The sequence below is a fragment of the Nansenia antarctica genome, assembly GCF_963989245.1.
Source record: "Nansenia antarctica genome assembly, chromosome: 5".
Lineage (NCBI taxonomy): Eukaryota > Metazoa > Chordata > Actinopteri > Argentiniformes > Microstomatidae > Nansenia > Nansenia antarctica.
In genome coordinates, this window is record NC_137690.1 from 55,589,200 (window position 1) to 55,877,557 (window position 288,358).

The window sequence follows — 288,358 nt, forward strand, 5'->3', positions numbered from 1 at the left end:
TTTACTGGTGTATTGAGAGAGAACATTATGTTATTTCAGCCACGTCCCAATAGTGTTCAGGAATCCCCATGTTTATGTCGCCTTTTATGTAAGAGATCATCCTCGACCTCGATTATAGTGACAGATGCCAGTCACTGTCACGATTATGTCACTTTTATTGGCGCCCCCTCAATGTGCATAAAGCTTCCAAATCGGCATTATTGCCTGCTCTATCCAGGATACTATATAGGCAGTTTGCACATCCTTATTATTGGTTGCTAGTGTTAAACAAGAGTAGAATATGACTTAGACACTTAGTCTGTAATTGTGATTGATGTCTCAAAATAAGAATCCTTAAATCAAAATAAGAATCTTGTCATTTCTCCTTTTAGGACCGTGCAGCACATGTTTGAGAGGGTGCGACGTTTAGCCTCTGACGTTTGAGGAAGCGCTGCTTGGGCTTTGTGGGGATAGGGAGCTCGGACTCATGTTAGCTCCATTCATAGCAATCCATAGGCGACTCTTATCATATTACATTTGGCAATATCTTTCCTGACGAAATGGACTTGTTAGCACGGGACAATCCAGCGCAAAATTCCCATTTTTAGTGCTGCAACTTCTAGCCACAACGCGCAGAAGTGGCGAGATCGAGAGCCTGGAGTGATTATGCATGCCTGACTTTTGTTGTGGTTGTTAATCAACTTGTTACATTTTTTACCTCCAGTTCCATCGCAATACAGTACAGTAGTTTTAGAAGGGGCACATCATCTCGTCCACTATTCCCTTCGATCGGTTATTGATGCAATAATACAATTAGATTTTGTAAGGAGGATCCATAACATAAGGCAACTTCGTATCATCATCACATACTGCGCGACAGAATCGAAGGCAAGTGCATAACATAGAACTCTGCAGCACATTGGTGCTGTCCATGTTTTAGTGTCGACTGGTAGTTCAGTCTGTACTTTAAAACATGGAAGATGAGGTCTTTGAACAGATTATGTACGTACTTAATCAACTGGTCACGTGGATCGCCGCTGGTGCAATGGTGTTCGGCGGCGTGGTGCCATACATCCCCCAGTACAGGGACATCCGACGGAGCCAGAACGCTGAGGGATTCTCCATCTACGTGTGCCTCGTCCTACTTGTGGCCAATATTTTGCGCATACTCTTTAGGTATGTACCTCCCTAACATATCAAATATCAAACAGGTGCTATGGGAATCCTGGGTATGCTACAGCAGGCCTATTTTAAATGACAATCAGCTACAGTTTAACCTTTTGGTCAATGAACTGGAGATAACAACATTGATCATTCATACCAGTCAAGTTCACTTAGTGGAACCATGCATTGACACAATTCCTTATTCATAAAGATAAGATTAACTGACATAGTTTCAGGACATGTTTCTAGTAGTTATCCAGTAGCCGTACATGCATTGTGTGAGATAATAATAATAACAGTTTTAGAAATGACTTATCCATTTCATTTGACATTTCCTTAGGCTACATTGTGAAGGCTTGAACTCCCAGTAGAGCCTTTTAAATATATTTAAAAACACTGGGATCATTGTTGACCCACAAGCTCCTGTGAGTTTATAGGACGTTCACATTCTTTTAACGTGCCCTTTCTTTCACCCCATATCATTCCCTTTGCCCTGATTTGCTTTTGGCTAGAACAAGACACCTTTTGTCTCTTTGGAACATGACCCATGTTTGTACTCTGTTGTCTTGTGCACCTGTTGTCTCCCTCTCCCCTTCTCTCTCTCTCTCTCTCTCTCCCCCCCCCTCTCTCAGGTTTGGGCGGTATTTTGAGACACCCTTGCTTTGGCAAAGCATCATCATGATCGTGACCATGCTGATCATGCTCAACCTCTGCACCAACGTCCGCGTCGCCACTGAACTCCAAACGAAACGTCGCTCCTTCACAGGTCGGCCGTCCTCTCCCTCTCTTCGAGAACCTTCTTTATGGCTCCACGGTTCATGACTGTGAATTACCCATAAGGCTCGGTTTCTCACGTGGTTGCACAAATATCCTAAACTGTAAAAGGGGCTATTTCTCACCATGTGACATGGCTATATAGTTTACTGCTACTTTCAATTTGCCACCACACGACATACAGGAGGCTGAGAACACTCTTGGTGCAGTTTTAAGGGGTGATTTACCTTGTTTAAGGACACAATGGCAGGAGGTGGCATCTGAGATTTGGATGCCAGCTACACTTGGGTTTCCAACTCACATCTCGCCAGATTCTCCTGTCAGCACTCGGACTAGAAGAAGCTCTGGTGCCTGACTGGTCTCTAGCCTCCAAAATAGTCACGGAAGAGTTCACCTACCCCAGTGTTGTGAGCTGTAGAGAACTCTGTGACTGAGTCATTGTTGGTAGTCAACTCTATCACCGATTCAGAACTATTATCATGGCCTGACACACCATTCAAATGCACACCATCATTCTCTTTGGCTTGACAGTTAGGCTTTTTCCCTTAGAAATGATTACTTTGACATACAGTATTCATAAGATATCACTTCATATTCAGTTCTTCGAAACCTGATCAGTAAAGTATTGTTTTTGAGCTGTCAGTGTGTATCCTTGTGTATGTCATCAGATTACAGTTCTTTCAGTGATTCTTGAAGCACTATCTCTGAAACCATTAACACTAGCCAATACATTTAAAGTGTGACAAACTGAATGCTCTACACTCAATTTGGAATTTTATGACACACTTTTTGCAACAAACTGTTAACACATCTCACTGCTTTACATTCAGTTTGCATTTTAATAACACACTTCTAGCAAAACATTGGTCTCTACATTGCTACACTATTTTGCCAATAGCCTTTCCACATCGCCAACATTTTCTTTTATAGCACAAAGGTTTTTGTTTTCTTCTACTGAGTTTTGTTGTTTGAGAAGTGTTAGAACATTTTGAGGAAAAAAACATTGTATTGATAGTGTGTCATGTTCAGAATACACATCCATACTACCCATTTGGATACCTGTGTGTATGTGTGTTAACTACTTACTGTATATGACAAAACTTTATTGCAAAATGCTATGCCCTGCACACAGAAAAAAAAAAGTGTTTCTAATTTATACTATCAGTGCGTAGTTGGTACTTGTTCTGTGTGTTTATTCAAAGGCTTTGAAGTTTGTGTGTATTGTGTCAACCCTGTACCAGGATGTCCTCCCTGGTGGCTTGGTGTAAGATAGTGTAGTGTAGTTTCAAAGGAAGTGCCTAAGCTAAATTAAACAGGATGTCCTCCCTGGTGACCAGGCTTCATCGCCAATTGCTCAGTGCTGACCTCCTTCTCTTCCACACTGGGGGTCAAGTCTAGTAGAAGAGAAACCATCTTGTTTTCCTCTTTCCTTTTTTCTTTTCTTATTTTGTTCTATCTGTAGCAACAGATAGTAAGGATGAAGAGATCAAAGTCCCTAAGAAGCTCTTTCTGGGTATGTACTGTACTTGCTCTGTCTGGCATCAGTGGTTGATCATCTGTCTTCCTTCACCCTCACCCCCGCCCTTTCTTTAACCGCATGATACAGTGTGTGGCAACCCCATTGCTCATCGCCCAGTCTACTAACTGACTGCCTCACTAACTTACCAACCTCATGCATTAACCTAGCTTGGTCTCCGTCCAACTGCATGTTATCCTGATGTTTTATCCATTTGTGGTTCATGCACTCATAATCATTAAGGTATTTATGCTATTTGAGTTAAACCACATGCATGTTATAGCCAATAGGTTAGGCTAGGTTGAGCTGTTCTTATATACGTTTCACGCATGCGTTCATGTTGCAGTGATTGTGCATGGATAATAGATTGTTGATTGATTCAATTCAGAGTTAATTGTCCATTTTGGGATTCACAATCCAAAAATGGAAATCCATGCATTTGAGGCTTCTGTCTCTTATGTTAGTACGTGTTGGTTATCTGGGACTATGGGGGTTAAGTAGTGGGCCTGCTGTAGTTACTGACATGCTGCAAACCTTGTTGAACTAACTGCATCTATTCTGTAGATCGAAAAGTTGGCCTAATGACAATGTCACCATGTAGCTTTGATTGGAATGCTTTGTTTGGATTTGCCTATTATAGTGGCGATATTGTAAAGAATGATGCATGTTAAAACCTAATGGTCTGTCCTATCCTGTCAATATGGGGATCTTGAAAGTAATTCACACCAGCTTGCTGAAGATACTCTAAACAAACGCTTAGCCAACCTTTCTGTGGAGGTGATGTCTAATGAGATTGCGCTCTTACTAAAACTGCACAGATTCTTCTACCTCTGCCTTCTCCACTTACTTACTCCTCTCTGTGTCAGTGACTAGGTTTGGAGAGTCGGGTTCAAGAGAAAATAATAGATACAGATAACAATAATAGATAACAATGTATTGATGGAGCAGCTGCTATCCCCCCATGTAAGCAGTAGATGGTGCTGAGAAACAACGTTTCTGCCCACTTCTAAGAATGTACTGTGTTGTACATTGGCTGTGGAGACATGATGTCCGATTGAGTTTCCTTTCTCAGAACTAAATTCGCCAGAGACGTTGAATACATCCAAGGTTATGACGGGTAGCTGTTGGTGGAGCGGGGTAGAGCTGTGTCAATAGCCTTGTCACTCGTCTTTCTCGTCCTGGTCGAAAGTGTTAGCTTCAACAGCTAGCTTCAACTTATGTGGTAAAAAGCTGGCACCGATAATACATGCCCATGGTACTTGGCTGTAGATGAAATGACAGAGGGTTTGCTTGGCAATGGTACCCGAGCCAAGCTGTGTTCTCCTTGGCCCCTCCATGGCAATAGCCTGCCCGAGGCTGGAACTGTGCCGTTCTAGTCCTCTGGTACTCCTGCCATCGATCAGTGAGTTCTGCCAAGCCTCATTAGAATTGACAGGGACACCATGTTCTTTAATTGCAGCTTTTTGAGCCATTGATCTCTGACTGAAAATATGAAGACAAGGCATGCTGTGAACTGGTATGGATGGATGGAGGGTGTTCAGGTGGAGGTGGAGAGATGAAGCAGAGCAGGGGTTTTAAGAATCACATGACTTCCAGCAGTGTTTGTATACCAGGAGGCTATGAATGGAATTAGAGGTTCATACAAACTACAACATAGCTAATAACTACTTGTGCATACTGCAAAAAGGATCAATGTTAAACTTTTTAATGAGTGGTAAACTTTTTAATGAGTGGTAAACTTTTTAATGAGTGGTAGTTACGGAATACTCTGGTATCTCTCTCCTGCCTTTGTGTGACTGTTTTCAGATATGTCTGGGTGAAACTGTCTTACCAAACAGTGACACAGCAATTACTACAGTGCAGCATTTACTCTTACACATCATAGACGGTAGGCTAGTGTAAGATAAGATTAGACTGTCTATTAAGTAAATAGTCTGAGGCCAACCAGTGGAACTCGTTTTCACCACAGTAAGTTGTTACTGTCCTTTATTTTCTTACAGTAGTTACTCTAGTTCTCTATTTCTCTAATCCAAGTAGATGCTCTCTGCTTTTCCTGTGATGTACACCAAGCATAATTTTTGCAGCAGGCTCTCACATCCAAAACCTACAGCCTAATTGCTCTGGGAAAATAATCAAAATGCCCAGGTGCATTAAAACAAAAGCTCTCCCATTGTTCCTCTCAAAGGACTGAAGGACTTACCAGAATAAGAAGGTATTTTAGCTATACCAGATGGTGAAGGTGAACAGTGAGGTTAGTCCTATACTAAAGATGTGAACATGTATTTTTTATGTTGTTTTTGTCCTGTAAATGTGGACTGAGAAACTGACAGCCTGTAACTAAAGCAGGTGGGATGTAGTCAGAACCAACAGTGCAAAAATATCAAGCTCCTGGCACAAATCTGCCTACACATGTGCCGTTGCTCAGTGAGGTGGAAACGTGTGTTGTGTTCAGACGCCGTGGGCACCAGGGGGTGCCAGCCTGTTCCCACACACTGCCCCCGTGGCTGTTACAGAACGGAGAGATGAAAGAGGACCACCCTGGGGGTAAATGAGTGGCAGAGAGATGGAGGGCACAGTGGGGTGTGACACGGCAAGGTACAGCGATAAACGCCCCTTAGATGCTCACCCGCCTTCACTGACTACAATAAGTTATTTACCTCTGTCTTCCTCTCATGCTGAGTTCATGAGAAGCATTTCTCTTCTGCTGTTTCTGTGGAGGAGGGTACTCAAGTACTCCATCCCAGTCCACGTTTTCATGTTCCTACCAATAATTCATTTCAGAATGTTGGGAGGAACATTAAGATATGCACTAGACTGGAGTAATCTAGAGATGCCCTGAATGCATTTCTTTGTTTTCTTATTTTTTTTTTTTTAAGTTATTTTATCTGAGTGGGGCAGTCCCACTCATATTTTTCATTTTTATTGACAGTTACAGTAAAGATTTAGACAGGAAGGATGGGTGAGAGAGAGAGGAGGGATGACATGCAGGATATGTCCCCGGCCGGAATCGAACCGGGGACCCTGCGGTTATATGGTCAGCGCTTAACCCGCTACGCCACCTAAGCGCCCCCTTTGTTGTTCTTTTAAAGCAGACATGAGTGATGGATTGGCTTTGTACCAGTAAAAGCAAGAAAAGAAAAAGAAGGCACCGTTTTGTATTACGGTGCAAGCCCTCCTGCAAGCTGAGACCCAGCCATGCAGGTGTGAAGCTGTGACATGTATTGTGTTTCTACCTGGTCCCTGAGCTGTTGACTGAGCTGTGCTCTGGGGCAGGTGGATGTTGTCCACCATTCTCCTCCCCCCTCTCAGGTTCTGGTTTTTTATCAGCGAGGGCCAGACAGACCGCCCCAGCAGCCCCTGTGGCTCCCTGTCGGTCTCACCCCTGTCTAGCTGTCTGGGAGGGATTTACTGGGTCATGTTACGCTGCTCCAGCCATGTAAGGGCCAGTTTCACAGATGAGGCTTAAGCCTAATCCTAGACTAAAAAGCATCTTCAATGGAGATTTTACATTGAAAGTGTGATTTAGTCCAAGACTAGCCTTGTCTGTGAAACCGGCCCTAAATGTTCTCTCACACTGTGTGTGGCAGTGCTTTAGCACTCCTCGCTGTGTCAAACCCTATTGGCTACCTGCGCTCCTTCCTGACACCTGACATGTTAATTTTAGAACACGTGGTGATACATTCTGATTCTTGTGATCTTTCCTCTGGTGCCTCATCATGCGGCTTGTCTGTGTTTGGATGCTGAAGGGTTTAGTTGATTTGACACAGACACGCTTCTCAAGCAAAGCTTCTGAATGACCTTCAACACCATATCAACGGGCTATGGTGACAAGACAATCCCCTGTGTTGTGACAGGCATTGTTGTCACGATAGAAATCACACATGCACACAATCACACACAAGCATATACATGAATACACACCTGTCTGCTATTTGTGCCAGTCAGAAATGTCAACTAAATGTCAGAACCATTTTCCATCAATATTTGAATGAAACAATATTACATATAATCCAATTACATATAATCCTTTCTGTTCTTCCACTTTTGAATCTGATCAGTCATGAATCACAAGTACGGTGATGTGTGGTGTGGTGTCCTGTTGCATGAAGCCTATAGGAAACACCCTGGTTATCATGCATAAGCTCTAAGAGTTTCTGTAAAGGGCCCTATTATCCATCTGGTTAAGTACAGTTCATGTGCCTCAAGTTGCAGTGTTTCGGTAATCCCCTTGAAAACCCTTGTCACATAATCGCTTCTGCATAGGCACCCTCAGGCATACAGTGCCTTCAGAAAGTATTCTGACCCCTTCACTTTTTCCACATTTTGTTGTACTATAGACTCAGATTTTAAATGGATTAAATGAAAAATCGATCAATCACACACACACACACACACAATACACACAATACTCCCAGAATGACAAAGCGAAGACATGAGGTATTTCTGTATTTCTAAAAGGAAATGTTTAAACATTTATTTTCGCTTTGTCATACTGGGGTATTGTGTGTGGATTGATGACAAATGCATAATAAATAATTGAATCTATTTTAAATTGAGTCTAACACAACAGAATGTGGAAAAAGTGAAGGGGTCTGAATACTTTCAGAAGGCACTGTATTTCAATGGGTCTGTTAGATAAGGCAAATCTAATTTAAACATTAGGCCCTACAACGTCGGGGACTTGTATAAATCCTATTTAAGATTCTGGGTCGCAGCGTCGTCTTCTCTCAGCGATGATTGCATTTCCTCTATTTATTATTTTCTTCCCCATAATATCATTAAGAATGGGGTCAGGCACAAACCGTTGTGTCTCTCTCTCTCCTTCTCAATAAAATATGTTTTATGTAGGAAGCAGAATGCATCTGTAAGGAGAATAGGATTGGACAGTGTTATTGCCTCCAATTTCATATCTCCAATACCCTCAATAGGGATGCATTCATATACCATTCACATTAGCCCACAGGCGGTTTAGATCCTTACACGATTTAAAGAGGATATGTAGAGACCAGGGTTTCCGTTAGAAAAATTTGGTGCCGGTCAACGTGTCCGGGAAGATTTCAATTTGTCGGACAAACGGGAAAAATTCCGGTCATCATATTAGAATATAATATAGGGGTTTGTCGCGGTGATTAGCTGTTGTGTAGCCTATATAGGCCATTTAATGTCCATTTCTCATCCGATACGATTAGATCGCGAACTATATAATAATATAGGCTTTCATGATTCGCATGCGCTATGGCATAATATGTCCAGGGCTGCACGCGCGCCACACTGGGCAGCCTAGTCACCTTTGCTACTTTGAATTACGACTGTAGGCTACTTTAAGATGTTTATTTCAATTGCATTAATGGGATTTGAGTATGTAATTGGTAATTTTAAGTATGCCTAGTTTAGCTTTTGATGGCTATTTGAACGGACTGCATCGATCGATCAATGAACGGACATTACGTTAACTGAAGTGTGTTAAATAGTTTCACGACAGTAATGTAAGTTTATTATATTCTCTTTCCAGTTTTACCCTTTTTATCAATAAAACAACGTAATTTCTATAACCACGTCTCGCTGATTGGGAAGGCATTAAGTCTAGCTGCCTGTCAAATCATACTTTCTCGGACTCGGGAGTATGAGAATGGGGAGGATGTATCGGGGGGATACACACCCGTGGACTATTTCACCTTAGTGGCACAAATTAAACTCTAACACTATAGATAGACTAAAATGATGGACACCGACTGAATAACTGAGTGGGGGAAGACAGGTCTCAAATGTGAAACAATTATAACATTTAATACAAAAAGATAAAACATACACAAATATATAACATTGATATCCCTAAACTCAAATGTAGTGTGGTATTGTCAACCTAATCTAATCAATCCTAATCTAATGGTACCAGTAGCCCAGGTTGTCGATAGTAGCGCACTACTCCCGTAGTACTTCTCCCGACTCAGGGCTGGAACGGGCACGGCAGGCTCAATCAATGAACGGGGTTGAGATGGCCGCTAGCGTCCTTTACTAGCCGCATCTCACGGCCCTCGGTGGTCATTCACTGTGCTCTAGCACATCCAAAACACGCAGAACAATAACCTTGACTCCGGTCACTGCAGTGGTTTTATTTAGACTAGATCAAACTAAATTACGGTAACTGACTAAACTACGGTACTCGCGCCGTTGAGAGACAGGGTTGCCAGATGGGGCGGGTTACCGCCGAATGGGCTACTGTGTTTAGCGGTTATTTTCACCGGACAATATGACCGAAGAGGTTTAAATATGTCGGACTTCAACAGATTTTATCGGACAAAGACCGGTAATTACCGGTTAACGGAAACCCTGGTAGAGACTGTAGATTCTATTTCCAGGTTGAATTGTTATTGTATCAGTATGGATTCAATTAGATTGTTGTTTTGTAGTTAAGCCTTTTTTTTCTAGGCAGAAACTCGGTTTACACCATGGCCATACATTTGGGTTCTCATAGAGGCACAAATGGTTGTAAATCATTAATCAGTTTCCCAAAGTCCTATCCAGCCCCGTGCTACTATAGTATATTCACAGCACTCTATTCAGAAGGGCAGAGGAGTCGGCATGGCGCCATGATCTGTGTCTCACCCTCCCTCAGGCCTGTAATACTTCTCCCACAGCAGAGAGGAGCATGATCCCAGACAAATCAGACTCCCAAAGTATCCTGCCAATATCCATAACCTCCTCAGTTGTGGATGATGATGATGTTTTTGTTGTTGCTGCTGCTGTGTGATCCAATGGGATTTGGAAAGACACCGGGCTTATAGTACAGTAGTTTTTCTATATGAACGAACAGGTACTGTAAGAATGTGTGTGTAAAGTCTGCATGCACAAGTAAGTGCATTTTCACGCAACGCTTATGTTATGAACTCAACATAACGTAAACATAGAGGAAAAATCTGCATGAAAGGACTGTTCTTTAACTATGTCTCTTACTGTGTGTGCCTTTTGTTCTCTCTGCGTGTCTGTCAGACTTTGACTGGAGCCATTTCTGGTCGTGGAGTCGTTTCGTGGACTACCTCCAGTGCGTGCTGGCCTTCACCCTGCTGGCAGCCTACGTCACCTACCTCCTCCTGGACTCCTCCCTGTTTGTGGAATCTCTGGGCTTCCTGGCTGTCTTCACCGAGGCCATGCTGGGCACGCCACAGCTCTACTGCAACTACCAGAACAAGTCAACTGAGGGCATGAGGTATGGGCTCACGACACACAAAATAACCTCACTCTACTTTCTTGACTTACTCTAGTCTCACTAAGTCAGACTCAGATGAGATCACCTTCACTCTCACGTGTTTTACTGTCACACACTAGAGCAGTGGGTAACACACTCAGCTATACAGATTGACCTTAGATGAATCAACATAATGTTTAGTTGACAACTAATTTTTTGAAAGAATTGAATCAGATTTCTATACATCAGACCAAGAAGCTACAGCAATTGACATGTACTGTAGCCAAGTAAGCAAGTGTTGTACCAAGGGAGCTCTGGCTAAGCAATTAGCACCTTTTTTTCTTAATCGATGGGAATAGCAAATTGTGCCATTGATTTGGAGGCCACCATTTCATTATTACCTTGTAAAGTACCCCATTACCCATTGTGTAGGCACCACATTGGGTGTCTGTTTGAAAGATGTTTCGAAAATCTCTCACCACCTAAATTGCATGGTTGAAAAATAAGGCAAAAAACACACACAAAATTATCCCAAAAACTGCAACGAAATGTAAAAACAACCCTACACACAATACACTGGCCTCACAACACACAAAACAACCTCACTCTACTTTCTTTACTTACTCTAGTCTGTCAGACTCAGATGAGATTCTGGGATCTGCGATTACCCTCACTCTCACGTATCTTCTCTTCTTTTCATGTTCCATCTTCCAACATTCTGGCTTCTGAGCTTTGAGTGTTTTAAATTATTTGAGTTTTGTGTGCGTCAGGAAGCAGCTCCTTTCACCAGTGCCTCTCCTGTATGAAAAACATTGTGTTTCATTCACACTCATTCCTGCCTTTGTTTTTTAGTTGTTGTTCCATTCCATTCGGGGCCCAGGAACTTGGAGTAGAATAGTTTTATCATTTGAATTAATTACATGGTTTTAAACAATTCATTTTCTTTTTGCTTTTACTTACTGGCTTTTGCTGAAAAACAACAGCGCTCAAAAATTCAGTCTGTAGTACTCCGCACCTGACTTTAGGGAGGCCCATTGATGTTGGCGCAGTAAATCAATAATGAATGGGCTGTACTGTTTATTTTTGAATTGGATGAACAATGAGGTTAATTTGTTTTAAGAACGTTTCGCTCCAACAAAATGCAAACACAAAGTATAATCATTTCATTAGAGTGAGGAAAGGTGAGCTCCTAGACCACTCGCTGTGCCACATTGGTCTAGCTATCGCAAGGCTGTCATTTGGCATGATTAACAAAGGCATAATTCAATAGATGTAAGAGTTAACTTTGTGCATTAAACCTCAGTTGATGTTGTTACGGTGACGATGATTCTGTTAATTGTCAATGTAGGAGTACCAGTGCCATTACCGTCATTTGATTTTAGATGCAGTTGTTTAGTGTGGGCCAAGGGCTCTCATAGGGCTTTCACACCGCCAAGGAACCGTGCCGGTTCGCATTCCCGAACCTAGTCTAGAACCGGCAGGCGCGTTCAAATCGAAAATAAATTGGTTCAGAGCCTGGAAAGTTGGTTTACAGTAAGAGAACGTGTTTAGAAAGAGTATTTTTTATTTATTTATAGAAAAGTGTTTATGTCAGATACTGTATTGGAAGATATTATCTTGTTGTGACATTTTTGTTTATCACGCCCCTTCGTCACCCAACATTGATGGCGCTGATGGTTCGTGCTGGTTCGCCAGACAGCATCAACGTTCGGAGGTTCCGGAACGGGAACGGGAACGGTTCCATGGCGGTGTGAAAGCCCCATCATTGTCAGACAGTAGTGTCTAATGACCACAGATCATGGAATGAACACACACACACATGCTGTCAGTTGTTAAAACTAATGTACTGTAGATGTAGTGCAAGAGGACACATTTTTTTGCCAGAGCTGGACTTTTTCTTTCCCCAATTAAACCATGAAGAGACTGATCAGCAGCTGCTCTGTGTAGAGAAGCCTTCCCTCTCCCACCAAACATCCATCATTGATGTAGCCATGTTGTGTCAGTGCTGCGGTACTGACCTGCTGGATCACATCTGCTGCAGGGGAGGTTGGTGCCTGCCTCTGACAGGTCATTTAAACAGGAAGTGATAAAGAGCAGGATGCCATGCTATTACACTGACATGCTTATTAACCATTTCTGGGACCGACTTGTCAAGAGCCTCATTAGTGCTATCTTGTTGAAAAGCTATTTGTTATGCTAGCATGGTGATGTGTTATGGTGTTTCTTTGTCAGTCAATATGGTAATGAGGTACTTAATCATTCTATTTTGGATGATGCATTGTTTCGCCTATTTTAGCGTTGATTTGTGACAACTCGGATATGTCTTTTTTTAAAGGTGTGTCTGTGTGTGTCTGTGTGTGTGTGTGTGTGTGTGTGTGTCTGTGTGTGTGTGTGTGTGTGTGTGTGTGTGTGTGTGTGTGTGTGTCTGTGTGAGCTGAGTTGTCACCAAATCTCTAAAGCAACAGTTGAACAGACAAGCTAAGTGCTTTCCATCGCAAGCTTCCCCATGGATTTGTCTTCAGCTGCTTTTAGAAAACCATTAGTTTTGTGTTTTGTTTGTCTTAATGGAAACACATCTTAACATGTCAGTTACTTTACATGCATATAGCATGAGATAAAATAACTTTACATGCATATATAGCATGAGATAAATATAAATTAGGGCAATACTGATTGTTGAAATGTCCTCCAGCGTGTGTGTGTGTGTGTGTGTGTGTGTGTGTGTGTGTGCGCGCGTGTGTGTGTGTGTGTGCGCGTGTGACGTGTGTGACGTGTGTGACGTGTACGAGAGAGAGAAGGGGTGTGTGTGTGTGTGTTTCTGTCCCCAGAACAAACAGACTGTAAAGAACAGCTCTGGAGTGTGTGGCTGTCAGCAGTGCCTCTGTTGTTGCTTCTCTGGCTTCTCTCTCTCTCTCTCTCTCTCCCTCTCCTTCTCTCTCTCTCTCTCTCTCTCTCTCTCTCTCTCTCTCTCTCTCTCTCTCTCCCCCTCTCCCCCTCTGGCCTGTTCTGCTTTGCTGGGTGGCTGTGTGCTCCTTGCAGGGGACAGATAACAGGACTTCTCTTCCGTCTCTCAAACCCAGCTGGGCAGATCACACACTGGGTCCTTCACTGCTGATGGCTGTCTGAGCTAGCCCTGGGACCACCAAGCTTCTGCCATCCTGCCAGCATGTGCCACTCAGTCTGTACCAGTGCAATAGCAGCAACCAAGCCCAGCTAGACCATTTTCCTTAACATTAGATCATTGTTAGGGTGTGGTCCCCTCCAGCTCCCTTCAGCCCTCTGTGCTTTACTACCTGTCCGGCTAGTTTACTGCAAGCTGTTGCTAGGTTACTTAACCTCACCGCTGTGTCCAGGGTTTGTTTTATAAGGGCGTGAGGGATCTTTTTGATTAGCTAAGGGCTTCTTGTGGGAGATGCTTGTTTGGCTAGACCACAAGGGGCTTGTACCAAGACCAATCAATGACTTGATTTGAATTGTAAGCTTATTTGTAGTTGCAAGCTGAGGATTCAATTCCTCTCCTTTCCACTGTTACTCAAAAACACACGTCATGAGAATGGTTAGGAATTTTGATTCCCTAGGTCAACTTGAAGGGTATCATTATGATAATATATTATCATTGAGACTGGGCTCTCCACTCGTGTGTGTGTGTGTGTGCGTGCGTGCGTGTGAGTGTGTGTGTTTGTTTGTGTGTGTGTGCGTGCATGCGTGCCGGCCAGCCACTCTCTGCTCTCAACCTCGCTGCACGACAGACCAGGAGGTGTTCTGGCAAGATGCCATCTTGAAACTCCACAGACCAGCTGTGTGTGTGTGTGTGTGTGTGTGTGTGTGTGTGTGTGTGTGTGTGTGTAGCAGTAGGGCAGAGCGGAATCATAATACTATGAGAGAGGAAGAAAGGGAGAGAAACAGAGAGAGAGACACAGACAGACAGACAGACAGAGAGAGAGATGAGATGAGATGCCTTGTTCCTGTGTATCTCTGGGGTTGGTTGTCGTTAGACGTCATTTAGCCACTGCTAATTTACCCACAGGGCCACATTAACTTCACTGCCACTGGGTGTAACATAACACCCATATAGTGGCCATAGGCTACTCCGTCACGTTATCGGTGCTTAGAGGGATGTCTCTCTCTCTCTCTTTCTCTTTCTCTCTCTCCCTCTCTCTCTTTCTCTCTCTTTCTCTCTCTCTGATGACTCATGCTCTCTCTATCCCCATCAGTGGACAGACAGAGGGGGGAGGATGGGTGTAACTAGCCCTGCATGGGGCTGTCTGATTCAGGTAGGGGGTGGTGTGGTTGTTGGGCTGTTTGTGTGGCCTGGTTACTGATACTGTTGTTTGTATCAGCAAATGGGGGTGGTGGGGGTGGTGGGGCAGGGGGTTGGGTTGAGTTGGGTGTGTGACCAGTCTCCCCCTGCGACGAAGCTAATGAAACATAGACATTCCAGGCACGCACACCTCTAACTGTGCCCTTATAGGGCTTGAACACAGCGGCCCCACAGCGGGCCTGAGGGCCGGCCCAGGGCCTTATTTAGCCTGCTGTCTGCCTCTCCTGCTACACACAGGCATGTGCCGTCTGGGAGATGCTCTCTCTATCCCCATCAGTAGACAGACAGGAGGGGAGGATAGGTGTCACTATTCCTGTGGCCTGCATGGGGGCTGTCCGATTCAGGTAGGGGTTGGTGTGGTTGTTGCGTTGTTTACGTGGCCTGGTTAATAAAAGGGGGGGGGGGGGGGGGGGTGAAGCGGCAGTGGCGATGGTGGTTTGGGAGATGTGCCCCGCCTATAGACGATCAGCCGTTTGCATCTCTGGATCTGGACTGATACGGCTGCCCAGGTTCACTGTGAGGTGGGGACGTTTCATCACCCGGCTGTCCACAACTCCCAAGCCCCGATCGACCACTTTTGCTTCACCCCCTTTTATTATTTTTGATTTTGCTTTCTGTCTTAGACGGTAGAAAACCCGAATGTGGAGATTGGATTGGTTCCCTCCTGAGTTGTCTGAAGCAGGAACAGACTGCCCACCCAGTTCTCTGAAGACCAGCTGATTATAGTACCTTGTGAGATGCAGACGAGTACTTCAGCAGACGAGTACTTCAGCAGACTCGCCCGTCCGTGACCCCTCACTTCATTTGGCAGGACACGTCCAGAACAGGCAGCCAGGCTCCTACCGCGACCCCCCCGGAGTTCTCTCTCTAATAAGAGAGCCTGCAGCGGAATTGATCAGACCTCATTTCCTCCTCGTCCTCCTCCTCAAGTCATTACACAAGCTGCCTCCACCGGTCAGACAAAGTCTGCTGCTGAAGGAAGAGAGATGTTCCTCTTTTCCCAGGGCTCATACACTTCTTACACAGGAGAGGGGAGGAGAGAAAGAGAGAGGGGGAGAGAGGGAGAGAGCTGAGAGAGCTGAGAGAGCTGAGAGAGGGAGAGAGGGAGAGAGCTGAGAGAATGCATAGGAGGGTTATTGTAAATGCGGCTAACAAATGAAAGGGCTAAGGTGAGGGCGGAGGCGTGAATAATGCAGAGGGAGATTTGACTGGCCTCGACCCCTTCTCCCCCCCCACCCCCCCTTCCTCCAGTGGATGCCAGCAGCCTGCCAGACTGAGGCTATGTTTGGGGTCAGGGGTCAACCTGTATCCTGCAATCAGCCTGGCCAGCAGGCCTGAACACTCTAGTCTAGGGACTAAATTGCCTGAAATTTCTCCCTTTTTATAGCTGCTAAGTGGGCTCCTTCTGGAGAATGGAGTCTACCCGATCTCAGAGGCTTTTTTCCCTTCAGCCTAATTACAGATTGATGTGCAGTTCCACTCATATTAGACTTTTTTATAGATAGACACAGTAGAGATTTTTGACAGGAAGGATGGGTGAGAGAGAGAGAGAGAGAAGGGATGAGATGCAGGATATGTCCGCGGTCGGAATCGAACCGGGAACCCTACGGTTACATGCTTAACCCGCTACGCCACCTAAGCGCCCCTGGATAGTTTTTTGCACCAGGCTCTTACAGTACATCCAGCTACAGTGTCTAGATGCACATACTGTGCCCACAAGTATCACCTCAGCCTCAATCTGGCTTGTTGTGGTAGGATCAGCTTCACCATTACTGGAACCATGAAATGACAGAGGATGTGTAGGACGATGTTATATGTTACATATATTCACAGATATTCGATTCAATCCATCTTGGATTTATGTAGGCCTATTCATGTATTACTGCATACCATGATGCAATGGCCTATTTGCTGAGAGCAAACAACCCACCGGAAGAAATGTCTAGAGAAATGTCACGTTTGAATAATTGATTTTCATTAATATAATTTATTTTAACACACACACACACACACACACACACACACACACACACACACACACACACACTCATATGAAACAGACCTTTCTCTGACTCCAATTAGCCTGTGTTTTACCCCACTCTTTCCTCACCCACTAACCCTCTAAATTCATGCATTTCAATTCAGATTAGCCAATAATGAGGTGAAAACGCCAGCACGGTTTATCAACACGAGTCAGTTCGTATTAAGAACATTGTGTGTGTGTGTGTGTGTGTGTGTGTGTGTGTGTGTGTGCGTGTGTGCGTGCATGCGTATGTGCATGCGTATGCGTACATTCTGCAAAGTGAAACGGAGCAGAGACTCCACAGCATTTGCATAGCATGAGCCCTTAGTGTCGGCATACAGTAGCCATAATAAGCCAAGCTAGACTTTCCCACCCATGTCTGAGAGCTGAGGCGTGTATTTGAAGTGGTGTGTTTGTAGAGCTGCTCCGGGGCCTCTTACAGCGGTAGCCCATACTTCCCCAGCCTCTCGTTCATATTGCTGCTGAGTGCCACCAAGAGGACACATCTTACCCTTAAATCCCATGAAATTGCTTCTAGAACAATGTCTGTTTATTTTCCTGTGTGTGTGTGTGTGTGTGTGTGTGTGTGTGTACACTGCAGCAACATAACTTGAATAAACCTGGCAGTTTATAAACCCTAGAAGAGTTGAGTGGGCATTTTAACCTGAAGGGAATTCTATTACTCTGTCTGTCTGAGGTTTGAAATAATGCAATCTAACTTGAATATAATGCAATCTAACTTGAAATTAAATGTTCTCTGTCAAGGTGAAGATGGTGTTCACAGTATGCGTGTCCCTCGCTCTCTCCCTCTCTCTCTCCCTCCCTCCCTCCCTCTATCCCTCTCTCCCTCCCTCCCTCCCTCCCCCTCCCCCTCCAGCATAAAGATGGTGCTGATGTGGACCAGTGGGGACACCTTTAAGACAGGTTACTTCCTGCTGACCGAGGCGCCTGTGCAGTTCTGGACGTGTGGCCTGCTGCAAGTGGGCGTGGACTTTGCCATCCTGTTCCAGGTGTACTACTACAGCCGCTACCCCCAGAAGCCTGTGTCCCACACCGTGTCTCACACCACCAGTGCCAAGGCACTCTGAGGGGCTCCCCAACAGAGAGGACACACACACACACACACACACACTCTCACTCTCACTCTCACTCTCACTCTCACTCTCATACACACCAATCAGGCATGAGCTCAGAGGCTCTGCAACAGGGAGGACAATAGAAGAGGAGGACACACAAACTCTCTCTCTCTCTCTCTCTCTCTCTCTCTCTCTCTCTCTCCAATCAGGCATGAGCTCACCCACTTGCAAGTTTCAGAGTGTGACATTGCCTTAAGAACTCTGCCTAAGGACAATTGTTACATTTCACTTCAGACAGAGAGGACCTCAGTTTAGTTTATTATTCTGTATGTGCTTACATATGTTGATGTGCAGATTGGTATAGAAATATATATTCCTGTATATATGAATATACCTTTACATGTACAGAGAATTGTATGCACTTACATCTATATACAGGTGCATCTCAAAAAATTTGAATATCATGGAAAAGTTCATTATTTTCCATAATTTAATTCAAAAAGAAGCTTTCATAATTCTAGATTCATTACACATCAAGTGAAATATTTCAAGCCTTTTTTGTTTTAATGTTGATGATGACGGCATACAGCTGTGCTCTTCATGCTGGACAATCGGGAGGACATCTTTAAGATACCTGGGTCCCTACACAAGCTGGTCAGTGATAAACTTACCGGTGTGGCGCACGGGAAGCAACCAGATGTCACCGGATCAACCTTCTGTGAGCAGGTCTCGACCAACACTTATGTGGACGACACTAAATCTACCACAAACAATGCGCTGCGGATATTGCTGAAGAATATCAACGAAGACCCAAAGCGCTCGACCAAAGAGAAGAAACGCCTACTGGAACAATTTTACCAAGGTCACCCTGAAGTATTCATTCAGTATTTTGGTGGCTCTGTGGCTGCTGTCAGAGTACTAGATGGTAAATAACCGGTGTTTGTCTTAAATGTATGTATAGATTTTCCTGTCCCTTTGCTGCAGTAGGGGTAGTGGTGGTCTAGTGGATAGTGAGTTGGACTTGTGATCGGAAGGTTGTGAGTTCAAATCCCGCCTGAAACCACACCACTACTAGTGTGCCCTTGAGTTTTACTTAGCCCAGCGCATTGTTTGTGGTAGATTTAGTGTCGTCCACATTAGCCCTCAGTTACTCCAGGGGGAATGTCCCTGTAATTCGTAATTGTAAATCGCTTTGGATTAAAAGCGTCTGCTAAATGGCAAAATTACAGCTCATGAAAACCAAAAATCCAGTATCTCAAAATATTAGAATATTACACAAGACCAATCAAAAAAAGCATTTATAATACAGAGATGTCGACCTTCTGAAAAGTATGTTAATTTATGCACTCAATACTTGTCTGGGCTCCTTTTGCACATATTCCTGCATCAATGCAGCATGACATGGAAGCAATCAGCCTGTGGCACTGCTGAGGTGTTATGGAAGCCCAGGTTGCTTTGATAGTGGCCTTCAGCTCGTCTGCATTGTCGGGTCTGGTGTCTCTCATCTTCCCCTTGACAATACCCCATAGATTCTCTATGGGCTTCAGGTCAGGCAAGTTGGCTGGCCAATCAAGCACAGTACTACCATGGTAATTAAACCAGTTACTGGTCGTTTTGGCTCTGTGGGCAGGTGCCAAGTCCTGCTGGAAAATGAAATCAGCATCTGCATAAAACTTGTCAGCAGACGGAAGCATGAAGTGCTCTAAAATCTCTGGTTGGCTGCGTTGACTCTGGGCTGGATAAAACACAGTGGACCAACACCAGCAGATGAATGAAGCAAGATCTTGAATCGGCCCTGCTAGACAATCCTCGCAAGGCTGCGGTCATCCCTGTTGCTTGTGTACCTGATGCGGTAGTTTGTGCAAAAGGAGCCCCGACCCAGTTTTGAGTGCAGACATGAACATCCTTTTCACAAGGTCAACATTTCTAACCCTTATGTAATATTCTAATATTTTGAGATTTTGGGGGGGGGGGGGGGGGTTCCATGAGCTGTAAGCCATAATCATCAACATTAAAACAAAAAAGGCTTTAAATATGTCACTTTGTCTAATGAATCTAGAATATATAAAAGTTTCACTTTTCGAATTAAATTACGTTTTTTTTTTTTAACTAACTTTTCCGCGACATACATATTTTTTTATGCACATGTAAATATATTGTGAACGTATGCACTGCATATGTGATTGGACTCTCAAGGAAACGTGGACCAACTTTCTTGGTCCATGGACACTGACTGATGATTGTTGCATGGAAACCTCTGCCTTAAAACACATTCAAAAGGGGCTGGTTACCCCAACAGTGATAGCAAATGTAGGACTATTATATTATCAAAATGACAGAATCAGAATCCTTACTGAATGTTGAAATGGCATTGATACTTTTTGTTGCATTTCCATTTGAGCCATTTTTCCTGACTCGGTGGAGAAATGCTGGTCAGTCTCCCGCTGGTCTGACACCAGACTGCTGCTGCGTGTGGTGGCTGTTACACACCGACTAAGTGGTCTGGAAGAGAGGAACTTAAACTGTTGGCAATTGGAACAGCAGCTTTACCAAAAAATGAAAAGGCTTAGCGTGGACTACTCGTAGTCGTTGTCATAGTTGTCATAGTTAACTGTGCTGCCAAATATCCTCTCTTTATACAGATGAACCAATGTCCAGATAGGCTGTGATCAGGAGAGGCCTTCTAGGGCTCCGTTTTCAGACGCTACCAAATGGACGCAAAGTCTTACCTGCACATGTGGGCGGAGTAGGCGTGTTCATGACAATAAACAGTGCCATTGTGTGCACTGAAAAATCTGGTCTTGAAAAACAGCACTAATATTTCAGACACACCCCCCAACAGCATCGGCATTTGTGCCAAGACAGTTTTTTTTACGCCATTAAAATATAGCCCCTAGTAGGCTATCTGAGCATGGGACACATGGCATTAACCAATAGAAAAGTGCAATCTTTCTAATAGGGCCAGATTAACGAGGGCCTGAGTACTGGAAAACCCCAAATATTGTTTGAAGAGAAATGTTCATGAGTGTGGAACAGTAGATCACTTTAGTGTGCTGTCATCCATATAGGCAGGTCTTACTCAACCTGAGGAATTGTGGGGGAGATGGTGGTTACTGTTGCTATGACGGGGTAATGGGTAGCAACTGTGACAGTCAGGGAACAAGAAAGTAGTATTTTGTGGTTAATCTTTTTTTTTTTAAATGTTAGATGAATGTGGCACTTGCGGATGTAAGTCACTGCCTCAAGCAAGTCTAGAATCGTTTTTTTGTTTAATGGGACCGTTTGAAATTGATATGACACTTTTGTTTTTAGGCTGTTATATATTTTAGATGTCTTTGGGTATAAGTGGGTCTGGTGGTTTAAATCTCTGTCTTTTAGACACAGTGGGCCACTTGCAAACGTTTCTGTAACAGTCAGAGTATTTTCCTTTTGACTCTGTTGCTTCTCAGCTGATAGTAGTCATGTCCAGACTCTACCTCTTGTGAATTATTTGATCATGTTGTAGGTAGAATCTCCCCTGGTTGATAGATGACTACACACCAGCACTGCAGTGATTCTTAGTCACTCTTCATTGCTTGCTGATGATAATAGTGTATGATGTATTTTGGCTCACAATGGGATTTTTACTCACTGTTGAATATTTATTTTGTTATGTTATCTTTTTTATAATCTTGCAATGTATAATCACAAATGTTGTAGATTTGCCTTCTATTAAGCTTTTATATGAAGATGATGATGATGATGATAATGATGATGAAGATGCATGTACAATTGAGGCAGTAATGAGTATGTATGAAGAAGTGAGAAGTGGTGCACCGAGTATCTTCCGGTGGTTTTTCAACAGGACCAAAGGGTCCATAGATTACTGTTCCATTTAAGTTATGTTCAACGGTGTTACAGCCAAATGATTCCCCTTTTAAGTTATGTTCAAAGGTGTTACAGCCAAATTATTCCCCTTTTAAGTTATGTTCAAAGGTGTTACAGCCAAATTATTCCCCTTTGTCAGGTTGATACCTGGGGTGGAATGCCAATGTATTGTTCCATTTTTTGTTAGAATCTGTAACACTTTATTCTAGGTTTAATAGGTTTAGTCATTGCACCAGTGTTATGGAAAACTGTGCTTTGTTTTATTGGAGTACCTTGCTATTTTATATCATTGTGTCTCTTTTATTGTTTTTATAATGGGTTTCTTTCCATAGAATTGCCAGTTCTCCATCTATAGTGTTCATAAATAATTAAATGAACCACACACAATGGTATACTGTACCAAGAGACGCTATGGTCAGGAAGTATGGGGAAAAGAACCTTCAAAAAGCCAATGCTAATGAAAGCTCTGTGGCACTGTCTCAATAAAAGCGGACACGAGAGTGTGAGGTCCTTGTGTTTTCATTATGACATTGTTTGTTTAGTGAATTCTATACCAGCTATACTAACAAGCATATCACTAATTCATAGTTCTCTCAGCCCCAGAGACATGGCTAGCGTCTCCTGTCAGTGTATCCAGCAGCCCACCACCACCCACCATTCTTGTTTGCTTTGGATGCCACATGCCCAAAGCCCAATCAGAGCCTCATATGGTAATCCACTGTGCTTTCACAGTAAATAAAGCACTGTGTTGTCACTAAGTGACAACCTCAGTCAAATGGTTTGTGAAACAAACATGAATGTGCCAGCCACATTAGAATAGTCCAGAGGAAATTGACCCTGAAAGAAACAAAAGGGGGTATTAAAAAGAGCTGCCCCCTGCTATAATGAGAAGCTAATGCTGCTCTAATAACCACTGTGTGGAATCTGCCAACTGGATGAACTTCATTTTTGGGAGAGGAGGATTTGTATGCACCTCACTCATGGAGAACAGGAGCCTTTTCTCAATTGTTAGGAACACAGCTCCTCGCGTCCTCTCTGTCCTCCACTCGAATCGTCCCCAATGTGTTTTCAGTAGGACATGAGTGGGGGATGGAGGAGAGGACATGAGGAGTCACCTTCCTAACAAGGCGGTCTGTGTCCTAATGGGTTTCTATCAGAAAAGTCAGTGCTGAAAAATGTGTGTTCCCTTTAAAGCGTCTAAGTCACACAATTATTCTGTGCAGTGCACTCAACACTTATTCGATATAGCATGTCTGGATCCAAGGCCATTCTTGAAAACACAAGCCATTTATTATTTATGTGAAACGGGAAAAACCCACGACAGATTCATGGACTGAAATGAATTTCAGTAAGTTATAAGTGCAGAAGCATAGCAGGCGAGGACCTCCACAAACTTAATGCATCATCCTTGAGTGTAATGACTAGTTAGAGGGTACATTGTGTCACCAGGGGCCAGGTTAAGTACGTTGCATTACATTTATTAAAATATGCTCATCTTGAGTCTACTGAGTCTAGAAGCAAAGCGTACAGAAATATTTAAATGTTTTGTTTTATATGAAATAATCTTACTTTACCAAAATTAGAATATCTCATTAAAGTTTTTTTTTATTCCCCCTAAATCAGCTTTAGCATTTCTTTTTTTTTCTTTTTCTTTTTTTAAAGATGACCCTTTTGCTAGGCCCTCATGCTATGTTTAGGGATATATTTTATAGTCCAGTGCAATGTCAATTATAACCTACTGTTTATAAGGCCTTCAACCAGACACAAACTGTCCCGTCCATAATTGTGGTAAACTCAAACTCAATTAATATGTCTGTAAAAAGACTTATAAAATCAGCCGTCTTATAAAGCTGTCTTAGAAAATCTTAGAAACTCACTTGAATGCACAGAGCTACAGAGAATCATGAACAAAGCAAAGATGGAGCTCTTCTTTTGCTACTGCTCAAGAAAAAAAAAAAGTTGTATATCCCTGTTCAAAATTCTCCATGCTCCACCAACAGTTGTCCAGTGTGCCCTGGCGTCTCTCAGCCTCGTAGCCTGCAGTGCGCACGCGCTGGCTAGGTCTTTAGAGACCCTCTGACTTCGTGGGCCCTCTGTGCAGCGATGACCATGGACTTCCTGCGTTGCGCTGCGGCGGCGGCCTCGTGGTAATTGTCCGCGTCCTGGGAGTCCTCGCTGTTCTGGGACTTGGTGCTGTCCTGCGAGTCCGGCTTCTGCCTCAGCTGCCGGATCTGCTCCTCCTTCAGCTCCAGGTAGGAGCGAGAGAACGTGTGGAAGATGGAGGTGACGGGGAAGGCCATGAGCAGGATGCCACTCAGGATGCTGCTCAGCGCCACCACCTGGCCGGGGATGCTGCGCGGCACCATGTCCCCGTAGCCCACCGTCGTCATGGAGATGACGGCCCACCAGTAGCTGCCGGGGATGCTGGTGAACTCCTGTTTGGCGCCCATCTCGCTCTCGGCCAGGAAGACCAGCGGGGAAAAGAGGGCCATGGCCACGCACAGGAAGAGGAGCAGCAGGCCGAACTCCCGCGTGCACCTCCTCACCGTCAGCCCCAGCGTCTGCAGGCCCAGGGAGTGGCGCGCCAGCCGCATCACGTAGAAGATCCGCAGGGCGCGGAGCACGCGCAGGACCAACCCCACCTTCTCCAGGTAGTTGTTCCCTGAGCCTGTGGGCTTATCCCCCACAGAAAGAGCGTCCACGATGACGGTGATGTAGTAGGGCAGGATGGCCACCACGTCGATGATGTTGAGGGGCGTGCGCAGGAACACCCACTTGCTCTCGGTCTGGATGAAGCGCAGCAGGAACTCCAGGGAAAACCAGGCCACACACACCGTCTCCAACACAAAGATGTTGTAACATCTCTGAGAGCACTCACCCTAAGAGAGAGAGAGAAAACACACACACACACACATACACACACACACAAAGTTAAAGTTATACCACATCATCAATATCCATAGTATATGACATTGTTAGGAAATAGGAAACGTTCTCTATTATTAGCAGACTAGATAACTGTTTGTTATACTGGAAGGGTTGCATATACAGTCACTCTAATTGAGGAGATTTTCTGAAAGTCCCTTATATTTGATCAATGAGCTCATGGAAATAAGCCCAGTCGTGACCGACCTTCAACGTTGGAATGTGGTTGAAATAATGTCAGTTGTTGTTTCAACATTGAAAAACTGTTCAAACAATGTTTAATGCTAAATCTCCTTTCAAAAATCGAATTCAACCGGGATTCAGCCTTGCTCCACGACGTTGATTCACCCGTGAATAAATGTTAGAATGCCGGCTGGGAGAGGTCAAGGTGCAGTGGAAGTTTGAGCTTCTATACATACAGGTAGAACATATAGAGTTCCAACACATTGGACTAAATAATTCAAATACTCTTTTGTCTGCACTGCAATTAGCAGGCGGAATTTCCACAAACGATTGCACAAAGCAATTTCTGCACTCAGCTATTTGCTCGTCCTTTGTCTTCACCTGAAGTGAAGTGAAGTGAAGTGAAGTGTCTCAGGAAGGCCTCAAAGATCTCCAGGGACCCGACCCACCCTGGGCACGTACACTTTACCAGGCTGCCCTCGAAAAGGAGGTTCAGGACCCTGGCCGCTAAGACAAACAGACTGAAGAACTGCTTCTACCACAGGGCCGTCCAGGCCCTGAACACAGCAAAGACCTAAGTTCTGGGCCCTGGACAGTCTGGACGGATTGTATGGCAGCTGCTGGACTGAAAAAATCAGGTGTAGTGCTGAGGCACAAACATGTACATTTCAAGCCTGCAAACTGTGACACTTTAAATAACGTGAAAAAAATACTATTGTGCAATATGACAACCCTAGTCGACTATCTGTACAGTATAGTACAGTGGATTGTGTACATAGCCTTTATTTATGTAAACCAGCTCCTTCCCTTCTTGTGATTTTTTTTTTCTAAAAGTTTTTTTTTTTTTCTTTCCTAACACCAGGGGAGCCACCCCTCCTAAATTTCGTTGTTTGGTACCTGTACTGTAGCAATGACAATAAAGTCCATTCATTCAAGTGATCTTGCACTGTTTTGTAATTGTTCTCTCTCTATCCTTTGGTATGTTGTCTTTCATGCTTTGTTTATGATGGATTGAATGTGTTTTTAATACTTGGCTCCAACCACATTTCCTCTAGTGGGATAATACATTTGACTTTACTTAACTTGAGCTTCTTTGATCAAAGAGGCAAAAGCGCATTTTGGTTTTCATGTGAATGAGTCAGATTGTTAGACAGTGTCTGTGTGTATAAGGCTGAGAGAAAAAGCTTTGATGATTTCCCCACCTCAGCTTTATTCATTATGGGAAGTTAATTGATATTATTTTTATCAGCTGATTCAGGTAGAAGAACCTGGTGGCAATATCTAGTAATATATTCAGAATTTGGAAAAGGGATTCAAATGATGACGGAGATATTAGCATTATAGAAAAGAGATCTTTGAGGCTTGTAACCACAAGGCCACCAAGTCTAAGGGTGAATCCCAATTCACCACTCCGGCTCCGTTTTCACCCCTACGGCTCCGTTTTGCGCGTTCACGTGTAGCCGTAGTGGCGTCCCAATTCATTACTCATTTAGGGTTAGGGTTAGGGTTAGGGTTTTCCATGGCTCCATTTGGAGCAAATCTTGAGCCTCGTTCGATTCGGAGCCATGAGACTCCCTTCCGGCATGCATTGCGAAACATCTACAGAAATGTTATTTTCGCTCTCGTAATACGGAAGCGAGCCTGAAATGTCATTGACTTTTTCTGGAATTACTTGTAATTAAAGACTTGAAAAATTATGATAACCATCGTATTATCTTAGTTTAATGTCATTTCAATGCATTATAGACCTTTTCTTTACAACAAGCATAACAAAAAAAGATCGCTATTATGCCGATATTGTGCCTATGCAAGGAGCGCCCCATGGAAGCGTCAAGCGCAGCCTTCCCATAAGGAGCGCGATTCACATCGAGATGTACATTCCTGTTTAGAAATAAAAGATTACCTGTGGTGTTTGACAGCGGATGATGATAGACATATTTAATGTGAAGTTATCTATCTAACGTTAGGCTGATGTGTGCATGATAGACACGCATGACCTATTTCCATGTTTTATTTACAGCTATGGCACGTTAAACCAAAACAACCCGCAATCCTATCCGAGCAGTTGTTATTATGTAATATTGTTGATGGGTTATATAATTTAATGTTATTTCAATGCATTATAGACCTTTTCTTTATAACAAGCATAACAAAAGAAATCGCTGTTATGCTGAGGTGCTTAACATAGAAAGTTCCACAGTCCAGCGCGCTTGGGACAGCGGGCAGGACACCGGAACGCGTTTGTCACAGGCTGACGCTGCCCCGGCGTCAGTCCCATGGAAGTGTCAAGCACAGCCTTCCCAATAGAAATAAATCGGTGCGCGATTCACATTTCAGAGATGTACAATCATGTTTATTTAGAAATAAATTATTACCTGTGGTGTTTGACAGCATGATAGGCGTGAATTCCCCCCCCTTGGTGGTATATGACGCTATAGTTGTTATTATACCAAAACAACCGGCAATCTAATCCGAGCAGTTGTTATTATGTAGCCTAATATTATTGATCAGCCCTTCATGTAAACAAAGTAACATACGCAATCGAAGCAACAGACGTGGTAGTTGATTGGTCCGAAAAAAATAGAATTGCCCGTTCGTACCTCTCTTCAACCCGCATGCGCTGTTGTTTTCCTATGGACTGCCTCGGGCAGCGAAGCGAAGCAAAGTGATGGATGCGTTGTTTCTAACCGGAGTGAAACCACCCTTTTCAAGCGGAGCATCCGAGGGTTCTTTGCTGCGGGAGCGACTTCGAATGCGCGTTCTCACAGCTCCAAACGACGCAGAGTAAAGCGAACTTTATCCTAAACTCCGTTTCAAGTGAAGCAAATGTTCTATTGAGAACACCCCCTTAAGCAATGAAACCATTGATGTCTTCTCTCTTTCTCTATTTTTTGAATGAATGAATGAATGGTCTTTATTGTCATTGATATAGTACAGGTACCAAACAACGAAATTTGGGAGGGGGGGCTCCCCTGGTGCTAGGAAAGAAAACTAAAAACAAGAAGGGAAAAGAGCTGGTTTACATAAATAAAGGCTATGTACACTGTCCACTATACTATACTATACAAATAAACACTGTGCTGTACTCTATGCTATGCTATACCTATTCTAACATTTCCTATCTCTGAACCTTATGTACTTGAGGGTTGTCATATTGCACATAGTGTTATTGCACATTCATTTAAAGTGTCGCAGTTTGCAGGTTTTAAATGTTCACAGTTGTGTTTCAGTATTGCACTTGATTTCAATCTAGTAGCTGCCATCAAATGTCTAGATTGTCAAGTGCCTAGAACCTAGGTCTTTGCTGTGTTCAGGGCCTGAATGGCCCTGGGGTAGAAGCTGAGCTTCAGTCTGTTTGTCCTTGCGAACATTTTCTCTCTGTCTATTATCTGTCTCTTTCTCTACTCTTTCTCTCTGTCTATTATTAATTAACTTAATTAAGAGAAATTACGAGCACTTTCCTCCTGGGATCAGTGTGTGGGGGGGGGGGGTTAAACCATCCGTTACTATATTATGAATTATTTAATTGCGTTTTGACACACTGAAATATTAAGTGTTTTTTGAACATCTGCCGCGCAACAAGTTGTTTGGCAAGCCAAAGAGCACTCATGATAATACATACAATATATCCTTGGAGACACATATAAAGTAGGCTATCTACATACCAAGATGAGAGAATAAAACACAGGGCTTTGGGACATTGTGTTTCTTATTATTCATGAACGATTTAGTCAAAGCCATTTCTGTGAGGCTCCTCTGGTAGAAGGCAACAGTGAAATTGAAATTCACAAATGAGCTGAGGTTCAATGAGGTTCAACATCAACACAAACAATGAGGCTTCTACCGTATGTTTACCGATTTAAATTACATGCAATAATTTCACAGGCCGTGATTATTCACAATGCACGCCACCACACAGGCTGTGTGTGTATATGGCTTTAACAATGGAAACTAGCTATTAGCTCCATTCATTTGGCGAGTACTTGGAATGAAGCCTTTGTGTTCTTGTATTGTTGTCCTTTGATTGGAATCTTTCTTGTTGAATACTTTTCCCTCACTCCCATTGTCCCCTCACCTATTGAATGCACTCTGATGCATTGTGGATCAAATTAAACACACACAATTATCCGTTCCAGCAAACAAGGACTCTGACCCTATCAAAGATGAAGACAGCCGTGCAAACCAAACAGCGCAGGATGACACGAGCAACCTTTGATCCCAAGGATGTGTACGAGTGGGTGTGATTTACAAACAGGCTTACCTTCTGTGCTGAGCTGGCTCTTTTCACAGAGCAGAAAGGGTTTTAATGGATTCATTCAATTTATTTACAAGTCACTTGGCTTTACTAGGATATGAGTGTGTGTGAATATTGCTCCAACCCCTATATTGAATTTCAAGGCTTCCCAATCTATGACCTTGTAGAAATGAAAGAATCTCATTACAGACCTACACAAGTGCAGAATTGCTGTAACCCTGTATTCATTTGTCTGGATTTGACTACATTTGGTGGTTCTGAAATGAATACACTTCACAAACATGGGGGTTGTATTTGTGATGCACAATAAGGCTGGTCTAAAGCGTTAAATATGATTATTTTAATATAAATATTACAGTAATATTTATATAAAAATAATAATCAATTTCCACTTCTATCATTGTTGTTCAATGTAACATCCTTGCTCTTGAAGACAGTTTGAAACATGCTGTTGTAACGTTCCAGTTTTCCCTCACCCTAGTGGAGAATAAACTGAACATTGTGATGCACTCCCTACTCTGTCATTCAATCACCAACAGCACAACGTTTTTTTTACAGAAAGATTCCCTTCCGGCAACTGCACAGTGCACAGCTAGCTTAAAAAAAAGCTGTCAACAGACTTGTAAAGACTGACTGTGCAGTGTAGGCTACTTTCATTCACTTTCACAAGACAACAGAAACATGATGAAACAGCATAATGGAATTGAATGGAATTTGGTATTTGATGCTGGAGCAATTAGGTGTTCAGTGCCTTGCTCAAGGACACTTCGACACATGGCCAGCCGGGGTTCGAGTGGCTGAGTTGCCGACCTTCGATCATTAGACTCCGGCTCTACCTCCTGAGCCACAGCCACCGCTGTTTAGGCCAACAGTGTTTGCTAGCATCCTGAACACCCGGCACCGCTGCAGGTGAGTATGGAGGAACATGAGCTTAGTCTAGCCACTGGAGAACACAGCAGGTGAACCAATCCCTCACAGAGAGCAGGATCAAGAGGAACAGGATCAAGACATTGCTTGCAAGCACTGCTGTGTGTGTGTGTGTGTGTGTGTGTGTGTTTTAGGCTTTCAGGAGGTATATGAGCCTTATTGCATATTTCTTTCTGTCTTTCTTTCATCTTGTGTGCGTTTGTGAGTGTGTGTGCGTGCATACCTCTATAACTGCTTGTCTGTGTGTGTTTAATGTATTGAATACTGACTTGTACTGTGTGTGTGTGTGTGTGTGTGTGTGTGTGTGTGTGTGTGTGTGTGTGTGTGTGTGTTGTTAGAACGCCTCAGGAGCAGGGGGAGAGAGAGAAATCATTCAATACATCAATCATTCAGTGTGATTGTGAAAGTATTCTCCTTTTCCATATTCATCTACCCCATTTCTCTCTCCGCTGTGTCCTATATGAGATTGATGCCTCTTTCTCAGAAACCGTCTAAGTTATACTTCCATTTCTGTGATTTCTCTCAGTTTTACTGACTTAGTAATTCTCCCTGGCAAATTAGTTTTCATGCGATGGCTAACACACAAATCCAAGTAGAGCATTTCTAGGATTCACACATCTTTCTTGGCAAGAAAAGCAGCTTAATCCAGCACCACTAGGGATGAATCAATTTAATTCCGTGCCATCTCTTAAAATCTATTTCAATATTTGTCATGTTGCTATAATTTATTTGTTTCTCAATATATTGAAATACCAACTATAATATAACACATAAACATAAACACATAAATGTCACTGGACCTGACGTTGGCATCAATCCAAGCTGTTATTTACATTTATTTACAGAGGTTGGCATTTAGAGGGAACAACCAGACCTGTACCCTCTACTCACTCCATCCTGCTCCCTGGCTGTTGTTCACAGTCTCTGTTGAACAGTCTCTAGTCCACTCATCCTGCCTGCTCTCAGCTCGAGTTTGAGTTAGAGGCTATTACTCACACTGACACATCCTAGTTATCTTCCCAATAGGGCGACAAGTGTACTCTCACTCTGGTCATTCATATCAATGCCCTAGACGTACTAGTAGTCCCTGAGGTGTGTTCCAGTCCAGACTGACAGAGTAGCTGCTGTTTGCTGACACATACGTGTGTGTGTGTGTGTGTGTGTGTGTGTGTGTGTGTGTGTGAGAAAGGAAGAAATAAGGTATAATTAAGAGGGAGATATATTGTGTGTGTGAGAGAGAGAAAGAGAGAGAGAGAGAGTGAGGGAGAGAGGAGTGAGTGAGTGAGAACGTTTTCTCTAAACTATCCCCCTGGGCAAGAACCTATTCAGCAGGCTGCCCTCGGAGCCCGACTGGGATGAGCAATTACAGCCCTTTAAGAAGCTGTTACAGCCCAGAGCCCAGTGCCATTATGAACAAGCATCTCACAGGCAATATGTTATTCTAAAGAAATATGGGCCTGGATGGCACAAACACAATCCTGCCACGGTGGTCTTGTATTTGGAACTGGTTTGTCTCTTGGTATTGTCACCAAGAGAAGTACCGCTAGTCTGTGACTCGCCAAGATTCTCAGCATCCAAGAGGTATACATAAGCTCAGTAAATCAGACCTGTGTGCTCAGTCTCAAAATAATGACCACACGTAGTTAAAGAGTGTGACCATCATGTCTAACAAAGGGTGGTCATCCAATAAAGAGTAATGCAAGGAGTACAAGTTCTCCCCCTCCGACTTGTGTGATCCATTTTCTCTCTGTCTTGTTCACCCCTCTAGATGTAACCCCCATCACTCAGCCCCCCATTCATCAAAGCTGAGTGTGTGTGTGTGTGTGTGTGTGTGTGTGTGTATGTGTGTATGTGTGTGTGTGGTGTGTGTGTGTGTGTGTGTGTGTGTGTGTGTGTGTGTGTGTGTGTGTGTGTGTATGTGTGTGTGTGTGTGTGTGTGTATGTGTGTGTGTGTGTGTGTGTGTGTATGTGTTGAACTTTTGGAAAAAAATGATTGTTAAAAAAGCAGCAGTTAAAAAAAAAGTGTCCTCTGGATGAAAGAGCAGGCTAATTTAATATACCGAATTTTAAACATGTATTTGCTCCTGCACATGCAGTATTATTTGAGTTTTCCTGTTGGTATATTTTATTCATGAGTACAGATGAAAGGTTCTAAATCTCAGTGTAAATCTCTAATAACCATAAACATTTAATTTCATTACTTTCATTCAGAGCCTTAGGCCTCAGAGCAGATCTATAGAGATAATAAGTAAATAGTTGAGTATCGAAGATACTGTTAATGAGTATTAGCATGGAACATAATGGGCAAAGATGGGTGGGTGGATTAATGTCAAAGAACTGGTCTAATAAGAGCTCGCAATGCAGCTAGTTGAACCAAATTGTATTGAAGTGTTTAGTCACACAACTGCTACGCTCAGCATCATTAACACGAGGACCAACAGGACAGCATAACTGTCGCTAGCCAATATCTTCTCCTAACATGGTCTGGACAATGGTCCGAGCACATTCCATACACCCTGCTCCCTATCACCCTGACATACTACATGGCTGTTTGTCAAGAGTCTCTTTGGCACAATCCCATTTGTAATTTTTACCCCTACATCTTGTTTTGGAGTGCCACTCGCTTTTCGGCTTGCCCCTCGGAGGGGGAATGGTCACCAGGGGGAATGGTTGAAAACCTTCCCCTATGAAATGGGATAACCCTTCAAGACCCTGATAGATACGTCATCAGTAGTATCATAGAAAAGCATTGACGCTTACGATTCATTCACAACTTAAGTTTCACGCTATCAAACGATCAAACAAGTCATCAAATAAAAAAGAACAGTGCTTCATTATCAGGCCAGTTCATGACAGCAGACAACTGTTGTCCATGTAGCTCTGAACCCTACTTCATTTCTCTTCTCCTCAGTCAGTGCCTTCACTCAGACTAATTGGAGATGAGATGGGGCGCTCCATGAAACGGCCTGAGTTTGGGTTGTATGCTCTCTGTGATCTCTGATTGATTTCCCCTTTGAAGATGTTTACTACCTCAGTATTCCTACCCTCTGGTGCCGATGTGTCTTTGATTGTGGAAGAAGCCGCTGAGCTCTCTTTAATCAGACTAAGCTTTATTGATGTCATTCAAGAGGTGAATTGGCCTGAGACAAAGAGACTTATGAACGAGAACTCTGAGGTTCTACTATACATGAAAAGGCTCATAAGAACATATCGTTTACTTTAATGGAGTTAAGGCTCGAGCTGTCACCAGGAGGAAGACCTTTGGCTCAATGTACTTATGACAGATCTAAAACCAGATTAGGGACCAGGGGCTTCAGTTGACATAATATGTCATATGATATTATCCCCTCAAGCAAAGGGGAACATTTTTATATATTTAACAAATATTTTTTAACATTAATTTTTTATGTTAAAATTACTTTACACAGGAAGACGTTGAACTACGCTAACTACCCTTGAGAAAATATAGTTTGTAAAACTTTGAAACTACTTTGTCCAACAGTCAGTTACTGACAGATGACTAGAGAGGTGATTCTGTATGACAGAAACCGAACAATCGAAATGCTCTGAAACTTAGTAGGGAAAATGTAGTGAATAGTTACTACACTGCTACAAGAAAAAGAAACTCACTACTGAGATTAGATTTATTTTATTTTTTTACTAATAGTTGAGCTATATGTAGTGAAACTACTCCCCAACACTGCCACCCAGTCTTCTTCATACACATCAGAACAAAAACTTTTTTTTTTTAAATCAAATATTATAATCAAACTACATAATAATCAATATCATCCCCATTTCCTAATCATATTACAGGAAAATGTTTAAATGGATGATTTTCAATAAAGAAAAAAAAGCTTTTTTACATACTTCAACCTCTCTGAAAAGTGTGTTTTGTGTGTAAATATTTTACATTCTCTATTCATTATTGAACAAGTATGTGATTATGTGAACATTGGACTTATGTTGCTAAAAAGGTAAGGAGAGTGTCTTTACTGTAGCAGCAGAGAGCTGGCAAACTGCTATTGGAGACGGTCCCTGAACCATCCCATCCATCTCAATGAATCATAATCAGCAGGGGAAAGGCTCACCATGTGGGGAGTCTCACAAACAGATTCTGACTCAGAGCATACTGCAGACTTGGATGAAGCAGTGGATGTTTCCTTTTTGGAATTTAGTTTACAATTCCAACAGTGCTACATGGTATTATTTTTACCTGAAGTGTTATATTACTCATAGAAGGTAAAATGTTGTATTGTTCCTATATTATTGAGTGACAGAAGGTAACCTCCTCTCATGCTTCTCTGACGATGAAATAGGAACCCTCTGAACTCACCCTCTCCTCCTCCTCCCTGAGGTCCGGCATGGTGCTGATGCAGAGCGTCACCGTGGTGATAGCCACAAACACCACAGAAAGACATGCGAAGATCTTCCCTGGTATCCCTGAATGAGGGTTGTCTACCATGTCCCCCAGCTGGCGCATGCAGCTTGCCAGGCGGCCCTCTTCCGGCTCCACTTCACCCTCCTCCCCAGGAAACGTCTGCGACTCCTCGTGGGACTGGGGGCTGTTGAACTCTGCCTCCTCGTCCTCCAGCCTCTGCTGCACCTTCTGCTCCTCCTGTCTGAGCCGCAGCTTCCTGAGGCAGCACCACTCCAGGCTGGCCTCCTCCACGCCCCAGTAGATCAACTCCTCCTGGAAGGACAATGCGCACATCTCCCTCAGCAGGCGCAGCTTCCCCGCTGCCAGGAACGTCACGATGGTGCGGAAGGCAGACGGGCTGCGGTCGAAGAAGTACTCGTTGCGGCTGCCGTCATAGTCGTCACACACGTCCATGATCTCCTCCACGTTGCTGCAACCGCGCAGTTTCCCGAGGCGCGTCAGCGGGAAGTCATCTAGTGTGGACCAGGGGATGCGGTACTTGATGCCTCCCACGTTGATGATGGCTGCACTGTCCGGGAGGCCCAGGCTGTTGTTGTCCTCCTGCTGCTCAACTTTCAGCAGCAGCTTGGCCCGCTTGAAGAACAGGCCCTTGCTGGTGGTGACTTCCGGGGCGCTTTCCAGGGGCTTGAAGTGGTAGGTGGGGGGGTACTGGGGCTCTGCGCTGCCAGCCAGGAAAGCCACCTCCTGGTACATCCCTGCGACTCTGGTGGAGGGCCCTGTCCTTGTCCTACAGATTGGGAGGGGGGTTTCACTGGCCACGGGCGTCAGCTGGTCACGTCATCCATCTAAGAGCAGAGCTTGTCTCTGTGGAAGGCGAAAAGAAAGATCAATGATTTGATATCAAGTTAAGGCCAATTTGTCTCTTTCTTCACCTTTCATCCAACTCTACTTGGCTTCAGAGACAATGGAAAGACAACGCAAGCAGAACCAATCTACTGGACAAGACCCCTGTGACAGTCTTATTCACCATTCCCCCTCTCTCAGATCTTCCTCGCCCTGGGTTTTCACCATTCTTAATCTGCTAGTTTAATTGCATTTTTAGAGACTGTCAAAATTACTTCTTTTTTATTGAGCCTAATTGTGGCAAAAATCTCAGTGTGAAGCAAATTAGTGTCAAACCCCAAAGCAGAGGAATTAATTATGTTGTTTTTCTATTTACGCATCGGCAGGTCTCTAAATGAGATGCTTCTCTTTAGAGCTTTGTTTAGCATGGATCAGTAATTTGAAATAGATTCAGTGTAATTAAACATAGAATGTTTACAAAGCACATTAAGCAGGAGATGAAAACACGTTTTTGCAGGTTGGTATAGCAAACATCCTCTGGCAGGTCATTCATCTTGCAAGGGCCATTGGCCAATTATACCAATTTCAACTTTATCAATTATACCATTTCAACTTGTTTACAACCACAGAAAAAGGACACAAATTATGTCTCACAACAAACATATTACTTAACTGTACACTAATAGTAAGACTTGAAATCATCCCCCATTGATTTCTACCTCAGCATAGCCATGGTTTTGACTGATGAATTCAAGCTCAATCTTAAAACTACAATACACCATCACTTGCACTGGGAAGCTAAAGATACACTAGATGTCATAGATGTCATAGTTGTCATAAGACAGCATTAATCATTCAAATGTTTAAACAGACAGCTCAAGTCTACATAAGAACCACAATGCAGCTATGCATAGCCGGGTTAAATGATTCATACGAAGCACGCTGAGATCAAATGGGATCAAATGGGATCATAGTAAATATTCCTCTTCATGGTGCATGCAACCTAAAGATTTCATCAAGTGGTTCCTTTAGTCCTCAAGAACATACTGAAACTGATGAGACGAGAACACTACAGTCCAAACAGTACCTGTCCATTCATAAAACCAAAACATGAATTGCACCACCATCACTTAACACTATATTCGTGCCACTATTGGCCAGATTGCCATTCCCATTGAAAAAAAACCTGTGAGTGTTTTTAAGTATTGATTTATTGTGATTTATTTTCCACTGTGTTGCTGCATTTGGTGAAAAAAAGTCAACCTCATCTGCAGCAACTAAAGTAGACTGTAGTAAAGACGGGCCTTTAACACTATATTCGTGCCACTATTGGCCAGATTGCCATTCCCATTGAAAAAAACCTGTGAGTGTTTTTAAGTATTGATTTATTGTGATTTATTTTCCACTGTGTTGCTGCAAAAAAAGTCAACCTCATCTGCAGCAACTAAAGTAGACTGTAGTAAAGACGGGCCTGATGGTGCATGATGACAGGCTAATAAGAGCAAGGGACGAGACTTCAAACATAGAAGAACGATTTTTATCTTTGATGCAATTTACCGCAATGACAGGAGCAAGAGACAGAAGGGGGGGGGGGGGCTGAAGGGGGGTGTGGGCTGAAGAGAGTGAGGCAGAGAAAAAGAAAGAGGGAAGGAGGAAGAAAGAGAGGGGAAGAGGGAGATAGATAGAGAGAAAGAGAGGAAATGACAGAATAACTAATTATATGTATTCATGTTCTTATTTGTATGCATGAACAACAAGTGCAAATTTGGAAGGCCCCCCAAAAAGACTTGAGACAAGAGTATCAATCCCTTGCTGATTAAACACAGTAAAACATTAAACACAGTAAAACATGCCAGTTATGTGTGTGTGCCTGTGTGCGTCTTCTTCTGAAGCCATGTTCTCATGTGTTTACCACCTGGGACTCTCCATTTGTTTTATTAAACAATGAGCATCAGAGGACGCAACATGAGACACAAAAATAGTATATTTAGCCTAATATTCAGCACATATAAATGAATGTCAATGATGTAATGGAATCTCACTGGGACTTATAAATCACTTGTATAAATCAACAATAATGTTCACATGTTTACATGTTTTTCAATCATTATCAGTTGCAGTTCGAGTGTCAGTCAAATGGACCTCTCTCTCTGGGGGGTTAGAGAGCGGCCGCTCCAGAAACGCATGGCACGCCCGATCAGAGAGGAACAGTTTATGGAGCATGACAACAACACCCAGGGGAGTCATGAACACTGTATGAACTCAGCTCCTAGGGGACAAAAACCACCAAACCACAATTCCCCATTCAATTGAATGGGAAAGTGTGTCCAAACTTTTGACTGGTACTGATATATATATATATATATATATATGCCATTTAGCTGACGCTTACGACTGACATTGCAATGAGTACCGTAGCTACATTTTTCTGTATAAATGGCAAGGCAAGGCAAGTTTATTTGTATAGCACATTTCATACAACAGGGGCAATTCAAAGTGCTTTAAATACATTATTTAAAAATACAGCAAGAGCAGCATAGTAAGAAAATAAAAATTACAATGAGTAAAAGCAAATATAAGAAGTAAATAGATGGCAATAGTTAATGGGGAAAAAAATGGTCCTAGCGGGAATCAAACCCACAACCTAAGCATACTTAGCACCATGCTCTACCAACTGAGCCACAGACGACCACAATCACTTATAAAATAGGTAATAAAATCCTATAGGTGATGACATGATGAAATCCACACATGAAATACAAAAAGGTGAAGTGTGTGTGCATTGACAGGCCTTAACAGGTGATTACTACTGTGCCGTTACAGTCACCTGACCTCAAATGTAATTAACGGATACAAAAGACGAGTGTGACCGGGGTCTGTGGCTGCATCATAACCAGGGTAGAGCCAGTGAATCAAATGTTATGATGCTCAGGAATCCTGTGGGGAGTAGTTAATAGGACATGTAATCATCTACTGCAGAACACCTATAGTCATCTGACACAGACATAGTTGATGGTGCTGATGACAGGCGGGGCGGGGGGGGGCTCTCTCTCAGGCAATGGTAAATGGTTTGGGCAAAAAGGCCAATGAATATAACTAAACGTCTTTTTGCAGACATGATAAAGCATGCTTTCTAATTCATGGCAGCCTTGCTGTTCTAACATTGTAGAATTAATAATTCCCTTATTTATATTTACACTTTTGGCATTTAGCAGACGCCTTATTCCAAAGTCACTTACAACAAATACATTTGACTAAGTAAGTGAATCATCTATCCACCAGTCTTAGTAGAAAAAGTAATCTAAGATAAATCCAGGAGCCATTGTCAGTCATCATGCTGGAAGAAGGAAAACAAGTGTTAATATGACAGCCTATCTCTCAGGAGAAACAGTACATGGGGGTAGTAGATGTCTCAGGAGGGAAGGATCTTCTATCCCCCTGTACTGTTTCTCCTGAGATATCTTATGTTTTATTGGTGCTGGTCGGAAGTACTTGAGTGTACTGAAACAAGGAAGGAGAGTCCAGCTTCATGACCTATTTTGGCAAATACACAACCTTAATATGTTCATTTCTCTCAAGAATGAGTCATCAAACCGGCAGGGTGTCACAATGAATCCCTACATGAAATTAATTAATTCCAAATAAAAAAAAGTCAATGCAAGTTATAAAAGTTCCATGAAATAGTCCATGCCAGCCCACAGGGATTCCAGAAATTAGTTTGCATCCAACTCATTCACATTCCTGCTCCATAACTATGACCTATTTGGGGGGCCTTTCATTTAGGAAAAGCAATTAAACAAATGCACCACAGGAAAGGTCCAAAAACACACAGAGCTGCAGAGCAAACTCAAACGTAGTATGTACCAATAACGGGTGAGATAAACTTGTTATGCCTCCATAGCCAGTTAACTAGGCTAACCTTACTCCTAAGTACTGTATGTACCGTACTCTCCCACTTGTGAGGAAGCAGAGGCGAGAGTGAAAAAGCATGGGAGCATAGGATCCTCATTAATTAGACTCCTGTCTCAATAACAATAATAACACTACAGTATCAACATTTCCATCCTCGACTCCAATAAACATCCACCTCTTTATCTGAGTGAATGATGTAAAACAGTTCACAGTGGAAGCACATTATGTCTTATCTTATCAAAACAGATGGAAAGCAATGAACATAACTATGGTTCTGAATGATGATGGCGTCATAATAAACATGAACAAATATCACCTCTGAGATACTCTATGGTGATATATTTCTGCTGCTGGTGCATTCAAATGAGATTTCAAACTGGTAAAACATAACGCTGCAACTGGTATTTAATAATCACACAGAAAACAATGAAAGCTTGAGAGCAGCTTTGTCATTCAAAGTACTAAAGGGAAATCATAATGTAATGGACAAATGGCCAGAGAAGAGACACATGCACGCGTGCACACACACACACACACACACACACACACACACACACACACACACACACACACACACACACACACACACATCGACAAGTTACTGATCCAAAGGAGGGGTGAAGTATGTAGAATCCAGACATTATTATAATAATATGAAAAAACTTTTCAACGGGAGTACTAGTCATTAACCTACATAGAGCTACTTTTCTTAAGTATTGACAAGTTTACCTGTAAAAGCAAATGATTGCATATAGTGACAATAAAAAGCACCTTGAAAGGAGCATAAGTAAGTGTGTTTGAAATCTGCCACCTCTGGCGAAATTCAGTTAGAAGTTACAAACAACATCCTCCCTAATAACAATATAAGCCTAACCCCCTGAAATTGACTTGCAGTGTTAGACATTAGCTCTTTTATTTCTGCATAAAGGCAACTACAGACAGGAGAACATCGGTGAGTCCACTGACTCCCTTAGAACATCCTGACAGTAGCAACGTGTTTATATGCAAACCGAGTGTCAGGTAGGACACTCAATTTTAGAAAGCACTTTTTCTGGACAAAAACAGACACATATTTCTTTCTAGGGATTTCCCGTATCGCTATTGACTGAAACATTACAACCATTAAGAAGCTTTTAGAAATCGTTAATGTTACATAGTGGACCTTTAAATACAGTAGATGATGGCAATTTCAATTACCGGCGCACACGTGCCAAAAGGTTTCATGCCTAACAGACCTACCCGCTGTGTTCGCCTCGTATCCATTGGTTTAAACTTCACATCTCGATATTATTAATGAAGACATATTGATCATCATATAAACACATGCTCCATCTGGTCCAATCTTGCGAATCAATGTTCCCAACATAGTCATTCGGTTTATAGCAGGTGCACCGAATCCCAGGTAACGTCACGTGCCAGACTTCCGAATCACACGGAGCAAGTTTCAAGGCTTAGTAAAGTTGCTGCGCTACAACATTAGAATGAAGACGAGACGACACAAGTTGGAAAATTACTGTCCGTATATGACTTCAAGGTGCAGAGTGTATCCCCCCCCCCAATATTGTTCGTCATCGTACCTCATAACCCTGCTCAATGGTAAGAGAGCAGTCGGAAAAAGCACCGCGCGATGGTGAAGACCCCACGTGAATGAATGAATGAATGAATGAATGAAGGCGTTGTTGCCGCTGTAATAATTCCAATATTTGAGGGCTCAGTGACTGCTCACCCGCATCTTAGAGCCGCATCCTAACTCCTCTCCGACTTTATCCCAGCCTCTTCGAACAACTATAATTGAAGAAGCCCACAGTTAGATGCTGTTATGCTGCAATGAATTATATAATTATAAATGATAAATTCCGTGCCTTCTGGTAACACCACCCCTCCTCGTCTTTCGTGCCAGTAAAAATGTATTATCTTGACTACAGTGGCATCATGCATCCAGTTTATTTTTGAGGGGGGCATGAAGTGGACGGTGGGTGGGAGGCCTTTGGGAGGTTGTCACCCCCCTCTGGAAGTTGGACATGTTTTGCCTGAACACCTGGAACAGCTTTTTCCTGCAATCTATAGCCTATTATGCCTAATGTTATGTCAAAAATAGCCGGCTGGCTAGAGCCAGTGTCATAAAATTGCTAGGTGGCTAGTATTACAGAGAACATTTTTAAAATAAATGGTTTTATTTATTCGTTGTCAAGAGGCTACAAAGCTTTTACAAATTATACCCCCAGCCCACTGGCAGCTCACATCTAATTAAACGCTGTGTCTGTCACTCTACACTCACTCTTTTCTCCTCCTCCGTGTCTGACACACTCCACACACCAGATCTAGTGTCCTGTGTCCTCCTGTCTAGTGTCTAGGCATCCCTGTGCAACTTGGAAGCAACCACTTACTAGGGAGAATATGGGAGGGTACTGCCTGGTCCAGTCAGTGTGCCCCAAAAACTCCTGACGGATCTTTTCTGTCAGAAAAAAGTTAAAGCAGTTAAAGCTACTGAATTCTGATGTCTGGATAGGACTGAAATAAGTTAACCTAGAATCAGTCTATAATAATTGATTAATTCATATCCATAATCAAATTGAAATGTTATGAGGTCCAACATGTTGATCTTGATTAGGCTGACTTTGAAAAAAGACAGCAAGCAAGCCTAACACCCTCACCACTAGAGGGGGACAGAGAAGTCAGTCCCTCAACCTCAAACCATCCATTCCATTTTTTGGGGATTTTCTTTTCTATTGGGAATTAGCTTCACTTGAGGTAATGAAACCACAGCGGATATAGCTGTGCATATAAAATGTTGGGTATCTTTGAAAAGTAAAGATTATATAAAAAAAACACCAAGAGATAAGTACAAAGAAAAGCTAAGCTCCTCAGATGTTGTTGCCCCTTTCTATCATTGTCTTTTTAAACAGTTTTTGCTTATATCGTGTTGTTTATTACATTGTTTTTATTTTTATTTGTTATTATATTGTTGTCTGTATCTTTATGTCTTATGCACCAACCACATCAAGTCAATTTCCTGTATGTGCGAATAGACTTGTATAGAATAAACAAAACAAATCTGATTCTGATTCTGATGTGCTCTTTGTATGTAAATTATTGTATTTCTGAAGAGTTCATTCAAGCCCACTCAGAGGAAAGGGCTTCCTTCAGTCCATCTACTGAGGTCATTCATCTTCCGACTATTCCTCCTTATTCATGTGACTCCACTGAAACCCTTAGTCTGGATCACCAAGCCATTGGTCATGGACCGCACAGTATACTGTATCTTACTTTGTATAGTGATCTCAATTCACCTCACTTTTGATGCACTGAATTTAAGATTGTTCCCCTACAAGAAATACTATTGGCTTGTCCTGAGAGTTAGTCTTCAGCTATACAAAGTGAGTGACTGAGATTGTAATGAACCAAAAATCCATATTGAGTGTTATCAATTATTGTTATCAAAATACATATGCCTTAAGGCCTCACACTACATGGGTACAAGTATTCAACGATGAGAGATTTTCCTCTTCATAGCACATTGCCCAAAAAAGCAACAAGTCAGCGAAATCTGATTAAACTCTCCAAAGATGAGTAAATGGGAATAACGTTTACACAGCTATTAACCACTCCCCAGAGGTTTGTGACATTGATGGATTACAGTGCACAGAATGTGCTGCATCAGCTGATGAGATACATCATAAACTCGGGTTTCACTCTCTCTCCACTCCTGTCCGACTCCTATGTAGGGGAAGCAACTGACTGATAGTGAGTAATGAGCATTTACACCCATGATTAGATTCCCACTCTCAGTGTAGTGTCGTGCCTTCAGAAGGATGGAAGATGAAGAGATGGAGGGCACAGTGGGTGAAGACAGTCTGGACCTAGGAGTCTCCATGTGTTTGCACTAAGCTAATGATGTTGGCTCTCAGTAGCAAGTATTGAATCAATCTCTTACACTGTAATGTGGCGTAACAATAAAGTTGAAACTTGTATTTTGTATTAGGAATTATCAAGGACCTGCTGTAGAATGCAATTCATGTAATCCTTATCTAATTCACCTTAGCCTGAATACAGTAGATGTTAGACATGACTGTAGGCTATGACTCTGCCATAGTACTGTATTATGAGCTCTCAGAGTATGAAGAGTCCATGTTATTGCAAGTTTTGTTGCAGTAAATGTCATTAGAAAGAAGGTCAATAGAGAGGGTTCTGATGTTAATCACATGAGGTATCACATTATACCTGAACCTGAGCATAACATGCCACAGGTATCCACGGCCATGTACAAGACCTTTCCCTGGCTCAGGTTTTGTTTATACATGGATGACAAAGACGAGGCAGATATACAGTAGGACATACCTATTCATGTTTGGCCAGCAAAAACAAAGTCCTTCTAAAAACACCTCTATTTAAAACAAGAAAAGAAAAGATAATGCCACTCTGTTTGTACACTAAATTCCTTAATTGCGTCACTGAGGACATGAGAATGTAGGCTACATAGTCTCAGTCCTACACTGTGGAAGTGGTGAGGCACAAACAAATGACCAAATTATCACTGTAATTATGGTGCACTTGACCCACATAAATTGGCACGGCACATAATGTGCACTATAAAGCGCTGTTGACATGGTTTAGCTTTGCATTCAAATGCCTAGGGCATGTTAATTTTTGGTTGAAGCAGAATGTCAGGCCTGGGGAATAACATCAAAGTGAATTCAGAGAAGAATAAACCAATCATTATAATGCTTTATTCCTTACTTGGCACATATACAGTATATATACACACACACACACACACACACACACACCCACACACACACACACACACACACACACACACACACACACAGGGTTCACTAATGTGTGTCAAGCAAAGTCACTTGAAAAGCACTCAAATAAATAGACACCCACACATATTCTAAATGAATGCACTGCAATGTCACTTCAGTCATTATGGAAGTGACATTTCATCTGACCAATTCCAAATGGAATGCCTGTGTTTCAAGTCAGAAAGTCTTCTCAGTTTGAAAAATAATACTTTTATGCCTGTAATAGTGTAATAGAAACAAGTGTTTTCATATCAACATGCATGTGTAGGCCACAAAACATATGGCTGTAGAATCTTTTCTGGAGATTTATAAGTAGTGAAACTGAGAGCGGTGTTTGGAGTTCCATCCACTTCCACTATAGGATTTATGCTTGTGCTAAAGCCCAGCAGTTGATGCTCAAGAATGCGACTTTGACCGGAAGAAGTGTGTGGGTGAGCTTACAACATTCCAAGTAAATGGAACATGACGTATACCATCGAGAATCCAAACAAAGTTGGTTGGAAATCTGCCACCTCTGGCCACCATGGTGAAATTCAGTTTGAAGTTCCAAAAAACCCAACATCCTACCTTATTAATGACATAACCCCCTGAAATGGAGTGTCAGACATTAGCTGTTGTGTTTATGCATGCATGCACGATTCGAAGAGGCAGCCACCAGAGACAGGAAGGCAATAAAGAAAAAAATCCCCAACATCACCCCTGACCAGTAACATGTTGTTTTGTATACAAACCAAGTATCAGGTAGGACATTCCATTTTAGAAAGTACTTTTGGGAAAGCAAAACAGCATTCGTAATTAGGTATTTCTATCAAGGGATCTCATTCCCTGATTGCAAGTGATTTGACATAGTCATTAAAACCATTAGGAAGCTTTTAGAAAGCTTGAATGTTACATACTAGACGTTTAATCATTAAGAGATAATGAACCATAATAGTCCATTTGAATAAATTAAGAGTCAGAATTATCAGAACATTTCCTTTTCAATTGCTCCATTTTATATGTCACCTCAAGGATGACTTAGAGAGCTTGAAATGCATTCTTGAGTTATCCATCATGGAGAGACCTAGCAGGAGAACTAAGCACAGATAGCGAGAGAAATGTTGATTCCTGCTCTTTGTCCAAGGCCAACCTGAGTGAAGAATAAGAGGATGCTAGAAGAAAATCCATAAAAATGGTAGTGTGATTGACATGCAGTGAGGACTAGTCACACGTACCCTTTTCATAGTGAATATTAGTCATACTGACTTTTTCCTTAGTGAGGATTAGTCACTCTTACCCTTTCCTTAGGTGTCACAGTAGAGAGAAGGAGAAAAATAATGTATAGCTGAAAGCATGTCCTTCCTATCCAAGGCTAGTACTGTTAGGTTGTAACTCAATTGAGGTTGTAACTCAAACTTATCAACAGACATGCTTTAATTGCTCAGCATGTTCACATTTTCAATCGATACAGACAGAAATAGTGGCCAACCTTGCAAACAAACCTCAAACCCTTTATATCACAAAGAACATCTTCAGTAGGATTAGATGTTCTTCTAATTTCAGTCTTAACGATAAGACTTCACAGCATGCCCATTACTTGTTATCAGTTCTCTCCAGTGTACAGTATGAACACAGCTGACCTCAGGAGCTACAGATACAGCACAGGCCCTGACTACTGAGTTGGTGTTTGTTTTTTGAAGTAAAGAAAAGTGGCTGTGTGTGTGTGTGTGTGGGGGGGGGGGGGGGGGAGTGTTGGAGGCATAGCAGGGGGATTGGGGAGGATCTTAGACATGCTGTGAGGAGCCCTGTAGACATGAAGGTGGAGGAGGGAGTAAATAATGTAGAACCTTTCAGCTCTGCTCAATCTCCCAGCTCTGGTATCAACTCCCATCAATCATCACGCCTCTCTATCTCTTCGCCTGTCCCGGAGTTTGACGAGATGCGGCCGCCTACAGCCACTACTGAAGAGAAGGTAGAGTAGGAGAGAAACCGAGCAAATTACATTTACTTATTATTTTTTTTAAGTACATTTGTCTTAAGTAAGTGAATCATCTATACATCAGTCATCATAAGAAAAAATTAACTATTCAAGGGTCAGGTGCCATTGGCAGTCACAATGCTAGAGGAAGGAAGGATTCCTTAAAATAAAATAAAAATGAATTAATAGTAGAAGAACTGTACAAATGGGTAGTTACTTAATAGTTAATTAGGTAGTTAATTAGTAGTTACATGGATAGTAGAGGAGTATGCACTATTTATATTTATTTAAATAATACTTGCTTTAATGGTGACATTACATTTGCAGTAAACGACTTCTTCTTCTTCTTCGGCGTATGGGTAGTTGTTTTTCCTCTCCACTCCACCAGGCTCGGGGCTGAGGGGCTACCCTTTTACCACCCCGAGACCTGGTTGAGGGGCTCACCCGGGCTATATTTCTGGACACCCCTCCAGAAGCCACGTCATCGTCTTGTCATCTAATACCGACAGACCATGCATCCCGTTGGGTGGGTGGTACACCGGGCAATCCAGGATAATATGGTCTGCGGTTTGGTCCTCTGCGCCACACTCGCACGACGCATTTGGGGCCAAGCCCCATCTGTGCATTGATGAGCGGAAACGACTCGGAACGACAGTAAACGACTGTGTGTCTGTTGTGTGCATGTCCATTAATGTGCCACTCACAGTAACTGGCCAATCAGTGAGAGTCAATGGGAGAGTCATAGAATGGCATGGGCCTGCCACATCTGTCACTCCTGTCATGGCCTTTATGACACATCCTGTGAACGGGGTGGGCTGCAGATGTCACAGGACTCTCAGTCTCTGTCTCTCCTTTTCTTTTTCCTCTTCTCTCTCTCTCTCTCTCTCTCTCTCTCGTTCTCTCTCTCTCTGTCTTTCTGCTTATCATCAGCATCCACACATCAACATGGTGTCATGAGAAGTGTCAAAAACAACACTGTGCTCTGCGCCTTGAGTTCCTCCTGTGTTTTACCCGTGGGGCTCAAATATGAGCAAACACTGCAAGTTGCCCAAAAATTGTTTTACAATGGCTTCTCATTTACCCATTCACATACACATTCACACACCAATGGCGGCAAGCTACCACGCAAAGCACCGGCCCGCTCATTGGGAGCAATTTTGGGTCTTGCCCAAGGACACTTCAACATGTTGCCAGCCGGGACTCGAACCGCCGATCTGCCAACCTTGCGATCATTAGATGCCGGCTCTACCTCCTGAGTCACAGCCGCCCCAATGAATTGTGATGAATACTACATGACTCACAAAAGTAAGGTTTTAAGTCATTGTGATCTCTCATGTATCAAGACTGAAGCCTGCCTCCTTGTCTCACCAACGATGTATCTGCAGGTGTTACCTCAGGTGTTTCCTTGGAATAATAGAATCTTGTTCAAAAGAGGCCAGTGAAACCTGCTTAGTTTCATCAGGGTACACAGACAGTGAGTCTGGTCTTGTCATTGCTCTCATGGGTCCAGTATGCATTCCCCACACTCATCCAATATCTTGCCCAGTCATCAGGCATTGGGACATTAGGCATAGGGGCCAATCATAACCAAGCCTTTATGAGACTCCAACTGTTATAAGGAAACTTAACACAGTAGCTACACTAGGCTACAGCATATCTACCCACATTTGAGCCCAGCTGTGTCAAATTTACTTTGACTTGAGTGCAGCAAATGTTTCACATCTGAAAACAAAGATGGAAAGCAAATGGATTACACTGAGGCTCAGGGCCATTGGCCTTATGAGTGTAATAAATCATACAGCCAGAGATAATCTTTAGTAAGTGTACAAATATTCTCTATGAAATTTACATAACTTTTGTTCTCGCTGGAAAAGGGGGAGGAAGACATATCGTGCTGAAGGCTGTTCGGATGCAAGAGTTACTCCACAATAACTTAAACATAGATTGGCATCTTTGCCATATATTCCACATTTCTAAAACAGTCTTGATTGGGTTTGTATATGCGGATAAAAACACGTCTATTGCGGTCAGTATGTGATTTGGGTGTACTATATCAGTGCTTTATTTCAGTGATATACTGTATATAAATATTTCACCAATATGATTGTTCCAACTTTTAATTTAACCTTTATTTATGCAAGGGGGTCTCTCTGAGACCACGGTCTCTTTTCAGGAGAGCCTTGCTTAAAGGCACAAGAGAAACAAAAATGAAGGAACAAAACAAGAAAGACATTTCAAACAGAATTAATAAATCCATAAAAAGTATACAATTTAAGCCACACAATGAGCTACGTAAAACATACACAGTCTTCTTTGACACAGTTCATTGTATCTGTGTTCATATCCTGTTTGTCTCAGGCCTGTTATATATTCAACTGCAGCCAGCCTTCAAAGTGAAGGTTGTTGTATTGTTGCTTGTAAGCAACATTTCTACCCTCAAGCCACTGTGAAGCTGAGCGGCAGAGACACATAGATATGGACAGGTACAGAATCCCTCTGAATCGGCTCAGCTTCCAGATACAGATAGTATTTCAAAAGGCCAATTCGAAAATGGGCATAAAAGACCATTGGCCCCAGGAATAGCTATAAACCTCCTAATCTCTCATTTTAAAAGCCAGAATCAGTTGGAATCGGGCTGATACAGCGAGAGGGACAGTAGACAGGACATTATGATACAGAGGTCAAGCATCCAAAGTAATGCATGTTTTATTGGCTTTTGATCATATACCAATTGATGCCTGCAATAAAGTGTGCAAGATGATGTTTTAGATTCTAAGTATATTGAATGTACAGTTCAGTATGTCTGCCCTGGGTATAAATAAATGGTCTGGATTAATTACGGTCATAACCTAGAGAGCAATCCCTCGATTCGAAACTCCTTAGTGTTTACAACCAGCATACCACAGGATAGGTTTTAATTGTCATTTATTGCATACATTCAGACACTATCACACTATCAAACATGCTGTTAAATGAATTACCATTTTCAGTTTTGGCAGTCTTTGTAGTTGGCACCATAAGTAGACGCCCCTGTGACATATGAGCAGTGCATTTGGATTCAAGTGTTATTTCCAGTTCCATCTGTGATGCCATGAGGAGTGCACTTATGCTTCCTGCCTTTTCATGAGCTTGGGTGGCGATTTACCTAAAAGCTCCATGACAGGGTTACATTCACATAGGTGCACAATCACATTATGTACTGTACTCTCAGCAAAAAAATGCTGAGCAGCTTTCATATAAAAAAAAAAAAGCAAGCGGCAAAATCAACCACAGTGTTGGACAAAAATACCCTAGGCTTTAACAACCGCCTTACTTCAGGAGGATCGGAAATTGGCTGGGGTCTGGGATTTTGATTAATATGCTTAGTCACTAAGTCAGGACAGGAGGGACAGACAGACTCACTGGCTGACTGGGTGGGTTAGGAAATGAGTCCTGTATTGTATGTAAGAGGGATATAATGGACACAGAGCCAAACCGTCCTGAACTGTTCCGTGGATTCTCTGTGGTTACTAGAATTGCTCAACTCCTACACTATGCCATTAAAAATGCAGTTATAAACCAATCATTTATGTCCTATGGAACATAAAAAAAAAAAACAGAAGCGTCTTATGTATATTGTGACAAATAAACAGGGTCATTCCTTGGCCAGTGCTTGAAGAAAAGTTAAGAAAACAATGTGGCCCCTAGTGGGATCAGCGTGTGCAGTCCCCAGAGGAGCCGGTGTCTTCCTGTACTGACCCAGTTATTCCCAGCACTAAATACATTAGACGGTTTATTCTGCGGCAGTGCGGCTATTGAAATAGACTTGAAAGTGTTCTATAGCTCTAAAAACCGTTTTCCAAAGTTGGCTTTACTCTGTCTGTAACCATGACATGGTACCCCCAGGGGAAGCGTGTGCATGGCCCCAGAGAAACTCTTAATCCTCAAGTACACTTGAGAAAACATGAAATCACAAGTTTCGTAACAGCGTATATATCAGGTACAGAAGGTCCGGCAGCTCGATCACCCTTTCAAGGTGATTTATAATGTTTCATCATGCATCTGAGAGTTCCTCACATAATCCATCTTCTAATAATATAGGGGAAACACGGATGTGCTGTAGAGGTGATTTATAGTATGTTCACGTACCGCTGCCGTTCAAGCAGGCGACAGGAAATTAAACCTGAGATGTTGAGCAAGGTCTTTAAAGGTCTTGAAGACAGTGTAAAGTGACTGTAGCCAAACAATAGTTATAATAGTTTCTCTATTGTGAATTCTTCCTTCTAGCATTGTGACTGTCAATGGCCCCTGGTCTTAGCATAGATCTGTTTTTCTTATGCTGACTGATGTAGAGACGATTCACTTACTTAGACTGATGTACTGTAAGTCGCTTTGGATAAAGGCGTCTGCTAAATGTCTGAAACGTAAAGGTAAATGATTTAAAAACATGCTAATATTACAAAGTCCATCTTCTACTGATTCCACTTTCCAATTGAGTGTATTTGTGAGGTTGCTTTAGTTACAGGGAGTAACTAGTCTCACTCCATTCCATCTCATGGTAAACAGCCAGTGAAACCATACTGTTTGCTTGTTCCTTAATGCTGGGCCCCATCAATTTCAGTAAGATGCTAGGAACTTTAAGTGGATTTATTGCAGTATCGATAATTGATAATAAAGATGAATGATTACCTCATATATTTTCATGATGAACCACATTCATATTCATATAATAGATTAAAGCAATAACTTTTGATGCCTATTCTATATTGGAATGGTGCTGCTGACCTACCAGTGGAGGCTGATGGAGGTAGAACTCGGAGGACGGGGTAATTGTAATGCATGAAACGGAATGAGGAATGGTATCCAGCACACGTTTCATACCATTCCTGATTCCATTCTACGTATTACAATGAGCCTGTCCTCCAATGTCTACCTCCACCAGCCTCGTGTGTGGTCTGCTATACATAGACCCAAACCTAAGAGCCTCAACACTGTCACCCTTCCTTCCAAGGAATGTAATGGTTCTGGATTCTAACGTCTAAACTTCATGCCATTGTAGTCTCAATTTTGGACTCACTTGTCTTTTTCTTCCATCCTCCACTCAATTAAGTAAGGGCAGGTGTCTAGATCTTCTCCTCCATTGCGTTTTCAGGATGATGTGGAGGAGATATGGAGGAGCGGAGGACAGAGGAGGATGTGAGAGGTCGTATTCCTAACAATTGGGAAAAGGCTCTATAGCCAGACAGCTCAAGGCATAACACAGAAAGAGGATTTTTTATTTTTTATAAATAATAATAAATCAAATAAAAATGAAAACATGGGGGGAAAAAAGCACACTTGGCAGAAATGAGAAACGAACGATGAAAACCTCCTTGGGAAATCACCAGCGGGGCCAGCTGTCAGTCATCAGAAAAGAAAGCTTTTTTTCTCCAGCTTGTCTTGACTTTTAAGAGATGAGGCCTTAGGGATGAGGACGCTTCAGCCGTAAAATCTTTAAATCTGGTATACAGATTCTATCTCATCTCACCTATTCCTAATGGAAATGAATCGAAAACGTACTGAAATATGAATGGGCTGAACATCTCTGGAGATCACCTAGAGTACAGTTCAACAGATAATCAACTGGAATACTGGGATCTTTGCCTGATAAAACATCAAAAGTAGAATGAGCAGATGTACAGAAATGTTTTACACTGACAACACTAATCCCCATGGCCTCAAAACGCCACAGCAATAAGCTGTTCCTCTAATTAACAAAATGTTTTCTTCTCTGTGGGATAAATAAACAAAATCAACAATCATTTATAAAACAAATCTTTATTAAATGAAAAGTATCTTTTCTGTCAGGTCAAGTACGAAATAGAATATACAAATACTTTACATATCAGTGTTTTCATTGAAAAAATGTAACAACAACACAACAAACAAAAACAGAACAAAGAAACCTGGGGTTATTATTTAGCTAATTATTTAAATCATGTTAAAGTGACTAAAGGGCTCTGCACACAGCGTGCGATTTCTGTTGCGCGTCAACATTCCATTTTGAAGTTTGAATGGAAGTCTATGAGAACATCGCATCTCAACACACACGGCCCCGATTTTAATCGCACGGCGAAAATTCGATTCCATTCATTTTGAATGGGACAAAGCACACGGCGTGCGAGTTTTGTCGCACTGTCAAATTTGTGCTTTTTCCCATTCAAAATGAATGGAATCGAATTTTCGCCGTGCGATTAAAATCGGGGCCGTGTGTGTTGAAATGCGATGTTCTCATAGACTTCCATTCAAACTTCAAAATGGAATGTTGACACGCAACAGAAATCGCACGCTGTGTGCAGAGCCCTTAAGGAGACACTGTACAGTGGCAGTTGAGGGTGGCACCGAGATGTGCACTAAGGACCCTGAATCACAGTGTTTCAACCCCTCTACCTCTGAACCTTCACCACTGACCAATCCCAGCCTTCGATTCTGTACTACCCCAGTTGAACAGAGCCGTTGATGGCTGATGGGGGACTTTGAGACTTCTACATGAACAGTAAATCAATAACTAGTGACCAATCATAAATCACCTAGGAGAAATACCCAGGGGTGGTGTAAGATCTAATAAAAATGGCAAAAAGCAGACAAATAGCTCCACTAATTACAGGCATCAGTGAGCCGAGGCATTGGCCCGGTAGATTGGGCTTGATTATATAAAGTTTCAACACAAACGAATATCAATTGACCTCGGAAAGGTTGATCAAGATAATTTTGACGAGCCAGAACGGCCACAGTGCAACTGATTCATTTCCTGGTTTAGCCAGCCCAGTAAGTACACTCCTCAAGCAACAAAATCAGTTGATGAGGATAAAGCTCCGTTGATATCGCATTGTTAGTGCATCCATGGGCATTTGTTTCAAATGGCTCAGTCTACCTCGTATGGAACAACGGCATGGTAGAGAAGGACAGAGAACAAAAACATCCAATTGGGCACATTCAGGTGTCTTAGTCTTACTGCTGGTAACAATGTTAACTCCTATAAAACTGTCAATATGAAAATAAGAGTCAGAGTAAAATGTATGTTTAGCTGCAGGCCTTGGTGAGGCTATTTCAAACTCTTTGGCATAAATGACCAATGAATTATATCATTTGTTGAATTTATATAAAAGTCACAATAGAAAAAAAAACTCAATTCAAATAAAACAACGTTTGCAAATGTCATGTCTCCTATCATATCTCACGATAAAACATAAACACTCAAGTGTTTGCTGTCAAGAGTTTCTATATAAACCCTAAAAACTCTCTAGAACTATATTTACACACTAACACACACTTCCTACCCGGGCTCCCATTTCTGTACACATTCACCTACAGCACATATTCATAACTCATATTAAACAAACACACAGATTCCAAAGCACAGAGACAGATGCTGTAGGTGCTCAGGTACCACTTGCTAGGGGGGTGCTGGGAGAATTCAGGGATTCGTTTCTGTGTTTTATGGGGTAATCAAGTCTCCCACTAATTATCCATTTCACATGAAGTCGTTAAGCTCAGCTTCGAGTGCGGCGACCATCTCATCTGCCTCAGAGCTGCTGCCTTCCTCCTCGTTGGAGTCCTTGGTAGACTCATCAGCCGAGTCCCCCTCTTCATCCTCCTCCTCTTTCTTGGCCTCGTCAAGCTTGCGTTTGTGTCCCCTATGGGAAAAGGGAGAGCAGACCAGTGATGAGTGACACTGTATTCAAATCGTTCTTATTGGACACATCTGTAAAAGAAAAATCGAATCAAACAATCAAGCCAAATTCCTAGTTTATTAAATACGATAAAGCGTTTATTTGCTTTAATCATCAGAATCAGAATCAGAATTCGCAAGTATATTTGCACATACAGGAAATTGACTGAGGTTGGTGCATAGGACATAAAAAACAACAATATAAATTACACTGTCAGTTGTATGTGTGTACGTGTGCGTGTATGTGTGTGTGTGTGTGTGTGTGTGTGTGTGTGTGTGTGTGACAGAGAGGGGTGGGGAGTGGAAGTCCTAGAGTGAATGAGGTGCTCTCTCATGGAGTGCTCTCAACACTACTGGAGACAGGCTATTGTTGGGAGACTGGCGGTTATTCTGACCCCCCAATGTTGCTGCCCAACTGCCGCTTACAACATTACACAACATCAACTTTATTAGCCTACTGCTATTATTGGAGACATGTTTTTGTTGGAGATTGCACTTATCGGACGTTTTATGTTTTAAGTCAAAAAGAGTATATTTCTAAGAACTAAACCTCCAGCAGCCTGTGTTGCTGTGGAGTACACTTGGATGCGATTAAGCCAAGGAATACAAATCGTTATGCTATGACCCATGCAACATTATTGTAACAATACAATATCTCAGACAGCTGAGAATGTGACTTTCCATTTTCTTCAGGAACAACCCTATTCCCACACCAACATAAAAAGCATGTGTATTGTGTGTGGATGTACATAGCTGTAGCTGCATAGTTTTATCCCTGCACCTGAGGGAACACACAACACAGCTGCTATGTGATAGGAAACATTGCTTATGTTAAAACAACCTAACTGTGCTATGGTGACGAGGGGGAGAGAACAATGTTCAGAGAGGGAGGGAGAAAATATGAGCAAGTGAAACAGAGAGAAAGATAAAAAAAAAAGAGAGAGATGAGACAAAACACAGTAGCAAGAGTGGGGTAAGCGCTAGCGAAAGGACTCTCGCCACGGTGCTCCAGAGAGGTACATGTACAGTAAGGGGTTAAACATGTCTCCACCACCGTTCTCCCTCCCACTTCCCACTGGCATCTCCTCGGCAGAGGGCTTGTTAGCATGATGCTAACAAGGCAAGTAGGGGTCTGTAGGGGGGCTGACACCAGAGGCCACGCTCCTCTACAGGAACGACAGAAACTCTTTGATTGGTTCGCTCATTACAGGTCAGATGTCAGCTGACATGAGTTGAGAGGCCCCTGTGTGGATCACTGCAGCTGTATGTACAGTGGCACGGCATTGGTCCAACAGTACATCCGACTAGGACCGGATCCTGGCTTCAAATAATGGCTTCATTTGGGATGAGTTACAGACCTCTGGTCGTTTCATTTCAAAGCCTTGCCTACGTATTAAGAGGTAATTGTAAGGTCAAGTAATAATGATTCTGAGGGCAAGCTTTAACGACGTATTAGGTTGTTGTGCTATCACACAACAAGCGGCTTGTTACACAGAGAAGATTCTGTGGGTCTCCCTAACGGACAGATGCACAGTGAGAACACTGACATAACAGGGCCTTATGAAACATTTCAGTCATATGCTTTTCTTCATTAGCAGCTCTATGATCAACACTGACTGGCCTAATGCGACTGTTCTACTGAGCCACTCAAATGAGGATGTAATGAACAAGCCAAGCAGATGATTGATCCTCGGACGGAGAAATCGCTATACAATATGGCAACACAAATGGGCTCCTATTTTCTCTCAGAAGTGCGGGCTGTCAGCTATCATGGAGAATGGATTGTAACAATCATGATGTACGGCGGTTGGTGCTGACAGGTGAGTGCCCAGGGCCAAGAGAAGGATTGGCCACAAGCCCAGAGAGGGAGAGAGAGAGAGCGCTTCAGTGTCATTACCAAGCCTCATACCTCCAGAGGGCCACAGACTGGCAAATTAGCAAATAATCGCTGTCTATTATGATAGTGAATTTATATCGTCATTATTAATATCCCATTTCAAGACGTGTATCACGACCATTAGGTCAACTCTAATAAATCACTCTCAAAATTCAGAGAGATTGTGTGTGTGTGTGGGGGGGGGGGGGTTAGACTACATTAATCTAACATAGCCAACTCAACCGTTTGTATATTCTCCAGAAATAACAATTATGATGCGATTTCTCCAATTGAAATGTACACTATCAAAAGACTTTATGCACAAGTGAGTCCAAACAAAAGGCAATCAGCTTTTCCTCATTATCTGTGACAAGACACTGAACACAGGGCGATTACTTCCTAATGCTATTACGTCTTTGTGCTGAGATGAGTCAGGTGGTGATTGTGTTAAGGGGTGTCAATAGGACACGCTGTAGCAGCTCACAGTCCCCTGACGATCGACAAACAGACCTGAGGCACAGCCATTCTCCCCTCCGCGGTGCCACACAACCTCATTAGTCTGATGCTAAGAGATACAAATGACAAATATTGGGAGGTAAAAAAAACAACAACAACGTTGGGAGGCAGAGGACCTGAAACGGTGTTCCTTTCTGAGTTGTGTATTTTTACACAGTCCACAGTCACACAGTCCATAACAATAACACAAACACAAACACACACACACACACAGCCTTAAGGAGGGAACGGGGTGAGTAGGAAGGTGCTGTGAAGGCTGCTGCTGGCTGGTTGACGTGATGCAATGCAGTACACACAGCAGCTCGGAGTAGTAGTCTCACGCTGATAAGAATAGGCAGCACCAGAGGCTCTCTGAGGGCTCCAGACTCTCCCTACTGTGGCATCCCCAGTCATGTGACACAGAGAAGAGCTCAGAGGATCCATCATCTGAGGTGACAGAGGGAGAGGGGACGTCTATCTTTTCCAGCTCTTTCTTTCTGTCTGGCAGTCTCTTCAAAGTGAGTTAAAGTTACACAAGGGGTAGAGGAAAGAGGTGGTGATAGGATAGAGAGATGGAGGGAGTAGAGGGAAAGAGTAAAAAGAATTGTGGCGGGGGGGAGTCCTGACGCAGCAGCAGCAGCTTCCAAAAGAGTGCATCTGACAGCTCTGTGTTACAGAGAGTTTAGAAAAGAGAGGGAGGGAGAGATAGAGAAGGGGGGGGAGAGAGAGAGAGAGAGAGAGAGCCTTGAACAAACATAGTCGGTAAGAGAGAAAGAGATGCCCTAGAGAGACATGTGAATATAGGAGGCTCATGTTATAATGGACTGCACTTATTTCCAAAGTGCTTTACAATGGCCTCACATTCACCCATTTACACACCAATGGCGGGAAGCAGCTACCATGCAAGGCACCGGCCCACTCATTGGGAGCAATCTGGGGTTCAGTGTCTTAACCAAGGACACCTCGACACATGGCCAGCCGGGGATCGAACCGCCGACCTTGCGATCAACAGACGCCGGCTCTATGCCACAGCTGCCCCCATGTTATGTAATCTAGGCTGTATAGAACAAAACAACAGGATCAATGGAGAAGTCTAATCCCAATAGCAGTCAATAGGAATCCCCTAAAGACCTATCGAACCGTGTGGACTACAACTGAAGCATTGTGTCCATCAGTGGTCCTCAATAGCAGGCATGGGCAGTAGCTATCAATGACTTTCAATACATGGATGTCGATGAATGGGCTAAAGAAGGCTATTTGATTAGCATAAGTCAACTATCACCCGAGTAGATAGAGATTTCTTGAAGCAGTGGATTATGCAGATGAAGAACGTGGTCTACAATGTACTGGAATGTCTCCAAAAGATTGAGTGTAGAATTACCATCAATTGTCCTGTCCTGCTGTTGCCCCTTTCTGCTGTGACACACACACACACACACACACACACACACACACACACAGACACAGACACAGACACAGACACAGACACAGACACAGACACACCATCCCTCCCTTCCTCTGACACTTCCGACTTCAAGAGGCTTGATTAAGGATGTAAAAAGTGGTTTTCGATCAGAACACAACGTTCCTGTACTCTCATTGAAGTGTACTCACAGAAGTACAGTAGTACACTATGAAGGATCACACTTGGGGAAGATGAAAGAATTCCATTTAAGGATGGGGATGGGCATGGCATTGTGAGGGATGCCTTTTGGGATGAAAACTGCAAACCATAACGAAAACACACAATCACAGATTCAATAGGGTGCAGGGAAATGAAAAATACCGGAATGCCAAAAAAAAACACATGACAACAAGCGACCACATAACACAAACATAGATCCCTCGGGGAAACATTTTTTTGGGGGAGGCAAAAAGTATTTTCTTCACAATGTTGAGTCATATCGCTAAGGGCTAGGGCAGAAACACTGTGTACAAACTGCTGACGGTCCCATCTCTCAGAAGAATAGGACTGCTCTGTGCAATGTGACACCCCAGTGTGAATTGAAGTGTCACTGTCATTTAGGTTCCCCCTGGTCCCCCATCCCGCCCCCTCCTCCTATCATCACTGTCTCAGACACACACTGAGAAACTAGATTACGGCCCCCAGGGCTTCTTTTGATATGACGCCAATCTCTCTCCTTCTCGTCCTGCAGACGCGTCTTTGACAAGACAGGAGTGTGTGTCTACAGGAGGTGGGAGATGAGCCCAGAGGATTTAGAGAATGTTTGGCCATGTACTGTACATACACAAACAGAGAGACACACTTATACAGAGACACGCGCACGCGCACGCACGCAGCAGCAGCAGGGGCTATTGAGCTGCCTTATCTTTAAATTCCAATTATGAATCTATTGATTTTGTCTTGGACACACGCCACCCCTGCAATAAGAGGGTAGAAAATGGCACCCTGAGGACTGCTTGTGTGCTTATTAAGAGAGAAGTGTCTTGACACAGTGCCAAAGCTTGTTAAATCATTTATGAGCTCTGCTCTTCTCGTCCTTTGAACATATTACAGATTAGTTTTGGTTTGGGGATTTCCGTCTCTAGTCATCGTACCAAAGAATATGCTAATTCCCACACAAACTAACTTCTAATGCACACTAATATCACTAACAACTCTGTTTGACAGGTTTAAGTGGCCATATGAGTAGATAACTCTTATCATAGCTGCAAGCCCAGTGAAATCTATGATGGCACTGTAAAGACCGAGAACAAGCTAGTGACAGTCAAAAGTGTTTGTGTAGACAGGAAATAGCTGTCTAGATACATTCGGTTAGAATTGAGAATGTCTTGTATTACGCAAGCCTCCGATTTATCGGTTGGTTACGGAATAAATACAACACCATTTTTCCGGTGTTCGAGCAACTTGGTCACAACAAAAGAGAAGGAAATATCCAGTGCATAAACAATCAAGATTTCCTTACCCAAGATCCCACTGGGGGAATTGACTCTACGACCTCAATCTCCATTCCAAACCGCAGCTCTTTACACGGAAGAATAGATACAAGTGTTCAGCAGTATCTTTTATGTGCCCAATCCATGCACTCACATTGCTGACTACAGCATGTGACAAAAGTCCCAGTGATGAATAGGCTGACAAACAGGTGCCTGCTTTCAACAAGATATTGATTTGAGCATAGAGGAGTTCTGAGCGGAATAGACATCGGTCGTTACCGGTTCAGACACGTGGTTACCGGTTCAGACACGTGTTTACAATCCGCTTGCTTATCTGAGGGCCCTGCAATCAGCATGTGTAAGTGAGGGGGGGGGTTCAATTGAAACTTCTTGAATGCCTCCCTTCTCTGTAACTCAATAAACCATTCAATCTGAGTCTGCTCAACCCTGCTCGGTAATGACGCTGTTAGCACAGGCCATTATGGCTTCACACTGGGCCAAATACCACTGGCCACGAGCTGTCATTATCCTTGTAGAGCAGGGCTCTGAGTCAAGTCCTGGGGAGCCAAACGCTCCCTAATAGAGAGAGGCAGAACCCTACTGTAAATAGACTCCCAGGCAATGGAATAGTTTGTACTTAATAGGTACCCGATGCCCCATGAGAGTCAGCCTCCAGGCCACCTCTTGTGTCACGATGGACCCAGAGGACACTGTACACACTTATATCATAGACCCCTGACAAACCATGGGGAGAAGTTGCAATAAAAAAGGTATTAGAGTGAGACTCTTCTTCTCGTTTATTCTCTGCGGAGAAGAAAATACAATAACCTCCGTCACCTCCGTGAAACTAACTTCCGTAGCTTTAGCTCGGCAATGGCCGGGCCTGGACAACACGTTCAAACAGTGGCCCGGTTTAGAGCCTCCTCAAATGCAGCAGAATGACATGCTCAGACAGACAGCTGACTGACACGTAAACAGGCTGAATGCTGACACGCAGCAGTAGAAAACACCCAGGCTGAAGGATATGGACAGAGAACAGATGAAACAGAATCCTCTCACGTCTCTAATCTTACTTTAGATTAGACTAACGAGAGGAAGGAAACGCATGAGGATTAAGAACCAGCAGGACGTACGGTACTATACTTCAGGCAGGAACCACCATCTTGGTTAAACCATTAATTGAATATCAAATGGTTATACAATTAGGCTTGGCGAACTTGGGATAGATCCACTCTTTTGAGAGCGCCCAACCTGGGAGTTATAAACGACTACAACACACTTACATTTTTGCCATTGAGCAGACGCCTTTATCCAAAGCGACTTACAACAAATACATTTGTCCCAGTAAGTGAATCTATGCATCAGTCATCGCAAGAAAAAGTGATCTATGTTAGCGCCAGGGGCCATTGGCAGCTAGAAGGAGGTCGCACATGTATATGACATGACAGAGAGCCCATACATCCATCATCAACCCCCTGATAGAGACAGACAGAGCAGAACCAGAGCAGCAGGTGGAGGCTGGGTGTGGTGGTGGGAACAACAACATTAACAACACTCTCCTAGAACAGTAACGGCAACAGTACCAGCAACAACAGGGTAGGCTACACAGAGGAGCGTCGACTGACCACTTCAAAATAGGCCCTCGTATCAACATGTCGTGTGATTGGTGTCACCTGATAGCACTGATTTTAGAGTGTCTTTTCTGAACTAAGCTCACGAGGACCGCCCCGTTCCAGTCAGGATGAAGTTTCTCTTGGTCTGAATGAAGGGAGGCTGTGAGTACACGGCAGCGTCAGACGGTACCGGACACGGACACGGACATCACCACGTAGCTGACACACTGACAGCTGGAGGACGGACGTAGCTGCCTGGCTCACCAGAAACACAGGAGAGACAACACGAGCGATTCTGTGAGAACAGTGTTATCTGGACGTTACAGGCCAGGCTTCAGTGCAGAACAGCCTCGGAGCAGCACAGCCCTGTCAGAACGAACGAACGAACACCCCCCCCCCCCGCCCCCCCCCACACACACACACACACACACACACACACCCTCCTCAGCCCTGGCAGAGAGCAGATCTACAGCAGTTAAATTAGCAGGGGTCTAAGCTCCGAGATCTCCCTCAACAGTGGGCTAATTGCCTGTGTGTGATGGATTCTCTAACAAGGTCCTCCCTACACTACGGGTCTGCTGTGCTAATGGGACGCCCCGGGTGACAGGCTGTATGAGAACATGGCACTGGTGTGTGTGTGTGTGAGAGTGTGTGCGCGTGCGTCCGTGTAAGTGGGAGGGGGTCCCTGGGTAGATAGCCACTGGACCTACGCCAGACAGACTGAAGCCGGATGATTCGTCTGAGCCAGAGCAATTGCATGAAGCGTATAACCACCAATCTGTCTGCACCATCGGCACGGAGCTCCGCAAGAGGAAACTGGGTCAGATTAGTGGCAAATCTTTTTTCTTTCTGTTTTCTCTCTCCCTCTCTTTTTTTGTTTTGTTGGGGGGGGGGGGGTAATTTTTAATAGCCTGAGTAAGCATTCCTATTCCTCACTGTCTAACACCTCCCCCCCACAGCTCTCTTTATCAGAGAGTTGGAGTGCCTGTCTGCCGACTAGCAGAACGTACTATAACATCCCTCGAGGCGCTGACGTTATTGCTGCATGTCCCTGCTGTACGCTGCTCCTGGTCTGGTGCAAGACTGGTCACGTCCATACACACGGCGGCTCTGGGCTAAGGGTATCTGAGGGGTATCTGATGTAGGCTGTCCATATCCCTCAGGCGTGTGTCACGTTACTTAATCCACCGCCTCCTGAGAAGGGAGAAGAGCAATGCCTCCCATCATTTACAGGATCCCTCGTTCAGGTGTCAGGACCTGTTCTCAGGCACACAGAGCTGTAGAGCTGTGTGTCGCCTACTAAAACGTCCCCATGGCCACTTCTCATCTCATCACTACAGGATGCTTTGTGAGGATGGATTCGTACTGAGGTGAGGCCGGAGGCAGGCAGGCACCCACCGACTCCCACCCACCCACACCCACCCACCCACACCCACACAAACACACAAACACACAGGCACACAGGCACACACACTCCCCATCCCCCCCACCCCACCCACCCAACACTTGTCTCACCTTACTTCTCTATGCACAAAGACAATTCACACACCACTGCTGCATCTCCTCTTGGGAGGCTTATTTGAAAGCTGACCTTATAACAACCTACAGACACTCATCCTCACCTTTCCTCCCACCACCCAGCAGAATACCGCCCCTGGACAGCAGCCGTGGACAGCAGCTACTAAGTCGACTGTACCTGACAAGGCTGACAAAATCTATTTGTACCTGACACATCACATCAGGGCAGAGCCCAGCGCGGACGTCTGGGTGTAGATGTACAGTACATAGGAGACCAGATTGAGTGCAATCAACTGCACAGCAACATCAGCAGAAGTAGGGGTGTTCATGTTCTGAGGGCTCTGTATTAACAGACAAGCAGAATGTAATGTATTACTTTCTGTCTTCCCCTCATCTTTTCAGTTTTTTTCTCTCTCTTTTAAATGTCATTTACATGCATAATTCCCTGTTCCCCGCAGAACATTTAACTAGCGTAATCTCTGCAGAGCACTAAGAGAACGCCTCGCAGCACGGAGAAGATCAGAACTCCTTTCTGTACAGAACAAAAACAACAACAGCGGCTTGAAAACAACAGCTTTCATTGATGCTAATAGGGTCATTTGAGCTGTTATCTGAGAATTACCAGGCCATTACTGTTTGTCTCGAAGGGATGAACCCTCTTTAAAAACATTTACACTCAACAGGTTGCACTTGGGCACAAAAAAAACAATTTAATTTTCTACACTCTTTGAAGTGAGCCATTTTGCAGAATTCATCAACAAGATCTTTATCTTGAGAGTAATGAATGTAATGTTTCTTATGCCTACTATCTTTGCGATCTTGATATGGGCTCGTTTGGACGCCGTTCAAAAGCCGTTCTCCTCACAGCGAGGAATACACCAGGGACGTGGGCAGTCTGGCCTGTCATAAAGCACCATAACTGTATTGTACTGTAGGTCCTCACTGGACTGTTAGAGGGGACATTAAATGGATATGATGAAGCTATGGGAAGGCCAGTGATTCGGTTTCGCTCTAGTGCAGTTGGTTTTTCATCATATGTGGGGAGAAAGGGAGAAAAAAGAAAGAAGTTAGAAGAACAGAGTTCACATTGGACAAAACAACTCAGCTCATGAGTTCACTGTACTGAGTTCTCATGTACTGTACAGTATGTATAAAGCATTCGTCAGATATACGAGCTATCCCTACTTTATATTCAACGCTTTTCGTTTTCTATTTGAAGCCTGAATGCGATGGGAATGCGAGTCAACGGAATGGGAAAGAGTGATTTAACTCGCTGTATGTTAAATGAGGCTGCTCCACATACATATGCTAAATTAACCAGAAAACTAATTTCAGCTAAAACATTAGTGCAAGGAATGGTACACAGCACTTATTTCCCTTTATGGATTAATGTTGTAAATTGATGGAGTGGAGGAAGCCTGTGATGGAATTGATGACAGGAGACACTTACTACTAATATGAAGAGCTAGGGTCTACTGTACAGTGATGACTGATGTACAAGTCCCCAAGGGGACATGATAAAATATTTATAGACTTGAGGAGAGTGTTAAAAACAATGGCAACCCAAAATTATATAAGACAGAATCCCCTGAGGGAAGTAAGGTTTCACACTGAATGGAAGAACAGAACTGAGAGGAATGTTTGAGCAATATTTCATGAGAACATATCTATGAGGCGCTGTGTTAATCCCTGTAGCAGGGGAAGAGTGCCAGGCAAGACACCTCTCCGTACCAACATCACTGTAGCCTGGGGAAGGAGGGGAAGGGGAAGGGGGAGAGAGGGAGAGAGGGAGGGAGGGAGGGAAGGAGAGAGGGAGGGAGGGAGGGAAGGAGAGAGTGAAAGCGAGATAAATTACTGTTAAAACAGCCACAAAAAATAAAAGTGTCTACATTTTTGGCTGCCTGTAAATTTAGCTGAATATTACACGCTGTGAATATTACGCGCTCATTTCATGTTTTATAGCAGAATATAATTGTCTCTTTGTCTGTAGTATTTACTATATAACTTTGCCTAACTCTATCTAGACCACATTCATTAATGTAGAAATGAACTCAAGAACCTTGGAGAAGGAACACAGAGCAAGAGATAAAGAAGAGTGGACTGACGGGGCAACAGCGGGAGACGATGGCCCCAGACAGACAAGGGGGGAAACTGTTCATCAATGGCCTATGTTCCGCAAAGTAAGAACTCAAGAAACATTTTCACAACGCTTGGGGGGAAAGGGGGTGCTGTTTCACCAATTCCAGATATCGCAAACTGGAACAAAGAAGAACAAAGAAGTTTTTCCATAACAATAATTTAAAAAAATAAACATCCCAACAAAACACATGGACATCAGCGCAGATGTAATCTGATGATCACAACATAATAATCAACATTACTGCAGATATAAATGAGCTGTGAAGCTATATCTGGTACAACCCGGCAGATGTCAGTTATCTAGACACTCACCGAATACTTTATTAGGAACACCTGTACACTTTCTCATTCATTCAGGTGGTGCAATGGTGTGGGGAATGTTTTCTTAGCACACTTTGGACCCGTTAATACCAATCAGTCATCGCTTGAATGCCACAGCCTATTTTAGTATTGTTGCTGACCATGCGCATCCCTTCATGACCACAATGTACCCATCTTCTAATGGCTACTTCCAGCATGACAACGCACCGTGTCACAAAGCAAAGGTTGTCTCAACACCTTTGGGAAGAATTGAGGCTGTTTTGAGAGCAGATGGAGGCCCTACCCAGTATTAGTATAGTGTTCCTAATAACGTGCCTAATAACATACATTAAGTGTATGTTATTGTTGTACATTGTCCCTATCAAATGAATGTAATAAACAGAATGGTATCATAAGCATATTCAGTTGAAGCCATACTGTATAGCTACAAATGACATGAATCCTCTTTTGAGGTACTTAACCCAGTTGTGATACATAACCATGAATGCATTTTGTCAATCTGATATATTCATTTCTAAGAAGTACCGGTAGTGTTTGAACACCTCATATTCAGCAAATCCATAATCAGAATTCTATTCCATTTCAATTCCAATTCCACTAACATGTTTTCATTAGGCAGGACCACTGCCCAAAATTGAATTAGGTTGATCCAAAGATGTTTTTTTGAGTGCAGAGCATGCTGTGAAATTTACATTTTTTTTCCTTTTCTTTTCCTTTCCATTCCAGTCGGAGTACACATTTGAAAAAATGTTGATGAGATGCAGAAACAGCCCATCCGTGTGTTTTAGGATTGCTCTCATCTTGGCAGAGGGCTAATGCAGCACAAGGATTCGAATACTCAGATTTGTCAGCAGTCCTATTCTACCAAAACGCATGCCCAACATTATTTGTCATTATGAAAACGATGCTTGAAAACGCTGCATGAATCATAATGCTTTGTCGGATTCTTCCATATGCTGTGCCTCATAATGGATCCTAACTTATGCAGATACAGACAGACATACAGCACCTCACAATTGAAATACTGTATAGTATTACATAATGCTTAAAGCCCTACTGCTGAAAGCTGAGGTGCACACACAGGGATCTTGTGAGGTTACACACCCTAACTACTAACTACACCCTATAACTGTACCTCTAAACTACTGTACATGCCATATGTAGCTATCACTATCATTGTCATGTTTTTATATCATGTTCTTATATCACTTTTTGAACTTCTGGTTAGATGCTAAACTGCATTTCGTTGTCTGGTACTTGGTGTACAATTACAATAAAGTTGAATCTAATCTAATCTAAATACAGTACAAGGCAGCACGGTTCGAGTGTTTACAACAAAGTACTAAACTGTGATGGGCACACTGTGATGACCTATTCTTTTTTTCTTTTTTTAAATTTGTTTTCAGATTTTATCCCTTTTTTCACCCAATTTGGTAGCCAATTGAACCCAACCTAGCATCCAATTATCCCCTGCCTATTGCGAAGGATCCGCCGCACGACCCCGTGGCCGGCAGTCCCAGAGGAGGCCGCCAGGCAGACTAGCTGACTGGCTCCTCGAGCCCAGCACCGTTATTCCGGCACCCAGGGGGCGATGTTGCGCGACGGATCCTTGTCCGGAAATACTCCTATACCGCCCTCAGGAGCGGCCGCCCAATATGCCGCTCCCCGTGTGTGCCCCAGCCATATCCGGATCTGGCGAGCTGGGATCTGTGATGACCTATTCTGAGCACATCCATGCGAAAAGATCAGCCAAAACTCAGAGCACTAAAATCTAAAGTCTGGAGAGACCCAATTATCAAGCGAATTGCTTTGGCAGAGTGTGTCATAGTACAAAAGAGTAAGTAAGTAAGTAAGAAAGAAACGTGACCTAAATTCATTCCTTTTAGGTCTGTATTAACACCTGGCCTCGCTTTTGCACAATTTCAGACTATTAACGCTAAAGACTATTTGAAGACTGAAATACACAGCAGAAGGCACTGTTCTGTCTTCAATCGGCAGAATTTATATACTTTAAGGTTTAAAAATAGATCTCAATGACATGCACGGCATGTAGCTACCGTTGCTGCCAAGTAGTAGAATAGAACATAACACAACAAAACCTGACAAAGTAAAACAGACCACACTGTCCAAACACCCCTCCTCATGTGTTCACCAGAAACAATCATACATAAACATCCAGTATTGCAGCCATCAAAAGGATGTAGAATACTGTAAGAGCTTTAGTGGCAACGAGAGAAGGCTGAATATCTAATTCCCCTCTTTTGGAGACAGAGATATCCTAAAGCAGTGTTGAAACGGGAGGGTGGATTTGGCGTTAAATGAGCTTACAAACATGTGTGGACGAGGAGATACCAGGTCCCCTCTGTGCTTCTGTAGAGATACACGCTCACAACACAAGACATGGAGAATCTTCTGCCAATTGAGGGAATAAACCCGACACAGGAGCTAAAAGCTAAGACTAAAACGACTGACTGTATGGCACCATTATATAGTCAACTAGGAACAGTTGGAGCAATAAAGGAAATTAATTGATTGATGCGGTGTGATAAATAACAGAAAACATTCATAGCTCTGCCTTTCCTTTTCATCCCAGCTACTGTATTGCAAGGTTACTGCATTGCATAGGCATGGCGTTGAAATGATTTGAAAGAAAGATAAGGATAACGCTTGTATTCTCTCCATTGAACTGGACAGGAGGCAACACTGAAACAGAAGTGCTCCCTTTCTGAATAAATGTGGTCTGAAGGACGTGGAGAACATCCAAGGGAGTGTGACTTTCTATGTACACATGAACCGTCCGTGACAAATTGCCCATCACCCTTCATCCTATCCCTATCAGCTCAGTAGCCCTTGCGAAGTCAACAACCATAGGCAACTTTTCCTTTGGTCAAATCTGGAAGAAGTTGTACACTTTATTGCATATAAAGCTTTATGTAATATTCAAAACATTGATGCTCAAACAATCAACATTGGTAGACTGAGAACACTGTGTGACTGACTCAAGGATGTTTCCCTGCTTTTTGTTTGGCTTCACACACTCTGAATTGACATTGAGCTCCATTGCAGAATGACAGTCTTTTGTTTTAGTTTTTTGAGAAGAACATTGGATTTGTTCCTTTAGGGCCCATTCGATTCATTCAATTGTCATCCCAAAAACAAAAAACGTTTGGTCAAAAGAGAAATATTAGATATTAACGGTGTTGATAAATGTGCTGCAGAAGTGAGGAATCATTTTTTTAAAAGTTAGAACGAAATTCGTTTGAGTAACTAATTCATTTTTCACATGTATCTAAAAAAACTGGCAAATTGAATGGAGAAAAGTTGTCCCTGAACCTTCAACAGAAACTCTACCAAAAAATATTTTAAAACGATGGAGAAATTCTTGACTCGCCAAAGGATCTACTGAATGAAGAAGTAAATATTTGAAACAAATGTTTACATTCCAAGTTCTAATCAGGAGAGGTACCTGAAGTCTTGCTGAAATCTCAGCCTCGTGAGACGTCGCTGTGGACTAGCTAGCCTACAAACGCACTACTCTGACTATTGATTGATTATTGCGACAGGACAAAATGGCTACTCTACAGGTGGGACCGTGGGAAACTGCACCGGAATGTAAAGCGCAATCAAAATGCAATAAAACTTTATTATTCAAATGTAAATGAGTCTTCTGTTCCGGGGCCCCCTAGTGGCCGGGGCCCTGGGCTGCAGCCCAGGTTGGCCAACAGGTTAACGCAGCCCTGCCTACCAGAGACAAGAGATCAACCCCAACTTCAACACACACAAACACACACACACACACAAAGTCATGCACACACTGACATGCATGCGTGCACACATTCAGATACAGTACACACACACACACTAAAGCTCATGCATTTATGCACACACGACCACTTACTCACACACGCAGACACACACACACACACACACACACACACACACAGTGTGTGAGTAGAGAGGATTTGGAGAGCTTTGGACACTGAGGGCCCATAGCTGTGCTTTCCTTCCTCCGCAGGCCTGGCTAGATCTCAGAAGAATGCCAAAAGTGATAAAGAACCGACAGAATAAATCTCAAAATAAATTGTGGTCTCCTGAAGCTTTATATCTGGGACATCCGTTCAACATTTCTTAAATAACCAATGCCCCAGAGCAAAGGCTTTAGAAGTAACTTCAGCCATTTCTTGCACATCCCGGGGGAAACAAAATGTGACATTGATTAATGAAAGTAGGGGGCAAAAAAGCAGAAGTACAAACTACCTCAAAGCTTAGTTACTGTAGCTAACAGTGGAGTTGAGGGGAGCGGAGTTCTGGACTGTTTCCAATGCCATCCATCAGCATAGAGTAGAAATTGGAGTTGTATAGCACAACAAAAACCAAATGAGGTTGTTTGTTGGTCATCACTACAAAGGTACTTCAAGGACAGTCATTGAATGCTTGTTGGAGTAGTGTGTATGTGTGTGCGTGAGAGACAGAGAGGTGCGAGAGAAGGCGGGTGAGAGACAAGGATGATAGAGAGAGAGGGTGTGAGAAAGATCGAACGACACAGAAAGAGAGAGGGAGCGAGAGAGGGGGAAAAAAATGAAAAAAAGAGACAGAGAAAGCATAGCCCTGCTCCTGTCTGTCCTGACAGGTGTAGTGAAGAGGGACTTTAGTTAGAGCTGTAGCTTTAGCCATGACTTACCTATCTATCTATCTATCTATCTATCTATCCATCCATCTATCTATCTTAGCCAAACAAGGCCGGCGGTAGCTATGGGCAGGTGTTATGAATTGTTGATATTCCGTGTGGTGTGTTCGAATGTTTAATGTCATCTTTGTATTTATTGTGGGTCAATACTTTATGTCTATCGATTCAGCGCTGCCCATAGCCGCCGCCGGACTACCGCTAGCAACGCCATCACCACCACCACCACCACCACCACCACCACCACCACCACCCCCTGCTCACCCACGGTGTTGGTTCTGGCGCCGGGCCTGGAGCCAATTATCCTGTGCTTATTGTCCTGATGTAGGATAGAGCTCTGATGAGCGCTTCACTGATTATAATGGCAGAGATCTCCTGGGGAGCATTTGCTAGCCCACGGGGCGGGGGGCTCATTCAAACACTCCTGGTCCTACAGCCGCTGAATGCATGTCAAACACTAACCTCTGTAGAGATTCGGGTTAATGTCTGCAAACTTTTAATGACGCTTAAAAGTTTTGAGGGACCAATGAATGCACCCTGCGTAGTGTTAAAACGTTTGAAACACTGAGCGCGGGTCGTTGTGTTTTAAGTGCGTCGTCTCAAGGGGGGTTGTTGCTACTATACACCGTTAGGTTATCGGGAAATCATGAATTGATTCAAATCCATTATTTCCACATGAATAAACCAGCACTGTGTGTGTGTGTGTCACGTCTATACTGTACCATTACAGAAACAGATCAAGCGAATACATCAGCGAAGCCTACTAAACCTGCAATTAACACAAACAAAACTCTCCTTCAGGGGTTTCATTTAAAAATTACTGGCTATGATTTGGGCGGGTTTGAAGTTTAATTTCCATTTCAGATCTGTGAGTTCAGGTAGCGAAAGCAATCACCTTGTTTCAGAACCCCCTGAGGCGTGGTGGATATTGACCATTCCGTAGAACCCACATCCCCTAATGTATGCAGTCTTAGAACAACCTCTGAATGAACTTCCCTCCAACAGCAATGCTGACAAAGCACCCGTAACGAGTTTTACAGCTATAATATATCCCCTGTGGCCACTGAAAAAACGGGCTTTCTGACTTCAAATCAGATTCACAAGCGTGAAACGACAACCTCAATATTCGTCTATGCAGAACCTTGACTGGTCGCGCTGTGAAACCCAGAGGGGGAGAGGAGGCAATTGAGTCCCTCGGACAGTTATGGGGCAAATTCGGTGCGGTGATTGAAAGATCAGTGAGAACACACTGAAACAGTGAGGCCACACAGTGTGAACTAAATAGGACATCAGTATTTGTAAACAGCATGCGGTGCCTCGCTGTGTCCAAGCTCTCCCAGCGACTGCTGAGTTTACATAACCAACTAACATCACCTCCGAGTTAAACACACCATATCCTGGTTGTGGTCGGAACTTCCAACACACTCTCCACTCTAGCCCATCTGTCAGCCCAATCTGAAGGCATGCTGGTGTGAATGTTTCATGGTGAGTGAGTGGGAGTGAATGGTTATATACACGATCAGAGTCACGAGTTCCTTCATTATCTGCATCCTTCAAAGAGAGGCCTGCATGTCCTTCAAGACAGCGTCTGGGGATGTGCTCCTAATGAGCCTGGAGAGAGGTGAGACTGGGTCCCAGTAAGATAATAGTCTCATCATTTCTGTGTGTGTGTGTGTGTGTGTGTGTGTGTGTGTGTAAGTAGAGGGGGGAGCACAAAGATTGAGTGAAAAGCAGAGAGAGAGAGAGAGAGACAGACAGACAGACACAGAAACTAAACTAGCAAGCCCCTTGGTCGGTCTGGTGGGCTATACTGTGATTAATCTTTTTATCTGTAAAAACTCTCACTCACTCCCCCCCCCCTCCTCCAAGGCTAATGAGGACACACTTTTATACACAAGCAGAGCAAAGATACAATGCTAAGGCCAGACAAGCTGGAAAGGGATAATAAAAAAAAAGAAGAAACAGGATAAAAAAAAAAAGACAGGCTGGCAGAAACATACCAATGTGTGTCGAACACAATCCTGTATTGTTGTAATTAGTAATGTTTGGGAGTGCCTCAAGCCTTGGAGACGGATCTCAGCTCAGAATTCCACACATTTATTCTAGATCGATTCTGCCACGGTTGGACACGGTGCTTGTCTATTTTCTTATGGTCTCAAACACAGGACCCACCTGGGCCTAATGCGATTAAACAATTATCACCCTCTCCTCCAGAAGACCAGGGGGGATACCAAAAGCAAACTAAGCAGAAAACACAACTCTTACATCCTGGTGCAAGCTGTTGTTGCCGCGTTCCCTGCTGTTGGTTATGCAGTTTCTCTCGGTGTGCAGTACTGATCAAAGGCTGGGATTTGAAGCGCACCATTGTCTGTTGGTGTGTTTCTCACCGCTTTCGACAGACTCGGCATGATGTTAGCCGGGTGTGTGATGCTCCTGTGATGCTGCGCCGCACCCCAGTGCGAAATATGGGACGAGGGCTGGAACATGCGGTGGATCTGTTTTGTGTGGCGACATCATGATGAGGGGGTACACCAAAATCAAAGCCACACTCAATCTGACGAGTTAAAATGAGGAGGCCCGGTCAGACCCCTTTTAATGTATTGATGGGAGGCATTGGGGAACGCCGTGCACGTGCACACGCGCACACACACACACGACACATTCGTTCGTATTCTTCTTTGTACAACTACTCCCAACAAATCCAGTGCTGGAAAAGGGCCTTTAATTATGGGCAAGAGGCTGAACTTGTATATTTTAAATACATGTATGCACAAAGTGCATAGGATAATAGAAATGGAAGATTAGAGGGATGGATATCAAAGACTTCCTGCAGTGTGAGCCATACAAGCGAACTCAATCAATGGACTCTGGAATTGCATGCTTGAATTGTCCTGCTTATATTATTGTTATAAAGGCTGAACATACAGTGAAAAGAATGAAAGGTTCCACATTGTCTTGGGAAATGTATTCAACCTATTTACTCTGTGCACTTCATGGTTGAACACCTATGAAAAGGCTCCTGATTCAGTGGGGCTGCATCAGCAGCAGAAAGAAGACAGATCATTACTTCTTCACAGTAGGCTCTTCTTTGGCAGGGGAGGGAAGCAACTACAGTACAAAGACATTATCCCAGCCCCATGTAGGACAGAGAGTAGGAGCTAGAAAAAAAAAGATGAAATCTGACTGGATTTCACATTTCAAATCATCACAATTTGATGTCAGAGTCAGTGATTCTTTTTTGATTTTTTTTACAACACACACAATCAAGTTGACAACTTCCCGGTTTCGTTTCCCCTTGGAGATAAACACACTACAGAATTAAACCTTTATAAGGAAAGAGCATTTGAGTGAACACTCACACTCTGCCTGGAGAGAGAGGGTAGCAAAAGCAAAGAGGAAAGAACTGAGAACGGTTTGGGTTTTGGTGATGAATGAGGTTAATTGCCCTGTACCCATAAACCCAAATGTGACGCTGTGTAAAGAAAGAAGAGGAAGCATGAGGGAGACTGACAGGAGAAGGAGGAGAAGGGAAGAAGCTAGACAGAAAATGAGAGAGACGATTAGGTACATTATGTGTCTCTATTGAGTCTGGGTCTTAGAGTTCAAGTCTGAGTCATATCGTTGAATGTCAATGTAGGATATATATTAAAAAAATGCCAAATATAAGGTCATAATCTCATTTAATATCTGTGGATATAAATTAAAAGTGTCCTTGTACTGTGTGGCCAAAATGGTTGTGTGTTCAATCTGTGAAATGTGCTGAAATCTGTTGAGCAAAACACAAAAATAATATGTGTGTGCACCGGTGTGAGAGCAAATTAGTGATGAAGTTTGCGTGACAAGAAGTGAAGTAACTCTTTTGTTTCATAAGTACCGTATTTTCCGGACTATAAGTCGCGGTTTTTTTCATACTTTGGCTGGTCCTGCGACTTATAGTCAGGTGCGACTTATATATCAATAATTCATAATCTCTGACTGACATGAACTGACATACGGTAATCTCTGACTGACATGAACCAAGGAGTAACTTCCGCTAGCGCCTCATACACGATAGAATAGCCATTATACTTGACAATGTGGACATTAAACACGACAATGTGGACATTAAACATGATGTTATGGACCTTATACACAATGTTATGGACGTTATAAACGATATTAAAGTCATTTATTCCTTCCAGAGACTGTTCTATGTTGCTAAGTTACCCCCGCGAGGCTATTTTGCTACTTCCGCTAGCGCCACATACGCGATAGAATAGCCATTATACTCGACAATGTGGACATTACACACGACAATGTGGACATTAAACATGATATTATGGACCTTATACACGATATTATGAACGTTATACACAATATTAAAGTCATTTATTACCTTTCAGAGGCTGTTCAATGTTGCATTGTTTGTAGGCCGCCCTTCATCCTAACTACTTCCGTTTTTCACCAAGCTATCTTTGTCATGGCCTTATACACGATAAATAGTCGTTACACTCGACAATGTGGACATTAAGCACTATATTATGAACGTTATACACGCTATTATGAACGTTATACACGATATTAAAGTCATTTATTACCTTTCAGAGGCTGTTCCATCCTGTTTGCTTGCTCCCGCGACGCCATTTTGCTAACCTTCGTTAGCAACGCGCTAGCTAGCCCTGGCTTTACACTCGATAATTTAAGTATTTCTAACCTTTCAGAAGAAGTTTTAACGTGAATTATGTCCTTCCTGGGCTTACAAATCCTCTCATGTCTCTTCACAGTGCCAGACTAGAGTCAAGCTCAACAGGGTCTTCTTTCCCCGCTGATTCCGCCAAGCCCGTTCCCTTGAACCATGCGACTTATAGTCCAGTGCGACTTATATGTGGTTTTTTCCTCTTCCTGACCCATTTTTGGCCTGCTGCGACTTATACTCGGGTGCGACTTATAGTCCGGAAAATACGGTACCTATAATGTCCACCCTTTCATTACTCTCGGGTCAAATTGACCCAAACATCGGATCAGGGACATAAAACTTCTGAGACTAATTTCCCTCTGCTATACTGGGTTTGTGCATACAGCCACACAAGACAACATGAATAAGAACTACGGTCTACTCTACACTTGTAAGAAGAAAAATGGGAGGCACTGAAGCCAAAACTAAATAACTTAATGGAATGAACACACAAAGTTAATTACAGTGTAAATGTCAACATGACAGGAAAATTGCTTATGTTATTCGCTCTAGCTGAGACACTATCTTAACATTTTCAACCACTTAGAAAGAAATAGGAGGAACCTGTTAAGGATATTAGGATTCCATGCAGGAATGGAGAGAGAGAGAGGGAGAAGAATTCAGATTGGTTTGTGCGTCAATTCCATAGACTTGCCGAAGATTGGTTCCTTTACCTGTGTATGAACACGGCCGCAGTCAGAGGGAGGCATTAGTGGCCAATCTTCTGTCTATTATTACCACCAAAACAATTCTACTTCCTGAACAAACCTCTAAATCAACGCACTCTGAATGACAAGTGTGACGCAAAATAATAGCCTGGAGTAGTGGCTGATTGCAATCATGAAGGAATAAGAGAGAGAGAGAGAGAGAGAGAGAGAGAGAGAGAGAGAGAGAGAGAGAGAGAGAGAGAGAGAGAGAGAGAGAGAGAGAGAGAGAGAGAGAGAGCGAGAGAGGGCGGGGCGGGGGGTAGTTGGAGAAGTGGTGAAGTGGGGAGGGATGGGGGGGGAGGTAGAGTGAGTCACCCACTTTTCTCCTGCCTCTCACCTCCACCCTCCCTCCATCTCTTGTGTCTGTATCTCTCCCGTAAGACCTGTCTAAGTAGTTGAAAGTGCTGCAAGTACCGCTACTCTCCATAAATCATCATCCATATCAATCACTCAAGATGTACAGATAATGGCTACCAACGCACCATCAGTGGGCTGAAACAGCGGCTTTCAGCAAGTTCCCATTCCTGACGCCATCCAAACCACGATAGAAGCTAAAGTTAGAGGTTACTAGAGTTCAAGGCTGACTTTGATTGGGAAAGGGCAGTCTTGCAATTCTCTGTTTCGCACAGCGGTTAATTACAGAGCCCTTTCCGACAATGTTATGTATTCTCTTGGTCCTGACGGTTCCCATGGAAACTGATCATGTCAAAAGGAAAAGTCCACGTCCAAGTCAATCATATCAGGACTATCAATCAGACAAGGAATGTGATAATCTGACGTAGCTATCTATAGCTCATCCCTAAAGACCAACACAAATTACCATTCAAATAAACAGAGCAGGGCTCCTACACATTTTACCATAAAAAAAAATCCAGACTTTTCCAGACCTACATATTCAGACTGCTCAGTTGATTTGTGTTTCTGACGGCGTTATATATGGGTCTTTATATACGGGTCTGGACCTCTGTCAAGCATAAAATAAGCTTACGCTATATAACACAGCAATGAAGATCGGTGTAAATGATCTGGCTGGCTTTAAAAATATAATTCTATACTGAATTCTGGTATGAATATGTCACTGATATTTTTCCAGACTATGTCAATTTTTATGTTTATTTTCAAGGTCTGGAAGTGGTCAATATGTTATTGTATACTTTTCAAGACTTCCCAGCCCTGCGTTGGAACCCTTAGTACAATAATACAACAGACACAATTCTAAGACAATTTTACAATCCACTGCAAAAACTTTCTTCAAATATATTCAATAATGTCTAATCGCTCCTTTTCAAATACGCAGCCAGCAGGCAAGCAGACAAATATCACACAGTCCCTTGGTCCAAGAGATAAGTCCCAGATACTGGCATTTATTTCCATTTAGCATACAGAAGACCGAGTATACGTTAAAGGCTACTGGTAATTGTTATTCTACTCGGGCCAAAAGGGGAACAGTCTTTATTTAGGCTCTCTGTTCTGTGGGCCTAACAGATAATGCCTGTGTGCCAGGGGAGAGGCTGGTGGAGGCAGAAATCAGAGGATGGGCTCATTGTAATGAATGATGAATGGTGTTTGATACCATTCCTCATTCCAAGCATTACAATGAGCCCATCCTTCGATGTCTACCTCCACTGCTGTGCACAAAGAACGGAATGAAAAGCCGAAAAAACAAACGATTGAAAAGCCAAACATAAGACTTCTCGTTTATTTTCATAAACGAGTGAGTGATGTAAGGCTGGAGCGCCTAGAGAGGATAAGAAACAGTGGACTGTGGTGATTAGTTTTCAGGTATACACATGGGGTACGTTTAAGCATTAGAACTGAAATCATATTAGAAAAGCACGTCAAAAATGAAACTGAAGTGGTATAATGGGACCCTACTCCCGCATCCACATCTTTTCTCCTGGAACTCCCCAGAGAGCTTTGCAAATACAAACCGCAGCTGTCACTCACTCCATTCAAAAGTGAAAAAAAAGGGAGAGAGGGAGACTGTCATAGTTGCAACATACAAAATGAAAAGCCTTAATCAAAACAGCATGTCAGCCTCTTGAGAGGAACAGGCAGCCGGAGGGGCTGGGAGAAATCATGCTCCTTTTCAAGAGGACACACAGAAAGAGACACTGTCTCCGTGGCTTGTACTTCTACTGTAGCTTAGCAACAGTTTCCTGTCAATTTGTGGCTAAAATGAGGAGGAAGAGGAGGTGGTGGGGGAAGTGAGAGATGGAGGCACACCTATTAGTTCGATATAAAAGCCAGTCCCAAGGAGTCACGTCCGGATCAGAAAGCAGCAATTTCCCCTCATTTCTTAAATGGTAAAATGGCAGCCAGTCAGGGAGCAGAAACTTTTCTCTTCCCTCCACCCGACAGAAAAATAATTGCATTCACTTCGCCTGAACGACTTCATATGGACCTTTCTTTTCGTATCAAAGGAGCCACTGTTAAGCAAACAACAAGGCCTATGAAATGCTTTCTGAATGTCGAACACTAAATATGATGACAGGTGACAAATGCTCTCCCCCAAATACCCATTACATTCAGAGAGGCCGTGTCCTGGCGTTACCTTCATTGCCCTGGAAAACAAGAGAGCTTAGCAAAGATGTTGCACTAAACCAGCGAAAGCGGGAGAGAAACGGAGAAAGGTGTGGATAAAGAGGATAGGGACAGAAAGGTAGCGGTATTACAAGCCAAGCTGTTTTTCCTTCCGTAGACTTTTTTTAATGGATTTCATTTGCATCAGTGCCGAGACTCTGTGGAAACAGTGGTTGAGTAAACCAGCGTGCTGCGTGAGCCGTGTGATTAGGGCTGGGACGATGCGTCGACATAGTCGACCTAATCGACTACGTCAATACGTCGACTTGCGTAATGTGCATCGCAAATAAACAACATGGCTGCGACCAGTGGAAACATGGAGGAGGCTACTAGCTAATGTTACACAAGCAATGTAGCTCACCACAGTTTGTATGTCTTGTCTTCTGGTGTTAGTAACGTTAGCTATGTAGCTGGCTAGCTACGGTAGCCTATTGTCATTGTGGTGATCGCACCTACGTTATCTAGCTCGTAGCTCGCATGCTACGTTAGCATCAATTTAGCTAATCATAACATAGCAGCATTTCTAACTGCAATAGCGGCACTGCGCCGACGTGGTGGCGGGGGCGCTGTTTTGCAAATAAGTTAGCTTTCGTTTTTGCTAGTGAAATAATTGATAGTATGTTGACTGCTCAAGGAGAATACATATTTAAAAGTATAGAATGCCTGAGAGCCTTATATTGCATTATATTATATTATATTTTGAATGGTCATCTGGTGCCTGAATATTGTGTTTTCCTTTACATAAATAATGACATTTCCACCATAAATTGATGCAGAAAGGGCACAAATTGGTGCATATCAATTCACCAGAATGCAAGAAATTAAGTGTTTGATGTTTAAGGACCCCCAGACAGCCCTGCTTCATGGGCCCCCCCGATGTCAAACACCACTGGTACCACCTCCGCCTCATTTTGAGCCAGGAAAAACCCTGATGGCCATGTTGGCATTCAAGTTGGCTAAACATAGCAGTGATTGGGCCTGTGTCTGGGGCTGTTTGACAGAGGCAGTTACAGTAGTAGTAGTAGCAGGTCGCCGAATTAAAGGTGTCTGTGTTTAATTGCAGGCCCACAGACAGCCCCCATACATCAGCTGGTCATTTAAAGGGGCGGCCGTCTGAGTAATGTGCATGTCACACGCTGCTTTGTTTTATAAGAGCAGCAGCTATTACCCAGAGTGCTTTATAAAGACACTGTTAAACAGAGAGAGACAATACAGTGATACATTAATCGAACAGTAAAAATAATAATCGTTAGACTAACCGTTAAATTAGTCGTTAGAGTATCGACTAACCGTAAAAATAATCGCTAGATTAATCGTTAGAAAAATAGTCGTTAGGGACAGCTCTACGTGTGATAAATGGATATATGGTTGTGAATGCGACTCTGCATCTGCATTCGCCAAAGCATTTTCACTAGCTTGTATAGAAAAACATATAATCAAACGAATCAATCGCTTTCTTATGCTACATCTGCCTGGAACGTTGCCACGGAGAGGCCATGACAACCAGCTTCCAGTGACTTTGACAATGGTGGGTCCTACTTTATCCCTGCTACACGACCTACGGAGTCAGCATGAATCCAAGTGTGACCGTGTTTACATAAACGCAATCTTAAAACACAGTCACCACCACTCCACCCTTACAGTCCATCAGTCACTAGATCAGGAAGTGTTATCAAACAGCAGTGGGCCGTATGTTCATGACAAAAAAAAGTGTCATATTTCCCACCTAGTGATTTCTCACATCTCCAGCTGTGACACGGGCCAGTATCCTATCACACTTCCCTTTGCACTACAGTGCACCGCTGCGTTAATCCTAGACCACGTATTCCCAGAGACGCCCTTTAGGTCAGAGATTAAAACACCTCTCACGGTGTGTATCCATCCGCTTCTGCTCCCCACAGACCATGGAGCGGTTTCTAGGCCAGTGGAATCTGACGGACCAGGGCACCCAACAGACCACACACTCAGCCACCCACGGGGAGCTAATCCACCCGGACAGCCAGTTTTTAGGCAGCCATGGGGAAAGAGCCATTCAGACCGCAGATCCAGCTTATTTTATGTATGTCTGGCATGACAACACTAGTCAGAGGAGTTGGCTAAAGCACAAACAGATCTGTGTCCAAGCTACAAAGCCAAGACAGATGCTGGTGGATCTCCTCTTGCTTCTCTCCTTCTGTCAATCTTTCCAACTCCCAAAGATAACTCTGCTCAACTAACTAGTGAGTTAGTAAATTAGGGATAAGTTAAGAGCTTGGTGCACTTGGTGAAGAGAGGGAGATTAATCTGGGCACACAGGTAGAGCTAGTGTGACTGCCTGTGTTAGAACACGCCGATGAATTTAACAAGGAAAGCCTTTCCTTTCTACACCTTTGCCAATCAGAGCTGCCGGGTCGATGAAACCCAGCTGGAGAAGCAGGATGAAGAAACTAATGCCTGGAATAAGAGCAGAGGTGTGACATTAGAGCTGGCTGTCAGAGGAAATGATGCCGCTCCTCGTTAGGCCTTACAGAAGTTCTCACACTCAAAACGTTTCTGATCTCTCATCCATCCGTTCCTAACTCACTGTCCACCACTTCCACATGACTTGTTTCAGTCTTGGAGATCAAACATTAATACCTCACCTTTTCTTCTCCACTTGTCTTTAGCTCACCCTGTTCTCTCAGTAATAGAAAAAGAGTGACACCGTATGTGACGGCAGCTGGTGAAACCGGGAACAAGTTGGCAACCAATCAAATTGTTTGGACTTTTATTCCGAAAATATAAATACATTTCAACGTTGTTGAAAATCAATGACACACTCGCTAGTCAAGCTAAATTATTGCAATGCAATGGATTCAGTGAGTAATCCCCACTACTACCAGTTAACTATAACACTACTTTACATTGTTAGCAGCTCACAAAACAAGCTATGTTAGTTGACTAGCAAGTGTGTCAATGAGTTTTTGGAAATGTATTTACATTTTTCAGAATAAAAGTCTGAACATTTGATCGGCTGCCAACTTGCTCCCGGTTTCACCAGCTGCTGTCACATATGACTGAGAGGCAGCATGCATTCCTGTCCCGCCTGGCCCCCTGTGCTGGGGAGAGGGGTCACAGATGGAGGCCTGCTCTTCCTACCCCTTCTCCAGGCTCCAAACTGGGCCAGAGACTGAGCTGTGGCAGGGCGGTTATCTGGAAGAGGGAGCCGGGTCTGGCCATGCAGATATCTGGATGCATAGCATTTTGACCACCTGGCCCAAACCCTTGCATGACAAGACCCCCACCGTCTAGTTGTTCTCTGTCTCCATGGCAACACGTCCTGGCTTTCTGAAGGTGATGGGGTCTGTGGCATGTTCACACACTGACTGGTAGGGGTGTAACGGATCACCTAACTCACGGATCGGATCACGTTTTTTGAGTCACAAAAACATTGCATATTATACTGAAATACACATTCAACTTAAATTATAGTGCAATATGAGAGAGGGAGGCGCCTGGTTGCAGCAGTGAATCACTGGGCTCTTTAAAGCAGACAAATAAACATGTTTTATGCCACTTTTAACTAAATAATAAAGTGAACCCTTCCTTTGAACATGGTATGAAAAAAATGCTTGTTGTCGAGCTACCTTTTTCGTGCCTCCCGTCATTATTGACAGAGAAGCCAAAGTGCTCCCATACATGGGATTTAAACGACGAGGGAGGCATTACGAGTCCTTCTCCGCCGAACAACGTAACTAGCTTGCCATGATACACTTGGGCCGCGTTCGTAAATTCGCTTTGAGAGCGCCGGAGCGCACACGGGGTCCGACGTCATAAAGGGACCAAGTAATTTGATTGGACAAGAGGCGTTCCTTGAATGCTGATCAGATTCCAGAGCGAATTTACGAATGCAGCCTTGTTGTTGTGGATTCCCAGCTTCACGTGTAGTGAGTAAACAACAGATTCTTTTTTTTTTTGCATTTTCAACCTATCATTGCGCTTTAGAGTAAAACAAAGCACGCAATTGTGGCGTCTATCTTTTCATGGCAACTCTACATTGTGATCCACAAGAGATATTAACTAATGTTTACATTTTGCAACTGATCCACGGTACACATGCGCGCCGTACCGTGGAGGGCGATCCGTTACACCCCTACTGACTGGACACAGTCTAGTGACCAAACTACACTTTCAGAAACATATCTTTCAGCTGTCATTATTGGGCTTACTGATTAGACTTTTATTGTTGTGTATAGTGACGTCAGCAAATAGACTTGAGTGTTGTGATGGTAGTGCTTTGGTGGCCCTTACCGTGGCACGCTGCCTGTCAGACTACCCCCCTCACTAGTGGGCGTTTGCGTCTTCTCTTCTATGACTGTGCTCATAGCCTGGGGGTGTTTCTTTCTCTCTGTGCTCGGACTGCTGCTCTGTGGTGTCGCTGCTGCTGCTGCTTCTTCCTCCTCCTCCACCTCATCTTCATCTTCATCTTCATCCTCCCCAATCTCCTCACTTAGCATATCGTCCACCTGTCAGAAGAGAGGATCAATGAGGCACGCCTTTCCCAGGGCATTGTGGGATACAGAAGGTTTCTCTCAGAGTCCACCAGACCACATACACACAGTACTCAACCCTTTACTTAATTCTTCTACTTTGTCAGGACCGGTGGAGGCAACAGCATGCAGTTAACATGGCGTGTCTGGAGATGACACGCCAGCCCTTCACATATGGATTACTCTCGCCTGTAACTGACTTTAATTACTTCCCTCCCTCCAGGGAATGCCAATCAGATTCTGTCCTGCATTATTTAGTGGGAAATTAATCTGTGGAATGTCTGGGGAGATGAGTGTATGTACATTACAATAGTGGGAGGAAGAAAAAGCTAGAAAAATTCAAATGGCGTAGCAGAACTTTTCTTTCAAATTAATTTTGGGGGGGAAAACCTTTCAAATCAGTACCTATTAAAAGAAACACACGTTTACACTTTTACAGAAATTATCACAAAGAGCACATAATTGGAGGTATGGTGAATTCCCTAGATAAACTGCAGAATGTAATTTAGATTTTATCTGGGGAAAAAACTTTGAATGTTGCTTTAGAAACCCATTTTCCCTGGGAGAACATAATTAATTAAATCTGAGCAAATACTGTATACTCCTTGGAATGTAAATGTTGCCACCATCAACATTACACCTAATCATAGACTGCTAGGTCAATACATTGACACAGTATAATATTGATTTTGAGAAACAGCACACACCTGGATCTTTAACATCAAATAATAATACAAGCAGCATATATTCCAGAGAGTAAAACATAGCAAAAAGTATGTGAGTAGCAACTAGCCACTATGCAGACTGAATGGCAGGCTGTAAAGTGACCAAATGTTAACCAAACGTGGGTGGTTTCTCCAAAGCCCCGACCACAACCCCCTTGTGCGCACCTTGTACTCTACATCCTTCTAGTCCCAATTAATTCCAGTACCATGCGGCCATTGGGCCAATTACGCTAGGCTAGGCTAGCCCACTCCCTCATTCACCTGAGGAAACAGTGGATTGATATCCAAATCCAACCACTCTAGGATATGTTCATAGAATCTGAGATGACTCCCGCCAGAGCTAGCATATAGCCTCGCATCATTAGCGTCTAGGGATGTCCCGATCCGATATTGATATCGCATAGCAGAGATATTGCATTATCGGTCCTGAATGCTGGATCGCAGATCGCACCAGAAAAAAAATAGGCAGCGATCTGGGGCTCGCGATCCGGCGTGTCACTCACGTGATGACGACAGTAGTGGTCAGTGGTCACGAGTTGGCTAGTAGTTGCCTGTGTGTAATGAGTCTGACAATGTCATGATGCTAGCTGGTGAAATCATAAACCATTTGCTTAATACGTAATTTTTCGTTTGTTTACATAGTCTGAAACTACAGATGGTAAGCTTTCAAATGATGCGTCATACATTGAAATCGGGAAAAAAATTCAAGACGACACGAGTATTTGAATGTTTGTTTGTATCTCTGCTCTGCTCAAGTCATACGCCAACCTTGCCTTCCTGTCCAAGTTGCTAGTGAAGGAAGTTGCTTCCCAACTCCAGGATCACCTCAAACACAACAACCTGTTTGAAAGATTTCAGTCAGGCTTTCGCTCAGCCCACAGTACAGAAACGGCTATGCTAAGGGTGACTAATGACGAATGAACTGCCATATTCTGTATATTCTGGAAAGTTACCATAGCTCATCGTAGGAATCATTGATCGACTCGGGGTTGGTCTCTACTTGTTTAGGAGACTCAGGCGCATAAAGAACATGAAAAGGCTCATGTCTCTATCACAACCACAGCACAGCTACGCGCGAATCATACGAAGGGGAGCAAGATATGGCAGGGGACTTTTTCTGTCAAAACTCCGGTTTTGAAGAAAAGCACTCCATACCTTTAAGAGGTGATAACCACTAATAAGCTGCCAAACCAAAAGGTCTATCATATCAAAACATAATCTAGGGATGTATAGGAATAAAAAAATCACATCTAGAATTTGCCCAGAATTTGGTAATGAAAAATGGTTTGGCCCAAGGACTAATTAATGAACATTAATGAACAGGGTTGCTACACTATGTTTACAAGCCAGGTATCACTTACCGGTAGCCTCTGGCAACAGTGAATCCAACCCACAGATTATAAGTATTTAGTGATCGTTAAACTGTTGTATATTATATCGAGTGGTACTTTAAAACTTCCAAATTGCCTGTTATGAAAAAAACGAAAAGCAGATATTGTTGACACCCCTTCGATTCTGCGACTGGTTTCTGGTCTCACCAGCGGGCGTCTCTAGGCTACACTTTTTAAAAGGGTGCTATAATTGATTTGCCATTTGTAAGAGAAGATAAATATAGAATAAAAACATGAAGGCACTAAAACTAGAAATCTGACAGTAACTCGTTTTTTTTCTACAATGCTGAATGCTGCAGTTTCAATTGTTTTAACTTTAAACCAGTTAGTCACTGAGTACTGCAGAGTACTGTTTTTGTTGCTTGAATAAAGGCTGGCAGTCTTTAATAGCCAACTGTTGTTGTGGACTATATACTGGGGAAGTATTTGTTATTATTCAGGAGTAAAACAATAAATACAAATATCGGATTGATATCGGTATTGCAGATACCTGAAGCCCAGGAGCGGTATCGGTAGTGAAAAAATGGGATCGGGACATCCCTATTACTAATAGTATTAGCGTCACTCTTCACTCCGTCAGAGGCAGTGTAAAACCGGGACAGAGGGACAGACACCCCTCTTGGGGGCAGAGCTCGGCTCGTTTTTTGGGGTCTAGCCAGGCTCATTAGAGGGCTGTTGGCAATTTGTTTGACACATCTGAGAAATGGCACACACACACACACAATCCAAATGGTGTGAAGCCCACTGTAGTTTAGTTTTGGCCTTCTATTCGATTTCTTAATTAAAATACAGTACAATCAGATTTACCCCTCAAGGTACCTGAGATTGATTGCTATTTGTCCACAATGAGGATGAAATGAGACTTTGTTTGTTGCCCCTTTGTTGTCATCGAATACAGGATACTTAAACCTAGGACCTCCAGCTGCAAAAGAATGATGTGTTTGCCATACTGAACACATTGCCTGAAGCAACTTGAGAGCAGTTTCCCCCCCCCATCCCTTCCCTGCATGAGTCATTTAGAGTCTTGAGTCAGAGTGAGAATTTAGCAGTCCTGATACATTTCAAGGCAGGAGGGTCCCATTTTTCTGTCAGAATTAATGTAGCGATACTGTATATACTGTATCACAACACACAGGTGAGTTAGGGTCTCTACATCTCTGAATGGCACCTCAGTATTGGTTGGCCTTCAACTGCCATGACAGTTTAATAGTTAACATCCATCAATAGAAGAGTCTCCCACATGCATCTGATATCCATCTGACAGCCAAAGTTTATTCCAATAGATCAGAAGGATGTTATGTCATGAATTAATACAAGCGATACTTGGCATTGAAATATTATACACATTTCGGTCACATTAAATCTTTGACACTCAATCAATGTTACGACAGAGTACGATGTCCAGACCAGATTTGTACTACAGTAGTTATACTGTAGAGATACGCAATATGAAACCAAATCTTTACCCAGGGCCACCAACACAAGTCAACAAGTCTAGTGATTTAAGTCTAAATCAATCTGGGCCCTCACAAAATCTTCTCCAAAACGTCAACAACACTACAGCGGACCAATGACTTTAATCAAGGACTCGAGTCCCTGGAAAGCAAAACAGCAGTGTCAATACGACAACAAATCACCCAGGAAAGCCGTGCTCAGTTCAATATGGATTAAAGAGGATTTCAAAAGCAAATAAGCTAGCCTCGGGCTTTTATTAAAAAGGTTCATAAACACAAGGCTGTAAATCCTCCAAAACAGAGCCTCACCAAAACCAAGCAGGAGCCTCGCTTTCGTCTCTTACCATCTGTTCTTTGCAATAAATGTCACTTTTGAGAACTTTCAGGTTGAATCTGATGATTCTTTATTTTTGCTGAAATACATTTAAAACTCCCACTTATTGTGCCACAATATGTTGCAGATCCAATGGTTACTTGAATAACACAGAGAATAATATGGCTGCAATATGTAGAGCAGAATGGGCCTGTGTAGCACTGGGAACATGGCTCGTGCTTGTCTGGTGCTGCTCTCCAGTTAAGCCAAACTGCTCACAACGTCAGAACAGTTCATGTACCGCTCCTGCTGAGAGACAGTCCTTAACAATCCCCCGAACCAGCATGGCCATATTCACACTGCATCCATTTCCTGGCTGTAATAAGAGGCCAAGCAGAGAGAGCATGCCGCACAAACCTTTCAAAGCACAGCGTGTTGGCCACTCTGAGGTCTGCACTGAAGTCTTGCTGCTTTTCTAAGGAGCAGTAAGACAGGATTTATCGTAAGGCAGGTCAACGATTAATTTGAACAAAAAAATACTTTTATGGTGTGCTAAATGCATTGACCTCCGCCCCGTACTGTGTGTTAAGTGTACAGCTTAGACACACATGGCTGTCTAGAGACTTCAGATGAACGGAGCTTCTGGAAGAAGAAGCTATCCGCATCACTGAGTTCACTCCTGGACATATTACTGTAAATATGTATATACAGGATCTATTTCTGCTTCCGACACAAATTAGAGGGGATGAGAGGGAAATTGTAACCCAAGGCGAAATGTAAAAATCTGAACCCGAATGCAAATCCAATGCAAATATGACCTGAACCTGTCTAAACCTCTCCATAAGCTTGGGACCGGAAATGCCATGGCATGCTGGAGTTATGAGCCTCGTCACCTCAAGGGTTTGATCGCATTACCCTTATGCAGCTTTATGATTCATAACAGGTTAGAGAATTGCATACCAGTGACTGGAGGCTTGTAATGACAAATGCTGTTAGGCAGAAGCGAATGGGAAGAGAGCCGTGAGGCTGAACTGGGGAACTCACAGATCAATGTGACAATGAATACCCAGAGCTACTCATTTGTCTACCTTGTTGTGGAGTTTGCAGCCCTCCAGCTTTAACTGAAGTTTAACGTTTACGCCTGAATGGGGTGAAAGGGTGCACAGGGTGCTGAGTACGCATAGTTCTACAGTATTGTGAGGACAAGTTGTTAATGCCAGACGACTCATTATCTATTCAGTAGCTCAGCGGCGGAGAAGTTCATCTGCAATGAGCTGAAGTCAACGGCAATGCTTTTTCTAAAGAGCTGTCCTTGGGGAGTTGAAAAAGAAGCGATTCAGCTGAAAGAACAGCTTTTCAATGTCTAAGGGTCACCAGAGACAGAAGCTAGTCAGAAGAAAAACATTACAGAAAGACTCTACCTGCTAAGATGTACTTTGCACAAACTTGATACTATTCCTGTACACAGAGGTGAAATCAACAAGAGGAAGACTGTCAGGATAGGCTCCAGGGAGTCAGTCGATCGAAGCTCTTTCTCTGCCATGGTCCTCTGTGGCTCAGTCTGGTCCTCTGTGGCTCAGTCTGGTCCTCTGTGGCTCAGTCTGGTCCTCTGTGGCTCAGTCTGGTCCTCTGTGGCTCAGTCTGGTCCTCTGTGGCTCAGTCTGGTCCTCTGTGGCTCAGTCTGGTCCTCTGTGGCTCAGTCTGGTCCTCTGTGGCTCAGTTGGTAGAGCATGCCGCTAACGTTGGGGGTTCCATTCCCGCTGGGACTACACTAAGAACGTATGCACTCACTGCAATGGAAGTCGCTTTGGATAAAAGCGACAGCTAAATGGCATAAATGGCATATGTGACACGTTCTAATGCTTTGGTCCGCATATCGGGATCTGATATAATGATCAGACTTTTCTTTTCGAAAAATGTGAATACGTTTCCGCGTTGTTGAAAAACAATGACACATCGCTAGTTAACTAACACAGCTTGTTTTGTGAGCCTGCTAACAATGTAAAGTACCGTAGTGTCATAGTTAACTAGGTAGCAGTGAGGATTACTCATCGAATGCATTGCGTTGCAGTATTTTGGCTTGACTAGCAAGGTTTGTGTTGATTCTCAACAACGTTGAAACGTAGTTCCGTGTTTCAAAAGAAAAGTCGGAACATTTTGATTGGTTACCGACATGCGGACCAAAAGACTAGAACGTGTCACATATGGGTTATTGGAGAGAGTGCTGCAGCCTTCTCCAGTCTAAGGAACCTCTGGAGGGAATGTCTACACCAATATCTTTCGAGGGATGGTGGGGGGATTATGTACTCTTTGTAGATGAAAACCCAGATGGGGTAGGTGACTAACAAGACAACAACAAGACCCCTGTGGGTCTGGAGGGCATTTAATAAGCACACTGGAAGGGGGGGGAGCTTTTTATGAATACATGCAACTTTAATAGATACAGCAGGGGTCCTATATGTGGGTATTGGGGCCAAATGTGTATACAAAACACACAGAAAAACCAACAACATAAATCACAGCAATCCAAAAAGAAAGTTGAGTTTCTCATGTCCATGAATTAAACAGTTTCTCTTGTAAAGAAAGTCACTAGACAGCTACACAATTATCTTACATAATCAAGTCCTTTCATGTAGAGTAAACCCATTAAAAACAGTTCCCATAGACTCTCTGATCACCTCCTATTGTTCACACTCAAATGACACAGAGGACAGAGCCTCACAAAGCAGGGGGATCACATGTGCTTATTTCATTTCACGGCACATAGGCCTCTGGTAAGTTCACGTTACCAGAGCTAGGAGAGAAATATAGAATCAAATAGAATATTGTAAATACAGATACAGTAAAGTTGGTGAATTGACAACCATGTTTAGTTGGTGAATTAACACCCACATGCATCAGTACGCTCAATTGTGCTGCTGGCCAAGGCCAGATCAAAGGCCATATGGTTTCCTGGTAGAGCAGCCAAAAGCCAGCCCCATTCTGATGTGAGCAATTACCCCTGGGGACAGATGTGAAATTCATTATTACATCTTCAAAGCAGCTCAGTCAGTCACCACTTGTCGCTGTTCTTATCCACCTCCCCTCTGAGAGCCTCAGCTCTCAGGTAAAGAGAAAAAAAGGAAAAAAGAAAAAGGTAGGAGGTATGTAATGCTATTGCATCACTGTCTGATACCATAGAGCCTTGGTGAAAAGCTCAGAATAAGTCTCTCTCTATCTCATCAAGACTAATAATGCAGCAGAGGTGAGGTAAGAACTGTTTCAACCTTTTCAAAAGCTGAATAAGTTGGGTAATTCAGAGTAACAAAGCCATTCAACTTGACCAGTGCATTAATAACTGTATAAAATGTCCATTACATTACGCTACCGTATCACAGCTGCAGATAGAGGATATATTTTTAATTGAAAAGATGTGCTAATTCCCTCACCATCCAACACCTACTAAAAGTACCAGTTAATACAGTTTTAAGTATTAAAGCTTTAAATAGTCTACCCTTTCAATTCTCCCTACTCTATTAAGTGGGATAACGGAGGTTACATTCCAAAGCTCCGGCTCTTGGTGAGTTGCTGACTGATAGTATGTCAGGTTGCCAAGGTGAATGAGAAGCTAACGAGAAGCTGATCAGAGAGAATATTCATTGAGCTCCAGGATTGGGGGACAGATGATGGAGTCGAACCTCCGGTGATGGAGTGGCTGATCCATAATAATGGACTATAATTTACTGGCTGTATCAGGGTGATCGCTGACGGCCACTGACCCCACAGGGCTGACCTCACTGCTCTGGGAAAGCAGTGTCTGGAAGAGGACAGCTGTGCCCGTCTACCTAAACTTAAGCACACGGTCACTTTACTCAATACTACCTCTTACACCGAGTGCAATACGCATTTAATTAAGGAAACACTTGGCTGAATACCGAGTGCATACCGGCAGTTTTTCATGTATTTTGCCAATTTTTGTACCATTGCATAAATTAAATTAATGTAGCTTTTTATTCATGCTTGAATGCTTATTCATGTAAAATGTTAATTGATTAATTAATTCAATATTTTTTTTTGAAATTGTATATACTTTATGTTACGTAATATTTCCTCTTTTCATGAAAGATGTACAAATTGTGACAGTGGCTGGTGAAAGGGGGAACAAGTCTCCAATCAAAATGTTCAGACTTTTATTTTGAAAAACGGAAATACATTTCAACATTGTTGAAAATCACACACTCGCTAGTCAAGCCAAAAAATTGCACTGCAATGGATTCGGTGGGTAATCCCCACTGCTACCTAGTTAACTATTACTACTTTACATTGTTAGCAGGCTCACAAAACAAGCTGTGTTAGTTGACTAGCGAGTGTGTCATTGATTTTCAACAACGCTGAAATGTATTTACATTCTTCGAAATAAAAGTCCAAACATTAAATCGGCTGCCTCGGCTTGTTACCCCTTTCACCAGCAGCTGTCACATAATAGTGTGATCTCATCAGTTTCCAATGATCGCTTAGCTCACGCTTTTACTTTATAAGTAAGGCGCTATATAAGTGCAGTCCATTTACCATTTACTATGCAGCGAGGAACCCAACCTCCTTCTGAACATTGCAGGGAGTGATTCATCTGGTGTGACGTGTGCAGAGCCGTGTTCCTGGGTCGGCCCATGCTTATCGCCCCCGGTGTGACCTGCGGAAGGCAGGGGTGACAGCCTGCAGCGCTCTGGCATTTCAGGACCTGACTCACTGTGATGTCTGCTCAACATCAAGGGCCAACGTTTGAGACAGACTTGGGTTGTCAGGAGATGAGGAGGAGAAGAAAACCTGTGATATTGTGCTGTAAAACATGACCTATCCAGTGTGGTTAGTTTTAAAAAGAGATTGAAAAAAAGGGAGGTAACTTACTTGCAGTTAAACTCTGCAAGTCAACTGTATACAAACAAACATTTATGTGAGGAAATTGTAGTAATTACTACTTCTTGGACTAAGCTCTCTAAATGGAGAAAAAAATCCCAACACCAACTGCTTCAGCTGTGTGGCATCTACTCCACATTAAAGTCATTGATTACATAGCTTTTGGCAATACAAATCGAATAACAGCCGCTGTTATCAGGCTGCAGCAGCTTGGTGAGCTCAGAGGAAGGCTTTGGTGGTTCGGCAAACATTCTTAAAGTCTGTTTGCGCATTCAAGCAAATAATCCAACCACAGCCTCAAATTCTTCGAAAACTCTCATCGTCATCATCATCACCACCACCACAGGTGACTGCTCTAGACCATCTGCCATTTTGGGGCAGACTTCGGCTTCGATTCCCCATACAGAACATGGAAACTGGGGCCTAGTTACAGATGCCCCTGGCATTCAGTGTTCAGGGCTGGCCCACTTCCCCTGCCTGGCTGCCACAGTCTGCCTGCTCCAGACCAGAACACAGGGTCCAAGGCCCTAATGGAGGTAGAAGTGTCATGTCCAATTCTGCTCCAGAGACTCGCTAGTCAGCCAGCCAGAGAGTCACAGGCATTCATCATGTCAGATCACAAAGATTAACTGAAAAGACAAAAAGCTTGCAGGCATCTATTCCCCCCCTCATGTAGCAGGGAAATGTAGGAAGATTCATGCTATGGCTGCATCCTTTTCCTCCCCACTCGCTCTTGTCATATTTTGATATATTGATGTCTTCCTCAACCTAGTGTAGAGTACTGGGGGCGACGGGACTGCCTGCTCGACACTGAGATGAGATACAATGAGACTCTAATCTCAAAGATAAAGAGTTCTTATTCAGAGGATGATGGGGTGGTGGCTCAACTCCTGTAATCTGGAGGAGACAATGCAATCACCGAAGCCTCTTTGGTTCGTTCTGTCAAGCAGAGAGAGAGAGAGAGAGAGAGAAAGAGAGAGAGAGCGAGCAAGCAAAACAACACAATGCCCATCTCATTACTTCCCATTCTTACTGGCTTGCCGCATATCGCGAAGCGGAAAGTGAGAACGATTCCTAGACTGCCTGTTCTCTGCTGAGATGACAGACTCTAATCTCAAAGATGAAGCCTGTCTAAAGTTATCATGGACATGTGTTTTTCTTTTCCAGTCAGCACAGCCAAAGCAAAGTTATGCTGTGCTTTTGTAATAGGGAATAGGGAGTCAGTGGGGTGCTGAAAAGAGACAGCTCTGCGAAGAATCATTATCACATCTAGTTGTATAATTGCCTAAACATCAAACAATATGTGTTTTTCTCAGCAAAACATCCACCCACGGAAAGTCTTTGGATAGACATGTATTCATTTCTCATACTGTGATTCTACCTCAATATTTCCATCAATACTGGAACTCTAAACACGGTCTAAAAGATATTTCTCAAAAACATGCCAATATGAATAATTGTCTAGTCATGGTAACTCTTCTGTAATAAGTAACGATTATGAAGACATGTCTTGACAACAGTGCAAAGTGACTGTAACCCAACAATGGTTATTACTGTTTTACACACCCAACAATAATAATAATAGGGTTAGGGTTAGTTTCTCTACTGTGACTATAAAAAAAAAGAAAATAAGTAATTCTTGCTTCTAGCATTGTGACTGCCAATGGCCCCTGGTCCTAGCATAGATTTGTTTTTCTTGTGATGACTGATGTATCGATGATTCACTTACTTAGACAAATGTATTTGTTGTAAGTCACTTTGGATAAAAGCGTCAGTACATGTCTCAGTCTCCACATCACATCTCCTCCAGGTCAGACAGCGGGGGTCAGACCAGAGGTCAGGCCCGAGGATAAATGCCTCATTAAGGATCGATGTAATCAATGGCTTGGGGCGTAGGGAGAACACAGATCACTGTGACGGATGAGTCCACTAGATCCCCTGTGATCCAGAGCTGAAAGAGCTAGGTCTCAGAGGAGATGCTTGGCGTCACACCCAAACGTACTACCACAACATTTTAATTATCACCTCATGTTTCTCAGTCATTGTAGTACTAACTACATTGTAGTACTAATGTACTTATTAATCCCCATTATCATAGAGTTATAGTAAGTAAGTATTTCACAGAGAACACAGTGATAGATGTGAAAGGAGACCCTTCCTCCATATCAGATCAGACAATTATAAATCACTATAATTATTGTGTAAGGTACTGCACATCCACAACATTAGAGTGCATTCAGCCGCTTTTATACTGTGTCTACTCAAGCAATCAAGTCCAGTGTTCAAGGTAAAGTATACGTTCTTCAACACTGACAGAACATTAAGCTAGTCCACCTGACTGTACACAGACGGAGTGGGGTATCACATAGGAAGTAAGTACCAATAACAAGTAGAAATGCATAATTGCCTACAGGTTGGGACAGGATCACTGAGCCAAATGTCCAATACCTGAATAAATGAATGAATGAATCAATCAATCAGTAACTCAATGAATGAATCTCTCTCTCTCTCTCTAGTCAGGCCATGCTAGTATAAATCTTTCCGAGTGTTGGGTTTAATGCTGATCTGTCCCAGTGGGCAGAGTGAAAGTTTTTGAAAGCAAAGCAAATTTACACCCCCACAGCTCTTTCCCTTTCATGATTTATTCAAGAAGGAAATACTTTGTGTGTGTGGTGGGGAAGACGAAAAGAAAAAAAAAGAGAAAGAAAAAGCCATAAAAATGGAGCGAAAGGCATAAATGAGGATAAAAAAGGGATTGAGGCTTAATTTCACCCCCCCCCATGGGTGGACAATGGTTCTCATTACTGGGAAGGTGGGGGTGTGTCTTCCTAATGTTTTCTGAGGTGTGAACAAGGCCAGAGAAAGCCCTGGAACAAAGCCGAACACTCACTGAGCAGAAAGACAGTGCCCCCGCAATACATGTGAACTCGTGTAGACCCTCTGATTAAAGGCACACTGACTGTAGGACATAACTGACTGACGTGAAGCCATAGCACCACATAGCATCGTACTGTAGCCACCGTCTTCTACCGTCTATCAACGGAATAAAACTAATGAGCACTTTTCAGTTTCTTACTGTACTGTATCTATTTTGTACAGTTGGATGCCTTTGTTGTGATCCTGCTACACTCTTATGGGAACACCAGCAACTTCTCATAAGGACCCCAACAGTCTGCAAGTCAAAGGGAAACACTAGCTACTAGCCATGTCGGCCTTCATTAGTAAAGGATGTGACAGAGCACTCTGGGGTGAACAGCTAAGACACGGTGCGACGCAGTCGAGCGAAACGGTTTAAATTGGTCAAAGTGAGCAGCTCACATTTCCCCGTGTCACTCTTAAACTGCTGCGGCCAGTCGAGGCTGATTAGAAGTCAGCCCCGGAATCTCTGAAGACACCTGGCGTCTCCGGCAGTTACTGGGAGAGGTGTACACAGGTTACTGGGAGAGGTGTACACAGGTTACTGGGAGAGGTGTACACAGGCAAATGCATAAGGCTCTGTAAATACACCGCTAAGAAGGGGCGAGCGAATTCAAAAGAAAGGTCAGCAAGCTGGCATAAGAACAAGGTGACACTTTACCAGGCGACTCTACACGTGTTGCTAAATTGACACTAACCAGGATGCCGCCAGCGCTGACATTTAAACCTGCCTGCAGTACCTGACTGAGATAAGTGACAGCACTAGCCAATTAATATTATTTATTTATTTTTCTTCTTCACCACGTTTACAAATGGTTAAGAATGTCAGCCGCAGCCCTTTAGCAGAGGCGGGGAGAGGAGGATGACATTTTAAACACATTATCTACAGGGAAAGCGTCTGGGTCCTGAAAGTCACGCTGTTGCTCTTTACTGTTCTATACTGACGATGGTGTTGTCACTCAACTGGCTGGTGCTCTGCAGGGGAGGAAAACAAGGTTACATTTTTTCATATGTCCAAATCATGGCACAAGTCATTATTGAACCCCCTTTGGGCTAACATCTTCTCCATAATCCAGTAATAAAACAGATCCATTTATATGGATGTTCTACAAAAAAGGAAACACCTCAATATATCACATCAAGAATTCCATTGAACCATGAAACCTACAGACATTCGACACACACCTCTTCGGGAGCAGCGATCCAATAAAGGAAGCTAAAGAACTAATTAAGAGACCGGGGGCTCGACCAGATCACTACTCAATCGAAAAAACGATCTCTCACCTCTCAGCCAGGCCGTTCAACAAGCTGGCAAGGATAAAAAAGACAAAAAACATCCCAATGCAGCTCCACCGTGGTTGATTGAGTCTAACGGTAGACATCCACGTTTGACTTCTGAACCCCCCCGTGCTTGACGTTCAACAAGCCCAAATGTCACATTTACACAACAAGTACTGCTGGTCTTTCAGGAACAATTACCCACCCTCCCAAGTCCACATTCCACCACCGGCTCATTGGGCCATCAGCAGCTCCATCTTGAGGGATAATGGAGTTCTATCAGGGGGAAAAAATGCCCTTTGAATAACAATGAAAAAAACAATCTGTGGTCTCAGCAACCACTTGATGGTTTTAATCCGCTATGGCTTCGGTTACCGTGACACCTTAAGATGACCATAATACTCGACAGCCGTTTCAATGCTACAACTGAGCACCAGCATGCTTAACAAACGTAGGAATGCGTACGATTGCAACCGTTATCACACATGATATTATACAGAAAGTGGACCCTATTGCACTGTACATCCAAAGCAGCTGCGTTTGTAGTACATGTTCCAGGCCTGCTTCCTTCCACTCACTTTAAGGAGTGATTGATGACTGTAGATTGAGAGAACTGTCTCTCTTTGTAGGAGCCCGCACTGAACATGAGTAACGACAGCATTAGCAGGACCATTTCTCAACTTGGTCTCTGGCTGGTCACCGATGGTGTGTGTGTGTGTGTCGCAAAACAGACTGTTAAAAAAACACCATCAGCCGTGGTAATTCATAACTTCTACATGCATGGGTAAAGACAAATCTATTCCCATTTTCTTCTCAGTCAAGGGCATCATTTCACCGCAACTCATCACCCAACACCAATCTCAAATGTTTCATATATTAATTCTAGCATACCACTTGCAGTCTATCAATGACCATCACTCCCACAGATACTGTATGACAAGTATGTGCTCAATGGTGTTCAAATGACCCATCATTTCCCCATAGACAGAAACTGCCTGGCATCTCCTAAAAAGAAAAAGAAAAAAGAAAGACTTCTCTTCCAGTTTCACCTCTCTCCTCAGGAACCACGGACGGCATGGCTAGAAAGAGCTGACGGGACTGAAAACATCATATGCTGTATGAACACCCTGATTAATAATTGAAACACAATCTCTGTTCCCCCCTTTCTTTCTCCTCCGTTCATGATTACTTGTAATAGGCACAAACAGGAGAGGGATTTTGTCAAATGCGCCCCAAGTTCGCCAAATAGAGGACAAATTGAGGAGACAATACATAGGAGAGCAAATGACGTAAATTATGCTCAGGGGGGAGGATTGGAGATGGTTTGATGACACTAAAATGTGCTCACAGTAGCTTGATAAGAACAAAGCTGTTGGTTCAGAGAATACCCTCATACAGTAGGAACAATGAAACAGGCCAGCTGATGCTTGATAAGACCAAAACAGACCAGGAGAAGAGCCGAATAGGACTATTCAGCTACCAGTGAGATGGGTTATCAAACACCATACTGAAATGACCTCTGTGATCTAATTAATGAAAACGGTATGTTATTGGAGATGGGGAGGTTAATAGACCATTTAACTGCAGCAATGTAATTCCCCCCCTCCTTGTGCGGTCAATGCTAAACCATCAAGGAGAAATACCACTTTCTATCTCAAGGGTTGGCAAATTCAAGGAACAATACGAGGGTACTATCGAGTTATCCACACCAGACACCTGAGCACCTACAGACAATGCTTCAAAAGAGATACAGTTACTGGAAAGAGAGAGAAATGATTTCTTTTAAAGGCAGCCCTTTCTTCTACTGTATCTTCAACTCTTAAAAGGTAGGGGGAAAACAAGTAACAATAAATGTCTATTCATGGAAGAGCATGACACAGCTCTTTCCGTGAGCCCACATTTTCATACTAGCCCACGGCGACTGGGTAACAGAAACACCTTTTTCATCTGAAGTAATGAACAGGCAGCCTTTCGTCACTTATAGCATGACCAATCAAGCTGATACCTAAATCATTTGATTAAATCACAAATAACTCAATCCCATCTGCCACGAGGAGCTTTGACCTGTATGGAATTTCAAGGTGAGAAATTCTCTCAGAAGATGACAGACTTATGAGACTTCATAAAGAACAGTATCATAAAAGTGCCAACAGTCATAGTCTATAGTATACGGCAATAATAAAAACCAGGTCAAGCCAAATTCGACGGTCTGTCACCACCGATTTTTGGAGCCACCAGTCACATTTCACTCTTCTTTCTCTGTTCTTTTTCCCCAGATAACTGCCACATCTCTGACACCTCCAGATAACTGCCACATCTCTGACACCTCCAGATAACTGCCACATCTCTGACACCTCCAGATAACTGCCACATCTCTGACACCTCCAGATAACTGCCACATCTCTGACACCTCCAGATAACTGCCACATCTCTGACACCTCCAGATAACTGCCACATCTCTGACACCTCCAGATAACTGCCACATCTCTGACACCTCCAGATTACTGCCACAACACCTTGAGGAGTTGACTGTAGTAAGGATCAATAGGACTTGGCTTTGCCTGAATCCAAGCTACATTCAGCTTTTTCTATTGGAGAGGAAAGCGTGCCATGCATTACCTACCAAATTGTGTTCCGTCATCCTGCAATTTCATTCGCTCTAATTTATGGTAAATAATTAAGCTCTTTGGAAAAAGCTAATCACTCAGTTGTTGTTGCTTATAATGTTCCTCCCTAAATTCCTCACATTAATATTTAGAAGGGCAACAGGATGCAGGTCTGTGAGTTGGCGTGTGACTTATAACCATGGTGTGAAATGCCAGCGAAACTCAAAAAAGACGTTTAATTAGCCCCCTCACTTAAAACCTCTCTAACGAGGCAGATGTGGGAGGACACAACGTTGTGATCGCTCATTATTTAATTAAAATGCTGTGCCATCATAAGCAATGCAATCAGTAGTGTCACAAAACAAGCCAGAATTTTGCAGCGTTGACAGCCAGACCAGGGAATATCCAGACAACAGTTCTGACAGGTGATGCTGAGGAACCGGACATCAACTCGACCACGGGAGTACAGGCTCTGGTCAAAGCGTGACTGTACTACTGTAGTACCCTGGATATAGGCTCTAACCAAGCTAATACCGTGGCCCTGACATATATTCAACTAATAGAGATTCTTTTTTATCTTGACTATCTTCAATCTATTTTTAAACAGTGTCCTTGAGTCTGAGAAAGTAAAGAAAATAAATACATTATTATTATTATAATTATGTTGTTGTTGTTATTATGATATTTTTAGGGTTGTACTGTACACGGTAGGTGCAAAACCAGCAAGTGAGTCCCAAAATCAGTCACAACAATGAAACATCTAGTGATGATCTAAGTTGCCGCCAAACGTGAATTGAAGACTGCTCGTCACAGGTCATGCGACACGTGAAAAAGCCTGACACAGGTTTTTTTTCCTAGCACACTCTGGACAGGCAGGCAGGCTGCCATGTCCTGATGGGACCTAGGGATCTGCTCCTCACGTGTCCCCCGACTGACGCATTAGCAGCCCTCAGAATCCATTAAACACCATTATCTTAGCTGGGGGTGCAGAGCCATTAGACATTAGTGACAATCACACCAGCCTGCCAGGAACGAAAACAAGACTTTCATAACTCAGAGAAGGGGGGTGGATGGACTGGCGTTATGGCGTACGTGGAAATGGTTTTCTTGGAGGGGAGAGACGGAGCATCAAGGGATGTACTGCTCTGATGTTTCCCCCCTGTTTTTGTGACTGAATGAGGACACCAAACACACCGATATTATAAGAGGTCAAAATAGCACATAATGCAGCGACCCACCATGCTCTCACCCTGCCATGAAGCTGTATATTCAAAAGGAGGTAGTCTGTGTGGGCACATGGAATTGTAGCTAAATGTAAACATGTTTATGAATGAACGTGTGTGCATGAGTGGTTTGTGTGTGTGAGAGAAAGAGAGGGAGATAGATGGAGAGAGAGAGACAGAGTGAGTCAGTGAAAGAGTGAGAGAGTGTAAGTCAGTGAGAGTCTGTGAGAGACAGACTGTGTGTGTGTGTGTGTATTTGTGTATGTATGTGTGTGTGTGTGTGTGTGTGTGTGTGTGTGTGTGTGTGTGTGTATGTATGTATGTGTGCATGTTGCCCTTGCCCACACCTCCTTGTCCATGCTGTCCAGGTCCTCTTTGCAGAGTGTGTAGAGGGGCATGCTCTCTGACATGCTCTGCTGTCGTTGTCTGCGTGAGGGTCCTGGCTGCTCATCGTCTCGGCTGGGGCCAGCTGTCTCCTCCTGCTGCTGGGCCTTCTGGGTCCCTCTGAGACACACCAACATATAGAGGTTCATCAATCAGAATCAGAATTCAGGACCTGGGGGGGTATTCCATCAATGTCACTAAAGGAAAATCTAGGCTTATTTTGGTAAGTCTAGCGAGACTTAGATCAAGACTAAGCCTGGATTTTCCTTTAGAAACGTTGATCGAATACCCCCTAGGATCAACCATCCGCCACAAACATTACACACTTTTATATCATCATCATCAGCCGTACATTTATTCAATTTCACCATTAAAAAAACAAAAAACAGGTGCTCTATCGCACCATTAAAAAAAAGGTGCTCCATCTAACCATTACACACAGGTGCTCCATCGAACCATTACACACAGGTGCACCATCTAACCATGACACACAGGAGTGATGTCTCCCAGTGAGTGAGAGGCAGAGACAGTCACACAGCACGACAGTGAAACTTATTCATTAAATTCACCCCAACACTGAAATAGTTTTACTTCTTCTCTATTTTGATGGAAGAATCAGTTGAGACTTTTGCCTCAGCCTTAGGGGCTTAATAGGCGTTTACAACACTATCAAAGGCATCTGAAATGTGGGCAGCCACAGGAACATATTGTATCACTATGGCTCGGTGAATCTCCAGAGACCAACCATAATTCCCCCATTTGTCCTCAAGGTAGTGTGTGTGTGTGTGTGTGTGTGTGTGTGTGTGTGTGTGTGTGTGTGTGTGTGTGTGAGTTTCCAATTTACACAGCGATGGAAGACAGTCATAGACAGGTGTTGCATAAGAATGATGCAGTGAAGGTATATAAAAGAAAATATAAATAAAAAGACAGATGGGATCCAAGACAACATCGTCTACACACTGACGCAGGGATGATAAAGACTGTGTGTTTGTGGAGTGTGTGTGTGTGTGTGTGTGTGTGTGTGTGTGTGAAGACAAGGTGTAGGGGAAGGGAGGACTGAGAGGAACTTCTGGGCTTTTAAACTCTCGAAAATGAGAACCATTTTCTATTTTTTTTTTTTTTTTTACAGGACTTTACAGACCATCTGGAAAAGAAAAAAGCCTAGTCGGCAACATACAGTGATACTCGTTATTGATGAGATGTAATAAATACTGGTACTGTTTAGAGCCTTCCCTTCGCAATAGACACCATGTGGCCTACAAGTATGAATCTCTGCAAGAAGATTCCAGACAAATTCTCAAATAAAGTGTGTTCCTTACTGAGAAGTATAACCTTGCATTTCAGATAAAGGAACTTCCTCTCGAAGGTCTTTAATTGAAGAGAAGTTCTTTGATGATTCAAGACTAATTTGGGTTTATCTAACCCCCTGAAAAAAAAAATCCATTACGCCTGTGACTCATGAAAAATGCAGATCTATGCTAAGCTTGCTCATGATGCTTAATTATGGAATTATTAATCTGACATAACTAGTTCAAAGCAGACAATGTATGCAGCCACCAGCAATTGTCCAGTGAACAGATGGCAGCCAAAATGCTCCCAATTTAAACATGAACACTTTCAACAACACTTTCTACAACAACTGAAAATGTGATACTAGCTCATGAACAATGCTATTATTAACTGAGAACTACCACTTTACTCTAAGCTGTGAACCTTTTTTAAATGTATTTTTTATATAACATACAGTATATGTGTATAACCTGATATATAGGCTAATACTACACCGATGAGCCAAAACATTATGACCACTAACCATGACTGGAAGGTGGTCATAAGGTTTTGCTCATTGGTGTATATTTCTAAAAGCTGCATGAAGGCACACCATTCCTTAATATATGCAGGAGATGTTCTCTACAGGGATTTTGGCCGTTGCTGGGTAACCACCACATCCACTTCACTGCCAAGTAAACATTCAGACAATCTTACAGGTCTGTCAGACAACATCTGCAACAGAATGCCTATTGATTAAAAAGCATCAGGTCTAGTTAGACACATACCATGTTAGACTACCACCACTTGCCTCCTCTAAGTCATTTAAATATGTAACAATATTATGAGCCCAACTATAAGTAAAAGCCTGCTATATCCCTCTTCCCTAGAATGAATTGGCTTTTCCCCTTCATCATTTCTAGAAGCACATGTCCGCGTTGGGGAGGATTTCTTTGGAAATATGTGAGTGGGCTCTTATCATGGGATGAGAAACACAAATATGCTTGTCTTAAAGAGACAGATTCCCCGTGGCGTATGGCACGACCCGGACAGCCAGTTGACAAACAAGAAACCAGAGAGAAGAGAACCTCTTCATTAGCATGTGTGAGTGACTGGTGGACCTTAATGGCAAATGGGATGAACGATTCGGCCCACAAGGCCACTTGTGTTATGAACTGAACTGCAGAGCTTTCCGTGTGTGTGACAACATTTCAGTTCTTGTTAAATGGAATAACAACATAATAATATGCCAACACAGCAGATACACCAACTTTACTTAAGTCTGGGATGCAGCAAAAAAAAAAGCTTTTAGCTTGCAGCTGCTCTTCTGACCGGTGAGCAGTTTCATCCAGATCCATCATTGCCAAGCCATTAGCTTGTAGCCAGATCCATCATAGCCCCCTGCTTCTTCTCTCCAACCAATGGAGCATTTCAGCGTCAAGATACTTATTTATATTCCCCCCACCGGGGCTGTTTAACACAGAATATCATGCAGGAATTTGCTAATAATTTCTGAAGTACAATTCCAGAGCTGCCAACATCCTCTACTTTATAGTGTTCAGAGTTTTATTTAGAGCCGAGGATGAATGGACTCAAAATTCAATTTGGCCCAAGGAGGAAAAAGGGCAAATGCAGCATCTAGACGCAGGCCTCTCAGACCATGGCATCATATACATACCCTCCTGTTGGGATGGTAAGAGCTGACCAAGCACCTTTCACTCAAGCGGCCAAAACATTCTCGCTTGTATACGGTCTTCAAAATCGAATGGGTCAGAGGAACCTGACAGGTGGTCCTAATGCCCACTAATGGAAATATGATGAACAATCGGGCCAGACTTCTGTGTTCTAAATCTAAAGCCTTGACCTAAAATGTTTTGCCATCAACACATATAGTTAAAACAGTGGCATCAGTGAGAGAAACAAAGTGGAAATTGACAACTAGCTCAAAGACAAGCTGTATTTCAATACCAGACTTGCATTCTAAGGGGAGTACGTACTGTAATTTCCAATTATGCCCTCATTCATCAGAAGCTAAATACGGTATCAAAGTGACTGGAATACAATAGAATCTCCAGGAGTCCTTTTGCCTGACTATGGAGGACTGGAAACCCATTCATCAGAGCACGCCCCCTTAGAATGCACGACATGTCTGGTTTGTGAAAAGTGCCTGTTAAGAAAAGTACAGAGAAATGACTACCCAGATGTGAACACACGGTACCTGAGAGAGGACTGCTCTCGTGAGGCCTGAAGGTAAGACGGAGGATGAGAAGCCTGGGATCCTCTGCGTATCAGCTTCCCCGTGACAGGGTCATATGTCCGGCTCTCTGGGGGGGGAGGCAGGGCTTTGTGGTGGAAGGGAGCGGGGTGGAATAGAGGGTTCTGGAAGGCCCCCTGAATATCAGGGAATGTGGCTGGACTGTTACTCCTTCAAACAGACAGACAGAGATACAGTCAGTCAAGCATATCATACATATCAACAAAAGCATCCGTTGATTAACTCGTACCACAATAGCTTTATTGTTATTGTCTTTATAGTTCACTGACACCCAAACATTATGTTGAATTCTGAGAGGCCCAAAATGTCTGTCTGTCTGTCTGTCTGTCTGTCTGTCTGTCTGTCTGTCTGTGTACCGTTGGATCTTGGTGTAGTCCTCCTTCAGTGGGTACAGCTGCTCCTCCACCCTCTCCCAGCGCTCCAGGCAGCCCCACAGCCAGTCAGGGTTGACCACGTGGAGGTGCTTACAGCCTTGGGCCTGTCGGACCTTCTCTGTGCCTGGAAGGAGAGACAAACAATACAAGACCTTTCAATGTCCCTGTCAATAGTTGACCTTCTGAGAGAGATACACCTATCGTTACTTTGTCCATCTCGATCTTTGACCATCTGAGCTAACACAGCGGCCTAACTACACAACACAGCGGCCAGTGCGTTGATAAGACAGTCTACAAGGCTGAAGAAATTAGATAAAACATGTCATTCCATACTATTGAACATTATGTCCTTAAAGATTTTCTCCACCCCATTTGTCTCCATCGAGGGGTGAAAGAAACGGCAGATCCTGTTTTATTGGAATTAATTCACTGGTGTGACTTGGAGCTACAGGTCTACTGTATTGATGTTTGACACGAAGACAGCAAATTACCTCTCAGAGCAGAGTGTCTCATTAACACTGGGTTATCGTATTGCTACAGGACTCGCACGGAATACTTGCTCTCCCATCGATTGGCTTTTATTTTATGCCACATTTTTCTCATGTCTGAAACGGGCTTGTTCTGGATGTTGCATCATAAAGCCAGGAATCCAAAAAAAAGTGAGGTCAGCCTTGAAATTGCATAGCAACAGCAGCCCGACAATATCCTGAACATGATGTGACTGTTTGGGGGGTGGCGCACACCACACACACACACACACACACACACACACACACACACACACACACACTCTCTCTCTCTCTCTGGCATTAGGGGCCTGTTCATTTCCACCCTGCCTCCGTGTGAATTAACATGACTGTCACTTGGAGCAGATCATCACCTCTGGATGTGATGGAAAGGGGAGGGCGACATGAAAAACACACTTACTCACACCAACAGGCTATATGGAGGTATGGTTCATAATGAGACTGTATCTCTCTTTCATGCTGTACCCTGGCATCGACATGATACTAGGGATGTATCTGAGACCCAACCAGGGAGTATGGCAATTACAGCCTCCTACAGGGACATAGAAGTGATGTTGAAAAAACCTAAGCATGAAACTCCGAAGGCAAACACTCTTTGCAGCAGAATAGACCTTTGTTCTACTAGAGAAAGAAAATATTTCCCTTAGGAGGCTGGCTAGAGGCAAAGCAGTGCTTTTCTATTCATGTTGTGCGTGCTCGTGGCTGCCTGCTCAAGCGCTCCACGCTCAGCTCTGTCTCAGTGTGTCGAGTCAGCTGTCCTCTCCCTCCAGCAGACATTTATTGACCAGCCATGTGTGGTGTGATGGAAAGGGACACCAATGTAAAGGCTCTTAATCTCACTCCTGCCTACATCGCTGACACTGACACAGTCCCTGTGGCTCGGTTTACTACAGGCCAAAGGCAGGCGACACAGAAGTGAACAAAATGAGTAGCTCGATGGAGAGGAGGGGGGGGGGGGGTGTTCCCCATCATCGGAGTCTTGACCACTATCTTGTTTTATTCAGTCACCGAAATAATCAATTACCTATGTGAACCCAGCACAATGAACCCCTGACAAGACTGAGGTCCTTGTAGCAAGCTACCCATACAGAGAAGTGGGACACTGGCTACACCCTGAGTGCTGCTCTGTGGTTGATGTTCTACTGTTCTGACGTACGAGTCGCTTGATTGCTGGGCCTAAGTGCTGCTCCACGAGAGCCAATTCCAAGACAACCATGGCACTTCCTGGGCTTGATTTCTGAGGGCACGATTTTTTCCTGCTTTTTTCCCCTCCTATTTTTCTGAGAAAAAAAAATAAGCCACTTGTGTGACATTTCAAGTGACAAGGAAGTGGGCTCTAAAAGGGTACTCTTAGAAAAGGTTTTCCACGTGTCGCTGTATTAGCTGAAGACAGCTCACGTGTATCGCATCTCTGGTCTGACGGGACTGAAAGGGATGTTTGGCTATGTAGTATGTCTCTTCTACTGTGACATGTTGAATGTGTGTATGCCTGTCTTTTAAATGTCTATTATTGTGTATTGTTTTGTTTTTTTATACATGAACCAAACTAATTTCCCTCTTAGGGAGAATAATGATAACTTGACTTCTACACTCTGAACATGACCAAATATAGTTAAAGTCATGTAGGGAGACAACTGAATTCATTGTCAAGACCACTGAATTAAGACATTTACATCCCTTTCTAAATGAACATTTAGCAAAAACAGCATCCTTCCATCCTATCTGAAAAAGGGTGAACAAAGCAAAGATCTAAATTCAACGGGTGAGGGTTATTTGATTGCTTTTAGGCTGAGCTCCACCAAATGTAACCCACTTGCTGTGCTGGTTGTCTGATGGAAAGGGAACAAATGTCTTATAGTGTGCTAATCAATCACCAGCCACTCTAACAGGCGTGCATGATAGCATTCATACCCATGGGACAAGCATTTGCTAATGCTAATACTAAAGTGAAAAGAGAAGAGAAAACATCTTACGTTATTTTATTTTAAGTTATTCAGGGTTTCCTAAATGAATGGATTCATTTAGAGAGAGCTGTGGATATCTAATGAGCCGGATTCATATTCTCAAGTAAAAAATTGATTAGCTCGCAAGGGACTTCATAATCTTGATTTACAACGATCAAGGAGAAAATCCTCTCATCCTCTTTTAAGAGGCTAATGGAAATGTGCAGGCAGTGATTGGAGCCATACTGTAGCATCAGTACCCCCCACTGTAAGATATTACAAGTTTGATTTAATGAGGCGAGGTTACTGGAACAGAAGTGCCATCATCCTTGCATTTCAGGCTGTTTATTTCTCGACATGGGTGTCATCAACACTCATAAAACAGGCCTAACTTTCCATTAGAAACCATATACGACAATGGGGACTCTTGTTGTTGTTGTTGAAATGTTTCCGACCATATTAGTTTTTCTTAAGTGACAGGAAATTATCAAGCCCCATTGTCCTTCACTTTGCACTCTTAACAGACACAAACACATAAGGCTTTCCCACATATAGTTTTCTCCTATTGCTTGCTTTCAAATGGCCTGCCATACAGTGCCTATTCCTGAAGTAGGGCTGCAACTAACGATTATTTTGTTATCGATTAATCTGTAGATTATTTTATTGATTAATCATTTAGTCTTGGTGATTAATAATAAAAACATGCTTTTGAATGCAGTGACATTGATATACACCTTTTCCAAATGAATTAAAGTGTGGGTAGTTGTAAGGCCATCACTCAGTGGTCAGTCACATACTTTATTTTATACTGAAATCGTACCTGGAGTGTGGATGTGTAAGAATGAGTACATGCAATTATCCATGTCTTCCTTCTTTTTATCAATTTGTTTCAATATACTTGTACAGTGTCTTATAGGAATAGAACACCCAACAGTAGGCAGGTTTTTCTATGCCCAGCTGAAAGGTGAAAGAATCAAATTGATCGTCAGTTGGAGGTGCTGCACTTTGGTTGTCTCGTTGCAAAAACATTATGTGCATCAGTCACTCGTGTTTCCAGTAGACATCACTCCACCACCTCCACGCCAACGCGGCAGTCATGCTGGCCGGTCTCGTCTCTTCACTACACTGGCTCCCCGCTGGTGGAACGAGCTTCCCATGACTGTCAGAACTGCAGAATCACTCCCCTTCTTCTGTCAGAGACTGAAGACCCATCTCTTCGGGCTAACCTTAACTGCTCCTCCTAGAGAGACATCTACTACCCCCCTGCACTGTGTCGCCAGAGACACCTGCTTCCCCCCTACTGTTTCTCCTGCTATTTCTACTACCTCCTTGTATTGTTTAAAAAAAAATATAATAATAATAATAATAATAATAAATCTCAACCCTAATCTCGATGAAATCAACTTTTTAGGCAGTAAAACAAATTAAACTATGGAAAACATATATTTGTCTGTAAAACATATTACCACCCCAGTTGCATATGAAAAACACTTTATATGAGGAAGAAAAATTCAATTGAGCTCTTAATGGCTAAAACTACTCCAGTGAACGACTGCACAATCAGAGGTTCAAATCCTCACCAATGAGTACCCAGTGTCGTAGATACCGATTACTGCACTTCAGAGGCTCAGACGCTTCAAAGATTGTTTGTCCTCCAGTCAATCCAAGGACTGTTTTTTTTAATTATAAAGGTTGTTTGGGCCAACATTTAAAATTAAATAAACCAAAGTTCAGCATAAGGCTGAGATTCTAATTAAATAATACCTTGGGGAGCAGATGAAAGACCTAATCCGTTTCAAATGACTCATAACTAGGTTTTATTAGGCTACACGTTGACAAGCAGATATCCAGATGCAAGAATTGATTTTCTGAAATGAATGCAGACTTTTCTATTAGTTGGCAGGTTACATAATATAATCATGCCAAACTAACAAAGCCATGACTGAAAGAAGTGTCTTTGTAGACAAGAGTTTAACAGGGGTCATGGACCATGGACTAGGGCTGCAACGATTAGTCGACATAATCGACGACGTCGATCATAAAAACTCGTAGACGTGGAATTTTAGTGTCGACTAATCGTATTTTGTATAAAATAAAAAAAATTAAAACTTTTTTTTTTTTTTTAAAGCTTGTTATAAAAAAAGGTAACATTAACATGAAACATGAAATTATATTAAACTAAGATAATGCGACGGTTATCTTAATTTTTTCAAACCTGCTCATTACAGAAAATGTAAACAACATTTCTATCATCGCTTGCGCATTCAGGCCGACGAGGCAGTCAGAAACATGTCAGAGTCACATGCTACCAAGCGGACCAATCACGTGCAGTGCGGTCTGCGTTGTTCTGCGTAGCACTAGCCCCTTTTTGAGATTCTGGGGAAGGTGCGCGTCGTCGGTGTGACGCAGAAGCATAAATCCGTTTATTATTTATTTTGTTTCATTGAAACAAAGATTGATTATTGTATGTATTAAATGTTTTGGAAGGTCCAAATTCAAATATTTCATGAGTCATTATTTGAATTTGCAATGGGAACGTATGTTAAGCCAGAGAGACTGGACAACAGGGTGACATTCACAGGTGTGCAGACTTGAGAAGGTGAGGTACAACATGCACTGGAGCCCGCGGCCACTACCGCGGCCACACGACTAATCGCAAAAATAATTGACAGATTAGTCGACTACCAAAATAATCGTTAGTTGCAGCCCTACCATGGACACATGGATCTACCTCTATTGTGGATATAATCATTCAAAAAGAGAACCACACGTCTATGCTCTACATTCACAGTCAACATCATACACATTATTCCCCATTCACAAGCAAATACTGAGGTCTCTCACCAGCTCGTGCAGCAATGAGGTGCGTTGTCCGGCTGGGGTCCTTGGAGCTGAGGACCAGGCTCTTGCCTATCTTGGCCCCCAGTGCCTTGGCGTGGTAGCACTCGCGCGTCCTCTCCATGGGGTAGTTGGTGGGGTACAGACCACTAAACACCACCGTGGTTCCCTCCAGTGCCCTGCTCTTCAGCTCAGGGACGATCTTGCGGATGTCCGGCTCCTCTGACCTCTCCTTCTTCAGGTAGGCCTCATAGCGGACAAAGAACTCGCCGTGGATACGCTCCAGCACCCCCTCCAGGTAGATCAGGTGATCGTCCTGGTCCAGGTCAGCCTCCTCCTCCTCATCCTCTTCATCCTCCATACTTTGGTCCAGGGACTCCTCTCCCATGGTGACCCCTGACTGTTCGCTGTTCTGGGACTCTGTCTCGGCCTCCCTCCTGTCCGCGCAGCCGTTACCCAGCTCTGGGTCTGGGAGAAGAACTCCCGAGGGCTCCCCTGCATCGGAGATGTTATCCCCAACACTCTTCCCCTTAATCTCCCCCTCCTTCTCGCTCTCCTTCCCCCCCTCCTTCTCGCTCTCCTTCCCCCCCTCCTTCTCGCTCTCCTTCCCCCCCTCCTTATCGCTCTCCTTCCCCCCGGCCCCACCTGTGGGTTCTTCTACCACTGCTCCTTCCTGCCTGGATTTCCTTGACCGACTGGACTCCCCTTCACTTTCACCGTCGGGTGAGGGAGGTTTAACTGCACCTGAGTCACTGTCACTATCGCTGGAGAGGTCAAAGTCCAGGCTGTTCGTCTCCTGCGCTGCAGTGGATGAGTCTGGCCCAACCTGAGCAGCCTCCCCTGTGACCAATGTCCTGCTACCATCCTCCCCTTTCACATTCCTTCTGTCTTTTTCATTTGCTGTACTCGTGGGAGCCTCAGCCTCAAACCCCTTCCCCTGAGCCTGAACCTGAACCTGAACCTGAACCTCCCCTTCCCCGACAGTATCTGGGTGAGTCCGTTCATTGGCCGTTACTTCCTGAGTGGCTGTGGGGGTGGGGGACTCGACCTTCCCCCCGTTATTGTGGTCCTTCCCTCGTTTCCTGAGGCCGTTGCTCTGCTCCTCCGCTCCAGACGTTCCTGCCGGCTCAGAGCCCTCGGTGGCCTTGCTGGCCTGGCCGCCTGCTGGATCAGAACACACAACAGTCACCACAAGAAGACCCAGAAGCACCTTGAACACACAGGCACTGTGCATACGTCACCTCAACCACTGGCGTTTCTATAGGTGTCATGAGTGAATGAAGATACAATGAGATTGAATCGACCTTCCCAGAACTAAAGCAATGGGTACTGCAGGAAAATAAATACTGACAGTATGGTTGTAGTTTGTTCCTAAACATAAACACAAACACTCCCCCCCCCTCCCCCAGTAATTTACCCACTATACATTTTAATAGGCTCCCATCACAGGACCTGGCAGCTGTCCAAATAGGTGATATCACTACCATTAGAAGCACTTCTCTAATTGATTTGACAAATTGAGAGTGGGCGTGAATGGAGGGGGAGCCCTGGGACTGCAACCGTCCCTCAGGAGTGGGTCCATAGAAGCACTCATCCTCCTCTGTGGCTTCTCCCGGGTTTCCTCTTGTGCTTACCACAAAGAGCATTATAGTCCATTGACAAGATCTCTGGAGAAAAGCTCTCAATCAGGAAGTCCACATCAACAGACCCATGCATTATAAAACAAGATCTTTGTCCTCTATGATAGGGTATCTTTGATGCACATCGACACTGAGAGGACATAGGTGAGTCATCTATTTATGGACATTCAGGCTAATAGTGGCTGAGCATGAATGCGGCGGTGATGATAATCTGTTATTAAACCTCGGTCCTTCTATCCCTAGCATTCATTCAGCCTTTTCAGACAAACAAACATGAACACAACACTGTGCCATTTTAAAAGTCTGCTGGGCAAAGTTATGCTCCCAGTCCCCTAAAAACCTGCATCCTTTTCACAGGTACCTGCTTTCTTCCATGAACTTTTAAAGTGAAACTGATCATTCCATTGGTTTGGTCTTAAAATGCCATGTATAACGATCTGAGTATCTCTTTTTGTGGTTTATGCCCAGACAAGGAGGAGAAAGTGACTGTATACTGTAAAAGCTTGACTGAATCGCTATCTTCCATAGGCTGGTTTTCCCCTGCTTCGGCAGGCTACTTTATCTCCGCTGAGGTAACTACGGTTAGCTCCAAGTTAGTTATAACTTACACCACCTTAGGGGTATGTACAATTATTTAGTAGTTACTAAGGTCTACGTCATAACTAGTGTGGTTGGTGCAACCCATTCAAGTTTAGTAGTGACTAAATCAAGATTTAGTAATACTTACGCAGAAAAAATAAATGTCAGAAAAAAATAAATTCTGAATAAAAGTCCGAAAAAGAACTGTACCTTTCCGTGCCATCTGGGCTTCCCGAGATCCAGGTGGTGCGTTGATGTCACCTGTGCCCTGGAAGTAGATGTACTTCTTCACTGTGATGAGGTTGGGGGCAAACTTCCACACATCCTCTCGGTCGTCAATGATACACACCATAGAGTCGCCACAGGGGAACAGATTGCTGGAAGGTACATGGTTACATACACAACATGAAACAGGCATTACATCAGTCTGTAACAGCCAGTGCCACTTCAGCAATATTATATATTAATAGTATCTTCAGCTCATAACCAGAGTCTATCTTCAGCTCATAACCAGAGTCTATCTTCAGCTCACCATCACTAGTACTTTGATTTAATAACAGAAAGACATTCTTGGCATCCTTTTACAGGAGCCACTGATGACAAGGAATATTGCAAAGATATTATTCCCTGGCACATGTGCAGCCCTGCCAGCCAAAAGCTAGCCGGCAAACTTTTATGGCATGTTGTCTGTGGGGGGCAACAAAGGATGACTGGACTATTGCCAAGCTTTAATCAACACAAAGGTTTCCTGGTTGCAATAATTAAAGCAAAAGATTACATTCTGGGAATTCTTCCACTGAATTCTTCAGCAGCTGCTAAGTAAAACTAAACACACCCCTATAGAATACTTTAATTCCTTACAAGAATGACTGAATCTATCTCCAATGTTCGGAAAGGGTAACGTTACATGAGTCTCTCCAACTTTAGACAGAAAACTACCCTGATTGAATGTCCTCAAGTTGCTTTTGCCAGGTGTGTTGGAGGCTTTTGTTGAATGTGTGTTCTTTTCAGAGCTATTCTGCTATCAACTCTGCCAGAAACTAGCGTTCACCTTAGGTTGCCCGTCTTGGAGAAGGGGTCAATGCACTCGTCTCTCGACAGGATTCGGTGGGAGAAGAGTTTCTTTTCAGGGTCCAGGAAGCCTGGATAGGACATAACAAGCAAAAAAAAATTATAGGACGGAATGATGGACTCAATCAAAATCAATTATATGTGGAGGCAGGAGAGCTTTGAATGAAGTCGCTGGGCTGTGCTTTTAGCCAGGCTGCAGTCTGCATTCGCAATCCTTTTCAATGTGCTTGGAAAGAGGAGATGCGTTCAGGGGAGCAGCAGCGCCGTTTTGCCAACCACAATCTCTGTGCCTCCACTGTGATACACAGAATAGCTTACCAATAACAAAGGAGAAAGCTTTTTATATCAATTTGGAGCCACTTCACTGCTTTTTGTGCGTCTTTTACCTTTCTATTTTTGGTCACACAAAATTCTTAGATTTTATCTCAGGCAGCAGTGTGTGTGGCTTGAACTATCATTGTACATTCAGTGGGCACTTATTAAAACATCAAGGGGAGAAAACTAAATGCCCCTGCGTCTTATCGGGATTTGTCTTGTGTCTGGAGAAGTAACAAAGACGATGGAGCACAGAACCGGCTGCTATTGAACCCGGGGCCAGCCGTTGTCTCCTAAACCCCATAACAAACCCTTCTCTACCTGTCAAAGAATTCAGATCTAACTGTCCTCTGTGCTCTACAGGCTGTGCTAGAATCCAATCTAAACTGTATTAAACATTCATTATTCAACCTCAGGGCAGTGCTTCAGTGGGGGTGTTCAGTATAGAATAATCTCCCCACAGCCTTACCAATTATAGAGTGAATACCAAATAGGCTCCATGTAAACATTGAGACTACATTCTAACATCTTTATTCTGTGAGAGGCTCACAAAGTGATCAGAAATTCTGTCTTTAGTGACTGAAACAAATAATGGGCCGGTTTCACAGACAAGGCTTAAGCCTAGTCCAGGATTAAATCACACTCGCACTGGAAGATCTCCCTTGAGGATGCTTTATAAGTCTAGGATTAGTCTTAATCTGCGTCCATGATACCAGCGCAAAATGTACACATTTAAGCGTAGGATGAGTACTGGACACAAAACTAAGGCAAATGCTGCCCCCTAATGGTTACATTGGAAATACAACAGCTGATAGTTACCCAGTACTCAAGATTTGCATCTAAAACAATTAAATCAATCAATTTGAGGCACGCTTGCAACAAGTCCTGTTTTGTGTCACACTTTGCTTCATCTAGCTGGCATTAAAGACCATTCAGCAGCATGACCTCATCTGTCTAGCATAACAGACTGTTCAGCAGTATGACATCATCTGGCTAGCCTTATGGACCATTCAGAAGTGAAGTAAAAGTACTGTAGAGGAGAAAGTATGTTTTCAATATCAATTACCCTCCAAGACCTTTTCAATAACCCTTATCTAAGATAATGGTTTTTTGTGAGGTGGTCATTCAATGCACAGATAAGCATTCAAAAAGTACCTGCTATGGTGTGTGCATATAGGCGGCTCCCAAAGGTGAAGACATGAAGCTCATAGAGCTTGGCAATTTTCTCCAGGAAGTCCTTGCAGTGTGGACGCAGTCGTGTGTGTAGCATGGGCTCCCCACGCCCCAGCTGGAAGTGGAAGATCCCCTGTGGAACATGACAAACAAGACGAGGGGCATAATCAGTCTGTTCTGTACATGAGGGAACACTCAAACATCAACCTCTGCCAATGTTGGGACATACTAACATCTTTTATTATGTACTGGAAGAAAACCAGTCATACAACCATGAGAGGTTTTAGTGGAGCGGCGAGAGGTAATATTTTGGAGGGATTGGGACGTTTGTGATTAAAAACACTACATTTGTTACAGAGCCAGCACAGGGGAATGTTTACCTATAGCGCCATCACAGATTTGGTCTTACACCCCCTGGTGGCCATTTTCGAAATGGTCATATTTCTTAACACTAACATCACATAAGGAATCATTTTTAATGTATCATTTTAATCAGGAGATGCTAGAGAGCAGTAATGTGTCCTTTTCTACTCGTTTACATGTAGATTATTGAAACTAGGGATGCAATAACAAAACAAATATATTCCAACCCTTTTCTGTTACATTTCTTCAAACTATTTAATAGGCCACACATACATGGCACTTTGTTCATATGTTTAATAAGAGGACATCTGTGTGGGCCCTATAGCTGAAACTGCCTTGCCCTTGGTCTGTGTAAAGAGTTTATCACAAAAGGCATGATTTCTTCAAAAGGTGTCCTCTGCCCCCCCCACTATTTGAGCTATCCTGCCATTCAGGTCTTTATTCAATTGTGTGGTGACTGTCATACAAGGGGCATGTAATCTAAAAATGAAAAAAATAATTTCTAATGTAAGCCTAGAGCTGAGACTCATTGATATTTGATGTTGTATATCAAGACAAATTCAGTCATTCACAAAAAGATCTGCTCATGAGCAAAGGTCTTACATAGAAAAGCTATTCTAAAATATCAAAGAACCGAAATGACTTTATGTTTTCAGATTCATTGAGGTATTGTGGGTAGGATGCAGGTATACAGGTTGTGGGTAGGGGTGGTGTGTGCACCTTGTTGGACATGCGCTGGCAGTGCTGCTCTGTGGTGTGTATCAGTGTCTGATCCAGATCCACCATCAGCACCAGCTTCTTGTTCCTGTGCAATCTCTGCTGGTCTTCTCTGCCCAGCTGCTCTGCTTGCTGTGTGTAGATGTGTTGGGGTAGGGGTGAGAGAGAGAGAGAGAGAGAGAGAGAGAGAGAGAGAGAGAGAGAGAGAGAGAGAGAGAGAGAGAGAGAGAGAGAGAGAGAGAGGGGGGGGGGGGGTTATTTACAAGCCTTTGAGTCCAAATGCACATTAAGGACAGCTTCTTATTCCACTTGTGTAATATAATTGTTCCACTTGTCCAATAACAAACCACTCACCTCCTATTACGATGATATTACAAAATGGCTATTTAACTACTGTATATGAATCCAATCTTCTTGCTACATTAATATAAATGAGGACCTATGGTATAGTCACAGAGACCATTTAGAAAAAGGGGCATCGGGTATAGAAATGCAAAGCTGGGTTCCAACACAGGTAATCTGAAAGAACAACTGCAAGGTGATATTGGGAACTATCGGGCTCACCTCTGAGCTGACCATCAACTCCGGAACACTGTGCACCATCGAGACTGTTGCTGTGGAGATGTGTGCTTGCTGTTTCCCATTCTTGCTCTGTAGCCTGAGAGAAAGTAGAGAGGGTGTAATGAGTTTAGCATCATATCCTATGTACAGTGGATCTTTATAAGAGTTAGATAAGACTCCTCTCTAAGAGTTATGACAACATGGTGTTGCCTAACGACAGATAAAGTAGAGTCACAATTTGATATGCAAAAATGCACTGACACTGTGAGCAAGTCTTGTGTAAATGAATGTGGTTGTATGTAAACTTACTGTGTCAGGTCCTGGCCACATTCAGCGCACAGACCCTTCATCACTATGGGATGGCTGCATTCTTCTATTCTGACGATGACACCACTGGAGGAAAAGAGACAGTTGATATATCATGATTCCCCTACAAGGAAACATCATCTGCGAATCACCACAGCAGAGCAAAAAATACATATCGTTTCAATGTTCCTAATAATAATACTGAAACATAACTGTGAACATTTCAAACCTGCAAACTGCGACACTTTAAATGAATGTGCAATAACACTATGTGCAATATGACAACCCTCGGGTACATAAGGTTCAGAGATAGGAAATGTTAGAATAGGTATAGCATAGAGTACAGCACAGTGTTTTATTTGTATATAGTGGACAGTGTACATAGCCTTTATTTATGTAAACCAGCTCTTTTCCCTTCTTGTTTTTAGTTTTTTTTCCTAGCACCAGGGGAGCCCCCCCTCCCAAATTTCGTTGTTTGGTACCTGTACTATATCAATGACAATAAAGACCATTCATTCATTCATTCATTCATAAGCTACAGTACCAATGACAATTCAACAGTATGTTGAAGTATCACAAAACGCACTGTTGTATGTCTGACCTATTCATGCATAATAGTCAAGAGAGTCAATACTATTGGATAATTAAATACCGTGCGAATAATAATGTCAAAGTAAATCAATGTTGACATTTTTTGTTCATCCCGATGATGATGTAGACATCGGTGTTCCCGCGCATGCGCGCCTGCCTGGGTTAGCATCGCTAGCCAACCACAGCTAAGTAAGTCTACCCTACCAGCCAGGGGATGCTAAACAAATGTACGCCAGTGAGTGAACGATTAAGCAACTCCATGGCAAGTAAACGCTCCGCACAATATCACACTGAAAACAACTAAATTGACACAGCAATATGTACAGTAACGACTTGAGCTGGCCGACTCACCCAGGCGAGATGACTTGTCCGAGTTGACAGCAGAGCTCCTTCACCACCCCGGCGCGGTCCGCTTTCAGCCGCTTCTCCGGCAGCCTGTTCGGCTGTTCTCGCGGCTCTGATTCGGCCTCTTTCTCCAGCGCGATCGGAGCACATAGCGCCAGCACAGAGTCCACATTAACCAGGGACCCGGGTTTGACTTTCCACTCCATCAGACGCATGGGACGCGCTCCCACCGGGCAGCGGATCTCCGCTACTCGCCCCGCCGCCGGGCCCTCTGCTGCACCGCCGCCACCGGAGTCCGCGGGGACCTCCATATCCATACGCTCTGCACGTCAAACCCCTTTAAACTGTAGGCAACGGTCCGGTTTAGATAGTGATATAGATCGCGAGAACTCGCGTGTATCATTAATATTGACGATAGTTCAGCTAGCTAGCTAAGAGACCAACACAAACCCGCAGCAGAGACGTGAGGGTAGTAAACGATGCCAGACCCGTGGTGGTTCAGGTTCTTTCGCTCTTCCCGCCCGTAAACAGGAAACACAAGCCCGCTACGACAGTCGCACATCTTCCGGAAGACTTGTGTGACAGAGGCTGAAGCTCCCTCTGACAATAAAATAAGAGCTTCACTGAAGTTTAAATATAATGGAATGGAATAGAACAACTTTATTATCCAATGTGGACATTTGCTTTGGCTTTTTTGTGTGTTTGGCTTAATTGACACAGCCCGTGTGATATGACTTCAAATAATACACAGAACGAAACGTTTAAAACATCAACAATCTCTGGAGGTCTTAATCGAAATAGATACTTCAATAGCTGCTCTCCATATCTCTTCCGATAATATGTGTGTGTTTGTATTAGGGTATTCAAGTGAAACACCTCATTGATGTGTCCATGTAAAACAAAAATAGAAGAAATTAAAAGTGCGCAACATCATGTTGCGCACTTTTAATTCCCCTCTTCCAATGAACATCCTCCACTTTTCATCCGCATCACAGCTTTGGGGACATCCCCTGTTAATATGATGTAAGATGATGTAACACGAAAATAACACTCAGGAGCAGATCCAAGGGTCACATGGGTGCTTGTTACACAGTACAATAATATGAAATAACATTATTTAAAAAGAATAAATGAGCAATTAAAAACACAGCACACATAATCAGATTAGACATGACAGTTGTTATTTGGCCCACGTTTGTCTCAGCTGCGATGTAAACTGCCCCGTTATCACAATTTATTTTACCAGTAGGTAAAATAAATACATAAATACACTGTCTATGTGTTGTCTTTAAAAGACACAGGCTGTAGGATTTATCAAAACATATCAAACCTTAGTTATACAGTACATTTTATACAGTGATTTACATACATGTCTAGCAATTTCAAATAATGAAATATAATACCTTGGTTTTGATGGGTATATGACTTAAATACTTTGATAAGATGTAGCCTATTATCATGTTTTTAAGTAGCCTCATAATGTTTGACTGTTATCACTTATACAAGTGTTCAGTCAAGTGTTATTTTCAGGGGGAAATGTTATGAGATTTGTTGTTGATGGCGCTCTCTTTAAGTATATGCACATTTTACAGAGTATGAATATCAGAATATAAACTGTCCAATGAATCTCTCCCCAGGTTAGCAATTTGATGACAACACACAGGTCTGCAAAGAGATAGCACACACGTTGTTTCCGGCTTGATCATGATGAATGAAGAATTATAATAATTAATTCCCATATATAACATTCATTTATGATTGACCCTACATAAAAATACCCATATTATTTCTCGCTGTGAGTGATTTAAATGTTATTTCAATAGTCATCGTGACGTTTTCTTCTGTCAATGTGGTCCCTGAAGCGGATGTCGAGGCAAGTGAGAAATCTTGTCAGAAGAGAATCTTTGTCAAGTCGGACCATTTATCATGTGACCACATACGTCACATACGACGTCCCTCCGCCTAGTGAACTTCTACATTGTAGCCACTTAGGAAATCTAAGCATGATCTGAAACGTAAGGTTACAGTTCCAAGGTTACATTGAGTCAATTGATAACACGTTTTTAAATTCATCCCGACGACAAGAGAGCGAAGTGTGAATGCAGGGGCTGAACATGGCAGGAGAGACATTCAAAGCGGTAAACTATTTGAAATATCTTTCTTCTGTATTAGCTTCTGTATCGTAGCATGATACGATCACCAAATTCAGATGCCTACTCATTCAATTGGACTATGTCAGGTGATCGTGCAGTTATTCATTTGGATAACATAACAAAAAATATATAGCCACTGTAATGCTATGAATTGAACGTACTTTGTCTAGTTATGACAGATAAAAACCCTCATGCAAGCCACTCACTTTTTCATAATGATTATCAGGCTACAGATGCAGCCCCCATGCAACACCACCAGGTTTCAAGGTTTTGCAATTGTTAATTGGTCCTAACTTTAATTTCTATAATTTCTATAAACTATATTTTCCTACCTTTCATTTATAGTAGATTGTGTAATACGTGTTTTAGTCATGTCATGTTAAATAGGAATGAATGAATGAATGAATGAGTGATGCAGTGTATGGTCAGGTCCCTGACACAGAGGCTCTATCTATACATCAATCAGTCTGTGAAAACATTGTGTCCTCAGACAGGACAGTTAATGACAACAACAAAGTGTTCCTGTCTATGGAACTGGCCTTGATGCAGAGCCCCCTCCCCACCCCCATGTTGGTGTCAATGTTGGTAACACAACAGGATGAACTCAATGTTTAGAGAAATAATAGATATGAACTAAAAGTGACCACCCCAACAGGTCTGTTATTAACACAGAAGCTGTGGTTGACTAATGTTAGTCGTATTGGAGTTGAGGCTTGTAAAGGGGGTTGATTGTTATTCTTGTCGTTTTGCTCCCTGTGTAGTTAAGGTTGTGTCGGCATCACTTGGCCCTGCTCCGCAGATGCCCACATCCAGACTCACAGCTCCAACTCTGCAGATCCTTCAGTTCACACAGGTACTGAGCTATGCAGTAAAGCAATGCTGTATTTAGGTAACCCTCCAGAAATAAATATCTCTCAATCAACCAAACTTTATTTCCTTTCCTGCCTGAATGCAATGGAATGTCCTTCTCAATAAAACATAAATATCAAGCTGATATTTTCTGCTGAAAATATACATTTTCCTTTCAGAGGAGGGAGTCGAGGTCTGTTACGGAAAATATTTCTTGGGGTTTCCATTGGTGTTCCTGTTGTGGTGGGGGTCCAGTACGCTGTGTCAGAACCCAAAGAGAGAAGGAAGATGAAGATCTTGGTGGAGGGAGTTGGTCGGTTTTGCAGGTACGTCCCGACACTGTTGCACTATTACACTTCTAAGAATAACATTTTCAAATCATAGTCAGAGAGCTTGAGCCACATTCAAACCTTCATAATCTCTTTCCCAATAGGTCGATATATGTGGGGCTCTTCATCTCAGTAGATTATTGGTGGACCTCCAATGTAACATTACGTGACATGGATGAGGTAAGTTTGACAGAATGGAAATACCAGCCCCAAAAAACAGGCCTACTGTTGATAACTGGGACAATAGCCCCTGCCCTATTATAATCCCAGTGCTGTGGTGTGGACAATCCTATCATATTCTTGTCCTCCCCTGCCAGAGCAGCTCATCCTACTTGGCGGAGATATCAGCATGCCACCAGAGGGCAGCAGACAGCATGGTGGAAGGAGCTGTGCAGAATGGAGGCATATACATTAAACTTGGCCAGGGCCTGTGCGCCTTCAACCACCTCTTACCCCCAGAATACGTGCGAACCCTGCAGGTCCTGGAGGACAAGGCCCTGAATAGGAGGTACAAAGAGGTGAGACCTTCAATACTAGTCGTGGGGCGGCTGTGGCTCAGGAGGTAGAGCCTTGCCTCGCAAGGTCGGCGGTTCGATCCCTGGTTGTCGAGGTGTCCTTGGGCAAAACACTAAACCCCACTGAGCGGGCCGGTGCTTTGCATGGTAGCGTTTCACCATTGGTGTGTGTGTGTGTGAATGGGTGAATGAGAGGCCATTGTAAAGTGCTTTGGAATAAGGCGCTATATAAAAGTGCAGTCCATTTACCATTTAGTCTTTCCAACAATGGTCTTAAATACTCTTGTTGTGGAAATCTAGGGTTACCGCTTTAGTATTTGGTGAGACTCTGCACAAATAGGCACAGACACAATATATGTTTTCTTTAACTTCTTTTGCATGGCAGTCTGTCTCTAGCAAACAGAGCGCACAGAACAAAGTTACAATACACATTTATACTTTCAAAAAAACCCTCTCTGGTTTTATTATTATTATTATGTGTCATTCAGCCTTGAAACCATGGGGTGATTTAAAACAATGGGGTCAAGTTCCATATATTCTTATCTATTGGAAACAGTTAGGCGTTGTTACAATTTACATGTTCCAAGGGTGACTCACAGGTCACCAGTTGTATAGACAAACATCCAGTACATGTTTTATGATAAAATGCTTAAATGATTAGTATTATTAGCACTTACTAGCATTTAGTATTACAGATACTTATTGAACCATTACACTCTCAATGGTCAAACAATGGTTCATTAACATTCTAACACCACCCCCTTACTCCTTTTCTTCAGGTAGATGCACTGTTCGAAGAAGACTTCAACACAAGTCCAGCCAAGATGTTCCGAAACTTTGACTATGAGCCCATAGCAGCAGCCAGCTTAGCCCAAGTTCACAAGGCTGAGCTGCATGATGGGACCCCTGTTGCTGTGAAGGTGGGTCGAGGTTCACTGAACACATTCAAGCAGTTTAATTAGACACTGTTACTGTGTAGGATTTACTGTCTCAAACAGGTGTCACTCCTGTCATTGTAATCTGTATTGTAATGTAATTCTTTCTCTGTTCCACAGGTGCAGTACATAGACCTCAGGGATCGGTTCGATGGTGATATCAGGACACTGGAGATCCTTCTGGATGCTGTGAAGTTCATGCACCCCAGCTTTGGATTCAGATGGGTCCTCAAGGTAAGGGTTTACATTTGAGTATGTCTGTTGTCATGGTCACCACATGGTCCCCTAATGTGGGTTTTCACTGATGTTTTAAGGACTTGAAGGGTACCTTGGCTCAAGAGTTGGACTTTGAAAATGAGGCCAAGAACTCAGAGAGGTGTGCAGAAGAACTCAAACACTTCAAATTCGTTGTTGTGCCCAAGGTCTACTGGGAGCAAACTAGCAAGGTGAGACAGATGATCATATTCATGACCAAAGACTAGTTGTATATTCTCAAACGCCAGTATTAGTTTTATTTACATCTTTATTTAACAATTGTTTTCTTTTAGAGGGTGTTGACAGCAGAATTCTGTAATGGCTGCAAAATCAACAATGTGGAAGAAATCAAAAGGCAAGGACTCAGCTTGAAAGATGTAAGTGCCTGTCATTACACACCAAGAATGACATTCATTTTGTCCATGAGGATCATCATTAGTGATCAGACGCATCACTTCTTTCACTCACACTTACAAACCTATACCTGCTTAGTAACTCTTTACTCTAGTAACGGCATTGCATAAACCTGAAGTTGTATTGTACATTAGTCATTTAGTAATTGCAGATAAAGTATGTGTTATATATATTTCTTATTCCACTTGTGCAGTAACACAAACCACTGAACTGAAATATACCATGCAGTTACCAAACTTTTATGTAACAGCATGTTAATGTTTTTGTTGCATGTCTGTCAGACGGCTGACAAGCTGATCCGTACATTTGCAGAGCAGATATTCTATACTGGCTTCATCCACGCTGACCCCCACCCTGGCAATGGTAGGTGTATGACTACATGCATGTGAAAGACAATTATTTAGAGTATATGCTGATTTATTGCCTCTGATCACAATACACACATAGCTTTTGAGCATGTTTGAGGACAGTTTTCAAGAAACATAGTGAACTTTTCAAATACTTTTTGAAGTAGTTTTTATTGCAAAAAATATATTACAAATAACTACAGTGTACAACAATGCTTAGAATGACTCTGTGGTCTATATCACATTCCAGTGCTTGTGAGAAGAGGTCCTGACAAGAAGGCAGAGCTTGTTCTTTTGGATCATGGACTGTATGAATACCTCAGTGAACGGTATAGTTAAACTGTTGCTCAAGGTTATGTATGCATGTACTGTATGTGTCCAGTTTGAATGGCAGAGCTTGAATGAACTCTAACATTTAGCCTTCATTCAATGTGTAGTGACAGGGAAGCCTTGTGTAAACTGTGGCGGTCCATAGTCCTCCGGGATGAAGCAGCCATGAAGAGGTACTCCAGTGTTCTTGGGGTCAAAGGTGAGGATAGTTCATTGTTATCTTTATTTGATCAATTGTCAATTTTGATTCATTTTACACATTCATAATAATTTCCATTTAATACAGAAAGCATGTGCTTTGAAAAATAAATCAAGTACCACAATATAATAAACCAATCAAAACATGCTAACATTAACGATGATTTCCAGATTACTTTATCTTCTGTGAGATGCTACTGCAGCGACCAATCAACATGCGGGAGTTGGGCCTGTCCAACATCCTGAGTCGAGAGGAGACGTCCTACATGCGCGACATGGCTGTCAATCACTTCGAGAACATCATGCAGGTCTTGAAGTCGATGCCCCGCCCCATGCTGCTCGTCTTCCGCAACATCAACACCGTCAGGAGCATAAACATCACTCTGGGTGCACCTGTCGATCGTTACTTTGTCATGGCCAAGAGGTTAGCAGGGGAATATCATGTACTCATTTCCTTCTTATTTTACTTTAATTGACCAGAGTAATGAGACTCTAGGAGTCAACACTGTAATGGATTGATATGAGTGTGGTGCGGTGCTTTTTTACCAAATGAGTCCTAATCTTTGGTTTAAATGGAAGAAGAGATGACTTGCTTTACTTTTTGATCTGTCATCTTTGTGAGCTTTTGATACACTTTTCAAAAGGTTAACCCCCTCATGCTGAACTATCATCCTAGCCCTTGCTTTTCTGTTTTCAGTGCTGTTCGAGGCTGCGGGAGGCTCCAAGCAGAGAGGCCAGGGGTCCTGCCTAGGCTTTGGGTGTTCCGGTTGGTACGGACAGTCTGGGAGAGCCTCAAGTTTGAGTGTGCCTTGAGGTAAGGAATGGTGCTTGGTAGTGCTGTTCATAGTATTGTAACCTTGGCATAGGACGGCCACAGTCTTTATTTTTTCTTTAACTGACTTCAAAAGCTGGAATTTAATGAAACCTCCCATATAGCAATGTATATGTATGTCTTTATATAAAAAAAATGTTTATTACAAACCACAATCTGTAAACTAAAACCATTTTATTTGACTATGAGCAAAAACTCTGCACTCCTTGCGGTTAGTGTGTCCGCCCTGAGATTGGGAAGTTGTGAGATTGATCCCCAGCCAAGTCATACCAAAGACTATAAAAATGGTACCCGATACCTACCTGCTTGGCACTCAGCATTAAAGGTTGGATTGGGGGTAAGACCCTGCGACATACCAGCGTCATGTCCAGGGGGGTGTACTTGTACATCCAGCCGCCTCACGCTACGGAAACAGGAGATCTCCTGTCGCCTAAGGGAAATCAGGCTCGAGAACCATCAGTTCTCAAGGCTGACTTACTTACTACTATGAGCAAAAATAGCTACAATACAGGATATATGCAGACAATGCAACATTTGCCTTGAATGATGCTTGCTACTCATGACATTATCTTCACAGGTCAGAGATGGTGATGATGAGCCTGACACGGTCACTGCTGAGCCTGCTGTCTCTGTTTGGCCTTGTATCTCTGGATGAGGAGATGTACCAGTACCTGAGGTAGAAAACACCTGTACCTCAATACCTCAGCAGGACCAGAGAACACAGGTAGACCACAAGAAATTCAACTCACAACAACAACAATAATGTTATTATCCTGTTGTCTGCTGGTGGTGATCTGGTACTACTGGCAGATTATGAAGACTTTTTCTGACTTGGATATATTATGCATTCATTAAAGACTCTCTAGAACACCAAATACAGTTTAAACAGTTAAACAGGCACTACAGTTTAAAAGTTTATACAGACTAAACTACACAGCGATAGCACAAGAGATGAGTTATGGTGGAATCTCAATGCCATGTTTGAATATAACCATTGGCGAAAAACTTTGTGGATCTTTTTAAATCAAGAGGCTATTTTATGCAGCAATATCCAAATGAGTTTTTATTTTCATTTGTACATTTTGTTCAACTGTGGATTCATTTGATTGCAGGATTTGCAGGTAAAATTCAGCAGCATTGTTCTAAATTGATTTCTTTTAAAGCATAAGTTTACTATTTTACCCTTTATACTCTGATGGTTCCTTGCCCTAAAAGTAGTCTGTGGGCCAGGAGACTTCAGCTAACTTAAGCCACCACTTACAAAAAAAACAATGGGAAAAGTAGACTAAGTTCAAAATGTGTGGCCAAATCACTTAACAGTACTTTCCATGGGTATGATTTGACCATACAATTGTAAATGTACAGTATTCTACTAGCCCAAATCACAACTATCGTTTTATTTGGTTAGCAGTGGCAAACATTAGCATAAGTTGCAGTGGCTAGTCAAGCACATCTGTATTGTGTGTTAGTCATTCCTAGCCCATAGACTACTTTCAAGGAATCGTCTCACCAATTTAGTTATTTGCTGAACTATCCTTCAGGTTGTCATGGTTCCTGCTGTGACCATTTTATGAATGTAAATGAGTGTGAAGTAGCGACCTCTCAATTTGAATATCATGTAATGTGTCAACCTTTTGTTTTGTATGAAGACATCTCTAGGCACTGTCAACAACCGTTTGTAACTCTAATTGCATTAGCTGGATCGTATGGTAAAGATGGGGTCCTAACATTTCTTTCATACTGTATGTTTGTAGGATTGTATGAACTGAACTCATTTAACAAGCCATACATGCCGAATTACTCAATCTGAGAGCCAAAAGGAAATGAAATGCTGCTGAGCAATACTTTTTTTTAACTGTATTCTTATATTTATGATGAATAAGTTTAATATAATAAAAAATGTGTGTGCTACCTCTTATCATTGTTTTGTCTGCAAGTCCCTAACATCACAAATCCCAGTGTTGTAACTAGAGAATCATGTTCATAAGCAAGACACAACCCAGTGTTCTGAATGAATTTTAATTAAATTTGTTTAGAAAATATTCTAAGAAACATTATGCATTTACCTTCTTTTGTCAAACACAAATAACAAAAAAAAACAAGAACATGGCATTAACAAATACTTTTTTTCATTTGATATAAAACAGAGCATTAAGTGAAATGCCACCAGTTGAGAGGGAGACATATTCAGGGGAGAGAATCCTGCTCTCAGAAATGAGCTGTCACTCTGTCAACCTCCAGAAGATCATCTAAGATCTGAAATGAAGAGAGGGAGAAGACATGATGAGAAACGGGGGATCAGCAACATATACTTGACGGGATTGAAATATTTCACATAACTGATTGTTTGGTCTTTGTATATTGTGGCTATATATTCTATATTATTATTATTTATATTCTATATTAATACAGTGTATTTATCTTGTGGGTGTAGATAAACCCACATCATTTGCTCAGTTGTGTCAGAGGGGACTATACTCACTATGTCTGAGGTTGTGCCGATCTTCTTGGCCAGCTCACTGCGTTCCATGGTGCTCAGGTACAGGTACTTGTTGAGGAGCTCCCCATCTAGAATGTTCCGCACTGCGTTTTGCAGGGCGCGCCGGTCCTGGTGCAGCATCCTGTCAGAACCAGAACCAAACATACACAGTATGTGTTAGCTTTGGGGGGAAATCTATTTGCATTCCACTCTGAAACCCTGAACAACTATTTGCAACATTATAGACATTAAAGGAATACTGATGGCCTTGAATTGAAGGAATGTTTCATTCTGATCATGTTTCTCAGGTCAGAAGTGTTTCAGTTGCAAACTCCTCTGCATCATTTTGGAGGTGTAGAAGAGTGTGTAGGCAGATCCCAACCTGAATGCTTTGGGGTTGAGGCCTGCATGGTGAGGGAGCATGGTGGTGAGGGCGTTCTGCAACATCAAAAGCCGGCGGTAAGTCTTCTCCTGCATGGGTAAGAGCAGCCCAATCCCCCCATCCAGAGTGGCTGTGGGAACACAGAGTTGGGAAAGAATATTTACTGCTAATGTAAGCTCCTTAAAGCCACCCATCTTGATCATTCTAAAAACAACAAACTCACAAGAGCGTTTGATTGCCCCTACTAAAACTAACTTTGAGAGATGGTCTGTTACTTTGTTCCAAGGGAGGTTGAGGGGAGTTTTGACAGTAAGTTTTGAGCCCTACCAAACCAAGTGATGTGCTTGTTGTCCCAGGTCAGGGCCTTCTTGCTGGCAGTGTCCACCGCCCCTCGGCAGGGCATCCTCCAAAAGGCGTTGACGTGTGTACCGACGTTGAAGTCAGCCCGTCTCAGCAACCGCATCCCCCCAAAGCTCTCCTTGGCTATACAGTGGCAGGAAATAAGGCACTAGTTGAGTATGGATACAGGAACACTGTGGCGCTACAGTGTTAAGATGATGCATAAACTCTGTTTGTAATTCTGTACATTTACAGGCTAACAACTACTATTATTTACCTTCTGGCAGGTACATGTACACCGACAGGTTTTGGTCTCGGTCTGAAACTGAAATGGAGAAGAACATTTTTTTTAGATGTCAAGGCATTGTGAGTGCTTTAAGAAATATTTGAATCCTGCCTCTCCAAAGCATGACATTACCCAGGAATCCCAGCTGGTTGTTATCCACCATGAACTCTACGCTGTACACCTCCAGAGGTTTGGCGTCCTGTGGTCCCAAAAAACAGAAGAAAGAAAGAAGAAAGAAGTCCTATGAAACAAACACTGGCAAGAGAATGAACATGAGGCAGACAGTTGAATTACCTCCTAAAGCCAGTGCTGCTCTCCGGAAGATAAACTCAAACACACACACACATCCATCTGGACACCCACAGGACAGGAGCCACAGTGAAGAACAAAGAAAGTGCTTCCATCCATCCATCCATCCATCCATCCATCCATCCATCCATCCATCCATCCATCCCGTGGATCGTCATTTAGGATGTACAGTTAAATCAATAAACTCCAAACAACATTGTACCAACAGTAAATCTCTCTGCCCTCTGATATAATCTGCTTTGAAAGTTATAGATTATAGCCCCAGTAGCTTTTAGGGGGCTTCCAAATCAATGAGAACGATGCGCTGCAAATGCGGCCATTTTGGTTTGCGAGCAGTCTTACCCTGCTAATGAGAGACAGCGTCTTGCTCTCGGGCTGGTAGCGCAGCAGAGAGATGCTCTTCATGAGGTCGGCGGCCAGGATGAAGTTCTTGATGCTGTACATGGAGTGGATGTGGAGCTGGGTGTCGATGAAGGCCATGCCCGTCAGGTCGTTGTCCTTCAGACTCCACAGGAAGATCTACACACAGACATGTGCAGGAGGTCCATGCAAAGGAAGACTGCTTTTCAATATGGTGATTCTAAACAGGCCTTAGGATAACAGTCAACGATCACGTTGGCTACCCAATGACATTTAGATCTTAGCAGCTATAGTAGAATAGTGTGAGTGAGGTGAGGCGGTTGGGTCACCTTCTGTCCGATGGCAGAGACGAGGAATCCGCTGCAGTGACACAGCGCTGTGACCGGTCCTTTCTGCTCCTTCTCATACAGGATCTTGAACTTGTTCTTCGTGAGGGGCTGGCCAGGCTCTGGGACCACCTCGATCACATCCAGGATCAAGATCTGAACAAAACCAATAGACCCATGGTGAGAAAAAGGGGAGCAGGTTCACACTCGTTTCAAATTGTGACCCAGTGGGCACTCACCCTGCCCCTGCAGGTGACCTCCTCCCCCTGCATCAGGCAGGTGCCAGCAGCCACGTAGCCCTTCAGTCCAGACACTGTCTCCTGGCTCTTCAGTGCTACAGTCTTCATACAGGTCACATGCTCCCACTCCTCCAGGTCGATCCTGAAAGTCAAGCAGAGAGAGGGAGGGAGGGAAGTCAGGACATGGGACAGAAACATATGACTCTGCAGTTTTAATATAAATGCTGTTGATGTTGGTGCTGTTGATGTTGGTGCTCCTGATGTTTCTGTGCTCTTTGTTCTGATGTGTATTGAACCACTGTGAATCTGAAAGCAAATGGGCACAGTGGGTGTACTGTACTATTCAATTCTGTTCTTTTCACTGCACATCTAATGGCCATCCCTCAGGTTGGGCTTATGGCCATAAGTTGGGCTTATGGCCATATGGGACACTGTTCTCCTCTGAGCTGCAGCAGTTGTTAGTGTGTGCTGGGCACTAGGTGTTAATTACTGTGTGCTGGGCACTAGGTGTTATTTACCGTGTGTTGGGTAGAAGGTGTTAGTTACTGTGTGTTGGGTAGAAGGTGTTAAGTTACCGTGTGTTGGGTAGAAGGTGTTAGTTACCGTGTGTTGGGTATGGCCTCCCAGCTGACAGGAGAGATGAGCTGGATGGAGAATTTATCCTGCAGAGGAGTAATGTAGCGCTCATCTGAGGAAGAAGAACGAACAGAGTGAGAGCACCGTCAACCTCATATCAGAAACCATCCTGACATTCTCAAACGGCAAGAGCAACACAACATGCTGCTATACAATTTCAGGTTTGATTGACCTGAGCAGTCTCAAATATCCTAAGTAATACAAAGAGGTGCTTTATAATTCCAGGTATCTAATGAATGAATGAATGAATGAATGAGAGTGTATGCATATTCATACTGAGATAAATACATGCCTTTCTCCCCCCTGTCGATGGTCTCAAACTCCTTCTCCTCCCCAGTCATCCTGGGGATGCGCGTGCAGGGCTCCTTCACACTGGTGCACACGGCATACACCTGAGAGGCAGAGCCAAGCAGCACAGCACATCAAAGGCCTTTTCTCTTTTTCTAGTTTCTCTATTGGCTTTTTCCCCTCAGCAGACTCTGGAAAGAAGGCTCCAAACTTTCATCTTTGCATTTGAAAGGGATTCTAGGTCAATATCAATACCCTGTTAACATGAACTTCTTTGCTGTTATGAATGATTGTTGTCTGTAAAAACGGTATATAAATGTGTTGTCAATGGAATGCAAATAGTGTTTAGATTACATAATCAGGGCATACTTAAAAAAGAGACCCTGGTCTCAAGGTGCTTTCCCACGTATGAATAAAGGATCAATATAAAAAATTAAATAAAAAGTCTACAAATTGTAAATGCACAGGCGTTGACTGTGGATTGCTGTATTCAGGCATGCATTGAGAAAAGATTTCTTTTTCTACCCAAAGGATTATGTCTGAGCTGAGACAGCTGGACCTTACCTTGGACTCCACATGGTAAGAGACGTAGTGGACGGTGCACCTCAGTGGGATCTTCCTGACGGGCCAGGGGGCGTCGTACGACAAGTATGTGGGCAGAACGCTGATCCTCAGCTCTCCCTGCGGAAACAGAAAACACTGATGTAACATCCGTGTCCTCACCAGGGGAGGCCGGTGGAGGTAGAACCCGAAGGACGGGGCTCATTGTAATGCATGGGATGGAATGAGGAACGGTGTCCAACACGGGGCCGGGTCCTTACCGAGTGGACAGTTACAGTACTGCAGAGAACTGACAAGAGAGAGGTCGTCTCCGTACCTGCTTGTTGAAGTAGAGGAAGCCTTTGGGGCAGTTGATGTTGTGGAAGGGCGAGAAGGACTCGATGGAGCCGTCGATGGTCATGGGATGGAGTCTCATGGCGCCGCGAGAGGTCACCAGCATCCAGTGAGGGGAGGGTCCGCAAATAAACACCTGAGACAAACGACGGCATCGACGTCAGGTGGGCGCAGAATGGCAGTGTATTCTAAAGCAGGTCAGTCCCTAATGGCCTATCGTGGACATTTCTGTGTGAGCAGTCTCTTACCCCTGAGTACCCTGAGATGTCCTCAAAGTATCTGAACCGGGCCACGCGACCTTTAACCACCGTGCCGTCTTCACCGGATCCGCCCTCTGACTTTTTGTCCTTCTTTGATAGCTTTGCCTTCTTCTCGCGAAAGTTTATATTGTGGGGCATCTGTGCAGAGAAAAAGGCAAGCGTTTCAGAATAACCTCTATGTGAAATCCACGACTTGACGATAGGGGTGGGCATCGACGATCGATAATTGATCGATAAGGATCTTGGTCGATCACAAAATAAAACATTTGGTCGATCACAAAAAAACAAAACAAAAAGTCGATCGTCGATGCCCACCCCTACTTGACGAGCTCATTTCAGATGGCCTTGCGTTTACCTTCTTGAAGCGCACTTTCAAGTTGTTCTGAGCTTGCTGCTGGTCGTATGGGAAGGCCTCGTAGATCAGAAGCTCTTGTTCAACATGGACCTTGGGAGAAATGTAAAAAGATAATGTCACATATTCTGGCCTTAGTTTTGAGGCTAGAATGAGCAACGGATAAACAAAAGTACATCTGTTGAAACTCACCAGCAGGTAGGGTCTGCAGCGGTTGTAGCCCAGCGATACCAGGGCCACCTCTTTGACCAATGGGATCTCTCCCTGCCGTGTCACTTCCTCTTTTTTACCCTCCCCCTGAGCTGCTGATTGGCCGGCGGAGCTGTCAACCAACACTCTCTGGCCAACAGGGAAGTTCTTCACCAGGAATACTAATCGCCAGTCCGGGAGTTGGTAGATCTAGATAAGCAAGGTACAAAAATGTTAAAATAAATCATTCAAAAATCTGTATCAACATCGTCTACACTAAACATGTGCAGTACTACAATATAACCAATGGGAACACTGCCTTTCCACCGTCTCTGTCTGGACTTTACAACGTCAATAATGCCATCTACCAGAGCCACCCGATGTTTACACCGGGTTACAACCAAGGGCCGGACGTGCACAACCACCACTGCGGCTCCTTCGACCAGAGCCGCCTTTTCGGCGACAGCTGCGTCCAGCCAGTACCGGGACCCCTCACTTCGCTGACGGACAAACACTACCGGTTGTACCCCTGGATGAGGACATCAGGTATGATCTAAAATCAGTACAGCATAGCCTATACTCCTGCAGTGCACTATAGCGTCAATACATTTACAAAACCTTGGGATACTTACCGTGGTCTTAATGGTTCAATTAATTCCGTGAAACCATTGGTTGAATGGAAAGAATCGTAAAACTTTTATTGCGTAAGTAATGAGTTCTGTGGTCATAAATTCATTAGCCCTCCGCTTCTGTAATGTTCATTTCGCAGAGACCTTGCCACTGGGGGTTTCCGCTGCACTATTATTACTCTCTGCTTCTTCTCCCCTTTGTAGCAGTAAAAGACCAGCCAATATATGTTATAGTGTAAATCAGTGGCCGCGCGCTCTGCAGTTCTCCTTTTAATTGTGCCTGGAATGGCAATTGTTAGTATCACTCTGAGAGACCTATTGTAGGCCTATAACATATAGTCCTAGTAGTTGTGGTACTGATAGTAGGACTATTACAATAATAGGCTACTAGTAATATTAGGGAAGTAGTTAAGGCAAGAGAGAGTTTGATAATGACATATAAAAATGGTAGGAGGGTAATTGCTAAGATTGACCCAGTAGCAACACATGCTTTTAATTGGAAAGGCATGCGGTGCATAAGGAGCTGGATTATTTTTAATGAAAGGAAATCTGTTTTTAGAAATTAGGTTGAAGGAAATACTATGGCTGTCATGTACTGCTTTGAGTTAGAGCCATAGAAATGAAGAAGCAAACATTGGAACATAACACAGTAGTAATACTGAGACAGTTATCAAACTATGATGATAAAGCATCGAGCCTTACCTCCATCACACCACTCTCCCTAACTATCATGCACCAGTGGGTGGGCTCTGTTTTTCCCGAGCCTCCCCCCGTCCCAGAGTGGAACCCAGCGCGACCCAACCACTCATCCTTAGTGGGGGTGATGCCAGTGTTGGAGTCTCCATACAGCATCTCCTCCTCATCGTCCACTGCGTTGCTAGACAGGACATGACAGAGACAGAGAGAGACTGTTATACAACCAGCACACATGAATCAATAGAAAATCCCTTTTTGTCATCTTATGAGACCTCCACATTTCCTCCCATGCAGCAGGGGGTGCTGTGGCTCCTCACCTGAGGTCATGGATGATGGTCTCCGTCTCTAAATGACTCCTGGCCATGGTGTCCTCCTTGGTGGAGCAGCTAGCCTTGTTCTCCATGGTGAACATGCCGCTGACGTCGCGGTACGCACACAGCGTGATCACACGGGATTGCTATGGAGGAAAGGACAGGCTCTGGTCACACCACTGACCTCTAAAACTGACTTCGTCAGGGCTCAAATTAGGTGAGCCAAGTCTCCCCAATTTGTAGACATCCCTTCTAGGGAGCTAATATTTGTTTAATGGATGTAGTCACTAGATCGTGTTGTATCAGTCACTCACTGTGGGGATCTGTGGTTTCTGCAGGGCCAGGCGGTGAGTCTTCCCCATGTAGGAGTCACTCTTCAGCACAAACATGGTGACCACTCCGTCCGCGGTCATAATGACCACGTAAGGGTCGGCCACAGAGCACTGCACTATGGGAGAACCCAGGTCCACGGGGATGAAGTGCAGCTGTGTCACTGAAAGAAAGGTCGGTGAAAGAGTGTGTGAGAGAGAGAGTGAGAAAAAAACAAACAAACATTTTGCTCCCTTTAATAAAAAAGACGATGAGACAGATTGCTACCTCCTTCAAGTAGTCGTATGCCCATGGGGGAGACCTGGATGATATACTTGTTGTCTCCGATGTTTCCTGCAAACACAGTGGGTCCTTGTGTGGCAAAGCCGCTGGTGTCCAGCTCCATGATCTCCTGTCCCGTCTGCAGGATCTACAGTACCACACAAGATGGAGGAAGGGACAATTGACCTTCACAGACAACAAAAGACTGCAGCAAATCCCTTTAGTCTAAACATAGACGAGCACTCGGTCAATACTTTGTTACGAGGACAGGAGAAAAAAGCTCCATATCAAACTGCTTACTGATACTGTGTATCGTTGGATGTGGTGTGTGTGTGTGCGTACCATGGTAGAATCCTCTCTGCTCAGAATCAGGAAGCCGTGCATCTTCTTGTCATCCTCCACCTTAGGCTCGGCCTTCTCCGCTTCCTCAGGATTTGTATCCTCTTCCTCGCCCTCTAGTGGTGACTGGAGTGGATGGCACAGGGCACAGCTTGGTATTCAATGATCTCACAACACAGAATGCAATGGAAAATGGCTCTATACGATAACAGTACCTTGTCTTTCTCCTTGTCCTCTTTCACCTCATTGGAGACGACAGTCCACATGTCATGGCAACCTGGCAGCTCGAAGGTTGTGACCACCTGGGGCCTGATGCTTCTCTGTGTGTGTGTGTGTGTGTGTGTGTGGTGGGGGGGAGATAATCAACAATTGCAACACTAACATTTCTAGCCATAGAAATAAATCAATAAATAAAGGAACTCACAAAGCAAGATCAAAAGTTTAGATCAAGTCTTAAAAAAAAAGTATTGATGTGATTGTGGAGTGTTGAAAGTGTTCCTCTGTGTCTGGGGTGTTTACAGGCCACTCCGCTGGTCTCTGAGGCAGCCCTGGTAAACCCAGAGTTCACTGTAGCACCGTGACTGGACCTGCGGCAGACGGGCCTCCCCGCCACAGGTCTTAGTACAGTGCAGCATTCACAATGACACCTCTCTCTCTCTCTCACACACACACACACACACACACACACACACACACACACACACACACACACACACGCACGCACGCACGCACACACACACACACACACACGCACGCATTACAGAGTTGCTTAAGGGAGGGTTTACCTGAAGCACAGACAGTGCTCCATTCTTCCCAAAGCCAGAACACACCACCACCTCCAAATCAGGCTCAGGGTTGCTTTGGAACTATGGAAATTGAAAAATCAAACACATTGGTCTTACTCATTTCGTTTTCTTAACAAAGCTAAAGACAATCCATATGTCGTGATCTTAATCAATGCTTCCACAAGTTACAGCACAAACAAGGGTTGTACCACAGAGCTGGAGAACAAAGGCATGTTGACTGTGACTTTGGAATGCATGGAAACTGTACCTCTTCAGACAGGAAGGCAGGCTCGCCCATGGAGGCACTGGAACAAGGTCCTATGTTCAATATGCTATCACAAACCTGTAAGCAAATGCACAGTAGAGAGATCATAAACCAATATTCAATGTGATTTCACAAACAAAAAAAACTCCCCCCCAAAAAAACTCTTATGATGGACAAGCTGACATGACAAACTGTTTCACATGACAACAACAAAGGAGTTGGCTAAAGCAGTAAACAGACAGACTTGCAAGAAAGTAAGAAGGTCTACCTCGAAAGAGTAGGTGGCCAGCTGAGTGCCTGACTGGGCCTCATTACCATACACCTCGATCTCATCCACCTCATCTGGGAGTGAGCCCTTGCCAGCTGAACAAGACATGGGGGGGGGGGGGGGGGGGGATGTGGTTGTGTTTATTACCTTCATTAGGCCAGCAGGACAGATAGGACATGTATTATTATATACAGTACAAGACACAGCCAAGAAATATCAATATCCATCACATACCTGTCCAGTTTGTCGAAGAATCCATTCGTTTCTTTTTACTGGGTGGCTCCTCCTGGAATGATTATCAATGAAGCATTTCTATTCACAATATAGGCAAGCATAAAGTAAAGTAAGTAGCCGTGAGAACTGATGGTTCTCGAGCCTAATTGCCCTTATCTCCTGTTTTCGTAGCGTGAGGTGGCTTGGTGTAGTACCCCCCCATGGACATGACGCTGGTATTAATGCTGAGTGCAGGGAGGCATCGGGTACCATTTTTATAGTCTTTGGTATGACTCGGCCGGGGATCGATCTCACAACCTCCCAATCTCAGGACGGACACTCTAACTGGGGTAGTGGGGTAGTGGTGGTCTAGTGGATAGTGGTGGTCTAGTGGATAGTGTGTTGGACTTCCGATCGGAAGGTTGTGAGTTCAAATCCCGCCTGAAACCACACCACTACTAGTGTGCCCTTGAGTAAGGCACTTAGCCCTCGGTTACTCCAGGGGGACTGTCCCTGTAATTCGTAATTGTAAGTCGCTTCGGATAAAAGCGTCTGCTAAATGGCAAAATTAAAATTAAAATTAACTGCAAGGCCACTGCTCATTTTAGGAGCAGACTGCGTTGCGACAACATCAAATACCAAGTGTCATATATCGTCCTCTAGTCAAAGACAAGTTCAAACTGCAGCCAAATCTGATTTATAGCTAGAACAGAGGCTTACAGGAGTTATATACTGACAGCTATTTAACAGAGCATCATTAACACTACCAGTAGTTGCGTCCTTAAGACCTAATAAAATGAATACAACTATGGCATACACCACCATCTCCCTGAGAAGATGTAATTAAATATCCACTCCCAGCCAGCTACAACATGTAGTTCAACTCATTCCATTAGCTAAACCAATGGAATGGTTCCACTGGAATCTATACCGTTGTCACCTTTGTTCCAGAATCACTCATAGCGATAGCATATGAGCCAGTGTTTCCCATAGGATTTTGTGAGACTGTGGCGGGTGGATGATGCATTAAAATAAAAAAGTCAGTGGGGCACTGAACAAAAATTGCTAAACTAAGCTAAAAACCTTTACGTTATGGTAACACTCTATGTTAAATGTTTATCTATTTATTTTCTATATATATGTAACTATTCTTACCATTTAAATGCTATATTTTAATGCTATATGTAAAGCCCTTTGATTTGCCCCTGCTGTATGAAATGTGCTATACAAATAAACGTGCCTTGCCTATGGCGAGACAAATTAGATGGCCCGCCACAATCTCGACTATGTATGGGAAACACTGAGGGCCATACATAAAATGATAGACAATGACTCACCTGCTTTTCTGTGTCTTTCTCATTTCCACTGTCTTCTTCGTTGCCCTCCTCGGCTGGGGCCTCCTGTGGTTTCTCTGTGTATTTTAGGAGGAGAGAGTTTCCAAGACGGGATCCCAGGAACAGGTAACCAGCCTCCATTGTCATCATCTGGAGGAAGAGAGCCAGGGGTAAGGGGGGAACCTCTATGCTTCAAGAGCTCCTCCATCTCCAGTCCTCTCTTGGCTGACGGCATGCTTAGAATATAACTGTACGTGTGTCTGAGTGTGTATATAAGCTCTCTCACTCTCTCCCTCTCACTCTCCCTCTCCCTCCCTCCTTCCCTGAGTGCATTTGCGCATAAGGCTAAAAACTGTCAAGTAAGGGCTGCCGTCAGCACATCCTCTGTGGGTAAAGATTTACGGTAATGTGCCTGGAACAGCAGCTGTCCAGGGGGTAGCTAGAGGGTAAAGGCTTGGTCAGCAGACTGTCCTCACTGCCTGCTATGCCACTTACACAGGTGGTCAGGACACTGGCAGCAGCCTTGTCAAAGTGGAACGCCCGGACGCTTCTCATGCCATCCGTTATGAGGGTGAGCACATAACTACAGAGAGGGGGGAAAAGAACAGGGACGCCATCCATATAAGGGTCATGACTTTCACCAGCTCATACAATGCAGCTACTGTAACTTAGGTATACAAACCAACTGTGTCAAACCAACTGTGTTCCACTCACATCTCCCCTCCTTTTAAAGAGACGACCATCTTGTCTGAGCCGATGAAGGTGGACTGAGAACAATCCAGACTGATCTTCACTTCATCCTGTAAGCCTGAAAGATCAATAAATGGGTTTTTCCTAGGCAAGGTCATTAGAATTTCTGCTTCTCCTCCTCCATATGCTGAGTGAGCTTAAAATAAATGATTTGTGTGTCTGGTGATAGAGCTTACGTAGAGGAAAGGCGGTGGTCCCATTGGTCTGACTGTTGAGTGAGACTCCGTATGGGGGAACACTCTGGTTCAGGTACAGTACGGAATTCACAGCGAAAACAACGACACCACCTGGAAACAAAAACAGGAAGTCTCACTGTCCTATCAATTCAGACTTTCTCCAGCAGTTGCTCTACATACAGTCATTTACAGTAAAAAGATACGTTCAATAATTATGTTCAGTCATGATATGATCTAAAATAAAAGTCTGTATAACCAATAAATGATGTTATTGGTTATAGTCTAAGCACTGTACTGTCAACACTGGACTCTCACCTATCGGCTTGGGCACAGCCATCACCTGGGTGCAGTCAAAGGGCAGATTGCTGAGGGACCAGATAACAGGATGCACCTTCTGCATGATGTTTAGAGAGATGGCCACGATGCTGCAGGTGTCCTGCCTTACAGCCACACGCCTGTCAGAGAGTAACAACAACAATTAGGTAAAAAACTGTCTGAACAAACAAGCATAAGCCAGACAGCAGGAACAGAGGAGCACAGATGCTGTTGTGGTAAACGGACCCAGGCCATGTCTGGTTGGGCTCATACAGAATGAGCAGTGTGGGTTCATAGTATCCATGGAGGAACTTCATGTCAACGATGTTCAGCAGCTTCTCATCCAGCTCACGGACGTCGATGATGTAGCTGGGAAGAAAGTTGGATTTGGGCCTGCATGGGAAGTAAAAAAAGAAAAGAAAAAAGAACATGGGTCAAGATGGATGAAAAGACAAATTCGAAAAGAATTTAGATAGGTATCTTATGTTAAGTGTCACATTAAGATGCTATGAAGTTCCTGTGAGTACATACCCTTCAACTACTCCCTCCTGCTCATCTGTTATTGTATCCTTTCTGAATGGCAGCACCACAAGCTGGGTACCATAAACAAGCATTACAGCACAGCGGTTTTCTGGATCCACACGGACAATGGGAATGTGCAAATTCTGGACAAATCCATCCTGGAGATAAAAAAAACAACAAGTATTAAATCACAATACAATATGCCTTCTTAGCCTAGCTGAATATGTGCCAATGTGGCACAGCGACACACAATCCTTTTCTTTAACTCCCATGTTAGTGGTCCATATTCGAGCTGGCTACTGAGCAGGCACATTGATTGGTTCTCACCTACTTTGTGTTTGCATTTGGGCAAGGCATCTTGTTCCTTTCGTTTGAGTGAAAAGTGATGGGGTGGTTCTTATAACAAACTCATAGTTCGTTCAATTAAAAGATACAAAATAAACAATTTAGGCCACCAACCAGCATAGTGTGAACAGCCCCTTCATTATCGACTCATCATGCTGACAATATCAAAGCCAAGGGCCTCCCTAGGCTCTGAAGTCAGGTACGGAGTACTACAGACTTCAAGTCACGCTTTTGCTAGGCTAATGTTTAGTAGTCATTTTCTGTTAAAACATACAGTATAGCAACTGAACATACGTTAAATATATTTGGGTCAACTTACCCTGAGCTCTGGCTCCTCAAAGAAATGAAGAGAGAGTGTCTTCAGATCATGTGTCCCTGGATCATACTCCACCACGGACAGCTGGCACAAAAGCAATATCCCATTTCAAACAGCAGTCTGACAGCAAATCAATGTTTTATCTTATACACTGGTCTAAGACTGTAATAGTATTTTCTAAATGACTAGAAAGAGGGAGCACATACCTTTGCATCTTTGAAACTGAGCAGGAGAGCATCTCTGCCGGCCCCTACAAGTTGCACGCTTGCCATGGACATGACGTTGCCAAAGAGGGAGAAGCAAGCCACCTGCTCCAGCTTCTCCTTGCGACTTTTGACATCTGTTGAGGACAAGAGTGATGTCAGTCGAAGGATGGCAAAATCATAACATTGTGAATACCCAGCACTCCTGCAAATCAAAACATTGTAAATACTGTACAGAGGCTGTTTTGGCCATACCTTGAGACTTGTCATTTGTCTTTGAAGTAGTCTGAAATATGAGGAGAAAGGGGTTAGTCACATTTGTAACAACAGCATATAACAATAAGCAAACATGCTAATGGCAATCTGTTTTAGTTTATGATGATAACTACTCCCACAACACAAACTTTGAATGGTCAGAAAATGGACCATCGCTACTTCACCTCCACATCATGGATGATCCTGTACACATAGAGCTGAGAGGTTCCAGCGACGACCAGGTTCTTCTCTTCGTTGGAGATGAAGTTGCAGTAGACGGAGAACTCGATGGCGGTGGGGGAGTGGGCTTGTCGGTACACGGCGTACATCTTTACAACCTTACAGTCGAGATGAAACGTTAGCTATTATGATCGATATGCTTTTCACATTTCAATATAGGTAAAACATCACGTGAAAGACAATTAAATAAATATATTAAATTGGTGCTGCATTACTATTGATCTGTAACTACTCATTTAATATCTTTGTAATTGTACAGAATGTGAAGCTGAAGACTGAGCTTCACTTGATTGATATCCACCTTGCCAAGCGGCTACAGGATGCTCATACAAGTAAGCTATCTAGATGGATACTACTGAGCATATATTGACTTAGCCGACTAGCTTACAAACAAGCCATTGCTGTCAGTTTATTGGGAAAAGGTAATAAAAGCAGCTGGGAATAACAGTTCCTTCGCTAGCTGCAAGCGAACTTCCACACCGTTTCTAACACAGCGGCTATGCTACCTCCACCCGCGAGTCTGGCTGTCCGTGTCCCTAGAGCAAACATGTTGACACCTGAACCTACCTATTGTTGTTAACAAGCTGGCTACAACAGTTTCCACTTTGGCCGTTCCCTTAATCTCACTTTTAATATTGCATTATTCATACACTTCAATTTGTAGAAGAGTATTTGTTATTGTTTTCGCATCTTCATTTCATTCAACCATTTCCCAGACTGCCAATGGATGAAACGTGGGACGATGAATTGTACGCGGCAAGAAACAAGGAGCATATTTAAGAGTTCCTACCTCCCCAAATTGTAACTAAACGATTCTACCCCAATGGCAGTTCCTCATCAGATGTGCAGACAACTTGCACTGTAACAGGTAATCATATATATTGCTATATATATATAGCAATATATATGATTATATATATATATATGTTACGGTACATGTGGGGAAAACGGTACATGTGGGAAAACTAGGGTTAGGTGCTAGGGTTAAGGTTAGGGGTAGGGTTAGACATGCCAGCACGTACCAAGTCGACATAGCACCTAACCCTAACCCTAGTTTTCCCACATGTACAGTAACATATGTTATATATAATATCACAATAAGAATGGACACAGGACCAGAATTAGATAAAGAATTAGATAAATGTAAATATATTTTTTGTTTTTCCATTATAACCACCTTTTATCATAAACACACAATGGAAATAATCATTAATGTATCCCACCAAAGATGGCATAACATCAATATTTTAAAAAGACTGAAACTTTCACAATAAGCACTTGAATTTCATTGGTTTAATTTCACATAAAATAATGACATGACATACAAACAAAACATAATCTAGTCTAGAGGAAGGTGCTCCAAAAGATATTTTCATAGAACTGTATATATCAGTACATTTTTCACAGTTGAACTTTTTATGATTATCATGATATTATTCCAAAATTCATGGTAATAGTTTTTACAATAGCGTTGCAATCTGTAATAAAGGGTCATGTGTTCTGTAAGAAACAGTTGCTGAGAGATAAAATTATCATAATTCATAATTTTAAAAAAGAAAGTAAAAGAAATACAATAAGACCATGCAAACTTGATTAATTGTTTAAATGAGGTAAACTATGTTAATTATCTTCCTTCCTCCGCAATGAATGTCGCTCATATCTGGCAACAAAATAAAAATAATAATCAGCTTGATCAGAAAACGATCCATTAACAACAATAATAATAATAATAATTTTTGTTTAGAAAAAAATTAAACAAGGCATAAATTAAACAATCAATTTGTTTGTTCACCTTCTAAACAGCATTTTATTAGTAGCCCTTTAAATATTATTTTTTTTTTTACCAATAATGCTCTTTTCTCAATAAAGACAAAAATAAAAATAAAAATAGGATTGCTAGTGCTTCTAGCCTGTCTTTGGTAACCATCTATCCACAACCTGTTCTCAGCGGTGGATTTTCTGACATGTAATGAGATATTCTGGGTAGGCTTGTGTATCATTAAAAATGACAAACAACGAGGGATCGTCAGGGTTATCCACCACACTGTCGTATCTGAGGGGAATCTCTGAGCCCTCCTTCAGAGGGGCAGTTTTCATCGAATGACTTCCCTTAATGAAGTCCCCTGTCAGCACTTTTGTTACAAATATAAACTTGTATCCATCTGCATTGGGGGGTGAGTACTGGTCCTGGACAGACAGCGTCGAGTTCACAGCGAAATAGACCCCTTGACCGTACACAGTGGCTGCAGAGAGAAACCATTATTACCATCTAATATGTAAAAAGTATACAAAAGTAAAATACACAACACATTTCTATGAAAGAGACTTCTGGAGGTCATACCATTCTTTCCACAGAAGCTTCTGTTGAAGCCATGAACACAGATCTCCTTGACACTTGTCTCGCTTGTGCCGTGGTACAGGGTCCTTTCAACTTCAGAGGCACTCTGTGATATACTAGCTTTTTTCAACTTGTACTGATTGTATAGCAGCCTATTCATGAGCTTGTCCACCTGGGAAATCATATTTGCATTAGAGGGACAGTTAATAACACATCACTGATAACATAAAAATGTCATAGATTAGTTCTTATTTACATTCACCTTTATAATTCTTATTTTGTTGTGGTAGTCTTGTATGCTTTCATAGAATTCCTTCACAACATCCTGGAATTCATCAGAATCCTCATTCACTCTGGATGCATCAGGCAGGCTTGACAGCAGACTGTAATCTTCATCTGGTAAAAGAACAGTGCAAACATTTTAACATTATATGTTAAAATCAAATGTCTTGCTAATGTATGGTATTGTTTCATGTCTATTGTTACTGTATGTTGTCCTTATGTGTATCTGCTGCTGAAAGTATTTTCCCGGTATTTGTAAAAAATATATAAGTTAAGTACTACTCTACTCTGTCTTTTTTGGGTCAATTTGGATTTTGGTGAGTGCATTTTGGGAAACATCAAACATACATCTTAACATCAATTGAATTTTACAGAGTATACTTTACCTGGTAAATCTGTATACAAGTCCCCTGAACTCAGAATTTTCCTTGAGATTGGTACAGATTTCCCTGAGGCCACATTGTACTCTTGCATCTTCTCAATGTTGATGATGTGGGGCTGGTTGTTCAGCAAGATGTCAATCTTCTTCTGTTTCCTCTTCCAGGCATTTTCAATAAACACTGTGGCATCAGCAGAGTAAGGCATGTCCACTGATGATGCTTGGTCGCGCCATATCCATTGCACTGTCTGCATAATGTCAGAGTCTGAGCTGGTACTGGAGATCCTCTTCAGCAGCAGCTTCATGTCAGACACTGCCTCTGTCACATAGTCCTTGAACCCAGAGATGATGGCTGTAGTGCCCTGGATCTGGATTTCCACTGCATGCTTCCTCTTGATCAGCTCCACGCAGCTCTTATGGTATTTAGACAGGCTCTTTAGGTTCTTATGCTCCATCTTCTCCTCACACTGCCTCGTGGTCGCCTTCTTCCCCAGGGCGATGTCCACTCTGATAAGGTCACAGGTATAACCCGCAAATACAAATATCTCGCAAGTGTTGGCCGCCTTGATGGCATCCTGGACGGACGCCTGGGCAGCCTTCTCCAGATGGGAGTTCTCATTGGCTGGGATGGCAGCACTGCTGTTATGTCGGACCATCTTCCTGGACAGCTCCAGGGCTTTTTGCAGCTCTTCCTCTTCATCAGCCAGTGACCTCTTTGTGGTCTCCATAGAGTACTGGATGGCCAGAGATAACTGGGCCTCTTCCTCCAGGTTGCTAGAAAAGTTTGTGGCCGGGTCTCTGTCTCCGTCATTGGTCACAAGTGGACCGCCGGCGGCCCCTTCCTCAATTAAGGGCTGTGGGATGTCCTCAAACTCTATATCAGTGCTGTACTCTGGGGGCGGGTTGGATAGACTGAGAGCCATCGGTTCCCCAGCTGTGTAGAGATCCTCTTCTCCCATGTCAACAGCTCTGTCCACACTAGCAAGTAGTCCTGAATCGATCTTCTCATCTATGGCAGAGAAAAGTTTCTTGGCCTGTTCTATGAGACCTACAGGGAGTACAACAAATATTAGTAATGCATTGCAAAACAATAGAATATGAAAGTCGTAATGTTAGTCTTCTACATACCTCTGTCAGGAGTTAAATTTCTGTTAAATTTCTGATCAGCTTGTCTTAACCCTGATGTTGAGGGCTGTATAGCACCATCTGAGTTCTTCCTCTGGAAATTTTGACTGCCAGTAATTTTCCATGCAGCCTCAAATATGTCCTGTGAAGAGATGACCAAGGCAAGTGTGGGGGGGGTCATTTTATGTAGCCTACAACAAGTACATGGTTAAAGCAGACATGCTGGTTTTGACCCAACTGATAAATGTAACATTTCTCCCTTGTGGAAGGGAGTTATTAAGAGGAGTTCTAGCTCTCTGATGGACACAGTACAGTGTGTTTTAGTATCCTGCTCTAACTGGTAGAAGTCAGGTCAGGTCTACCAGACCAGTCAGGAGAAGGTGATTGTTGTCATAAGTTCTCAACCATGTGTTTAACCACTTTTGAACACATCAAACAAATACCATTCAGAAACACTCGAGGTGAAGCAGCAAAAAAACATTATAAAAGCAGGATAAAGCCTAATAACACCCAACACTATAACATGATCTTTGAAGTGTGCATAACGCTTGACAACTATGATGTACTAGGTATCAGTAATATGGTAAAAAATAACGATATAGAAATAAGTCTTTGTGTAGATCATGATCAATAGACTACCTGGTTCTCTAGAGGCTCCCAGTGAACCTTCTCCATGTTGATAAAGACCTGAAACTTGGCCGTCATTTCTGTTATGAGTTTGGCTCCCTCCCCATAAATCAGGAACCGGGCCACACCAGGCTGGCTCACTGTAATGGTTCTGGTGCAGATGGATGACACCACACCTTGCAGTACCTCATCCGCCATCTGACAGGCGCCAGCGTTGCCACAAATCTGTCAATCATATTCATATGGATGAAAATTATCCACAATAGGTGTGATATATTGCATTTCTACAGCGCTGAATCGTAACTTCGAATAACGTACATTATACAACTCTGATCTCATATTTATATTAAAGCTTGATTGATGCTGAAAAAAATTTGTTTGACTTAGACTTTTTTATATTCCTAAAACACCTACTCTTAGACCACAAACGTCCTCAGCCTCCAATGGGAATATAGACACTTGGTCCATCTCGGCCAGTAGTTGATGAAAATACATCTGGATGTATTTCAACATGCCTGGCTCCATAGAGATAACAGTCTCCCTCTGAATGGGTGTGCTGAGGAACTCCACGATTTTGGCCTGCTTTTCATCCTCCATCCCTTTCAGAGTCAAAACGTCAATCTCGCCACCTCTTTCTGACACTTTTGCTGAGCAGGATCCCAAAGACTGGAGGAACCCTGACCACTCATGGGAGTACAACATGCACTCATATTCTCTATCCACTGGAATGCTGAAGTCAGACAATAGGGACTTCAACAAACTACAAGCCTGGCTAACCAAGCTCTGAGACAGTGATGTTACCACAACAACACTATCTGTTACAGTGTATATAGAGGGCAGCCCCTGGTCTTTCAGGGCCTGTTGCAGCCTTTCCTTCACCTCCTCTTTCACTAGGAACTGGGCCTTCTCAAGGTCAAAAGTCAAATGTGCCTGAGCTATACCACCAAGGAACTCCAAGATGGTGTTCTTAAGTTGTTCAAGACCCAGCTTGTCTGGGCCTTCCATGTGCATACCGTCGTCTTCGATACGGATGTTGAAGTTGGGGTGGGTCTGTTGGATGTTCTGTGCTAGTGGGCTGATCTGGAGAAGGGCGAGTTTCACTGGGTCAGGGACAGGGATGTGGCTTGAGATTGGCACTACAGCATTTGTTAAGTCCTCCATGCCTACATCGGCTGGTTCCACCTCTGCAGCGGGGATGGGCAGTGGTTCTGAGGTGGACTCATGAGAGGAACGGTTATCATTAACACTGACAGGTGTGAGAGAACTGGTCAGCACTTGGTCAACACTCATACTCTGGGTGTCTCCTGTGCTACTGGTGCTACTGTCTGATGTTCCATTTACAGATGAGATTTGGGATGACAAGCTTTCCTCTGACTGGAAGAAGGCGAAGTAAGGCTTGACTGTCAACTTAGCCTCGTCCAGTGTGTGGGATTTTTCAAGGACATGTTCCACAGCTGTTAAAGACAACAAAAGAAAACTATATTTAGTTTATTGTATCATAATATTAATTCATTCTTGCACACATTAGTGTGTTTGTTGTACTGGACAAAGACTCAGTATGACTAAACTGAATGGATGTACAACATTGCTTATACACTCTGTAGACCAGAAGTTAACTACAATTTGTTTCTGTCTATTATATTTGGCAGAGATTCCTGGCTGTTTCCTTCATAACAAAACACATCTAATGTTGATAATCTGAATCCCAATTCATTATCACTATGTGCATAAAATTGTTGAGTCGGTGCTCCTTAAGACAAAGCATGTCAAATAGAATGAATCAATGAGGCTTTAATAATAATGTATACTTGTACATCTAGTACAAGGCAAATACTTAATAGTGAAAAGTTACATTCTAGTACAGCGAAGAGAGAGAAAGAGACAGACATGACCAACGGTCATTACAACACTCTGATACTTACAACATGAGGACAACAGCATCCAGGAACAAACATTATCTCACTAGCAGAACCCCGGGACAAAGACGACCTAGAACTAGCCTCTCAACTCCACCTTTATAACATCCTGAAAACCACAGCATTGAAACCAGGAGGCTACTCATCATGACATTGATCAGGCCAAACTGATTGCATCACTCATAGGGCTTTCACACCGGCAAAGAACCGTGCCGGTTCGCATTCGCGAACCAAGTCTGGAACCGGCCTGCGCGTTCAGACCGAAGCTCAATTGGTTCGGAACCTGAAAAGTTGGTTCGCAGCGGGCACCAAAAAATAGTGGTTCTCAAGCGCGAACCAAAACGTAGAACAGTCACGTCGTCAGTGGGTGTGTCCTATTCTAGGCTGCAGAGACCAGCAAGGAGGAAGTAGACAAAATGTAATCTAATCTAAATCTAATCATTAGTGATCAAAAACAATATCAAAAGTGTCATTATTCTCTCTATCTTCCTCACATGCTCAGCAAACACACACACGGACATGCGCGAACGCGAATTTCGTAAGCCATTTCTATTCCAGTAATGGAGCAGCTGATTAGTAAAAGAACGCATATAGAAAGTGTATTTTGTTTTGTTTCACAGAAAATTGTGTTTATTTCAGATACTGTAGTAGTGGAAGATATTATCCTCTTTTCCAGTGAAGTAGCTGCCATCTAGTTGTGAATTGTTTTGTTTATCCCGCCCCTTCATCACCCAGCGTTGACGCGGATGGTTCAGGTTACACTGGTATGAACGCGGGCTCGTTCGCCAGACAGCACCAAGGTTCAGAGGTTTCCGAACGCGAACGCGAACCGGCACGGTTCTTTGCCGGTGTGAAAGCCCTATTATTAAGCCACTATCACTATAACAATAGATCTCCATCAAGTAGAATACTGATGACTAGTGACCAGTCATGCATGAGGGCTGACGAGTTTACTTTCCTGCTGGCTAGGTGTTGTGTTGTTACTTTGGCCAGATCATCATCAAAAAATCGAACAAGGACATTGAGGATTTTGTCCATGTTAAGATTAGTAGCTTCGTCGATATTCATTGAAAACGTTGCTTTTTTAAGCTTTTCACACGGCCGTTTTTTAAATTCCGGGGCAAGGCCATGTGTGTTTAAATAGCTGGCGTGCTTATTGCAGGGCTTAAAGTGGGAAATAATCCTGTGCCTGAAACTTTTCCTTGGGGAGGGGGGTCACAGTTTGAGATATTGGGAGAGCGGGTACAGAAGACAGCTTCTTGTCTCAATGTTTAAATGCATTAATACTATTTTATAGTCAATACAAAATACATGTCTCAATGTTTAAATGCATTAATACTGTTTTATAGTCAATACAAAATATATGTCTCAATGTTAAAATGCATTAATACTGTTTTATACTCAATACAAAATAAAATAATATATTTAGATGTCTTTAAAAGAACAAACTGATTAAATCACTTAAGGCCAAACTGATTAAATCACTTAAGGCCAAACTGATTGCATCACTTATTAAGCCACTATCACTATAACAATAGATCAATAGATCTACATCAAGTAGAATACTGATGACTAGTGACCAGTCAAGACCATTGGACTCCAGGATATCTTTGAGCTCCTGCATGAGGGCTGATGAGTTGGCGATGTTTACTTTCCTGCTGACTAGGTGTTGTGTTGTTACTTTGGCCAGATCATCATAAAAAAATCGAACAAGGACATTGAGGATTTTGTCCATGTTAAGATTAGTAGCTTCGTCGATATTAATTGAAAACGTTGCTTTTTTAAGCTTTTCACACAGCCGTTTTTTCAATTCCGGGACAAAGGCCATGTGTGTTTAAATAGCTGGCGTGCTGGTTGGAAACGGACAGCTTTGTCAGTGCATTTTTGTCTTCTGATAGCTTCTTGCACAAATCGACGAGTGGCTGAGCCATTGTGAAAGACAGATCATGTTCAGCTATAAACGCACACACTCGGATCTTTTGCTCGCAAACACGGTCGGTCATTGAAGATGAAGTGGTAGGCTACCTGTAGCCGTCGCAAGGTTGTTGTATGAGCAAGGTTTAAGAAACTTGGCTTCCATTTTAATAGACTCTTACTAAAGTTAGCGAGATAGCGGGCTGCTAAAAGCGAACGTCTCTCCAAGCTAACATTACACTCATTCAAACTTCTTAAGGCCCGCCCCACTACTCTGCCTCCGATTGGCTAGAAGTCGTTGGTTGGCTTGAGCAATGTGATACCATTGGTAGGCGGAACTGTCTCTTTGCTGAAGATGACTCTTTAAATTACGATGTAAACAAATAGCATGTGATTTTATTTTATTTTATTGCTCAAAATTCCCCTGCGCCGGAAATCCGGCACCGTGCCGGAGAACTTTAAGTCCTGTTATTGGAAACGGACAGCTTTGTCAGTGCATTTTTGTCTTCTGATAGCTTCTTGCACAAATCGACGAGTGGCTGAGCCATTGTGAAAGACAGATCATGTTCAGCTATAAACGCGCACACTTGGATCTTTTGCTCGCAAACACGGTCGGTCATTGAAGATACCTGTCGCCGTCGCTCCCGGCAAGGTAGTTGTATGAGCAAGCGCTCGAACCGAAGCTTGGTGACCGGGATCTGAGGCATGTCGAGCAATAACCTTCTTCCCACTACTATACCATATACTATATACTATACTGCCGTAGACGAGTTTCTTTGAGCACGGCGTACAGAAACAAGCACCCGGCTCCCTCAGTTTGAGGCACCACGTCCATAAGGCTTCCCGTCACTACTCTCCTCTATCCATGCCCAGCGCCATTTATTCCTTACTCCTCGTTCTAGTATAGCTGTGTCTTCGCCATGTTTAAGAAACTTGGCTTCCATTTTAATAGACTCTTACTAAAGTTAGCGAGATAGCGGGCTGCTAAAAGCGAACGTCTCTACAAGCTAACATTACACTCATTCAAACTTCTTAAGACCTGCCCCACTACTCTGCCTCCGATTGGCTAGAAGTCGTTGGTTGGCTTGAGCAATGTGATACCATTGGTAGGCGGAACTGCCTCTTTGCTGAAGATGACTCTTTAAATTACGATGTAAACAAATAGCATTTTTTTTTTTTTTTTTTTTTTTTTTTTTTAAATTGCTCAAAATTCCCCCGCGCCGGAAATCCGGCACCGTGCCGGAGAACTTTAAGCCCTGTACACCTCAAGACATTCCCCTCCGGAGACCCAAAAGGGAACTTTCCCTCCAACTTCAGACAAAGGGAATTGTCCCTCCTATAACTCCTTGTAATAACTTACATTCAAAATCCACAAAGGAGACTCTGGCTATGCCCTCAGCCATCCTGCTGACCTCCTTCACCTCCCCACCTCTGCCATTCTTGCTCTCAAAGTATAGAGTGAGCATATCCTCAGTGATGCTTGGATGCAGGTTCTCCACCAAGATGGAGTCAGTTTGCTCAATCTGTTCCATCATGATCCTGGCTCCATCCAGTGGCTTCTTAGAGATCTTTGCAGAGAGTTTTTGAAAATCTGTGGATACAAACAAGGGTGAAGCACATTAGCTATTCAATAAAACAAAAGCAGTTCAGTATTTTTTTAGCAATCAAAGTTTCATTCTCTCCAAAAAGTGCTTATGTAGGCTGTGAATAGGGATGCACCGATTCCGATACCAGTACTTGTACCCGAGAGTGTGCTCATGCACTTGTACTCGTAAAACTACTCCACTGCCGATACCACTTTAAGGCAATGTAGCGTAACCTCTCGTAGCAGTAGACAGAGAAGTTCAGCAGTTTGGAGATATTTTAGGATACGCGTTGATGAACACAAAAGTAGAGCAGACTGCAAACTATGCTCTGCTAAATTCTGTATATGATAGGGTCTGGTGAAACAGTTTTAGGATCACTAAATGCCTTCCTGTTTTGTAATCGGATGAGTGTTAGTGATACATGGCTTGTAAACAAACTTACATTTTAGGACTGTTCAAAAGCAAGGACTGTGTGATCATCTAGTTATGTGTAGTTAGGCATTTTTAGCATGTTCATGGTCTATGAGCATGTTGTGCTAAACATGCAGTTAGATAGTTACATAGCAATGTTTTTTGTTAGCTACTAGCTAGCTACCAACATGATGGTACATATTTTATTAGTTACAGTCAGAAAGTGAGGAACAGCTGATGAAAATAAAACATGTTTTCAAAGTCATTGTTATAACTATAATGGTATTATTAAGTACTCGGTCGGTATCGTCCAGTACCCGAATGTAAGTACTTGTACATGGTCTGGAAAAAAGTGGTATCGGTGCATCCCTAGCTGTGAGTGATTGATATGTGACTGGATGTCCTGCTAAAAAGCATTCAAAAATAATGATAGAAAAAATGCAGTGCAGCAAACCTTTAGAGAAAGGCTGATGAAAGTGGATAATAACCAGATCTCTGCCAGATGAAATGCACAACGTGTAGTCATCAATGTCCATCCCTGTCATGTTTTCAACGTAGAGCTCCACCAGCTCCATGCTGGTGGTTGGGTTGATCCCACGCAGAAGCAGCCTCCTAGGGTCCTTGGAAGCTGGCTTTCTTACCGTCAGCTCAGCATTATGCAGAACATGGGGTCCTTTGGACAGAACCCTTGCTGCAACTGTCAATCAGTGTGTTAGGTAGGGCAGATTGGCCAGAGATTAGGCTAACAGTTAGCCTATTTGGAAGCATATTACACAATATCAGGTACGGTAGTTGTTTTGGATTTACATTATTTATTTAGGGTATAAAACAACCAAATCTTTTGATTTAGATTTTTTACTGAATTACACTGAAACAGTTCTTACCCTCTGCTTCTTCAAATACTAGCAAGGCCTGGCTACCTTTCTTCTCCAGTGAGACAAGAGAACCACCTCCAGAGCGACGCTTGTTCTCAAAGTACAGGGACAACAGTTCATCATCCACTCCCTCAGGGACCCCCAGCACCTCCACTGTCCTCTCCTCTTGGCTTTTAGCTGACATCCTGACATAGACAAGAACATTCAGCATGATTGAGGAGCAATCATAACAACGTTTCTCTTGACACAACTGTTGAACTTAAAGGCCTCACAATTAATAAGCTAGCACAAAAAAGGCATCGCCTACTCACCTAGAGTTTGAAATACCTCTTACACCTGCCAGGAGTTGTGCATTTACCAGGTCTGTGTTGTGTTTTTACAGATGTTTAAGATTGCAATGAAATAGATATGGCCTACTGCAATAATGTATCGCAGTATAGTCATATCATTGATTTATTGTGACAACTGGCAACGTTTGTCTCTCCATGTTGTATGTGTCTCCAGCTGGAATGATTAAAGTAGTGTATGAGCCCGTAGAGTCAGGAGGAAGTTTTAACATTATAATGAGCAATTTCGTAAGAAATTGAAACCGAAACCACTTTGCTTTTACGTTAAAGTTTGCACGACGTTGTCGACACATTTGCACGATGTAAGAGGCAAATTCCCTCACGGTATGAACATGCTAACTGTTACAGCTAATGTCGGTTAGAAAAAGCTACAAACATTTATTCGTTTTCTCATGAAGCACTTACCTGGGACAGAAGCATTTGCTCATATAGTGACGCAGAGAAAGTGTGTTTACTGGCTATGTACAATACTTCCTGGTTATTCGTCTCGTGCACCAGATGGTGGCGTAGTTGCGTAGGCTATGACGGTTTATGGAAATACATGTGGCATTTTCGTACGTGAGAGGAGAAATATAATATATTTTACCTTATTGAATCTCCAGGTAATGCATTTCTGACATCTTTCACTTTTGCTGTCGTTAAGATTTTATTTTTCTGTTTTGGTAGTCTGTACAATGATACCAATATCGGTTTTGTAGAGCCAGGAGTACTTCTGCTCTGACAGCCAAGCTGGATCAAAGCCTGTCTTCCTGTGCTTGTCGACGCGTCGAGCTGTATCCGTGCTGGGTTTGGTAGGACGGTTAACGTTACTAGTAACGTTGTTACTCAACTATTCAATTATGTGACTAGAACAAATATGATAATTTATAGACTTTATTGTTGAGCCACAAAGCCATCACTTTTTAAATTTATTGTTTTACTGTTTTGACACTATAACAATCTTGACTTCACTATCTGTCCACTTTCTCACCTGGTTCTTCCTGCTCTTGCTCTCTCTCTCTCTCTCTCTCTCTCTCTCTCTCTCTCTCTCTCTCTCTCTCTCTCTCTCTCTCTCTCTCTCTGTGTCATCTCCATCCTCCTCTCTCCCTCTTTGCACTGACAATCACACACAAACATATGTGACAGGGTCTGGTTAAAAAGTCTGCAAGTCTGGCAACATCATTTTTCAGTTTTTTCACTACCTTTCATTATCTACCTGTCATCTGTCAGTGATGACATGCTGGCATGTTTAAATAGCAAAAATGTTTTGCTAATTCAAGATTCATGTTTTTATTGCCATGTGTGTCAAACGTTTATTACATCCTATTACAAGTAATGAAGGGGGGTGCTGAGGGTGCTGCACCAGAACCATCGGTTCTCAAGGCTACTTTGTGGTCTTGACTACCTGTCCACTTTCTCACCTGGTTCTTGCTGTCTCTTTGGTGTGCTGACTCCATCCTGCTCTCTCTCCTCCTCCTCTCTCTCTCTATCCTCCTCTCTCCCTCTTTTGCTGTCCACTGAAAGGCAAACATAACAACCAGAATATGTATAATCTAATAAGAGGTATAAATTGATCCATATCAATTTATAACATCATTCTAATTGTATATTGGGTTGCTGTGGGCAATGCAGTCAGATAATGTCATTTGATTTTGACTTGACTCTCTCACCTGAAAAACAATCTTATGTCCATCTATGGAAAAACAGACATTTCCAATGAGTGAGGGTTTATTCCAATGCTTCAATCCACTTTTGTATTGTATTTTATTACCATAAAGCCCAATTCTAGCAGAATAAGACATATTGTATTATTACTACTACTATCTATTATTACGAATCACCTCTGAGCTAGCTAGCCTACCTGTCATCTGTCAGTGATGACATGCTGACATGTTTAAATAGCAAACATGTTTTGCTAATTCAAGATTCATGTTTTTATTGCCATGTGTGTCAAACGTTTATTACATCCTATTACAAGTAATGAAGGGGGGTGCTGAGGGTGCTGCACCAGAACCATCGGTTCTCAAGGCTACTTTGTGGTCTTGACTACCTGTCCACTTTCTCACCTGGTTCTTGCTGTCTCTTTGGTGTGCTGACTCCATCCTGCTCTCTCTCCTCCTCCTCTCTCTCTCTATCCTCCTCTCTCCCTCTTTTGCTGTCCACTGAAAGGCAAACATAACAACCAGAATATGTATAATCTAATAAGAGGTATAAATTGATCCATATCAATTTATAACATCATTCTAATTGTATATTGGGTTGCTGTGGGCAATGCAGTCAGATAATGTCATTTGATTTTGACTTGACTCTCTCACCTGAAAAACAATCTTATGTCCATCTATGGAAAAACAGACATTTCCAATGAGTGAGGGTTTATTCCAATGCTTCAATCCACTTATGTATTGTATTTTATTACCATAAAGCCCAATTCTAGCAGAATAAGACATATTGTATTATTACTACTACTATCTATTATTACAAATCACCTCTGAGCTAGCTAGCTAGCTTGCTAGTTCGTTAACACTATTCACACAATGGAACTATAGACACTTTCTAGTCACCATGGAACTATAATCAGACACTTTCTAGTTAAGTCACAATAATAACGAACAATTTGAACCAATGTTTTCTGTCGGAAATTCAGAAATTATATTTGCTACGGTTACTTACTTTCATCTGCTGACTTCTTACTTCATCTCTCTCTCTCTCTCTCGCTCTCTCTCTCTCTCTCTCTCTCTCTCTCTCTCTCTCTCTCTCTCTCTCTCTCTCACACACACACACACACACACACACACACACACACACACACACACGCACGCACGCACGCACGCACGCACGCACGCACACACACACACACACACACACACACACACACACACACACACACACACACACACACACACACACACACACACACACACACACACACACACACACACACACACACACACACACACACACTCGCGCGCTAAATTCTCCGGGCGAAGCGCGAGACTACTTGCGGACCAATGAGGTGCGTGTATGTAGGCTACTGTACCGGAGTGTGTAACATCATGACTGTAATTGGGCTAAAATGATTTCAGAAAATAATAATAATGATAATAATAATAATGATTATTCTTTTTTAGGTCGTGCTGAGATGAAATTTAGGGATACTCAAGCACCCCTAAAAAGTGTCTAAAATCGTCCATATCGCCAGATTCGGGTTGGGTGCGTTTAATAAACGCGGGAAGTTAGCCTGCTTGTCAGAGGTTTGGGGTCTACGTCCGTCCATTACTAAAACTATTATTGTTGGCCTTTATTTGCACTTACAGCAGAGACGAATGGCTTGTTTGAGATTAGCTACGTCAGAGCGTGTGTGTGGAGGGAGATGAGCCCCGCCCTTCGTGAAACGAGGAGACAAGCGGACAAGCGTGGCAGCAAAATGCACAGAGGAGAAACATATTAAATGAGGGTGCACATAAATTAGGCAAATGACACAGAATAAACATATTTCGACCACATAATAAACATATTTCGACCACATAATAAACATATTTCGGCCATATACAACTGGGAGAAAAAGATTATTATTATAAATAAAATAAAAACATGAACCAAATTGACATTGAACATTTTTCTTGCGGGGGCGGGAGGTACTATATATACCATACAGGCTAAATACTGATTAACAGTTCATCACTTTGGCAAATGCATCATCTATGCCCATTGAACAGATTTATTAATGAATGAATGAATGAATGAATGAATGAATGAATGAATGAATGAATGAATGAATGAATGAATGAATGAATGAATGAATGGACTTTATTGTCATTGCTACAGTACAGGTACCAAACAACGAAATTTAGGAGGGGTGGCTCCCCTGGTGTTAGGAAAGGAAAAAAAAAATCACTTTTAGAAAAAAAAAAATCACAAGAAGGTAAGGAGCTGGTTTACATAAATAAAGGCTATGTACACAATCCACTGTACTATACTGTACAGATAGTCAACTAGGGTTGTCATATTGCACAATAGTATTTTTTCACGTTATTTAAAGTGTCACAGTTTGCAGGCTTGAAATGATCCTATCTTAAGAAAACTAATGTAACACTCTCATCTAGGGATTTACACAGCAAGTCAAATGAAGAACTACAAATCCCTGGAAGCACATAAGTTCTTCACCAGTGGCTGGGTGGATGTGGTACTGCACCACAAACCCTCTGCTGACATCACCGTTTTCAAGACCCAGGTCAAGCCATCGTGGAGGGTAACTGATAAATCCCACAGCACTTGGGTTGCTGCTAAGAGTACTGGAGAGGTTAAAGCAGCTCACTGTGATTGCATGGCAGGGTAAGCTGACTGCATAACATAACAGTTTTAATCTCAATGCCATATCAAATTCTTTCAGAAGAAAATAAATGCTCATTGTATTCTATTTTATTCTAGACTGGGAGAAAGTTGTTCCCACGTCGGGGCACTTCTTCTTAAGTTAGAGGCATCTGTCCGCCTTGGGAGGACGGCACCAACCAGCATCGCCTGTGCCTGGAATAAAGTCTGTACCAAAAAGGTGGAGGCAGACATGGTGAAGGACATTAAGTTCTACACAGACAAGGCAAAAAGAAAGAGGGCTGTTGGAAGAAAGTGTGGGGTAGTTCCGAAGGCAAAAGAACAACATCAAAAACAGTTCCTTGAAATGTTGTCTGCCACTGGAGCACTGCCCGTTGGTCTCAGCACTTTTAATGGATATGCGGACTCTTTCAGGCCAATGCCATGGTATGAAAATCTGTTAGGGTTTTCTGATGACCAAGTACTGGCAATAGAGGAAGAAACTAAAGACCAGGCAGAATGTTCAACTTGGCACCTGCAAAGAGTTGGGAGGGTGACAGGCACATCCGCGCACAGGGTACTACACACACCTCTTGAGAAACCCTCAAAATCACTTCTGAGAGATATTGTGCAGAAAGGGTCTCTGCAAAACCGTCTGACAACTCCAGACATAGTTTGGGGTAGGGAACATGAAAAGGAGGCCATCGAAACGTATAAGTATGCCCTAGGCCTAACAACAACATTCACAGCACAAACTGCAATCACCTTATCGAGTGAGGTATATACAGCCCACAAGAGCCTCAAGATTGGGAGGGCAGGATTCCGAGTGTGCAAAGACAAGCCCTACATTGGTGTAAGCTGTGATGCATACATATCATGTGATTGCTGTGGGAAAGGAGTGGTTGAAGCAAAGTGTCCCTTGAAATGGGCCAGTGATATTTCACCTGATCACTGGCCCACAGACAAGACAGGACATCTGGACACTTTGTTGTCGCTGAGGACCAACCACAGCTACTACACCCAGGTAATACAATACATAACACTTCACAAGGAATTTCATTTTCTGTGTTTGTGGCAGTTTTGGTGATTGTAGGGTGGTAGAGGCTATGCTGTCCTTTTATTTTACAGGTGCAGATGCAGATGTATGTGTGCAAAACAACCTATGCAGACTTCATCACCTGGACCCCGAGGCAAACGCTCATCTTCCGTGTCCATCAAGATGAAGATTTTATTTGTAAGGCAGTGGACACCATCAGCCGTTTTTGGGCCAGGCACATCTACCCTCAGCTGGTAGGAACCTCAGTCACAGAAACAGTAATCATGTAATATATGTAACATATGCCATACAAATATAGGTAAACCCAACACAATTAATCACAAATGATTTATTTGTAATTTCAGGAGATTGAGGTGGAGTCCACAGACAGTGCTGTCCCAGACACAGAACAAGGGCTTCAGGTAAAATACACACAATTTAAAACACTGCAATATGGAAAATACATAAATAATTAACATTTACAAATGTAACAATTTCTGTTAATTATGAGGTGCATGCCAACAGAATTTATCACCAATGATGTGTTTGCAATCTCAGGAGATTGAGGTGGAGTCCACAGACTGTGCAGTCCCAGAAACAGAGCAGGAACTTCTGGTAGAACATACAGCATTCAAACACTGCATTGCAGTCATATGGAAATGCTTTTATAGTTCATATCTGTTTATATAGCATTTGCTACCATTTGCTGTTATGAGTTCATGAGGTTCATGGAAACATAATTAATCAAAAATGATTTATTTACATTCACAGGAGACTATGGTGGAGTCCACAGTCAGTGCAGGGTGGAGAGCAGTGCAGTAAGGTAGATTTTGGAAGATGAGGGAGCAAATAGTTGTCAAAAGACTGACTATGATGTGATTTACAGTAAATGTGACCTAAGCACCAGACACATTACGGTGTATGTTAAGTTGTAAGATTGTTCATATGAGCTCAAACAGAAAAGAGAGCAGGACTGATTAACTGGCTATACATCCCCCTGTCTGTTTTTATTTAACACAATGCTACCTGACATGTTGACCAAGGCAGCGCACACGTGTACTATCTTGTCAATTGTAGCTACATCCCTGTTCTCAATCTCATCCCGCAGGGACTTCACGAAGCAAAAAGGAAGCGGCCCACCCAGGATTTGGAATCTGCACTTCAGGACGCCAATCACACGTTCTGTAAAATACCAATAAGTCTTTTGATAATCTTTTTAGGAAAAACTTCTCATAACTTTACCCATGTTCTCAGTATTTGTCATAGCACTGTTATACAAATGGCTACAGTCATACGTTGTGCTGTGTTGTTGAATATTGGCAGGAGTTTCAATGAAATTGTTAATAATTTATAAATAAATATATATACTTGCCAATATGAATCCGAACTTTGGATTTTCTTCTGGACTCTTCCACGTCTTTGCCTGGAAGTTGTTTCCTGCCCTGAGTGAAGGCTGGGGTTAGGAGACTGGCACCAAGCAGGCCAAAGTCATCTTTAAGCGTAAAACCCCGGTCAGCCAAGATCTGAAACAAGGAATGCGATTGAATAGAGTAAGTCTATTGCTTTTAATGTTTGTGGTGAAACACTAATTTACACCTGTACATAATGAGTACAACAATTTTTTGTGTATGTGATGAACTGTTACAGTATAGTATACAGTATGTAGAGTTCTACATTACCTGGTCCCCAGGATGGTGGTACAGTGGTGAAATGAAGCCAGATTCCCTCACTATCTTAACATCGGATGCTCTTCCACCCCAGCCTTTGGACAAGAAGGTGATGCTGCCTGCAGGACTACACGCAATCAAATATTTTACCGCAGTCCACTTCTTATAGCTGGAGTAAGATTTGGCCCTGTGGAAAAAACAAAGCATGGTTAGCATTCAGAAGTTACCTGGCCAAGTAATCATGAATTACATATTTTTTGGTGTCTTTACCTGGCTTTAAGGCCCTTTGGATGTACAATTCTGATTTCAAAACAATCAATGATTGATGTGAGGCGAGGAAATTTGGCCTTTATCGTTGGTGGTATGGTTTGTCTGATGCAATCCCTGTCAGGCCAGTGAATGAGGAAGGTGATCTTTGCATACAGAAGATTCAGCCAACGTTGGAATATGTGGCGGATGGTAGACTGTCGTTGGTCCAGTATTTGGCTCAGCAAAGCAATAGACGGATTCTGGCATGGCTTGAGCAAACAGAGGAAAAGCTGGTCCTCGGTCGACAATCGAAAAACCTTAGGTGGTGACTTGATAAACTGAAGAAGGTAGCGATGTAGACAGTCAAACACTGCCCAGTCAAGCCCAGTCATGGCCCTGCATGCACTGTTGTTGCCTCGAACAGCATTCACAGACAATCGCTGCAATGCAGCATCACGTTCTCTTCTGGCCTCATCTCTCTCTCTCTCCTGAGATTGGCTACCTCTATGGCAATAGCAACCTGCTCCCTGTGCGAAACTGGCCTGTTGCTCAGTGTACCGTCCTCAGTGAGAGGTTGTTCAGTAGGCTCAGTGAGAGGTTGTTCAGTAGGCTCAGTGAGAGGTTGTTCAGTAGGCTCAGTGAGAGGTTCTTCAGTGGGCTCAGTGAGAGGTTCTTCTTCTGAAGGTGACCTTTGTTTTCTTTTAGCTGACAGGACCTTCCCATCATCACCAGCCTCTCTCTTCCTGGCATTTTTGTAGCGCCGTAATTTAACTCTGCCTTGTGTCAATTCCTGCCGATGTGGAAAAATAGATGGGACATAATCCGGATGACTACAATCATTCACATGGAATCCTGAAACCAGTAGAGTAAGTGTAAGCCAAATGCAGCTACTCATTCAAAAGAACTTTATACAGCTTTGATTAAATGCACTCATCAAATGTAGTCATTAAGTATGCCAGCTGATACTTCACTCAATAGTCACCAATTCTAATTCTGGACTACAATTACCGTAATCACATTTCACAAGTAAATGATGTGTATTGCTGCAAAATGAACAATTACATGTATTGGTTAATTCGATTCCCTATAGTTTTATTATCATGACATTAATGTCATGGTGATCCCAAGGACACCTCCACATGTGGCCATGTGGGGTTCTCTACCTCCTGCACAACACCCGCCCTTTACCATGACATTGGTAGAGCCGGCGTCTGATCGCAAGGTCAGCAGATCGGCAATTTGAACCCTACATGGCCACATGTCGAGGTGTCCTTGGGCAAGACACTAAACCCCAAATTGCTCCCAATGAGCGGGCAGGTGCCTTGCATGGGTAGCTTGCCGCCATTTATGTGTGAATGAGAGGCCATTGTAAACCTAGCTACAGGCTAAAGCTACAAGCTACAAGCTTTAACATTAAATTGGGATTTCCTTGGCTTTTCAGTTTGTTTTATATTCCCTATATATTTATGTTATATATTTCCCTTTCAATGCAGCATCAACATTCACTACTTTGACTTTTAACATTATAACTGTTGACTTCATTTAACATCATTAACTAATCTGTGATGAAGTGTTTGCCACAGACATACACGTATTGACTGGAAGGGTCCCAATGCTGACCACCTTCATCCTCTCTGCAGATGGCCTGAAGCCACAGATCTCTTCTTTAACTTGCATTACCTGGAGATTCAATAAGGTAATTGTATAGGATATGACACCTCAGGCCATTGGGTCGGGTCGTTCATCCACATGGATGGAGGCAGACTGAAAGGACACACGTTGCCTATTTCATTAATGTTCTCCATATAACGACGTCGATCATTGATCGGCAACGACACTATATAATAGTTTGCCTAACTGGCCATCGGATTTGGGCATCTAATATCTAAAAAGCAATACGGCTTTCTTATTTTATCGGATTAAAGCAAAGACCACAAATTCCCATTGACCGCCAGTCAAACTTCTACACTTCTAGCACCCAACAGGGGACGTGATCGTTCTGATGACAGGGAGATGACGTATGACTGCTCTGGAGGCAGACTGAAAGGACACTGCCTATTTCATTACTATATATGGTCCCAGCAGGAAACAAACCTACAACCTAAGCATTGTTAGTGCCATGCTCTACCAACTGAACCTCAGAGGACCACACATAACAATTACACTGCCAGTAGGCATATCTCTATCATGACAATAATTACCATACTTTATTGTTCAGACTGAACATCTTTAAGCAAATAGATCTTTATTAACATAATACAGGTTCCAAAGCTCTCACATAAGAGCTTACCATGGACTTACATTTTCTTTTTGTTGAGTGGTAAAATGTGAAATAAAAGTACACAGGAGACAGATGTGTAAAGTTTCATTTATGAAAAAGTGATATTAAATTGTTAAATTAGCTTACTTAAAGCACCAATTGTAAATGCTGAGTGAGTGGTTCTGACTGCCTTCAGTAATTCAACATTCAATCACTACACTTCAAAGCCTACTGTCTTTGGTTATGTGTCATTGCAGAGAAGCCTCTCTTGGTATGAGCAAGAGCATGATTGGTTGTGGTTTATCATTTAAATAATATTGCACTGAAAATAATTTCTATACATCATGAATATGGCATTTGTTTTGTTCGTGTTCATACATCTTAGTGGCATCAAAAGAGGTAATAAAGAAATGTTAATCACATTAAATGATGAGGATAGGGCAATATTTAAAAGTTAACAACAGTGATACAGTACTGATGTGGGAGTAAAACAAGCATAAGGCAAAATACATATGCAAGCAATAAAACAAAACAATAACAAAGGCACTTAGACCCACATAACAAGTATAAATATGAATATCATGGATAAGGCACTTTAATTTAATATGGACCCATAGTTGTCAACACATAGTCTTTTGATTTAAAAAGGACCATCAAATCACTTCATTTGCAAAATGTAAGATTCATAAACTGTTAGTATTTTGAGCAGCATGAAAATTCAGACTTAATGTTCCTCTTCACATAGGCCTTGATTATGTTCAACAGACTGGTAGGGGTTGCACACATTCTCTCATAGTACATAATCATTTGCACCCTCTTGTAATCTATAGATTACAGTGATACTGTACATGGTATGGCAGTGTAATATAATTTATGTTGAGGTGTTCTTTGAACTGTCATTTTGAGATTTCAGTAGGCCTATGTTTTTTCCAGTAAATAAGAATCCATAAGAAGTAACTATGGCATCTTAATTCTATTTCATTCCCTTAAATTCTTTATGGTATTTCATGGTAAAATAATGGTAAATAAAGTACACAAACAGCCAGGCTGTTGTCATCAAACAGTGTAGACACTGCACATGAGGATGGGGGTGCTGTCTGACCACTAATATTTCTCCACTAAACAATGTGTGATTGGTAGAGATTCAGAATCATGTCATCAAGTACAAACATGAATTTTGCTGGCCATGAATACATTTGTACTAAATTGACTGATTATAAATAGGTTTAAGGAATTGAGTTCAGAAGTATGATTCTGAAATATTGTACTGTTTGTGAATCTGTCATCCCCTAACCTTTCCTAGTCTGCATATTATCTCCTAACCCTTTGACTTCGAAATCAACTATTAACATAATGTATCATGAATAATCAGCCCAGCAACATAAATAGACATGTCTTCCTCTGTACACAAATAAGAGGAAGAACAAATGTGGTGGTTGCCATGCGGTTTGCATGCTGGTGTCAGAATGCCGGAGGAGTAGGCAGCACGTCTGTCATTTCTCACCTAGGTCCCAGGCTCAGCACAGATATGACAGACGCTCCCCCATGCCTTAATATCTGCAGCCATCTGGAGCAGGTCTACAGAGCCAAGTCTGGAACAAGAGGCATAGTGGCAATGAGCTAGAGGCCTCTCTCTTCCACAAGCTGATTTGACCTGACACCTCACACTTTATGAAGAGGGTAATGTGAAGGGTTAAATGCAAAGAGAGATCCAGAGGCACCTGTTAGGTTTTCTTTCTATTTGTTCAATTCATAATGTCACATAAAATAAAGCAGAAAATAAATGTGGAGAAATAAGTCACTGTGTCTTTTTTGGCAAATGTTGTAAGTTTTCGATTAACATCATTGTTGTTATAATAATAATAATAATAATAATAATAATAATAATAATAATCATTCTTCTTCTTCTTCTTTTTTTTTGTTCTTCTTCTTCTTCGTCTTCTTCTTCTTCTTCTTATTATTATTATCAACTTGTTATATTATATTTTCCATAATGTCACTTGAAAATGCTACCCGTCAATTTCACTTAAAAATCGTTCTCTTCGATTCTTGTGAAATTATTCTTGTGAAATTCTTCTGCTTCCATTTGTATGGGTCAACAGCTCTAATGTGAAGCCATAACTAGACCTCTCAGTGAACAGTTCAGGTGGCCTGTGCTCACGTTGGTGAGACATCATCTTCCTTTAAACATTTTGATTTTGTGTTTGTCTGCCAGCAGCATGGTGACATTGTACTCATAATCTCCATCGTGAACTCCTGTGTGGCGGAACGCTCCTCCTGAATGATTTTCTTCCCAGTAGTGGTGCCAGTTCCCATATTGGTCAGCTCCGAAGCCATACACACTCACCTGTAGAAACAGTAGAGACATGTCAGGTTATCAAACCTCAGTTACATCACTCTCTCTCAGAACTGTCTCATTTGCAGTGATCTGACAGCAACATAGATTATGGGTGCATTCGTAAAAAATACGCTTTGAGAGCGCCGGAGGGCACCCGGGGTACTCTCTGACCGTTCGGAAATTAACTGATTTCAGTTGAAACCAGAACGCTCTGAGCGCTCAGAGCATACAGGGAGTATGAATGCACCCTATGTGTTCTACAGAAGAGATGGTGGAATGTTGTTGTATTAATCCATAATGTGATGTTCTTGTATTATGATTCCTGGCATGTATTATATTTGCTTTATATTATTGTGCTTCTTCTTTTTTTGTTGAGCTTGTGAAGGTATACTTACATCATCACAAATATGAATGGCGAACAGTAAGCTAAGGAAGCCTGTGGAGGGATACCTGCCATGGCTCTCCAGCCACGCATCGTAGACATACTTGAAGAAGGTTGGATTGTATATCAACACCTGCAACAGTAGGGTTTTGAAATTAGTATCTAAATGAAGCAGTGGTGCAAAACACAGAATCATGTTATGTTAAGACTTTTTCCCCCCCAGTTGAATCATTAAATTGATCAGCTTACAGATCAAAATCAGACTGATAGGTTATATTGACTCACCTTATCCTTGTTTGCCTTTATTCTGGACATAACAGGTATGTATGTGCTGCATTAAAAAAACAAAAACAAAACAAAAACAGTACAAACGTACAGTTATTTAATTAGTTCTACCCTTTTTGTATACATTTGTATTCGCTTATACACCAACAGCAACAATTTTGGTATTTGACAAGTTATCTATGCAGGCTAAGAACACAAACACACACTTTCCGACTGCTGCATGGCAGATTTGGAAGCATTTGGAAGTAAAAGCATCCATCCAACAGATGCTATGGGCAGGTGGGCAAAACACGAGTCTCGCCCACACAATCAAAAGTTGTTGTTTTTCTTCTTCTGAATTGTTAATATTAGTGTTTGAGTGTTATATCTCATATTTGTATTTACTGTAGGTCCATACTACCATGTCTATCTATTTACAGTAACACTGTCCATAGCCACTGCAGCTGTCCATAGCCCCCCCCCCCCCCCACCCCCCCCCCCACCCCAAAGGCGCCGGCTGGTAGACTGTTGGGAAGGATTAAAGTAACGAAAACAACCACACATACTTTGCATCTAAAGCAAAATACAATTATGTATTAAATACAATACAATTGTTATTCTTATCCATGCAGCTGTATCTGTGCTATATAAAAAGCCCCGTAGGCCTATAGAGGAAAATACATGGTGTGTTCTGCATTTACACCGCAGGTCGTAATGCCTAGTTCCGATTTAGTGCCTATATCCGATTTTTTGGAACGCCTGCTTACACCTAATTTTTCAAATGACCCATATCTGATACCTGAGAATGAGGATATCAGATTCAATTAGCTTTTCCCTGCTTACACCTACATGTTACATATCCGATCTGTGCCACAAGTGTGAGCAAAGAATCGGAATTGTGTCACTTCGACCTGCGGTGTAAATGCAGCCTAGACAGTTTGTCATGAAACCAAATTAGATTGAATTAATTTAATGAATGTGTAGTAGTACATGGTCACTCACTACTTGATGGTGCCTGTGGTTAAGGCACTGATGATCCATTGCAGATCCAGTGTCTTGAAAGGAATCAGCACCAGTCTAGTAGTGTTGTCCAGGTCCACAGCACTCTCTGGGTACATGACGTGATGAGTGGTTCTGGTCCCCACATCCTCTTCATAGCCAGCGGTTGGCGCTTGGTTCATTCTGCATGGATGCAACACTTAAACTTTACAATAGGATATTGAAGGAATACGTATATACAATTACCTTGAAATGAATGGTGCTATTTAGCACCTCAGAAAATACAAGGCTACAGCTTAAGTGCATTGCTGGTGTTTGGAAATGAAAGTGATTGTAATACCTTTCTGGCTTTCAGAGGAATACTGTATCCTTGGAGACTTTTACGTCTCAGTGCTCAATGCATTTGAAAGACTATGCAGCGTAACGTAATTCTTAGAATGATCAAACAGCTTGCATTTGAACACAGAACAGAACATTGAGGCTAAACTGCATTTTGCAGAGAGGAATCTTGTTTGTGCTCCTTCAACAGCCTCTCTAAGTAAGGATTTCACTCCACTTATTTATTTCAACTGGACATAGTGAAAGTTGGTAAAAAATCTCCAGACAGCCAGTCTGAAATAAGGATTTTCAGTCGCAGATGTGATGCGCATACCTATCACATCTGTTGGGATTCTGATTGAACTTATTTAAGTTACTTGGTGGGTCTTATCCCATCATACATGGATAAGAACTTCATTGATGTTTAATCCAACATTGAAAGCTGAGAGTAATGCATACCACATGGAATCTAATTATTTCAGAACAAAAGACACTGGCGTAGCCTTGACACCTGTGATACAGCTCTTATAGAACAAGATTAAACAGAATGTTTTACCTTCAAAGAGAAAGAATGATGGGAACCTCGGTAAATATTCATTTTCATTATATACAACCATTTTACATTACCGATGCACTTGGCAGAGACTTATGTTCAAGCAATCTTCGGCACTGTCCAAAGCTTACGTACACAGTTTTTCATTTTTACAATGTTCGTTCTGCTACAGCTTACAGCAGATGACATATTTCTCATTTGCACTGTCAAGTCTTCCAATCGAGAGTTCATCATGTCATGTTCTAAGCGCATAGTATGAACTGTACACAATTCCTCTACTGGTAACCATGTATTGCAGAGAGGGATTCTGCGAATAGAAAAGCAATAAGTCTTGCATCTTGTCCCTGTCTCCTCATAATGAAATTACTATGCAACACAGCTGCTGCAGCAGCACAGGCTTGTGAATAAGAGAAGTCCTGTTGACTACACAGAGGTGAAATAATACCTAACAGCTGCTGTGACAAAGCCACACACTGACAAGAGAGACATAAGATGGGGAGGTCTATTTCAGGTAACAATCATTACTCCCTCAGTATTTATGTTAAAGACAGTAAGTCAAGGTAGACTTTAGTTGTTATGCTCCAGGACAAGATCCTACTTCCCCTCACTTTGCAACTCCAAATAACAAGCTTTCCCCACTTTTTTAAACATGTTTTTAGGGCATTTCCGCTTTATTGGGATTGAGACAGTAGAGATTGACAGGAAGGATGGGTGAGAGAGAGGGGGAATGATATGCAGGATATGTCGATGGCCGGAATCAAACCAGTAACCCTGCGATATAATGGCATGCGCTTTACGTGCCACCTCAAAAGAACAAGCGTGATGATGATCAGTCACCTTATGATGATGTCACTGGAGTCAATGAGGTCTCTGTACCGGGATCCCTTGAGATTCCCAGAGTTCCCCACCACAGCACAGGTCCTACAGCGGTCAGGACCTGCATCCATGTAGAGCTCATCGTCTGGAATGACTTGAAACAGGCTCTCCACCACTTCGCTGAAGTTGGCTGGCTGCCTCTCTGACTGCAACCACTGGTGACACAGCAGAGAGAACCCTCAGACTAGGCTCTGACTCCAGGGCTGCTTTAAGTAGAAGTGATTTAACAAGGGCAGCAGGGCTGGCATTCAGCACAAGACACAGAACACATTTTTCAAATAACCTCAGGGAGGTTATCTACTGTATGGTTTCTCTGGGATCTTAACCCCATCCCCTGATGGCCCTCTGTATTAAGATACACAACAAATGAAAGCAGGGGGCTCTAACACAGTGTATTTACTGGTATGTACCGACAAATAAGTGGGGAAACATGTTTTTTTCAGTATAAGAAAACACGCACCGATGCAGAACATTCTAACCTTTCTATAGCACACACACACCTACTGTATCTTACGCACATATGCACACACACCCATACGCCCACAAACATGCTTACACACACACAGTAAGTGGCAGGTTGTCACGGCACATATGCAGAAAAATAATGAAGAAGACAAATAAACAATCCATCTCTTGCATCAACACATCTTTCAGCACCGCCATCTGTGACTAGATGACTTCACTGATAGACCCCAAGGTCAAGCTCCATGTGAGAAACCACTTTTGAAATGAGTAGTGACAGGAGCCAACCTTCCTGTAATTGTTCTATTCTTTCCTCTAATTAAACACGGTGTCCAGGCGAATGTGATAACCTCGACTACAGAGGGCTCCTCCCTGACAGGACATAATAGTGAAACATGGATGAGAATGTGTAGGGCCTTGCATGCATCCTATGATCCTTGTACCTCCAAATGTGTCTTGTGGCTTAATGCTATTAAGTCACGTTCACAGCAACCTGGATAATAGCCCAGGAATCAATTCCAATTTAGAAGAAAGTGCTCCGAACCTAACCAACATTTAAAGGGGGTGCGCCAGTTGTTCATGTTTGAATCTAAGCAATCCAGCATAGTCCTACAGTACCTACCTACAGTTTAGAAACACTGTGTCACAGTTGATTTGATACAATTATACTTAGCTCAGGGTGCAGTTGCTAAGAGATTGGTAATTAATTCTTTTTTCAGGCATGACCTTGCTTCCGGAAAACCAAGAGCAAGCTATTGTGAGCTGTGGTGAGCATGGCACAGAAGAGGATAAACATATGGATTTCAACCGTGATATACAGCAAGAGGAAGAGGATGGTAATCTTATCAACTAGAAATCAGGACTCATGAGTGGAGTGGTGGAGACAGTTATCCAGTCCTCTCTTGTGCAATCTGACATTACATCTACTGTCAAGAGGATGAGAATTTAGGAGATGGTATAAATAACCACATGTCAGGAAAATGTATTCTGAGATTAGCCTGTTATAAAATAAGTCTTACCTGCCACCATCTGTAGGTTTCATCAGAGAGCAAACTGTTCCTCTTGGTCAGAAGTGGGTGAACAGACTGGTTGAAGTGCTCTACAAACCAGGGGTCATCCTCCAGCTCTGTCATGCACTGCCGACAGGCACAGAGTCCTTTTGAGAAGAAGTTGTCCGACAAGCGAAAAGCATGTTTGAAGAAGTACAGAGACGGATCTCGAAAAGTGTAACTGAACAAGAACATCGTAAAAGTGATGATGCAAAACAACAACAGAGTAAAAGCCCGGATCTTTCTACGCTTGAAGAGAGACATTGGGTGCATTCTGAATCAGTTTCCTGGGAACCAGAGGGAAACGAAAAACAAAAAGCTCCTTATTGAAAATTCTGATTTCCAAGTGAAGTATGACAATATTTCATCCCTTGGAGACTGCATGGTGCAAACAGGCTGAACACTCCATTCCTCTGATAAACAAATGTGCAGTATACAGTATGCTGTTGTCACTAGATAAAAATGTCTTCATCATCATTACATGATTGACTTCATGCTTCTTTTTGCTACTAACAATATTTGTTCCTTTTTAATTCTAATTGTGAAACAAACGATGCCATTCTGTAGAAAATTGTTTGTTGAGACAAAAACATAGTCCTTAAATACAGTTTCCATATATGTGGAATCCTTGAGGAGCATTCTTCTATCCCAAAGGCAGGTGGTAGACAATCCAAGATGTCCGCAGGGTAACTAGATTCAACTGCTCTTCTACTGTTGACTTTATGGGGTCAATGACAGCATGTATTCAACTCTCCACCTACAAGGTAAACAGGAAACATTGTAAGGACACACACTGGGAACAATGATGATCAAATATTATGCAACTCTTCCTATAACTTTTAACCTTAAGTATTCCCAGAACTTACTTCTCTAAACAACAACAAACAGCAAGACCTCCTGGGGGTTTATTTGCCACATGAAAGGGCATCTCTCCACCATTGAGCTGCCTACATTCCATTTGTTGAAGGACACAGCTGCACAGAAACGTTCACATTATTGGAATGGAATGGAATGGACTTTATTTGTCATTGCTACAGTACAGGTACCAAACAACGAAATTTAGGAGGGGTGGCTCCCCTGGTGTTAGGAAAGGGATTTTTTTTTAGAAAAAGCATAAAAGCATAAAATCACAAGAAGGTAAGGAGCTGGTTTACATCAATAAAGGCTATGTACACAATCCACTGTACTATACTGCACAGATAGTCAACTAGGGTTGTCATATTGCACAAAAGTATTTTTTTTTCACGTTATTTTAAAGTGTCACAGTTTGCAGGCTTGAAAATGTACATGTTTGTGCCTCAGCACTAGCTGCCATACAATCCGTCCGGACTGTCCTGGGCCCAGAACTTAGGCCTTTTCTGTGTTCAGGGCCTTGACCATTATTGTTTACATTTAGCCAAGGCCACGTCCACAGTCTGCCCCCTGCCCCTAACCCCCTGTCCACGTCCACAGTCAAGATAGAGACATCTCTTTTCAAACCACAGAGTGACGTAACCTGTGTGAGCAGCACATCATACAAACCGACCTCCCCTTTGTTCTTCTTTATTGTGAACACTCGTGGCAGGCGCATGGCAGTTTTGCAAATCTCCAATACTAAGAGACAAACGCTGTGGGTGTTTTTTTGATTAGGAATCAACCAGGACATTTGTGGGTGAAGTGGGGACATTGGGGTGAAGACTGACTGAGGAAGAATGCTCAACGGATAGTTTTGTCTGAGAAAAACATCTCACTCTCACTGTCAGAGCAGCACTGACTCACACATGCACATCAAGATCACAGTACAGTCTACGTGACATAATTGCTACACATTCCCTTTTTTCGCAGGATTATGTTGGCATATGGGTAGTCAACCTCCAAAAAGGGTGACATCTCATTTGCATACCATTAGATATGCTAATTAGGAACATGTGGTTGGTTGTTGTCTCGAGCAGGCAGGTTGACAGCGATGTAGGTGGGGTTAATGGACAATTTCATGTGAGAGGTCGTTAGCTCAGCACCAGAGCCCTTGGTAAAAGAAAGGGCCAGGTACTGTAGATGACAGAGTGAACAGGATTTAGTCAGGAACAGATGGTGCCTCCCCATGTTTGGACAGTCATCTTGTTCTCTGACCTTGTCCTGCTGGAGGTTGGCAGTTTTGCATTGATCAAAGTTTCCAAAGCTGAGGCAGCATAGCATCTGTGTAAACTTCAGAGAGCACGAGAGAGAGAGAGAGCACGAGAGAGAGAGAGAGAGAGAAAGTGAGGGGGGGCAGAGTAGAGAGAGGGGGGAGGGGAGTGTGTGAGCTGTGGAGTCATAGTTTTTCCTCCTCTAATCTCGGTTTAGAGAAGTCATCAACTTTACAGGGTAGAGTAACAGAAATCGGCTCTAGTTTGTGTTCTGTGGAAATAGTTTTTTTTTGTCTGGCTTGTTTCTTGCTCTCAAACTTCCGCAGTGATGTATTCCAGAAACCCTTTTTTATTACTTCCTTTGAGGCCTGACAGCATGTTTACAGTTCTGTACAGTATATTGAAGATAACGAATAGAAAGACATGCTCCAAAGGAAAAGTACATACAGTACTTGCATGCAAAATACATTATGTGACCAAATTAAGTTACCAAATTACATTAATCAATCATTTATTCTATCAAACATTAGTTTTTTTCCCAAAACAAATCAAACCTTTAGGAAGAAATGTATTGACAGTTTGAGTCCAGATCCTTACAGATAACAGTAGCCAGTTGATAGCATCTTAAGCCACACAAGAACCCTAGTAGCCTTTTGATGATCTAAAACCATGTGTGTACAGAGGTCTGTGAGCAATGTACTCACTCTGTATTTGGGGGATGTTCAGTGTTACAGTGTGAAACATTTGTGATCTTATTTCATGACCTCACAGAATTGATCACATGCTGCTGAAAATGTCCCTTGATTTCATAGCAAATTGTGTCAAAAGAAATAATGCTAAGTAGTTTCCATGTTGAAGCTTTCTGCCAAGGATGTTATCAAGACCCAGTATGAGATGGCTGGCTGTCTCCCATTAATCATAGGGGAGGGCAGGACGCCTCTCATTCTAGAGAAGGGAATGATCCCAAGGTGGGGGAGGCTGGAGGCAGATTTACACTAGTACTGGTACAAACCATATCACTTCTAAATTCTAATTCTCCATATGTATGTCTGTATCTGATAAAGAACACACACACATACACACACACACACACACACACACGCACACACACACACACACACACACACACACACACACACACACACACACACACACACACACACACACACACACACACCCCCGACCACGGTAGAAAACAGTAGCAGTGAACTAGCCAACCAGTCGCAAAGACAGACAGTTATGGACACATTTCATACAAAGAAAATCAATCAAAGCAACACTGCAAATGTGTTATGATCCTAAGCAACCTTTTAACAAATACATTCATTTGTCAAATACATTCATTTGTCAAATACATTAATTTGTTAATCCTTAATAATGGTCTTAAATCCTTAGATTAAATTCTTAGATTTAAGGATCACAGACAAGGATATGACACACAGGGTGTACACTTGTCAAACTCCAAAAGCCTATTTAAAAGGTCCTATTGATATGGTTGAAGAACGAGGAAGAAACAATAGCGACATGAGGAATCGTTTTGGGGGGATTTGGGATGCTGAAATCAAGCCAATGGATTTATAGCTGCACAAAGCTCTCTATTGACTTTTTGCTTAGAAATGACAAAAGTCCATTGTCATGGTGAACAATAAAAAGACAAATGTGTATAAACAAGACAACAATGTCATTATACAAAAGCCTTCAGCACAAAAAGAACAATTGCAGATCAGCTATAAGGATGTGGATGTCACACTTGTTCTTTATATAATACATCTTTTCTTTTGATGGGTGTAAACACATGCAAAAACATGCAATAGCCGAGAACAATTCTGAGTTTTTAGTCTCCCAAAACAAAATAAACTCTAACTGATATATATGTCCTGTATTGTTTCTGTAATTAACTATACGGTATGTGTTTGTACTGTATCAGAGATCCAAGACAATGTGTTCTGTATGAGGTATGATGATGTAATAATGTATGACGTTGTGTATGTGTCCAATGGGATTACATTGATCTCTGTGACTGTGCTGTTATATTCTCGTCTTCCCACCTCTGGTTTAGATAGTGTAAAACAATATCAGTGCTTTCCACCTCAACCATTTTAAGTTGTCACGCATGGTGCGGTTCTATTCATCTTCCTTTAAAAAAAAAAAAAAAAAAAAAAGTTACATTCACTCAGAACCAAGACTTCAGCTCTGCCGGCAACACCTGCAGTGTTAAAGGCTAGGACAGGTGGTGCACAGCTTTGACTGCCAATTAGAGAGCTGACCATATGAGAGTTTCCACAGATATAGTTATAATTAACAATGCATCCCAGAGGCATCACGATTAGCCTTTCCGAAAATCAACCATCAAAAAGCACGAGATAGTTGTGTAAACATTTTATTGTTGAAGAGCAAGTCCTCTGAAATTATATATATTTTTTACTTTATGAATGTCATTTTATACACTGCACATCATTTGTGAAAATTCTAGTCAAGACCAAAAAAAGCAACAGATAAATGTGTTCTTTGCGGATTGTAATCTGTTGGAATTGTGTGGGATACTGTAAACGTTCAGTGTCCACACGTTCAGTGTCGACGTGTTCGATATCTGTGCATAAGCGAGTCATGATACAATTAAAGGGAGGAAGGAATTTATGTTATATACCTGACAGGGAACACTGCTGAACTCTGCAATCCTGTCAACATGGCTAAAATACAAAATAAATGGTCTATGAGAAAGTTTTAAGTTGTTCTCACCCTATCGCCACTCACGGGAGAAAATGTCTAGACAGACAGGGGAATGAGGTAAGTCAAGGACATGGACATCAGTCCATCATCATAAGGAAGAGAAAACCCCCCCAGCTCATCTCAAACAGCAATAGCTATGAAATGTGACATGTGTATGGACCTTGCACAGCCATCAAAAGGATAAAACATCTGCTGCAATCTACCATTTTACATAATGCATCCATCCCACTTGAAACACACCAGCTGTAGGTTGCTTTTTCACATTCTCCAAAGAAGAATCTCTCCTGCCTGCTAGCATGATCAACTTAAGGTGGTACTGTATCTCAGACAATGGTTCAGCAGTACTTCGACAAGTATAATTGAGAGATGTGGTTTCAAACATGTTTATGACATGTATGATAATCTCATGTGCAAAAATAAATAAATGAAATGAAAAAAAAAAATGTTGACTGCACTGGTTTAAATTGCAATCAGGAACTAGAGGAATCTTGTTGTAATGTTTGAAGAAACCCAGTAATTTGGAATGTCAATCAATAGGAGTTTAGGAGTTTGTAATTACCCATTACACATTCTAAATGGAAACGTCATCAAACACAACATCTTGGAAAATAACCACCTCCAGGTATGTATTTTAACACCAAAAAGCAAAATGCTGTGGATCCTGGTATGTAGAGAGTACAGTGTTGAGGTGTTTTTGGAAAACAGCCAGGACTCTTAAGTGGAAACAGAGGGCAAATCAAAAGCCCAGAGAGAATTCCTAAGAGAACTCTGTGGAGGAAAACATAGTGTCTGTGACTACTCAGAGTGGTCTAAATGGACACTTGGATTCCTAGTGAAATATATAACTTAAACATACTGCAACCACTTGAGACACTGACAGACCACAGCTATGAGGCCTGAATGTTCAGGGAACTGACACTGTCTCCACTGAATGGTTGGTGCCCAGGCCAGGCAGTATAATCATGTGCTGAAACGCTCTGACAGGCTCAGTGGTGAGGCGTGGCGTCTCCACTGTCTAGCATAGAGAACTAAAACACATGAGCTGGCTCTATAGATTACAGTAAGGTCTGGTGCTCAGTCATGGTTTTCTTAAGAGTTGTCGTTAACATTGGAAAACAGTTGTTTTATCAAGGGAATACTCGATAGTGCCATGGGAAAAACGTAGAAATTGTAAAACCTAGGTGATGGTGTAACTTTGAGGCAACAAGAGTAAATATATCTCTGTTCTGATGCTTGGTTCCTCTAGGACAGTTATCCTCGGAGTGAGTTTGACAGACGGTGACATGGCTGATCATAGTGAGCAAAGCATTGGGTCATTGAACTAAAAATGTTCCACTTGACTGAAAGCCCACCGAGGGGGATAACATTTCTCAATTAAATGGGGTTGAAGAAATAATCATTTTACATAAAACTTACATTTTCTCTCTTGAAAAGTTATACAATCTCAACAATTCCATGACATGTTGAGACTCTTGTTGTAAAACATGTTAGAAAGTATGTACAACCATGAGAGCACAATAACCCCACACAAAAACAATTGGAAATGAATGATTAATAGTTATTTGAATTAACAACACACCGACTTGCTTAGTTGGTAATATAATGTAGCCTTCATGTACATGATGTTACCACAGCAAGTTGATGAAAGATGGTGTATTTGACCACAAACTTCATCACAAGACCGTGTTGGAATAATATTCCATCATATCTACTGTAAGGACACGGTCACCCCTGTCCCCCCATGCCCCACCTCCATCTACAGTATCTGAATGCTGCACAGTGGTCCCCCAAGGTCACACCACATCCTAATTTGACTGCAGAAGTGAAGCGTAATTTGCTGAGGTTGCACCACATTCTACTAGCTTATTACTTCTAATGGTCGAGGAGTTTCAATGGAAAATGAAACCTCATCACTGATATGTAGTATCATTAGTGTATGAAGTCATTTCCCATAGGGACGGAGCAATACTGGAAAAAATGTTGAAGTCCATATATACAAACCATGGTTCTAATTCCAGGAACTGTATAATAATAACAACTGTACATAACTGTATATTAACTGTATATATAACTGTATAATAATAATAATAATAATAATAATAATAGCACATAATGTCAGATATGCATTATTGTGTGGACTGTACTGTATGTACAGAGAGACATATGGATGTAACATTAGGGATAAAACGTTCAACAGATGTTTAGTCCTCGCTTACCATTTTGCATTTTCAAGAGAAAAGGTTTCCGCCACATAGATAGGCATAGCTTTTTCGTGTATGTATCAGTATCAGTTGCCTAGTTGGCCTGTTCTACAAAATCTGAACGTCTGTACCCAATTAAAAATACAGAGCACAAGCGGAGCCAGGTACCAATAGCTCATTGTCTTCTCAGCAGGGGGTAAATGGGATCCACGGTGGCACTCATTTCACAGAGACATTTTTAAAATGTTGCAACAATGTAACCAGTAGAAGTGAAATTATATGACTGCAGTGTGACTAATTAGGATTAGGTTGGATACAGTTTAAACGGGTATCAGTTTTGTTTAATCGCAAAGGCTTATGTTCCGACCCTGTCGAATAAAAAAGTTGCAGAACTGGATTTAAATAGACATAGCCTATTACTAACGGAAAGTTGGTCACTTATTCTAGCCTAGTACATAGAGTTCTGCCTAAAATAACTACAGCATTCAAGTATCCGGATAATGTACTATACTTAGAGTTGAACGCATTTAATAAAATACAGTAGGCTACGCTACACAGTTTTACAAACAACGAGCTTATTGCACCTATAGCCTACTTACTTTGATGTCCATGCCCGCTCTGTGTAAGGAATGGGAATTCCGTTATCCGCACCACCACAACTGTTATCCAAGGAGAGTAGAGGGGAATCACCCCGTCATTGATCGAATGTAGAGTACATTACAAATTGGTAGGCTAATTTACATCCAACATTTCACACTTTCTTACAGTAAGGTCGTTCTACTGCGCGTGGACACTTGATAACGTGAGGAAATGTACGCGCTATTCAGGAGTGTCTTTATTCCCGTTGCATGTACCGGTTCTGTACAGCGCTATTCGCCTGCTGGCAATGACCAAGATTTTTAAGACCCTGTTGCGGCCATGTGGATTGGAGAGGGATAACAGTGCAACGCCCCTTTCAATTCTGAATAGAAATAGAGTTGTTTTTTGTCAGGGTTGCAAAAGGGTATTGCCTGACAACTTTGAGATAACATATCTGCGAATGAATTACTCATTGCTCTTCCTAAACATGCGTGCCTGTTGCCCTGTTCCTAAAAGATAATACGAACTTAATGACCGTGCCCATGCAGGCTAGTTTATTTGTTCTATTAAACCGCCAGTAGCCCAGCAGCCTTATTATTAGCTACCTAGTTTTGCCTCAATTAAATATGATGCATAGACTACGGAAATATTAATAGAACCAAGTGTAGCCTGACCTAACGCTTGAGATTCTGAACACGTCTTCTGCCTTTGCTGTTGTCATCACGTGTCAAATTATTGAAGAATGCAGACAAACCAATTAACAGTTTGATATTGAACAATAAAGGCCTCAGGTATAGAACGCTTTATCTAGATGTGCAATTCAAATCTAGGATTTCAACAGTCCAGTCACAGTTGGTGATTTTCACCCAGAATTCTTAGTAATTTAATGCATGTGGAATTTTCCTCTCCAACCTAGCAAGCCACAAGCGCACAACCACGCATAGGTCATATAGAGCAACACTGATGTCCACGACTTGCCTAAACTCAAAATGCTGTAAAGGGAATAGGGCCTACCTCCGAGCGAGGTATGAAAAAACACGTCTTGGTGGTTGTACTACAATCTTGATTGAATGCACATTTGATGCCTCAAGTAAAATATTGCTTGTTGATATGAACCATGTTGGGATAATAAAAATGTACTTCTTACGAAAGTCACGTAAATGTACTTACTCTCACGTATCTTGACGTATCGTCCAAATATCTATCTCATGCGTCATCAGGGACTCGTGCGTAAAACACGCAATTGGGAATGAGTACGATTTAATTAGTAGACAGTGTTGCATATAGTACACGTCATTCAACTGATTGCTTAAGTGTTTTACATTCTTACAATACGTTTTTTTCTCCAAATTAAGTCCATGCCGAAGACAGGTTCTTGAAGTAGAGCATTGCGACATGTTCATAAAGAAGTTGAGGATTTTATACCTAAAGGGGTTTATGAACTCATCATAGATAAACTTCTGTTAAAAAACAAAGAAGATCAGCCTTATCTGTCAAATGACAGGTGTGGTGTGGCATTTGAATTAATTCCATATTCCAGAGAGAGAGAGAGAGAGAGAGAGAGAGAGAGAGAGAGAGAGAGAGAGAGAGAGAGAGAGAGAGAGAGAGAGAGAGAGAGAGAGAGAGAGAGAGAGAGAGAGAGAGAGAGAGAGAGAGAGAGAGAGAGAGAGAGAGAGAGAGAGAGAGAGAGAGAGAGAGAGAGAGAGAGAGAGAGAGAGAGAGAGAGAGAGGGGAAGAGAGAAGATTAACAGACTGGCCTATCTCAATGAAATTTTCATTCAGGGAAGGGTTCCATTTGAAGCATAGGAGATCCACAGTAAGTTACATCTCAAACACATTGTCAATGTATACTGCGCATGCTTGGTTTCAGCTGCAGTGTGTGTGTGCCAAATATCAATGTGTCCCAGCATGTAGCTTACAGCCCTCTGGCAATATCTTTCTCACAGAGAACCAAGGTCACTAGGCTAACTCAGATATCTCATCTCACAATGCAAAAAAGATTTGCAGTTTGTCAGTCTATTGTGTCAAGCATGCCTCATAATGCAATCTTTCTTATCAATGTAGTTCGTTAACAATCGCTTCCACAGGGAGGAATGTTGTCGGTTGTAGTCTCTCAGTTATGCTCTCCTTCTTGCTTAGTAACAGTTTTGGAATGTATCCCTGGCTCCTTGCATCCCTCTCAAACACACCGTAACTACATCAATACCAGATTAGACCTTGCTGGCGCAAATGGACCAGAACCCTTCCTGGCAGTTGCCCAAGGTGCATTTATTGAGATCCGCTCCACCACCATCCCAATTCTCTGCTTATGTACCTTTAGCAAATTAAGACGTTTATGCATTCTTACATGTACACATCCTGTGAGGACAGAGTGATGCATATCCATAATGTATATGGCTGTCTCTTTTCCTGTTCTTTTGCTTCTGCTGAGTCTGTAGTACAGTACTGTAGGCCTACAGGATATGTGGTGTCACTCAAACCAGGTCCTGGTTTTATTTATTGGACTCAAATTTGACAAATGGGCTGCTCCCAGGTTTGGAAAGGTACTTCAGAGAAAATGTAATCGGCAGCCTTCACACATAGCAGAGATGGTTAAAGGTGAAGTATACTGTACTTTGTTGATATGGTAGTGAAACATTCTGTTTCTAGTCGCAGAAACAGTACACATTTCCAACAAAGCACTCTAGAACTTTATCTCAGACATTTAAGAGGGTCTCAACGGACAGTAAGGATATACCACTGGACTTTATTTTTTGGAAGAACAAAGAGACCAAATTTCAGAATGTATAAAGTCTTTAATCGCGTGTTTACATGTGGTTGTTTCGTGGGCATTTTTTCCTCACCACTGGCAATTAGGATTAGACAGTGTGAGATACAGGCTGTTGTGGCCCTGAAATCAGTCTGCCAATTTGGCAGGAGCCTCGTATGAGAGAGGACCCCAGAAGTATTTTAAAGAGGGGATTATCAATTCACCGCTGCCAGGAGAAAAGCCATCTCTCCACTGGGAAGGACCGTTATTTCAAATCTTTGTCCAATTATTTTCCCACTTGCAGCGGGAGAGAGGGAGAGAGAGAGAGAGAGAGAATGAGAGAGAGAATTCAATTTTAAAGTAGCATTTACTGTACAACAGCCACTTCATGAAAACAGCGAGAAAACTCCCCGTTGAGTCTGAAGGGAGATGAGAGAAGACCAAGCCTCTGGGGAAGGCATCAAAATCTATGTGAGCAGTGTAGCATCCGAAGCACTGAGGGAACATGAAGAGGGGGTAGCCTATACACTCAAACCCAGACAGAACCCTGGGTTCGGGTATTTCTATCTGCCTCTGCCTTTGAAGTTTGGGCCATAACATCCTCCTTGTCGATAGGCAAGTGAACCAAGGCTACATTTGAGGCCAGCAATTTCATTAAATTCATGTTTTGATCCTCCAGCTTCATCTAACATAGCATTTCATGAATGAGAATATGATGAGCCTATTTCCAATGAAAGGCATGTAAATTGGCTAACAAAATCATCATAGTCTATAACTACAACTAACATAGAGTAATGACTATTAATTCTGTGGGTTTTGCTCCACATTATATTCAGCTGAATGTTACTCCTTAAGGCGTCCAGTGCCAACATCCTAGGAATGGGATCGTCGGTTTGAAGGTTTGATAACTGTAGAGATATATCACTTTCCCTTGAATTGTCAACGTTCATTGAAGAATAATTTCAAAACAATACAAGCGGCAATACTAGTATTAGTATTAGTAATATAAGTAATTTCTAATTCAGTAGTTATTCAAAGCCCCTGTGGGATACCTTTGCTCTTGGCACTGAACAAAGATACATGTAAATGAGGGAAATTGGAAGTAGGCAAGGCAACATCATTTTCTTCTTTTTGAGATGGCTTGAAAGCCTAAATAATTAATTTATCTATAATCATGTACTTGTTCTCTCTGTCAATACGCCTCTTTAGGCGTTGTTCTTGCCGGCTCAAGTGCATGTGGTAACATTTAGATATGCCCTAATTGCACAGATGGAATACATGTGATGGTATGCGATGGTATTAGATGGAAAGTAAACTGTTTGATAAAAGGGGAATTACACTTTCTCCACATCCCATTGTCATGGAGACAGCTAAGAGATAATCAAACAATCCATTCAACCATTGTATTCCATCTGCTGTGTATCCTTTACCCTGTCTCAAAATTATCCTCAGCCATCAATACTCTACTCTGGCATTTATCAGCTGTTTGCTAGATCAGTTGCAACATGTCCTTTGTGACCCTCTTGCTGTCATAGAAATGATAAGGTTGACAGGTATTGATTGACCAGGTATCTAACTGTATTCCATCTGCTGTGTATCTCTTAGCATGTTATCAACCCCCTGTCTCAACATTATCCTCCGCCATCAATACTCTGCTCTGGCATTTGCTGTTTGCTAGATCAGTTGCAACATGTCATTTGTGACCCTCTTGCTGTCATAACAATGATATGGTTGATAAGTATTGATTGACCAGGTATCTAACTCAGCTTGTCCAGACAAGAACACAGTAGTCTAATAAGCTAAAGCCAATGGCAGCACCTGAACAGTACAAATGAGGCCATTATAGTAATTTCAGATTTTTGGTATTTGAAATAGGACCTACAGCATTGTGATGAGTTGCACATTCATCATGTATTACAATGACCAGTTGCACTGCAGAGCTATTAGCATTGTGTGAAGATCCCAAAATAGGTTTCATGAGATTGGGAGAACACTGACACATCCTGATGTATTTTCTCTCGACACTACATTAGAGAACACCAACCCCTCCGCCAAATGTTTTTCTTTCAAAGGAAGCATACAATTAGTCCCTAAGTCTTTACCACTAGGGAGTTCAGATAATTATCTATTTCTCTTTTTCAAAATCCCCAGACTTTCTGAAGAAAAGTGACTTGAAGTGTAGCAGCAATGCCTAAAATGTTATTTTTCCAGACTGGTGAGAACATCAAAGTGTGTTTGACGTGCACACATGGGAGACCATCACTGGGAGTGAGTATGTCTCACGCTGAGACCTCATGACGAGCCTTAAAAGCTCTGCGTGCATCTACATGATTAACATTCAAAGGCACTCACTTTTTTCCTGCTCTTACATGACCTCTTTTGAATTAAATATGTGTCATCTCTGTCATAACAGCTTCCGTAATGTAGGCTACCCTGTTTTGGGTGACTGCTGAATAGAAAGACAGTTATTTGTATGGATCATATTGTTATGACACTTCTGGTATTTGCAATTTGATGCATATGTTGCCCTCTGGGAGATGTTTTCTATTATGAGCTGTCCTGGGTGTTGGAAAGGTACATTTTCATTGCCTTGTAGTTTCTGCATCTGATCAATTCAAGTGGCCTTTTTCCATTTCAATCCAGTTTATGAATGATAATGTTAAAGACCATGTGAAAATGGTAGTCTCGAGCCATCCATATCAGCTTATGCAGTATGTCTGGAAATAACGGATCCAGCTTTACCAACAAAATCACAAGTCTGGGTAGGTGTAAATTGCAATCTCAAAAAAAATAAAAATAGACATCTATCTAGCTGTGAGGTGTTGACTGTAGATTCGGAGGACGAATACCGACAGATTTCCTCCATGTGCATGTCATTCCCAATCTGTCTATGGTAGGAGGAAGTCAATAACCCTCCAGACAGTATGTATGCTGGAAGCCAACACGTCTGGCCCTGCGAGAATAGGAAGATGGTGAACGAAAACTAATGAGCACAGGAGAGAGGAAGGAAAGTAGGGAAAGTGGTCTACTAGAGAGCTGCTAGCCTATTGCATTTGCATGTCTTCCCTGCATGTCTTGCATGCTGAGGGTTCCCCACCTCCCAGCAATGATAGATGCCTTCAGAGGAGGTTGCTCCAGGGGAACTTCATTTTATTAGAAGTCATGGGTACTTTGTTTTGAGCCCCGAGGTTATTTTTCATATGTGCTTCCGCCAGCAGTCAATTCACTGCATGATCTGGTTTACTTGATTGCTCTCCTCTTTTCTGGAGAGAGAGATGGGTTGGTTTTTCCCATGTCAGAATATAGACTGTGCTCATTGTCTTCTTTTCAATAATGACATATGACTTATTGCTTCATGGGTGATGGACTGTTAAAATGGTTGAATGGGATCATTTGTATAATGTCAGCCTATAGTTCGAAAGTAGCACTCATGAGTGACAAAGTGGGCCCGCTTGCCCTGCCATCAGTGGTGTGGGGATTCCATTGAGCGCAAGGCATGGGCATGTGAGCCAAGCTAAAAACCCAAAGTGGCTGCCGAAGCACTTAAAAATATTGGTGCTAATAATAACTAGGGATTCCCTGGCTGAATGAGGTAATACGGTGATTCAATTCATACCTCCAGATGCTAATGCGTTCCCACATGAGTTTATTTTCATCAACGAGGCTGGCATAGACCACTGCCTCTATGCTAAATGAAACTTTGCTGAACGATTTAAACTTTGCCCATCGTTGCAAAGATCCCATAGTATTTCTTTAACTGTTTACACATGGATTATTACCTGTAGATCAAATAACAGATACAGATGTCTTCATTGACAGTCAAAGAGCCAGAGCTGGAAGAGTGTTGTGTTGTCTTGCTCCAAGATGGAAGTGTAGAGTCCCTGATAACATGGGATTTATCCCTTTAAAGACTCTCTGACCAATCATTCTGTTAGATGTGATCTAATTTAATCTCATATCCTGGGGATTACGGTATACACGTTTGTATACCATTTGTGCTCTGTGCATTATAAATCTGCTTCCATTCTTATTCTTAGGCCCCCCCCCCCCCTCTTGCCCCAACCACTCATACACACACAAACACACAAACACACAAACACACACACACACACACACACACACACACACACACACACACACACACACACTTAGTCTTACAGCCTGGGCATGTGCATTGAATATGTGCCATATCAGTCATGTAAAGCTGAAGCCAGTCATACAGTACATACTATAGTGGAACATTAATCTCCCACTTTGGCCTCAGGGAATCAAATGAGCACAGATCTGATATTTGATTTAGATACAAATTTAAAATAGAAAAAGCAATCTCTCAAAAAGCATTAACATAATAACATCAAAAGTCATTTGGGTCATTCATAGAATAGCCACTGAACCGTAGGTTCTGTTTATAGAGTAATACACTCTCAACAGTGACAGTACAGTACAACAGCTACAGCCCCAAGCTGCAGCAAGATCTCCTTGCCTTTCCTGGAAGGGAGCTCTTGGTCAGGTTGAAATCATCCTGTTTGTCTCATGTGGTGGTAATAGCATTAGGGGGATTGGGACAGCTGATGACTGTAATGTGTTTTGACCTGTGCGTCGACGTCAGGGGGTGATCACCTCCGGCGTAATGAGATAAAAAATAAAAAAATATAAAAATGCAGGCTGAGGGAGACATAGGCTATTTATCCTGCAGGTTTGACAATGTTCAGGTTACATGTGGGAGAACTGTTTCTTCAGGGGCTCATGTAGCTTCCATTACACAGGAGGAGGCTATTGTAGTGTTTTATTTGAAAGATCAAATAGTGCTTTTACTTTGTGTTATAGTATACAGTATGTGTGATGCAATGTATATAATAAAGTATGTCATATGTGATTCCACAAGCTGCATCCAGCACTATGTTCCACACACATTATGCTGTTTAGTTCTATTTTAGTTCTTTCTCAAAATCACACAGCTTTTTTCAATTGCTAACACAATTATTTTCTCAAAACACTTAACACAATTCACAAAACCACACACCCAAAGTGTAAAACACGTAATATATTCTGCAAAATGAAGCACTGCATTCAAACCTATATAAACACTTATCAAAATCTAACTTTTGCACCAAATGGCACACACTTCCTTCATATTACCAGATTCCAACCAACCAATGTTGTGCTCAATCAAAAGCACCTTCATCTTTGGTGGGTTTGTCATAATACAATGGTTCTGTATGTAGAGAACTCTGCAGCAAGAGAGTGTTCACGTCTACAGAAATAGTGCAGAAACACAAATATACTGTTAAAACAAAACCTTAATTTTATCCATAACAAATCAATGCAACATATGCACAGCACATACCATATCCATTACAGTTGTGTGAACAAAAAATATGTTCTCTATCAATTACAGTAAACAGGAAAGAAAACTTTGAGGAACAAATATCCATAATAAAAAAACAACAACAAACAAACAAACAAACAAACTGGAAAGAAAAATACTTGAATACAATGAATCTGAATCTCGCCGTCTAGCTGGGTCTGGCCACAGCACCTCATCAACATCACAGGCAATATCTTCCCTGGCTAGACATCGAGGGAACAAGCGCATTGAGTCATATCCAGCCCTGGATAGCACTCACACTCATGTCATCACATGACTCTTCCATTGCCTGCAGAAGAGTCATGCACACACAGGGCTGAGGCTGACGGTCATACACTTTCCACCGCCATGCCGAAAAGAGCTCTTCAATTGGATTGAGAAATGGAGAGTAGAGTGGAATGTGTTGAACAAGAAATTGTGGGTGTTCAACAAACCAGTTTTGCACCAGGGCTGCATGATGGAAACTGACATTGTCCCCTACTACAACATATCTGTGCTCTGCCTCATCCATGGTCTGCCTGTATCAAAAGTTGTGCAGTCTGTCCAAAAATGTGATGGTGTGGGGTGGGCTGTGTTGTATGGACCATGGCGGTGGAGGACACCATTAGTATGTGTGATGGCGACGCTGGCACACATTGTGATGTTGCCGCCATGTTGGCCAGGAACATCTACAATGGCTCTGTGACCAATGATGTTCCTTCCTCTTCTCCTGGTCTTTGTGAGATTGAAGCCAGCCTCATTGATGAAAATAAACTAATGTGGGAACACTCTGAAAACAAAGCAAAAATATCAGTCAGTATGGTGTAGTCCAGTACACTGGGAAAATTGCTCTCTTAGTGTCAGTTTCAATAATTGTGCGTAATTTTAGTGTGATTGCAATTGAAAAAATTGAGTTCAGTTCTATTCTAATTGGAGACAATTTTTCTCACTCAGCTAAATCCATCAACTATTTCAACTATATACCTATAATATATATATATATATATATATATATATATATATATATATATATATATATATATATATATATAGCATAGCATAGAGTACAGCACAGTGTTTTATTTGTATAGTATAGTGGATAGTGTACATAGCCTTTATTTATGTAAACCAGCTCTTTTCCCTTCTTGTTTTTAGTTTTTTTTCCTAGCACCAGGGGAGCCCCCCCTCCCAAATTTCGTTGTATGGTACCTGTACTATATCAATGACAATAAAGACCATTCATTCATTCATTCATTCATTCATTCATTCATTCATTCATTCATTCATTCATTCATAACCTACTAGTGCACCTACTAGGAACAGATTTGTAGAGCTTCTTGTGTGTTTGTATTTGACTCAAGCAAGCATAACTGCATAACATAAGCTGCAACGTTTGCAGGAAAAGTGCTATACAAATAAAAGTTATTATTATTATTATTATTATTATTATTGTTATTATTATTATTATTATTATTATCATTATTATCATCATCATTATTATAAGCCCTCATGTTCTGCATGTCAACTGGGGTGGAGGGGGGGTGGTTGTTTATTAGGATACATACATACATACATACATACATACATACATACATACATACATACATACATACATACATACATACATACATACATGCATACATACATACATGTATCTGAGGTAAGTATATTATACTCAGACACACCGTATGCATCTGACTGCAAATCCGTCGTCTAATCTGCTGTGTCACACAGCTGCATTTTTGAATACAGATGAGGTGTTCTCAAAAACCTTACTGGATATGAGCTACAAAACCTGTGAATGTGAATGTATCTGTATGTATGTCTCAGGGTAGCTGGTGACAACCCGTTTACTTCTCACACCATAGGAAAGTGCAGCAGTCAATTTATTTCTCTTGAGGTCTGGAATTGCAATCTCATTTTTCTTTCACCCCCCATCCTCTCTCTCTGTTTATTTTCCTCCCCCTTACTTATTGCTATCTAAATTCCATACTGAATATATATATATATATATATATATATATATGCTGTGGCTCTCATTAAATCTCCTCCAGTAATTCAATACCACTGATTAATTATGCATTTAAACACAATTGGGAAAAAAGGTACTACATCATATTAATGAATAAATAATCTGCCCAAGCAAGATTGTCATGTGACCGACAATACCACAGTGACATTTTCTTTCCATTTCTTACCAATAAGTCAATATTCTTTGGTTTGCATCTAATATTCATTATCCCTTAACCTTGTCCCCTGGGCAATATACGTAAACCTGGAATAATGATTGACTCAAGCCTGGCCTTAGTGGGAATGAATTTACTGAGTACAGTATTTGTTTGATTATTATTTGATTTCAGCAAATCAAACGACTGCAAGGCAACAAGGCGTGGCTCAGAATCAGACATGTGTGGTGAGCAAGCACTAGGGGGAGGTGTAGTGGGAGATGATTGGTTGGTAGATGAAGTGCATTTAGCCAATGGCTATGCGAAGGCCAAGTTTGATGCGTTAGTCCGCAAGACTTTCTGGACATTTGGGCGAAAGTGTCTGCGAATAAGATTAATCATCCTGTGACCTAATGCTTATAACATTTACTGAGAGTAAAGTTACTTGCGCTCCCAGGCAAGTTGTTAGAATTGCCGTAGCCAACAGTAGTAGTGTCAATGAGAGATGGGTCTGTCTGGCGTTAACACCCAGTTGACCACCAGTATCAAATACACAGTAATCATCCTCCGCTGCTTTTCCACACTCTGATTCCATCTCTGAGCCCTGATGTCATTGTCACGTACAATAAAGGTCCAGATCCATACACATTAAAGTCTACTGGACTGACCTTTATGTGGACTGTGTGACCAATTTAATCTTCACTGATTTCTCTGTGCGCAATGCCTCAATGTCCCTTCTGTGAAGCTGAAATTAAGGGCCTAAAAGGTGAAGGTTACAGAGAGGACATGTTTGAATGAACACTTCTGCAGTGAAGGGTTGGTTGGTTTTAATACATGTCGGTGGCAACTCATTTGTGTTATCACTGTCTTCTCACAATACAGTAGTAATTTGCAACCTTGAAACACCTTGAAGTGTCTCAACTCAAGTGACTAACAGGGATACAGGGACTCAGGTGTTTGGTGAGATGATGCATAAAGGATGATGCATAAAGTAAAAATGACAGCAGAAACACATCCCCATTATCCATCAATGTGGAGTGAGTTGTATTCCTTTACAAAGCCCTTTCATTATCAAATGACTGACATAGTGTGTTGACTGTATGCAAAAAACGGACATGCATTACCAGGTCCCTTGTGGATATTCAGTACTCTACCTCCAAATCCTGAGATGTCTGTCAAATGATAGAGAGAGAACCTCACTTGGCATCTGCATGGATAGGAGATGGATGAATGCAGTATATATGCAGAGGATGAACAACAACCTCTTCAAGGCTTGGACAGGTTTCTGTTCCTCCAAAATCCAGTTTTCAGAAGAAATGTTAAAGACTAAAGCAGCCCTGAACAATATGGTTGTAATGTAACGTTTCATTTCTGTGAGAGTAGAACACCAACATGTTGCTGCTCTGCTGCCCTGCTTTCATCTGTCTTGAAAGACAGATGAAACATAATCATGCAAAGCTTTCATTTCATTTCCTCATATAAATAGCGTTTGCTTGGTTAACAAGTCAGCTGCCTGTTTGCCTTGTGCTCTCCAGAGTAATGAAGACATTTGCATCGCCCTGGTTTGCACAGGAATGAAGTGGGACATCTAAGATCCTTTTTCTTCTTTTATTATGGTATGAAGAATTGCCTCACTGTCACCCATCACTTCTCCTCTTGCCATCCCACCACAGCTGTCCTCCATCCCTCACTGGCGCATCAGTAATGTAACACCTACACTTGACGCCAGTGTCGCTCCACCTTCCCTACCTGATGCAATCTCATTACTTTTTTTAGCGCCTGACAAACAATGTGACAGATAATCCAGTCAACTTCCCAGACTGTTGTTCCATCATTTGACTTTGAGTCTGTGGATAGAATTTTACATTTCCTGCTGAAATACAGAATGCGAAGATGGGTATGCCTCTATGCCCATTACATTCCACAATGTCTGTGGTTGCTGAAATAGACACACTCCCTACTGATTTAAACCTTGGCATGTGAAATGGGATTGGTGTTCTGGACTGCCAACAACGACCATAAAAATTGCCATTATGAGGTTTAAATCATTTTCACTAATCAAAAAACGGACTGTAGACACTTTCAGAGCCATTCAACACAAGAAATAATAACCTTGTGAAGATGTAGAGGTAAGGTTGTATGGTAGGCTTTACTCTCTTCCCATATCCAATTAGAAATGTTAATGTAGAAAGTAGCTTTTCCTATCTATGAATTACTGTTCTAAAATAGTGCCTCTAGATGTCAGAAATGTGGTATGCTTCATGTTTCTTAATTATGAACAATATTTCCTCGGGCCAGGAGAGGAAAAAACGTACAATCTGCTGCACCAAGGGAAATGTATTTCATTGTTGGGCTTTATAAGTTCAACCCTGTTTGTGGATTCAACATGTGTCTTTAATTTTTTATAGAAAAGAAAACCCACACTCTGGGAGAGGAGAGATCTGAAATTCAATTTACAGAGTAGATGGAAAGCCAACACAGATGTCAGTTCTGAAAAAATACTCCAGATGAGCCAGGCTGGTGGCTGTCCTGGCCGTGCTGCTGCGTTCACAGTGATGGACAGCTAACAAACAGAAGTTACTGTGGTTTATCACGGTGTTGAGCATATTTTGCTGCATTAATGTTCTGTTTGAAAAATGAATAATAGTGAATGGGTCAAAACATATTACAAATAATTGATATGCAGTGTTCATATAATGTATTGCATGACTGACTATGCAGCCTGGTTTATAGTTAAAGCCATTAACTTCATGTTGTTTTTTCCACAGTGCAACATTATGGCCAGCGATTCTCTTTACCTCGCCAGCTTTATGCTTTTACAGAACATGAAACAGGGCCTATCATCCATTGCAATAATCCAGAACCTTCTCTCACCCAGGCCTCATTCTGTCTGTCACTGATATTCACACGATTAGGGTGATTTAACCAAGACAGTTCCCAAGGAAATACATTCTGAGGCATTGTGAAAAGCGCAGCCAAGGCCTTGAGAGATTTGAATACATGAAAGGGCAGTCTTAGCGGTGTGCTTTCCCAATCAAATTCCATTATTCTCTGTCAAGGTTTGTTTGCTTTTAATCTCTTTTGTTATCCATCATTTAACAAATCTCAATATCTCCCTGGAGGTAAGACACATTTACTAGAACTTAATAATCAATTCTCACACCAGAGGATTGAATAGAGTGGCAGACTACACCAGCCGTCAAATCAAAGCAATACATTCAGAAAGATGAAAGGCGCTCTATGCCTTGCATTTCAGAACACTGGCGTTTACCTGTCATATGCTTCTACCGATGAAGGTTGGCAGTATATAAGTTAAACCAGCCTGCCAGTCAGGGAAGCTGTACAAAAGGTCAGATGTGTTATGACACGGGGGCGAGGGAGCTCAAGGACACGACACCGGAGGCAGAATATAGTGTTAGCCCCGTAGGGTATTTATTTACAGTGCAGGTGGGTGGAAACACAGATGATGAGTCCGGAGGTTTCAGCCTGGCGGGCTGGGGGTTTCAACCTGGCGGGATGGCGGTAGTGGTTGGCATAGGCTGTGGAGGAACAGGAAAGCAGGGTAAGTCTCCACGGTAGGCCAGTACACAAGATATTAACGAATCACGAGAATAGGCACAAGAGCAAAGTTCATAACCAATCGCAGAGGATACTTGCCAGGTCATTCTTAGGGAAGAACTGACGGTGATTGAAGGGAGTCCAGGGTAGATGTAGCCAGAGGGTTGATTGGGGAGTGGAGACAGGTGTGTGGGTTTGACTGTGGCTGGATAACCCTCCAATCACCGGGAACGAGCTTCACCTGCGGCGGAGAGCACGCTGTGCTCGAGTTGTGGGGGCGGGGGAGGGCGTGTGTGACGGCCCAGCCGTAACAGGACCCCCCCCCGAGGGGGAGCCTCCTGGCGACCGGCCCGGAGCCTCCGGGTGGGCCCGATAGAAGTCCCTGAGGAGGACCGGGGACATGATCTGGGACCGGGGAATCCAGCTCCGTTCCTCTGGGCCATATCCTTCCCAGTCCACCAGGTACTGGAAACCCCGGCCACAGCGACGAGCCCTGAGGAGCCTCCTTACCGCCCACTGGGGGTGGCCATCCACCAACTGAGGAGGGGGCGGTGCAGGGGCTGGTGGCATCAGGTCGCTGGCGACATGGGGCTTAACCCGGGAGACGTGGAACACCGGGTGGATCCGACGGAGGGAGTGAGGGAGGACCAGCCGGATGGCAGCGGGGTTGATGACCCGGTCGATGGCGTAGGGGCCGATGTACCTCGACGCCAACTTCCGGGAGGGGACATTGAGGGGGAGATCCGCCGTGGAGAGCCAGACCCTCTGGCCCACCTGGTACACCGGAGCTGGAGTGCGACGACGGTTGGCGCTTCGGGTAGTTCGGGCGGTGGCCCGAAGCAAGGCCGAGCGTACGGAGGTCCAGACCCGACGACAGCGAAGGAGGTGTGCCTGGACTGATGGTACCGACGCTTCGCCCTCCTGGGTAGAAAGCAGGGGTGGCTGGTACCCCAAGGAGCACTCGAAGGGGGACCGGCCGGTGGCTTCATTCACCATGGCGTTCAGGGAGTACTCCACCCAGGGTAGGTCCTTGCTCCAGGAGGATGGATGGAGGGAGGACATGCAGCGGAGTGCCGACTCCAGGCTCTGGTTGGCTCTCTCCGCCTGCCCATTGGTCTGGGGATGGTAGCCGGAGGAGAGGCTGGTCGTGGCCCCAATCCCCGAACAGAAGGCCTGCCACACCTTGGATGTGAACTGGGGGCCACGGTCGGAAACCACATCCTGGGGAAGCCCGTAAAGCCGGAAGACGTGGGTGGTGAGTAGCTCCGCCGTCTCCGCCGAGGTCGGTAGCTTTGCCAGAGCTACCAACCGCACGGACTTGGAGAAGCGGTCCACGATGGTGAGGATGACCGTGTTGCCTAGGGACGGGGGAAGGCCGGTCACGAAGTCCATGGCGAGGTGGGACCACGGTCGACCGGGCACGGGTAGAGGCCGCAGCAGTCCTGAAGGCGGCCGGTGGGATGCCTTGCTGCGAGCGCAGGTAGGGCAGGCCGAGACGAACTCCCTGACGTTCGCGGCCATGGTGGACCACCAGAACCGCCGGCGCAGGAAGGACAGTGTGCGTAGGGCCCCAGGATGGCAGGCGAAGCGGCTGGCGTGGCCCCACTGCATCACCTTGGTTCTGACGGCGTCCGGGACGAAGAGACGGCCGGGGGACCCCGGTCGGGGATCTGGCTGGGTGCGCTGTGCAGCTCTGACCACCGCCTCGATCTCCAGGGTGACCACTCCAACGACCCGGGAGGATGGAACGATGGTGTCAGGAGTGGTGGGTTCCTCCTCTGCGGCATGGAGCCGAGAAAGGGAGTCAGCCTTGGCGTTCAGGGAGCCCGGACGGAACGTGAGGTGGAAGTTAAACCGCCCGAGGAACAGGGCCCAGCGTGCCTGACGGGAGTTCAACCGCCTGGCCGACTTGATGTAGGTTAGGTTCTTGTGGTCCGACCAGACGGTGAAGGGGTGCTCTGCGCCCTCCAGCCAGTGCCGCCACTCGTGGAACGCCTCCACCACCGCCAGCAGCTCGCGGTTCCCGATGTCGTAGTTGGCCTCGGCGGAGGTATAACGGCGGGAGTAGAAGGCGCAGGGGTGCACGGTCTGGTCCTCCGATCGTTGAGAGAGCACGCCACCGACGCCCGTGTCAGAGGCGTCCACTTCCACAATGAAGGGCCTAGAGGGGTCTGGGTTGATTAGGACCGGCGCCGAGGTGAAGAGCCTCTTCAGGTCACTGAAGGCAGCGCTGGCTGCTGGTGTCCACGTGAACTGGCGCAGGGGGGAGGTGAGGGCAGTGAGGGGGGCGGCTACCCGGCTGAAGTCCCGGATGAATCGCCGGTAGAAGTTGGCAAAGCCGAGAAATGACTGCAGCTGTTTCCGGGTGGTAGGTTGGCCCCACTCGACGACGGCCCGAGTCTTCTTGGGGTCAGGGCGAGTCAACCCACCCTCCACGATGAGCCCCAGGAATTCCACAGAGTGAGTGTGGAACGAGCACTTCTCAGCCTTAATAAAAAGGCGATTCTCCAGTAGGCGCTGGAGGACTAGGCGGACATGTTGGACATGCTCCTCAGGGTTCCTGGAGAATACTAGGATGTCATCCAGGTAGAGGACGACAAAGATGTCCAGCATGTCCCTGAGGACGTCGTTCATGAGGGCCTGAAAGACGGAGGGGGCGTTAGTGAGACCAAAGGGCATGACAAGGTACTCATAGTGGCCACGGGGGGTCTTGAACGCCGTCTTCCACTCGTCACCCTCACGAATCCGGACCAGATGGTAGGCGTTCCGGAGGTCCAGCTTAGTGAAGATGGTGGCCCCAAGGAGGGGCTCAAAGTTGGAGCTCATGAGGGGGAGAGGATAGGTGTTCCGGACGGTGATGGCATTGAGCTCACGGTAGTCAATGCATGGCCTGAGGGTTCCATCCTTCTTCTTCACGAAGAAAAACCCCGCTGCCACCGGGGAGTGTGATGGACGGATGAGCCCCTCAGCCAGACAGTCGGAGATGTAGGTGTCCATGGCTGCCTTCTCCGGGGGGGCAAGGTTGTAGAGGCGACTGACCGGAAGTTTGTTGCCAGGGCGGAGCTCGACGGCACAGTCGTAGGGCCGGTGAGGCGGCAGGGTGCGAGCACGCTCCTTGCTGAAGGCCTCTCCGAGGTCGTGGTAGACCTCTGGGATGGAGGAGAGGTCAGGGGGAGCCGGAGGCGGTCGCAGAGGCGATGTGGGGGTATGGGCGGCACGGAGGCACCGGGCGTAGCATGCGGTACTCCAGCTCAGGATACGTCCCTCACCATAGCTGACATGGGGAATGTGGAGCTCGAGCCACGGTCGTCCCAGGATGAGCGGGGACTGGGGGGTCTTGAGGATGTAAAACCGGATCTCCTCCACATGGTTCCCCGAGACGGTCAAGGAGAGGGGTGTAGAGCGGTGGGTGAGAGGCCCCAGGCTGTGTCCGTCTAGGGCTGAGACGGAGAGGGGGGTCTCGAGGGCAACGAGGGGAACGGCAGCTGAGCGGGCCAGCTGGGCGTCCATAAAGTTCTCGTCTGCTCCCGAGTCAATAATGGCCTCGACCGTGAGGTTCTGCCCCTGCCAGGAGAGGGTGACAGAGAACCTGGCTGGGCTGGTGGTAGGTGGGGATTGAGAGAGACGGCTCACCCGGATTCCCCCTTCGGGTGAGCCTGCCCTTTTGATAGGGACGGGCAGGTGTCACGGAGGTGTCCCTTCTCTCCACAGTAGAGGCACAGGCCCTGGACCCTTCTCCTCTCCTTCTCCGCCGTGGTGAGGCGGGCTCGACCAAGCTGCATCGGCTCCTCGCCAGTGCATGGGGTGTAGGTCGACTCCCGTGCGGAGGAGGGGTTGGCGGTGACGATAGGGTCCTGGGGGCGTGGCGAGCTGGTCTGGTAGCGCCCTCTCTCTCTCCGACGCTCCCGGGAGCGCTCGTCAACGTCGATGGCTAGGGCCACTAGTTCGTCCAGGGCGGCGGGTCTGTCCCGGACGAGCTCGTCCTTGATGGCCTCACTCAGCCCCTGGCGGAAAGCAGATCGCAGTGCCCTGTCATTCCACCCGCTTCCGGCTGCCAGGGTGCGAAACTCGGTAGAGTAGGCCGCCGCGGTCCGGTTCCCCTGGTGGAGTGACATCAGTCGCGCCCCGACCTCCTGTCCTGCAGTGGGGTGGTCGAAAACCCTCTTGAGCTCCGTGAGGAAGGTAGCGTAGTCACCGAACAGGTCAGGGCGGGCGCAGAGGGTGGCCTGGACCCAATTCAGGGCGTCGCCGGTGGTGAGGTTGGTGATGAACGCCACCCGGGCTGCCGGCGACCCGAATTGGCTGGGCTGATGGGAGAACACCAACTCGCACTGGAGGATGAAGCCTCGGAACTGGGCGAAGGCTCCGTCGAAGGGGCGGGGGCTGGCTAGGTGGGGCTCCCGTGGCTGTCCAGTAGGTGGTGCCGGTAGCTGGGCAGGGTCAGGGAGAGCAGGGGGGGGGGCAAAGGCTGCGAGCGCGGCCACCTGTGCTGTAAGCGCTTGGGTCGTAGAGATGAGGTGCTGCATCTGGGTGGCGCGGTGCTCCTGGTTAGCCTCCTGGGTTGTCAGGCGAGTGTTCAGGGCCTGGCACGCTGTAGCGGCCGCCTGGAGGAGGTGAGTGTGTTCCGCGAGGATCTGGATAGCCGTCGGGCCGGATCCAGGGGTGGGAGATGGTGTCCGGTCCTTCGTGTCGTCTGAGCCCAATTGCATGGTCAGTTCTTCTGTTATGACACGGGGGCGAGGGAGCTCAAGGACACGACACCGGAGGCAGAATATAGTGTTAGCCCCGTAGGGTATTTATTTACAGTGCAGGTGGGTGGAAACACAGATGATGAGTCCGGAGGTTTCAGCCTGGCGGGCTGGGGGTTTCAACCTGGCGGGATGGCGGTAGTGGTTGGCATAGGCTGTGGAGGAACAGGAAAGCAGGGTAAGTCTCCACGGTAGGCCAGTACACAAGATATTAACGAATCACGAGAATAGGCACAAGAGCAAAGTTCATAACCAATCGCAGAGGATACTTGCCAGGTCATTCTTAGGGAAGAACTGACGGTGATTGAAGGGAGTCCAGGGTAGATGTAGCCAGAGGGTTGATTGGGGAGTGGAGACAGGTGTGTGGGTTTGACTGTGGCTGGATAACCCTCCAATCACCGGGAACGAGCTTCACCTGCGGCGGAGAGCACGCTGTGCTCGAGTTGTGGGGGCGGGGGAGGGCGTGTGTGACGGCCCAGCCGTAACAAGATGGCTATTAAGGCGACTTGTCAGCAGGGAGCTGTATTGTAGATATAGTCAGTCAGTGCAGTTTGTAGTATTGCTAACCTTTTTCATGATTGAGTGTGAGGCCTCCAGTCTAAAAACCATGATTGGTGTGAGGCCTCCAGTCTAAAAATCTGCTTTTTGCTTTGTTTTACTACCTATATTTCGTTGTATTTCCTCACCTTTACAGTGGTGTCCAGAGTGATTCCGGCATCCTGCTGCTATGGCATTGATTGGTGTACCTCTTGTGGGCATACCCACTTGTGTTTAGATAAAACCTATAAAAAGCCTTCAGACATGAATTAAACAAGGGGTGTGCTGTTGCAAATATGGTCCTGACATTGGTGAAGTCAGAGGGAAATATGTTGGTATTATCAGGCCTTAGGGCACACCATTTCTACCACAGTTATCTGTGTTGGTGTCCCACATACAAGACATGTCCTCTAAAAGAGTGGTGTGAGTTCACAAAAGCACAAAGCCTGATAATGTTATCATCCTACTCCACACATTCCCCTTTGGAAGGCACCCCATTGCTTTAATGCTATGTCCTACAGCCATAGGGATTTGCCCTCCACTGTCTTAAGTGATAGAGTTATTATGTAGATGACCACATCCACACAAAGCAAGTGAGGAAATCATTAATCATGTATCAGAGGTGACTTGGCCAGTAAATAAGGTTAAAAACAATGGCAGAATCTCAATAGCTCTGTAGCGTGGGCTTGAATGATGAAGACATTGAAACTATGATCCATGGACAACATAGAGGAGGCAAGTGTACATCTAATCTAAACTCTTGAGAAATAGTTATAAAGAAAATATGTTCTGGACTGCAACTTGATCCTTTCAAAGTTTGGTTTTATTGACACGTTTCGGAGAAAGCTCCTTTGTCAAAGTATAATGTCACAAGACAACAACACAGTACAAGGACAATAGAGAAATCGTCTCGGAGCAAAAGAAAAATGCTTTAATGACCTGAGACAACAGAGGGATGAGAACTAAATCCAAACATAAATCTATTGTTGCTCATATGGAGAGCTTTGTGCAGCCTAGTGGCCCATAATTCAAACTTGGTTGAAGATTCCACCTATTGATTTTAGGACTGAGCTGTATTAGGCTTTTTAGAATGCATTCTTTTCACGCTAAGCCATTTATGTCTCCCGAAGGGGCACTCCATCATGTCAACTGGACTGAATGTCCAGTTGTGAAATACTGACTTGAAAACGACGAGTGATGAGTGAAAGAAGCATTCCAGCATTCCAGCATTCATATCTCAAGTATAGTGCTCCATTTTTACAACATGTGTTTATGAGAGATGTCGAGGCCCAGAGAGGGAGACTGTCTCATTAGAACTGTTTGGGTTTTAAGAGACAAGCTAGCAAAAAGAAAAAGCCATCATAACCAATGGCTCGATGAATCGTGTCTCATAAATGATTCCTTTGACATATCACACTGCTTAGTCTACGTTGTGTCTTTATTGTTTTATTTAACACATACCGTACTGTAGATACCAGGGACTTTAGCAGCTTATTTTCCTGCTATCAAGGCTGTGCCTCCTCTGAACAAGCCATTTAGTAAATCAGTCACCCAGATGAATTGGAAACTGCTGGCGAGTCTTTATAGCGGTGAAGCTCAAATTAACCAGACACACTCTTTCTTTTTATGACAGAAAACATGATCCCTATGTTTCATTATTTTGTATCTGGCTCTGAAACATATTCCTAGGTGGTAAAACATCATCCCTTAGATGGATAACAGGTGATAAAATCTTAACAATCTTAAAAGATGTTCTTCATACAGTTAGGCTATTACACCATTGATACTCTAATAGTACTAAACGGGACTCCTGAACTTACCCCCATCAGAGCAACATTGCCTTTTCCACTTCACAGAGAGGGAGACCGTTCAGGTGTCCCCATTTGTAAAAGCAATCGTTACGCCCTGTCGTTAACCAGGGAGTTTCATTATCATCTGGTTACTTCTCTCAACAGCTCTCCAATTATCTTGTAATTGGTGCTCACTTTGCACTTATTTACAGGATAATAGTCAGGGCAGCATCCTGAGCACAAGTTAAAGTTATCACGCTATCTCAGCTCAATTTACTTTGGTCTATTCTTCTTATTACTGTAATTAGTAGTGTCGGTATGTACAGTCTGTATTGACACTGATGGAAATGGTCCCAGTAATGTAGTGAACGATTATGTCATATAGTATATACATGGCGATAACCTTTAACTTGTGTATTCATCTTACAATGTGGCAATTAGTTAGTCAATAGTTTGGTATTGGTACACCAGAGGATTGGTGGAAGATTGTTGGAAGATTTTGGTTGTGTTTGTATTCCATTAGATGTCTCCAGAGCTTCTGTGAAGGATTCCTGCAGTATACATTTGGGCAGGAAATGTACAGTGCATACATACATATAACCAATTGTAATTCACTGCCTTTAGGATATGCAGTGTGTTCTGAATATCCTTATCCGTATAAATCATATTTGACTAATGTGGAATTTTCATCCAGAGGCGACACTAAGATACTGATCATGTTTCACCATAGTGTCGATGAAGAGGGTATAAGCAACAAAGGATCCAATTCAATCATAATTGCATCTAGGTTTGCAACAGCTTGCACTAGCATCTGAGTTTCCAGCTAAGAAAGAAAACACTAGGATTATATTTAATGTGCCCTGAGAGTACATATTTGGCACCATGCACGCAATTAAATATTGTTCACTGTCTGAAACCAAACTAATCATGATGGCCCCATAATCCAAATATTACATTCTCTTGCACTGGAGGATCAAAGTTAATGTGACTTGCTCTCTGTATGCATTTAACTGAGTTCCATTAAGTATCTTGGATATTGATAGCTTTCTCAGAAATCAAAGCAAGGAGACCGTCATTTGGCAATTTTAAATCTGGTCTAAGAGTTACTGTACCAATGGACCTACTGCAATACCCCTTAGAAACATAGCCCAGGAAAGCACTTGTAGAAACATAGCCCAGGAAACCACTTATCAAATATTTACCTGCCCTCCTAGAGAACAAATCCCACCAGCATAACAAATACTGACCTCTCTTCTGTCGCTGTTCTTACATGTAGTAATCGCCTTTAAACTGCATCTCTCTCTCTCTCCTCTCTCTCTCTCTCTCGCTACCTTTTTTCTCTCTCTCTCGTTTCTCTCTCTCTGTGAGGTTATCTTTTCTGACATTTTATTCTGATGCACAAAGATTAATCACAACCTGCTGCCACTAGAGCCCTCATAGTCGGTAACCCCCTGCCCTTTTAAACATGATTGCTCTGAAAATGAATGAGCAGCCACACCGAGGCAGTCAGCGAGGCAGAAACACATCACAGAGACTTGAGCTTGGGTTCTACATTAAATGTGCCCCATAGATCAGCTAGACAGAAACAGAGCTGGGACTAATAGACCCAAACCCATTGTCTGGCAGGGCTGAAGTGATCCAACTCCAGGACTGAGGGATGTGTCTCAGAAGAGCTGCCCGTCCCTGATGTGGCAGTCCTTCATAGCGTTGCGAGTAGCAGTATCAAACCTATTCATGTAATTCCATACAAATGAATGGATCTATGTAAGCGTGAAAACAATCCCTGGCTCTTCTCTGACAGAATGTGTTAAGCAGCGCAGCTGAGAGGCATAACATGAGATGCTGGTCTAATCATTTTTACTTTCTCTGATTTCTCCGGTTGTTCCCCTGAGTGTTGGATGTTGACGCCGGCCTGCTGATCTAGCAGAGAAGCCTTGGGAAGCCTGAGGAGCCTGAGCCTAACGGTGATATTGCTGTGTGATGAAAACATGTCTGACTCTCAGTCTAGTGACTTAATGGTAAACACAAGAGGTTTATAGGTGAAACATAACAGTTCATCTCAAATAGAACAAACTACTACCAATGCCCATCATGGTGGTTGAGTAAATCCTGTATTGACTATTCGTCTGAATTCAGACTAAAAGTGACCATCATGAGTCAATTAGTGTACCAGTGACAGTAGCCAAGTTTTCCCATCTGAGCAAGATTGTCCAATGGAGTGGATCTCTCACTTTCACTATAACATCATTTCTCGTTCTCCAGCATCAAGAGATTAGAACAGCAGCTGTGATTGCCATGCTGGTGAGGCCCATGGGGCAGCAAGTGGGTCAGGGTTCTGTATGCCTGACCTCGTAAAACCAACTAGATATCGCAAGCTAACATTAGTCTAATCCACACAGGGGATCCAATCCTGCAGGAAGTGTTACAGTACCATGTGGCCAAGTGGAGAACTGCAGTAGCAGTGCCAAAAAGCATGTTTCCGTATTCAAACCACATCCAGGGAGTTAGAGAAAACAGTGTGTCCCAGCTGGGTTGGTGAACCTGTTTGATACCATTCCTCATTCCATTCCATGCATTACAATGAGTCTGTCCTTTGATTTCCACCTCCACCAGTCTCCACTGCATTTCCCTTGGAAAGTGCTTGAGGGCTAGAGACACAGTGTAGAGCTGTTAAGGCAATTAATTATATCGTGATGAAACTTGGTACGCCGGTCCATTAGGCTGTCAGGATCATGCCCCCTAAAGCCACATGCAAATCAACCAAAAGGGGGCGCCATGAATGCCATATCTTTCTCTTAATGTGGTTCACCAAATGTCATGACATTTGGCACACATGCCCTCGGGTTCAGTCTTAGCCAATATCTTAAACATGGTCATGATTGGCCATACTCCTGGGCGTGTAGGCGTGGTCTATCATGCCTATATATATATCTTTAAAAAATTACGTTTGGCACTATTATTAGAAAACTTGGAAGACACATCTTCCTGCCCTTTCCTACATTCTCCTTTAAACCTGTCTTGACCTCAGAGGTTTTAGAGGAGCTAACCAAACTAGACACAAACAAGTCTGCTGGCCTTGATGGGCTCGAACCCATGTTTTTGAAAGCTGCTGCACCTGTCATTTCCGCTCCCATCACACGGCTATTCAACATGTCTTTTGAGCTGTCTGTCTTTCCTCCTGACTGGAAATCCGCGCTGGTCTTTCCCCTCATTAAAGGTGGCTCTAGCTCCGACCCCAACTGCTACAGGCCCATCTCCATCTTGCCGTGCCTGGCCAAGGTCCTGGAGAAGCTGGCTCTCAAACAGCTCAACCACTTCATGGCCTCAAACAACATCCTGTCCAACATGCAGTCTGGGTTCCGGCCTGGCCACGGGTGCATCACAGCTACCTTGAAAGTTATGGATGACATTCTCACTTCCTTGGACTCCAAGCAGGTCTGCATCGCTGCCTTTATCGACCTAGCTAAGGCCTTTGATTCTGTCATCCATTCCATCCTTCTACAGAGGCTCTCCAACATTGGTCTCTCGACAAACTCTTGCAACTGGTTTGCCAGCTATCTAACTGACCGAGTTCAGCAAGTGAAGACTGAAAATATCTTGTCAGACCATCTCACCATCTCTAAAGGGGTGCCTCAAGGCTCCATCTTGGGACCAACGTTGTTCTCAATCTACATCAATGATATAGCAAAAGATGCTGGCAAATCCCAGATCCATCTTTATGCTGACAGCACCATCTTGTATTGTGCAGGCCCTTCACTCCACTCTGCGGCTTCCACTCTACAACTCAGCCTCACCTCCATTGAGCAGTCTTTTCATCGCCTCCACCTTCTCCTCAACACCAAAAAAACAAAGTGCATTCTTTTCGACCGGAGACCTCGTGTCAGCAGCCCCCCTAAGATCTTCTGTGTTGACGGTTCCGAGCTGGAGTTTGTCTCTTGTTACAAATACCTTGGCCTTTGGCTGGACTCATCCCTTTCCTTCACCACCCACATAAAGCACCTTCAGACAAAAGTCAAAGCTCGCCTAAGCTTTTTATACCGGAACAAGGCCTCCTTCACCCGTGCAGCCAAACATACCCTTGTCAAGATGACCATCCTGCCCATATTCGACTATGGCGATACCATCTATAGGATGGCATCTCAGTCTGCCCTCAGGAAACTCGACACACTCCATCACTCCGCCATTCGTTTTGCCACTGGTGCGCCTTTCACAACTCACCACTGTGACCTGTACACCCTTGTAGACTGGACATCTCTTCACAGCAGACGGCTCTGTCACTGGCTTCATCTTATCAACAGAACCATACTTTGCAAAACACCTTTCTACCTCTCATCCCTTCTGCACCTCTCTCACCGCCCCGTCATCGTTCTAAGATCCAGTGATCTTGTCCGACTCACCATCCCCAAAGCCTGTACCGTTGTCGGTCGCAGCGCTTTCCGGTTCGCTGCAGCACACGACTGGAACACCTTACAGAACACCCTCAAACTCACCGCCCTCACCTCACTCACTGCTTTCAAACAAATCCTGCATCAAACCATAGTCGATCAATGCACCTGCTGATCACCGTCTCTCACCCATCCCATAACCCATCACTGCCTCATTTTAAGTACCCCTGCTCCACTACCCCCGCTATCCCTCACCTCCGCTCTTCCTCACCCCTACCTCCTCCTTCCCTTTCCCCTCTCTCTGACTGTTAGTATTTTAATGCATCTGTATTTGCCAGTGTTTTATAGTTTTATTGTTGTAAATTAGAGCCAAAGAGCCATTGCTTTTTGGTCAGGCTGCATTTGTAAATAAGAATTTGTTCTTACATGTTTGCCTGGTTAAATAAAGGTTAAATAAATAAAAAAATTCTCTGCCTACTTTTTTATTAGGAACAACTTTCAGAATATTAGGCAATTACTTCATCATCCCGTTACATCTCCAAAGCTCTCCCATGACCATCCTCAGACAGCCGTTTGATCCCGTGACTTTGTCATGAGGCTTAATCACTACTTTCGGCTTTAATGATCATAATTGTTGTATGGAATATGATTATGGGGTTAATAACATGTCAGTCTAGTTTGCCATGATAACAAAAATGTTAGGAATTGTAACCTTTTCTCAGGAGAAGGTACCTTTGAATTGTGTCAAAGGTAACGAAAACAAGCCTGGCTAGATTGTGTATCTGATGTGAATGTATATTTGTGTGTACGTGCTGCCGAAAATGTTCCAATGCACAACTCTGTAATGATCAGCACAAACAGCATGCACCTCCCGCTGGTGAACAACACGAAACACAGCCACTAACGATGGCACAGTGCTGTAGTCTAACCGGCAATACTAATGGGATTCCTCAGCCCCAATTATGCTTGTAAAGTGAAATATAAGCACGCATCTAATCACTTATTAAATGCATGTTACATCGTTTCAGAAATGTCTTGAAAGGCCTTGGAGCGAACGTACAGGGAATTTGAAATGGGTGATAAGATGAGGCAGTGGTGGTAGTAGGAGGATGTCTGCCTTTTATGTTTAAATCAACATGGAAACCCAATTCCTTTTTTGTTAATTCGGTGAGTTTATCATGTTTATGACCATGGGAGGTCTGGCCCATGGGGGGGAGGGAGGGGGGGGGTGATCTATCGTACCATGTAACTGTCATCTAGAGATACAGCTTTACCTGTTTTCCATTCTCTGGCTTTCCATAATTCTGGCTTTGCTTATTAATAGGCGGGGGAGACTGTTCCAGAGATGAACGCCAGTGTAGAAGAAAGTGCTCCTTGTAGTGCCATGGATTTTGCAAGACATGACACTTGTTTGTGGGTTATAATAGTGCCACCCTATCAACATTACATCTCAGACACTCTGGGGCATGATCATTAATAATATTATGGTTCAGCTTTAGCTGGTCAACTCTCAACTCTGCCGGCAACAAACCAGCTTGCTTGAAGTTGCTGGGGTCCTATGGGAGTTCTAGGAGACCCATTAAAGGGGAAGGCAGGCGTAGTTTAAACGACTAAGCATTAAGGCTGCAACTAATGGTTTCTTGACTTTGATATTGAAAGAAATAGTACACACAGCTAACATCATTGCAAACAAGTCTTTCAACATCTTGTGGTTAAAATGCATTTTCTGTGATAGTTCACTTCCTCTGTTCTTGCTGGTGTAGGGGGAAGGTAGATAAGATGGGGAAAAGAGACCTTATTTTACCATTAATAATGCCCAAAAGGGAAATGTTGTTTGTCATTTTAAAGATGTATAGAGCTGATATCAATTGGTGTTATTGGTAGGAAATCAATTAGAATAATGTAGATAGAAATGGCACCTGTTGTAAATAATTTAACATTTCTTTGTTGATGTACTATACCATGAAGCTGTTTATGAGCTATTCACTGATAATGTACCTAAGTCCAATTAGATAATGGCTGCTGTGTGTACTATCAATGGTTTGTAAAGGCTACTACAAATGACAAGGGTGTGATTTAATAATAATAATGACTACATTGTACTAGGCAATTCAGGCTTGGACTACATCCAAATTGCTTTTTTAACCACCACACAATTAACCACCTGTCCTTTCATAGCTTGTATTTCCAGTCATACAGTGAGTCATACAGTGAGATTCTGAGGATATTAATTTGTCATCTTTAGATCAAAGTGCCTTGAGTTTTATTATCCTCATTTATGTTTTTATACTCTTTACTTTTGAGTCGATACTACTGATGATGTCTGCCTTCACCACACACAAATCCAGCATTCTGTGCACGGTCACGTAATCCAAACAACTTTGGATGGAAGTCACTACCTTTCCTGCTCCCCTGTCTGTTTCTGTTGTCAGGGACATTAGAGTTTTTTTCCCATGTTTCTGCTGGCAGTCCTGCTGTGGACCTGTTATTGAATTCAGCTGGAGTCTGTTTCCTACATATGGGCTCTCATTGGATTTGACAGCTATTGCCTTGGTGTGCAATATCCCATAGGTCACAGGGACTCATTTAAATGAGGCAACTATATGTACTACGTACATACATACATCCCTGCATTGTTCTGAGATCTCTCTCACGCATGGTCAAAGGATGTGCTAACAATCAATGCAATGTACGAACAATGTATTGATATTTGGTGGAGCAACTCCTTGCATGACAAATGAAAAAACAAGATTTATTTCTATTGTCATTTGTATTTTGGCACTTTGCCAACATACTGTATAGCATAGGGTAGAGGTATTTCGCTCAGTTTAGGGCTTTAGAGCACATTCCTTATAGTCTATTCTTACAGGACACCTAATCTTCATTGCTCCATATTCCAATGAACACATCTCCTTAATTAAATGAATATCAGCTAGATAGCGTGCTTCAGGTAGGAGGTGGTTTAGAGTATGTTTGTGTCCATTTTCTTAATTGCCATCCCGATGGTCTGTGTAGGCATTTTCAAAATAAAAACATGAATAACTTACTCCCCCACAGATTTTTCTCCACAAGGAGAACTTTCCTCCAAGCTTTTTTCATGGCATTAAAAAGCTGTCATTACCTGTGAAAAACATGCTCTGTTGAGGAGGGTGACAAATGGTTGTGTTCACTAAGCCGCAGTGACAACTTCATCAGTCGTACAGATTACATCACCATCCATCAGTACAGAGCAATTACATTATCATTCATCTCACCCAAGCAATTACATTACTGCTCATCAGGAGAGTTCAAGTTTCTCATTCTGGAACCGAGAGTGACACTCCCGCTTAATCCAACACTGTCACAGTCACAGGTTCCATGGCAACCACTCGCAGAGAGGCACTGCAGTGTGGCTCGGAGTCTGTGAGCCAAAGAGAGCTGGCTGACGACTTGTGGCACCCTAGTGTTCCACTGTGATGGACGCCACATACCTGAGGAAGATATGAGTACAAATCTGCTCCACCCTGTTGGAATTTGTATGAATTCACTGAATACAGAGTGTTGCATTGCACCATGGCAGTTATGGTTGTGGGAGGATACAAAGAGAGAACAAGACATAGATCTCAATATGGCCACAGGCTAGTGGGCTTATCAATGTGACATTCTACCCAGCAGTTATGAGCAACATTAACATACTGTATGTATGAGAATGGGGACTAGTGCTATTTGTTGGGATGACTCAGTGCTATATCAGTGCTTTCAAATGTATTTATATAGCAATCAATCAATTTATTTGTATACCACTTTTGTACATAGACAATTGTCTCCAAGTGCTTTACAACAAGAATAATACAAACAATATGTGACACGGTCTGGTGAAAAGGTCTGCATGTCGGCAATTCTCAAATCGCGCAAATGACCAAAAAGCTTCTTTTTCATATTACTAAAGTTTAAATGTTGAAGAGCCCACTCAATATAACAAACAACAGTTTTAGGATCACTAAATACTTAGAATTTGTGAATTTAATTCACTATTGTGTCCCGTCCTGCTTCAGGCTACTGGGTTAGTGATACATGGCTTGTAACAAACTTACGTTTTAGGACGTAGGACTATGGACTAGGACCAAACCCGGATTATCCATATATTGCATCGGGTGAATGCCCTGGGGCACCAGCCAATGGGGGGGCACCAAATTATTCGGACAATGAATAGACCTTTAAAATATTTTGGGCACATTTTTAAAATATAGGCTATATTTACTGGAAGACATCCACACAGATACAAAACTAACGGTTATATTTAGGCTATCATATAAATAATAAGATAAATAATTGCGAGTGCCCCACCCCCAGTCACAGACAAGTGCCCCCCCCCCCCCCCCCCCCCCCCCCCCAATCACAGACAGGTGCGCGATGACGCAGTGACGCCAAACTATCAACTAAGAAATCAAAATGGACAGGCGACAACTGAGTGGCTCTGCCAAGCGAAAAATTAAGCAATCCTGTCTTGTTCAGCGCATTGATGCATACAGGGCCCTGAATGGACTATTTGGCGTTTTGTTTGATTCCGACATGGACCGCGATTCTGTGCGTAAACGCGCTACTGCGCTCTCCTCCACATATCCAGATGACCTGGACAAAAACTTTGGAGATGAACTTATTCAGTTCAAGGATTTTGTGCGGGAGGAGACAACCCGTTCACCAGAGGAGATGCTTCAAATCCTCAGAATACATGGACTACAGACGACGTTCCAATGTGTGTTTGTCGCACTGAGGCTCTTCCTTACCGGTAAGGCTTACTTATGATTATTTGGGGCTAATATGACGCTGTGGCTGATTTGGGCCTGTGTGATGCACAGGGCTATAGCCTACGTCTGATACAGCATCACGAAGGTGAGCAGAGCGGCAAAGAGAGAGGCGCTGTTTATTTCCATTTTTGGACTTGGTTGGTATTGAGCTTGTTTTATTGTAGTATACAGTATGTGCATTTTCCCCCTTTGTTATGGTTTTGCATGTAGTCTCAGGCCATTTATGATGGAAATAATTAGCCTATATTTAGAAAGTCGTGTTGCATTGGGATGTGAGTTGCATTCAGATTTGAGCATCAGTGTCAAGGCTATACTACGGCATTAGGCCCAACTGGGATGAGCCTGTACTGTAGTAATATGCTCTTGTAAATCTATGGTTTTTGTAACCATAGTAAATATCAAATTTTCACTTGCAAAGTAAAAAAATAAAATAAATAAAAAGTGTGTGTGTTGGGGGGGGGCACACATCAAGTCTGGTCACCCTAGGGCACCCTAGGGGGTTAATCCGGGCCTGTGTATGTGTGTGAGTGTGAGAGCGTGACTGTGCGTGTGTGTGTGTGAGAGTGTGTGGTGTGTGAGTGTCTGTGTGTGTGTGTGTGTGTGTGTGTCTGTGTGTGCGTGTGCGTGTGTGTCTGTGTGTGCGTGTGCGTGTGTGTGTGTGTGTGTGTGTGTATAAAATCATAATCAAACAAGACATGTGGTGATTAACCGGTTTGCGTCCTAGAAAGGCGATGTGAGCTTCTCTTCAAATAAGGTAGGCCCAAGCAACAATTTAGTTGTTGGCAGATATTACAATTGGACCACGTTTGGTAGTGCACGTTTGGTAGTGCATATGCATAGAGAATTATGAGGCGGCCGCCTCCGACAAAACTGCAATTGCGGCACTGCGCCGACGTGGTGGCGGGGGCGCTGTTTCGCAAATAAGTTAGCTTTCGTTTTTGCTAGCGAAATAGCTGATAGTTGATGTTGACTGCTCAAGGAGAATACATATTTGAAAGTACAGAATGCCTGAGAGCCTTATATTGCATTATATTACATTATATTTTGATTGGTCATCTGGTGCCTGAATATTCTGTTTTCCTTTTAGGTGGACCTTTTCTGATATTGTTGGCTTAGGCTATGATAGAGCGTCTCTTCTTTCATGTAGCCAATCATTTCATCATTCTTGCATTGTGTTTTTGTTAAAAATGGCATGGGATAATGTGTATTGAGAAAAGTATGTATGTGTGTGTGTGTGTGTGTGTGTGTGTGTGTGTGTGTGTGTGTGTGTGTGTGTGTGTGTGTGAGAGAGAGAGAAACAAAGAGAGAGCGCTTTTGGCATCAGAAGGTTTTTGTAGGTAGCCTACTTCTCTAAAGAGCATTATTACTGTAACTTAGTTGGCACTGTATCTCGGATGTGATGCTGCTGTTGCTGCAGTGTGAACTATTGATGGGTATAGGCCCTAGACCTAATGGATTTATTAGCCCCCCCACTCAGTATCACCGCCAGCCGCCACTGATTATAATTGTTTTTAAATTATTTTTGGGGGGTAAAAAAAATGGAGCTCCTGAGACCAGGCTGGGCTGCAGACAAAACTCAGACGGATGACGTCATAATCACAACAGTCGAGGTGACATAAAAACGTCACAATCAAATGTGGGTTTATAAAAGACAATCGAGCCAGTTTGATGTCAGTATCACAAGGATCAAGACGCTATCACAAGGTAAGCGCTGGATGTGGCTGCGCGGGTGTGTGTGTGTGTGTGTGGGGCGGGGGTCTGGATGTGGCTGCGCGGGTGTGTGTGTGCGCGCGCGCTGAGTGTCAAAGTCTAACTCGTTTATTGTTTGAAAGTGATCAAAAGTGTATGCCAACAGAGATTCTTATGTAAAGAAGCTTTTGCTTTACAACCCGACGTCCTAGACATATTTTTTGAAGGTAGAAATACGAAAAGGAGAATGGCTTTTTGGCACGTTGCTTCAATCACAATGTCACGCAATATCAACGTCAGTCACTTTTGAAGTTCAAACAGCAGTCAGTGGAGCCCCTAGACTTTTGGGGGCCCTAAGCAAACAACATTATGGAGGCCCCTGGTAAGGGTCTTAGGCGGGTGACGATGTGGACATTTTAAAATGTATTTATTTCCCTGACACTAAAATATAATACGGTTTTACGAAGTTCGCGCATATGCGCGCGCTCGTGTGTGTGTAAGTAAAAAAACAGTCTGAAAGACTAGCGTCTCTTTTACAAAGGAGCCCTGGCCAAGACAGCCACAATACAACAATTACATTTGACATAATAAAAGCACATAAAAACATGCAAAGCACATTACATAAAAACAGTAAAAACAGTACATGACCACAGGTACAGTAGCACACCTAGTACACATTGCGACATACTGGACCACAAGTAGCATACAAATTACATGCAACATGGAGCATGTAAATGATGCATGTAAACGCATGTAAATGATGGATCTTATCATGAATCATTTTTAAAGGCTTTAGTATAGGCTACATTATGTATTAACTATTTGTATTTTGTACCCAGATGTCAAATAAATACGTAACAAATGAATAGTTAACTTTAAAAAAAAAAAACTGCCCCGCTGAACCAATGAGAAGGACGGGGGGGGGCGGTGCTTCCCATCGGTCCGGCCTATCAGTGTCCTAGATTTGCCGCTCGCTCCGGGCGGCACATAGAATCCGTTCTTTGGATAAAGGTCTCCAGACGTTTGGAGCGAGAGCAAAGCGGAAGTGGAAACGGCTGGCACCGCGAGACTAGCCAGCTATCAATAAACTACAATTCATCAGAGCAATTGCGCGTCATCTCCCTGTCATCAGAATGATCACGCCCCTTTTTGGGTGATAGAAGGGGAGAAGTTTGACTGGCGGTCAATGGGAATTTCTGGTCTTCGCTACTTTAATCCGATAAAATAAAAAAACCGTAGTGCTTTTTAGATATTAGGAGCCCAAATCCGATGGCCAGTTAGGCAAACTATATTATAGTGTCGTTGCCGATCAATGATCGACGTCGTTATATAGAGAAAATAATGAAATAGCCTAGGGGTTGATTCATCAGAGCAGTCATACGTCATCTCCCTGTCATCAGGGATTTGTAGTTCTTCATTTGATTTGCCGTGTAAATCCCCAGACTGCCCAAATCCGATTGCCAGTCAGGCAAAAAATTATATAGTGTCGTTGCCGATCAATGATCGACGTCGTTATATGGAGAACATTTATGAAATAGGCAATGCATGTCTGTCCTTTCAGTCTGCCTCCATGAACCACCCGACCCAAAGGCCTGAGGTGTTGTAGGAGGTATGAATATAATTTAGGGGGTATTTAGTATAACAGGCTAATGGGTTTATCGTGAGTTTACTTTGATTGTTTGTTTATTGCCTAGATCACCGTATTGAGAAGTCATATGGTTATGGGGGATGATATTGCAAGGTAATTTAAGCACCTGCATGGTGGTAGTGGAGAGAGAGGGGAGCAATGTATTTTTGTTGACCGCATTATACGCATATTCTATACGCATTGTTTGTTATTTTTCTGGTTTTGATCGCTTATGGATTATTTTTGTACGTCGCCAAGTTTGATTGTTCTATTCAATAAATGCTCTAAAACATACTTTTCATCTCAGCGGATTGTTTGGCGCGTCATACAATTACCAGCCAGACCCTGGTTGCGTCTCTCAGCGACTTTTTACTTTTGGCTCTATCTATCTATCTCGCTACAGGTGTCATATAACCCTAACCCATATCCTGCCATATAAAAGTACCTTATTGAATCTCCAGGTAATGTATTTCTGACATCCATCACTTTTGCTGTCGTTAAGATACTTTATTTTTCTGTTTTGGTAGTCTGTCCAATGTGACAATTGCCCTCCTCCACCGGCCCTAGTTTTGGATCTAGCTTGCTGTTCATTATTTTCATGATAAAACGTCATAACATCTTCATATACACCATACAGTAGACACTGAACAGTAGACATAAGACATGTTCATACATGTTTATCTTATATGTGTATATGTTTGTGAATATGTGAATATGTTTTCTGTTTTTTTGCACCTTCGGAAGAGCCACTACAATTTCATTGTATAGACAACTGTACAACGACAATAAAGTCTATTCTATTCTATTCTATACAGGATAAATACTGATTAACAGTAGGCTACTTTGGCAAATGCCCATTGAACAGATTTATTTATTATCCTATCTTAAGAAAACTAATGTAACACTCCCATCTGGAAAAAAAAAGAAATTTGAAAAAAATGTTTGAAATTTTTTTGGGGGGGAAAAAATATTTGGAAGCCCTTTTTGTTTGGTGGCCCCAAGCAATTGCCTTGGTTGCCTCTATGGACGGGGCGCCTCTGCTCACAGTCATCCATGAACTCATAGGGGACAAGTCATTCTAGAATAATAATAATATATACATATAAAATTCGTCTTTTCACATTCTCTTCCTTGTTCAGTTGTTTGTAGAAAGTTATAGAAATGCAAAATGAGAAGAAGAACCATGGGAGATGACTTCAATATCGAGTCTGCTCGGCAGCTTGAAACTGAATTGCACGATGACTACATCGCCCAGGGAGCGGCCCCACAGGCCCACAGAGCAGCCAGCCCGGAGGACCAACTCAGAGGTGTGTGTGCGTGTGTGTGTGTGTGTGTATTAATATGTTACATGTTAATCAATCATATCAAAGTACATTTCTGTTGTATTGACTAAGAATAGGTAGAACTGCAGGTCCCAGAAGGCCTTGCGGCAAGACAGCATAGAAGTTGACAGTTTAGTTTGTTGGTTTTGAGAAATTACTAGGGGACAAGTAATTATATAATAATAATATATACATCTAAAATACGTCATTTCACATTCTCTTCCTTGTTTTTCATATTGTAGCCATGTATAACAATAGCTCAAGAACGACAAGAAGGAAGCATGAAAAGAAAGCGCGCCTTCAGCAGGCTACTAGGCGGTGGGAGGAGGCTGCTAAGCTGGATAGAACTATTACTATTACTACTACTATTACTACTTCATATGCCAATGTGCTGCAAGTAAGCATTCCGCAGATACAGGCACCCCAGAGAGCAGCCCCCCAGGTCCAGAGAACAGCCCTCCAGGTCCAGAGAGCAGCCCCCCAGGTCCAGAGAGCAGGCCTCCTCCAAAAAGTCGACGATATGGAGCAAGAGAGGGGCAGCCTCCTCCACAACATCTCTGACCTGGAGAATGAGAGGCGCCAGGCAGCGAGGGCCTGGGCACAGAGGGAGACCTTCTACAGGTCGGAGACCAGGAAGGCAGAGGACCACATCAATGCCCTGATGAGCCAGGCCCTCGCTGCCCAGCGAGAGAGTGAGGGGAGCCTGGCCGGGGTCAGGGCGACCCTCCTGGAGACCGCCAACGCCACCAGGGAGGCAGAGGACCACATCAAGGCCCTGCAGAGAGAGGCCCTGGAGGACAAGGAGGCAGCGGAGGAGGCTCTGGTCCTTTGCAGGGAGGAGGTGAAAGAAGGCAGAAGAAGAAGAAGAAGAAGGCAGAAGAAGAAGGAGAGCGACCTGCAGAAAGAGGCCCTGGAGGACAAGCTGGCGGCAGCTGAGAAGGCTCAGGTGCTTGACAGGGAGGTGGAGGAAAGCAGACAGAGAGAGAGCGACCTCAAAAGCATAGTCCATGTTATGGAGCAGGAGAAGAGGAGTCTTGTCTGTGACAACTCCGACCTGGAGAAGGAGAGGAACCAGGCCCTCGCTGCCCAGCGAGAGACTGAGGGGAGCCTGGCCGGGGTCAGGGCGACCCTCCTGGAGTCCGTCGAAGCCACCAGGGAGGCAGAGGACCGCATCAAGGCCCTGCAGAGAGAGGCCCTGGAGGACAAGGAGGCAGCGGAGGAGGCTCTGGTCCTTTGCAGGGAGGAGGTGAAAGAAGGCAGAGTGAGAGAGAGCGACCTGCAGAGAGAGGCCCTGGCGGACAAGCTGGCGGCAGCTGAGAAGGCTCTGGTGCTTGGCAGGGAGGTGGAGGAAAGCAGACAGAGAGAGAGTGACCTCAAAAGAAAAGTCGACGTTATGGAGCAGGAGAAGAAGAGTCTTGTCTGTGACAACTCCGACCTGGAGAAGGAGAGGAACCAGGCCCTCGCTGCCCAGCGAGAGACTGAGGGGAGCCTGGCCGGGGTCAGGGCGACCCTCCTGGAGTCCGTCGAAGCCACCAGGGAGGCAGAGGACCGCATCAAGGCCCTGCAGAAAGAGGCCCTGGAGGACAAGCTGGCGGCAGCTGAGAAGGCTCAGGTGCTTGACAGGGAGGTGGAGGAAAGCAGACAGAGAGAGAGAGACCTCAAAAGAATAGTCCACGTTATGGAGGAGGAGAAGAGGAGTCTTGTCTGTGACAACTCCGACCTGGAGAAGGAGAGGAACCAGGCCCTCGCTGCCCAGCGAGAGACTGAGGGGAGCCTGGCCGGGGTCAGGGCGACCCTCCTGGAGTCCGTCGAAGCCACCAGGCAGGCAGAGGACCAGATCAAGGCCCTGCAGAGAGAGGCCCTGGAGGACAAGCTGGCGGCAGCTGAGAAGGCTCTGGTGCTTGGCTGGGAGGTGGAGTTAAGCAGACAGATAGAGAGAGCCATCAAAAGAAAAGTCCACGTTATGGAGGAGGAGAAGAAGAGTCTTGTCTGTGACAACTCCGACCTGGAGAAGGAGAGGAACCAGGCCCTCGCTGCCCAGCGAGAGACTGAGTGGAGCCTGGCCGTTGTCAAGGCGACCCTCCTGGAGACTGCCAACGCCACCAGGGAGGCAGAGGACCGCATCAAGGCCCTGCAGAAAGAGGCCCTGGAGGACAAGCTGGCGGCAGCTGAGAAGGCTCAGGTGCTTGACAGGGAGGTGGAGGAAAGCAGACAGAGAGAGAGAGACCTCAAAAGAATAGTCCACGTTATGGAGGAGGAGAAGAGGAGTCTTGTCTGTGACAACTCCGACCTGGAGAAGGAGAGGAACCAGGCCCTCGCTGCCCAGCGAGAGACTGAGGGGAGCCTGGCCGGGGTCAGGGCGACCCTCCTGGAGTCCGTCGAAGCCACCAGGGAGGCAGAGGACCGCATCAAGGCCCTGCAGAAAGAGGCCCTGGAGGACAAGCTGGCGGCAGCTGAGAAGGCTCAGGTGCTTGACAGGGAGGTGGAGGAAAGCAGACAGAGAGAGAGAGACCTCAAAAGAATAGTCCACGTTATGGAGGAGGAGAAGAGGAGTCTTGTCTGTGACAACTCCGACCTGGAGAAGGAGAGGAACCAGGCCCTCGCTGCCCAGCGAGAGACTGAGGGGAGCCTGGCCGGGGTCAGGGCGACCCTCCTGGAGTCCGTCGAAGCCACCAGGGAGGCAGAGGACCACATCAAGGCCCTGCAGAGAGGGGCCCTGGAGGACAAGGAGGCAGCGGAGGAGGCTCTGGTCCTTTGCAGGGAGGAGGTGAAAGAAGGCAGAGTGAGAGAGAGCGACCTGCAGAGAGAGGCCTTGGAGGACAAGCTGGCGGCAGCTAAGAAGGCTCTGGTGCTTGGCAGGGAGGTGGAGGAAAGCAGACAGAGAGAGAGAGACCTCAAAAGAAAAGTCCACGTTATGGAGCAGGAGAAGAGGAGCCTCGTCTCTTACAACTCCGACCTGGAGAAGGAGAGGAGCCTGGCCCTCGCTGCCCAACTTGAGGTCGTGCTGCTATACTGAATATCAGTTGCCTCCTTGTTTTCCCATGATTTCGCCACTCAAGAGGGCACTTTAGCGCAATGTTTTCAACTGTGGTGGCAAAAGTGAGTGTGTTTCTGCTTGTTCATTTTTAATGTTCAATAAAAATAAAAATAAAAAGAGTCCGTACCTGTGCACGTCCTTGCTGCTAAGTGTATCACCTCGTCTGGGTGTATTAAATTCATTGCATGAAAACGAAAGCGAAATATAGCTGGGAACACTGTTACTGTTAAACAGGGGTGAAAGTGGTTTGAGTTTCTTACAGGAACTATAGGCTACTACCCCAACCTTCATCGTTTCATATTGTTCTCCTCCTGCCCCCAGCTTCATGCATCCCTGAACACACACATCGTGGTGTTGGTGTCGAAATTAGAAACACTTTAGGGCTGCCAAGTTTCACCAAAAGTTTGGAGTGAGAGTTTTTGGTGGTGGAGCGACCCAAAACTGTGCACGTTTTGGTAGCGGCGGCCCCTCTCTCCCACACAATTATTTGTGCTAGTTTCCTGCAATTTTAAACCAGCACAAGAAATGAAAATAATTGGAACATTTGATAAAACAAGAGAAATTCAGATAATATATCTTAAGTCTTAATAAACAAATACAGTAGCCTACAGAGTCTAAAACAAAATTGGGCCTCATCAAGTGAACTCAACCCCTTGGTCAGCAGCGGAAAGACCCTTGGTCATCATCTTATATACAGTGCATTGCTCATAAATGGCTATCATGTTATACAGTACATACCAGGGTTTTTCCTGGGTCAGAATCAAGCCTTGGAGGTTGATGTTGTGCGCGCGCAGTGCGCCCACATTTTCTTTGAGGGACCCCCAATTGTTGTATTTGTATTGTAAATTGTAATTATTATTATTATTAATAATAATAATAATACCATGCGATTTGAAAGTACCAGTAGGCTACCAGATACGTATGCACATATTTTGCTACCAGGGTTGCCAGATGGAATTGACCATTTCCAGCCCAACCAGTCTAAAAGCTGTCGAATCCACCCGTCCAGTGTGACCAAAAGTAGCCCAATCTGGCAACACGGCTTGCTTATGGAAGCATATAGTGGACTAAATTCAAATGTTAATACAATTTGAGATTGCATTTGCATGTTCCACTTTTGCATGCATTCTTTCAGACAATATTCAAATTCAAATGCAATTCTAATGAGCGGATGTGTTTCCTAGAACATATAAATGCAATTGCTAATCACATTATTGCATTACAATTTGAATATTGACTCAAATAACGCAGGCAAAAGTGGCAAATGAATATGCTATTTTGGGATTGCAAATGAATATGCTATTTTGGGATTGCATAGTCATTTTCACATTAGAATGAACATTTGAATTTTGTCAGCTACAAAGCGGATGTGTTTACTAGAACATGTAAATGCAATTGCGTATCACATTATTGCATTACAATTTGAATATTGACTCAAATAACGCAGGCAAAAGTGGCAAATGAATATGCTATTTTGGGATTGCATAGTAATTTTCACATTAGAATTAACTTTTGAATTTTGTCAGCTACAAAGCAGCGCATGACTTTGAAAATTAAATGTCAAATGGCTTTGCATTATCATTTTAATATTGACAGCGAATGTGCACATCAGGTACATGAAAATGAAAATCATTAGAATTGCATTTGAATTTGAATATTGTCTGAAAGAATGCATGCAAAAGTGGAACATGCAAATGCAATCTCAAATTGCATTAACATTTGAATAAAGTCCACTATATGCTTCCATACGGCGCGACTGTAATCCCGGTCGGACTGTCTCAGTGCCCAGTGCTGCCCACCCAACCACGTCGCGTCGCGTCGGGTCTACTGTAAAGCGGGTTAACATGTCCTTTTCAAAGGTATTAAAATAGACGCAAGGAAACATAACGTCAACCATGTGTTTCCTTGTTGGAAATTATGGATCGTGAATCGTGATTGCTTCTGCACTCTGCAGGAATCGGATTTTGATTGACAGGCAGCTGCATCTCTTCCCCCAACGGCGTTCCGGCACAGAAAGTCTTGCCGGAACGCAGCACCGGACCGTTCCGGCCCACTTTCACCTATGCTGTTAAAGGCACTAAGAGAAGTCGAAAAACATTATCCTCACCTGACTTCCCGGCTCATCCAGGTAGGAGTAAGCACGATGAAGGAGGTAGAGGACAGCGTCATCCACACCAACTCTTTCCTGGTACCCGAACTGCAGGGGATCGCGTGCATGTTCAGTCTGTGGTCTCAGATGTCTCAGAAACAGCCGCTCCAGTGTCTTCATAGTATGTGAAGTGAGGGCAACAGGTCTGTAGTCGTTGAGCTCGGCCGGGCGCCCAGTTTTGGGTACTGGCACGAGACATGATGTTTTCCACAGAACCGGCACCGTCCCTGACTGTAAACTCAGGTTGAAGTGCTTCTGGAGGGGCTCAGCCAGTTGGTCTGCACAGACCTTCAGCAGCCGCGAGCACACCCCATCAGGACCCGCCGCCTTTCCAGGGTGCAGCCTCCTCAGCTCCGCCCTTACCTCCTCCACTGTGAGGGACAGTGGGGGGGCTTGGTGGGAGAGGGGGGGAGGGGAGGGGGAGGGGAGGGGAGGGGGAAGGGGAGGGGAGGGGAAGGGGGCCCAGCCGTGCTGCCGAGGCTGTAGCTGTGGGATGTGGGGGAAGCTACCATGCAAGCTACCATGCAAGGAATGGGTGAGAAGCAAAATACTTGATGAGATATTTGAAAAGGAGAAAGATAATACGACAGTGTTAGAAACACAAACCTATGTAGAACCTATAGAGTATCACATGATTTAAAGGGTCTCCCTCTGATTTAACTGTGCACATTTGAGGCTCAGGCCCGTTATCAGAGTGTCTGGTATTCATGGGCCTGTGTGTTTCATTATGCGCTGATAGAGGGAGGCTGGTTGAACATAGTTAGTAGCTTACTGGACTTTAAGAGAGGCAATGAATGACAGCAACCACCACCTCCTCAACATGGGGATAAAGCATTTGAATTGCAGCATCATTCCCCAATTGATTTTCTGTAGCTGTCGTCCACACCAGTTGAACACAAACACTGTGAGTAGTGTCAAACTGTTCAAATAAATTGCAAGTGTATGGTAAAGCAGGTGGGGGATGAATGCTGCAATTAAATTGCTGTTGCTTGAGGAGAAATGTGTCAGTTATCCTCTCCTTGCCACCTATGATGAATGAATGAAATTCAATAGGGTAAAAACGTAAAAATGTGAAATTTTGCTTTGTGCAAAAACAGGCTGACAGAAGAGAAGAGATAGAAAATGTTTAAAATTTGCTTTGCAAGAGTGCTATGCTCATGATGTCATCAAAACATGCATTTGTACTATGTTTCTGGTTCTAGCACTGGCCTTTAATCATCACTTTTAATCTTCACGTTTTTCGGGTGAGACGATCAGAGAAACACATGGCCTCAGCCATTCAATTACAGGGCCCCTCCACCAGTCTATATCAATGGTAAATGGACTGACCCTTTTCCACTATCGGGGCTGGCCTGCTTCTTTGGCGCTTTTCCATTTGTCGGCCCGGGTCGGGTCAGGTCGGTTCGGCGCGCTTCTTTAGCTCCCCTTCGATACCAGGGTCTAAATTTAGACCCGGAACCTTTTTGCCAGGCTGCGTGTGACGTGTGACGCTGCACACCGTTGATTGGTCAATGGAAATCGTCATCCCATGTTCATAGATTTCTTCGCTAACCGCCATCTTGAAATACCACATTCGCTCTTGGAAAATGTCACTACAGTTTCTGTAATAGCTTATTGATAAAGATTCGAAAAATGATGCTGACCATCGTATTATCTTAGTTTAATGTCATTTCAATGCATCATAGAACTTTTATTTACAACAAGCATAACACAAAAATCGCTATTATGCACCGTCTTTGCCCGTGAATGACACCGGCTGTGGAGGTGGAGAGACAATTTCTACCAGGGAATTCGCTCTGCGCTGTGTCACAGACCGTGATAACAGTGTCGTATCGACACCATTCAAATGGTTTTGGATTCCCTGTCCTCTCTCCTATCCGGACACGTTTGAATTGTTATCCTAACCCACGGTAAACCGAAGTTATTAACCTGCAAAGGGTGCCTCCTTTTACCGTCTTTGCCCGTGAATGACACCGGCTGTGGAGGTGGAGAGACAATTTCTACCAGGGAATTCGCTCCGCGCTGTGTCATAGACCGTGATAACAGTGTCGTATCGACACCATTCAAATGGTTTTGGATTCCCTGTCCTCTCTCCTATCCGGACACGTTTGAATTGTTATCCTAACCCACGGTAAACCGAAGTTATTAACCCGCAAAGGGTGCCTCCGTTTACCGTCTTTGCCCATGAATGACACCGGCTGTGGAGGTGGAGAGACAATTTCTACCAGGGAATTCGCTCCGCGCTGTGTCATAGACCGTGATAACAGTGTCGTATCGACACCATTCAAATGGTTTTGGATTCCCTGTCCTCTCTCCTATCCGGACACGTTTGAATTGTTATCCTAACCCACGGTAAACCGAAGTTATTAACCCGCAAAGGGTGCCTCCGTTTACCGTCTTTGCCCGTGAATGACACCGGCTGTGGAGGTGGAGAGACAATTTCTACCAGGGAATTCGCTCCGCGCTGTGTCATAGACCGTGATAACAGTGTCGTATCGACACCATTCAAATGGTTTCGGATTCCCTGTCCTCTCCCCTATCCGGACACGTTTAAATTGTTATCCTAACCCACGGTAAACCGAAGTTATTAACCCGCAAATGGTGCCTCCGTTTACCGTCTTTGCCCGTGAATAACACCGGAGGTGTTACAAACACAATACTCCTTTGCTAACTTCACCATCGGTGTCAACCGTGATAACAGTGTCGTATCGACACCATTCAAATGGTTTCAGATTCCCTGTCCTCTCCCCTATCCGGACACTTTTAAATTGTTATCCTAACCCACGGTAAACCGAAGTTATTAACCCGCAAAGGGCACCGTGTTTGTCCGTGAATAACACGGCACACAATGATACTACAGTTCATAAAGCAGACAAGTGAAGGCAGTGGTTTTAAGGGTTCAAAAAACATGACTTTATTATGTGTACATAGCTTCCTCTCTCTCTTTCTCTTTCTCTCCCAAAAAATCACGGTTAGTAATATACCACATGCCGAGGAAAAAGTATACGATAGCTTCAAGTTCCTCCATGTCGCTATTGTTGTGGCTGTGTTGTGTCTCGTGAAAATATACGTCACCACCATGGCGCGCTTTTATGACGCGTAACTCCGCCTACTATCTCCTCCTCCTACTACTAGTTCCTGGTCTGTTGTGTATAGTGGAAAACCAGAACTGTTCAAAAGCGGGCCGAAGCGACCCGACCCGAAGCGTGCCGTCCCGAACCGGGCCGAAGGGATTCACTGTATCGCGTCCTGTCTTCCTTCAGGCTACTGGGTTAGTGATACATGGCTTGTAAACAAAAGTCTGTTTTAGGACTTGTTCAAAAGCAAGGACTGTGTGATCATCTAATTATGTGTATTTATGTGTCTTTAGCATGTTGATGTTCTGTCAGGATGTTGTGATGTGCTAAACATGCAGTTAGATGTTCATAGCGGTTAGATGTTCAATTGGGTTCGATAGAACATCGGTGGGCTGGATGCAATCCTACTTAGAGGGGAGTGAACAGGTGGTTAGTGTGAACGGAACACTGTCCCCCCCCCCTCCCAGTGACCTGCGGCGTTCCACAAGGAAGCATATTGGGACCTTTACTGTTCCTAATATATGTGAATGACATGTCATCAGCATGTAATTGCAATTTGTTCCTGTTCGCGGATGACTCGGCTCTGCTGGTCTCTGACAGGGACATATTGCAGGTGGAAAAAGCGCTAAGCACTGAACTGAGTAGAATCTGCATCTGGCTAGTGGCTAGCTGACAATAAACTATCAATACACCTAGGTAAAACTGAAACCATCCTATACGGATCCCCATCTAAACTCAGAAAGGCTGAAAATTTTAAAATAAAAGTGGGTAACATTAATATCACAAGAAAAGAGGATATTACATACCTGGGCTCCATCTTAGAGGCAAATCTTTCCGGAGATAAAATGGCAGCAAAAGTAATCAAAAAAGTGAACCATAGAACTAGATTCTTGTACAGGATATCCTCACTTGTCAGTAAAAACACACTGAGGACCCTATCAGGAGCTCTCATTCAATGTCACTTCGACTATGCCGTAACATCATGGTACTATAGAACCACAAAGGCCCATAAAACAAGACTCCAGACAGCCCAAAATAAACTGGTTAGGCTTCTGCTAGGCCTCAACCCTAGGACACATCTAACCGCTGCTCATTTTTTGAGCCTTGATTGGCTACGAGTAGTTGACAGAGTGCAGCAGCTTGCACTGGGCCTGGTCTTCAAGATACGTTACACCACAAAGACACCCAAGTACCTGGCAACATACTTCCAAAAAGTGAACAACGTCCACACATACAACACCAGAGGAAGCTCCACGAACCACGTTCAACCGCGTTGCACCACAAACAAGGGGTTAAACTCGTTTGCAAACTATGCAGTAAAGATGTGGAACGCCCTTCCTATAATCTTAAAGGAGTGCAAAACACTGCCCACCTTCAAAACCACTCTCAAAAAACATTTACAGGAGGCTGCAATCCGTAACTGGACCCTCTAAAACAAAAATCAGATTAAAAGACCCGAACTACCCACTGTACATACTTTGTGTTTTGTCCCCCGCCCCCACCTGTGGTGTATGTCCCCACCTGTCCTACCCGCTGTACATACCTTATGTTTTGTTGTATTGTTCTTCCCATGATGGATGTACGTTTATCTTGTAGATAGTAATAGTTATTTGTCTGTATTATCATGTAGATAGTACTAGTTCTTTTCTTATGTCTGTCTTACATGTAACGATGAATTGAAAATCAAGGACCCCAATTGAAATAAGCCAGTGGCTTTCTTGGGTTTTTATCCTTTTAGTTGACCTTGTATGTAATATGTACTTTCATGTACCTACTTCTGCAAACCTTCTAATAAAGTTTTCAATCAATCAATCAAGCGATGTTCCTTCTTAGCATGCTAGCTAGCTACCAACAGTATGGTAGCAAACACGTCTGTTTTGATTCAGTGAGTTTCTCTGGTATTTGGTTTGAGGTTTCAATGTATGGCACATCATTTGAAAGCTTACAATCTGCACTTTCATAATCTGCAAAAAACTGAAAAATGATTGTTTTTACTCCATTGTGTGTAATCAATGCAATTGGAAACAAACACGGTATGGTTAAAATATAATTTTGAACTCATGGAGGTTCCTTCCTTGCATCCATAGTTCTCTCTACAGTCTACACAGACACTGTGAATGGTTACATATCTTCCACCTCATCCATCAGCTGTTTACCAAAAAGTGGCAGGCAGTCACTTTGTTGTTGTTTGAATTAGAGATTGCACCTTTAACTGTAACATGGAGTTATGTTATTACACTGAGCACTGTTACACATTTTCGACAAGTAAGCCTACAGTACCTGTAATTTGTGATGGCATTTCTAAATCTATCTTCTTTTTCTATTTTGTTGTTATATTTTCTATATTTAGAAAAACAAATACACATGCATGTGCCTTCAACAATTAGATTTGCATCAATTTGAAAAATATTACAAACACTTACATGGAAATAAAACCAAAACATTTCAGCATACATTAATCAAAAAGCATTTATTAAACGTGAGAGATTAATTGAGGGAAAAGGCTCTTGGTTGCTTCTGTAGGAAAACACAAGTAAGAGTAAACCAATCTGTGGTGTCAGTCACAAAGCAAAGAACATGCCCAATGCTGATTCACAACATGCACAGTGTGAAGGGACACACAACTACCCCCTCCATCTGAAGGCCAATTAAAGGGAGATTGAAGATTGCTGCCGTTTTCAAGGGGTCGAGGGCCTCCCTCTGGGGGTCTCCACTCTCTTTGGCTTGCCACCTGTTTTAATAAACAGCTGTTGGGCCCTGGTCAACTAATTCTTAGTTCAAAACAAGAGTGACACTACAAATCCAAAACACACTCCTCACTTTTATTTTAAACCAAATAGAGGATGACCAGGGGCAACCCTCTGACGGAAGTAACACAACCCATCGAAGGTTGTGTTTTATTAAGACAGTGAGCATATTTTCACATTTATTTTCAGCTGATTAATTTTATAGTTAGTAAGAGGAAACTGCTGCATTTATACAGTAGTCTGAATAGAGCATCATTATGGCACCCAACTCAAGGACAGAATGGATGTAGTACAACCCAAAACTGCTGGGTTCGGATATTAGAGTCAAAAGCATGACCTCTTAATGCCTGTTCGGCTAGTATGTCCATCATTCTCATGTCGTGCACAACATGCTCGTTCCCAGACTCTTCTGCCGAAATGCTTAGACGGTCTAGTGGACCAACGCATCCAATTTGGCTTTCGTTTACAATACAAGGACCGGGAGAATCTGCCGATCACATAACCATTGGTTTAACCTGCTTAATCTAGCAACCAATCCCCCAGTCAGAGTGGTATATCCCAGTGCTTGTGCACTACACATTTCTGATTCAGGGCCACGTCTTGCAGTCATGTGATTAGATTAAATCAAATAATGACAAATACTTATTTACTCAGTAAATTCATTCACACTAAGGCCAGGTTTGAGTTATTATGCACAATAGCCTGGGGACAAGGTTATACACAAAACTACACTGATTAAGATAGATAGATGTCATTTATAATTCATGCAGGTAATTATCCTGCATCCTACTTTCATGAAATATGTTCATGAGATTTGGAATAAAAAAACATTATAGATCTACTCAGTGGTGGACTCAGGCTGTTTGAGGGGCAGGGGCGAAAAGAAAAAAAGGGCACCTACTGCACAACATGGGACCCCATCAGTGCACATGGTCAGGTTTAGACCATTGGAAGGGCAGCCAATAGCGCACATCCTCTAATTTTGCCATTCAAAAGGGCACTTTAGTGCGACGTTTTTCAACGGTGGGGGCACATGGTCAAGTTTAGACCACTGGAGGGGCACCAATAGGGCACGTCCTCTCATTGTTTGTGATCGTCGCCCCCCCTGAGTCCGCCAGTGGATCTACTGGATAATCTACTAACATCTACTGGATTCCTGACTTTGATATCTACATATATGTGATTCGATAAGCCTTCCTTTCCATAGCAGTAAAAATGCTCTGCCATTTGGGTACATAATGAGTGTAAACCCCAGATCAAGGCACACTAGTATACAACCTGTACTGGGAAAAAGAACAACACTGACACCAAGAGGCAGAACATCACTGACTATAAGGCAGCATCAGCCAAGGCTAGCATGTTAGTGTTGCCTATAGATAAATACAAAGCCCTCCTTTTTCATTTTTTGCTTGTGGATTTGGAGCAGACAGGAAACTGGTGGATAGCGAGTTGGACTAGTGATCAGAAGGTCATGAGTTCGAATCCCACTTGGGGAACAACATCCACTAGTGTGCCCTTGAGTAAGACACTTAGCCTTAATTTACTCCAGGGAGACTGTCCCTGTAATCTCTAATTGTAAGTAACTTCGGATAAAAGTGTAAGCTAAATGGTAAAAATGTAATGTAAATGTAGTGGCACCACCAACTTCCATCTCACTGGAATGCATGGTGGAAATCAAGTATAATGTCACTAAAACTCAAGGATGGTGATTAAACGTAAGTATTTTTGGTAACACTTTATTTGAAGGGTATTGACGTAATGACACTAGGTCACATGCATAACTGCTTCATAGTGCATTCAGAAGTAGTGCATAAGAATGTCATGAAAACAATCACAAGTTGGCATTGAATGCTTATGTTATATTACATTGCTTATATCACATCCTATTCTGCTATTTTGTGTGTATAATTTAAATATATATAATTCAATAATTTTATAAAATGTTTAATAATCATTAAATGATTTATATAATTTTCTAAGATCAAATAATATTGGTTAAATACACCTTATTTGCACTGTGATATAGTTTTGTCCATGGATGACTGACTTGTGAAACGTGTGGAAACACCCACGTGTGTATGTATGCTTAATCAGCCTACATACTGTATTGGTGAATTGTCATGACTAATGCATACCTTAAAGACTTCTATGAATCATTCATGAAATGCTCAATGTATACACGTTAGCATATAAGTGGTGGTTGATTCACAAAATATTTATATAGAGCATAATTCCCTTGTTATGTAGGGCTCATGCTGAAAGGATATACTTACATTCATATTGTTTTAGATCCCGTTGGGCAAAAGTGGTGGTGGTATTTTCATTTACAATACCTTTGTAACGCATCTTTCTCCTGTGGTCTAGATCTACTGAATTCATAGCATCTTCATGTATGCTTTATACATGATTTTCATACTCCTACACTAAAAGATTGTAGTGTTGTTAATTTATGACAGTTTATTAAGCTGTATTCTTAATACCCGAATAGGGCAGTGGATATGATGCTACTTTTTGTTCCTTGTTCAGAACTTATATTGAATGTGCATGTCAGTTATTTGGGATTTGTATAGCATAATGATGTGCGAAAACATAACTGCTTATCACATTATAAAGAATGTGTTTTAATATGCCTAGATGTACTGTACTCACTCACTAACAAAAGCATCCTTTTGCTAGGCTTAGGCCGAAATGCACAATGGTTTGTGTATTAAAGGTGGTTCTCTCCTGCGATAAATGGCACAAGGCTGACATCTAGTGTCTATAGAGTAGTAGTGATACTGTGGTGATGTAAGATAATGGACTCCAATTTGCATGAGCAAAAAACTCCTCCTTAACATAATATTTCTAATAGAAGCAATGAGACATAATCCAATTGCAGTTTCGAATACCACGACTAAATGCATTTATTATGCAATGTATTTTCAGACTGTTTACTACAACTCTGGTTCAATTACCGTTTTCTCCAAAACATTGTTTAAGACGGTTCAATAACAATTATGCTGTATTCTGCTCAGCACTATTTGCTCAAGCAGCTCAACTCATTGCCATTGTAGATGATGATGATGATGATTGATGCCAAATAGTTCATGACATTTATTTATTTAAATTACACACACACACTTATAAATGTGCATGTTTGAAGTTAATATAATTGTATTCATATTAGTAATCCAACTGACAGGCCACCCATGGTCAGTGAAAAAAAGCAATGACATTCTTAATCTTACCAGGTGTCTCCAACCTGTATATAACAAAAAAAAATAACAAGCGTGATGATCAGTCACCTTATGATGATGTCACTGGAGTCAATGAGGTCTCTGTACCGGGATCCCTTGAGATTCCCAGAGTTCCCCACCACAGCACAGGTCCTACAGCGGTCAGGACCTGCATCCATGTAGAGCTCATCGTCTGGAATGACTTGAAACAGGCTCTCCACCACTTCGCTGAAGTTGGCTGGCTGCCTCTCTGACTGCAACCACTGGTGACACAGCAGAGAGAACCCTCAGACTAGGCTCTGACTCCAGGGCTGCTTTAAGTAGAAGTGATTTAACACGGGCAGCAGAGCTGGCATTCAGCACAAGACACAGAACACATGTTTCAAATAACCTCAGGGAGGTTATCTACTGTATGGTTTCTCTGGGATCTTAACCCCCTCCCCTGATGGCCTTCTGTATTAAGATACACAACAAATGAAAGCAGGGGGCTCTAACACAGTGTATTTACTGGTATGTACCGACAAATAAGTGGGGAAACATATTTTTTTCAGTATAAGAAAACACGCACCGATGCAGAACATTCTAACCTTTCTATAGCACTCACACACACCTACTGTATCTTACGCACATATGCACACACACCCATACGCCCACAAACATGCTTACACACACACAGTAAGTGGCAGGTTGTCACGGCACATATGCAGAAAAAGAATGAAGAAGACAAATAAACAATCCATCTCTTGCATCAACACATCTTTCAGCACCGCCATCTGTGACTAGATGACTTCACCGATAGACCCCAAGGTCAAGCCCCATGTGAGAAACCTCTTTTGAAATGAGTAGTGACAGGAGCCAACCTTCCTGTAATTGTTCTATTCTTTCCTCTAATTAAACACGGTGTCCAGGCGAATGTGATAACCTCTACTACAGAGGGCTCCTCCCTGACAGGACATAATAGTGAAACATGGATGAGAATGTGTAGGGCCTTGCATGCATCCTATGATCCTTGTACCTCCAAATGTGTCTTGTGGCTTAATGCTATTAAGTCACGTTCACAGCAACCTGGATAATAGCCCAGGAATCAATTCCAATTTAGAAGAAAGTGCTCCGAACCTAACCAACATTTAAAGGGGGTGCGCCGGTTGTTCATGTTTGAATCTAAGCAATCCAGCATAGTCCTACAGTACCTACCTACAGTTCAGAAACAATGTGTCACATTTGATTTGATACAATTATACTTAGCTCAGGGTGCAGTTGCTAAGAGATTGGTAATTAATTCTTTTTTCAGGCATGACCTTGCTTCCGGAAAACCAAGAGCAAGCTATTGTGATCTGTGGCGAGCATGGCACAGAAGAGGATAAACATATGGATTTCAACCGTGATATACAGCAAGAGGAAGAGGATGGTAATCTTATCAACTAGAAATCAGGACTCATGAGTGGAGTGGTGGAGACAGTTATCCAGTCCTCTCTTGTGCAATCTGACATTACATCTACTGTCAAGAGGATGAGAATTTAGGAGATGGTATAAATAACCACATGTCAGGAAAATGTATTCTGAGATTAGCCTGTTATAAAATAAGTCTTACCTGCCACCATCTGTAGGTTTCATCAGAGAGCAAACTGTTCCTCTTGGTCAGAAGTGGGTGAACAGACTGGTTGAAGTGCTCTACAAACCAGGGGTCATCCTCCAGCTCTGTCATGCACTGCCGACAGGCACAGAGTCCTTTTGAGAAGAAGTTGTCCGACAAGCGAAAAGCATGTTTGAAGAAGTACAGAGACGGATCTCGAAAAGTGTAACTGAACAAGAACATTGTAAAAGTGATGATGCAAAACAACAACAGAGTAAAAGCCCGGATCTTTCTACGCTTGAAGAGAGACATTGGGTGCATTCTGAATCAGTTTCCTGGGAACCAGAGGGAAACGAAAAACAAAAAGCTCCTTATTGAAAATTCTGATTTCCAAGTGAAGTATGACAATATTTCATCCCTTGGAGACTGCATGGTGCAAACAGGCTGAACACTCCATTCCTCTGATAAACAAATGTGCAGTATACAGTATGCTGTTGTCACTAGATAAAAATGTCTTCATCATCATTACATGATTGACTTCATGCTTCTTTTTGCTACTAAAAATATTTGTTCCTTTTTAATTCTAATTGTGAAACAAACGATGCCATTCTGTAGACAATTGTTTGTCGAGACAAAACATAGTCCTTAAATACAGTTTCCATATATGTGGAATCCTTGAGGAGCATTCTTCTATCCCAAAGGCAGGTGGTAGACAATCCAAGATGTCCGCAGGGTAACTAGATTCAACTGCTCTTCTACTGTTGACTTTATGGGGTCAATGACAGTATGTATTCAACTCTCCACCTACAAGGTAAACAGGAAACATTGTAAGGACACACACTGGGAACAATGATGATCAAATATTATGCAACTCTTCCTATCACTTTTAACTTAAGTATTCCCAGAACTTACTTCTCTAAACAACAACAAACAGCAAGACCTCCTGGGGGTTTATTTGCATTTCTAGCCTGCAAACTGCGACACTTCAAATGAATGTGCAATAACACTATGTGCAATATGACAACCCTAGTCGTCTATCTGTACAGTATAGTATAGTGGATAGTGTACATAGCCTTTATTTATGTAAACCAGCTCATTCCCTTTTTTTAATTTTTTAATTTTTTATTTATTTTTTATTTTTTTCTAGCACCAGGGGAGCCACCCCTCCTAAATTTCGTTGTTTGGTACCTGTACTATAGCAATGACAATAAAGACCATTCATTCATTCATTCATTCATCGAAAGGGCATCTCTCCACCATTGAGCTGCCTACATTCCATTTGTTGAAGGACACAGCTGCACAGAAACGTTCACATTAAGGCCACGTCCACAGTCAAGATAGAGAAATCTCTTTTCAAACCACAGAGTGACCTAACCTGTGTGAGCAGCACATACTACAAACCCACTTCCCCTTTGTTCTTCTTTATTGTGAACACTCGTGGCAGGCGCATGGCAGTTTTGCAAATCTCCAATACTAAGAGACAAACGCTGTGGGTGTTTTTTGATTAGGAACCAACCAGGACATTTGTGGGTGAAGTGGGGACATTGGGGTGAAGACTGACTGAGGAAGAATGCTCAATGGATAGTTTTGTCTGAGAAAAACATCTCACTCTCACTGTCAGAGCAGCACTGACTCACACATGCACATCAAGATCACAGTACAGTCTACGTGACATAATTGCTACACATTCCCTTTTTTCGCAGGATTATGTTGGCATATGGGTAGTCAACCTCCAAAAAGGGTGACATCTCATTTGCATACCATTAGATATGCTAATTAGGAACATGTGGTTGGTTGTTGTCTCGAGCAGGCAGGTTGACAGCGATGTAGGTGGGGTTAATGGACAATTTCATGTGAGAGGTCGTTAGCTCAGCACCAGAGCCCTTGGTAAAAGAAAGGGCCAGGTACTGTAGATGACAGAGTGAACAGGATTGAGTCAGGAACAGATGGTGCCTCCCCATGTTTGGACAGTCATCTTGTTCTCTGACCTTGTCCTGCTGGAGGTTGGCAGTTTTGCATTGATCAAAGTTTCCAAAGCTGAGACAGCATAGCATCTGTGTAAACTTCAGAGAGCACGAGAGAGAGAGAGAGAGCACGAGAGAGAGAGAGAGAGAAAGTGAGGGGGGGCAGAGTAGAGAGAGGGGGGAGGGGAGTGTGTGAGCTGTGGAGTCATAGTTTTTCCTCCTCTAATCTCGGTTTAGAGAAGTCATCAACTTTACAGGGTAGAGTAACAGAAATCGGCTCTAGTTTGTGTTCTGTGGAAATAGTATTTTTTTGTCTGGCTTGTTTCTTGCTCTCAAACTTCCGCAGTGATGTATTCCAGAAACCCTTTTTTATTACTTCCTTTGAGGCCTGACAGCATGTTTACAGTTCTGTACAGTATATTGAAGATAACGAATAGAAAGAAATGCTCCAAAGGAAAAGTACATACAGTACTTGCATGCAAAATACATTATGTGACCAAATTAAGTTACCAAATTACATTAATCAATCATTTATTCTATCAAACGTTTGTTTTTTTCAAAACAAATCAAACCTTTAGGAAGAAATGTATTGACAGTTTGAGTCCAGATCCTTACAGATAACAGTAGCCAGTTGATAGCATCTTAAGCCACACAAGAACCCTAGTAGCCTTTTGATGATCTAAAACCATGTGTGTACAGAGGTCTGTGAGCAATGTACTCACTCTGTATTTGGGGGATGTTCAGTGTTACAGTGTGAAACATTTGTGATCTTATTTCATGACCTCACAGAATTGATCACATGCTGCTGAAAATGTCCCTTGATTTCATAGCAAATTGTGTCAAAAGAAATAATGCTAAGCAGTTTCCATGTTGAAGCTTTCTGCCAAGGATGTTATCAAGACCCAGTATGAGATGGCTGGCTGTCTCCCATTAATCATAGGGGAGGGCAGGACGCCTCTCATTCTAGAGAAGGGAATGATCCCAAGGTGGGGGAGGCTGGAGGCAGATTGACACTAGTACTGGTACAAACCATATCACTTCTAAATTCTAATTCTCCATATGTATGTCTGTATCTGATAAAGAACACACATACATACACACACACACACACACACACACACACACACACACACACACACACACACACACACACACACACACACACACCCCCGACCACGGTAGAAAACAGTAGCAGTGAACTAGCCAACCAGTCGCAAAGACAGACAGTTATGGACACATTTCATACAAAGAAAATCAATCAAAGCAACACTGCAAATGTGTTATGATCCTAAGCAACCTTTTAACAAATACATTCATTTGTCAAATACATTCATTTGTTAATCCTTAATAATGGTCTTAAATCCTTAGATTAAATTCTTAGATTTAAGGATCACAGACAAGGATATGACACACAGGGTGTTGTACACTTGTCAAACTCCAAAAGCCTATTTAAAAGGTCCTATTGATATGGTTGAAGAACGAGGAAGAAACAATAGAGACATGAGGAATCGTTTTGGGGGGATTTGGGATGCTGAAATCAAGCCAATGGATTTATAGCTGCACAAAGCTCTCTATTGACTTTTTGCTTAGAAATGACAAAAGTCCATTGTCATGGTGAACAATAAAAAGACAAATGTGTATAAACAAGACAACAATGTCATTATACAAAAGCCTTCAGCACAAAAAGAACAATTGCAGATCAGCTATAAGGATGTGGATGTCACACTTGTTCTTTATATAATACATCTTTTCTTTTGATGGGTGTAAACACATGCAAAAACATGCAATAGCCGAGAACAATTCTGAGTTTTTAGTCTCCCAAAACAAAATAAACTCTAACTTATATATATGTCCTGTATTGTTTCTGTAATTAACTATACGGTATGTGTTTGTACTATATCAGAGATCCAAGACAATGTGTTCTGTATGAGGTATGATGATGTAATAATGTATGACGTTGTGTATGTGTCCAATGGGATTACATTGATCTCTGTGACTGTGCTGTTATATTCTCGTCTTCCCACCTCTGGTTTAGATACGTAGTGTAAAACAATATCAGTGCTTTCCACCTCAACCATTTTAAGTTGTCACGCATGGTGCGGTTCTATTCATCTTCCTTTAAAAAAAAAGGTTACATTCACTCAGAACCAAGACTTCAGCTCTGCCGGCAACACCTGCAGTGTTAAAGGCTAGGACAGGTGGTGCACAGCTTTGACTGCCAATTAGAGAGCTGACCATATGAGAGTTTCCACAGATATAGTTATAATTAACAATGCATCCCAGAGGCATCACGATTAGCCTTTCCGAAAATCAACCATCAAAAAGCACGAGATAGTTGTGTAAACATTTTATTGTTGAAGAGCACTAAGTCCTCTGAAATTATATATATGTTTTACTTTATGAATGTCATTTTATACCCTGCACATCATTTGTGAAAATTCTAGTCAAGACCAAAAAAAGCAACAGATAAATGTGTTCTTTGCGGATTGTAATCTGTTGGGATTGTGTGGGATACTGTAAACGTTCAGTGTCCACACGTTCAGTGTCGACGTGTTCAATATCTGTGCATAAGCGAGTCATGATACAATTAAAGGGAGGAAGGAATTTATGTTATATACCTGACAGGGAACTCTGCTGAACTCTGCAATCCTGTCAACATGGCTAAAATACAAAATAAATGGTCTATGAGAAAGTTTTAAGTTGTTCTCACCCTATCGCCACTCACGGGAGAAAATGTCTAGACAGACAGGGGAATGAGGTAAGTCAAGGACATGGACATCAGTCCATCATCATAAGGAAGAGAAAAACAGCTCATCTCAAACAGCAATAGCTATGAAATGTGACATGTGTATGGACCTTGCACAGCCATCAAAAGGATAAAACATCTGCTGCAATCTACAATTTTACATAATGCATCCATCCCACTTGAAACACACCAGCTGTAGGTTGCTTTTTCACATTCTCCAAAGAAGAATCTCTCCTGCCTGCTAGCATGATCAACTTACGGTGGTACTGTATCTCAGACAATGGTTCAGCAGTACTTTGACAAGTATAATTGAGAGATGTGGTTTCAAAAATGTTTATGACATGTATGATAATCTCATTTGCAAAAATAAATACATGAAATGAAAAAAAAAAAAATGTTGACTGCACTGGTTTAAATTGCAATCAGGAACTAGAGGAATCTTGTTGTAATGTTTGAAGAAACCCAGTAATTTGGAATGTCAATCAATAGGAGTTTAGGAGTTTGTAATTACCCATTACACATTCTAAATGGAAAAGTCATCAAACACAACATCTTGGAAAATAACCACCTCCAGGTATGTATCTTAACACCAAAAAGCAAAATGCTGTGGATCCTGGTATGTAGTATGTGCAGTGTTGAGGTGTTTTTGGAAAACAGCCAGGACTCTTAAGTGGAAACAGAGGGCAAATCAAAAGCCCAGAGAGAATTCCTAAGAGAACTCTGTGGAGGAAAACATAGTGTCTGTGACTACTCAGAGTGGTCTAAATGGACACTTGGATTCCTAGTGAAATATATAACTTAAACATACTGCAACCACTTGAGACACTGACAGACCACAGCTATGAGGCCTGAATGTTCAGGGAACTGACACTGTCTCCACTGAATGGTTGGTGCCCAGGCCAGGCAGTATAATCATGTGCTGAAACGCTCTGACAGGCTCAGTGGTGTGAGGCGTGGCGTCTCCACTGTCTAGCATAGAGAACTAAAACACATGAGCTGGCTCTATAGATTACAGTAAGGTCTGGTGCTCAGTCATGGTTTTCTTAAGAGTTGTCGTTAACATTGGAAAACAGTTGTTTTATCAAGGGAATACTCGATAGTGCCATGGGAAAAACGTAGAAATTGTAAAACCTAGGTGATAGTGTAACTTTGAGGCAACAAGAGTAAATATATCTCTGTTCTGATGCTTGGTTCCTCTAGGACAGTTATCCTCGGAGTGAGTTTGACAGACGGTGACATGGCTGATCATAGTGAGCAAAGCATTGGGTCATTGAACTAAAAATGTTCCACTTGACTGAAAGCCCACCGAGGGGGATAACATTTCTCAATTAAATGGGGTTGAAGAAATAATCATGAAACTTACATTTTCTCTCTTGAAAAGTTATACAATCTCAACAATTCCATGACATGTTGAGACTCTTGTTGTAAAACACGTTAGAAAGTATGTACAACCATGAGAGCACAATAACCCCACACAAAAACAATTGGAAATGAATGATTCATAGTTATTTGAATTAACAACACACCGACTTGCTTAGTTGGTAATATAATGTAGCCTTCATGTACATGATGTTACCACAGCAAGTTGATGAAAGATGGTGTATTTGACCACAAACTTCATCACAAGACCGTGTTGGAATAATATTCCATCATATCTACTGTAAGGACACGGTCACCCCTGTCCCCCCATGCCCCACCTCCATCTACAGTATCTGAATGCTGCACAGTGGTCCCCCAAGGTCACACCACATCCTAATTTGACTGCAGAAGTGAAGCGTAATTTGCTGAGGTTGCACCACATTCTACTAGCTTATTACTTCTAATGGTCGAGGAGTTTCAATGGAAAATGAAACCTCATCACTGATATGTAGTATCATTAGTGTATGAAGTCATTTCCCATAGGGACGGAGCAATACTGGAAAAAAATTTGAAGTCCATATATACAAACCATGGTTCTAATTCCAGGAACTGTATAATAATAACAACTGTACATAACTGTATAATAACTGTATATATAACTGTATAATAATAATAATAGCACATAATGTCAGATATGCATTATTGTGTGGACTGTACTGTATGTACAGAGAGACATCTGGATGTAACATTAGGGATAAAACGTTCAACAGATGTTTAGTCCTCGCTTACAATTTTGCATTTTCAAGAGAAAATGCCACATATATGCATAGCTTTTCGTTTTCGTGTATGTATCAGTTGCCTAGTTGGCCTGTTCTACAAAATCTGAACGTCTGTACCCAATTAAAAATACAGAGCACAAGCGGAGCCAGGTACCAATAGCTCATTGTCTTCTCAGCAGGGGGTAAATGGGATCCACGGTGGCACTCATTTCACAGAGACATTTTTAAAATGTTGCAACAATGTAACCAGTAGAAGTGAAATTATATGACTGCAGTGTGACTAATTAGGATTAGGTTGGATACAGTTTAAACGGGTATCAGTTTTGTTTAATCGCAAAGGCTTATGTTCCGACCCTGTCGAATAAAAAAGTTGCAGAACTGGATTTAAATAGACATAGCCTATTACTAACGGAAAGTTGGTCACTTATTCTAGCCTAGTACATAGAGTTCTGCCTAAAATAACTACAGCATTCAAGTATCCGGATAATGTACTATACTTAGAGTTGAACGCATTTAATAAAATACAGTAGGCTAAGGCTACGCTACACAGTTTTACAAACAACGAGCTTATTGCACCTATAGCCTACTTACTTTGATGTCCATGCCCGCTCTGTGTAAGGAATGGGAATTCCGTTATCCGCACCACCACAACTGTTATCCAAGGAGAGTAGAGGGGAATCACCCCGTCATTGATCGAATGTAGAGTACATTACAAATTGGTAGGCTAATTTACATCCAAAATTTCACACTTTCTTACAGTAAGGTCGTTCTACTGCGCGTGGACACTAAATGTACGCGCTATTCAGGAGTGTCTTTATTCCCGTTGCATGTACCGGTTCTGTACAGCGCTATTCGCCTGCTGGCAATGACCAAGATTTTTAAGACCCTGTTGCGGCCATGTGGATTGGAGAGGGATAACAGTGCAACGCCCCTTTCAATTCTGAATAGAAATAGAGTTGTTTTTTTTGTCAGGGTTGCAAAAGGGTATTGCCTGACAACTTTGAGATAACATATCTGCGAATGAATTACTCATTGCTCTTCCTAAACATGCGTGCCTGTTGCCCTGTTCCTAAAAGATAATACGAACTTAATGACCGTGCCCATGCAGTCTAGTTTATTTGTTCTATTAAACCGCCAGTAGCCCAGCAGCCTTATTATAGCTACCTAGTTTTGCCTCTATTAAATATGATGCATAGACTACGGAAATATTAATAGAACCAAGTGTAGCCTGACCTAACGCTTGAGATTCTGAACATGTCTTCTGCCTTTGCTGTTGTCATCACTTGTCAAATTATTGAAGAACGCAGACAAACCAATTAACAGTTTGATATTGAACAATAAAGGCCTCAGGTAGGCTATAGAACGCTTTATCTAGATGTGCAATTCAAATCTAGGATTTCAACAGTCCAGTCACAGTTGGTGATTTTCACCCAGAATTCTTAGTAATTTAATGCATGTGGAATTTTCCTCTCCAACCACATTTGATGCCTCAAGTAAAATATTGCTTGTTGATATGAACCATGTTGGGATAATAAAAATGCACTTCTTACGAAAGTCACGTAAATGTACTTACTCTCACGTATCTTGACGTATCGTCCAAATATCGTATCTCATGCGTCATCAGGGACTCGTGCGTAAAACACGCAATTGGGAATGAGTACGATTTAATTAGTAGACAGTGTTGCATATAGTACACGTCATTCAACTGATTGCTTAAGTGTTTTACATTCTTACAATACGTTTTTTCCTCCAAATTAAGTCCATGCCGAAGACAGGTTCTTGAAGTAGGCCTAGAGCATTGCGACATGTTCATAAAGAAGTTGAGGATTTTATACCTAAAGGGGTTTATGAACTCATCATAGATAAACTTCTGTTAAAAAACAAAGAAGATCAGCCTTATCTGTCAAATGACAGGTGTGGTGTGGCATTTGAATTAATTCCATATTCCAGAGAGAGAGAGAGAGAGAGAGAGAGAGAGAGAGAGAGAGAGAGAGAGAGAGAGAGAGAGAGAGAGAGAGAGAGAGAGAGAGAGAGAGAGAGAGAGAGAGAGAGAGAGAGAAAGAAAGAAAGAGTGGAAGAGAGAAGATTAACAGACTGGCCTATCTCAATGAAATTTTCATTCAGGGAAGGGTTCCATTTGAAGCATAGGAGATCCACAGTAAGTTACATCTCAAACACATTGTCAATGTATACTGCGCATGCTTGGTTTCAGCTGCAGTGTGTGTGTGCCAAATATCAATGTGTCCCAGCATGTAGCATACAGCCCTCTGGCAATATCTTTCTCACAGAGAACCAAGGTCACTAGGCTAACTCAGATATCTCATCTCACAATGCAAAAAAGATTTGCAGTTTGTCAGTCTATTGTGTCAAGCATCCCTCATAATGCAATCTTTCTTATCAATGTAGTTCGTTAACAATCGCTTCCACAGGGAGGAAGGTTGTCGGTTGTAGTCTCTTTCAGTTATGCTCTCCTTCTTGCTTAGTAACAGTTTTGGAATGTATCCCTGGCTCCTTGCATCCCTCTCAAACACACACCGTAACTACATCAATACCAGATTAGACCTTGCTGGCGCAAATGGACCAGAACCCTTCCTGGCAGTTGCCCAAGGTGCATTTATTGAGATCCGCTCCACCACCATCCCAATTCTCTGCTTATGTACCTTTAGCAAATTAAGACGTTTATGCTTTCTTACATGTACACATCCTGTGAGGACAGGGTGATGCATATCCATAATGTATATGGCTGTCTCTTTTCCTGTTATTTTGCTTCTGCTGAGTCTGTAGTACAGCACTGTAGGCCTACAGGATATGTGGTGTCACTCAAACCAGGTCCTGGTTTTATTTATTGGACTCAAATTTGACAAATGGGCTTCTCCCAGGTTTGGAAAGGTACTTCAGAGAAAATGTAATCGGCAGCCTTCACACATCTAGCAGAGATGGTTAAAGGTGAAGTATACTGTACTTTGTTGATATGGTAGTGAAACATTCTGTTTCTAGTCGCAGAAACAGTACACATTTCCAACAAAGCACTCTAGAACTTTATCTCAGACATTTAAGAGGGTCTCAACGGACAGTAAGGATATACCACTGGACTTTATTTTTTGGAAGAACAAAGAGACCAAATTTCAGAATGTATAAAGTCTTTAATCGCGTGTTTACATGTGGTTGTTTCGTGGGCATTTTTTCCTCACCACTGGCAATTAGGATTAGACAGTGTGAGATACAGGCTGTTGTGGCCCTGAAATCAGTCTGCCAATTTGGCAGGAGCCTCGTATGAGAGAGGACCCCAGAAGTATTTTAAAGAGGGGATTATCAATTCACCGCTGCCAGGAGAAAAGCCATCTCTCCACTGGGAAGGACCGTTATTTCAAATCTTTGTCCAATTATTTTCCCACTTGCAGCAGGAGAGAGGGAGAGAGAGAGAGAGAGAGAATGAGAGAGAGAATTCAATTTTAAAGTAGCATTTACTGTACAACAGCCACTTCATGAAAACAGCGAGAAAACTCCCCGTTGAGTCTGAAGGGAGATGAGAGAAGACCAAGCCTCTGGGGAAGGCATCAAAATCTATGTGAGCAGTGTAGCATCCGAAGCACTGAGGGAACATGAAGAGGGGGTAGCCTATACACTCAAACCCAGACAGAACCCTGGGTTCGGGTATTTCTATCTGCCTCTGCCTTTGAAGTTTGGGCCATAACATCCTCCTTGTCGATAGGCAAGTGAACCAAGGCTACATTTGAGGCCAGCAATTTCATTAAATTCATGTTTTGATCCTCCAGCTTCATCTAACATAGCATTTCATGAATGAGAATATGATGAGCCTATTTCCAATGAAAGGCATGTAAATTGGCTAACAAAATCATCATAGTCTATAACTACAACTAACATAGAGTAATGACTATTAATTCTGTGGGTTTTGCACCACATATATTCAGCTGAATGTTACTCCTTAAGGCTTCCAGTGCCAACATCCTAGGAATGGGATCGTCGGTTTGAAGGTTTGATAACTGTAGAGATTTATCACTTTCCCTTGAATTGTCAACGTTCATTGAAGAATAATTTCAAAACAATACAAGCGGCAATACTAGTATTAGTATTAGTAATATAAGTAGTTTTAATTTCTAATTCAGTAGTTATTCAAAGCCCCTGTGGGATACCTTTGCTCTTGGCACTGAACAAAGATACATGTAAATGAGGGAAATTGGAAGTAGGCAAGGCAACATCATTTTCTTCTTTTTGAGATGGCTTGAAAGCCTAAATAATTAATTTATCTATAATCATGTACTTGTTCTCTCTGTCAATACGCCTCTTTAGGCGTTGTTCTTGCCGGCTCAAGTGCATGTGGTAACATTTAGATATGCCCTAATTGCACAGATGGAATACATGTGATGGTATGCGATGGTATTAGATGGAAAGTAAACTGTTTGATAAAATGGGAATTACACTTTCTCCACATCCCATTGTCATGGAGACAGCTAAGAGATAATCAAACAATTCATTCAACCATTGTATTCCATCTGCTGTGTATCCTTTACCCTGTCTCAAAATTATCCTCAGCCATCAATACTCTACTCTGGCATTTATCAGCTGTTTGCTAGATCAGTTGCAACATGTCCTTTGTGACCCTCTTGCTGTCATAGAAATGATAAGGTTGACAGGTATTGATTGACCAGGTATCTAACTGTATTCCATCTGCTGTGTATCTCTTAGCATGTTATCAACCCCCTGTCTCAACATTATCCTCCGCCATCAATACTCTGCTCTGGCATTTGCTGTTTGCTAGATCAGTTGCAACATGTCATTTGTGACCCTCTTGCTGTCATAACAATGATATGGTTGATAAGTATTGATTGACCAGGTATCTAGCTCAGCTTGTCCAGACAAGAACACAGTAGTCTAATAAGCTAAAGCCAATGGCAGCACCTGAACAGTACAAATGAGGCCATTATAGTCATTTCCGATTTTATGTATTTGAAATAGCATTGTGATGAGTTGCACATTCATCATGTATTACAATGACCAGTTGCACTGCAGAGCTATTAGCATTGTGTGAAGATCCCAAAATAGGTTTCATGAGATTGGGAGAACACTGACACATCCTGATGTATTTTCTCTCGACACTACATTAGAGAACACCAACCCCTCCGCCAAATGTTTTTCTTTCAAAGGAAGCATACAATTAGTCCCTAAGTCTTTACCACTAGGGAGTTCAGATAATTATCTATTTCTCTTTTTCAAAATCCCCAGACTTTCTGAAGAAAAGTGAGTTGAAGTGTAGCAGCAATGCCTAAAATGTTATTTTTCCAGACTGGTGAGAACATCAAAGTGTGTTTGACGTGCACACATGGGAGACCATCACTGGGAGTGAGTATGTCTCACGCTGAGACCTCATGACGAGCCTTAAAAGCTCTGCGTGCATCTACATGATTAACATTCAAAGGCACTCACTTTTTTCCTGCTCTTACATGACCTCTTTTGAATTAAATATGTGTCATCTCTGTCATAACAGCTTCCGTAATGTAGGCTACCCTGTTTTGGGTGACCGCTGAATAGAAAGACAGTTATTTGTATGGATCATATTGTTATGACACTTCTGGTATTTGCAATTTGATGCATATGTTGCCCTCTGGGAGATGTTTTCTATATGAGCTGTCCTGGGTGTTGGAAAGGTACATATTCATTGCCTTGTAGTTTCTGCATCTGATCAATTCAAGTGGCCTTTTTCCATTTCAATCCAGTTTATGAATGATAATGTTAAAGACCATGTGAAAATGGTAGTCTCGAGCCATCCATATCAGCTTATGCAGTATGTCTGGAAATAACGGATCCAGCTTTACCAACAAAATCACAAGTCTGGGTAGGTGTAAATTGCAATCTCAAAAAAAATAAAAATAGATATATATCTAGCTGTGAGGTGTTGACTGTAGATTCGGAGGACGAATACCGACAGATTTCCTCCATGTACATGTCATTCCCAATCTGTCTATGGTAGGAGGAAGTCAATAAGCCTCCAAACAGTATGTATGCTGGAAGCCAACACGTCTGGCCCTGCGAGAATAGGAAGATGGTGAACGAAAACTAATGAGCACAGGAGAGAGGAAGGAAAGTAGGGAAAGTGGTCTACTAGAGAGCTGCTAGCCTATTGCATTTGCATGTCTTCCCTGCATGTCTTGCATGCTGAGGGTTCCCCACCTCCCAGCAATGATAGATGCCTTCAGAGGAGGTTGCTCCAGGGGAACTTCATTTTATTAGAAGTCATGGGTACTTTGTTTTGAGCCCCGAGGTTATTTTTCATATGTGCTTCCGCCAGCAGTCAATTCACTGCATGATCTGGTTTACTTGATTGCTCTCCTCTTTTTTGGAGAGAGAGATGGGTTGGTTTTTCCCATGTCAGAATATAGACTGTGCTCATTGTCTTCTTTTCAATAATGACATATGACTTATTGCTTCATGGGTGATGGACTGTTAAAATTATTGAATGGGATCATTTGTATAATGTCAGCCTATAGTTCGAAAGTAGCACTCATGAGTGACAAAGTGGGCCCGCTTGCCCTGCCATCAGTGGGGTGGGGATTCCTCTGAGCGCAAGGCATGGGCATGTGAGCCAAGCTAAAAACCCAAAGTGGCTGCCGAAGCACTTAAAAATATTGGTGCTAATAATAACTAGGGATTCCCTGGCTGAATGGGGTAATACAGTGATTCAATTCATACCTCCAGATGCTAATGCGTTCCCACATGAGTTTATTTTCATCAACGAGGCTGGCATAGACCACTGCCTCTATGCTAAATGAAACTTTGCTGAACGATTTAAACTTTGCCCATCGTTGCAAAGATCCCATAGTATTTCTTTAACTGTTTACACATGGATTATTACCTGTAGATCAAATAACAGATACTGATGTCTTCATTGACAGTCAAAGAGCCAGAGCTGGAAGAGTGTTGTGTTGTCTTGCTCCAAGATGGAAGTGTAGAGTCCCTGATAACATGGGATTTATCCCTTTAAAGACTCTCTGATCATTCTGTTAGATGTGATCTAATTTAATCTCATATCCTGGGGATTATACACGTTTGTATACCATTTGTGCTCTGTGCATTATAAATCTGCTTCCATTCTTATTCTTAGTGCCCCCCCCCCTCTTGCCCCAACCACTCATACTCACACAAACACACACACACAAACACACACACACACACACACACACACACACACACACACACACACACACACACACACACACACACACACACACACACACACTTAGTCTTACAGCCTGGGCATGTGCATTGAATATGTGCCATATCAGTCATGTAAAGCTGAAGCCAGTCATACAGTACATACTATAGTGGAACATTAATCTCCCACTTTGGCCTCAGGGAATCAAATGAGCACAGATCTGATATTTGATTTAGATACAAATTTAAAATAGAAAAAGCAATCTCTCAAAAAAGCATTAACATAATAACATCAAAAGTCATTTGGGTCATTCATAGAATAGCCACTGAACCTTAGGTTCTGTTTATAGAGTAATACACTCTCAACAGTGACAGTACAGTACAACAGCTACAGCCCCAAGCTGCAGCAAGATCTCCTTGCCTTTCCTGGAAGGGAGCTCTTGGTCAGGTTGAAATCATCCTGTTTGTCTCATGTGGTGGTAATAGCATTAGGGGGATTGGGACAGCTGATGACTGTAATGTGTTTTGACCTGTGCGTCGACGTCAGGGGGTGATCACCTCCGGCGTAATGAGATAAAAAAAAATAAAAATAAAACGCAGGCTGAGGGAGACATAGGCTATTTATCCTGCAGGTTTGACAATGTTCAGGTTACATGTGGGAGAACTGTTTCTTCAGGGGCTCATGTAGCTTCCATTACACAGGAGGAGGCTATTGTAGTGTTTTATTTGAAAGATCAAATAGTGCTTTTACTTTGTGTTATAGTATACAGTATGTGTGATGCAATGTATGTAATAAAGTATGTCATATGTGATTCCACAAGCTGCATCCAGCACTATGTTCCACACACATTATGCTGTTTAGTTCTATTTTAGTTCTTTCTCAAAATCACACAGCTTTTTTCAATTGCTAACACAATCATTTTCTCAAAACACTTAACACAATTCACAAAACCACACACCCAAAGTGTAAAACACTTAATATATTCTGCAAAATGAAGCACTGCATTCAAAACTATATAAACACTTATCAAAATCTAACTTTTGCACCAAATGGCACACACTTCCTTCATATTACCAGATTCCAACCAACCAATGTTGTGCTCAATCAAAAGCACTTTCATCTTTGGTGGGCTTTGTCATAATAAAATGGTTCTGTATGTAGAGAACTCTGCAGCAAGAGAGTGTTCAAGTCTACAGACATATGTGCAGAAACACAAATATACTGTTAAAACAAAACCTTAATTTTATCCATAACAAATCAATGCAACATATGCACAGCACATACCATATCCATTACAGTTGTGTGAACAAAAAATATGTTCTCTATCAATTACAGTAAACAGGAAAGAAAACTTTGAGGAAAAAATATCCATAATAAAAAAACAACAACAAACAAACAAACAAACAAACAAAAAAACTGGAAAGAAAAATACTTGAATACAATGAATCTGAATCTCGCCGTCTAGCTGGGTCTGGCCACAGCACCTCATCAACATCACAGGCAATATCTTCCCTGGCTAGACATCGAGGGAACAAGCGCATTGAGTCATATCCAGCCCTGGATAGCACTCACACTCATGTCATCTTCCATTGCCTGCAGAAGAGTCATGCACACACAGGGCTGAGGCTGACGGTCATACACTTTCCACCGCCATGCCGAAAAGAGCTCTTCAATTGGATTGAGAAATGGAGAGTAGAGTGGAATGTGTTGAACAAGAAATTGTGGGTGTTCAACAAACCAGTTTTGCACCAGGGCTGCATGATGGAAACTGACATTGTCCCCTACTACAACATATCTGTGCTCTGCCTCATCCATGGTCTGCCTGTATCAAAAGTTGTGCAGTCTGTCCAAAAATGTGATGGTGTGGGGTGGGCTGTGTTGTATGGACCATGGCGGTGGAGGACACCATTAGTATGTGTGATGGCGACGCTGGCACACATTGTGATGTTGCCGCCATGTTGGCCAGGAACATCTACAATGGCTCTGTGACCAATGATGTTCCTTCCTCTTCTCCTGGTCTTTGTGAGATTGAAGCCAGCCTCATTGATGAAAATAAACTAATGTGGGAACACTCTGAAAACAAAGCAAAAATATCAGTCAGTATGGTGTAGTCCAGTACACTGGGAAAATTGCTCTCTTAGTGTCAGTTTCAGTAATTGTGCGTAATTTTAGTGTGATTGCAATTGAAAACATTTAGTTCAGTTCTATTCTAATTGGAGACAATTTTTCTCACTCAGCTAAATCCATCAACTATTTCAACTATATACCTATAACCTACTAGTGCACCTACTAGGAACAGATTTGTAGAGCTTCTTGTGTGTTTGTATTTGACTCAAGCAAGCATAACTGCATAACATAAGCTGCAACGTTTGCAGGAAAAGTGCTATAAAAATAAAAGTTATTATTATTATTATTATTATTATTATTGTTATTGTTATTATTATTATTATTATCATCATTATTATTATTATAAGCCCTCATGTTCTGCATGTCAACTGGGGTGGAGGGGGGGTGGTTGTTTATTAGGATACATACATACATACATACATACATAAATACATACATACATACAACATACATACATGTTTCTGAGGTAAGTATATTATACTCAGACACACCGTATGCATCTGACTGCAAATCCGTCGTCTAATCTGCTGTGTCACACAGCTGCATTTTTGAATACAGATGAGGTGTTCTCAAAAACCTTACTGGATATGAGCTACAAAACCTGTGAATGTGAATGTATCTGTATGTATGTCTCAGGGTAGCTGGTGACAACCCGTTTACTTCTCACACCATAGGAAAGTGCAGCAGTCAATTTATTTCTCTTGAGGTCTGGAATTGCAATCTCATTTTTCTTTCACCCCCACCCCCCATCCTCTCTCTCTGTTTATTTTCCTCCCCCTTACTTATTGCTATCTAAATTCCATACTGAATATATATGCTGTGCCTCTCATTAAATCTCCTCCAGTAATTCAATACCACTGATTAATTATGCATTTAAACACAATTGGAAAAAAAGGTACTACATCATATTAATGAATAAATAATCTGCCCAAGCAAGATTGTCATGTGACCGACAATACCACAGTGACATTTTCTTTCCATTTCTTACCAATAAGTCAATATTCTTTGGTTTGCATCTAATATTCATTATCCCATAACCTTGTCCCCTGGGCAATATATGTAAACCTGGAATAATGATTGACTCAAGCCTGGCCTTAGTGGGAATGAATTTACTGAGTACAGTATTTGTTTGATTATTATTTGATTTCAGCAAATCAAACGACTGCAAGGCAACAAGGCGTGGCTCAGAATCAGACATGTGTGGTGAGCAAGCACTAGGGGGAGGTGTAGTGGGAGATGATTGGTTGGTAGATGAAGTGCATTTAGCCAATGGCTATGCGAAGGCCAAGTTTGATGCTTTAGTCCGCAAGACTTTCTGGACATTTGGGCGAAAGTGTCTGCGAATAAGATTACGGTAATCATCCTGTGACCTAATGCTTATAACATTTACTGAGAGTAAAGTTACTTGCGCTCCCAGGCAAGTTGTTAGAATTGCCGTAGCCAACAGTAGTGTCAATGAGAGATGGGTCTGTCTGGCGTTAACACCCAGTTGACCACCAGTATCAAATACACAGTAATCATCCTCCGCTGCTTTTCCACACTCTGATTCCATCTCTGAGCCCTGATGTCTGTCACGTACAATAAAGGTCCAGATCCATACACATTAAAGTCTACTGGACTGACCTTTATGTGGACTGTGTGACCAATTTAATCTTCACTGATTTCTCTGTGCGCAATGCCTCAATGTCCCTTCTGTGAAGCTGAAATTAAGGGCCTAAAAGGTGAAGGTTACAGAGAGGACATGTTTGAATGAACACTTCTGCAGTGAAGGGTTGGTTGGTTTTAATACATGTCGGTGGCAACTCATTTGTGTTATCACTGTCTTCTCACAATACAGTAGTAATTTGCAACCTTGAAACACCTTGAAGTGTCTCAACTCAAGTGACTAACAGGGATACAGGGACTCAGGTGTTTGGTGAGATGATGCATAAAGGATGATGCATAAAGTAAAAATGACAGCAGAAACACATCCCCATTATCCATCAATGTGGAGTGAGTTGTATTCCTTTACAAAGCCCTTTCATTATCAAATGACTGACAGTGTGTTGACTGTATGCAAAAAACGGACATGCATTACCAGGTCCCTTGTGGATATTCAGTACTCTACCTCCAAATCCTGAGATGTCTGTCAAATGATAGAGAGAGAACCTCACTTGGCATGGGCATGGATAGGAGATGGATGAATGCAGTATATATGCAGAGGATGAACAACAACCTCTTCAAGGCTTGGACAGGTTTCTGTTCCTCCAAAATCCAGTTTTCAGAAGAAATGTTAAAGACTAAAGCAGCCCTGAACAATATGGTTGTAATGTAACGTTTCATTTCTGTGAGAGTAGAACACCAACATGTTGCTGCTCTGCTGCCCTGCTTTCATCTGTCTTGAAAGACAGATGAAACATAATCATGCAAAGCTTTCATTTCATTTCCTCATATAAATAGCGTTTGCTTGGTTAACAAGTCAGCTGCCTGTTTGCCTTGTGCTCTCCAGAGTAATGAAGACATTTGCATCGCCCTGGTTTGCACAGGAATGAAGTGGGACATCTAAGATCCTTTTTCTTCTTTTATTATGGTATGAAGAATTGCCTCACTGTCACCCATCACTTCTCCTCTTGCCATCCCACCACAGCTGTTCTCCATCCCTCACTGGCGCATCAGTAATGTAACACCTACACTTGACGCCAGTGTCGCTCCACCTTCCCTACCTGATGCAATCTCATTACTTTTTTTAGCGCCTGACAAACAATGTGACAGATAATCCAGTCAACTTCCCAGACTGTTGTTCCATCATTTGACTTTGAGTCTGTGGATAGCATTTTACATTTCCTGCTGAAATACAGAATGCGAAGATGGGTATGCCTCTATGCCCATTACATTCCACAATGTCTGTGGTTGCTGAAATAGACACACTCCCTACTGATTTAAACCTTGGCATGTGAAATGGGATTGGTGTTCTGGACTGCCAACAACGACCATAAAAATTGCCATTATGAGGTTTAAATCATTTTCACTAATCAAAAAACGGACTGTAGACACTTTCAGAGCCATTCAACACAAGAAATAATAACCTTGTGAAGATGTAGAGGTAAGGTTGTATGGTAGGCTTTACTCTCTTCCCATATCCAATTAGAAATGTTAATGTAGAAAGTAGCTTTTCCTATCTATGAATTACTGTTCTAAAATAGTGCCTCTAGATGTCAGAAATGTGGTATGCTTCATGTTTCTTAATTATGAACAATATTTCCTCGGGCCAGGAGAGGAAAAAAAGTACAATCTGCTGCACCAAGGGAAATGTATTTCATTGTTGGGTTTTACAAGTTCAACCCTGTTTGTGGATTCAACATGTGTCTTTAATTTTCTATAGAAAAGAAAACCCACACTCTGGGAGAGGAGAGATCTGAAATTCAATTTACAGAGTAGATGGAAAGCCAACACAGATGTCAGTTCTGAAAAAATACTCCAGATGAGCCAGGCTGGTGGCTGTCCTGGCCGTGCTGCTGCGTTCACAGTGATGGACAGCTAACAAACAGAAGTTACTGTGGTTTATCACGGTGTTGAGCATATTTTGCTGCATTAATGTTCGGTTTGAAAAATGAATAATAGTGAATGGGTCAAAACATATTACAAATAATTGATATGCAGTGTTCATATAATGTATTGCATGACTGACTATGCAGCCTGGTTTATAGTTAAAGCCATTAACTTCATGTTGTTTTTTCCACAGTGCAACATTATGGCCAGCGATTCTCTTTACCTCGCCAGCTTTATGCTTTTACAGAACATGAAACAGGGCCTATCATCCATTGCAATAATCCAGAACCTTCTCTCACCCAGGCCTCATTCTGTCTGTCACTGATATTCACACGATTAGGGTGATTTAACCAAGACAGTTCCCAAGGAAATACATTCTGAGGCATTGTGAAAAGCGCAGCCAAGGCCTTGAGAGATTTGAATACATGAAAGGGCAGTCTTAGCGGTGTGCTTTCCCAATCAAATTCCATTATTCTCTGTCAAGGTTTGTTTGCTTTTAATCTCTTTTGTTATCCATCATTTAACAAATCTCAATATCTCCCTGGAGGTAAGACACATTTACTAGAACTTAATAATCAATTCTCACACCAGAGGATTGAATAGAGTGGCAGACTACACCAGCCGTCAAATCAAAGCAATACATTCAGAAAGATGAAAGGCGCTCTATGCCTTGCATTTCAGAACACTGGCGTTTACCTGTCATATGCTTCTACCGATGAAGGTTGGCAGTATATAAGTTAAACCAGCCTGCCAGTCAGGGAAGCTGTACAAAAGGTCAGATGGCTATTAAGGCGACTTGTCAGCAGGGAGCTGTATTGTAGATATAGTCAGTCAGTGCAGTTTGTAGTATTGCTAACCTTTTTCATGATTGAGTGTGAGGCCTCCAGTCTAAAAACCATGATTGGTGTGAGGCCTCCAGTCTAAAAATCAGCTTTTTGCTGTGTTTTACTACCTATATTTCGTTGTATTTCCTCACCTTTACAGTGGTGTCCAGAGTGATTCCGGCATCCTGCTGCAATGGCATTGATTGGTGTACCTCTTGTGGGCATACCCACTTGTGTTTAGATAAAACCTATAAAAAGCCTTCAGACATGAATTAAACAAGGGGTGTGCTGTTGCAAATATGGTCCTGACATTGGTGAAGTCAGAGGGAAATATGTTGGTATTATCAGGCCTTAGGGCACACCATTTCTACCACAGTTATCTGTGTTGGTGTCCCACATACAAGACATGTCCTCTAAAAGAGTGGTGTGAGTTCACAAAAGCACAAAGCCTGATAATGTTATCATCCTACTCCACACATTCCCCTTTGGAAGGCACCCCATTGCTTTAATGCTATGTCCTACAGCCATAGGGATTTGCCCTCCACTGTCTTAAGTGATAGAGTTATTATGTAGATGACCACATCCACACAAAGCAAGTGAGGAAATCATTAATCATGTATCAGAGGTGACTTGGCCAGTAAATAAGGTTAAAAACAATGGCAGAATCTCAATAGCTCTGTAGCGTGGGCTTGAATGATGAAGACATTGAAACTATGATCCATGGACAACATAGAGGAGGCAAGTGTACATCTAATCTAAACTCTAGAGAAATAGTTATAAAGAAAATATGTTCTGGACTGCAACTTGATCCTTTCAAAGTTTGGTTTTATTGACACGTTTCGGAGAAAGCTCCTTTGTCAAAGTATAATGTCACAAGACAACAACACAGTACAAGGACAATAGAGAAATCGTCTCGGAGCAAAAGAAAAATGCTTTAATGACCTGAGACAACAGAGGGATGAGAACTAAATCCAAACATAAATCTATGTTTGCTCATATGGAGAGCTTTGTGCAGCCCAGTGGCCCATAATTCAAACTTGGTTGAAGATTCCACCTATTGATTTTAGGACTGAGCTGTATTAGGCTTTTTAGAATGCATTCTTTTCACGCTCAGCCATTTATGTCTCCCGAAGGGGCACTCCATCATGTCAACTGGACTGAATGTCCAGTTGTGAAATACTGACTTGAAAACGACGAGTGATGAGTGAAAGAAGCATTCCAGCATTCCAGCATTCATATCTCAAGTATAGTGCTCCATTTTTACAACATGTGTTTATGAGAGATGTCGAGGCCCAGAGAGGGAGACTGTCTCATTAGAACTGTTTGGGTTTTAAGAGACAAGCTAGCAAAGAAAAAAAGCCATCATAACCAATGGCTCGATGAATCGTGTCTCATAAATGATTCCTTTGACATATCACACTGCTTAGTCTACGTTGTGTCTTTATTGTTTTATTTAACACATACCGTACTGTAGATACCAGGGACTTTAGCAGCTTATTTTCCTGCTATCAAGGCTGTGCCTCCTCTGAACAAGCCATTTAGTAAATCAGTCACCCAGATGAATTGGAAACTGCTGCCGAGTCTTTATAGCTGTGAAGCTCAAATTAACCAGACACACTCTTTCTTTTTATGACAGAAAACATGATCCCTATGTTTCATTATTTTGTATCCTGCTCTGAAACATATTCCTAGGTGGTAAAACATCATCCCTTAGATGGATAACAGGTGATAAAATCTTAACAATCTTAAAAGATGTTCTTCATACAGTTAGGCTATTACACCATTGATAATCTAATAGTACTAAACGGGACTCCTGAACTTACCCCCATCAGAGCAACATTGCCTTTTCCACTTCACAGAGAGGGAGACCGTTCAAGTGTCCCCATTTGTAAAAGCAATCGTTACGCCCTGTCGTTAACCAGGGAGTTTCATTATCATCTGGTTACTTCTCTCAACAGCTCTCCAATTATCTTGTAATTGGTGCTCACTTTGCACTTATTTACAGGATAATAGTCAGGGCAGCATCCTGAGCAGAAGTTAAAGTTATCACGCTATCTCAGCTCAATTTACTTTGGTCTATTCTTCTTATTACTGTTATTAGTATATACTGTCGGTATGTACAGTCTGTATTGACACTGATGGAAATGGTCCCAGTAATGTAGTGAACGATTATGTTGTATATACGTACATGGCGATAACCTTTAACTTGTGTATTCATCTTACAATGTGGCAATTAGTTAGTCAATAGTTTGGTATTGGTACACCAGAGGATTGGTGGAAGATTGTTGGAAGATTTTGGTTGTGTTTGTATTCCATTAGATGTCTCCAGAGCTTCTGTGAAGGATTCCTGCAGTATACATTTGGGCAGGAAATGTACAGTGCATACATATAACCAATTGTAATTCACTGCCTTTAGGATATGCAGTGTGTTCTGAATATCCTTATCCGTATAACTCATATTTTACTAATGTGGAATTTTCATCCAGAGGCGACACTAAGATACTGATCATGTTTCACCATAGTGTCGATGAAGAGGAAGGACAGTATAAGCAACAAAGGATCCAATTCAATCATAATTGCATCTAGGTTTGCAACAGCTTGCACTAGCATCTGAGTTTCCAGCTAAGAAAGAAAACACTAGGATTATATTTAATGTGCCCTGAGAGTACATATTTGGCACCATGCACGCAATTAAATATTGTTCACTGTCTGAAACCAAACTAATCATGATGGCCCCATAATCCAAATATTACATTCTCTTGCACTGGAGGATCAGAGTTAATGTGACTTGCTCTCTGTATGCATTTAACTGAGTTCCATTAAGTATCTTGGATATTGATAGCTTTCTCAGAAATCAAAGCAAGGAGACCGTCATTTGGCAATTTTACTGTACCAATGGACCTATTGCAATACCCCTTAGAAACATAGCCCAGGAAACCACTTGTAGAAACATAGCCCAGGAAACCACTTATCAAATATTTACCTGCCCTCCTAGAGAACAAATCCCACCAGCATAACAAATACTGACCTCTCTTCTGTCGCTGTTCTTACATGTAGTAATCGCCTTTAAACTGCATCTCTCTCTCTCTCTCCTCTCTCTCTCTCTCTCTCTCTCTCTCTCTCTCTCTCTCTCTCTCTCGCTACCTTTTTTCTCTCTCTCTCTTTTCTCTCTCTCTGTGAGGTTATCTTTTCTGACATTTTATTCTGATGCACAAAGATTAATCACAACCTGCTGCCACTAGAGCCCTCATAGTCTGTAACCCCCTGCCCTTTTAAACATGATTGCTCTGAAAATGAATGAGCAGCCACACCGAGGCAGTCAGCGAGGCAGAAACACATCACAGAGACTTGAGCTTGGGTTCTACATTAAATGCGCCCCATAGATCAGCTAGACAGAAACAGAGCTGGGACTAATAGACCCAAACCCATTGTCTGGCAGGGCTGAAGTGATCCAACTCCAGGACTGAGGGATGTGTCTCAGAAGAGCTGCCCGTCCCTGATGTGGCAGTCCTTCATAGCATTGCGAGTAGCAGTATCAAACCTATTCATGTAATTCCATACAAATGAATGGATCTATGTAAGCGTGAAAACAATCCCTGGCTCTTCTCTGACAGAATGTGTTAAGCAGCGCAGCTGAGAGGCATAACATGAGATGCTGGTCTAATCATTTTTACTTTCTCAGATTTCTCCGGTTGTTCCCCTGAGTGTTGGATGTTGACGCCGGCCTGCTGATCTAGCAGAGAAGCCTTGGGAAGCCTGAGGAGCCTGAGCCTAACGGTGATATTGCTGTGTGATGAAAACATGTCTGACTCTCAGTCTAGTGACTTAATGGTAAACACAAGAGGTTTATAGGTGAAACATAACAGTTCATCTCAAATAGAACAAACTACTACCAACGCCCATCATGGTGGTTGAGTAAATCCTGTATTGACTATTCGTCTGAATTCAGACTAAAAGTGACCATCATGAGTCAATTAGTGTACCAGTGACAGTAGCCAAGTTTTCCCATCTGAGCAAGGTTGTCCAATGGAGTGGATCTCTCACTTTCACTATAACATCATTTCTCGTTCTCCAGCATCAAGAGATTAGAACAGCAGCTGTGATTGCCATGCTGGTGAGGCCCATGGGGCAGTAAGTGGGTCAGGGTTCTGTATGCCTGACCTCGTAAAACCAACTAGATATCGCAAGCTAACATTAGTCTAATCCACACAGGGGATCCAATCCTGCAGGAAGTGTTACAGTACCATGTGGCCAAGTGGAGAACTGCAGTAGCAGTGCCAAAAAGCATGTTTCCGTATTCAAACCACATCCAGGGAGTTAGAGAAAACAGTGTCCCAGTTAGGTTGGTGAACCTGTTTGATACCATTCCTCATTCCATTCCATGCATTACAATGAGTCTGTCCTTTGATTTCCACCTCCACCAGTCTCCACTGCATTTCCCTTGGAAAGTGCTTGAGGGCTAGAGACACAGTGTAGAGCTGTTAAGGCAATTAATTATATCGTGATGAAACTTGGTACGCCGGTCCATTAGGCTGTCAGGATCATGCCCCCTAAAGCCACATGCAAATCAACCAAAAGGGGGCGCCATGAATGCCATATCTTTCTCTTAATGTGGCACACATGCCCTCGGGTTCAGTCTTAGCCAATATCTTAAACATGGTCATGATTGGCCATACTCCTGGGCGTGTAGGCGTGGTCTATCATGCCTATATATATATATTTAAAAAATTACGTTTGGCACTATTATTAGAAAACTTGGAAGACACATCTTCCTGCCCTTTCCTACATTCTCCTTTAAACCTGTCTTGACCTCAGAGGTTTTAGAGGAGCTAACCAAACTAGACACAAACAAGTCTGCTGGCCTTGATGGGCTCGAACCCATGTTTTTGAAAGCTGCTGCACCTGTCATTTCCGCTCCCATCACACGGCTATTCAACATGTCTTTTGAGCTGTCTGTCTTTCCTCCTGACTGGAAATCCGCGCTGGTCTTTCCCCTCATTAAAGGTGGCTCTAGCTCCGACCCCAACTGCTACAGGCCCATCTCCATCTTGCCGTGCCTGGCCAAGGTCCTGGAGAAGCTGGCTCTCAAACAGCTCAACCACTTCATGGCCTCAAACAACATCCTGTCCAACATGCAGTCTGGGTTCCGGCCTGGCCACGGGTGCATCACAGCTACCTTGAAAGTTATGGATGACATTCTCACTTCCTTGGACTCCAAGCAGGTCTGCATCGCTGCCTTTATCGACCTAGCTAAGGCCTTTGATTCTGTCATCCATTCCATCCTTCTACAGAGGCTCTCCAACATTGGTCTCTCGACAAACTCTTGCAACTGGTTTGCCAGCTATCTAACTGACCGAGTTCAGCAAGTGAAGACTGAAAATATCTTGTCAGACCATCTCACCATCTCTAAAGGGGTGCCTCAAGGCTCCATCTTGGGACCAACGTTGTTCTCAATCTACATCAATGATATAGCAAAAGATGCTGGCAAATCCCAGATCCATCTTTATGCTGACAGCACCATCTTGTATTGTGCAGGCCCTTCACTCCACTTTGCGGCTTCCACTCTACAACTCAGCCTCACCTCCATTGAGCAGTCTTTTCATCGCCTCCACCTTCTCCTCAACACCAAAAAAACAAAGTGCATTCTTTTCGACCGGAGACCTCGTGTCAGCAGCCCCCCTAAGATCTTCTGTGTTGACGGTTCCGAGCTGGAGTTTGTCTCTTGTTACAAATACCTTGGCCTTTGGCTGGACTCATCCCTTTCCTTCACCACCCACATAAAGCACCTTCAGACAAAAGTCAAAGCTCGCCTAAGCTTTTTATACCGGAACAAGGCCTCCTTCACCCGTGCAGCCAAACATACCCTTGTCAAGATGACCATCCTGCCCATATTCGACTATGGCGATACCATCTATAGGATGGCATCTCAGTCTGCCCTCAGGAAACTCGACACACTCCATCACTCCGCCATTCGTTTTGCCACTGGTGCGCCTTTCACAACTCACCACTGTGACCTGTACACCCTTGTAGACTGGACATCTCTTCACAGCAGACGGCTCTGTCACTGGCTTCATCTTATCAACAGAACCATACTTTGCAAAACACCTTTCTACCTCTCATCCCTTCTGCACCTCTCTCACCGCCCCGTCATCGTTCTAAGATCCAGTGATCTTGTCCGACTCACCATCCCCAAAGCCTGTACCGTTGTCGGTCGCAGCGCTTTCCGGTTCGCTGCAGCACACGACTGGAACACCTTACAGAACACCCTCAAACTCACCGCCCTCACCTCACTCACTGCTTTCAAACAAATCCTGCATCAAACCATAGTCGATCAATGCACCTGCTGATCACCGTCTCTCACCCATCCCATAACCCATCACTGCCTCATTTTAAGTACCCCTGCTCCACTACCCCCGCTATCCCTCACCTCCGCTCTTCCTCACCCCTACCTCCTCCTTCCCTTTCCCCTCTCTCTGACTGTTAGTATTTTAATGCATCTGTATTTGCCAGTGTTTTATAGTTTTATTGTTGTAAATTAGAGCCAAAGAGCCATTGCTTTTTGGTCAGGCTGCATTTGTAAATAAGAATTTGTTCTTACATGTTTGCCTGGTTAAATAAAGGTTAAATAAATAAAAAAATTCTCTGCCTACTTTTTTATTAGGAACAACTTTCAGAATATTAGGCAATTACTTCATCATCCCGTTACATCTCCAAAGCTCTCCCATGACCATCCTCAGACAGCCGTTTGATCCTGTGACTTTGTCATGAGGCTTAATCACTACTTTCGGCTTTAATGATCATAATTGTTGTATGGAATATGATTATGGGGTTAATAACATGTCAGTCTAGTTTGCCATGATAACAAAAATGTTAGGAATTGTAACCTTTTCTCAGGAGAAGGTACCTTTGAATTGTGTCAAAGGTAACGAAAACAAGCCTGGCTAGATTGTGTATCTGATGTGAATGTATATTTGTGTGTACGTGCTGCCGAAAATGTTCCAATGCACAACTCTGTAATGATCAGCACAAACAGCATGCACCTCCCGCTGGTGAACAACACGAAACACAGCCACTAACGATGGCACAGTGCTGTAGTCTAACCGGCAATACTAATGGGATTCCTCAGCCCCAATTATGCTTGTAAAGTGAAATATAAGCACGCATCTAATCACTTATTAAATGCATGTTACATCGTTTCAGAAATGTCTTGAAAGGCCTTGGAGCGAACGTACAGGGAATTTGAAATGGGTGATAAGATGAGGCAGTGGTGGTAGTAGGAGGATGTCTGCCTTTTATGTTTAAATCAACATGGAAACCCAATTCCTTTTTTGTTAATTCGGTGAGTTTATCATGTTTATGACCATGGGAGGTCTGGCCCATGGGGGGGAGGGAGGGGGGGGGTGATCTATCGTACCATGTAACTGTCATCTAGAGATACAGCTTTACCTGTTTTCCATTCTCTGGCTTTCCATAATTCTGGCTTTGCTTATTAATAGGCGGGGGAGACTGTTCCAGAGATGAACGCCAGTGTAGAAGAAAGTGCTCCTTGTAGTGCCATGGATTTTGCAAGACATGACACTTGTTTGTGGGTTATAATAGTGCCACCCTATCAACATTACATCTCAGACACTCTGGGGCATGATCATTAATAATATTATGGTTCAGCTTTAGCTGGTCAACTCTCAACTCTGCCGGCAACAAACCAGCTTGCTTGAAGTTGCTGGGGTCCTATGGGAGTTCTAGGAGACCCATTAAAGGGGAAGGCAGGCGTAGTTTAAACGACTAAGCATTAAGGCTGCAACTAATGGTTTCTTGACTTTGATATTGAAAGAAATAGTACACACAGCTAACATCATTGCAAACAAGTCTTTCAACATCTTGTGGTTAAAATGCATTTTCTGTGATAGTTCACTTCCTCTGTTCTTGCTGGTGTAGGGGGAAGGTAGATAAGATGGGGAAAAGAGACCTTATTTTACCATTAATAATGCCCAAAAGGGAAATGTTGTTTGTCATTTTAAAGATGTATAGAGCTGATATCAATTGGTGTTATTGGTAGGAAATCAATTAGAATAATGTAGATAGAAATGGCACCTGTTGTAAATAATTTAACATTTCTTTGTTGATGTACTATACCATGAAGCTGTTTATGAGCTATTCACTGATAATGTACCTAAGTCCAATTAGATAATGGCTGCTGTGTGTACTATCAATGGTTTGTAAAGGCTACTACAAATGACAAGGGTGTGATTTAATAATAATAATGACTACATTGTACTAGGCAATTCAGGCTTGGACTACATCCAAATTGCTTTTTTAACCACCACACAATTAACCACCTGTCCTTTCATAGCTTGTATTTCCAGTCATACAGTGAGTCATACAGTGAGATTCTGAGGATATTAATTTGTCATCTTTAGATCAAAGTGCCTTGAGTTTTATTATCCTCATTTATGTTTTTATACTCTTTACTTTTGAGTCGATACTACTGATGATGTCTGCCTTCACCACACACAAATCCAGCATTCTGTGCACGGTCACGTAATCCAAACAACTTTGGATGGAAGTCACTACCTTTCCTGCTCCCCTGTCTGTTTCTGTTGTCAGGGACATTAGAGTTTTTTTCCCATGTTTCTGCTGGCAGTCCTGCTGTGGACCTGTTATTGAATTCAGCTGGAGTCTGTTTCCTACATATGGGCTCTCATTGGATTTGACAGCTATTGCCTTGGTGTGCAATATCCCATAGGTCACAGGGACTCATTTAAATGAGGCAACTATATGTACTACGTACATACATACATCCCTGCATTGTTCTGAGATCTCTCTCACGCATGGTCAAAGGATGTGCTAACAATCAATGCAATGTACGAACAATGTATTGATATTTGGTGGAGCAACTCCTTGCATGACAAATGAAAAAACAAGATTTATTTCTATTGTCATTTGTATTTTGGCACTTTGCCAACATACTGTATAGCATAGGGTAGAGGTATTTCGCTCAGTTTAGGGCTTTAGAGCACATTCCTTATAGTCTATTCTTACAGGACACCTAATCTTCATTGCTCCATATTCCAATGAACACATCTCCTTAATTAAATGAATATCAGCTAGATAGCGTGCTTCAGGTAGGAGGTGGTTTAGAGTATGTTTGTGTCCATTTTCTTAATTGCCATCCCGATGGTCTGTGTAGGCATTTTCAAAATAAAAACATGAATAACTTACTCCCCCACAGATTTTTCTCCACAAGGAGAACTTTCCTCCAAGCTTTTTTCATGGCATTAAAAAGCTGTCATTACCTGTGAAAAACATGCTCTGTTGAGGAGGGTGACAAATGGTTGTGTTCACTAAGCCGCAGTGACAACTTCATCAGTCGTACAGATTACATCACCATCCATCAGTACAGAGCAATTACATTATCATTCATCTCACCCAAGCAATTACATTACTGCTCATCAGGAGAGTTCAAGTTTCTCATTCTGGAACCGAGAGTGACACTCCCGCTTAATCCAACACTGTCACAGTCACAGGTTCCATGGCAACCACTCGCAGAGAGGCACTGCAGTGTGGCTCGGAATCTGTGAGCCAAAGAGAGCTGGCTGACGACTTGTGGCACCCTAGTGTTCCACTGTGATGGACGCCACATACCTGAGGAAGATATGAGTACAAATCTGCTCCACCCTGTTGGAATTTGTATGAATTCACTGAATACAGAGTGTTGCATTGCACCATAGCAGTTATAGTTGTGGGAGGATACAAAGAGAGAACAAGACATAGATCTCAATATGGCCACAGGCTAGTGGGCTTATCAATGTGACATTCTACCCAGCAGTTATGAGCAACATTAACATACTGTATGTATGAGAATGGGGACTAGTGCTATTTGTTGGGATGACTCAGTGCTATATCAGTGCTTTCAAATGTATTTATATAGCAATCAATCAATTTATTTGTATACCACTTTTGTACATAGACAATTGTCTCCAAGTGCTTTACAACAAGAATAATACAAACAATATGTGACACGGTCTGGTGAAAAGGTCTGCATGTCGGCAATTCTCAAGTCGCGCAAATGACCAAAAAGCTTCTTTTTCATATTACTAAAGTTTAAATGTTGAAGAGCCCACTCAATATAACAAACAACAGTTTTAGGATCACTAAATACTTAGAATTTGTGAATTTAATTCACTATTGTGTCCCGTCCTGCTTCAGGCTACTGGGTTAGTGATACATGGCTTGTAACAAACTTACGTTTTAGGACGTAGGACTATGGACTAGGACTATGTGATCATCTAATTATGTGTAGTTACTGTACGTGTTTTTAGCATGTTGATGTTCTATCAGCATGTTGTGATGTGCTAAACATGCAGTTAGATGTTTATAGTGATGTTCCTTCTTAGGTGCTAGCTAGCTACCAACACAATGGAAACAAACGGATCTGTTTTGATTCAGAGTGAGTTTCTCAAGGTTTCTTTGAGGTGTCTCCTTAACAATTATAAAGTTAAGTCTTGTGCATAACACTGAAAATGTACACCGTGTTTACAAATAATATTGCCTAAGGGTAGCATATACCAAGCTGAGGTTTTCCCACCAGTAGAACAAACTAGTATCTGTCCTCCTTAATGTTACTAACACATTTCTAGTGGCCTATTTGTAAACAAAGTTGTCTTTTTGTAGTTCTTGTGGGAGTGTAGTAAGTAGGTAAGCCTTGAGAACCGATGGTTCTCGAGCCTAATGGCCCTCAGGCGGCAGGAGCCTATCTCCTGTTTCAGTAGCAAGAGGCGGCTTGATATACAAGTACACCCCCTGGTCACAATGCTGGTATGTTGCAGGGTCTTACCCCCAATCCAACCCTTAACCCTTTAGTCTGTCATCACTCAAGTAGACATGCCAAATAGGCTTGAGAAATCATGATAGACAAAACTACCTTTTTTAAAGTGTGACGAATTCCTACATAGGTGTGATCAAATCTAGTGTTACAACAGGTTTATAATATAGTATTACTAGAGTAATTACTATGTATACCTCAGGTGTGACAAATCCACTTAAATACATGTGCTTGCTTGCCTTGCATCTCACCTGATGTGTGCTGACTAACAGAGATTGACACTGCAATTTCATTGGCTGGAAGAACCTTTAACTCCTGTTCTTTTCTATTGAGATGCGGCCGCCTAGGGGAAGGTGCAAGTGTGAGGGTGGTTTGCCCAGGAGATGTGGCAGATTGAATGCCTTGCTTTGTAAAAAGTGAACGTTGAGATATTAACCAGTATCCGATTGTGCTTCCCTCACCTGCACCAACCCATGCATTTTGTTTTGGTTTATGTATTGTGTGGTTATGCTTTTGGTAAACCTTTGGCTTTTTAATGACATCATTGGTTTGACACATTTCACACATTTCTAAATTCCAAATGTAATACATTATCTTGGTGACATGTCTTTGTAAGGAAGGAGGTCTAATGACCAGGTAATTGAGAAACACTGTCAGAACCTAATTATAATGAGTAGAATGTATGCACAATGCAAGGTCCAAGACCCTACTGTAAAAAGCATACATTCACGACAGAGAGGACCTGATGGCTCTCAAGGACCTGACATTATTCCATCACGAGAGGAACATGAATTAGAGAAGTACATCTAATATATGCTATATTTTTTTTTTACTGCTACAGTACCAACAAAAGATTTCCATGACCTGCCCTCAATTTCTCTGGAGGGTGAGATAAGGAGTCAGGCACTGTCAATTGAATGACATTTTTGGAACTCTAACTGGTTTCTTTGATGGTATAAAGTATTGCTAGTTACCTTGAACTAGTAGTAGAGGTGACCTGCAGAATTTAATTCAGTGTGTATATCTGCATTCATTTCATATATGGGAGTGAATGCCTCAAAATGGAACAGCTCACTACTTAGCTTGAAAAGATTTAGATTTCCCTCATGATCATTCCCTACATGATAATTGTACCAAATAAATTGGAGAGGGAGGTAAAATATGTAGCCATTGGTACTGACATTTAGAGCATGGCAGTACTGCAGCTCCTGCCTGGTAATGACATAGTCATTTCAGCAGCAGTGTTAAATGAAAGCAATTTTCTTAATGGATGGTTCCTTATGAATTCTATTCCTTTTCCCCCCCAACTGAAATTAAAAACGGGCAATGACTGCCATTTCACAACAGCAGGATTTATATGTTAATCATACAAATCCTGTCAGAGAATACCCCATTTTTGATTTGTAGGGCAGAATGTCCGAGAACAGCGAGTGTGTCATTTCTGGTGAATGTAGTGACTGTCTTTGGGTCCACCATCGCACTGAAAAATTATCCCTACTTGACCTCAGGATTAACAGGGGTTGCTCTCAGGAGGTAAAACTACATTTCTTTCCCTGACACATAAAGTGGCCTACTGTGTGGAGGATGGCAGATACCAAGGTGATGAATATGAGCTTAAATGTACCTAAGGAGATCAGGTTCCTCAAACAGGAATTATTTTTTTGTAACGGTTATTCGCGCTATGTCTGAAATGTGTGTTGTTGTTTCAAAGTTGTATACTGTAGGTGTGTGGTCTCCTAAACAATCTCCTCTCTTTGAAATACATAAACAGAGATTGTGGGACTTGAGTTAGTGGTTGGAGAGAGCTTAATAATCAAATCAAGCTTTTGAGATGGACCGATCATAAAGCTATTGCTGACCGTATGCCCATTATCCATAGTGATGTACAACTACATAATTATATATAATACTATATTGCTCTCAACGATACTGTGACCTTGGTTGCGTTCGTAACTACGCCCGTCCGCAAATTAACTGATTTCAGTTGAAACCAGAGAGCTCTGAAACCAGAGCAGATTTCCAGAGCGTATTTACAAACTCACCCATCTGTCCGGACGGCATATAAATTACCTGAGGACCTCGGTAATATTTTTTTACCCTAGGACCCCAGTGATTTTAATGACCTATCCGGATGGAATAAAACATCTCCATGCATGTTTGCGTTTCGCGTGCAAGCTGCCATTTAACATCACAGAAGAAGAAGCTGTTCCTGCCGGATATTTTGTCAGACCCACAACACAACGCACGTGTAGCAACAACAAGTCATTTGATTGGACAAGAGGCATTCCATGACTGCTGATCAGATTTCCAGAGCGAATTTACGAACGCAGCCGACACCACTCGCAGACTCGTTTTTTTCATAACACGAAACTTTACGTTTTAAAGTACCCACTCGATATAATAAACAGCAGTTTAACGATCACGAAATACTCATAATTTGTAAATACTTTCGTTTTGGGATGTGTTCGCGTTTGGGGCTGAGCATCTAATTATGTGTAGTTATGTGTTTCTAGCATGTCGATGTTCTATCAGAATGTTTTGATGTTATTAAAATTAAGAAGATGAATGGCTGAAATGGCGCAAAGCGGGGAAAAACAGATACGAGATCTAAAGTCTTGAACGATTATATTTCAAAACAAACTTTAACTCCCCGAGGGCTCATTCATTCATTCATTCATTCAAGGACCTTCGCCTGTACAGGGGTGTGGAAAACGAAGGTTTCTGCCGAATGCTGCTAACACTGGAACCACGTTATGAAATATCAGTTAACAGATATTGGGATATATTGTTGATGAATTTTCTCTTACAATGTATAGATTATCGGGGGGTAATACGGTTATCAATACGTCAGTTACCTTGCGATTCCCACCCCTAACTTCATCCCTGTGTGTTGTCAGACACCGTGATTTATAGAGTGCTAGATCCAGACCATACAAACTGCACAGTTTACAAGCTAATGTTAGGTAAATTCGCTAGAACTGGTTCAGAAGAAGAAATCAGTCCATCGTCACTTGTCGTCGTCGATTAACCTTTTAGGTGGTTTGGTTATCCGATAGTGGAGATTCAAGGGAGTTAATAATGTCATCCACATCCATTGTTTGCACAGAGCTACCCCGGTCAAAACGGTAAATTCTAGTATTAATATCGCGCAAAATCATGCAATACTGACATGTCGATCCGGAGGGTAATAAAATTACCTGAGGACCTCAGGGTTTGCTGAAACACAGTAGGTAATTCCAGCCGGAATAATTACTGGGGTCCCTGGAGTAAATCACTGACATGGTCGGTCCGGACGGCATATAAATTACCGAATTACCCCAGGTAAAAAAAATATTGCCGGGGTCCTCAGGTAATTTATATGCCGTCCGGACAAGGTCTGCATGTCGGCAATTCTCAAGTCGTGCAAATGACCAAAAAGCTTCTTTAAAAAAAGAAAAGTATTTTCTGTTTTTTTTCATATTATGAAAGTTTAAGTGTTGAAGAGCCCACTCAATATAAAAAACAATTTAGGATCACTATGGCCGGCATGTCTCCACACACTTCAAAAGACCTAAGTCTCCTTAGGAAGTACAGCCTGCTCTGGCCCTTCTAGTAGAGTGCCTCTGTGTTGGCGGACCAGTCCAGTTTGTCGTCCAGATGCACCCCCAGGTACTTGTAGGTCTTCACCACCTCGATATCCTCGCCCCGGATGTTAATGGGCAACCGAGGTGGCTTAGACCTGCGGAAGTCTATAACTAGCTCCTTGGTCTTCGTTGGATTGAGGAGCAGACCATTCCTCTCGCTCCAGACGCTGAAGGCTCCTGTCAGATCCCTGTACTCCCCCTCCCGTCCATCCCTCACGCACGCCACTATGGCTGTATCGTCAGAGTACTTCTGTACGTGGCAGGACTCTGAGTTGCAGTTGAAGTCTGACGTGTACAGGGTGAACAGGAAGGGAGCCAGCACAGTTCCCTGCGGAGCCCCGGTGTTGCTCACTAATGTGTCCGAGACACAGTTCCCCAGCCTGACTGACTGTGGCCGTCCAGTGAGGTAGTCCATGATCCAGGATGTAGTGGAGGGATCAACCCCCATACCTGAAAGCTTCTCTCTGAGTAGAAGAGGCTGGATGGTGTTAAGACCACAGGGACCAGGGCTGCATATAGGGGGCGCAGAGAGGCCTGGGGTGTGTGTGTGTGTGTGAGTGTGTGGTGTGTATCAAACCCGGATTATCCATATATTGCATCGGGTGAATGCCCTGGGGCACCAGCCAATGGGGGGGCACCAAATTATTCGGACAATGAATAGACCTTTAAAATATTTTGGGCACATTTTTAAAATATAGGCTATATTTACTGGAAGACATCCACACAGATACAAAACTAACGGTTATATTTAGGCTATCATATAAATAATAAGATAAATAATTGCGAGTGCCCCACCCCCAGTCACAGACAAGTGCCCCCCCCCCCCCCCCCCCCCCAATCACAGACAGGTGCGCGATGACGCAGTGACGCCAAACTATCAACTAAGAAATCAAAATGGACAGGCGACAACTGAGTGGCTCTGCCAAGCGAAAAATTAAGCAATCCTGTCTTGTTCAGCGCATTGATGCATACAGGGCCCTGAATGGACTATTTGGCGTTTTGTTTGATTCCGACATGGACCGCGATTCTGTGCGTAAACGCGCTACTGCGCTCTCCTCCACATATCCAGATGACCTGGACAAAAACTTTGGAGATGAACTTATTCAGTTCAAGGATTTTGTGCGGGAGGAGACAACCCGTTCACCAGAGGAGATGCTTCAAATCCTGAGAATACATGGACTACAGACGACGTTCCAATGTGTGTTTGTCGCACTGAGGCTCTTCCTTACCGGTAAGGCTTACTTATGATTATTTGGGGCTAATATGACGCTGTGGCTGATTTGGGCCTGTGTGATGCACAGGGCTATAGCCTACGTCTGATACAGCATCACGAAGGTGAGCAGAGCGGCAAAGAGAGAGGCGCTGTTTATTTCCATTTTTGGACTTGGTTGGTATTGAGCTTGTTTTATTGTAGTATACAGTATGTGCATTTTCCCCCTTTGTTATGGTTTTGCATGTAGTCTCAGGCCATTTATGATGGAAATAATTAGCCTATATTTAGAAAGTCGTGTTGCATTGGGATGTGAGTTGCATTCAGATTTGAGCATCAGTGTCAAGGCTATACTACGGCATTAGGCCCAACTGGGATGAGCCTGTACTGTAGTAATATGCTCTTGTAAATCTATGGTTTTTGTAACCATAGTAAATATCAAATTTTAAAAGTAAAAAAATAAAATAAATAAAAAGTGTGTGTGTTGGGGGGGGGGCACACATCAAGTCTGGTCACCCTAGGGCACCCTAGGGGGTTAATCCGGGCCTGTGTATGTGTGTGAGTGTGAGTGCGTGACTGTGCGTGTGTGTGTGTGAGAGTGTGTGGTGTGTGAGTGTCTGTGTGTGTGTGTGTGTGTGTGTGTCTGTGTGTGCGTGTGCGTGTGTGTCTGTGTGTGCGTGTGCGTGTGTGTGTGTGTGTGTGTGTGTATAAAATCATAATCAAACAAGACATGTGGTGATTAACCGGTTTGCGTCCTAGAAAGGCGATGTGAGCTTCTCTTCAAATAAGGTAGGCCCAAGCAACAATTTAGTTGTTGGCAGATATTACAATTGGACCACGTTTGGTAGTGCACGTTTGGTAGTGCATATGCATAGAGAATTATGAGGCGGCCGCCTCCGACAAAACTGCAATTGCGGCACTGCGCCGACGTGGTGGCGGGGGCGCTGTTTCGCAAATAAGTTAGCTTTCGTTTTTGCTAGCGAAATAGCTGATAGTTGATGTTGACTGCTCAAGGAGAATACATATTTGAAAGTACAGAATGCCTGAGAGCCTTATATTGCATTATATTACATTATATTTTGATTGGTCATCTGGTGCCTGAATATTCTGTTTTCCTTTTAGGTGGACCTTTTCTGATATTGTTGGCTTAGGCTATGATAGAGCGTCTCTTCTTTCATGTAGCCAATCATTTCATCATTCTTGCATTGTGTTTTTGTTAAAAATGGCATGGGATAATGTGTATTGAGAAAAGTATGTATGTGTGTGTGTGTGTGTGTGTGTGTGTGTGTGTGTGTGTGTGTGTGTGTGTGTGTGTGTGTGTGTGAGAGAGAGAGAAACAAAGAGAGAGCGCTTTTGGCATCAGAAGGTTTTTGTAGGTAGCCTACTTCTCTAAAGAGCATTATTACTGTAACTTAGTTGGCACTGTATCTCGGATGTGATGCTGCTGTTGCTGCAGTGTGAACTATTGATGGGTATAGGCCCTAGACCTAATGGATTTATTAGCCCCCCCACTCAGTATCACCGCCAGCCGCCACTGATTATAATTGTTTTTAAATTATTTTTGGGGGGTAAAAAAAATGGAGCTCCTGAGACCAGGCTGGGCTGCAGACAAAACTCAGACGGATGACGTCATAATCACAACAGTCGAGATGACATAAAAACGTCACAATCAAATGTGGGTTTATAAAAGACAATCGAGCCAGTTTGATGTCAGTATCACAAGGATCAAGACGCTATCACAAGGTAAGCGCTGGATGTGGCTGCGCGGGTGTGTGTGTGTGTGTGTGTGTGTGTGTGTGTGGGGCGGGGGTCTGGATGTGGCTGCGCGGGTGTGTGTGTGCGCGCGCGCTGAGTGTCAAAGTCTAACTCGTTTATTGTTTGAAAGTGATCAAAAGTGTATGCCAACAGAGATTCTTATGTAAAGAAGCTTTTGCTTTACAACCCGACGTCCTAGACATATTTTTTGAAGGTAGAAATACGAAAAGGAGAATGGCTTTTTGGCACGTTGCTTCAATCACAATGTCACGCAATATCAACGTCAGTCACTTTTGAAGTTCAAACAGCAGTCAGTGGAGCCCCTAGACTTTTGGGGGCCCTAAGCAAACAACATTATGGAGGCCCCTGGTAAGGGTCTTAGGCGGGTGACGATGTGGACATTTTTAAATGTATTTATTTCCCTGACACTAAAATATAATACGGTTTTACGAAGTTCGCGCATATGCGCGCGCTCGTGTGTGTGTAAGTAAAAAAACAGTCTGAAAGACTAGCGTCTCTTTTACAAAGGAGCCCTGGCCAAGACAGCCACAATACAACAATTACATTTGACATAATAAAACCACATAAAAACATGCAAAGCACATTACATAAAAACAGTAAAAACAGTACATGACCACAGGTACAGTAGCACACCTAGTACACATTGCGACATACTGGACCACAAGTAGCATACAAATTACATGCAACATGGAGCATGTAAATGATGCATGTAAACGCATGTAAATGATGGATCTTATCATGAATCATTTTTAAAGGCTTTAGTATAGGCTACATTATGTATTAACTATTTGTATTTTGTACCCAGATGTCAAATAAATACGTAACAAATGAATAGTTAACTTTAAAAAAAAAAAACTGCCCCGCTGAACCAATGAGAAGGACGGGGGGGGCGGTGCTTCCCATCGGTCCGGCCTATCAGTGTCCTAGATTTGCCGCTCGCTCCGGGCGGCACATAGAATCCGTTCTTTGGATAAAGGTCTCCAGACGTTTGGAGCGAGAGCAAAGCGGAAGTGGAAACGGCTGGCACCGCGAGACTAGCCAGCTATCAATAAACTACAATTCATCAGAGCAATTGCGCGTCATCTCCCTGTCATCAGAATGATCACGCCCCTTTTTGGGTGATAGAAGGGGAGAAGTTTGACTGGCGGTCAATGGGAATTTCTGGTCTTCGCTACTTTAATCCGATAAAATAAAAAAACCGTAGTGCTTTTTAGATATTAGGAGCCCAAATCCGATGGCCAGTTAGGCAAACTATATTATAGTGTCGTTGCCGATCAATGATCGACGTCGTTATATAGAGAAAATAATGAAATAGCCTAGGGGTTGATTCATCAGAGCAGTCATACGTCATCTCCCTGTCATCAGGGATTTGTAGTTCTTCATTTGATTTGCCGTGTAAATCCCCAGACTGCCCAAATCCGATTGCCAGTCAGGCAAACAATTATATAGTGTCGTTGCCGATCAATGATCGACGTCGTTATATGGAGAACATTTATGAAATAGGCAATGCATGTCTGTCCTTTCAGTCTGCCTCCATGAACCACCCGACCCAAAGGCCTGAGGTGTTGTAGGAGGTATGAATATAATTTAGGGGGTATTTAGTATAACAGGCTAATGGGTTTATCGTGAGTTTACTTTGATTGTTTGTTTATTGCCTAGATCACCGTATTGAGAAGTCATATGGTTGTGGGGGATGATATTGCAAGGTAATTTAAGCACCTGCATGGTGGTAGTGGAGAGAGAGGGGAGCGATGTATTTTTGTTGACCGCATTATACGCATATTCTATACGCATTGTTTGTTATTTTTCTGGTTTTGATCGCTTATGGATTATTTTTGTACGTCGCCAAGTTTGATTGTTCTATTCAATAAATGCTCTAAAACATACTTTTCATCTCAGCGGATTGTTTGCGCGTCATACAATTACCAGCCAGACCCTGGTTGCGTCTCTCAGCGACTTTTTACTTTTGGCTCTATCTATCTATCTCGCTACAGGTGTCATATAACCCTAACCCATATCCTGCCATATAAAAGTACCTTATTGAATCTCCAGGTAATGTATTTCTGACATCCATCACTTTTGCTGTCGTTAAGATACTTTATTTTTCTGTTTTGGTAGTCTGTCCAATGTGACAATTGCCCTCCTCCACCGGCCCTAGTTTTGGATCTAGCTTGCTGTTCATTATTTTCATGATAAAACGTCATAACATCTTCATATACACCATACAGTAGACACTGAACAGTAGACATAAGACATGTTCATACATGTTTATCTTATATGTGTATATGTTTGTGAATATGTGAATATGTTTTCTGTTTTTTTGCACCTTCGGAAGAGCCACTACAATTTCATTGTATAGACAACTGTACAACGACAATAAAGTCTATTCTATTCTATTCTATACAGGATAAATACTGATTAACAGTAGGCTACTTTGGCAAATGCCCATTGAACGGATTTATTTATTATCCTATCTTAAGAAAACTAATGTAACACTCCCATCTGGAAAAAAATTTTTTTGCAAAAAATGTTTGAAATTTTTTTGGGGGGGAAAAAATATTTGGAGGCCCTTTTTGTTTGGTGGCCCCAAGCAATTGCCTTGGTTGCCTCTATGGACGGGGCGCCTCTGCTCACAGTCATCCATGAACTCATAGGGGACAAGTCATTCTAGAATAATAATAATATATACATATAAAATTCGTCTTTTCACATTCTCTTCCTTGTTCAGTTGTTTGTAGAAAGTTATAGAAATGCAAAATGAGAAGAAGAACCATGGGAGATGACTTCAATATCGAGTCTGCTCGGCAGCTTGAAACTGAATTGCACGATGACTACATCGCCCAGGGAGCGGCCCCACAGGCCCACAGAGCAGCCAGCCCGGAGGACCAACTCAGAGGTGTGTGTGTGTGTGTGTGTGTGTGTGTGTGTGTGTGTGTGTGTGTGTATTAATATGTTACATGTTAATCAATCATATCAAAGTACATTTCTGTTGTATTGACTAAGAATAGGTAGAACTGCAGGTCCCAGAAGGCCTTGCGGCAAGACAGCATAGAAGTTGACAGTTTAGTTTGTTGGTTTTGAGAAATTACTAGGGGACAAGTAATTATATAATAATAATATATACATCTAAAATACGTCATTTCACATTCTCTTCCTTGTTTTTCATATTGTAGCCATGTATAACAATAGCTCAAGAACGACAAGAAGGAAGCATGAAAAGAAAGCGCGCCTTCAGCAGGCTACTAGGCGGTGGGAGGAGGCTGCTAAGCTGAAGGTGGATAGAACTATTACTATTACTACTACTATTACTACTTCATATGCCAATGTGCTGCAAGTAAGCATTCCGCAGATACAGGCACCCCAGAGAGCAGCCCCCCAGGTCCAGGAGCTGGAGGCCGAGAAGGCCAGCAGCGCTCTGGAGGAGCTGGAGGAGGGCCGACAGAGAGAGAAAGGCCTCCTCCAAAAAGTCGACGATATGGAGCAAGAGAGGGGCAGCCTCCTCCACAACATCTCTGACCTGGAAAATGCCAAGGCCCTCGCTGCCTGGCGCCTCTCCTTCTACAGGTCGGAGACCAGGAAGGCAGAGGACCACATCAATGCCCTGATGAGCCAGGCCCTCGCTGCCCAGCGAGAGACTGAGGGGAGCCTGGCCGGGGTCAGGGCGACCCTCCTGGAGACCGAGGGGAGCCTGGCCGGGGTCAGGGCGACCCTCCTGGAGACCGCCAACGCCACCAGGGAGGCAGAGGACCACATCAAGGCCCTGCAGAGAGAGGCCCTGGAGGACAAGGAGGCAGCGGAGGAGGCTCTGGTCCTTTGCAGGGAGGAGGTGAAAGAAGGCAGAAGAAGAAGAAGAAGAAGGCAGAAGAAGAAGGAGAGCGACCTGCAGAAAGAGGCCCTGGAGGACAAGCTGGCGGCAGCTGAGAAGGCTCAGGTGCTTGACAGGGAGGTGGAGGAAAGCAGACAGAGAGAGAGCGACCTCAAAAGCATAGTCCATGTTATGGAGCAGGAGAAGAGGAGTCTTGTCTGTGACAACTCCGACCTGGAGAAGGAGAGGAGCCAGGCCCTCGCTGCCCAGCGAGAGACTGAGGGGAGCCTGGCCGGGGTCAGGGCGACCCTCCTGGAGTCCGTCGAAGCCACCAGGGAGGCAGAGGACCACATCAAGGCCCTGCAGAGAGAGGCCCTGGAGGACAAGCTGGCGGCAGCTGAGAAGGCTCAGGTGCTTGACAGGGGACTCGCTGCCTGGGTCAGGGCCGGGGTCAGGGCGACCCTCCTGGAGACCGCCAACGCCACCAGGGAGGCAGAGGACCACATCAAGGCCCTGCAGAGAGAGGCCCTGGAGGCCAAGGAGGCAGCGGAGGAGGCTCTGGTCCTTTGCAGGGAGGAGGTGAAAGAAGGCAGAGTGAGAGAGAGCGACCTGCAGAGAGAGGCCCTGGCGGACAAGCTGTGGGCAGCTGAGAAGGCTCAGGTGCTTGACAGGGAGGTGGAGGAAAGCAGACAGAGAGAGAGAGACCTCAAAAGAAAAGTCCACGTTATGGAGGAGGAGAAGAGGTGTGACAACTCCGACCTGGAGAAGGAGAGGAGCCAGGCCCTCGCTGCCCAGCGAGAGACTGAGGGGAGCCTGGCCGGGGTCAGGGCGACCCTCCTGGAGTCCGTCGAAGCCACCAGGCAGGCAGAGGACCAGATCAAGGCCCTGCAGAGAGAGGCCCTGGAGGACAAGCTGGCGGCAGCTGAGAAGGCTCTGGTGCTTGGCTGGGAGGTGGAGTTAAGCAGACAGATAGAGAGAGCCATCAAAAGAAAAGTCCACGTTATGGAGGAGGAGAAGAAGAGTCTTGTCTGTGACAACTCCGACCTGGAGAAGGAGAGGAACCAGGCCCTCGCTGCCCAGCGAGAGACTGAGTGGAGCCTGGCCGTTGTCAAGGCGACCCTCCTGGAGACCGCCAACGCCACCAGGGAGGCAGAGGACCGCATCAAGGCCCTGCAGAAAGAGGCCCTGGAGGACAAGCTGGCGGCAGCTGAGAAGGCTCAGGTGCTTGACAGGGAGGTGGAGGAAAGCAGACAGAGAGAGAGAGACCTCAAAAGAATAGTCCACGTTATGGAGGAGGAGAAGAGGAGTCTTGTCTGTGACAACTCCGACCTGGAGAAGGAGAGGAACCAGGCCCTCGCTGCCCAGCGAGAGACTGAGGGGAGCCTGGCCGGGGTCAGGGCGACCCTCCTGGAGTCCGTCGAAGCCACCAGGGAGGCAGAGGACCGCATCAAGGCCCTGCAGAAAGAGGCCCTGGAGGACAAGCTGGCGGCAGCTGAGAAGGCTCAGGTGCTTGACAGGGAGGTGGAGGAAAGCAGACAGAGAGAGAGAGACCTCAAAAGAATAGTCCACGTTATGGAGGAGGAGAAGAGGAGTCTTGTCTGTGACAACTCCGACCTGGAGAAGGAGAGGAACCAGGCCCTCGCTGCCCAGCGAGAGACTGAGGGGAGCCTGGCCGGGGTCAGGGCGACCCTCCTGGAGTCCGTCGAAGCCACCAGGGAGGCAGAGGACCACATCAAGGCCCTGCAGAGAGAGGCCCTGGAGGACAAGGAGGCAGCGGAGGAGGCTCTGGTCCTTTGCAGGGAGGAGGTGAAAGAAGGCAGAGTGAGAGAGAGCGACCTGCAGAGAGAGGCCTTGGAGGACAAGCTGGCGGCAGCTAAGAAGGCTCTGGTGCTTGGCAGGGAGGTGGAGGAAAGCAGACAGAGAGAGAGAGACCTCAAAAGAAAAGTCCACGTTATGGAGCAGGAGAAGAGGAGCCTCGTCTCTTACAACTCCGACCTGGAGAAGGAGAGGAGCCTGGCCCTCGCTGCCCAACTTGAGGTCGTGCTGCTATACTGAATATCAGTTGCCTCCTTGTTTTCCCATGATTTCGCCACTCAAGAGGGCACTTTAGCGCAATGTTTTCAACTGTGGTGGCAAAAGTGAGTGTGTTTCTGCTTGTTCATTTTTAATGTTCAATAAAAATAAAAATAAAAAGAGTCCGTACCTGTGCACGTCCTTGCTGCTAAGTGTATCACCTCGTCTGGGTGTATTAAATTCATTGCATGAAAACGAAAGCGAAATATAGCTGGGAACACTGTTACTGTTAAACAGGGGTGAAAGTGGTTTGAGTTTCTTACAGGAACTATAGGCTACTACCCCAACCTTCATCGTTTCATATTGTTCTCCTCCTGCCCCCAGCTTCATGCATCCCTGAACACACACATCGTGGTGTTGGTGTCGAAATTAGAAACACTTTAGGGCTGCCAAGTTTCACCAAAAGTTTGGAGTGAGAGTTTTTGGTGGTGGAGCGACCCAAAACTGTGCACGTTTTGGTAGCGGCGGCCCCTCTCTCCCACACAATTATTTGTGCTAGTTTCCTGCAATTTTAAACCAGCACAAGAAATGAAAATAATTGGAACATTTGATAAAACAAGAGAAATTCAGATAATATATCTTAAGTCTTAATAAACAAATACAGTAGCCTACAGAGTCTAAAACAAAATTGGGCCTCATCAAGTGAACTCAACCCCTTGGTCAGCAGCGGAAAGACCCTTGGTCATCATCTTATATACAGTGCATTGCTCATAAATGGCTATCATGTTATACAGTACATACCAGGGTTTTTCCTGGGTCAGAATCAAGCCTTGGAGGTTGATGTTGTGCGCGCGCAGTGCGCCCACATTTTCTTTGAGGGACCCCCAATTGTTGTATTTGTATTGTAAATTGTAATTATTATTATTATTAATAATAATAATAATACCATGCGATTTGAAAGTACCAGTAGGCTACCAGATACGTATGCACATATTTTGCTACCAGGGTTGCCAGATGGAATTGACAATTTCCAGCCCAACCAGTCTAAAAGCTGTCGAATCCACCCGTCCAGTGTGACCAAAAGTAGCCCAATCTGGCAACACGGCTTGCTTATGGAAGCATATAGTGGACTAAATTCAAATGTTAATACAATTTGAGATTGCATTTGCATGTTCCACTTTTGCATGCATTCTTTCAGACAATATTCAAATTCAAATGCAATTCTAATGAGCGGATGTGTTTCCTAGAACATATAAATGCAATTGCTAATCACATTATTGCATTACAATTTGAATATTGACTCAAATAACGCAGGCAAAAGTGGCAAATGAATATGCTATTTTGGGATTGCATAGTCATTTTCACATTAGAATGAACATTTGAATTTTGTCAGCTACAAAGCGGATGTGTTTACTAGAACATGTAAATGCAATTGCGTATCACATTATTGCATTACAATTTGAATATTGACTCAAATAACGCAGGCAAAAGTGGCAAATGAATATGCTATTTTGGGATTGCATAGTAATTTTCACATTAGAATGAACTTTTGAATTTTGTCAGCTACAAAGCAGCGCATGACTTTGAAAATTAAATGTCAAATGGCTTTGCATTATCATTTTAATATTGACAGCGAATGTGCACATCAGGTACATGAAAATGAAAATCATTAGAATTGCATTTGAATTTGAATATTGTCTGAAAGAATGCATGCAAAAGTGGAACATGCAAATGCAATCTCAAATTGCATTAACATTTGAATAAAGTCCACTATATGCTTCCATACGGCGCGACTGTAATCCCGGTCGGACTGTCTCAGTGCCCAGTGCTGCCCACCCAACCACGTCGCGTCGCGTCGGGTCTACTGTAAAGCGGGTTAACATGTCCTTTTCAAAGGTATTAAAATAGACGCAAGGAAACATAACGTCAACCATGTGTTTCCTTGTTGGAAATTATGGATTGTGAATCGTGATTGCTTCTGCACTCTGCAGGAATCGGATTTTGATTGACAGGCAGCTGCATCTCTTCCCCCAACGGCGTTCCGGCACAGAAAGTCTTGCCGGAACGCAGCACCGGACCGTTCCGGCCCACTTTCACCTATGCTGTTAAAGGCACTAAGAGAAGTCGAAAAACATTATCCTCACCTGACTTCCCGGCTCATCCAGGTAGGAGTAAGCACGATGAAGGAGGTAGAGGACAGCGTCATCCACACCAACTCTTTCCTGGTACCCGAACTGCAGGGGATCGCGTGCATGTTCAGTCTGTGGTCTCAGATGTCTCAGAAACAGCCGCTCCAGTGTCTTCATAGTATGTGAAGTGAGGGCAACAGGTCTGTAGTCGTTGAGCTCGGCCGGGCGCCCAGTTTTGGGTACTGGCACGAGACATGATGTTTTCCACAGAACCGGCACCGTCCCTGACTGTAAACTCAGGTTGAAGTGCTTCTGGAGGGGCTCAGCCAGTTGGTCTGCACAGACCTTCAGCAGCCGCGAGCACACCCCATCAGGACCCGCCGCCTTTCCAGGGTGCAGCCTCCTCAGCTCCGCCCTTACCTCCTCCACTGTGAGGGACAGGGGGGGGCTTGGTGGGAGAGGGGGGGAGGGGAGGGGGAGGGGAGGGGAGGGGGAAGGGGAGGGGAGGGGAAGGGGGCCCAGCCGTGCTGCCGAGGCTGTAGCTGTGGGATGTGGGGGAAGCTACCATGCAAGCTACCATGCAAGGAATGGGTGAGAAGCAAAATACTTGATGAGATATTTGAAAAGGAGAAAGATAATACGACAGTGTTAGAAACACAAACCTATGTAGAACCTATAGAGTATCACATGATTTAAAGGGTCTCCCTCTGATTTAACTGTGCACATTTGAGGCTCAGGCCCGTTATCAGAGTGTCTGGTATTCATGGGCCTGTGTGTTTCATTATGCGCTGATAGAGGGAGGCTGGTTGAACATAGTTAGTAGCTTACTGGACTTTAAGAGAGGCAATGAATGACAGCAACCACCACCTCCTCAACATGGGGATAAAGCATTTGAATTGCAGCATCATTCCCCAATTGATTTTCTGTAGCTGTCGTCCACACCAGTTGAACACAAACACTGTGAGTAGTGTCAAACTGTTCAAATAAATTGCAAGTGTATGGTAAAGCAGGTGGGGGATGAATGCTGCAATTAAATTGCTGTTGCTTGAGGAGAAATGTGTCAGTTATCCTCTCCTTGCCACCTATGATGAATGAATGAAATTCAATAGGGTAAAAACTGCAGTGTTAAAAATGTGAAATTTTGCTTTGTGCAAAAACAGGCTGACAGAAGAGAAGAGATAGAAAATGTTTAAAATTTGTTTTGCAAGAGTGCTATGCTCATGATGTCATCAAAACATGCATTTGTACTATGTTTCTGGTTCTAGCACTGGCCTTTAATCATCACTTTTAATCTTCACGTTTTTCGGGTGAGACGATCAGAGAAACACATGGCCTCAGCCATTCAATTACAGGGCCCCTCCACCAGTCTATATCAATGGTAAATGGACTGACCCTTTTCCACTATCGGGGCTGGCCTGCTTCTTTGGCGCTTTTCCATTTGTCGGCCCGGGTCGGGTCAGGTCGGTTCGGCGCGCTTCTTTAGCTCCCCTTCGATACCAGGGTCTAAATTTAGACCCGGAACCTTTTTGCCAGGCTGCGTGTGACGTGTGACGCTGCACACCGTTGATTGGTCAATGGAAATCGTCATCCCATGTTCATAGATTTCTTCGCTAACCGCCATCTTGAAATACCACATTCGCTCTTGGAAAATGTCACTACAGTTTCTGTAATAGCTTATTGATAAAGATTCGAAAAATGATGCTGACCATCGTATTATCTTAGTTTAATGTCATTTCAATGCATCATAGAACTTTTATTTACAACAAGCATAACACAAAAATCGCTATTATGCACCGTCTTTGCCCGTGAATGACACCGGCTGTGGAGGTGGAGAGACAATTTCTACCAGGGAATTCGCTCTGCGCTGTGTCATAGACCGTGATAACAGTGTCGTATCGACACCATTCAAATGGTTTTGGATTCCCTGTCCTCTCTCCTATCCGGACACGTTTGAATTGTTATCCTAACCCACGGTAAACCGAAGTTATTAACCTGCAAAGGGTGCCTCCGTTTACCGTCTTTGCCCGTGAATGACACCGGCTGTGGAGGTGGAGAGACAATTTCTACCAGGGAATTCGCTCCGCGCTGTGTCATAGACCGTGATAACAGTGTCGTATCGACACCATTCAAATGGTTTTGGATTCCCTGTCCTCTCTCCTATCCGGACACGTTTGAATTGTTATCCTAACCCACGGTAAACCGAAGTTATTAACCCGCAAAGGGTGCCTCCGTTTACCGTCTTTGCCCATGAATGACACCGGCTGTGGAGGTGGAGAGACAATTTCTACCAGGGAATTCGCTCCGCGCTGTGTCATAGACCGTGATAACAGTGTCGTATCGACACCATTCAAATGGTTTTGGATTCCCTGTCCTCTCTCCTATCCGGACACGTTTGAATTGTTATCCTAACCCACGGTAAACCGAAGTTATTAACCCGCAAAGGGTGCCTCCGTTTACCGTCTTTGCCCGTGAATGACACCGGCTGTGGAGGTGGAGAGACAATTTCTACCAGGGAATTCGCTCCGCGCTGTGTCATAGACCGTGATAACAGTGTCGTATCGACACCATTCAAATGGTTTCGGATTCCCTGTCCTCTCCCCTATCCGGACACGTTTAAATTGTTATCCTAACCCACGGTAAACCGAAGTTATTAACCCGCAAATGGTGCCTCCGTTTACCGTCTTTGCCCGTGAATAACACCGGAGGTGTTACAAACACAATACTCCTTTGCTAACTTCACCATCGGTGTCAACCGTGATAACAGTGTCGTATCGACACCATTCAAATGGTTTCAGATTCCCTGTCCTCTCCCCTATCCGGACACTTTTAAATTGTTATCCTAACCCACGGTAAACCGAAGTTATTAACCCGCAAAGGGCACCGTGTTTGTCCGTGAATAACACGGCACACAATGATACTACAGTTCATAAAGCAGACAAGTGAAGGCAGTGGTTTTAAGGGTTCAAAAAACATGACTTTATTATGTGTACATAGCTTCCTCTCTCTCTTTCTCTTTCTCTCCCCAAAAATCACGGTTAGTAATATACCACATGCCGAGGAAAAAGTATACGATAGCTTCAAGTTCCTCCATGTCGCTATTGTTGTGGCTGTGTTGTGTCTCGTGAAAATATACGTCACCACCATGGCGCGCTTTTATGACGCGTAACTCCGCCTACTATCTCCTCCTCCTCCTACTAGTTCCTGGTCTGTTGTGTATAGTGGAAAACCAGAACTGTTCAAAAGCGGGCCGAAGCGACCCGACCCGAAGCGTGCCGTCCCGAACCGGGCCGAAGGGATTCACTGTATCACGTCCTGTCTTCCTTCAGGCTACTGGGTTAGTGATACATGGCTTGTAAACAAAAGTCTGTTTTAGGACTTGTTCAAAAGCAAGGACTGTGTGATCATCTAATTATGTGTATTTATGTGTCTTTAGCATGTTGATGTTCTGTCAGGATGTTGTGATGTGCTAAACATGCAGTTAGATGTTCATAGCGGTTAGATGTTCAATTGGGTTCGATAGAACATCGGTGGGCTGGATGCAATCCTACTTAGAGGGGAGTGAACAGGTGGTTAGTGTGAACGGAACACTGTCCCCCCCCCTCCCAGTGACCTGCGGCGTTCCACAAGGAAGCATATTGGGACCTTTACTGTTCCTAATATATGTGAATGACATGTCATCAGCATGTAATTGCAATTTGTTCCTGTTCGCGGATGACTCGGCTCTGCTGGTCTCTGACAGGGACATATTGCAGGTGGAAAAAGCGCTAAGCACTGAACTGAGTAGAATCTGCATCTGGCTAGCTGACAATAAACTATCAATACACCTAGGTAAAACTGAAACCATCCTATACGGATCCCCATCTAAACTCAGAAAGGCTGAAAATTTTAAAATAAAAGTGGGTAACATTAATATCACAAGAAAAGAGGATATTACATACCTGGGCTCCATCTTAGAGGCAAATCTTTCCGGAGATAAAATGGCAGCAAAAGTAATCAAAAAAGTGAACCATAGAACTAGATTCTTGTACAGGATATCCTCACTTGTCAGTAAAAACACACTGAGGACCCTATCAGGAGCTCTCATTCAATGTCACTTCGACTATGCCGTAACATCATGGTACTATAGAACCACAAAGGCCCATAAAACAAGACTCCAGACAGCCCAAAATAAACTGGTTAGGCTTCTGCTAGGCCTCAACCCTAGGACACATCTAACCGCTGCTCATTTTTTGAGCCTTGATTGGCTACGAGTAGTTGACAGAGTGCAGCAGCTTGCACTGGGCCTGGTCTTCAAGATACGTTACACCACAAAGACACCCAAGTACCTGGCAACATACTTCCAAAAAGTGAACAACGTCCACACATACAACACCAGAGGAAGCTCCACGAACCACGTTCAACCGCGTTGCACCACAAACAAGGGGTTAAACTCGTTTGCAAACTATGCAGTAAAGATGTGGAACGCCCTTCCTATAATCTTAAAGGAGTGCAAAACACTGCCCACCTTCAAAACCACTCTCAAAAAACATTTACAGGAGGCTGCAATCCGTAACTGGACCCTCTAAAACAAAAATCAGATTAAAAGACCCGAACTACCCACTGTACATACTTTGTGTTTTGTCCCCCGCCCCCACCTGTGGTGTATGTCCCCACCTGTCCTACCCGCTGTACATACCTTATGTTTTGTTGTATTGTTCTTCCCATGATGGATGTACGTTTATCTTGTAGATAGTAATAGTTATTTGTCTGTATTATCATGTAGATAGTACTAGTTCTTTTCTTATGTCTGTCTTACATGTAACGATGAATTGAAAATCAAGGACCCCAATTGAAATAAGCCAGTGGCTTTCTTGGGTTTTTATCCTTTTAGTTGACCTTGTATGTAATATGTACTTTCATGTACCTACTTCTGCAAACCTTCTAATAAAGTTTTCAATCAATCAATCAAGCGATGTTCCTTCTTAGCATGCTAGCTAGCTACCAACAGTATGGTAGCAAACACGTCTGTTTTGATTCAGTGAGTTTCTCTGGTATTTGGTTTGAGGTTTCAATGTATGGCACATCATTTGAAAGCTTACAATCTGCACTTTCATAATCTGCAAAAAACTGAAAAATGACCGTGCCCTACTTGGGGACTTTTTCACCAGACCCTGTCACATATTCTAGGACTACTAGTATACGCTATTAGTGCTCATATATACTTCATTCTATAGTTGTATTTAAATGTGGTCCTCTGTGGCTCAGTCGGTAGCTCACTGTAATGTAAATCGCTTTGGATAAAAGCGTCAGCTCAATGGCATATAAATGCTGATGATTAAGTGTGACAACGAGAATGTTGATGTACCATTATCAGATGTGGGAAGAAGCAAGTGCACACAAATCAAATGTGTTTTTAAATATAATGTCCAGTGATACTCAGTTTAAGAACACAAAATATATATGAGTTTGATATTTGTGTTTGTAACAGTTGACAACCACTTTTAACTATTTGTTAAAACATGTAACAAATTAATACATCTAGCGGGCTTGTTTGATTTGTATGCTATTTAATTTAATTAATCAGATCAAAGATCACAGACACGAAGTCTAATACTAGCCGACTATAGTGCAGAAGAAAAGGTATGGATTGGAATGTTTCATGTGAATAGCTGCAATGAAAATATTTTTAATGAAGGTCATTTTTCTGTTTTCCCAGTTTATGAAAAGGCAGATTGTAAGCTTTAAAATTATGTATCTGAAACAAGTTGAAGAAGATATACGTATTTGAATGTTGATAACCCCCAAATCAACAAAAAGAGAAATTCAGCCTCAAGGTTTTCACAGACACTTTTCACAGGCAGGTAATGGGTGGGAACAGTAGCTGGTTAACTTTCCCCCCAAACACTCCCCCAGGACAACCACTCCCCCATTACGCTACCTGTCATTATCTACCTGTCATTTGTCAGTGGGGTTATCAGCTAACCCTCAGGCAACAAACTTTCATGATTCATGATTTTTTTTGCCATGTGTGCCAAAAGTTTATTTACATCCCATTATACAAGTACAAGAGAGTAAAATTGTTATGGCTTCAATTTCAGTCAACAATGTAGCAGCAAGAGAAAAGAAACTGGCAAAAGGTAACAATAATAATGTTGTGTCTGTGTGTATGCATTTATTTAGTCCATAATGCATCTAGTGGGGGTGTAGCTCCTTTAAAATACTTAAAATGCTTAAAATGATTGCCCACTGTTACCAATACACCATGTTTACGAAATACTACTATGTTCATAAAATAGAATTGCTAATACAATGACAAATACCTAAAGTGCGTGACTCACATCAAGGTCTCATCTAATAATAATAATAATAATAATAATAATAATAATAATAACTTACATTTATATAGCGCCTTTCAAAAACCCAAGGACGCTTTACAAGGGAATGAACGGACAGACAAAACAGAAAACAAAGCAAAAACTGAAACAATGACTAGGGGCCAAAGGCCTTGGAGAACAGATGTGTTTTGAGGGCTAATTTGAAGGAGTCCAGGGTGGGGGCGTTGCGGATCACTATAGGGAGGGAGTTCCAGAGAGTAGGTGTGGCCACACTGAAGGCTCTGTCCCCAAAGGTCTGTAGGTTGGTGCAGGGGGTGGATAGCAGGCCCATGTCTGCGGATTTGTAGGTGAGGAGGAGGATTTTGAATGTGATGCGGGACTTGACCGGGAGCCGGTGGAGGTGAGGATTGGTGTGGGTGAGGATCCTGGCAGCTGAGTTCTGCACGTACTGGAGCCTGTCCAGGGCTTTGTTGGGAACCCCGAACAGGACTCCATTACAATAGTCCAGACGGGAGGTGACGAAGGCGTGGATGAGGGTTTCGGCAACGGAGTCAGTGAGGGAAGGTCGTAATCTGGCCGTGATGTTTCTGAGGTGGAAAAAGACGGATTTAGTGATGGATTTTAAGTGGGAGTGGAAGGAGAGGGTGGAGTCCAGGATGTCGCCCAGGTTTCGGACTTCGGGGGATGGGGAGATGGAGCATCCGTCGACCTCGAGGATGAAGTCCCCAACCTTCCGGAGCAGCGCCTTGGGTGCCACAACCATGAGCTCTGTTTTCTTGGTGTTAAGTTTGAGAAGGTTAGATGTCATCCAGGTTTTTATTTCGAGCAGGCAGTTGATGAGGGACTGGGGGGGGAGCGGCGAGAATGGGGTGGAGCTGAGGTAGATTTGGGTGTCGTCGGCGTAGCAGTGGTAGTTAAGGCCGTGACGACGGAGGATCTGGCCGAGGGGGAGCATGTAAATGGTGAAGAGGAGGGGTCCGAGTACAGAGCCTTGGGGGACGCCTTGGTTGACTGGGGCTGGGGGGGAGCTTGAGCCGTGGGTGGAGACAAACTGTTCCCTGTTCGAGAGGTATGATGTGAACCAGGAGAGGGCTGTACCAGTGACACCCAGGTGGGTGGAGAGGCGGTTGAGGAGGATGGTGTGGGAGACAGTGTCGAAGGCAGCAGAGAGGTCCTGGAGGATGAGGATACTGAAACGGCCCAAGTCAGCAGCAATGAGGAGATCATTGGTGATTTTAATGAGGGCGGTTTCCGTGCTGTGGTGGGATCTGAAGCCGGATTGTAGGGGCTCATAGAGCTCATGGTTGGACATATACTGATGGATTTGACCAGCGGCTGCTCTTTCCAGGGTTTTACTCAGGAAGGGAAGGTTGGAGATCAGCCGGTGGTTGTGGAGGTCATCAGGGTCCAGACCAGGTTTCTTGAGGATGGGGGTGACTGAGGCAGTTTTGAAGCTGGTGGGGACTATGCCAGATAGCAGGGAGGTATTAATAATATCCACAATGTAGGGGCAGAGGGCGGGTAAGCAGTCCTTGACCAGGGCTGTGGGCATGGGGTCCAGTGAGCAGGTTGAGGTCTTGGCCAGGGTGACCAGCCTGGCGACCTGGGCAGCGTCCACTGGAGAGAAGGAGGAAAAGCAGCATTGGGGGGGGGGGGCACGGCGCTGGGGCGGGGTCGTCGTGTGGCTTGGGTGCAGGAGGAGCGGGAGGGGCTGGTTCTCTCAGAACCTCTCACCTTGTCATTCTGTAAGACAAATGTCAGGTCAGAGGTGTGGACACTTCTATAGTGTAGGCTTGCATGCTTTCATAGACTCTCATGAACATAGTGTAGGCTACTGTACTTGTTGAAGTCATCCTGTATACACATACTGCACAGAAATAAGTAGGCTAGTGAAATCATTTTAATCCACAGTATTATTCTACAGCAAATCTACGAATCAGCGACATTATCATACAGCATCCATACATCAAGCTGCTAAATATGAGTGATGTGCAGTTCGAATGAATCACTATTTTTGATTCCACACAACATTACCGTTCGTTACATAAGCATTTACCTTTTCTAAAAAAGGTCCTATGTTCCCCGCCCCGAAAAAGGGTTCATTTTTGAGAATATTTTGGATACAGTAAATGCCTCATGAGCTTAGATCACATCATCTCTTACCCCATCAGAACCCAAAATACACTACATGTCCAAAAGTATGTGGACACCTGAATATCACTCATGTGCTTGTTGAACATCTCATTCCAAAACCATCTGCATTAATATGGAGTTAGTCCTTCCCTCTAGATTTGTTGGGCGAGAAGGCCTGGCTCGCAGTAGGCATTCCAAATTATCCCAAAGGTATTCAATGGGGTTGAGGTGCCAGTCAAGTTCTTCTACACCAAACGCGACAAACCATGTCATTATGGACATCGCTTTGCGCATGGGAGCATAGTCATGCTGAAACAGGAAAGGGCCTTAATTCCCCAAACTGTTGTCACAAAGTTGGAAGCATACAATTCTCTAGAATGTCATTTTATGCATTTTAGGCATTCTATGTAGCATTAACATTTCCATTCACTGGAACTAAGGGACCTAGCCCAGACCATAATTGTGTTCACATACTTTTGGCTATGTAATGTATGTAAGTAAGTGTTGTTTTTACTCCATTGTGTGTAATCAATGAAATTGGAAACAAACACGGTATGGTTAAAATATAACTTTGAACTCATGGAGGTTCCTTCCTTGCATCCATAGTTCTCTCTACAGTCTACACAGACACTGTGAATGGTTACATATCTTCCACCTCATCCATCAGCTGTTTACCAAAAAGTGGCAGGCAGTCACTTTGTTGTTGTTTGAATTAGAGATTGCACCTTTAACTGTAACATGGAGTTATGTTATTACACTGAGCACTGTTAGACATTTTCGACAAGTAAGCCTACAGTACCTGTAATTTGTGATGGCATTTCTAAATCTATCTTCTTTTTCTATTTTGTTGTTATATTTTCTATATTTAGAAAAACAAATACACATGCATGTGCCTTCAACAATTAGATTTGCATCAATTTGAAAAATATTACAAACACTTACATGGAAATAAAACCAAAACATTTCAGCATACATTAATCAAAAAGCATTTATTAAACGTGAGAGATTAATTGAGGGAAAAGGCTCTTGGTTGCTTCTGTAGGAAAACACAAGTAAGAGTAAACCAATCTGTGGTGTCAGTCACAAAGCAAAGAACATGCCCAATGCTGATTCACAACATGCACAGTGTGAAGGGACACACAACTACCCCCTCCATCTGAAGGCCAATTAAAGGGAGATTGAAGATTGCTGCCGTTTTCAAGGGGTCGAGGGCCTCCCTCTGGGGGTCTCCACTCTCTTTGGCTTGCCACCTGTTTTAATAAACAGCTGTTGGGCCCTGGTCAACTAATTCTTAGTTCAAAACAAGAGTGACACTACAAATCCAAAACACACTCCTCACTTTTATTTTAAACCAAATAGAGGATGACCAGGGGCAACCCTCTGACGGAAGTAACACAACCCATCGAAGGTTGTGTTTTATTAAGACAGTGAGCATATTTTCACATTTATTTTCAGCTGATTAATTTTATAGTTAGTAAGAGGAAACTGCTGCATGTATACAGTAGTCTGAATAGAGCATCATTATGGCACCCAACTCAAGGACAGAATGGATGTAGTACAACCCAAAACCAAAAACCAAAACCAAAACCGTGACTGTGCGTGTGTGTGTGTGAGAGTGTGTGGTGTGTGAGTGTCTGTGTGTGTGTGTGTGTGTGTGTGTGTGTGTGTGTGTGTGTGTGTGTGTGTGTGTCTGTGTGTGCGTGTGCGTGTGTGTCTGTGTGTGCGTGTGCGTGTGTGTGTGTGTGTGTGTATAAAATCATAATCAAACAAGACATGTGGTGATTAACCGGTTTGCGTCCTAGAAAGGCGATGTGAGCTTCTCTTCAAATAAGGTAGGCCCAAGCAACAATTTAGTTGTTGGCAGATATTACAATTGGACCACGTTTGGTAGTGCACGTTTGGTAGTGCATATGCATAGAGAATTATGAGGCGGCCGCCTCCGACAAAACTGCAATTGCGGCACTGCGCCGACGTGGTGGCGGGGGCGCTGTTTCAGAAATAAGTTAGCTTTCGTTTTTGCTAGCGAAATAGCTGATAGTTGATGTTGACTGCTCAAGGAGAATACATATTTGAAAGTACAGAATGCCTGAGAGCCTTATATTGCATTATATTACATTATATTTTGATTGGTCATCTGGTGCCTGAATATTCTGTTTTCCTTTTAGGTGGACCTTTTCTGATATTGTTGGCTTAGGCTATGATAGAGCGTCTCTTCTTTCATGTAGCCAATCATTTCATCATTCTTGCATTGTGTTTTTGTTAAAAATGGCATGGGATAATGTGTATTGAGAAAAGTATGTATGTGTGTGTGTGTGTGTGTGTGTGTGTGTGTGTGTGTGTGTGTGTGTGTGTGTGTGTGTGTGTGTGTGTGTGTGTGTGAGAGAGAGAGAGAGAGAGAAACAAAGAGAGAGCGCTTTTGGCATCAGAAGGTTTTTGTAGGTAGCCTACTTCTCTAAAGAGCATTATTACTGTAACTTAGTTGGCACTGTATCTCGGATGTGATGCTGCTGTTGCTGCAGTGTGAACTATTGATGGGTATAGGCCCTAGACCTAATGGATTTATTAGCCCCCCCACTCAGTATCACCGCCAGCCGCCACTGATTATAATTGTTTTTAAATTATTTTTGGGGGGTAAAAAAAATGGAGCTCCTGAGACCAGGCTGGGCTGCAGACAAAACTCAGACGGATGACGTCATAATCACAACAGTCGAGATGACATAAAAACGTCACAATCAAATGTGGGTTTATAAAAGACAATCGAGCCAGTTTGATGTCAGTATCACAAGGATCAAGACGCTATCACAAGGTAAGCGCTGGATGTGGCTGCGCGGGTGTGTGTGTGTGTGTGTGTGTGTGGGGCGGGGGTCTGGATGTGGCTGCGCGGGTGTGTGTGTGCGCGCGCGCTGAGTGTCAAAGTCTAACTCGTTTATTGTTTGAAAGTGATCAAAAGTGTATGCCAACAGAGATTCTTATGTAAAGAAGCTTTTGCTTTACAACCCGACGTCCTAGACATATTTTTTGAAGGTAGAAATACGAAAAGGAGAATGGCTTTTTGGCACGTTGCTTCAATCACAATGTCACGCAATATCAACGTCAGTCACTTTTGAAGTTCAAACAGCAGTCAGTGGAGCCCCTAGACTTTTGGGGGCCCTAAGCAAACAACATTATGGAGGCCCCTGGTAAGGGTCTTAGGCGGGTGACGATGTGGACATTTTTAAATGTATTTATTTCCCTGACACTAAAATATAATACGGTTTTACGAAGTTCGCGCATAATATGCGCGCGCTCGTGTGTGTGTAAGTAAAAAAACAGTCTGAAAGACTAGCGTCTCTTTTACAAAGGAGCCCTGGCCAAGACAGCCACAATACAACAATTACATTTGACATAATAAAAGCACATAAAAACATGCAAAGCACATTACATAAAAACAGTAAAAACAGTACATGACCACAGGTACAGTAGCACACCTAGTACACATTGCGACATACTGGACCACAAGTAGCATACAAATTACGTGCAACATGGAGCATGTAAATGATGCATGTAAACGCATGTAAATGATGGATCTTATCATGAATCATTTTTAAAGGCTTTAGTATAGGCTACATTATGTATTAACTATTTGTATTTTGTACCCAGATGTCAAATAAATACGTAACAAATGAATAGTTAACTTTAAAAAAAAAAAACTGCCCCGCTGAACCAATGAGAAGGACGGGGGGGGCGGTGCTTCCCATCGGTCCGGCCTATCAGTGTCCTAGATTTGCCGCTCGCTCCGGGCGGCATATAGAATCCGTTCTTTGGATAAAGGTCTCCAGACGTTTGGAGCGAGAGCAAAGCGGAAGTGGAAACGGCTGGCACCGCGAGACTAGCCAGCTATCAATAAACTACAATTCATCAGAGCAATTGCGCGTCATCTCCCTGTCATCAGAATGATCACGCCCCTTTTTGGGTGATAGAAGGGGAGAAGTTTGACTGGCGGTCAATGGGAATTTCTGGTCTTCGCTACTTTAATCCGATAAAATAAAAAAACCGTAGTGCTTTTTAGATATTAGGAGCCCAAATCCGATGGCTAGTTAGGCAAACTATATTATAGTGTCGTTGCCGATCAATGATCGACGTCGTTATATAGAGAAAATAATGAAATAGCCTAGGGGTTGATTCATCAGAGCAGTCATACGTCATCTCCCTGTCATCAGGGATTTGTAGTTCTTCATTTGATTTGCCGTGTAAATCCCCAGACTGCCCAAATCCGATTGCCAGTCAGGCAAACAATTATATAGTGTCGTTGCCGATCAATGATCGACGTCGTTATATGGAGAACATTTATGAAATAGGCAATGCATGTCTGTCCTTTCAGTCTGCCTCCATGAACCACCCGACCCAAAGGCCTGAGGTGTTGTAGGAGGTATGAATATAATTTAGGGGGTATTTAGTATAACAGGCTAATGGGTTTATCGTGAGTTTACTTTGATTGTTTGTTTATTGCCTAGATCACCGTATTGAGAAGTCATATGGTTGTGGGGGATGATATTGCAAGGTAATTTAAGCACCTGCATGGTGGTAGTGGAGAGAGAGGGGAGCGATGTATTTTTGTTGACCGCATTATACGCATATTCTATACGCATTGTTTGTTATTTTTCTGGTTTTGATCGCTTATGGATTATTTTTGTACGTCGCCAAGTTTGATTGTTCTATTCAATAAATGCTCTAAAACATACTTTTCATCTCAGCGGATTGTTTGGCGTGTCATACAATTACCAGCCAGACCCTGGTTGCGTCTCTCAGCGACTTTTTACTTTTGGCTCTATCTATCTATCTCGCTACAGGTGTCATATAACCCTAACCCATATCCTGCCATATAAAAGTACCTTATTGAATCTCCAGGTAATGTATTTCTGACATCCATCACTTTTGCTGTCGTTAAGATACTTTATTTTTCTGTTTTGGTAGTCTGTCCAATGTGACAATTGCCCTCCTCCACCGGCCCTAGTTTTGGATCTAGCTTGCTGTTCATTATTTTCATGATAAAACGTCATAACATCTTCATATACACCATACAGTAGACACTGAACAGTAGACATAAGACATGTTCATACATGTTTATCTTATATGTGTATATGTTTGTGAATATGTGAATATGTTTTCTGTTTTTTTGCACCTTCGGAAGAGCCACTACAATTTCATTGTATAGACAACTGTACAACGACAATAAAGTCTATTCTATTCTATTCTATACAGGATAAATACTGATTAACAGTAGGCTACTTTGGCAAATGCCCATTGAACGGATTTATTTATTATCCTATCTTAAGAAAACTAATGTAACACTCCCATCTGGAAAAAAAATTTTTTGCAAAAAATGTTTGAAATTTTTTTGGGGGGGAAAAAATATTTGGAGGCCCTTTTTGTTTGGTGGCCCCAAGCAATTGCCTTGGTTGCCTCTATGGACGGGGCGCCTCTGCTCACAGTCATCCATGAACTCATAGGGGACAAGTCATTCTAGAATAATAATAATATATACATATAAAATTCGTCTTTTCACATTCTCTTCCTTGTTCAGTTGTTTGTAGAAAGTTATAGAAATGCAAAATGAGAAGAAGAACCATGGGAGATGACTTCAATATCGAGTCTGCTCGGCAGCTTGAAACTGAATTGCACGATGACTACATCGCCCAGGGAGCGGCCCCACAGGCCCACAGAGCAGCCAGCCCGGAGGACCAACTCAGAGGTGTGTGTGTGTGTGTGTGTGTGTGTGTGTGTGTGTATTAATATGTTACATGTTAATCAATCATATCAAAGTACATTTCTGTTGTATTGACTAAGAATAGGTAGAACTGCAGGTCCCAGAAGGCCTTGCGGCAAGACAGCATAGAAGTTGACAGTTTAGTTTGTTGGTTTTGAGAAATTACTAGGGGACAAGTAATTATATAATAATAATATATACATCTAAAATACGTCATTTCACATTCTCTTCCTTGTTTTTCATATTGTAGCCATGTATAACAATAGCTCAAGAACGACAAGAAGGAAGCATGAAAAGAAAGCGCGCCTTCAGCAGGCTACTAGGCGGTGGGAGGAGGCTGCTAAGCTGAAGGTGGATAGAACTATTACTATTACTACTACTATTACTACTTCATATGCCAATGTGCTGCAAGTAAGCATTCCGCAGATACAGGCACCCCAGAGAGCAGCCCCCCAGGTCCAGGAGCTGGAGGCCGAGAAGGCCAGCAGCGCTCTGGAGGAGCTGGAGGAGGGCCGACAGAGAGAGAAAGGCCTCCTCCAAAAAGTCGACGATATGGAGCAAGAGAGGGGCAGCCTCCTCCACAACATCTCTGACCTGGAAAATGCCAAGGCCCTCGCTGCCTGGCGCCTCTCCTTCTACAGGTCGGAGACCAGGAAGGCAGAGGACCACATCAATGCCCTGATGAGCCAGGCCCTCGCTGCCCAGCGAGAGACTGAGGGGAGCCTGGCCGGGGTCAGGGCGACCCTCCTGGAGACCGAGGGGAGCCTGGCCGGGGTCAGGGCGACCCTCCTGGAGACCGCCAACGCCACCAGGGAGGCAGAGGACCACATCAAGGCCCTGCAGAGAGAGGCCCTGGAGGACAAGGAGGCAGCGGAGGAGGCTCTGGTCCTTTGCAGGGAGGAGGTGAAAGAAGGCAGAAGAAGAAGAAGAAGAAGGCAGAAGAAGAAGGAGAGCGACCTGCAGAAAGAGGCCCTGGAGGACAAGCTGGCGGCAGCTGAGAAGGCTCAGGTGCTTGACAGGGAGGTGGAGGAAAGCAGACAGAGAGAGAGCGACCTCAAAAGCATAGTCCATGTTATGGAGCAGGAGAAGAGGAGTCTTGTCTGTGACAACTCCGACCTGGAGAAGGAGAGGAGCCAGGCCCTCGCTGCCCAGCGAGAGACTGAGGGGAGCCTGGCCGGGGTCAGGGCGACCCTCCTGGAGTCCGTCGAAGCCACCAGGGAGGCAGAGGACCACATCAAGGCCCTGCAGAGAGAGGCCCTGGAGGACAAGCTGGCGGCAGCTGAGAAGGCTCAGGTGCTTGACAGGGGACTCGCTGCCTGGGTCAGGGCCGGGGTCAGGGCGACCCTCCTGGAGACCGCCAACGCCACCAGGGAGGCAGAGGACCACATCAAGGCCCTGCAGAGAGAGGCCCTGGAGGCCAAGGAGGCAGCGGAGGAGGCTCTGGTCCTTTGCAGGGAGGAGGTGAAAGAAGGCAGAGTGAGAGAGAGCGACCTGCAGAGAGAGGCCCTGGCGGACAAGCTGTGGGCAGCTGAGAAGGCTCAGGTGCTTGACAGGGAGGTGGAGGAAAGCAGACAGAGAGAGAGAGACCTCAAAAGAAAAGTCCACGTTATGGAGGAGGAGAAGAGGTGTGACAACTCCGACCTGGAGAAGGAGAGGAGCCAGGCCCTCGCTGCCCAGCGAGAGACTGAGGGGAGCCTGGCCGGGGTCAGGGCGACCCTCCTGGAGTCCGTCGAAGCCACCAGGCAGGCAGAGGACCAGATCAAGGCCCTGCAGAGAGAGGCCCTGGAGGACAAGCTGGCGGCAGCTGAGAAGGCTCTGGTGCTTGGCTGGGAGGTGGAGTTAAGCAGACAGATAGAGAGAGCCATCAAAAGAAAAGTCCACGTTATGGAGGAGGAGAAGAAGAGTCTTGTCTGTGACAACTCCGACCTGGAGAAGGAGAGGAACCAGGCCCTCGCTGCCCAGCGAGAGACTGAGTGGAGCCTGGCCGTTGTCAAGGCGACCCTCCTGGAGACCGCCAACGCCACCAGGGAGGCAGAGGACCGCATCAAGGCCCTGCAGAAAGAGGCCCTGGAGGACAAGCTGGCGGCAGCTGAGAAGGCTCAGGTGCTTGACAGGGAGGTGGAGGAAAGCAGACAGAGAGAGAGAGACCTCAAAAGAATAGTCCACGTTATGGAGGAGGAGAAGAGGAGTCTTGTCTGTGACAACTCCGACCTGGAGAAGGAGAGGAACCAGGCCCTCGCTGCCCAGCGAGAGACTGAGGGGAGCCTGGCCGGGGTCAGGGCGACCCTCCTGGAGTCCGTCGAAGCCACCAGGGAGGCAGAGGACCGCATCAAGGCCCTGCAGAAAGAGGCCCTGGAGGACAAGCTGGCGGCAGCTGAGAAGGCTCAGGTGCTTGACAGGGAGGTGGAGGAAAGCAGACAGAGAGAGAGAGACCTCAAAAGAATAGTCCACGTTATGGAGGAGGAGAAGAGGAGTCTTGTCTGTGACAACTCCGACCTGGAGAAGGAGAGGAACCAGGCCCTCGCTGCCCAGCGAGAGACTGAGGGGAGCCTGGCCGGGGTCAGGGCGACCCTCCTGGAGTCCGTCGAAGCCACCAGGGAGGCAGAGGACCACATCAAGGCCCTGCAGAGAGAGGCCCTGGAGGACAAGGAGGCAGCGGAGGAGGCTCTG

The 288,358-nt window shown here is 43.2% G+C and overlaps 9 protein-coding genes across 10 annotated transcripts in view; 2 read left to right on the forward strand and 7 right to left on the reverse strand.

Annotated features, from left to right (window-relative positions):
• The window catches only part of hsbp1l1 (heat shock factor binding protein 1 like 1), a 2,534-nt gene extending 1,431 nt beyond the window's left edge, over positions 1-1,103 (reverse strand). The window contains exon 1 of the mRNA XM_080532147.1: positions 990-1,103. The gene's annotated coding sequence lies outside the window, so the exon portion shown is untranslated. The remainder of the gene's footprint in view (positions 1-989) is intronic.
• Positions 953-18,209, forward strand: slc66a2 (solute carrier family 66 member 2; the record flags this gene model as incomplete). Its single annotated transcript, XM_080532146.1, has 5 exons — positions 953-1,155; positions 1,776-1,909; positions 3,380-3,430; positions 10,424-10,640; positions 17,841-18,209. 5 exons carry the CDS (start codon positions 953-955, stop codon positions 18,049-18,051), a joined length of 816 nt encoding a protein of 271 aa, XP_080388272.1. The 3' UTR covers positions 18,052-18,209.
• A 5,008-nt stretch (positions 18,210-23,217) lies between these two features.
• On the reverse strand, positions 23,218-40,872 carry kcng2 (potassium voltage-gated channel, subfamily G, member 2). Its single transcript, XM_080532531.1, has 3 exons — positions 40,572-40,872; positions 34,533-35,441; positions 23,218-24,785 (listed from the first exon to the last, which is right to left on the reverse strand). Exons 2-3 carry the CDS (start codon positions 35,328-35,330, stop codon positions 23,964-23,966), a joined length of 1,620 nt encoding a protein of 539 aa, XP_080388657.1. The 5' UTR covers positions 35,331-35,441; positions 40,572-40,872; the 3' UTR covers positions 23,218-23,963.
• A 12,717-nt stretch (positions 40,873-53,589) lies between these two features.
• Positions 53,590-116,230, reverse strand: ctdp1 (CTD (carboxy-terminal domain, RNA polymerase II, polypeptide A) phosphatase, subunit 1; the record flags this gene model as incomplete). The annotated part of the gene is made up of 16 exons (XM_080531763.1): positions 53,590-53,752; positions 56,521-56,605; positions 60,860-60,924; positions 81,605-81,819; positions 98,990-99,146; positions 102,514-102,720; positions 102,927-103,068; positions 108,259-108,747; positions 108,898-109,416; positions 110,682-110,848; positions 111,523-111,613; positions 113,013-113,163; positions 114,114-114,242; positions 114,675-114,768; positions 114,981-115,064; positions 115,920-116,230. 16 exons carry the CDS (start codon positions 116,228-116,230, stop codon positions 53,590-53,592), a joined length of 3,069 nt encoding a protein of 1,022 aa, XP_080387889.1.
• Positions 116,231-117,910: 1,680 nt separating this feature from the next.
• On the forward strand, positions 117,911-124,980 carry adck5 (aarF domain containing kinase 5). The gene is made up of 15 exons (XM_080531075.1): positions 117,911-118,051; positions 118,828-118,919; positions 119,095-119,241; positions 119,349-119,424; positions 119,562-119,762; positions 120,539-120,679; positions 120,815-120,928; positions 121,009-121,140; positions 121,243-121,326; positions 121,645-121,726; positions 121,961-122,039; positions 122,148-122,239; positions 122,410-122,662; positions 122,936-123,052; positions 123,648-124,980. Exons 1-15 carry the CDS (start codon positions 118,013-118,015, stop codon positions 123,748-123,750), a joined length of 1,752 nt encoding a protein of 583 aa, XP_080387201.1. The 5' UTR covers positions 117,911-118,012; the 3' UTR covers positions 123,751-124,980.
• Positions 124,981-125,185: 205 nt separating this feature from the next.
• cpsf1 (cleavage and polyadenylation specific factor 1) lies at positions 125,186-139,689 on the reverse strand. Of its 2 annotated transcripts, none has more exons than XM_080532751.1 (38): positions 139,590-139,689; positions 138,908-139,060; positions 138,723-138,753; positions 138,471-138,604; positions 138,268-138,348; positions 137,613-137,761; positions 137,328-137,474; positions 137,082-137,221; positions 136,767-136,877; positions 136,555-136,648; positions 136,336-136,423; positions 135,844-135,990; positions 134,528-134,579; positions 134,294-134,388; positions 134,029-134,103; positions 133,761-133,841; positions 133,191-133,295; positions 132,979-133,101; positions 132,643-132,784; positions 132,360-132,538; positions 132,052-132,191; positions 131,741-131,915; positions 130,413-130,619; positions 130,224-130,313; positions 129,857-130,006; positions 129,592-129,744; positions 129,279-129,395; positions 128,719-128,818; positions 128,394-128,478; positions 127,791-127,932; positions 127,555-127,707; positions 127,208-127,384; positions 126,689-126,755; positions 126,548-126,595; positions 126,259-126,414; positions 125,932-126,061; positions 125,553-125,691; positions 125,186-125,326 (listed from the first exon to the last, which is right to left on the reverse strand). In XM_080532751.1, the coding sequence occupies exons 1-38, from the start codon at positions 139,608-139,610 to the stop codon at positions 125,279-125,281; spliced, it is 4,425 nt and encodes a 1,474-aa protein (XP_080388877.1). In that variant the 5' UTR covers positions 139,611-139,689; the 3' UTR covers positions 125,186-125,278. The 2 variants fall into 2 exon arrangements, with proteins under 2 accessions (XP_080388877.1, XP_080388878.1); XM_080532752.1 differs by having other exon boundaries at positions 139,530-139,648.
• Positions 139,690-140,315: 626 nt separating this feature from the next.
• parp10 (poly(ADP-ribose) polymerase family member 10) lies at positions 140,316-151,231 on the reverse strand. Its single transcript, XM_080531764.1, has 11 exons — positions 151,168-151,231; positions 150,425-150,600; positions 149,995-150,237; positions 148,904-149,134; positions 144,128-145,167; positions 143,726-143,938; positions 143,090-143,228; positions 141,969-143,009; positions 141,563-141,696; positions 141,304-141,472; positions 140,316-141,205 (listed from the first exon to the last, which is right to left on the reverse strand). Exons 1-11 carry the CDS (start codon positions 151,188-151,190, stop codon positions 140,907-140,909), a joined length of 3,708 nt encoding a protein of 1,235 aa, XP_080387890.1. The 5' UTR covers positions 151,191-151,231; the 3' UTR covers positions 140,316-140,906.
• Positions 151,232-160,331: 9,100 nt separating this feature from the next.
• Positions 160,332-175,285, reverse strand: LOC308158684 (CMP-N-acetylneuraminate-beta-galactosamide-alpha-2,3-sialyltransferase 1-like). The gene is made up of 7 exons (XM_080532373.1): positions 175,138-175,285; positions 167,473-168,259; positions 165,953-166,146; positions 164,248-164,427; positions 163,267-163,312; positions 162,995-163,114; positions 160,332-162,608 (listed from the first exon to the last, which is right to left on the reverse strand). Exons 2-7 carry the CDS (start codon positions 167,773-167,775, stop codon positions 162,435-162,437), a joined length of 1,017 nt encoding a protein of 338 aa, XP_080388499.1. The 5' UTR covers positions 167,776-168,259; positions 175,138-175,285; the 3' UTR covers positions 160,332-162,434.
• A 48,826-nt stretch (positions 175,286-224,111) lies between these two features.
• Positions 224,112-233,252, reverse strand: LOC308157671 (CMP-N-acetylneuraminate-beta-galactosamide-alpha-2,3-sialyltransferase 1-like; the record flags this gene model as incomplete). Its single annotated transcript, XM_080531273.1, has 3 exons — positions 233,059-233,252; positions 225,638-226,423; positions 224,112-224,309 (listed from the first exon to the last, which is right to left on the reverse strand). The coding sequence occupies exons 2-3, from the start codon at positions 225,938-225,940 to the stop codon at positions 224,112-224,114; spliced, it is 501 nt and encodes a 166-aa protein (XP_080387399.1). The 5' UTR covers positions 225,941-226,423; positions 233,059-233,252.
• Positions 233,253-288,358: the final 55,106 nt, after the last annotated feature.

Excerpts from the sequence above, each read along its gene's own strand:
- kcng2 (XM_080532531.1), bottom strand. The coding sequence starts at position 35,330 with ATGTACCAGGAGGTGGCTTTCCTGGCTGGCAGCGCAGAGCCCCAGTAC. Across the intron at positions 24,786-34,532 it reads TCAGGGAGGAGGAGGAGAGG|GGTGAGTGCTCTCAGAGATG; the intron begins GTGAGTTCAGAG and ends TCTCTCTCTTAG.
- adck5 (XM_080531075.1), top strand. The coding sequence starts at position 118,013 with ATGCAGGGGCTGAACATGGCAGGAGAGACATTCAAAGCG. Across the intron at positions 119,242-119,348 it reads GGAGTTGGTCGGTTTTGCAG|GTCGATATATGTGGGGCTCT; the intron begins GTACGTCCCGAC and ends CTTTCCCAATAG. Across the intron at positions 120,680-120,814 it reads GGACCCCTGTTGCTGTGAAG|GTGCAGTACATAGACCTCAG; the intron begins GTGGGTCGAGGT and ends TCTGTTCCACAG.
- cpsf1 (XM_080532751.1), bottom strand. The coding sequence starts at position 139,610 with ATGAATAATGCAATATTAAAA. Across the intron at positions 132,192-132,359 it reads AGAAACCACAGATCCCCACA|CAATCCCGTGTGATCACGCT; the intron begins GTGAGTGACTGA and ends TTTCCTCCATAG. Across the intron at positions 127,708-127,790 it reads AGGTCACCTGCAGGGGCAGG|ATCTTGATCCTGGATGTGAT; the intron begins GTGAGTGCCCAC and ends GGTTTTGTTCAG.
- parp10 (XM_080531764.1), bottom strand. The coding sequence starts at position 151,190 with ATGAGCAAATGCTTCTGTCCCAG. Across the intron at positions 145,168-148,903 it reads CTCCTTTGTGGATTTTGAAT|CTGTGGAACATGTCCTTGAA; the intron begins GTAAGTTATTAC and ends TGTCTTTAACAG. Across the intron at positions 143,010-143,089 it reads AAATTTAACTCCTGACAGAG|GTCTCATAGAACAGGCCAAG; the intron begins GTATGTAGAAGA and ends TACTCCCTGTAG.
- LOC308158684 (XM_080532373.1), bottom strand. The coding sequence starts at position 167,775 with ATGCACCCAATGTCTCTCTTCAAGCGTAGAAAGATCCGGGCTTTTACT. Across the intron at positions 164,428-165,952 it reads TCCAGTGACATCATCATAAG|AATGAACCAAGCGCCAACCG; the intron begins GTGACTGATCAT and ends GCATCCATGCAG. Across the intron at positions 163,115-163,266 it reads TAAAGGCAAACAAGGATAAG|GTGTTGATATACAATCCAAC; the intron begins GTGAGTCAATAT and ends CTACTGTTGCAG.